The sequence below is a fragment of the Lithobates pipiens genome, unplaced genomic scaffold (assembly GCF_037356315.1).
Source record: "Lithobates pipiens isolate NorthernLeopardFrog02 unplaced genomic scaffold, aLitPip1_a1.2 Scaffold_30, whole genome shotgun sequence".
Lineage (NCBI taxonomy): Eukaryota > Metazoa > Chordata > Amphibia > Anura > Ranidae > Lithobates > Lithobates pipiens.
In genome coordinates this window covers 163,904,132-164,192,489 of record NW_027507791.1, presented here as the reverse complement: position 1 = coordinate 164,192,489, position 288,358 = coordinate 163,904,132, and the positions used below count along the sequence as shown (strand labels likewise).

General features: G+C 47.4%; 1 non-coding gene and 48 pseudogenes across 1 annotated transcript; 19 read left to right on the top strand and 30 right to left on the bottom strand.

Annotated features, from left to right (window-relative positions):
* The first annotated feature begins 23,398 nt into the window (after positions 1-23,398).
* On the top strand, positions 23,399-23,517 carry LOC143946805 (5S ribosomal RNA; annotated as a pseudogene).
* Positions 23,518-35,738: 12,221 nt separating this feature from the next.
* LOC143948159 (5S ribosomal RNA) lies at positions 35,739-35,857 on the top strand (annotated as a pseudogene).
* A 324-nt stretch (positions 35,858-36,181) lies between these two features.
* Positions 36,182-36,300, top strand: LOC143949996 (5S ribosomal RNA; annotated as a pseudogene).
* Positions 36,301-36,401: 101 nt separating this feature from the next.
* LOC143948205 (5S ribosomal RNA) lies at positions 36,402-36,520 on the top strand (annotated as a pseudogene).
* A 371-nt stretch (positions 36,521-36,891) lies between these two features.
* On the top strand, positions 36,892-37,010 carry LOC143949322 (5S ribosomal RNA; annotated as a pseudogene).
* Positions 37,011-46,081: 9,071 nt separating this feature from the next.
* Positions 46,082-46,200, bottom strand: LOC143948267 (5S ribosomal RNA; annotated as a pseudogene).
* Positions 46,201-46,301: 101 nt separating this feature from the next.
* LOC143949778 (5S ribosomal RNA) lies at positions 46,302-46,420 on the bottom strand (annotated as a pseudogene).
* Positions 46,421-46,742: 322 nt separating this feature from the next.
* On the bottom strand, positions 46,743-46,861 carry LOC143947795 (5S ribosomal RNA; annotated as a pseudogene).
* A 30,814-nt stretch (positions 46,862-77,675) lies between these two features.
* LOC143950033 (5S ribosomal RNA) lies at positions 77,676-77,795 on the bottom strand (annotated as a pseudogene).
* A 3,592-nt stretch (positions 77,796-81,387) lies between these two features.
* Positions 81,388-81,506, bottom strand: LOC143948281 (5S ribosomal RNA; annotated as a pseudogene).
* Positions 81,507-81,606: 100 nt separating this feature from the next.
* Positions 81,607-81,724, bottom strand: LOC143950028 (5S ribosomal RNA; annotated as a pseudogene).
* Positions 81,725-90,317: 8,593 nt separating this feature from the next.
* LOC143949902 (5S ribosomal RNA) lies at positions 90,318-90,436 on the bottom strand (annotated as a pseudogene).
* Positions 90,437-99,824: 9,388 nt separating this feature from the next.
* Positions 99,825-99,943, bottom strand: LOC143948384 (5S ribosomal RNA; annotated as a pseudogene).
* A 374-nt stretch (positions 99,944-100,317) lies between these two features.
* Positions 100,318-100,436, bottom strand: LOC143945914 (5S ribosomal RNA; annotated as a pseudogene).
* A 688-nt stretch (positions 100,437-101,124) lies between these two features.
* LOC143948577 (5S ribosomal RNA) lies at positions 101,125-101,243 on the bottom strand (annotated as a pseudogene).
* A 26,280-nt stretch (positions 101,244-127,523) lies between these two features.
* Positions 127,524-127,642, top strand: LOC143948986 (5S ribosomal RNA; annotated as a pseudogene).
* A 433-nt stretch (positions 127,643-128,075) lies between these two features.
* LOC143954141 (5S ribosomal RNA) lies at positions 128,076-128,194 on the top strand. Its single transcript, XR_013269159.1, has one exon. It is a non-coding gene; the product is annotated as a 5S ribosomal RNA (ribosomal RNA).
* A 15,795-nt stretch (positions 128,195-143,989) lies between these two features.
* LOC143948599 (5S ribosomal RNA) lies at positions 143,990-144,108 on the bottom strand (annotated as a pseudogene).
* A 109-nt stretch (positions 144,109-144,217) lies between these two features.
* LOC143947286 (5S ribosomal RNA) lies at positions 144,218-144,336 on the bottom strand (annotated as a pseudogene).
* A 17,843-nt stretch (positions 144,337-162,179) lies between these two features.
* Positions 162,180-162,298, top strand: LOC143945854 (5S ribosomal RNA; annotated as a pseudogene).
* Positions 162,299-164,310: 2,012 nt separating this feature from the next.
* Positions 164,311-164,429, bottom strand: LOC143946412 (5S ribosomal RNA; annotated as a pseudogene).
* A 1,190-nt stretch (positions 164,430-165,619) lies between these two features.
* On the bottom strand, positions 165,620-165,738 carry LOC143948901 (5S ribosomal RNA; annotated as a pseudogene).
* A 102-nt stretch (positions 165,739-165,840) lies between these two features.
* Positions 165,841-165,959, bottom strand: LOC143950110 (5S ribosomal RNA; annotated as a pseudogene).
* Positions 165,960-166,279: 320 nt separating this feature from the next.
* LOC143948378 (5S ribosomal RNA) lies at positions 166,280-166,398 on the bottom strand (annotated as a pseudogene).
* A 1,697-nt stretch (positions 166,399-168,095) lies between these two features.
* LOC143948432 (5S ribosomal RNA) lies at positions 168,096-168,214 on the top strand (annotated as a pseudogene).
* A 319-nt stretch (positions 168,215-168,533) lies between these two features.
* Positions 168,534-168,652, top strand: LOC143950115 (5S ribosomal RNA; annotated as a pseudogene).
* Positions 168,653-168,743: 91 nt separating this feature from the next.
* Positions 168,744-168,862, top strand: LOC143948107 (5S ribosomal RNA; annotated as a pseudogene).
* A 2,085-nt stretch (positions 168,863-170,947) lies between these two features.
* LOC143947564 (5S ribosomal RNA) lies at positions 170,948-171,066 on the top strand (annotated as a pseudogene).
* A 7,689-nt stretch (positions 171,067-178,755) lies between these two features.
* Positions 178,756-178,874, top strand: LOC143949849 (5S ribosomal RNA; annotated as a pseudogene).
* Positions 178,875-179,621: 747 nt separating this feature from the next.
* LOC143949929 (5S ribosomal RNA) lies at positions 179,622-179,741 on the top strand (annotated as a pseudogene).
* A 98-nt stretch (positions 179,742-179,839) lies between these two features.
* On the top strand, positions 179,840-179,958 carry LOC143950086 (5S ribosomal RNA; annotated as a pseudogene).
* A 27,151-nt stretch (positions 179,959-207,109) lies between these two features.
* LOC143949029 (5S ribosomal RNA) lies at positions 207,110-207,228 on the top strand (annotated as a pseudogene).
* Positions 207,229-207,330: 102 nt separating this feature from the next.
* LOC143947266 (5S ribosomal RNA) lies at positions 207,331-207,449 on the top strand (annotated as a pseudogene).
* A 2,363-nt stretch (positions 207,450-209,812) lies between these two features.
* On the top strand, positions 209,813-209,931 carry LOC143949585 (5S ribosomal RNA; annotated as a pseudogene).
* A 12,916-nt stretch (positions 209,932-222,847) lies between these two features.
* On the top strand, positions 222,848-222,966 carry LOC143947221 (5S ribosomal RNA; annotated as a pseudogene).
* Positions 222,967-224,776: 1,810 nt separating this feature from the next.
* LOC143948109 (5S ribosomal RNA) lies at positions 224,777-224,895 on the bottom strand (annotated as a pseudogene).
* Positions 224,896-225,273: 378 nt separating this feature from the next.
* LOC143947139 (5S ribosomal RNA) lies at positions 225,274-225,392 on the bottom strand (annotated as a pseudogene).
* Positions 225,393-241,217: 15,825 nt separating this feature from the next.
* Positions 241,218-241,336, bottom strand: LOC143949101 (5S ribosomal RNA; annotated as a pseudogene).
* A 101-nt stretch (positions 241,337-241,437) lies between these two features.
* On the bottom strand, positions 241,438-241,556 carry LOC143949449 (5S ribosomal RNA; annotated as a pseudogene).
* Positions 241,557-241,660: 104 nt separating this feature from the next.
* Positions 241,661-241,779, bottom strand: LOC143949108 (5S ribosomal RNA; annotated as a pseudogene).
* A 10,843-nt stretch (positions 241,780-252,622) lies between these two features.
* On the bottom strand, positions 252,623-252,741 carry LOC143947727 (5S ribosomal RNA; annotated as a pseudogene).
* An 821-nt stretch (positions 252,742-253,562) lies between these two features.
* LOC143948919 (5S ribosomal RNA) lies at positions 253,563-253,681 on the bottom strand (annotated as a pseudogene).
* Positions 253,682-253,782: 101 nt separating this feature from the next.
* On the bottom strand, positions 253,783-253,901 carry LOC143948868 (5S ribosomal RNA; annotated as a pseudogene).
* A 689-nt stretch (positions 253,902-254,590) lies between these two features.
* On the bottom strand, positions 254,591-254,709 carry LOC143949827 (5S ribosomal RNA; annotated as a pseudogene).
* An 18,441-nt stretch (positions 254,710-273,150) lies between these two features.
* Positions 273,151-273,269, bottom strand: LOC143950103 (5S ribosomal RNA; annotated as a pseudogene).
* A 3,498-nt stretch (positions 273,270-276,767) lies between these two features.
* On the bottom strand, positions 276,768-276,886 carry LOC143947265 (5S ribosomal RNA; annotated as a pseudogene).
* A 100-nt stretch (positions 276,887-276,986) lies between these two features.
* On the bottom strand, positions 276,987-277,104 carry LOC143950027 (5S ribosomal RNA; annotated as a pseudogene).
* A 10,415-nt stretch (positions 277,105-287,519) lies between these two features.
* LOC143949771 (5S ribosomal RNA) lies at positions 287,520-287,638 on the bottom strand (annotated as a pseudogene).
* A 135-nt stretch (positions 287,639-287,773) lies between these two features.
* Positions 287,774-287,892, bottom strand: LOC143949900 (5S ribosomal RNA; annotated as a pseudogene).
* Between the last annotated feature and the right edge of the window lie 466 nt (positions 287,893-288,358).

Below are 288,358 nucleotides of genomic sequence, written 5' to 3'. Positions count from 1 at the left end.
AGGACTTTATTTTTTGCTAATAAAGTAGTTACTTCTGAAACATGTAAAGAGTTACAGTGCTTTTTTCATTTTTTTGTGCTTTTAAAAAGTGGTGTGTTGTCAGTGGTGATATCAATGTGACAGTTAATGTGGAGTACATCAAATATACAAAATAGAGCAAAAGAGTGCTAAGTTTATTTTGTTAAGTCATTGACTGGTTAAGTAATTGGCCGTTATTGGTTTGGCAGTACATGGTTTATTTTGATAAATATATTCTCTACTTATAGCCGAGTTTTAGACGACTTTATTATTAGCATTATTCATTTTTATTATGCAGAGTGTAAGTATTGCAGTGAGACGATATTGCTTTTGAAAGTTTTGTATTATTATACAAAGCATTGTTAGAGACCAATAGCACATTTTACATGGCTTAAGCGTAATTTAACAGGAAAGAAAACCAAAGCGTTAGTTGTAGTAGCTTCATAAAACTGAGAAATCGTTGCATTACTCTAAATTTAAACGTTGTTGCGGTAGCGCTGAGAAGACGATAGTAGATGAGTGATCTACTCATTTCGTTTACTATTGCAGAGAGATACCGGCTAAATGTTAATATCTTAATATGTGCTGCGTGTAAGGTAGAAATAAGATGGTTTTGTGTGAGTTGGTTTACCAGGATTTAGAGATAGTAATCTGTTTATTCTAATAATAAATATAGCAAAATAACTCCGATTAATATTGAGACAGTATATACAGGTTGGGTTTAAGTGGAAATACACGAAATAACAGCAACGACGTGTGTCAATCATTACGTGTCTTTAATCATGTAGTGAATATACCCCAAATATAGCATAAGGATGAGAAAAGATAATAACTGGCAGAGGATGACATGGCAAAAAGACAAACTGCATTAGAAATGTGAAAATGAATTAGAGATGAAATGTCAATCCCCATTGGTTACTTGCAGGTATTAATACTGTTAACACGGCTACGTACAGCAAAGTGTGAGCTAAGCAGCTAAATATTCTGCAATAGCAAAGATTAAGTATTGCAGTTGGAAAGAGATCGGAAGCGTTAGTTGCAGTAGCTTCAAAATGACTGAGAAATCATTTCATTACTCTAAATGTAAAAGTTATCCCGTTAGCACTGAGTGGACTGATATTAGATGAGTGACCGTTGTAGTAAAAATTGAGAAGAGCAATTAAACTGTACACGGTAGCATTGCATTACTCTTAATATGTGCAGCGTGTAAAGAAGCAATAAGATGGTTTTGTATTATCCTAAAATTAGCAGTATACGTAATAAAGGTGAGTAGGTAACCTGGATTTAGACATAGCAAACTCTACAATCTAATTTAGCAAAATTAGAACGGATAATATTGAGACAGTATATACAAGTCGAGTTTAAGTAGTAATACACAAAATATCTAGCTTACCTTTACATTGTTCAATAGAGCGTTGCAAAGTAATACCAAGGCAGAATGTCGGAATAGCAATTAGATGAGATGATTGCTGTAAACATGAAATATCAGCAACGACGTGACTAGGTTTCTATCGTTCTTCAGGATCCTTACGTGTCTTTAAGGATGAGAAAGTATAATAACTGGCAAAGTATGACATGGCAAAATAGACAAATTGCATTAGAGATGTGAGATAGACACGAAATGTCAATCCCCATTGGTTATTTACATGTAACCATTAATACAGTTAACGCGGCTACATACAGCAAAGTGTGAGCTAAGCAGCTAAAGGGTTTACATTATTTAAAAGTAAATTGACTTAGCTTGAAAATTCCAACGTGTAAATCGTTCCATTAATTTTGTTACGCACGAAGATGGCTTTCACTGACTGTTTTCCGTTTCCACTGGAAAGAGAATACTATTGCATAAAGGTAGCGATCTCTCGCTAATGGTTGCATTACTCTTAATGTGTAAAGGTTTTAAAAAGATGGTTTTGTGTGAATTTTGCTTTAACGTAAAATTAGCTGTAGACATAATTATAGTTAGGTTTACTATGATTTAGAGATAGTGGCCTCTATAATATAATAATAATAACTATAGCAAAACAAATTAGGAAAATATTGAAGCAGTATATATAGGTCGAGATAAAGTGATTACACAAAAGGGATCAAGGGATAGTTGCAAAGTAATATCCTCATTAAGGCAGAATGTCGGAATAGCAATGAGATTCGATGGTTGAAACATAAAATGAAATATGAGCATGGCTAAAATACAGAACAACAGTACATAATTTAAGAGTACAGTAGAATATAGTATAAATTACTTAAGATTAAATAGACTTAGCTTGAAAAAATCTAAGTTTAAGTAAATCGTGAGTAAATCGTAAATTTATCAGCTAAGTTAACTCTGAGATTATGATTAATTTCCCACTGGTATAGTCATAATGTAATATCAGTAATTGCTATCAATAAATGTTAAAATTGTAAGACGGTTCACGGTTCTGTGGAATTGATATGGATTTAAAAGCGGTACATTAATTTTCTGAAGCATATGGCAGAAAGACGGCTTACACTGCTTTTCTCACATTTGCTGCGGTAAAAAGAAATGTTTTGTCACTGTGTTTTAACTGTGACAGTTAAGGTGGAGAAAAATAAGTAATACAGAAAAAGAGTCAAACAGTGGAAACGTTTATTTGCTTATGTTCTGAGATACTGGTTGAGCAAAAAAATTGTTTTATTAAGATGTAAGACTAGTTTAATTGTCTACATATATGCTTTTCAGAGAGTCGCATAATATAGGCGACAAATAGGACATTTAAATGGCATAATATTGCAGGGAGGAAGTATCGCTGTTCAACGGTAAGAGATTGAAAGCTTAGCTTGAAATTGGCAGAGAAATAGTTGCGTTAGTCTAAATTTACAGGATATGCAGGTACCAATGAGAAAGCTTATATTAGACTAGTTGATCTTTGCATTACACAATCCTATTATTACTATTATTAAGATCATAGTGCAGAGAGATACTTAGTTAATGTCAGAGATACTCGGTTAATGTCAGAAAAGCAATAAAAAAGTTTACATCGTTAGCGAGCGATAGTTACATTACTCTTAGTATGTGTCTAGTAGCAAATGAATGGTTTTGTGAACATTTTGCATTACCGTACAATTAGCGGTATAACTCACCGAAGTGAATAGATTTAACCGGATTTTGAGGTAGTACTCTCTATTTCTTTTAATAAATAAAGCAAAATAAGTCAGGATGGTGTGTCAGGACTGTCACATACTCAATGTGACAGTTGATGTGGAGAATTACAAATATGCATAATAGAGCAAAAGAGTACATGGTTCATTTTGATGTATGATAGTTTTATTGCATGCTTGATTTGGATGATTAAAATCGTGTAGTGAGCATAATCTATATTTAGCATAAGAATGAAAAGACATAACATGGCAATGAGACAAACTTCATTAGAGATGTGAGCTAGATGAAATAATGAAATGTCTCTGTATAACCCAGATTGTCTTCTGTTATCACTTAGCCTACCCTCTAAATTCACTAGCCTCTCTGTATACACCAGCATGTTTACACTAGCCGGTCTTCTGCATACAATAGCCTGTCGATAGACACTTGCCTAGGTCTGAATACACTAGCCCGTCTTCTGTCTTCTGTATGCCCTAGCCACTCTTCTGTATACATTAGTCTCTCTGTAAAAACTAGCATCTCTGTATACCCCAAACTGTCTTCTGTAAACACTTATCTCTCTTTATAGCCTGTCTAGCCTTTCTTCTGTACACACTAGCTTCTCTGTATACACTAACCAGGCTTCTATATACAATAGCTTCACTCTATGCACTAGCCTCTCTGTATAATCTAGCCTCTCTGTATACCCTAGATAGTGTTCTGAAAAAACTAGCCTCTCCGCAAAAGCCAGCCTTTATTCTGTATTCACCAGCCTTTCTTCTGTAAGCTGTAGTCTTCTATATATATACCAGCTTCTCTGTACACCTTTGCATCTCTGTCAACACTGTGTAAACTAGCCAGTCTTATGTATACACTCGCCAACTGTATACACTAGACTCTCTGAATACACTAAATCTCTGAGTAACACAGCCTGTCTTCTGTATACACTGGACTGTAAAAACTAGCTAGAATACACCAGCCTGTCTTCTGTACCCACTAGACTCTCTGTATACACTACCCAGTCTTCTGTATACACTGTCAGCTTGGATGTATACCCAAGCCTGTCTTCTGTATACACTAGTTTCTCTATATGCACTGTCCTATCTGTATACACTCGACTCTCTCTATACACTAACCTCTCTATATACACTAACATCTTTGTATATACTAGCCTCTCTTTAAACTAGCCTCTCTTTAAACTAGCCTCTCTGTGTACCCCAGCCTCACTGTTTACTCTAGCATCTCTGTATACTCAAGCTTATCTGCATACACGAGTCTGTATTCTGTATTCACTAGCCTTTCTTCTGTATGCTGTAGTCTTCTATATATACCAGCTTCGCTGTACACGCTTGCATCTCTGTAAACACTGTGTAAACTAGTCAGTCTTATGTATACACTCGCCAATTGTATACACTAGACTCTCTGAATACACTAAACCCTCTGTATACCACAGCCTGTCTTCTGTATATACCAGACTGTAAAAACTAGCTAGAATACACCAGCCTGTCTTCGGTACCCACTAGACTCTCTCTATACACTACCCAGTCTTCTGTATACACTGTCAGCTTGGATGTATACCCAAGCCTGTCTTCTGTATACACTAGTTTCTCTATATGCACTGTCCTTTCTGTATACACTCTACCCTCTCTATACACTAACCTCTCTATATACACTAACATCTTTGTATATATTAGCCTCTCTTTAAACTAGCCTCTCTGTGTACCCCAGCCTCACTGTTTACTCAAGCATCTCTGTATACTCAAGCCTATCTACATACACAAGTCTGTATTCTGTATTCACTAGCCTTTCTTCTGTATGCTGTAGTCTTCTATATATACCAGCTTCGCTGTACACGCTTGCATCTCTGTAAACACTGTGTAAACTAGTCAGTCTTATGTATACACTCGCCAACTGTATACACTAGACTCTCTGAATACACTAAACCCTCTGTATACCACAGCCTGTCTTCTGTATACACCAGACTGTACAAACTAGCTAGAATACACCAGCCTGTCTTCTGTACCCACTAGACTCTCTGTATACACTACCCAGTCTTCTGTATACACTGTCAGCTTGGATGTTTACCCAAGCCTGTCTTCTGTATACACTAGTTTCTCTATATGCACTGTCCTTTCTGTATACACTCGACTCTCTCTATACACTAACCTCTCTATATACACTAACATCTTTGTATATACTAGCCTCTCTTTAAACTAGCCTCTCTGTGTACCCCAGCCTCACTGTTTACTCTAGCATCTCTGTATACTCAAGCCTATCTGCATACACGAGTCTGTATTCTGTATTCACTAGCCTTTCTTCTGTATGCTGTAGCCTTCTATATATACTAGCTTCTCTGTACACCCTTGCATCTCTGTAAACACTGTGTAAACTAGCCAGTCTTATGTACACACTCGCGGACTGTATACACTAGACTCTCTGAATACACTAAACCCTCTGTTTACCACAGCCTGTCTTCTGTATACACTAGACTGTAAAAACTAGCTAGAATACACCAGCCTGTCTTCTGTACCCACTAGACTCTCTGTATACACTACCCAGTCTTCTGTATACACTGTCAGCTTTGATGTATACCCAAGCCTGTCTTCTGTATACAGTAGCTTCTCTATATGCACTATCCTTTCTGTATACACTCGACTCTCTCTATACACTAACCTCTCTATATACACGAACATCTTTTTATATACTAGCCTCTCTTTAAACTTGCCTCTCTGTGTACCCCAGCCTCACTGTTTACTCTAGCATCTCTGTATACTCAAGCTTATCTGCATACACGAGTCTGTATTCTGTATTCACTAGCCTTTCTTCTGTATGCTGTAGTCTTCTATATATACCAGCTTCTCTGTACACCCTAGCACTGTAACAGTGCTAGGTTCCTGTATTACAGAAACAGAACACCAGCAATAAGGTGTATACTGTGCAGGAGGCACACAACACCCACTCTAACTTCTGCAATGCAGATGCGTGTATTGCAGAAATTGAACACCAGTAATAAAGGGTAGCTTCAGGTTGTACTGTGCAGGAGGCACATAACACCCACTGTAATAGTGCTAGGTTCCCAAGCAGTAAAGACACTGTCCCTGCCTATCGTCCTCTTTCCCTGACCACCGCAACACACTATGCAAGGCCGCCGCGCTGGTGGCCTTATATAGTGTGAGGTGTGTACTAAACCCCCCTGAGCTATAATTGGCCACAGGAATCCTGCCTGTGGTGAATTGTGGCTCTCCTCACAGAGGATGTCACATCTGTTCTTATTATATAGAACCTATTATGCTCCTCGTAAACTTTTTCAATTTGGCCAAACGGCCGGACGCAAGTTGCCCCCGGTGCGGGAACATGGGGGGAGACATGATGCACATGTTTTGGAGATGCCCGAAGTTGATCCGCTACTGGACGGAGGTGACAGAAACCATTGATCGGGTGTTTGGAACCTCCACCAGGATGGAGGTGAAGTATTGTCTCCGGGGATTAGTTGAAGGAGTCGGAAACCCGGGAAGCAGCCAGATGGCAGTTCTGAGATGCCTATTTCAGGCAAGGAAACTGATTGCCCAACCCTGCTTAGCCTCCAATGTTGGCAATGACTTGGTTTTTTTCGCTTGTTTCCCAAGATGACCATGTTGGCGTTTGTCAAGATGTTTGAGAGTGCCCGAAGAGATCGCCTATGGCTCCATCACCTTGAAAGTGCCTGATCTTGTCTGATCTCGGAGGCTAAGCATTGTCGGGATTGATTAGTAACTGTTGGCGTTGACATGTTTTTTTTTTTCCACTTGTTTCCCAAGGTGATCATCTTGGCATTTGTCAAGAGGGTTGAGAGTGCACAAAGAAGTTGCCTATGGGCACAACACCCTGAAAGCGCCCAATCTTGTTTGGTCTCAGAAGCTAAGCAGGGTTGGGCCTGGTTTGTACCTAGATGGGAGACCACCTGGGTTTTCCAGATGCTGCAGGCTTTTTTTTATGTTGTTGGCGTTGACTTGTTTTTTTTGTTTGTTTCCCAAGGTGACCATCTTGGCGTTTGTCAAGAGGGTTGAGCGTGCCTGAAAAAATCTACTATGGCCGCATCACCCTGAAAGAGCCCAATCTCATTTGATCTCAGAGGCTAAGCAGGGTTGGGACCTGGTTAGTACCTGGATGGGAGACCGCCTGGGATTTCTCGATGCCATAGGCTTTAGTTTTAAGTTGTTGGCATTGACTTATTTTATTTTATTTTTTTTTAATTCTTTTATCAAGTATAAGTAGAACAACATAAATATAACAGTCAACCATACAGCATGACCCAGGGTCACAATTACATGGTAAAAAAAAATAGGCAGCCAAATAACTCTGGGTTCTCATAGGGGAGTCCTACCGTTTCATGCAGAAAAGAGAGAAACCCCACCTCCGACATGTAGTACAGTATAACTAGTGCAGCTCCGTTCGGACAAATCTAATCATGGAGAACAACTGGGACCACAGCGAGCCAGCTTATCATGACCTATGTGAACCAGAGTAAAAGATGGGCCGGTCGTGTCCAGAACCCTGGGGTTCTTCTGGGCCCCAAAGGCTAGTAAGGAGACAAGGCATAGTCAAAAGGGAGGACGGGGGGGAGAAGAGAGTGCAAAGACGGAGAGAGAGTAGGGGGGTGGGGGCCGGGAAAAAAATAAAAATAAAGACAAAAAGGGAGGGGGGGGAATGCCACCCAGGGCAGACATGGCCTACGTAGGTAAACGTTAGATGTTCAGTCATTTTCTGGGACAGGGGCACTGCTCACCTCCCGAATGTAGTCTCGAGTACCAGTAAAATACCTGCAGGGCCTCCATGTAACACTAAATGCCTCTTCAGTGTTGTGAAGGGTGGCGGTCAATTCTTCCATCCGGAGAATATGATTGACTTTGAAATACCACAGCACCTTGGATGGGGGCTGAGGCTGCCTCCACAGTGCGGGAATGCAGGCCCGGGCGGCGTTCAGGAGTTGCATCGTGAGGGTTATTTTGTATTTTCGAACAGGCTGTTCGGTCAAGTGTAGAAGGCACGCTGCTGGGAACCGAAAAGTTCCTCAAGGCCGGGCATGCCCAGAAAATGTGTCCCATGGTCCCCGTATCTGAATTGCACCTCCAACAAACATCCGGGATCGATCTATTCATTTTATTCAGAAGGTATGGGACTCTATACCAGCATGAGACTATCTTGTATCCTGATTCTTGATATTGGTTTGCGATGGAAGCTTTATGTACTAAGGTCAGGATTTTCCCTATCTGTTGTGGGGTAAATGTGATGCCTAAGTCCCTCTCCCATTTGTGGATAAATGGTGGGGTCGACTCCTCCTCCTGACTACTCAATAGGTTGTACAGGAGGGAGAGGGTGTGTCGCACAGGTTCCCTTTTGTGACAGATGGATTCATAGGACGTCAGGACTCTAGGAGTGTAGGGGGCCCTTTGTATGGCCAGAAGAAAGTGACGAAGTTGATAAGCACTAAACAAGTCAAGCAGAGGGTCAGAAAGCTCGGCGACAGTTTGCGTGGTCGGGAGCCCTCCCGAGGGCCACACCTCTCCCAGACGCTGTTTCCCCACCACTGTCAACTGTCGCAGTTTCTTGTTGGTAAATCCCGGTGGGAAGTCTGGATTACCTATAACCGGAGTCATTGGTGACGGCAGGGGAGCAATATGTGTGCAGCGGAACAACCTCCGCACAACAGCCAATGTAGCTCCCACTACAGGGTGATCTCTGAGGTCTTTTGGTAGGGAGGACAGGAGCCACGGGGAGGTCAATAGGGGAATAGATCCATCCTCAATCACCATCTCCACCCACTGCTTGTGTGGGCCATTACAATGCCAATCAACGACTCTCGCTAGCAGAGTCGCTCTGTAGTATTGTCTCAGATCTGGGAGACCCAGACCCCCCTTGTCCTTTGGTCTGGCAAGCAATTGCAAACGGGCTCTGGGCGGTTTGCGCGCCCAAATAAAGTCCCGGAGCAGCACCTGCAGTTGTCTGAAAAAAATTGGGGGTAACCAGATCGGTAATGTCTGGAACAAGTATAAGATCTGCAGGAGGGCCATCATTTTGAATGCATTACAGCGCCCGAACCAGGTCAGTGTTAAAGCATGCCAGTTTCCCAAATCAGATTTCAGTCTATTCAGGAGAGGGACAAAATTAAGCGGGTACAATTGCGCTAAATCCGCTGCGATGTCAACGCCCAGGTAACGTATAGATTTTTCAGCCCAGTAGAATGGAAAAGCGGAGCCTCTTGGCCTTACCATCCGGGACCGATATATTTAATACAGCCGACTTGGCGCAATTGATTTTATAGTTTGATAGGCTGCTGTATCGCCAGAGAGACGCGAGTATATTGGGAAGCAAAATGTGTGGATTGGAGACGGAAAAAATTAGATCGTCAGCGTACGCCGCAATTTTGTGGTGTGCCGAGGGTTTGGATATGCCAGTAATATTCGGGTCATTACGAATGTGACACATAAGTGGTTCCAGTGTCAGAATAAAAATTAGGGGAGACAGAGGGCACCCCTGCCTCGTCCCATTAGTGATGGGGAAAGAGTCCGAGCACCACTCGTTCACCCGTACCGCTGCCGACGGCGTGGAGTAAAGCGACATTACCCAGCTCATCATGTTGGGGCCAAGACCTATATGTTCCAGGGTGGCCTGCATAAAGTGCCAGGCCGGGAGGCGTGGCCGGGGGGGCGTGGCCAGGATGGCACTGTGAGCGGCTGCTTTTTTAGTGAGCTCCGCTTCTGATAAACTTTCCCGGATCCAGGATTGTCTTTCCTCCTCCACATTCAGCCCCCTCCGGAGCCCGGGGTTGGTGTCTGTTAGCCCCGTGGCCCAGCGGGAGAGGACTGAGGGCGCCGCGCTCTCCTGGCCGCTCCGGGCCTTGACAGTGTTTTACGCCGCAGCCGCGGCCTTTCCTGGCGGCCCCCGCCCGGGCGGCGGAGCGGGGTGTCCGCAGAGGATCGATTCGGGACCCCCGAGACCGGTGGCTGCACAGAGGGTGGACCCCTGCCTGATGGATGATTGCGGCCCAGACACGGAATCCGGACCTCCGGCAGTGAGTAGGCCGTGACCGCGGCCTTTCCTGACGGCCCCCGCCCGAGCAACTGCAGCACTCCCGGAGTGACGCCCCCCATGGCCTGTGGTGGACCCCATACGAGGTGGGGCAGAGCCTGGACATCCGGAGGCGAGTAGGCCACGACCGGGGCCTTTCCTGATGGCCTGCGGACTGCCCGGGGGCTCCAACCTGCAATCCCCCCCTGCAATGAGGTGAGGTCCCCTGCCTAGCCTGCACATCATATAGGGAGGAGAGGGGCCCTGTCTTGGGGAGGTTGCTGACCACCCACCCCCCCCGGTATGCAGGGCCCTCTGGGACATCGATTAGTTCGGGGGTGGCACCCCTGGTGGCCCCTGCAGGGTGAAACCAGGCGGGGGACTTCTTTAACGCCCCAGCTGTCCTGGAGGACCCCAGCCAACGGACTAAGGGCGGCCCTGGGTACGGGAACGGGCCCTTCTGCCCACACACACCACAGCCCTCCCTTCACGGCCCGAAGACACCCGGACTCTACAGCTGGGGCATCAGAGATCTGCCCTGGACTTGTCCTGCGCCACTCCATCTGAATGAGGCGCCGGAACTCAGGCAAGAATTTTAGTAAAGGGGGCAAGCGTCTGTCTTTTCCATCCCAGCCAGACCCCCCCCGGGCAGACTTGGTCCCCCAGGAGGAGACCCGTACCACACGGAGTGCCCATAGAGCTTCCTAGACGGCCCCCATGGATCCAGCCGAGTCCCGGCTTCCCTGGCTGGCGGAGGTCATGGCGGCCATTGCCACTTGTCAAACCACCCTAACAGCCAAAATGGAAGCCGTGCAGTTGGATAAGGGTCTTATCAGACAGGATATAGACAAACTCAGACCCAGGGTTACTGAGACCGAGCAAAGGGTGAGCAATACTGAAGACACAGTGTCCGAACATGGAGCTGCACTTCGCACCCTTCAAACTAAAGTTAAAGCCTTGGAATACAGAGCTGAAGATGCAGAGAATAGGAACCGGCGCAATAATCTCTGCATTGTCGGCCTCCCAGAGGGGGCTCAGGGGAACAACCCCACCTGCTTTGTGGAGGGCATGCTGCGGGACCTCCTCCCTGATGCTCGTTTCTCGCCTCACTACGCAGTGGAAAGGGCACACCGTGTACCACCTAAACCGGGGCCTCCGGAGCCCCCCCGCGAACCTTCATCCTCCGCCTTCTTAATTTTAGAGACCGAGATGCAGTTCTCCACGCTTCTAGAATAGTCGGTGACCTTCAGTATCAGAATGCCAGACTGATGATCTTCCCTGACTACTCGGTGGAGACTCAGAAGCTCAGGAAATCCTTTGATTTTTTTTTTGTTTAATTTATGTTTATTGAAAAAGAAGAAAACAAAGAAACAATAACAGGAAGCTTGGCACATACAGTATACAATGCAAAGTAAGACAGGGGCTGCAGATGTTATAGTGCAAGGCATATTACACCGAGGTGTTAGCAACTCGAAAGTAAATATCCGTTTATGTTCTAAGCCCACCAGCTTAACAAAAAAAAGCAGTGACCAACCAATAATTGGGACTGCGACTGCATGACTGCAAAGTCCCTTGGTGCGGCAATCAAATAACATCGTACCAAGCTAATAGAAAGGAAGCAAGGGGAGAAAAAGAGTGGAAAGGAAAGATAGAGAGAAGAAGGTCAAGAACCAGAAAGGGTAGGGGAGGAAGGGGAAGAGAGTGGAAGGGTCTGCCTCGGCCCTATCCCTGCCAAAGAGACGGGACACCTGATAGTACAATAACTTATCCATCTTGTGAAATAATGTCCGTATACCCCTTTGTACACTTGAAGGCTAACCAGCAGGACCAAATCTTTTTCCCCAGGTCCGATTTATTCTGTAGGGAGTAGGTAAGATCCTCTAAATAATACATGCGATCTACCTCTATCAGCCACTGACGTAAAGAGGGAGCCGTGGGTTGCTTCCACCTACGTGGAATAAGTGCCTTTGCAGCATTAAGCAAATGTGGAGTCAAAGATTTTCTATAGGATCCTGCTGGGGAGCCAGTGCCATGAAAAAGTATGACCCATGGGTCATTGGGTAACCCAGAATGACTTTCATCCAATGTAGAATAGTTAGCCAGTATGGCCGTATGAGTGGGCAGAACCACCAGATATGGGCATGTGTGGCACGTTCCCCACAGCCTCTCCAACAAAGAGACTTATGTAGGACAGGTGGGGTATAATGCCACCTCGTTAACAATTTATAGTTCACTTCTGCCGTGTGGGAGGCCGTAGATGTTAGATGAGCCATCGATAATATAGTAGATTTTTGTGCCTCCGAAACCTCGCTGCGCAGGTCTTTCTCCCAATTAGACAAAAAGGAGGGGAAGCCCTTAATCAACAAAAGCTGTAAAGCGTGGTAAAAAAAGGATAAAGGCCTCTCCACCGGCTGGTCCTCCGTGAAGGCCGATTCAATCGGTGTTAAATCAGCCAGTGAGCGCAATGGTTTCAGCAGGGAGTGTACAAAGGCAGCCAGTTGACGGTAGGTCCAGTGATCCATGGGCGTTGCCCGTGAGGGAGGAATTAGTTGAGATAAAGGCACAATGCCATCCTGGTTGGCGACGTGGTGTAGCAGGGGTGTATTACCCAGATTCCAGGAATGAATTCTGGGGTCAATGTTTCCTGGTGGGAAGTAATTATGACCCGTCAGAGGCATAATGGGAGAGTGATATAACCACTTGTGCTGTTTACATATCGAGTCCCAGATCTGTAGAGTAGAATAGGTGAGAGGAGAGGAGCTAGGTGCTAATGACCTATGTTTCCTGGGAATCCACACTTGGGTGTAGAGGTCCGTGCCACTGAGCGCCAATTCAAGGGCAACCCATAGTTTAGAATGTTTGTGATATTTCCAGTCTGATATCCTGTTAAAAACAACGGCTAAAAAGTAAAGTTTCACGTTAGGTAAAGCCAGGCCCCCCAGCCGTTTAGGTCTGGTTAGAAGGCCTCGGGACAGTCTCGGACGCTTTCTGTTCCAAACATATCTGCAGATCAGTGAATCTATGAGCCTTAAAAAACTAGCTGGAATACCCACTGGAATCATCTGGAATAAAAACAGAATCTGGGGTAGGATATTCATCTTAATCACACTAATTTTCCCTAACCACGAATGTGCGACTTGGGACCATCTTTGTAAGTCCATTCGAATTGCATTAAGAAGGGGTATATAGTTAACGCAAAATAGGTTTAGGTGTGAGGTAGATGCCTAAATATTTCATTTTGTGTGTTTGCCAGCTAAAAGGGAAGGAGTCTCTAAGACGAACCACAGTTTCCCCGGGGATAGAGACGTTAAGAATCTCCGATTTGGACATGTTCATTTTAAAATTAGATATGAGACCGAATTGTGAGAAGGCAGACATCAGATTGGGAAGGGAAATCAGGGGTTGTTGTATGTAGAACAGAATATCATCTGCATAAGCAGCGTATTTGTGTTCTCGATCACCAACAGTGATCCCATGGATGTTTGGATTGTGTCTAACTGTAGAGAGGAAGGGTTCCAGGGATAGAGCGAGAGGGGGCAGCCCTGATGTGTACCATTATAGAGTGTAAATGATTCACTTAGGGTACCATTAACATGAATTTGAGCTGTAGGGGAATGGTATAGTGCTGAAATGTGAGATAGAAAAGTTTGGCTGATTCCCAAGTGAGACAGGGTCGCCATGAGATACTCCCAGTCCACCCTGTCAAACGCCTTTTCCGCATCTGTAGAAAGTAACAGGGTGGGCTGGGCGGACCCCCTAGCACAAGCCATCAGGGACAGGGTGCGGAGAGCATTGTTGCATGCCTCCCTACCCGGGATAAACCCAGTCTGATCACTGGAAACCCAGCGTGGAAGTAGGGGTAGAAGCCTGTTTGCTATAACTTTGGCATACAGTTTAGCGTCTAGATTCGAGAGATATAGGTCAATAACTCCCGCATAAACTAGGGTTCTTCCCTGACTTAGGAATCACCGAGATATGTGCATGCAGCGTCTCTGGAGGGGGTGTCCCCCCCTGTGAGATCGTGTTAGCATAAGAGGTGAGGCGCGGCAGCAGGGTCTCCGCAAAGGCCTTATAGTAAAAGGCCGTAAAGCCATCCGGTCCAGGGGCCTTGCCACTCGCCATAGCCTTCAGTGCTACTTTGAACTCCTGGACAGAAAACTCTCCGTCCAATGAGGCGAGGGCGTCAGAGTTCAGTTTGGGCAAGTTGGCCTGCTGTAGATATTCTTGGATCAGAGTTCTCCTAACCACCAAGTCCGGCACAGCGTGAGGGACATGGTATAGGCGTTGGTAAAAAGCATGAAATTCCTTGGCTATAGTTGTGGTCTCATGCGTGAGAGTGTCAGAAGCTGTCTTAATTTTATCAATGAAAGCCCTGGTTTTTGCCTGTTGTAGGGAACGAGCCAAAAGCCTCCCCGGTTTATTACCCCATTCATGGAATTTTTGTGACACCCTACGGGCTTCCCGTTTCCATTGCTCATGGTACATGGCCTTCAACTCCTCCCTCTTCATTGTTAGGTTATGTAGTGTGGCTTGAGCGAGACTGGCCTTGTGTTGTGACTCAAGGGCGCTAATTTCTAACAATAGTTTAGATTGTTGCTGCGCAAATTCCTTTTTCCTTCTGGAGCCCAACTCCATGAATTTACCTCGCATATGGGCCTTATGGGCTTCCCACAGTACTCCTGGGGAAATGTCTGGGTGGGTATTATCTTTGAAATACTGATTTAGTTCCTCTTGCATGTGTATTTTGTCTGCCTCCTCACTAATAAGGTTCTCATTTAATTTCCAATTGGCTGGTTTTCGGGGCAACGAAGAGATATTAATGGTAAGCAAAATGGGGGCATGATCAGATATGGTTGATGAAGCAATTACTGAATTTGTCAATAGGGAAAGGTGGTGGTGATCAAGAAAAAAAAATCAATCCTGGAATAGGATTGGTGGGCGCTCGAGTAATACGTATAGTCTCTTGCTCGCGGATGCATTATCCTCCATGCGTCCATTAACTGGGCGTCACACAAGCGTTTACGAATGTATGCAAGATGCTTACGAGGAACCGAAGACCTGCCCACGGACGTATCAAACACTGGTTCCAAGGGGACATTAAAGTCTCCAGCCAGGATAACACATCCACTAGCAAAGTCCCTCAATTTCGCAAGTGTAGTGGCAATAAAAGTGGCCTGATCTCGATTAGGAGCATAGAGGGTCGCCAACGTACATGGCATCCCGCCCAGGCTGCCCCTGAGGAACAGAAAGTGTCCGTGAGGGTCACTCAACATCTCTACCATGTTAAAAGGGGTACCTCCACGGAACCCAATGGCCACACCCTTTGCCTTATGCACATCAGAGAGACTATAATACCAGATTGGGTATTGCGGGGAGAATAATTTCACCGAAGTGGTGTGGGTAAGATGGGTCTCCTGCAAGAAGACAATGTCCCCCCGCAGGCGACCCAGTTCCCGGTATAGGCTATGACGTTTACCAGGGGCATGGAGACCCCTCACGTTTAACGATAACAATTCCACCGTGGCCATGGGGATCCGTCAGAGAACTCCAAATACAGCCCGTTACCAGGAAACAGGACCAGAGGCAGGGGAAGTAAAGGGCAGGGGGATGAAAGAAAAAGTGTGAAAAGGAGAGGAAAGAGAAGGAGAGTAGTGAGAAGGTAAGTATTACAGGTTATGACCTGCAACCCCTGCAGCACACACAACCCAGACCCAATTGGGTCTACCGCGGCATGCGCACACAGCAGATTGCAGTGCAGTAAAGGAGCAATTGACCGGGCCCCTCCCCCCCCCCCCAGCCATCGAAACGGCCGGAGCCCGGGGGCCAAGACCCGCCCAACGCCCCCCGGAGGGAAAACACATGTGGCCAGGCAGCAGCAACCCGCAACCGTCTAAAACAGAAGTCGCAGGCCGCAGCTCCGACTCCAACCCCAAATTACAAAGTATATAATAACACATAAATGAAAGAAATAGCACAGAGTTCATGTACACTTAGGGAAACACAAGAACCGAGAACACCAGCCACCAACGTTCACAATAGGGGATCCAAGTGTCATGAGGTAGAGACAGTCAGAGGCATGTCCCAAGTGTCCCCGGTGCAGGACCACCCGTAGGCACTCCAACACTTCGTTCCCATTAAATTAGACACCACGTAGGCAGCTGAGAGAGTATGACGTTAAACACCAAAACAGAAATAAAAATGAAAGGTAACATAAACAACTTGTTATACTTGCGGGACCAGGGAAGCCGTGCCATCAGTGCGGAATACTGGACAGAAGAGCGCCATCAGACGTGCCATCTATGCATGCATATTAGCTGGGCTAAAAGAGGGGACGCGTTGCTTGCGGGACACTCACTGCCATGGCTCCTCAGGATTATTCGGTAGGGGTGGGATGCCTTCCTGCCAACCCGGAAAATCCGGCGGGGATATGCTCACATCCATGCAGAATTTTTCCAGATCTTCTGGGAACCGCAGAACCGCCGTCTTCCCATCTCTGTGTGCGATCAGGGCGGCAGGGAAACTCCACCGGTAGTTGATGGAGGACAAGCGCAGTTTCTCAGTCAGGCCGCGTACACACGGGCGGACTGTTCGCCAACTAAGTTCGTCAGACAATCCGACAAACAGTCCGTTCAAAATTTGCATGAACGGACTTGACCACATACGATGAGCAGACAGTCCGCTGAAAGCGTACGCGATGACGTGAACGGCACGTACGATGGGACGAGAAATTCGACGTCCAATACACTGCAATGCAACTTTCGCCGTGGAAATCCTTTCTGAGCATGCAGCAAACTTAGTCTGTCGAACTAGCCTACACACGAGCGGACTGTCCGCTGAAACCAAGTTTGGACGGACTGTCTTACGGAAATTCTGTAAGACTTTGTTCGTCAGACTGTCCGCTGAAACAGTCCGCTGAAGCCCACACACGAGCGGATTGTCCGCTGAAACACTGTTCAGCGGACTAAGTTGGGCAAACAGTCCGCCCGTGTGTACGCGGCCTTAGGGGACGCAGGGCCCTGCGTCTCTCCAGAGTCTCCCTGGCCAAATCAGGGAAAAAAGAGAGTGACGCCCCATCAAAGTCCAGGACTGGGGTCCCCTTGAGTTTTTTCATGATGCGTTCCTTCTCTTCAAAATAGTGCACTCTGCAGATCACATCACGCGGAGTCTCCGCCGCCAGGTTACGAGGGCGGAAGGCCCTGTGAACTTGGTCAATTTTCAAAGGATGGTCAGCCGCATTCCCCAATAGGCCCTTAAAGATGCCTCTTACCATTGGGAGGAGCTCCTTGTCCCCGGTCGCCTCCGGGAGCCCCCGGATCCGGATGTTGTTCCGTCTGTTTCGGTTCTCCTGGTCCTCGATCTTATAGAGGGAAGACCGATGAGCGATAGCGAGAGAGCGGGTAGTTGCTTGCAGAGACCTAATGGCGGTAGCATGCCTGTCCAGCCTCTGCTCGGTCTCCCCTACGCGGTCCAAAACTTGCGCGAGATCCGAACGGACAGCGGACACTTCTCTCTTGATGGATTTCTCTAGCCCCAAGAGCATCGATGCCAGTTCAGACTTAGTAGGAAGTCCGCTCACCAGCACTGCCACTTCCGATCGTCTTGTCTCACTCTCTTCCCCGTCAGAACCCGCCGACGAGGCCGGGGATTGCGATCTGCGTTCAGGCCTGGGGCGGGGGGCGGGGCCTGCGGCCGCGCTCGTGGTAAGCAGAGAGCGGCCTAGGCCATCCATGTCCCCCACCTCATCAGGCTCCGCCAGGAACCGTTTGATCGATCCCTCGGGCGCGCCCTTCTTCGGCAGGGACTTGCCGGTTCTCCTACCCATCGTTCCCGGGCGTTTGGAGTAGTTCATGCGGCAAATAAGTGCTAAAATACCGGGGTCAGCGCCGGAGCTCAGGGACAGTGCGTCCTCACCGCTGCATGCCGAGACCATGCCCCGAGGAAATCCTTTGATTACGTGAAAGCGGCTTTGAGAGCACGTAACATCCGCTATAGTGTTCTTTTTCCGGCCCGGATGGAGAGACGACCCGCTTCTTTAACACCCCCGGAGAGGCATCCGCCTGGATTGATTCGCTGGCGCCGGCCCGCTGATCGACTAACTACCTCTTCGGAATTGTTTACAACCCATTCTACTGTTGGGATGCCCACGGCCTTTGTTGCACCTGTTGTGCCCTGTTTGCACCGATGGTGGGCTCACCTCTAATGCTGGCAGCAACCTCCCCGGTAGCGGGAGTTCAAGTTGATACCCCTGACCTGAGATACGGTCGGGAGAAGGCTGTGACATGCCGCTCCTCTTTGCCCTTTCCTGCTCCCTCCTGGAGCATGGGGGCTCATACCATATGTTCCTTCTTCCCCTTTTTTGGATCATTTTCACTGATGGGACAAACTGTAATTTTTCTTTATCCTCCCAGATCCATGTCCCTGTCAGCCTCCTTCATAGAGCAGGCGGTTGCCTCACGCCTAGTGAGCCGCTCACTTGGTTACCTAAACCCCCCCAGGATGTCTGGGGGGGTGGAACTTGCCTCCTGCAGGGACCTCCAGTTGCAGCCGGCGAGCTGATACACTTTGGGATGAATACCCTCCTCAGTTTAAGGGGGTTGGGTGGGGTGGGGGGTGGGGACTGTTCCCCTAACGGGGCCAGGGACTTTTGTTTCCCTTTTTCTTTTTTCATGTATGGTTATTGGGGTTATCTGTTTGTTCTCTGTTTAGTTTTGTTGTACTTGTTTACAAAAAATATTGATATTTCAGTGTTGCATTGTCCTTGGATATGTATGTCCCGGGTCCAGCGGTCTAATCCGGGAGCAGGGTTCCACAATGATCCTGATCCTTCCACTGCCCCCAGAATCCATGTCTACACTTAACATTGTATCCTGGAACACCAGGGGATTGAACTCCCCGGTTAAGCGATCCCTGGTGTTCCAATTTCTTCAAAGTTATAACCCACACATATGTGTACTCCAGGAAACGCACCTCATCGGCAGTAGACTTCTTTCCCTCAAAAAACCCTGGGTGGGGTACCATTACCACTCCACCCACTCTAGTTTTGCCAGGGGGGTAAGTGTCCTAGTATTGAAGTCCCTCCCCTTTCGGCTCCTGGATCTGGCCTTGGACCCGGACGGCAGGTATGTCATTATTCATGCGACAATTTACTCAATGACCTGGACCATTGTGGGATTATACTTGCCCCCGCCGGCCTCATTGCTGATGCTGAACCAAATCACTAGCAAGATGGCCGAGTTTGCCTCTGATAATGCTCTTATCCTGGGTGATTTTAATCTAGTTCCTGGCCCAGACATGGACAGACTGACTCCGGGGGGACACCATGGACCTGGGCTGGCTGCCTGGGCAGACACATATGGCCTGACGGATGTCTGGAGGTGGAGACACCCCGGGTCTCGGGCATTTACATGTCACTCTGCCACCCATAAAAAATTCTCCCGCATTGACTTGGTCTTTGCGTGGAGCCCAGTCCTCCCAAGGGTCGTAGACATACAAATATTGCCCAGGGGGATATCGGACCAAGCACCTCTGTTTCTGACATTGGATCTTTCCCTGGGACCAGCGGTTAGACTATGGAGGCTTTCCAGGTTCTGGATCTCAGATGCCGCTGTGGATGCTCATTTTAGGACCGAATTGAACAGCTATTGGGAGGAGAATGCAGGTTCGGCTGGGGCCACGGTAGTCTGGGATGCCTTTAAGGCTACCACGAGGGGGCACTATCAGACTATCATTGGCAAAATACGCAGGGAACGTAGAGCAGAGCTAAAAAAAGCTGAGGGAGAGGCGGTCTGCGCGGAGGCTCTTTTTGTCCGCACTCGGGACCCCCAACATTATTGGCAACTGCAAATCCTGACCAGGGAGGCTGTTGATCTTCGTACCTCTCTCACCCAGAAGAGAATGCTGGCTCAGTCCCAGCGGATCTTTGAGCAGGGGGAAAGGTCGGGGAGGATGCTGGCCTGGCTCTCCAGGGAACAGGCAGGGGGGTTGAGTATTTCACATATCAGGGACAAATCCGGTCAGTTGCTTCACACCCCAGACGGGATTAATAACTGTTTTGCAGAGTTTTATACATCTCTCTACACCTCTAGGTCGGATTACAGTAAGGAAGAACTAACGACCTACTTGGCCGACATAGATATACCAATCCTCACGGAAACGTACCGAAATAGGCTGGACGCCCCTATCACGGTTCTGGAGATTCTCCAGGCCCTTAAATCTATGCAGGCGGGTAAGACGCCGGGACCGGACAGAATCCCGGCGGAATTCTATAAGCACTACGCTACGGAGCTCTCTGAAAGACTCCACCATCTATTCTCTGCGTCGTCGCATATTGATAAACTTCCCGACACCATGAGCGAGGCGATCATAGTGGTGATCCCCAAGCCGGGGAAAGACCCCACCTTGTGTTCGTCATACCGCCCTATATCACTGTTAAATGTGGACACGAAAATACTGGCCAAAATCCTGGCCAACAGACTAACTTAGTCATCACGGCCCTTGTCCATAGTGACCAAACAGGTTTTATGCCAGGCAGAGGCACAGACATTAATATCAGACGCCTACTCACGCACATAGATAGAGCGGCCGGGGGGAGACGGGTGTAGTGGCCTCGCTCGATGCGGAGAAGGCTTTCGACTCTGTCGAGTGGGGTTACCTATGGGAGGTGCTCTCGCGATTCAGATTTGGCCCAGGATTTACGAATTGGATCCGCATGCTGTACCACAGCCCCTCTGCTAGAATCCGTACCAATGGCTGTCTCTCCGGGCAGTTTCAGCTGGCACGGGGTACGAGACAGGGGCGCCCCCTCTGACCAGCCTTATTTGTCCTTGCGATGGAGCCCTTGGCTATTTTGCTGAGAGCGGATACTGGGATAAAGGTGATACAAGTAGGGCCCATCGAGGAAAAGCTATCCTTGTATGCAGATGATGCTCTGCTTTATTTAGCGGACATGTCGTCTTCTTTGGGCACTGCACTGGAACTGATTAATTGATTCGGTCAGTACTCAGGTATCCGCATCAATTGGGACAAACCGGTTGTTTTCCCACTCCACTCCTCGACCCCTCGCGTGCCTCATCCACAGCTTAAATGAGTGGAAAGTTTTATATACCTGGGGATTAAGGTCAGTGGTAGAGTTCAGAACTATCTGGAGGACAATATACAGCCACTCATGACACAATTAGGGGCTAGGTGCGCGGCATGGCGATCCCTCCCTTTATCCCCAGTGGGCAGAGTCAATTTGTTAAAAATTATCTATCTCCCCAAGTACCTGTACTTCTTTCGTAATACATTCCCAGGACTTTTTTCCAGAGACTGGAGAGTCTGTTGATATCCTTTGTCTGGGCTGGGAGACCCCCCAGGGTAGCTAAGCAGATACTATATCTCCCACTATTGGGGAGGGGGGGGGCCTGGCGCTCCCAAACTTTCAGATCTACTACTGGGCGGCCGTTTTGGTCACAATTCGGTGGTGGTTCTCCCAGCCCACACAAAACCCGGCGGTCACCCTGGAGGCAGCCATCCTTGGCTCCTATGCAGCTCTGAGTAACCTACCATTTCGGGGGCTTAGGGCGAGCTCCTCCATGACGGGCTTGATGCGTACCACGGTGAGGGTCTGGCGGGAGACAAGGAGGAGCTATGGAAAGCCCAACCACATCTCCCCACATATGCCCCTATGGGGCAACCCCATGCTCCCTCACCTGAATAGTATCCCAGACCCTTCTCTGTGGGTGAAAAGAGGAATCGTCACTTTAAAGCACATAGTTTATCAGGGTAGGCTAATGACTTTCCAAGAACTGAGACGTACATATGAGCTTCCACTTTCTTTCCAGTTCAGATATTGGCAACTGAAGCACGCCTTTGGGGCTCAGTTTCCTGCCCCTCTGACTCTGGAATCGGACTCCATTGAACATCTTCTGACTTCCAGGGTGATAGGGAGAACCCTGTCGACCTTATATCTTTACCTCATGGTGGAACATGACACTAGTTTGACCAAATCCCGGGAGAAGTGGAGTTCGGACAGGTTTATACAATTTAAATTCCTGCATAGGGCCTACTTCACCCCGCAGAGGCTGGCGCGTATTTACCCCCAAAGGGACCCTAATTGTCAAAGGTGTAAACAGGAGGTGGGCACTTTCTGGCACATGGTCTGGTCATGTCCCAAAATCCAGCCCTACTGGGAGGAAGTGGTTTCTACGCTAAATGCTGTGACCGGGTCGAACCTTCAGGTTGACCCTCAAACCCTACTATTGAGCCATTTGGCAGACGTTGAGGGGGACAGGTACTGCAAACTGTGCCTTACCTTCGCATTGTATTATGCCAGACGCGAGATTCTATTGAGATGGAAACTCGAAGACCCCCCTACCCCTGCCTAGTGGAGGAGATCAGTGAACCTGGTGCTCCCCCTGTATAAGTTGACCTTTGAAAGTAGACAATGCCCAGGGAAATTTGATAAAATTTGGTCTTCCTGGATAGATGCGTCCGCTGATCTTGGTTCCCCCTCCCCCTAACTTTGAGTTGAGCTGAGACGTGGTGGATCCCCCCCCCCCCGGTTGACCGCCCTGTTCTCTCTCTCCCGACCATTTCCTCCCTGCCCCCCCCCCTTCCGTGCCTGCCTGATGGCTGTGAAGTTCCGCTGGGGATGTCCTGTATTTATGATAGAGTAATGGTTACTCCTGTTATCTGTACTGCTGGATTATTAATTTAAGAATGATTACTGGATGACGGTGGTTTTTTCCTTTCTACAACTGTGTAATATCGGATTTACTATTCTTTGCAATGTAATGCTGATTTGTCTAATAAAAATTTTCTGTTAAAAAAAAATGTGCCAGGCCACCCTGTCAAAGGCCTTCTCCGCGTCCGTTGACAACATAAGCAAGGGCCTTCCCTGTACATGCGCCGCATGGATTAAATTGAGGACTCGGGCCGTATTGTCTCTAGCTTCCGACTTATTTTTTTTTTTTGCTTGTTTCCCAAGGTGACCATCTTGGCGTTTGTCAAGAGGGTTGAAAGTGCCTGAAGAGATTGCCTACGGGCACATCACCCTGAAAGCAACCAATATCGTTTGATGTTGGAGGCTAAGAAGAGTCGGGCCTTGTTAGTACCTGGATGGGAGACCGCCTGGGAATACCAGGTGTCGTAGACTTCTTTTTATGTTGTTGGCGTTGACCTGTTTTTTTTCTCGCTTGTTTCCCAAAGTGACCATCTTGGTGTTTGTCAAGAGGGTTGAGAGTGCCTGAAGAGATTTCCTATGGCCACATCACTCTGAAAGCACCCAATCTCGTCTGATCTTGGAGGCTAAGAAGAGTAGGGCCTGGTTAGTACCTGGATGGGAGACCACCTGGGAATACCAGTTATTGTAGGCTTCTTTTTATGTTGTTGGCGTTGATTCGTTTTATTTTTTTCGCTTGTTTCCCAAGGAGACCATCCTGGCATTTGTCAAGAGGGTTGAGAGTGCCCAAAGAGATCGCTTACAGCAGCATCACCCTGAAAGAGCCCTATCTCTTCTCTTCTCTGAGGCTAAGAAGGGTTGGGCCTAGTTAGTACCTGGATGGGAGATGGCGTTGGAATACCAGGTGCCGTATTCTTCTTTTTATGTTGTTGGCGTTGACCTGTTTTTTTTCGCTTGTTTCCCAGGGTGACCATCTTGGCATTTTTCAAGAGAGATGAGAGTGCCCAAAGAGATTGCCTCACCCTGAAAGCGCCCAATCTCCGCTGATCTCAGAGGCTAGAAAGGGTCACGCCTTGTTAATACCTGGATGGGAGACCGCCTGGGAACACTAGGTGCTGTAGGCTTCTTTTTATGTTGTTGGCGTTGACTTGTTTTTTTTGTTTGTTTCCCAAGGTGACCATCTTGGCGTTTGTCAAGAGGGTTAAGCGTGCTTGAAAAAATCTACTATAGCTGCATCACCCTGAAAGAGCCAAATCTCATTTGATCTCAAAGGCTAAGCAGGGTTGGGACCTGGTTAGTACCTGGATGGGAGACCGCCTGGGATTTCTCGATGCCATAGGCTTTTTTTTTAAGTTGTTGGCATTGACTTATTTTTTATTTTTTTTAAATTCTTTTATTAAGTATAAGTAGAACAACATAAATATAACAGTCAACCATACAGCATGACCCAGGGTCACAATTACATGGTAACAAAAAATAGGCAGCCAAATAACTCTGGGTTCTCAGAGGGGAGTCCTACAGTTTCATGCAGAAAAGAGAGAAACCCCACCTCTGACATGTAGTACAGTATAACTAGTGCAGCTCCGTTCGGACAAATGTAATCATGGAGAACAACTGGGACCACAGCGAGCCAGCTTATCATGACCTATGTGAACCAGAGTAAAATATGAGCCGGTCGTGTCCAGAACCCTGGGGTTCTTCTGGGTCCCGAAGGCTAGTAAGGAGACAAGGCATAGTCAAAAGGGAGGACGGGGGGAGAAGAGAGTGCAAAGACGGAGAGAAAGGAGGGGGGGGTGGCAGCGGGGAAAAAAAGAAAAATAAAGACAAAAAGGGAGGGGGGGGGGGAATGCCACCCAGGGCAGACATGGCCTACGTAGGTAAACGTTATATGTTCAGTCATTTTCTGGGACAGGGGCACTGCTCACCTCCCGAATGTAGTCTCGAGTACCAGTAAAATACCTCCAGGGCCTCCATGTAACACTAATGCCGTGTACACACGATCAAACAAGCGGGTGGAAAAGTCCGGCAAACTCAAGTCCGCCGGATAATCCCCCCGTGTGTAGTCTCCGGCATACTTTTTTGACCCGAAAGTACGGCGGACTTAGAAAGTAGTTTTACACTCCAATCTTTCCGCCGGACTCGCATTTCGGCGGACAATCCGGCCGTGTGTGTGCCAGTCCGCCGTACTTTTGAAATGAACGGACTTTTCCCACCCAGAGAAAAGTCCGCTCATTTCGAGCGGGTCTCCAGGTAGGCGGGGCCCGCGAAGGATAGGTCGCTGGACCCGCCGTCTGGTATGGACTTAAAGGGGAACCCCAAGTCCACATCAGACCCTTGTCCGAGCACGCTACCCGGCCGGCCAGGAAAGGGGGGGCGAGCGAGCGCCCCCCCCCCCTCCTGAGCCGTACCAGGCCGCGTGCCCTCAACATGGGGGGTGCCTAGGGGAAGGGGGGCCGCACGGCCCAAAAGCACCTTGTCCCCATGTTGATGAGGACAAGGGCCTCTTCTCGACAACCCTGGCCGTTGGTTGTCGGGGTCTGCGGGCGGGGGGCTTATCAGAATCCGGGAGCCACCCACCCTATGTGAATGAGTATGGGGTAAAATGTACCCCTGCCCATTCACCTGTAAAATAAAGTACAAAAAAACACAACACACAAGGGTTAAAATAGTTTATTGCACAGCTCCGGGGGTCTTCCGTCTTCAGGGGTCTTCTCGCCGGACTCCTCCGCTATCTTCTTGTAGCTCTTTTGCTAGCGGAGGAGCCCGGCTTTCTTCCTCGCCGCCGGCCTCTTCTTCCGACTTCGGGGGTCTTGTCCCCCTCTTCGGTTCTTCTGCCGGGCCACCGCGCCTTCTTCTAGCTCTTTTCCAGTCTTCTGCCGCCGCCGCCTTCCGTTCTTCTGTCCTTCTCTTCTTCTTCTTCATCTTCTTCAGATGTTGCCTCGCTGAGTCCTCCGCTCACAATGAGCCAGGCGGCGGGTCCAGCGACGTATCCTTCGCGGGCCCCGCCTACCTGGAGACGCGCTCAAAATGAGCGGACTTTCTTCCGCGTGTGTGGGCGAGTCCGTTCATTTCAAAAGTAGGGCGGATAGTACGGCGGACTTAGTACGCCGTATTTGTCCACTGAAAAAGTGCCGTGTGGGCAAGTAGCCCGTTCGGAAAGTCTGACGGACGGTCTGGCGGGAAGTCTGCCAGACTAAGTACGTCGGACAGACGGCTACGTGTGTACGCGGCTTAAATGCCTCTTCAGTGTTGTGAAGGGTGGCGGTCAATTCTTTTTTTTTTGTTAAAACAGCACAAGTTTATTGAACAACTCAGTTATAACAAGGCATTACAGTAGGTACAAACATCAGCCACTTCATAGGTGACGGAACAGAACAGAGGTATCAGGAAATATGCTGAGTAGGCAACTCTTAGGGTTAAGTTGAAGGGGTGAACCCATGTGGTCGTGTAGAAACTTGACAATCTGTCCCCAATACTCCTGGACCATTGGGCATTGCCAGAGAAGATGGTAGAAAGTACCAGTCGTACAAGAGCATCTGGGACACTTCGGGTCATAGTCAGGGTGATACTTAGCTATCCGGACAAGGGTGAGATAGGACTTGTGCATCACATAGTACTGCGTTAGTCGGTCAGGTAGGTTAAGCGAAGCCTGTTTAATGTTCTCAAGGGCATCCTCCCATTCCTCCCCATCAAAGGGACCTATATCCTCTTCCCATCTCAACCTAGCCCGTTCAGTGATTTGCGCCACCAAGCGGGCCCGGAGTAGGCTGTATAGAGTCGAGATCAATTTAGTCGGTTCGTCCCCCATAATTACATCTGTCAAAGCCAACGACTGTACATTCGGGAAGTCATGAGCAAATTGCGCACGGAGCGCGTGTCGCAATTGCAAGTAGCGAAAGTGCATATGAGGGGGTATGTTAAATTCCACTTGTAGGGAGGGAAAATCCCTTACGCCCATAGGAGACACCACCTGGTGCAGATAAAGTATCCCCCTAGAAGCCCACAAGTCTACATATGGTAAGCCAAACAACTCACGAAGTAGGGGGTTGCGCCATAACGGTGTATGTGAGTGGTGATAGTGAGCTCCCAGTAATCTAAGGGCTAGCTTCCAAATACTCTGGTGGTGTGGCAGGATCCGGAACCGGGCATCCCTAACCCCACCACCCCGAAAAATCATCTGAAGTGGAGTGTCAACAGGGGATTCAGCCCTCCCGCCCACTAAGGCCTGGTATCTGTGACTATCCGCTCTATGGAGGTGATAAAAATGGGAAACCTGGGCTGCTATGTAGTATGTGTGGAAATCAGGGAGAGCCAATCCCCCCATAGAGGTCGGGTTTTCAAGTGTGTTCCATGTCAACTTATGTCTAGAGGGGCCCCAGATAAAGGTGTTTAAGACACCGTCTAATGTTTTAAAGAACGCCACAGGGACCATGACAAGGGAATGCCAAAGTACATAAAGGAGTTTCGGCAGGAGGATCATTTTAGTAATATTGATCCGTCCCATAACCCCAATGGGGAGACAGGACCATGCCTTAGTCTTCTCCCGCACATACAGAAGCAGTGGTTCAAGATTGAGATTAATATACTCCCTGGGCTCCCTCGTAACCTGCACTCCCAAATACTGGATGGAGGATACCCTGGAGAGCGGGAGAGAAGCCGCACTCCGGTCCGGGGGGAACAAGTCAATGGGTAAAACCTGTGACTTGGTCCAATTAATACGCAGACCGGAATGACCACCAAACTCCTCTATGACCCCCAGGGCAGCTCCCAACGACTGACCCTAGTCCTCTAAATACAGTAAAGTATCATCTGCATACATACTCACCGACTCCACCAGAGAGCCGCGTCAGAGGCCTACTACAGCCGGGTGTGCCCGAAGTGCAGCAGCCAACGGTTCTGCCGCCAAAGCATATAGCATATAGCATAGGAGAGAGTGGACAACCCTGACGTGTGCCACGGCCCAACTGAAAGGGGTCCGACACCTATCCATTAACCGCTACTCTAGCCATTGGGCGATAGTATAGGAGAGTAATCCATTTAATAAAATTGGGGCCAAACCCAAATTTACCCAAGCATTCCCAAAGATAATTCCACTCAATGGAATCAAACGCCTTAGCGGCATTCAGTGACAGCACCACCCTCGATCCCACTCTGTCATGCTCAGCCTGGATATTCATATATAACCGACGGATATTAATGGCCGTGTTTTTCCCGGGCATAAATCCCGTTTGATCAGGGTGAATAAGTGATAGGATGATGCCACTCAAACGGGTGGCAAGTACTTTAGCCAAAATTTTAATATCTGCTTGGAGCAGCGAGATGGGGCGGTAGGAATCCGGGGAGTGGGGATCCTTTCCTGGCTTGGGTATCACTATAATAACTGCCTGCCTTAGAGTATCAGGTAGGGACTCGGATTCAAATATGTGTGTATATAATCTCAACAATTCTGGCACTAGTATCTCAGAGTAGTGGGCATAAAAATCCAGAGGAATACCATCCAGTCCAGGGGCCTTAGCCGCTGCAAGGGATGCCACCGCTAGCTTAATCTCATCTGCCGATATCGGGGCCTCAAGAGACTCAACCTGAGCCTCGGACAGGTGGGGAAGAGAGACAGCTCGGAGGTATGCCCCGTCTCAGTCCTCGGCCTATGTACCTGCGACTCATAGAGGGCAGCATAGTAAGCACGAAACATGGTGGCCACTGTTGGCGGATCAGTCACCTCCGCACCCCCATTGTCAGTCAACGAAACCACCACCGGGGGCTTGGAGTCCCGATGCGCCAAGTAGGCCAACAACTTTCCCGCCCTCTCTCCCTGTTCAAACACCCGTTGCTTAACAAAAAACAACTTTTGCTTAGCCTGTTCAGTGTGGAGGTGATCTACTATCCTTGTGTGGTGTCTTAATATCTGGGCCTTAGCAGGTGTGGGGTCAGTGGTGAAGTCAGTGGTCACCGAGTCCAGCTCCCGTAGGGCATTAGACAGCAAAGTCTTGGAGGTACGCTTCAACCGGTTTATCCGGTGTGTTAAAGTGGAGCGTACGTGCAGTTTAAAAGCCTCCCAGGTACAATCAACCGGAGCCGTTCCCTGATTAGTAGTAAAGAAAAACCGCCATTCATCCCCTAAGTCTTCGCTGTCACTCAAGGCGGTTAACCAGAAGGGGTGAAGCTGCCATGGTTTCGGTCCAGTAGGCCGGGTCAAGGAAAAAGTTGCCCAGCAAGGGGCGTGGTCTGACAATGATCTAGCATAATAGCCCGTGTCTACTAGCCTGGGTAACAACTGGGCGGACACAGCAATATAATCAATGCGTGACATGGTGGAGTGAGTTGCAGAGAAACAGGAGTAAACACGTTTAGCCTGATATTTAAATCGCCATAGATCTGTAAGAGAGAATTCCTGAAACGTGAAACCTAGGCCAGTGTCCCCCTGTGGATGGTCCCCTCGAGTAGAGCTCATTCTATCCACCCCTGGATTCAAAACCTTATTAACATCTCCCAGCCAAATCGCTGGGACATTAGGGTGTTGAGCCATAAAAAATAATCCCTCTGTAATTAGTCTATGATCGTAGGGCGGGGGTACGTAATGGGCGAGAATAATGTACTATTCGCCGTGCAATAAGCAGTGTATAAATATATATCTGCCCTGTGGGTCTGTCTGTAAAGAAACCAAGGAAAACTGTGCCGTCTTAGATATCAATACAGACACCCCGCGAGAATAGGACGTATGGGTGGCGTGGTAGGCCCAGCCAATCCACGGGCGACGCAAAGCTATTAGCAATCTCCCAGTTACATGCGTCTCCACCAGAACTGTGATATCCGCTCTATAAGTTTTATGACACCCAAACACTGCCGCCCTCTTAATTTTATCCCGAATTCCCCTGACATTCCACGTCAGTAACTTAAGGGTCCCCATGGCATGGTCTCAGCCAATATCACAAGGAGAAAAATAGTACCCACACCACCTGACAAAACAGTATCCATCCCCATATTTATCAGAGTAGACATAAGACATTTGTCTGTTCCATAACCAAATAAAGCTTGTGCCATAAACTAAGCATAGAACATAACATACTGTAACATAACAACTACAACCCATCCCCACCCTCCCTGCTCTCAGCCACCCCAACTTGGCTGGAGCTCCCTTCCCAAAACAAACCATATAACACTAGGCAATGTCAGTAACAATAAGCCACGGGGGTGGACTTTGCCAGATATGGACCCAGTGACAAGACCAAATCCTCTCTCGTCATAACCCGGCTTGTAGGCCGGAGCCGGACCATGCGTCCATTTCCCACCCCACTCCCATTGGTGCGGTGCCCAGTTCAGCAGCGGGACATAGCAGTCCAGTAAAGGGCATGTATCAGGAGAAAGTCAAAGTTCTGCAGTCCCATGCAGCAAGTCCAGATGACCCGCAACCCCACCACCCACCCAGGGAAAGGGCCCAATAAAGCCCGCCAAGTGGGCCCCCCAAACTAACAGGGAGGGGGAAGGGGTACTGTGTAACAAACCAGGGGGATGCCCGCAGAGCGTGGCCATAGGCAGCAGCAAATGTTCAGTCCACAAGAGTAACGGCCATCCATTGTAGAGAGGGGGAACATAAGTATCAATTCAGGGACTGAGGTTAGTGAACCACGCATAGGCAGTCCAACAGCGATCTGCTTGCACACGGGCAAATAGAAAGGGGGGAGCAGATAGAGTACTCACAAATCCTCCAACGATTTTAGTCCCGAGGTGGCCGATTTCGAGCCGCGTCTCTCTGGTCCAACCAGGATACCGCCATCTCAGGATCTTCAAAAAAGTAGGCCCTATCTTCCCCCATAACGCGGAGTCTGGCCGGGTACAACATGGCATATTTGAGGTGATGTGCCCTGAGGCGCCGCTTAACTTCCACGAATCGGGAACGACGTTTTTGAACTTCTGCGGAGAAGTCGGGAAACACCGATATATGTCCGTTCTGAAACGGGATGTTGCCTTTTTCTCGGGTAAGGCGAAGGATAGCATCCCTATCTCGGTAGTTTAGCAGCTTAGCAATGCACGTGCGGTGAGGTGCCCCCTCCGGCGGCGGGCGGGCAGGCATTCTGTGGGCCCTTTCGATAATAAAGGAGGTAGAGAACGCCTCCCTACCATAGGCCTTGATCAGGAGAGATTCCAGAAATGTCGCCGGGTCAGCCCCCTCTGAGCCCTCCGGTAGGCCGATGAATCGGAGGTTAGATCTGCGGGCCCTATTCTCGATGTCATCCTGTTTCTGCGCCAGCTGCTGGAGTTGTCTTTGCACATCCTCCTGGGCATGCTGCAGAGGGAACAGGACATCTTCAGCCTGACTGATCTGGGTTTCAGCTTCCTTCACTCTGTCACGCAGTTTAGCCATGTCTTGCCGGATAAGTGAGACGTCCACCTTGACCTCCTCAAACTTAGTTGTCAGTGTGGCCTGGCAGGTAGAAATCGCCTCAAGCACCTTCGCCGTGTCTGAGGTAGCAGGTTCTGCAGCCGGAGGGGACTGTCCGCCATGTTGGCCCTCATGAAGTTAGAGAAAATATATTTATGGTAGTCTAGCTTTATATAAATGGCTATTTCTCAGATTAAATAGTTATAGATATTTAATTCTTTATAGATTTTTAAAAATAAAAATAACATCTATTGTTTGGTATCTTCGATACCTGACGAATGCCTGCCTACATAGATGAGATGTTTGGTGTTTGTATTTGTAGAATGCCAGTTCGGGAATGTAACATTTTTCATCATATATGCGATTTATTCCATTGTCGTAATGTAATAATGCAATAAAGTTATTTTATCCCCGTTAGGCACTGCGTTCTGCCCGAGTCTTATTTGCGCTCCACACACTTCGGAAGTGATGTGATTACGTTCGCCTCACTTCCTCTGTGTGAGAGACGGCCATGATATGCGGCGCGTTCCACCCTATGTTTATTTGCATGCCACGCAGTCCGGATGTGGGGCGTTCGCATCTACCTCACGTCCGGCAACGAAGGTTGGCTTTTTTACGGCCGGTTACTGATTGACTGATTGGCTGACTGACGACCGTAACAAACGCATTTATGTTCGCGCCAATTGCTGTTTCCCTTGTGATTGGCTACAGTACATACTAACCCAGAAGCATTTGTTCGTCTTCCTGGGAAAGATACGATCGGACTTATAGTCCTTGCAGCTGTTTTAACTGCTTTTTTAATACAATATTTTTACTTTTTATAAGAGGTCCACTTTGGCCATAAATTTTGGACTTGTATATAATTTAATTTAATATAAGTTAACCTTGGCTTATTGGAATGGTTTCATAATGAGGTGTGGAACGCATGCTGGCGGCCATTTTATACCGGAAATTAACTCCGGTGACACGGGCTGAATGAATCTGTGCCTAATTGGGGGTCTTGGGATTTAAGTGAGTGAGTTGCAGCTGAGTAGTACCCCAGATGACGTCTTCTACGACGAAACGCGTCGGGACTCTGCTGCAATTGTGTTTTATCCTGTTAAGCGCTCAAACTACTGTACACATGTGAGTTTTGTACTTTTATTTTCTATTTGTTTCTATAAAAACGGAATTACGCTATTTTTGGTCCCTGTTTTTTTCTTCGTATGTTCTTAACATGCCTATGGGTATATCTGGCTGGAGTCAAAATACCTCTCAACATATGAAGTGATTGCCTATATTTGAGGTCCCCCTGGATAACTGGTTGCTGGGAGAATCTGCACATAGTTGCAAAAGCTTGTATGATCCCCCAAATGTAAATTTGTGAGGATCCATTAACTCCGGTAAGCCTTCAATTCGCCTGGTGACGGGAACCTCACGAGACTAATGCATGAACCTTTTTGAAAGGAGGTGTAATATATTTCCTACACACTTGTGGACTATACAAAGACACCATACACAAAGGACTCTGTATTTTACTATTGGGACTTTGTTTTTTTCCCCTTTTTTTCTTCCCTTACTTTGTCTCTTGGACGTTTTTGGTAAAACTTTCTTTTTTATTTTTTTTTATTTTTTTTGAGTCACTTATATATGCAATTTATGTAAGAATCTATGTGTTATGAGCACTATTTTATAGTGGGATTTTTTCACTGTAATGATATAATTCTACACTTATAAGTAAGATTATGGATATTTGATATTTTGAAGCTTTGAGAAGCGCTACACTTTTTCATAACATTGCTTACGTTACACTTGATGTGTTAGCAGCTCTCTTGTGTGGCTTATTTATTTTTTGGTAAGAATAGCACAGTGTTTTGTTACAAAAATTTCTGTCACGCAGTTTAGCCATGTCTTGCCGGATAAGTGAGACGTCCACCTTGACCTCCTCAAGCTTAGTTGTCAGTGTGGCCTGGCAGGTAGAAATCGCCTCAAGCACCTTCGCCGTGTCTGAGGTAGCAGGTTCTGCAGCCGGAGGGGACTGTCCGCCATGTTGGCCCTCGTGGTCCCGCCGGAATTTTTCAAGAGATGCCGCCGCTGCAGACTGCTTCTTCGTCGGAGACATCGTCCCAAGTTATACACGGGAAAGTAACGGGTATTACACCGGTAAAGTTGCAGGTAAAATAGTCAGTGGGCATCCAGGATCACTGCAGGAGATCGCGGTAGGAGCGGAGCTCAGGTCACAAGCGTCCTACTCCAGGCCACGATCCCCTGGCGGTCAATTCTTCCATCCGGAGAATATGATTGACTTTGGAATACCACAGCACCTTGGATGGGGGCTGAGGCTGCCTCCACAGTGTGGGAATGCAGCCCCGGGCGGCGTTCAGGAGTTGCATCGTGAGGGTTTTTTTGTATTTTCGAACAGGCTGTTCGGTCAAGTGTAGAAGGCACGCTGCTGGGTTGTCTGCGATATCTACATTTGTGAGAGTTTTTATCGTCCCGGTCACCTCCACCCAAAAGTTGCTCAAGGCCGGGCATGCCCAGAAAATGTGTCCCATGGTCCCCGTATCTGAATTGCACCTCCAACAAACATCCGGGATCGATCTATTCATTTTATTCAGAAGGTAGGGGACTCTATACCAGCATGAGACTATCTTGTATCCTGATTCTTGATATTGGTTTGCGATGGAAGCTTTATGTACTAAGGTCAGGATCTTCCCTATCTGTTGTGGGGTAAATGTGATGCCTAAGTCCCTCTCCCATTTGTGGATAAATGGTGGGGTCGACTCCTCCTCCTGACTACTCAATAGGTTGTACAGGAGGGAGAGGGTGTGTCGCACAGGTTCCCTTTTGTGACAGATGGATTCATAGGGCGTCAGGTCTCTAGGAGTGTAGGGGGCCCTTTGTATGGCCAGAAGAAAGTGACGAAGTTGATAAGCACTAAACAAGTCAAGCGGAGGGTCAGAAAGCTCAGTGACAGTTTGCGTGGTCGGGAGCCCTCCCGAGGGCCACACCTCTCCCAGACGCTGTTTCCCCACCACTGTCAACTGTCGCAGTTTCTTGTTGGTAAATCCCGGTGAGAAGTCTGGATTACCTATAACCGGATTCATTGGTGACGGCAGGGGAGCAATGTGTGTGCAGCGGAACAACCTCCGCACAACAGCCAATGTAGCTCCCACTACGGGGTGATCTCTGAGGTCTTTTGGTAGGGAGGACAGGAGCCACGGGGAGGTCAATAGGGGAATGGATCCATCCTCAATCTCCATCTCCACCCACTGCTTGTGTGGGCCATTACAATGCCAATCAACGACTCTCGCTAGCAGAGTCGCTCTGTAGTATTGTCTCAGATCTGGGAGACCCAGACCCCCCTTGTCCTTTGGTCTGGCAAGCAATTGCAAACGGGCTCTGGGTGGTTTGCACGCCCAAATAAAGTCCCGGAGCAGCACCTGCAGTTGTCTGAAAAAAATTGGGGGTAACCGGATCAGTAATGTCTGGAACAAGTATAAGATCCGCGGGAGGGCCGTCATTTTGAATGCATTACAGCGCCCGAACCAGGTCAGTGTTAAAGCATGCCAGTTTCCCAAATCAGATTTCAGTCTATTCAGGAGAGGGACAAAATTAAGCGGGTACAATTGCGCCAAATCCGCTGCGATGTCAACGCCCAGGTAACGTATAGATTTTTCAGCTCAGTAGAATGGAAAAGCAGAGCGTAGCCTCTTGGCCTCACCATCCGGGACCGATATATTCAATACAGCCGACTTGGCGCAATTGATTTTATAGTTTGATAGGCTGCCGTATCGCCGGAGAGCCGCGAGTATATTGGGAAGCGAAATGTGTGGATTGGAGACGAAAGAAATTAGATCGTCAGTGTACGGCGCAATTTTGTGGTGTGCCGAGGGTTTGGATATGCCAGTAATATTCGGGTCATTCCAAACGTGACACATAAGTGGTTCCAGTGTCAGAATAAAAATGAGGGGAGACAGAGGGCACCCCTGCCTCGTCCCATTAGTGATGGGGAAAGAGTCCGAGCACCACTCGTTCACCCGTACCGCTGCCGACGGCGTGGAGTAAAGCGACATTACCCAGCTCATCATGTTGGGGCCAAGACCTATATGTTCCAGGGTGGCCTGCATAATGTGCCAGGCCACCCTGTCAAAGGCCTTCTCCACGTCCGTTGACAACATAAGCAAGGGCCTTCCCTGTACAGGCACCGCATGGATTAAATTGAGGACTCGGACCGTATTATCTCTAGCTTCCAACTTATTTTTTATTTTTTTGCTTGTTTCCCAAGGTGACCATCTTGGCGTTTGTCAAGGGGGTTGAAAGTGCCTGAAGAGATTGCCTACGGGCACATCCCCCTGAAAGCACTCGATCTCGTTTGATGTTGGAGGCTAAGAAGAGTTGGGCCTTGTTAGTACCTGGATGGGAGACCGCCTGGAAACACCAGGTGTCATAGACTTCTTTTTATGTTGTTGGCGTTGACCTGTTTTTTTTCCGCTTTTTTCTCAAAGTGACCATCTTGGTGTTTGTCAAGAGGGTTGAGAGTGCCTGAAGAGATTGCCTATGGACACATCACTCTGAAAGCACCCAATCTCATCTGATTTTGGAGGCTAAGAAGAGTCGGGTCTGGTTAGTATCTGGATGGGAGACCACCTGGGAATACCAGTTATTGTAGGCTTCTTTTTATGTTGTTAGCATTGATTCGTTTTTTTTTTTTCCGCTTGTTTCCCAAGGTGACCATCTTGGCATTTGTCAAGAGGGTTGAGAGTGCCCAAAGAGATCGCTTACAGCAGCATCAACCTGAAAGAGCCCTATCTCTTCTCTTCTCTGAGGCTAAGAAGGGTTGGGCCTAGTTAGTACCTGGATGGGAGATGGCGTTGGAATACCAGGTGCCGTATTCTTCTTTTTATGCTGTTGACATTGACCTGTTTTTTTTTTCGCTTGTATCTCAAGGTGACTATCTTGGCATTTGTCAAGAGGGTTGAGAGTGCCCAAAGAGATTGCCTATGGGCACATAACCCTGAAAGCGCCCGATCTCCTCTGATCTTAGAGGCTAAACAGGGTTGGGCCTTGCTAGTACCTGGATTGGAGACCACCTGGGAATACTAGGTGCTGTAGGCTTCTTTTTATGTTGTTCGCCTTGACCTGTTTTTTTTTTTTCACTTTTTTCCCAAGGTGACCATCTCAGCATTTGTCAAGAGGGTTGAGAGTGCCGGAAGATCACCTACGGCCCCATCACCCTGAAAGCGCCCAATCTCGTCTGATCTCGGAGGCTAAACAGTGTCGGGCCTGGTTAGTACCTGGATGGGAGACCACCTGGAAATACCAGGTGCCATAGGCTTCTTTTTATGTTGTTGGCTTTGACCTGTTTTTTTCGCTTGTTTCTCAAGGCGACCATCTTGGCGTTTGTCAAGAAGGTTGGGCGTGTCTTGAAGAGAACACTTACGGCCACATGACCCTGAAAGCACCCGATCTCGTCTGATTTCAGAGGCTAAGCAGCGTCAGGCCTGGTTAGTACCTGGATGGGAGACTGCCTGGGAAGACCAGGTGACATAGAAGGACCTGGTCTGGTTAGTGTCTTGATTGGGAGATCGCCTGGGAATGCCGTAGGCTTCTTTTTATGTTGTTGGCTTTGACCTGTTTTTTTTAGCTTGTTTCCCAAGGTGACCATCTTGGCCTTTGTCAAGAGGCTTCAGAGTGCCCAAAGAGAGTGGCTACGGCCAAATCACCCTGAGAGAGCCCAATCTCATCTGATCTCAGAGGCTAAGCAGCGATGGGCCTGGTTAGTACCTGGATGGGAGACAGCCTGGGAATACCAGGTGCCGTAGGCTTCTCATTATGTTGTCGGCGTTGACCTGTTTTTTTTCCCTTGTTTCCCAAGGTGACCATCTTGGCATTTGTCAAGAGGGTTGAGAGAGCCCAAAGAAATCTCCTACGGCCACATCACCCTGAAAGCGCCCGATCTCATCTGATCTCAGAGGCTAAGCAGGGTCCGGCCTGGATAGTACCTAATTAGAGGTGCTGTAGGAATCTTTTTAGATTGTTGGCTTTGACCTGTTTTTCTTTCACTTGTTTCCCAAGGTGACCATTTTAGCATCAGTCAAGAGTTTTGAGTATGTCCCGAAGCGTTCACCTAAGGTCACATCACCCTAAAAAGCGCCCGATCTCAGAGGCTAAGCAGGGTCGGGGTCAGATGGGGCCAGTTATTATACTTTCTCATCCTTAAAGACACGTAAGGATCCTGAAGAACGATAGAAACCTAGTCACGTCGTTGCTGATATTTCATGTTTACAGCAATCATCTCATCTAATTGCTATTCCGACATTCTGCCTTGGTATTACTTTGCAACGCTCTCTTGAACAATGTAAAGGTAAGCTAGATATTTTGTGTATTTCCACTTAAACTCGACTTGTATATACTGTATCAATATTATCCATTCTAATTTTGCTAAATTAGATTGTAGAGTTTGCTATGTCTAAATCCAGGTTACCTACTCACCTTTATTACGTATACTGCTAATTTTAGGATAATACAAAATCATCTTATTGATTCTTTACACGCTGCACATATTAAGAGTAATGCAATGCTACCGTGAAAAGTGTAATTGCTCTTCTCACATTTAGCTGGTATCTCTCTGCTATAGTAAACTGAATTTGTACTACAACGATCACTCATCTAATATCAGTCCACTCAGTCCTACCGGGATAACTTTTACATTTAGAGTAATGAAATTATTTCTCAGTCATTTTGAAGCTACTGCAACTAACGCTTCCGATCTCTTTTCAACTGAAATACTTAATCTCTGCTATTGCAGAATATTTAGCTGCTTAGCTCACACTTTGCTGTACGTAGCCGTGTTAACAGTATTAATATCTGTAAGTGACCAATGGGGATTGACATTTCATCTCTAATTCATATTCACGTTTCTAATGCAGTTTGTCTTTTTGCCATGTCATCCTCTGCCAGGTATTACCCTTTCTCATCCTTATGCTATATTTGGCGTATATTCACTACATGATTAAAGACACGTAATGAACCTGATTAATAAAAACCTACACACGTCGTTGCTGTTATTTAGTGTATTTCCACTTAAACCCGACCTGTATATACTGTCTCAATATTAATCTTACGGTAGTTATTTTGCTATATTTATTATTAGAATAAACAGATTACTATCTCTAAATCCTGGTAAATCAACTCACACAAAATCTTATTTCTACCTTACACGCAGCACATTTTAAGATATTAACACTTAGCCGGTATCTCTCTGCAATAGTAAACGAAATGTGTAGATCACTCATCTAATATCGTCTTCTCAGTGCTACCGGAACAACTTTAAAATTTAGAGTAATGCAACGATTTCTCAGTTTTATGAAGCTACTGCAACTAACGCTTTGGATCTCTTTCCTGTTAAATTACGCTCTGCAATATTAAGCCATGTAAATTGTCCTATTGGTCTGCTAACAATGCTATGTATAATAATACAAATCTTTCAAAAGCAGTATCGTCTCAGTGCAATACTTACACTCTGCATAATAAATATGAATAATTCGAATAATGCTAATAATAAAGTTGTCTAAAACTCGGCTATAAGTAGAGAATAAAACTATCTTACATCAAAATAAACCATGTACTGCCAAACCAATAGCGGCCAATTGCTTAACGTCTATCAGTTAATGACTTAACAAAATAAACAGCACTCTTTTGCTCTATTTTGTATAATTGTAGTTCTCCACATTAACTGTCACATTGATAACTGAAAACACCCCACTATTTAACAGCACCAAAATATGAAAAAAGGACTGTAACTCTTTACATGTTTCTGAAGTAGTTGCATTAGCAAAAAATAAAGTCCTGTCTTCTTTACACGCTAGCCTTTCTGTATACTATATAGATTAGCCTCTCTGTCTTCTGTATGCACGTGCCCGTAATCTATATACACTAGCCTGCCTTCTTTTTACAATAGTCTCGGTGTCCCAGCCTCTCTGCATACACTAGCCTCACTGAATTCCCCAGACTGTATACACAAGCCTATCTGTAAAAATGAGACTGCCTTTTGTACTCATTAGCCTCTCTGTATAAACTAGCTGGTCTTCTGCATACTCTAGCCTCTCTGTGTAACACAGTCTCTCTCTGGATTCCCTAGCCTCCATCTCTGCATACCCAGGACCTTCCTCTGTATAATCTAGCCTATATGTATACACTAGCCTGTCTTTTGTACAAATTAGCCTCTCTGTAGCCGGTCTTCTGTATACACGAGCCTCACTGTCTACTCTTGGTTGTCTTTTGTATACACTAGCATCTCTTTATACATTATCTCTCTGTATACCCAAGCCTCTCTGTATACACTAGTCCGCCTGTATACACTAGCAAGTCTGCATACACTAGCCTCTCCGTGTAGCCCAGCCTCTCTCTTTGTATACCCTAGATTAGCCTCTCTGTATAAACTAGCCGTTCCTCTGTATACACTAGTCCATCTGTATACACTAGCAAGTATGCGTACTCTAGCCTCTCTCTCTGTATACCTTAGCCTCCATCTCTGCATACCCAGGACGTTCTTCTGTATAATCTAGCCTATCTGTATACACTAGCCTATTTGTATACACTAGCCTGTCTTTTGTACACATTAGCCTCTCTGTATAATCTAACCGGTCTTCTGTATACACTAGTCCGCCTGTATACACTAGCAAGTATGCATACTCTAGCCTCTCTCTCTGTGTACCCTAGCCTCCATCTCTGCATACCCAGGACGTTCTTCTGTATAATCTAGCCTATCTGTATACACTAGCCTGTCTTTTGTACACATTAGCCTCTCTGTATAAACTAGCCGGTCCTCTGTATACACTAGTCCATCTGTATACACTAGCAAGTCTTTGTAACCAAGCCTCTCTCTCTGCATACCCTAGCCTCCATCTCTTGTATAACCAGGACCTTCTTCTGTATAATCTAGCCTATCTGTATACACTAGCCTGTCTTTTGTACACATTAGCCTCTCTGTATAAACTAGCCGGTCTACTGTATACACTAGTCCATCTGTATACTCTAGCAAGTCTACATACTCCTGCCTCTCTGTGTAACCCAGCCTCTCTCTCTCTGTATACCCTAGCCTCCATCTCTGCATACCCAGGACGTTCTTCTGTATAATCTAGCCTATCTGTATAAACTAAACTGTCTTTTGTACACATTAGCCTCTCTGCATAAACTATCCGGTCCTCTGTATACACTAGTCCGTCTGTATACACTAGCAAGTATGCATACTCTAGCCTCTCTCTCTGTATACCCTAGCCTCCATCTCTGCATACCCAGAACGTTCTTCTGTATAATCTAGCCTATCTGTATACACTAGTGTATACAGACGGACTAGTGTATACAGAGGACCGGCTAATGTGTACAAAAGACAGGCTAATGTATACAGATAGGCTAGATTATACAGAAGAACATCTGGTGGCAGTTTTATGCACTCCCTGGCCCCCACCCATTCATAATCCTTGCCGACCTTTCCTTCCGCTGCTCACAGGAACACACTGGATGACTTGTCTAATTAACCAACTTGTACAAGACACCGCTATCCTCCTGTCTGACACCGGCCCCCCTTGGAGGCTTTACCCCTCACTGTTTGGGTGGTCCCTGCCTCCCACTGGATGCTCCACATATACCCACTTTACAGGACACGGGGCTGTCATGCCGGTGGCATCTCCCATTGGAGGAAGGGATGATGGCCCCAACCCCTTGGCAGCAGGTTCTTTCATGTACAGACCAGGGCGGCTCATCTTCCCTTCTGGAGTCTTGACCTTAGAGGAGGGAGTTGCACTTTGGGGGGTCTGAGTGATACCTAGTGCGCTGTACTGGAAGGGCTTGACATTCCCGCATATGTGTCCCCTCCCCCTGGTTGCGCCCCTCGTCCCCCCCCTCTGGCCCCCACCTACTCTTTGCCGACATTGTCTTCTGCAGCTTTCGGGGACCCTGGATGACTTATTTATTGAGCCTATTGGTATGAGACACTGCTTCCCTCCAGTGTGACTCTGGACCCCCCTGGAGGATTTACCCCTTACTGTTTGGGCGGTCCCAGCCTCCCTCGGGATGCTCTTCACAGCCCCCGATGGCGATGCAGGAGAGACACTAATTGGCGGGCCCCAGGACTGCTGCTCGGGGGAAGTCTCCCGTTGGATGGAGGGATGGTTGCCCCAGCCCCTTGCCTGCTGGATTTTCCATGCACCGACCAGGGCTGCTCCTCTTTCATCTTGATGCGGTGACCATGGAGGGGAGGAGTTGAAATTTATGGGGTCCGGGTGGTTGCTGGTGGGAGTGCGCTAAAGGACTTGACATTTCCGCATGGGTGTCCCCTCTCCCCTGTCTCCACCCTCCCCCCCCTTCCCACCCTTCCCTTCCCTCCTTTCCCTCCCTCCTTTCCCTCCCTCTTTCCCCCCTTCCACCCCCCCCTTTTCCCCCCTTCCCTGCCCCTTTCCCCCCGGGGCGTGGACGGGGGAGAGGGGGTAAGGAGAGGACAATCTGCCAAAGGGAGAAATGCATTTGTTCGGGGACTGCATGTACTTTTGGGGTATGGGACGGGGGGTGGTGGATCCCATTCTGTGATGCCTTTTCTGTTGTGACGGGCTCCCTCGTGCATGCCTATGTTTTGGAGCGAGCTGAGGAGACCCCTCAGTGCTGACAGTTATATGCTCTACCTCTGTCTTGATTATACTATTGTTTTTTGGTTCTATGATGTTACTGATTGTCTTTTATTTGCATACCGGTATCAGACGTGATATTTACCACTGCCGGGACTGGGGGGACTAGGATTCGGGGGCTCCCTCTCCGACCTGTCTACCCACCAACCCAAGTAGGACAGCGCTTTAAACCCAGTGTACATCTGGTAAGCGCTATAGCATAATTGTGCTGTTTTAGTATACCCTTCCTGTTCTGTTGAGTGCGGACAACCCTTAATTTCCCTCTCCCCCTGGGGTTGAGGTGCCCGGCCTCTTTTTCCCCTTACCTTTCCTTCCATTTGCCCTTCCTTTCTCCCCCTTAGTTCCCGCCATCCATTACCTACCCAAAACCTACCTTGGTTCAACTTTCTTTGCTTTTCTCTGACGTCCCCCTCCCCCTCCCCGAGGAGCGATGGCAGACTCAGTCAAGGTCACCTCTCTAAACGTTAAGGGACTGAACTCCCCTGAAAAATGGTAGATCCTCCTCTGAGGACTGAAAACTACCTGTACTGATGTGGCCTTTATACAAGAAACACATTTTAAAAATACTAGCCTCCCCTTTCTATGGTCGAGATCCTTCCCTAAGGTCTACCACTCTACTAACCCCTCCTCTAAGACCAAGGGAGTCTCCATTCTGATCTCTAGCAGGCTCCCCTGGGTTCTCCAGGTTTCTCTGGTGGACCCTGGGGACCGATATCTTTTTCTTAGGGGCCACATTGGAGAGCGCCTTTTTACATTTGCTACTGTGTACACTCCCAATGATCACCAAGACACGTTCCTCAGAACTACCCTGAACAGATTATGTGACTTTCGGGAAGGCCAGTTGATATTAGGTGGGGACTTTAATGTCCCCTTTCGCCATCGGTTGACACTTCTGCCTCTTGCTCCTCGCTCATCATTTCCTCTAGAAAGCGGATTACTAAGTGTTTACTGAATGACTAATTAGTTGATGTCTGGCGTCTGCAACACTCTGGGGAAAGGGACTACTCTTTTTGCTCTTCCCCTCACAAATCATACTTGAGGATAGACTTCTTCTTGATTCCACATGACCAACTGCACTTGGTGAGCTCTTCCTCCATCGGCCATATTACTTGGTCAGACCACGCTCCTGTAGCCCTTACCTACACCCTCTCTAAGAACCCCTCACCTAGGTCTCTATTCTGGCACCTTAATGAGAGCCTCCTCCAGATACCGGAAGTTTTAGCATATGTGACCAGGGAATTGGACCTTTATTTCCAAGAAAACGAAAAACGCAGGACTGCGACCCGTGGACAATTTGGGAGGCTCACAAGTCAGTACTCCGCAGGGTACTTATCAGGCACGGGGCGCGCATCAAACGAACACGGAAGCCTCTGTGGAAGCGAAACATAAACATGCCCCCTCACGGACCTTAGAGATTGAATTGGGGACACTCCGTACCCAGATTGCTGACCTACTCCATTATAAAGCGAAAGCGGCACTCCAGTTTTGTCGTAAACTGACGTAGGAGTCAGGGGACAAATGCGGAAAAATCTTAGCCAGGTCGGTAAAGGAGTTGAAATCTGCCTCTTACATACCACAGTTGATAGATGAGAATGGCCAGAGGGCCTCTACCCCAACCCAAATAGCCGAAGTCTTTGAAAAATGTTACTCTGATCTCTACAACCTGCCCGATTCAGGGTCTGTACAGGACAATATAGACAGATATGTAACCGGTTCTGGTCTACCAACCTTCTCATCGGAATCACGGGAGTACTTGGAGGACCCGATCACACTGGAAGAAGTCCAGACGGCCTTGGGACCTCCGAAGGTGGGTAAGGCTCCGGGCCCTGACGGATATACCGCACAATACTATAAGACCTTCCTCCCTATTCTCGGCCCGCGCTTGGTGAATTTATTTAATACTCTGAGCTCGAATGGGGATTTTCCTGAGGATACCCTTAGAGCCCACATCTCGTTGATACCTAAGGAGGGCAAAGACCCGGGCCTATGTGGGAGCTACAGACCCATTTCCCTCCTAAATTCAGTCCTAAAACTATTCTCTAAAATCCTCGCCACGTGATTGGCACATCACTTGCAGTTCCTTATACATATTGACCAGTTAGGTTTTATTCCCACCAGGGACGATAGGGACAACACCATTAAGGTGCTTACCCTGGTCCATAAAGCAAAGTCATCTGGGACTCCTTGTCTTTTCGTGAGTACTGATGCCGAGAAGGCTTTTGATCGGGTCAAATGGACATTCATGTTCTCGATCCTTCGCCATATAGGCCTGAGTGAACGGATGCTGGCATGGATAAGTAAGATATACTCACGCCCTTCAGCTCAAGTCAAAGCGAATGGGGTGCTCTCATCTCCCCTTGACATCGGAAATGGGACCAGACAGGGTTGCCCCCTGTTGCCCATGTCATTGGAACCCTTTCTCTCCACAATTCGACAAAACCCAGACATAACAGGACTCCAAATGGATACTATTGAGTGCAAGGTATTGGCTTCCCGGACCCTGCTCTATATTACACAGCAACGCACATGACACGGGTGGTTGACTGGTGCCGGCATGGGGAACTGAAGCTATGGGTCAAGCTAGAGCAGGAGATGGCGCGGGTTCCACTGGCTGGTCTGCCTTGGGCGGGGAGGCCATTGGAGTCCTGTGTGACTACTCACCCGTTAATTGGCCCCTCGCTCGCCGAGATGGATAGTTTTTTTCACCTTTCCCACCTGACTAACTTCCCTTCTCCTATGACCCCAATTATTGGACATCCTAGATTCCCTCCGGGCCTGTCTGACCGGGCCTTTACCAGGCAAGCCCCGAAAGGGCTTCTAAGAGCAGCCCTATTTCTTGGACCCACGGGCTGGATTCCCACGGGGACCATACTGCTAGAGCAAGTACCTGTTGCATTGGATAGCTGGAGAGCTAGACAGCTCATCCATTTCCTCGGATCACTACCTAACCATTCATTCTTCTCTAGACAATTCCACCCCTTCGAGGAACTTTGCCTGGATGATGGCCCAATTCGTAGTTCCCTCTCTAGGTCCTACCAAATCCTGACAGACACACAATCCTCCACGGATCCGCCCTTCCTAGCTAAATGGAAAAGGGACTTACAAACTACATTCTCCAAACCACAGAAGGACAGAATACTCTTTTTCGCCCATAAGTCGTCACTCTGCAGTAAATATCAGGAGATCTCATATAAGCTGATCACACGCTGGTATTGTACACCGGTGGTGTTGGCCAAAATATTCCCCAGTCAATCTGACCGCTGCTGGCGCTGTGAGCAACAGGCTGGCACCATTCTCCACATTTTCTGGGAATGCCCTAAATTACAAACATTCTGGCAGCCTGTCCTGAGACTCATCCACAAGTTCACAGACATTTCCTTAGCCAATGATCCCGCAGCAGTTCTTCTCAATCTAACTCCTATGTCGAGAAAGCGTTATCATAAGTCCTTACTTAAACATCTCCTCAATGCAGCTAGGGCCTGCATCCCAAGTCAGTGGAAACAGCAATCTGCTGCAACGGTGACCCAAGTGTTCGCAAGGTTAAATGATATTGAACAGTCAGGAAGACCTGACTGCCCCAATGAAGGATAAAACAGAGGAGCATGGGAACAGATGGTTCCACTGGACCCAGTTTCGCTTTTTGGAAGAATACCTCCGCGAGACATAGTAAGCTCATGGTGATCGTTGGAGATCGCTGTTCCAAACGTTGGACAGCTGATGAGCTGGTGAGCCGAGGGCGTCTCTTGCTCCCTGGGAGGGGACCCCACCCTATCCACTCTACCCACGACACCCCCTTACCCCTTCTTTTCCTTTTCTGCCATTTCCTTCCCCAATCTTCTCTTTCCCCTTCTCCCTCCTTTCAGTTCTACTATTTCCCTTCTTAACTAAAAAAAGGGAAAAGAAAATGGTATGTTCCGACCCCATTTGACTACTACACAATACTCTTCCCCTATCTATGGATATCTAAACTCTTCGAGGGTAGCAGGTCTAGTATCAATAATATTTTAAGTGGTAGAGGATCCCAACGAGATGGAGCTTTAATCTCATCTTGATATGACCGCAAAGCTGTACACGTGCTATTCTCCTCGGACTTCTTACCATTGGCTCTGATATCCATGCAATATGATCGTTTGTAACTATTTGTATCACACATTCGGTGAAGTTGCCTTTGCATTGTATGTCGCATACTACTAAATAAAAAAATAAAAAAAAGAAGCCTATGGCACCTGGTATTTCCAGGCGGTCTCCCATCCAGGTACTAACCAGGCCCGACACTGTTTAGCCTCCGAGATCAGACGAGATTGGGCGCTTTCAGGGTGATGGGGCCGTAGGTGATCTCTTCGGGCACTCTCAACCCTCTTGACAAATGTCAAGATGGTCACCTTGGGAAACAAGTGAAAAAAAAAACAGGTCAAGGCCAACAACATAAAAAGAAGCCTACAGCACCTAGTATTCCCAGGTGGTCCCCAATCCAGGTACTAGCAAGGCCCAACCCTGTATAGCTTCTGAGATCAGAGGAGATCGGGCGCTTTCAGGGTTATGTGCCCATAGGCAATCTCTTTGGGCATTCTCAACCCTGTTGACAAATGCCAAGATAGTCACCTTGAGATACAAGCGAAAAAAAACAGGTCAATGTCAACAACATAAAAAGAAGAATACGGCACCTGGTATTCCAACGCCATCTCCCATCCAGGTACTAACTAGGCCCAACCCTTCTTAGCCTCAGAGAAGTGAAGAGATAGGGCTCTTTCAGGGTGATGCTGCTGTAAGCGATCTCTTTGGGCACTCTCAACCCTCTTGACAAATGCCAGGATGGTCTCCTTGGGAAACAAGCGAAAAAAAAAAAAACGAATCAACGCCAACAACATAAAAAGAAGCCTACAATAACTGGTATTCCCAGGTGATCTCCCATCCAGGTACTAACCAGGCCCTACTCTTCTTAGCCTCCAAGATCAGACGAGATTGGGTGCTTTCAGAGTGATGTGGCCATAGGAAATCTCTTCAGGCACTCTCAACCCTCTTGACAAACACCAAGATGGTCACTTTGGGAAACAAGCGAGAAAAAAAACAGGTCAACGCCAACAACATAAAAAGAAGTCTACGACACCTGGTATTCCCAGGCGGTCTCCCATCCAGGTACTAACAAGGCCCGACTCTTCTTAGCCTCCAACATCAAACGATATTGGTTGCTTTCAGGGTGATGTGCCCGTAGGCAATCTCTTCAGGCACTTTCAACCCTCTTGACAAACGCCAAGATGGTCACCTTGGGAAACAAGCAAAAAAATAAATAAGTCGGAAGCTAGAGACAATACGGCCCGAGTCCTCAATTTAATCCATGCGGCGCATGTACAGGGAAGGCCCTTGCTTATGTTGTCAACGGACGTGGAGAAGGCCTTTGACAGGGTGGCCTGGCACATTTTTTTTTAACAGAAAATTTTTATTAGACAAATCAGCATTACATTGCAAAGAATAGTAAATCCGATATTACACAGTTGTAGAAAGGAAAAAACCACCTTCATCCAGTAATCATTCTTAAATTAATAATCCAGCAGTACAGATAACAGGAGTAACCATTACTCTATCATAAATACAGGACATCCCCAGCGGAACTTCACAGCCATCAGGAAGGTACCTGACGTTTGCGCGAGCCCACGGAAGGGGGGGGGGGGGCAGGGAGGAAATGGTCGGGAGAGAGAGAACAGGGCGGTCAACCGGGGGGGGGGGGATCCACCACGTCTCAGCTCAACTCAAAGTTAGGGAGAGGGGGAACCAAGATCAGCGGACGCATCTATCCAGGAAGACCAAATTTTATCAAATTTCCCTGGGCATTGTCTACTTTCAAAGGTCAACTTATACAGGGGGAGCACCAGGTTCACTGATCTCCTCCACTAGGCAGGGGTAGGGGGGTCTTCGAGTTTCCATCTCAATAGAATCTCGCGTCTGGCATAATACAATGCGAAGGTAAGGCACAGTTTGCAGTACCTGTCCCCCTCAACGTCTGCCAAATGGCTCAATAGTAGGGTTTGAGGGTCAACCTGAAGGTTCGACCCGGTCACAGCATTTAGCGTAGAAACCACTTCCTCCCAGTAGGGCTGGATTTTGGGACATGACCAGACCATGTGCCAGAAAGTGCCCACCTCCTGTTTACACCTTTGACAATTAGGGTCCCTTTGGGGGTAAATACGCGCCAGCCTCTGCGGGGTGAAGTAGGCCCTATGCAGGAATTTAAATTGTATAAACCTGTCCGAACTCCACTTCTCCCGGGATTTGGTCAAACTAGTGTCATGTTCCACCATGAGGTAAAGATATAAGGTCGACAGGGTTCTCCCTATCACCCTGGAAGTCAGAAGATGTTCAATGGAGTCCGATTCCAGAGTCAGAGGGGCAGGAAACTGAGCCCCAAAGGCGTGCTTCAGTTGCCAATATCTGAACTGGAAAGAAAGTGGAAGCTCATATGTACGTCTCAGTTCTTGGAAAGTCATTAGCCTACCCTGATAAACTATGTGCTTTAAAGTGACGATTCCTCTTTTCACCCACAGAGAAGGGTCTGGGATACTATTCAGGTGAGGGAGCATGGGGTTGCCCCATAGGGGCATATGTGGGGAGATGTGGTTGGGCTTTCCATAGCTCCTCCATGTCTCCCGCCAGACCCTCACCGTGGTACGCATCAAGCCCGTCATGGAGGAGCTCGCCCTAAGCCCCCGAAATGGTAGGTTACTCAGAGCTGCATAGGAGCCAAGGATGGCTGCCTCCAGGGTGACCGCCGGGTTTTGTGTGGGCTGGGAGAACCACCACCGAATTGTGACCAAAACGGCCGCCCAGTAGTAGATCTGAAAGTTTGGGAGCGCCAGGCCCCCCCCCTCCCCAATAGTGGGAGATATAGTATCTGCTTAGCTACCCTGGGGGGTCTCCCAGCCCAGACAAAGGATATCAACAGACTCTCCAGTCTCTGGAAAAAAGTCCTGGGAATGTATTACGAAAGAAGTACAGGTACTTGGGGAGATAGATAATTTTTAACAAATTGACTCTGCCCACTGGGGATAAAGGGAGGGATCGCCATGCCGCGCACCTAGCCCCTAATTGTGTCATGAGTGGCTGTATATTGTCCTCCAGATAGTTCTGAACTCTACCACTGACCTTAATCCCCAGGTATATAAAACTTTCCACTCATTTAAGCTGTGGATGAGGCACGCGAGGGGTCGAGGAGTGGAGTGGGAAAACAACCGGTTTGTCCCAATTGATGCGGATACCTGAGTACTGACCGAATCAATTAATCAGTTCCAGTGCAGTGCCCAAAGAAGACGACATGTCCGCTAAATAAAGCAGAGCATCATCTGCATACAAGGATAGCTTTTCCTCGATGGGCCCTACTTGTATCACCTTTATCCCAGTATCCGCTCTCAGCAAAATAGCCAAGGGCTCCATCGCAAGGACAAATAAGGCTGGTCAGAGGGGGCGCCCCTGTCTCGTACCCCGTGCCAGCTGAAACTGCCCGGAGAGACAGCCATTGGTACGGATTCTAGCAGAGGGGCTGTGGTACAGCATGCGGATCCAATTCGTAAATCCTGGGCCAAATCTGAATCGCGAGAGCACCTCCCATAGGTAACCCCACTCGACAGAGTCGAAAGCCTTCTCCGCGTCGAGCGAGGCCACTACACCCGTCTCCCCCCGGCCGCTCTATCTATGTGCGTGAGTAGGCGTCTGATATTAATGTCTGTGCCTCTGCCTGGCATAAAACCTGTTTGGTCACTATGGACAAGGGCCGTGATGACTAAGTTAGTCTGTTGGCCAGGATTTTGGCCAGTATTTTCGCGTCCACATTTAACAGTGATATAGGGCGGTATGACGAACACAAGGTGGGGTCTTTCCCCGGCTTGGGGATCACCACTATGATCGCCTCGCTCATGGTGTCGGGAAGTTTATCAATATGCGACGACGCAGAGAATAGATGGTGGAGTCTTTCAGAGAGCTCCGTAGCGTAGTGCTTATAGAATTCCGCCGGGATTCTGTCCGGTCCCGGCGTCTTACCCGCCTGCATAGATTTAAGGGCCTGGAGAATCTCCAGAACCGTGATAGGGGCGTCCAGCCTATTTCGGTACGTTTCCGTGAGGATTGGTATATCTATGTCGGCCAAGTAGGTCGTTAGTTCTTCCTTACTGTAATCCGACCTAGAGGTGTAGAGAGATGTATAAAACTCTGCAAAACAGTTATTAATCCCGTCTGGGGTGTGAAGCAACTGACCGGATTTGTCCCTGATATGTGAAATACTCAACCCCCCTGCCTGTTCCCTGGAGAGCCAGGCCAGCATCCTCCCCGACCTTTCCCCCTGCTCAAAGATCCGCTGGGACTGAGCCAGCATTCTCTTCTGGGTGAGAGAGGTACGAAGATCAACAGCCTCCCTGGTCAGGATTTGCAGTTGCCAATAATGTTGGGGGTCCCGAGTGCGGACAAAAAGAGCCTCCGCGCAGACCGCCTCTCCCTCAGCTTTTTTTAGCTCTGCTCTACGTTCCCTGCGTATTTTGCCAATGATAGTCTGATAGTGCCCCCTCGTGGTAGCCTTAAAGGCATCCCAGACTACCGTGGCCCCAGCCGAACCTGCATTCTCCTCCCAATAGCTGTTCAATTCGGTCCTAAAATGAGCATCCACAGCGGCATCTGAGATCCAGAACCTGGAAAGCCTCCATAGTCTAACCGCTGGTCCCAGGGAAAGATCCAATGTCAGAAACAGAGGTGCTTGGTCCGATATCCCCCTGGGCAATATTTGTATGTCTACGACCCTTGGGAGGACTGGGCTCCACGCAAAGACCAAGTCAATGCGGGAGAATTTTTTATGGGTGGCAGAGTGACATGTAAATGCCCGAGACCCGGGGTGTCTCCACCTCCAGACATCCGTCAGGCCATATGTGTCTGCCCAGGCAGCCAGCCCAGGTCCATGGTGTCCCCCCGGAGTCAGTCTGTCCATGTCTGGGCCAGGAACTAGATTAAAATCACCCAGGATAAGAGCATTATCAGAGGCAAACTCGGCCATCTTGCTAGTGATTTGGTTCAGCATCAGCAATGAGGCCGGCGGGGGCAAGTATAATCCCACAATGGTCCAGGTCATTGAGTAAATTGTCGCATGAATAATGACATACCTGCCGTCCGGGTCCAAGGCCAGATCCAGGAGCCGAAAGGGGAGGGACTTCAATACTAGGACACTTACCCCCCTGGCAAAACTAGAGTGGGTGGAGTGGTAATGGTACCCCACCCAGGGTTTTTTGAGGGAAAGAAGTCTACTGCCGATGAGGTGCGTTTCCTGGAGTACACATATGTGTGGGTTATAACTTTGAAGAAATTGGAACACCAGGGATCGCTTAACCGGGGAGTTCAATCCCCTGGTGTTCCAGGATACAATGTTAAGTGTAGACATGGATTCTGGGGGCAGTGGAAGGATCAGGATCATTGTGGAACCCTGCTCCCGGATTAGACCGCTGGACCCGGGACATACATATCCAAGGACAATGCAACACTGAAATATCAATATTTTTTGTAAACAAGTACAACAAAACTAAACAGAGAACAAACAGATAACCCCAATAACCATACATGAAAAAAGAAAAAGGGAAACAAAAGTCCCTGGCCCCGTTAGGGGAACAGTCCCCACCCCCCACCCCACCCAACCCCCTTAAACTGAGGAGGGTATTCATCCCAAAGTGTATCAGCTCGCCGGCTGCAACTGGAGGTCCCTGCAGGAGGCAAGTTCCACCCCCCCAGACATCCTGGGGGGGTTTAGGTAACCAAGTGAGCGGCTCACTAGGCGTGAGGCAACCGCCTGCTCTATGAAGGAGGCTGACAGGGACATGGATCTGGGAGGATAAAGAAAAATTACAGTTTGTCCCATCAGTGAAAATGATCCAAAAAAGGGGAAGAAGGAACATATGGTATGAGCCCCCATGCTCCAGGAGGGAGCAGGAAGGGGCAAAGAGGAGCGGCATGTCACAGCCTTCTCCCGACCGTATCTCAGGTCAGGGGTATCAACTTGAACTCCCGCTACCGGGGAGGTTGCTGCCAGCATTAGAGGTGAGCCCACCATCGGTGCAAACAGGGCACAACAGGTGCAACAAAGGCCGTGGGCATCCCAACAGTAGAATGGGTTGTAAACAATTCCGAAGAGGTAGTTAGTCGATCAGCGGGCCGGCGCCAGCGAATCAATCCAGGCGGATGCCTCTCCGGGGGTGTTAAAGAAGCGGGTCGTCTCTCCATCCGGGCCGGAAAAAGAACACTATAGCGGATGTTACGTGCTCTCAAAGCCGCTTTCACGTAATCAAAGGATTTCCTCGGGGCGTGGTCTCGGCATGCAGCGGTGAGGACGCACTGTCCCTGAGCTCCGGCGCTGACCCCGGTATTTTAGCACTTATTTGCCGCATGAACTACTCCAAACGCCCGGGAACGATGGGTAGGAGAACCGGCAAGTCCCTGCCGAAGAAGGGCGCGCCCGAGGGATCGATCAAACGGTTCCTGGCGGAGCCTGATGAGGTGGGGGACATGGATGGCCTAGGCCGCTCTCTGCTTACCACGAGCGCGGCCGCAGGCCCCGCCCCCCGCCCCAGGCCTGAACGCAGATCGCAATCCCCGGCCTCGTCGGCGGGTTCTGACGGGGAAGAGAGTGAGACAAGACGATCGGAAGTGGCAGTGCTGGTGAGCGGACTTCCTACTAAGTCTGAACTGGCATCGATGCTCTTGGGGCTAGAGAAATCCATCAAGAGAGAAGTGTCCGCTGTCCGTTCGGATCTCGCGCAAGTTTTGGACCGCGTAGGGGAGACCGAGCAGAGGCTGGACAGGCATGCTACCGCCATTAGGTCTCTGCAAGCAACTACCCGCTCTCTCGCTATCGCTCATCGGTCTTCCCTCTATAAGATCGAGGACCAGGAGAACCGTAACAGACGGAACAACATCCGGATCCGGGGGCTCCCGGAGGCGACCGGGGACAAGGAGCTCCTCCCAATGGTAAGAGGCATCTTTAAGGGCCTATTGGGGAATGCGGCTGACCATCCTTTGAAAATTGACCAAGTTCACAGGGCCTTCCGCCCTCGTAACCTGGCGGCGGAGACTCCGCGTGATGTGATCTGCAGAGTGCACTATTTTGAAGAGAAGGAACGCATCATGAAAAAACTCAAGGGGACCCCAGTCCTGGACTTTGATGGGGCGTCACTCTCTTTTTTCCCTGATTTAGCCAGGGAGACTCTGGAGAGACGCAGGGCCCTGCGTCCCCTAAGGCCGCGTACACACGGGCGGACTGTTCGCCCAACTTAGTCCGCTGAACAGTGTTTCAGCGGACAATCCGCTCGTGTGTGGGCTTCAGCGGACTGTTTCAGCGGACAGTCTGACGAACAAAGTCTTACGGAATTTCCGTAAGACAGTCCGTCCAAACTTGGTTTCAGCGGACAGTCCGCTCGTGTGTAGGCTAGTTCGACAGACTAAGTTTGCTGCATGCTCAGAAAGGATTTCCACGGCGAAGGTTGCATTGCAGTGTATTGGACGTCGAATTTCTCGTCCCATCGTACGTGCCGTTCACGTCATCGCGCACGCTTTCAGCGGACTGTCTGCTCATCGTATGTGGTCAAGTCCGTTCATGCAAATTTTGAACGGACTGTTTGTCGGATTGTCTGACGAACTTAGTTGGGCGAACAGTCCGCCCGTGTGTACGCGGCCTGACTGAGAAACTGCGCTTGTCCTCCATCAACTACCGGTGGAGTTTCCCTGCCGCCCTGATCGCACACAGAGATGGGAAGACGGCGGTTCTGCGGTTCCCAGAAGATCTGGAAAAATTCTGCATGGATGTGAGCATATCCCCGCCGGATTTTCCGGGTTGGCAGGAAGGCATCCCACCCCTACCGAATAATCCTGAGGAGCCATGGCAGTGAGTGTCCCGCAAGCAACGCGTCCCCTCTTTTAGCCCAGCTAATATGCATGCATAGATGGCACGTCTGATGGCGCTCTTCTGTCCAGTATTCCGCACTGATGGCACGGCTTCCCTGGTCCCGCAAGTATAACAAGTTGTTTATGTTACCTTTCATTTTTATTTCTGTTTTGGTGTTTAACGTCATACTCTCTCAGCTGCCTACGGGGTGTCTAATTTAATGGGAACGAAGTGTTGGAGTGCCTACGGGTGGTCCTGCACCGGGGACACTTGGGACATGCCTCTGACTGTCTCTACCTCATGACACTTGGATCCCCTATTGTGAACGTTGGTGGCTGGTGTTCTCGGTTCTTGTGTTTCCCTAAGTGTACATGAACTCTGTGCTATTTCTTTCATTTATGTGTTATTATATACTTTGTAATTTGGGGTTGGAGTCGGAGCTGCGGCCTGCGACTTCTGTTTTAGACGGTTGCGGGTTGCTGCTGCCTGGCCACATGTGTTTTCCCTCCGGGGGGCGTTGGGCGGGTCTTGGCCCCCGGGCTCCGGCCGTTTCGATGGCTGGGGGGGGGGGGGAGGGGCCCGGTCAATTGCTCCTTTACTGCACTGCAATCTGCTGTGTGCGCATGCCGCGGTAGACCCAATTGGGTCTGGGTTGTGTGTGCTGCAGGGGTTGCAGGTCATAACCTGTAATACTTACCTTCTCACTACTCTCCTTCTCTTTCCTCTCCTTTTCACACTTTTTCTTTCATCCCCCTGCCCTTTACTTCCCCTGCCTCTGGTCCTGTTTCCTGGTAACGGGCTGTATTTGGAGTTCTCTGACGGATCCCCATGGCCACGGTGGAATTGTTATCGTTAAACGTGAGGGGTCTCCATGCCCCTGGTAAACGTCATAGCCTATACCGGGAACTGGGTCGCCTGCGGGGGGACATTGTCTTCTTGCAGGAGACCCATCTTACCCACACCACTTCGGTGAAATTATTCTCCCCGCAATACCCAATCTGGTATTATAGTCTCTCTGATGTGCATAAGGCAAAGGGTGTGGCCATTGGGTTCCGTGGAGGTACCCCTTTTAACATGGTAGAGATGTTGAGTGACCCTCACGGACACTTTCTGTTCCTCAGGGGCAGCCTGGGCGGGATGCCATGTACGTTGGCGACCCTCTATGCTCCTAATCGAGATCAGGCCACTTTTATTGCCACTACACTTGCGAAATTGAGGGACTTTGCTAGTGGATGTGTTATCCTGGCTGGAGACTTTAATGTCCCCTTGGAACCAGTGTTTGATACGTCCGTGGGCAGGTCTTCGGTTCCTCGTAAGCATCTTGCATACATTCGTAAACGCTTGTGTGACGCCCAGTTAATGGACGCATGGAGGATAATGCATCCGCGAGCAAGAGACTATACGTATTACTCGAGCGCCCACCAATCCTATTCCAGGATTGATTTTTTTTTCTTGATCACCACCACCTTTCCCTATTGACAAATTCAGTAATTGCTTCATCAACCATATCTGATCATGCCCCCATTTTGCTTACCATTAATATCTCTTCGTTGCCCCGAAAACCAGCCAATTGGAAATTAAATGAGAACCTTATTAGTGAGGAGGCAGACAAAATACACATGCAAGAGGAACTAAATCAGTATTTCAAAGATAATACCCACCCAGACATTTCCCCAGGAGTACTGTGGGAAGCCCATAAGGCCCATATGCGAGGTAAATTCATGGAGTTGGGCTCCAGAAGGAAAAAGGAATTTGCGCAGCAACAATCTAAACTATTGTTAGAAATTAGCGCCCTTGAGTCACAACACAAGGCCAGTCTCGCTCAAGCCACACTACATAACCTAACAATGAAGAGGGAGGAGTTGAAGGCCATGTACCATGAGCAATGGAAACGGGAAGCCCGTAGGGTGTCACAAAAATTCCATGAATGGGGTAATAAACCGGGGAGGCTTTTGGCTCGTTCCCTACAACAGGCAAAAACCAGGGCTTTCATTGATAAAATTAAGACAGCTTCTGACACTCTCACGCATGAGACCACAACTATAGCCAAGGAATTTCATGCTTTTTACCAACGCCTATACCATGTCCCTCACGCTGTGCCGGACTTGGTGGTTAGGAGAACTCTGATCCAAGAATATCTACAGCAGGCCAACTTGCCCAAACTGAACTCTGACGCCCTCGCCTCATTGGACGGAGAGTTTTCTGTCCAGGAGTTCAAAGTAGCACTGAGGGCTATGGCGAGTGGCAAGGCCCCTGGACCGGATGGCTTTACGGCCTTTTACTATAAGGCCTTTGCGGAGACCCTGCTGCCGCGCCTCACCTCTTATGCTAACACGATCTCACAGGGGGGGACACCCCCTCCAGAGATGCTGCATGCACATATCTCGGTGATTCCTAAGTCAGGGAAGAACCCTAGTTTATGCGGGAGTTATTGACCTATATCTCTCGAATCTAGACGCTAAACTGTATGCCAAAGTTATAGCAAACAGGCTTCTACCCCTACTTCCACGCTGGGTTTCCAGTGATCAGACTGGGTTTATCCCGGGTAGGGAGGCATGCAACAATGCTCTCCGCACCCTGTCCCTGATGGCTTGTGCTAGGGGGTCCGCCCAGCCCACCCTGTTACTTTCTACAGATGCGGAAAAGGCGTTTGACAGGGTGGACTGGGAGTATCTCATGGCGACCCTGTCTCACTTGGGAATCAGCCAAACTTTTCTATCTCACATTTCAGCACTATACCATTCCCCTACAGCTCAAATTCGTGTTAATGGTACCCTAAGTGAATCATTTACACTCTATAATGGTACACATCAGGGCTGCCCCCTCTCGCTCTATCCCTGGAACCCTTCCTCTCTACAGTTAGACACAATCCAAACATCCATGGGATCACTGTTGGTGATCGAGAACACAAATACGCTGCTTATGCAGATGATATTCTGTTCTACATACAACAACCCCTGATTTCCCTTCCCAATCTGATGTCTGCCTTCTCACAATTCGGTCTCATATCTAATTTTAAAATGAACATGTCCAAATCGGAGATTCTTAACGTCTCTATCCCCGGGGAAACTGTGGTTCGTCTTAGAGACTCCTTCCCTTTTAGCTGGCAAACACACAAAATGAAATATTTAGGCATCTACCTCACACCTAAACCTATTTTGCGTTAACTATATACCCCTTCTTAATGCAATTCGAATGGACTTACAAAGATGGTCCCAAGTCGCACATTCGTGGTTAGGGAAAATTAGTGTGATTAAGATGAATATCCTACCCCAGATTCTGTTTTTATTCCAGATGATTCCAGTGGGTATTCCAGCTAGTTTTTTAACGCTCATAGATTCACTGATCTGCAGATATGTTTGGAACAGAAAGCGTCCGAGACTGTCCCGAGGCCTTCTAACCAGACCTAAACGGCTGGGGGGCCTGGCTTTACCTAACGTGAAACTTTACTTTTTAGCCGTTGTTTTTAACAGGATATCAGACTGGAAATATCACAAACATTCTAAACTATGGGTTGCCCTTGAATTGGCGCTCAGTGGCACGGACCTCTACACCCAAGTGTGGATTCCCAGGAAACATAGGTCATTAGCACCTAGCTCCTCTCCTCTCACCTATTCTACTCTACAGATCTGGGACTCGATATGTAAACAGCACAAGTGGTTATATCACTCTCCCATTATGCCTCTGACGGGTCATAATTACTTCCCACCAGGAAACATTGACCCCAGAATTCATTCCTGGAATCTGGGTAATACACCCCTGCTACACCACGTCGCCAACCAGGATGGCATTGTGCCTTTATCTCAACTAATTCCTCCCTCACGGGCAACGCCCATGGATCACTGGACCTACCGTCAACTGGCTGCCTTTGTACACTCCCTGCTGAAACCATTGCGCTCACTGGCTGATTTAACACCGATTGAATCGGCCTTCACGGAGGACCAGCCGGTGGAGAGGCCTTTATCCTTTTTTTACCACGCTTTACAGCTTTTGTTGATTAAGGGCTTCCCCTCCTTTTTGTCTAATTGGGAGAAAGACCTGCACAGCGAGGTTTCGGAGGCACAAAAATCTACTATATTATCGATGGCTCATCTAACATCTACGGCCTCCCACACGGCAGAAGTGAACTATAAATTGTTAACGAGGTGGCATTATACCCCACCTGTCCTACATAAGTCTCTTTGTTGGAGAGGCTGTGGGGAACGTGCCACACATGCCCATATCTGGTGGTTCTGCCCACTCATACGGCCATACTGGCTAACTATTCTACATTGGATGAAAGTCATTCTGGGTTACCCAATGACCCATGGGTCATACTTTTTCATGGCACTGGCTCCCCAGCAGGATCCTATAGAAAATCTTTGACTCCACATTTGCTTAATGCTGCAAAGGCACTTATTCCACGTAGGTGGAAGCAACCCACGGCTCCCTCTTTACGTCAGTGGCTGATAGAGGTAGATCGCATGTATTATTTAGAGGATCTTACCTACTCCCTACAGAATAAATCGGACCTGGGGAAAAAGATTTGGTCCTGCTGGTTAGCCTTCAAGTGTACAAAGGGGTATACGGACATTATTTCACAAGATGGATAAGTTATTGTACTATCAGGTGTCCCGTCTCTTTGGCAGGGATAGGGCCGAGGCAGACCCTTCCACTCTCTTCCCCTTCCTCCCCTACCCTTTCTGGTTCTTGACCTTCTTCTCTCTATCTTTCCTTTCCACTCTTTTTCTCCCCTTGCTTCCTTTCTATTAGCTTGGTACGATGTTATTTGATTGCCGCACCAAGGGACTTTGCAGTCATGCAGTCGCAGTCCCAATTATTGGTTGGTCACTGCTTTTTTTTGTTAAGCTGGTGGGCTTAGAACATAAACGGATATTTACTTTCGAGTTGCTAACACCTCGGTGTAATATGCCTTGCACTATAACATCTGCAGCCCCTGTCTTACTTTGCATTGTATACTGTATGTGCCAAGCTTCCTGTTATTGTTTCTTTGTTTTCTTCTTTTTCAATAAACATAAATTAAACAAAAAAAAAATCAAAGGATTTCCTGAGCTTCTGAGTCTCCACCGAGTAGTCAGGGAAGATCATCAGTCTGGCATTCTGATACTGAAGGTCACCGACTATTCTAGAAGCGTGGAGAACTGCATCTCGGTCTCTAAAATTAAGAAGGCGGAGGATGAAGGTTCGCGGGGGGGCTCCGGAGGCCCCGGTTTAGGTGGTACACGGTGTGCCCTTTCCACTGCGTAGTGAGGCGAGAAACGAGCATCAGGGAGGAGGTCCCGCAGCATGCCCTCCACAAAGCAGGTGGGGTTGTTCCCCTGAGCCCCCTCTGGGAGGCCGACAATGCAGAGATTATTGCGCCGGTTCCTATTCTCTGCATCTTCAGCTCTGTATTCCAAGGCTTTAACTTTAGTTTGAAGGGTGCGAAGTGCAGCTCCATGTTCGGACACTGTGTCTTCAGTATTGCTCACCCTTTGCTCGGTCTCAGTAACCCTGGATCTGAGTTTGTCTATATCCTGTCTGATAAGACCCTTATCCAACTGCACGGCTTCCATTTTGGCTGTTAGGGTGGTTTGACAAGTGGCAATGGCCGCCATGACCTCCGCCAGCCAGGGAAGCCGGGACTCGGCTGGATCCATGGGGGCCGTCTAGGAAGCTCTATGGGCACTCCGTGTGGTACGGGTCTCCTCCTGGGGGACCAAGTCTGCCTGGGGGGGGTCTGGCTGGGATGGAAAAGACAGACGCTTGCCCCCTTTACTAAAATTCTTGCCTGAGTTCCGGCGCCTCATTCAGATGGAGTGGCGCAGGACAAGTCCAGGGCAGATCTCTGATGCCCCAGCTGTAGAGTCCGGGTGTCTTCGGGCCGTGAAGGGAGGGCTGTGGTGTGTGTGGGCAGAAGGGCCCGTTCCCGTACCCAGGGCCGCCCTTAGTCCGTTGGCTGGGGTCCTCCAGGACAGCTGGGGCGTTAAAGAAGTCCCCCGCCTGGTTTCACCCTGCAGGGGCCACCAGGGGTGCCACCCCCGAACTAATCGATGTCCCAGAGGGCCCTGCATACCGGGGGGGGTGGGTGGTCAGCAACCTCCCCAAGACAGGGCCCCTCTCCTCCCTATATGATGTGCAGGCTAGGCAGGGGACCTCACCTCATTGCAGGGGGGGGATTGCAGGTTGGAGCCCCCGGGCAGTCCGCAGGCCATCAGGAAAGGCCCCGGTCGTGGCCTACTCGCCTCCGGATGTCCAGGCTCTGCCCCACCTCGTATGGGGTCCACCACAGGCCATGGGGGGCGTCACTCCGGGAGTGCTGCAGTTGCTCGGGCGGGGGCCGTCAGGAAAGGCCGCGGTCATGGCCTACTCACTGCCGGAGGTCCGGATTCCGTGTCTGGGCCGCAATCATCCATCAGGCAGGGGTCCACCCTCTGTGCAGCCACCGGTCTCGGGGGTCCCGAATCGATCCTCTGCGGACACCCCGCTCCGCCGCCCGGGCGGGGGCCGCCAGGAAAGGCCGCGGCTGCGGCGTAAAACACTGTCAAGGCCCGGAGCGGCCAGGAGAGCGCGGCGCCCTCAGTCCTCTCCCGCTGGGCCACGGGGCTAACAGACACCAACCCCGGGCTCCGGAGGGGGCTGAATGTGGAGGAGCAAAGACAATCCTGGATCCGGGAAAGTTTATCAGAAGCGGAGCTCACTAAAAAAGCAGCCGCTCACAGTGCCATCCTGGCCACGCCCCCCCGGCCACGCCTCCCGGCCTGGCACTTTATGCAGGCCACCCTGGAACATATAGGTCTTGGCCCCAACATGATGAGCTGGGTAATGTCGCTTTACTCCACGCCGTCGGCAGCGGTACGGGTGAACGAGTGGTGCTCGGACTCTTTCCCCATCACTAATGGGACGAGGCAGGGGTGCCCTCTGTCTCCCCTAATTTTTATTCTGACACTGGAACCACTTATGTGTCACATTCGTAATGACCCGAATATTACTGGCATATCCAAACCCTCGGCACACCACAAAATTGCGGCGTACGCTGACGATCTAATTTTTTCCGTCTCCAATCCACACATTTTGCTTCCCAATATACTCGCGTCTCTCTGGCGATACAGCAGCCTATCAAACTATAAAATCAATTGCGCCAAGTCGGCTGTATTAAATATATCGGTCCCGGATGGTAAGGCCAAGAGGCTCCGCTTTTCCATTCTACTGGGCTGAAAAATCTATACGTTACCTGGGCGTTGACATCGCAGCGGATTTAGCGCAATTGTACCCGCTTAATTTTGTCCCTCTCCTGAATAGACTGAAATCTGATTTGGGAAACTGGCATGCTTTAACACTGACCTGGTTCGGGCGCTGTAATGCATTCAAAATGATGGCCCTCCTGCAGATCTTATACTTGTTCCAGACATTACCGATCTGGTTACCCCCAATTTTTTTCAGACAACTGCAGGTGCTGCTCCGGGACTTTATTTGGGCGCGCAAACCGCCCAGAGCCCGTTTGCAATTGCTTGCCAGACCAAAGGACAAGGGGGGTCTGGGTCTCCCAGATCTGAGACAATACTACAGAGCGACTCTGCTAGCGAGAGTCGTTGATTGGCATTGTAATGGCCCACACAAGCAGTGGGTGGAGATGGTGATTGAGGATGGATCTATTCCCCTATTGACCTCCCCGTGGCTCCTGTCCTCCCTACCAAAAGACCTCAGAGATCACCCTGTAGTGGGAGCTACATTGGCTGTTGTGCGGAGGTTGTTCCGCTGCACACATATTGCTCCCCTGCCGTCACCAATGACTCCGGTTATAGGTAATCCAGACTTCCCACCGGGATTTACCAACAAGAAACTGCGACAGTTGACAGTGGTGGGGAAACAGCGTCTGGGAGAGGTGTGGCCCTCGGGAGGGCTCCCGACCACGCAAACTGTCGCCGAGCTTTCTGACCCTCTGCTTGACTTGTTTAGTGCTTATCAACTTCGTCACTTTCTTCTGGCCATACAAAGGGCCCCCTACACTCCTAGAGTCCTGACGTCCTATGAATCCATCTGTCACAAAAGGGAACCTGTGCGACACACCCTCTCCCTCCTGTACAACCTATTGAGTAGTCAGGAGGAGGAGTCGACCCCACCATTTATCCACAAATGGGAGAGGGACTTAGGCATCACATTTACCCCACAACAGATAGGGAAAATCCTGACCTTAGTACATAAAGCTTCCATCGCAAACCAATATCAAGAATCAGGATACAAGATAGTCTCATGCTGGTATAGAGTCCCATACCTTCTGAATAAAATGAATAGATCGATCCCGGATGTTTGTTGGAGGTGCAATTCAGATACGGGGACCATGGGACACATTTTCTGGGCATGCCCGGCCTTGAGGAACTTTTCGGTTCCCAGCAGCGTGCCTTCTACACTTGACCGAACAGCCTGTTCGAAAATACAAAATAACCCTCACGATGCAACTCCTGAACGCCGCCCGGGCCTGCATTCCCGCACTGTGGAGGCAGCCTCAGCCCCCATCCAAGGTGCTGTGGTATTTCAAAGTCAATCATATTCTCCGGATGGAAGAATTGACCGCCACCCTTCACAACACTGAAGAGGCATTTAGTGTTACATGGAGGCCCTGCAGGTATTTTACTGGTACTCGAGACTACATTCGGGAGGTGAGCAGTGCCCCTGTCCCAGAAAATGACTGAACATCTAACGTTTACCTATGTAGGCCATGTCTGCCCTGGGTGGCATTCCCCCCCCCCTCCCTTTTTGTCTTTATTTTTATTTTTTTCCCGGCCCCCACCCCCCTACTCTCTCTCCGTCTTTGCACTCTCTTCTCCCCCCCCGTCCTCCCTTTTGACTATGCCTTGTCTCCTTACTAGCCTTTGGGGCCCAGAAGAACCCCAGGGTTCTGGACACGACCGGCCCATCTTTTACTCTGGTTCACATAGGTCATGATAAGCTGGCTCGCTGTGGTCCCAGTTGTTCTCCATGATTAGATTTGTCCGAACGGAGCTGCACTAGTTATACTGTACTACATGTCGGAGGTGGGGTTTCTCTCTTTTCTGCATGAAACGGTAGGACTCCCCTCTGAGAACCCAGAGTTATTTGGCTGCCTATTTTTTGTTACCATGTAATTGTGACCCTGGGTCATGCTGTATGGTTGACTGTTATATTTATGTTGTTCTACTTATACTTGATAAAAGAATTAAAAAAAATAAAAATAAAATAAGTCAATGCCAACAACTTAAAACTAAAGCCTATGGCATCGAGAAATCCCAGGCGGTCTCCCATCCAGGTACTAACCAGGTCCCAACCCCTGCTTAGCCTCTGAGATCAAATGAGATTGGGCTCTTTCAGGGTGATGCGGCCATAGTAGATTTTTTCAGGCACGCTCAACCCTCTTGACAAACGCCAAGACTGTCACCTTGGGAAACAAACAAAAAAAACAAGTCAACGCCAACAACATAAAAAAAAGCCTGCAGCATCTGGAAAACCCAGGTGGTCTCCCATCTAGGTACAAACCAGGCCCAACCCTGCTTAGCTTCTGAGACCAAACAAGATTGGGCGCTTTCAGGGTGTTGTGCCCATAGGCAACTTCTTTGTGCACTCTCAACCCTCTTGACAAATGCCAAGATGATCACCTTGGGAAACAAGTGGAAAAAAAAAAACATGTCAACGCCAACAGTTACTAATCAATCCCGACAATGCTTAGCCTCCGAGATCAGACAAGATCAGGCACTTTCAAGGTGATGGAGCCATAGGCGATCTCTTCGGGCACTCTCAAACATCTTGACAAACGCCAACATGGTCATCTTGGGAAACAAGCGAAAAAAACCAAGTCATTGCCAACATTGGAGGCTAAGCAGGGTTGGGCAATCAGTTTCCTTGCCTGAAATAGGCATCTCAGAACTGCCATCTGGCTGCTTCCCGGGTTTCCGACTCCTTCAACTAATCCCCGGAGACAATACTTCACCTCCATCCTGGTGGAGGTTCCAAACACCCGATCAATGGTTTCTGTCACCTCCGTCCAGTAGCGGATCAACTTCGGGCATCTCCAAAACATGTGCATCATGTCTCCCCCCATGTTCCCGCACCGGGGGCAACTTGCGTCCGGCCGTTTGGCCAAATTGAAAAAGTTTACGAGGAGCATAATAGGTTCTATATAATAAGAACAGATGTGACATCCTCTGTGAGGAGAGCCACAATTCACCACAGGCAGGATTCCTGTGGCCAATTATAGCTCAGGGGGGTTTAGTACACACCCCACACTATATAAGGCCGCCAGCGCGGCGGCCTTGCATAGTGTGTTGCGGTGGTCAGGGAAAGAGGACGATAGGCAGGGACAGTGTCTTTACTGCTTGGGAACCTAGCACTATTACAGTGGGTGTTATGTGCCTCCTGCACAGTACAACCTGAAGCTACCCTTTATTACTGGTGTTCAATTTCTGCAATACACGCATCTGCATTGCAGAAGTTAGAGTGGGTGTTGTGTGCCTCCTGCACAGTATACACCTTATTGCTGGTGTTCTGTTTCTGTAATACAGGAACCTAGCACTGTTACAGTGCTAGGGTGTACAGAGAAGCTGGTATATATAGAAGACTACAGCATACAGAAGAAAGGCTTGTGAATACAGAATACAGACTCGTGTATGCAGATAAGCTTGAGTATACAGAGATGCTAGAGTAAACAGTGAGGCTGGGGTACACAGAGAGGCAAGTTTAAAGAGAGGCTAGTATATAAAAAGATGTTCGTGTATATAGAGAGGTTAGTGTATAGAGAGAGTCGAGTGTATACAGAAAGGATAGTGCATATAGAGAAGCTACTGTATACAGAAGACAGGCTTGGGTATACATCAAAGCTGACAGTGTATACAGAAGACTGGGTAGTGTATACAGAGAGTCTAGTGGGTACAGAAGACAGGCTGGTGTATTCTAGCTAGTTTTTACAGTCTAGTGTATACAGAAGACAGGCTGTGGTAAACAGAGGGTTTAGTGTATTCAGAGAGTCTAGTGTATACAGTCCGCGAGTGTGTACATAAGACTGGCTAGTTTACACAGTGTTTACAGAGATGCAAGGGTGTACAGAGAAGCTAGTATATATAGAAGGCTACAGCATACAGAAGAAAGGCTAGTGAATACAGAATACAGACTCGTGTATGCAGATAGGCTTGAGTATACAGAGATGCTAGAGTAAACAGTGAGGCTGGGGTACACAGAGAGGCTAGTTTAAAGAGAGGCTAGTATATACAAAGATGTTAGTGTATATAGAGAGGTTAGTGTATAGAGAGAGTCGAGTGTATACAGAAAGGACAGTGCATATAGAGAAACTAGTGTATACAGAAGACAGGCTTGGGTAAACATCCAAGCTGACAGTGTATACAGAAGACTGGGTAGTGTATACAGAGAGTCTAGTGGGTACAGAAGACAGGCTGGTGTATTCTAGCTAGTTTGTACAGTCTGGTGTATACAGAAGACAGGCTGTGGTATACAGAGGGTTTAGTGTATTCAGAGAGTCTAGTGTATACAGTTGGCGAGTGTATACATAAGACTGACTAGTTTACACAGTGTTTACAGAGATGCAAGCGTGTACAGCGAAGCTGGTATATATAGAAGACTACAGCATACAGAAGAAAGGCTAGTGAATACAGAATACAGACTTGTGTATGTAGATAGGCTTGAGTATACAGAGATGCTTGAGTAAACAGTGAGGCTGGGGTACACAGAGAGGCTAGTTTAAAGAGAGGCTAATATATACAAAGATGTTAGTGTATATAGAGAGGTTAGTGTATAGAGAGGGTAGAGTGTATACAGAAAGGACAGTGCATATAGAGAAACTAGTGTATACAGAAGACAGGCTTGGGTATACATCCAAGCTGACAGTGTATACAGAAGACTGGGTAGTGTATAGAGAGAGTCTAGTGGGTACCGAAGACAGGCTGGTGTATTCTAGCTAGTTTTTACAGTCTGGTATATACAGAAGACAGGCTGTGGTATACAGAGGGTTTAGTGTATTCAGAGAGTCTAGTGTATACAATTGGCGAGTGTATACATAAGACTGACTAGTTTACACAGTGTTTACAGAGATGCAAGCGTGTACAGCGAAGCTGGTATATATAGAAGACTACAGCATACAGAAGAAAGGCTAGTGAATACAGAATACAGACTCGTGTATGCAGATAAGCTTGAGTATACAGAGATGCTAGAGTAAACAGTGAGGCTGGGGTACACAGAGAGGCTAGTTTAAAGAGAGGCTAGTTTAAAGAGAGGCTAGTATATACAAAGATGTTAGTGTATATAGAGAGGTTAGTGTATAGAGAGAGTCGAGTGTATACAGATAGGACAGTGCATATAGAGAAACTAGTGTATACAGAAGACAGGCTTGGGTATACATCCAAGCTGACAGTGTATACAGAAGACTGGGTAGTGTATACAGAGAGTCTAGTGGGTACAGAAGACAGGCTGGTGTATTCTAGCTAGTTTTTACAGTCCAGTGTATACAGAAGACAGGCTGTGTTACTCAGAGATTTAGTGTATTCAGAGAGTCTAGTGTATACAGTTGGCGAGTGTATACATAAGACTGGCTAGTTTACACAGTGTTGACAGAGATGCAAAGGTGTACAGAGAAGCTGGTATATATATAGAAGACTACAGCTTACAGAAGAAAGGCTGGTGAATACAGAATAAAGGCTGGCTTTTGCGGAGAGGCTAGTTTTTTCAGAACACTATCTAGGGTATACAGAGAGGCTAGATTATACAGAGAGGCTAGTGCATAGAGTGAAGCTATTGTATATAGAAGCCTGGTTAGTGTATACAGAGAAGCTAGTGTGTACAGAAGAAAGGCTAGACAGGCTATAAAGAGAGATAAGTGTTTACAGAAGACAGTTTGGGGTATACAGAGATGCTAGTTTTTACAGAGAGACTAATGTATACAGAAGAGTGGCTAGGGCATACAGAAGACAGAAGACGGGCTAGTGTATTCAGACCTAGGCAAGTGTCTATCGACAGGCTATTGTATGCAGAAGACCGGCTAGTGTAAACATGCTGGTGTATACAGAGAGGCTAGTGAATTTAGAGGGTAGGCTAAGTGATAACAGAAGACAATCTGGGTTATACAGAGACATTTCATTATTTCATCTAGCTCACATCTCTAATGAAGTTTGTCTCATTGCCATGTTATGTCTTTTCATTCTTATGCTAAATATAGATTATGCTCACTACACGATTTTAATCATCCAAATCAAGCATGCAATAAAACTATCATACATCAAAATGAACCATGTACTCTTTTGCTCTATTATGCATATTTGTAATTCTCCACATCAACTGTCACATTGAGTATGTGACAGTCCTGACACACCATCCTGACTTATTTTGCTTTATTTATTAAAAGAAATAGAGAGTACTACCTCAAAATCCGGTTAAATCTATTCACTTCGGTGAGTTATACCGCTAATTGTACGGTAATGCAAAATGTTCACAAAACCATTCATTTGCTACTAGACACATACTAAGAGTAATGTAACTATCGCTCGCTAACGATGTAAACTTTTTTATTGCTTTTCTGACATTAACCGAGTATCTCTGACATTAACTAAGTATCTCTCTGCACTATGATCTTAATAATAGTAATAATAGGATTGTGTAATGCAAAGATCAACTAGTCTAATATAAGCTTTCTCATTGGTACCTGCATATCCTGTAAATTTAGACTAACGCAACTATTTCTCTGCCAATTTCAAGCTAAGCTTTCAATCTCTTACCGTTGAACAGCGATACTTCCTCCCTGCAATATTATGCCATTTAAATGTCCTATTTGTCGCCTATATTATGCGACTCTCTGAAAAGCATATATGTAGACAATTAAACTAGTCTTACATCTTAATAAAACAATTTTTTTGCTCAACCAGTATCTCAGAACATAAGCAAATAAACGTTTCCACTGTTTGACTCTTTTTCTGTATTACTTATTTTTCTCCACCTTAACTGTCACAGTTAAAACACAGTGACAAAACATTTCTTTTTACCGCAGCAAATGTGAGAAAAGCAGTGTAAGCCGTCTTTCTGCCATATGCTTCAGAAAATTAATGTACCGCTTTTAAATCCATATCAATTCCACAGAACCGTGAACCGTCTTACAATTTTAACATTTATTGATAGCAATTACTGATATTACATTATGACTATACCAGTGGGAAATTAATCATAATCTCAGAGTTAACTTAGCTGATAAATTTACGATTTACTCACGATTTACTTAAACTTAGATTTTTTCAAGCTAAGTCTATTTAATCTTAAGTAATTTATACTATATTCTACTGTACTCTTAAATTATGTACTGTTGTTCTGTATTTTAGCCATGCTCATATTTCATTTTATGTTTCAACCATCGAATCTCATTGCTATTCCGACATTCTGCCTTAATGAGGATATTACTTTGCAACTATCCCTTGATCCCTTTTGTGTAATCACTTTATCTCGACCTATATATACTGCTTCAATATTTTCCTAATTTGTTTTGCTATAGTTATTATTATTATATTATAGAGGCCACTATCTCTAAATCATAGTAAACCTAACTATAATTATGTCTACAGCTAATTTTACGTTAAAGCAAAATTCACACAAAACCATCTTTTTAAAACCTTTACACATTAAGAGTAATGCAACCATTAGCGAGAGATCGCTACCTTTATGCAATAGTATTCTCTTTCCAGTGGAAACGGAAAACAGTCAGTGAAAGCCATCTTCGTGCGTAACAAAATTAATGGAACGATTTACACGTTGGAATTTTCAAGCTAAGTCAATTTACTTTTAAATAATGTAAACCCTTTAGCTGCTTAGCTCACACTTTGCTGTATGTAGCCGCGTTAACTGTATTAATGGTTACATGTAAATAACCAATGGGGATTGACATTTCGTGTCTATCTCACATCTCTAATGCAATTTGTCTATTTTGCCATGTCATACTTTGCCAGTTATTATACTTTCTCATCCTTAAAGACACGTAAGGATCCTGAAGAACGATAGAAACCTAGTCACGTCGTTGCTGATATTTCATGTTTACAGCAATCATCTCATCTAATTGCTATTCCGACATTCTGCCTTGGTATTACTTTGCAACGCTCTATTGAACAATGTAAAGGTAAGCTAGATATTTTGTGTATTACCACTTAAACTCGACTTGTATATACTGTCTCAATATTATCCGTTCTAATTTTGCTAAATTAGATTGTAGAGTTTGCTATGTCTAAATCCAGGTTACCTACTCACCTTTATTACGTATACTGCTAATTTTAGGATAATACAAAACCATCTTATTGCTTCTTTACACGCTGCACATATTAAGAGTAATGCAATGCTACCGTGTACAGTTTAATTGCTCTTCTCAATTTTTACTACAACGGTCACTCATCTAATATCAGTCCACTCAGTGTTACCGGGATAACTTTTACATTTAGAGTAATTAAATGATTTCTCAGTCATTTTGAAGCTACTGCAACTAACGCTTCCGATCTCTTTCCAACTGCAATACTTAATCTTTGCTATTGCAGAATATTTAGCTGCTTAGCTCACACTTTGCTGTACGTAGCCGTGTTAACAGTATTAATACCTGCAAGTAACCAATGGGGATTGACATTTCATCTCTAATTCATTTTCACATTTCTAATGCAGTTTGTCTTTTTGCCATGTCATCCTCTGCCAGTTATTATCTTTTCTCATCCTTATGCTATATTTGGGGTATATTCACTACATGATTAAAGACACGTAATGATTGACACACGTCGTTGCTGTTATTTCGTGTATTTCCACTTAAACCCAACCTGTATATACTGTCTCAATATTAATCGGAGTTATTTTGCTATATTTATTATTAGAATAAACAGATTACTATCTCTAAATCCTGGTAAACCAACTCACACAAAACCATCTTATTTCTACCTTACACGCAGCACATATTAAGATATTAACATTTAGCCGGTATCTCTCTGCAATAGTAAACGAAATGAGTAGATCACTCATCTACTATCGTCTTCTCAGCGCTACCGCAACAACGTTTAAATTTAGAGTAATGCAACGATTTCTCAGTTTTATGAAGCTACTACAACTAACGCTTTGGTTTTCTTTCCTGTTAAATTACGCTTAAGCCATGTAAAATGTGCTATTGGTCTCTAACAATGCTTTGTATAATAATACAAAACTTTCAAAAGCAATATCGTCTCACTGCAATACTTACACTCTGCATAATAAAAATGAATAATGCTAATAATAAAGTCGTCTAAAACTCGGCTATAAGTAGAGAATATATTTATCAAAATAAACCATGTACTGCCAAACCAATAACGGCCAATTACTTAACCAGTCAATGACTTAACAAAATAAACTTAGCACTCTTTTGCTCTATTTTGTATATTTGATGTACTCCACATTAACTGTCACATTGATATCACCACTGACAACACACCACTTTTTAAAAGCACAAAAAAATGAAAAAAGCACTGTAACTCTTTACATGTTTCAGAAGTAACTACTTTATTAGCAAAAAATAAAGTCCTGTCTTCTTTACACGCTAGCCTTTCTGTATACATTAATCTCTCTGTGTACACCAGCCACTCTATATAAACTAGCCTCTCTGTCTTCTGTATACACTAGCCTGTTTTTTGTACAAATTAGCCTCTCTGTAGCCGGTCTTCTGTATACACGAGCCTCACTGTCTACTCTTGGTTGTCTTTTGTATCACTAGCATCTCTTTATATATTATCTCTCTGTATACAAAAGCCTCTCTGTATACACTAGTCCGCCTGTATACACTAGCAAGTCTGCATACACTAGCCTCTCTTTGTAACCCATCCTCTCTCTCTGTATACCCTAGCCTCCATCTCTGCATACCCAGGACGTTCTTCTCTATAATCTAGCCTATCTGTATACACTAGCCGGTCTTCTGTAGACATTAGCCTCCCTGTATAAACTTGCTGGTCTACTGTATACACTAGTCCGTCTGTATACACTAGCAAGTCTGCATACACTAGCCTCTCTGTGTAACCCAGCCTCTCTCTCTGTATACCCTACCCTCCATCTCTGCATACCCAGGACGCTCTTCTCTATAATCTTGCCTATTTGTATACACTAGCCTGTCTTTTGTACACATTAGCCTCTCTGTATAAACTAGCGGGTCCTCTGTATACACTAGTCCGTCTGTATACACTACCAAGTATGCGTACTCTAGCCTCGATCTCTGTATACCTTAGCCTCCACCTCTGCATACCCAGGACGTTCTTCTGTATAATCTAGCCTATCTGTATAAACTAGCCTGTTTTTTGTACACATTAGCTTCTCTGTATAAACTAGCCGGTCCTCTGTATACACTGGTCCGTCTGTATACACTAGCAAGTCTGTGTAACCAAGCCTCTCAGTGTAACCCAGCCTTTAGCCTCTCTGTATAAACCAGCTGATATTCTGTATACACTAGTCCGTCTGTATACCCTAGCACGTCTGCATACTCTAGCCTCTCTGTGTAACACAGTCTCTCTCTCTCTGTATACCCCAGCCTCCATCTCTGCATACCCAGGACGTTCTTCTGTATAATCTAGCCTATCTATATACACTAGCCTGTGTTTTGTACACTTTAGCCTCTCTGTATAAACTAGCCGGTCTTCTGCATACACGAGTCTCTCTGTATACCCTTGGATGTCTTTTGTATACACTAGCTGCTCACATACATTAGCTCTCTGTAAACCCAAGCCTCTCTGTATACACTAGTCCGTCTGTATACACCAGCCTCTCTATGTAACCCAGCCTCTCTCTCTGTATACCCTAGCCTCCATCTCTGCATACCCAAGATGTTCTTCTCTATAATCTAGCCTATTTGTATACACTAGCCTGTCTTTTGCCCACATTAGCCTCTCTATATAAACTAGTAGGTCTTCTGTATACACTAGTCCGTCTGTATACACTAGCAAGTATGCATACTCTAGCCTCTCTCTCTGTATACCCTAGCCTCCATCTCTGCATACCCAGGACATTCTTCTGTATAATCTAGCCTATCTGTATACACTAGTGTATACAGACGGACTAGTGTATACAGAGGACTGGCTAGTTGATACAGACAGGCTAATGTGTACAAAAGACAGGCTAATGTATATAGATAGGCTAGATTATACAGAAGAACGTCCTGGGTATGCAGAGCGCTCAGCTTCAAGGGATTGCCATCGTGAGTAATATGAGGGACACTCCTCAACCCCGCCCCCACCTACCAGATCTGACTTTCATCTCCTTGCCCTCTCTGCCCCGGTCATCTGGTGGCAGTTTTATGCACTCCCTGGCCCCCACCCATTCATAATCCTTACCGACCTTTCCTTCCGCTGCTCACAGGAACACACTGGATGACTTGTCCAATTAACCAACTTGTACAAGACACCGCTATCCTCCTGTCTGACACCGGTCTGGCCCCCACCTACTCTTTGCCGACATTGCCTTCTGCAGCTTTCGGGGACACCCTGAATGACTTATTTATTGAGCCTATTGGTACGAGACACTGCTTCCCTCCAGTGTGACTCTGGACCCCCATGGAGGATTAACCCCTTACTGTTTGGGCGGTCCCAGCCTCCCTCTGGATGCTCTACACAGCCCCCGATGGCGATGCAGGAGAGACACTAATTGGCGGGCCCCAGGACTGCTGCTCGGGTGAAGTCTCCCGTTGGATGGAGGGATGGTGGCTCCAGCCCCTTGCCTGCCGGATTCTCCATGCACCGACCAGGGCTGCTCCTCTTTCATCTTGATGTGGTGACCATGGAGGGGAGGAGTTGAAATTTATGGCGTCCGGGTTGTTGCTGGTGTGAGTGCGCTAAAGGACTTGACATTTCCGCATGTTTGTCCCCTCTCCCTTGCTGCCCCTTTCCCTCCCTCCTTCCCCCTTCCCTCCTTCCCTTCCCTCCCCCCTTTCCCCCTTCACTCCCCCCTTTCCCCCTTCCCTCCCCCTTTCCCTCCCCCTTCGCCCCTTCCACCCCCCTTTTCCCGTCTTCCCTGCCCCTTTTGCCCCGGGGTGTGGACGGGGGAGAGAGGGTAAGGAGAGGACAATCTGCCAAAGGGAGAAATGCATTTGTTCGGGGGCTGCATGTACTTTTGGGGTATGGGACGGGGGGTGGTGGATTCCATTCTGTGATGCCTTTTCTGTTGTGATGGGCTCCCTCGTGCATGCCTACGTTTAGGGCGAGCTGAGGAGACCCCTCAGTGCTGACAGTTATATGCTCTACCTTTGTTTAGATTATACTATTGTTTTTTGGTTCTATGATGTTACTGATTGTCTTTTATTTGCATACCGGTATCAGATGTGACATTTACCACTGCCGGGACTGGGGGGAGTAGGATTTGGGGGCTCCCTCTCCGACCTGTCTACCCACCAACCCACGTAGGACAGCACTTTAAACCCAGTGTAAATCTGGTAAGTGCTATAGCATAATTGTGCTGTTTTAGTATACCCTTCCTGTACTGTTGAGTGCGGACAACCCTTAATTTTCCTCTCCCCCTGGGGTTGAGGTGTCCGGCCTCTTTTTCCCCTTACCTTTCCTTCCATTTGCCCTTCCTTTCTCCCCCTTAGTTCCCGCCATCCATTACCTACCCAAAACCTACCTTGGTTCAACTTTCTTTGCTTTTCTCTGACGTCCCCCTCCCCCTCCCCGAGGAGCGATGGCAGACTCAGTCAAGGTCACCTCTCTAAACGTTAAGGGACTGAACTCCCCTGAAAAATGGTGGATCCTCCTGTGAGAACTGAAGACTTCTTGTACTGATGTGGCCTTTATACAAGAAACACAATTTAAAAATACTAGTCTCCCCTTTCTATGGTCGAGATCCTAAGGTCTACCACTCTACTAACCCCTCCTCTAAGACCAAGGGAGTCTTCATTCTGATCTCTAGCAGGCTCCCCTGGGTTCTCCAGGATTCTCTGGTGGACCCTGGGGGCCGATATCTTTTTCTTAGGGGCCACATTGGAGAGCGCCTTTTTACATTTGCCACTGTGTACGCTCCCAATGATCACCAAGATACGTTCCTCAGAACAACCCTGCACAGATTATGTGACTTTCAGGAGGGCCAGTTGATATTAGGTGGGGACTTTAATGTCCCCTTTCGCCATCGGTTGAAACTTCTGCCTCTTGCTCCTCGCTCCTCATTTACTAAGTGTTTACTAAATGACCAATTAGTTGATGTCTGGCGTCTGCAACACTCTGGGGAAAGGGACAACTCTTTTTGCTCTTCCCCTCACAAATCATACTTGAGGATAGACTTCTTCTTGATTCCACATGACCAACTGCACTTGGTGAGCTCTTCCTCCATCGGCCATATTACTTGGTCTGACCACGCTCCTGTAGCCCTTACCTACACCCTCTCTAGGAACCCCTCACCTAGGTCTCTATTCTGGCACCTTAATGAGAGCCTCCTCCAGATACCGGAAGTTTTAGCAGATGTGACCAGGGAATTGGACCTTTATTTCCAAGAAAACTAAACGCAGGACTGCGACCCGGGGATAATTTGGGAGGCTCACAAGTCAGTACTCCGCAGGGTACTTATCAGGCATGGAGCGCGCATCAAACAAACACGGAAGGAACAGCTTGCTAATCTGTTTCGTGAACTTGCCTCTGTGGAAGCGAAACATAAACATGCCCCCTCACGGACCTTAGAGATTGAATTGGGGACACTCCGTACCCATATTGCTGACCTACTCCATTATAAAGCGAAAGCTGCACTCCAGTTTTGTCGTAAACTGACGTAGGAGTCAGGGGACAAATGCGGAAAAATCTTAGCCAGGTCGGTAAAGGAGTTGAAATCTGCCTCTTACATACCACAGTTGATAGATGAGAATGGCCAGAGGGCCTCTACCCCAACCCAAATAGCCGAAGTCTTTGAAAAATGTTACTCTGATCTCTACAACCTGCCCGATTCAGGGTCCGGACAGGACAATATAGACAGATATGTAACCGGTTCTGGTCTACCAACCCTCTCATCGGACTCATGGGAGTACTTGGAGGACCCGATCACACTGGAAGAAGTCCAGACGGCCGTGGGACCCCCGAAGGCGGGTAAGGCTCCAGGCCCTGACGGATATACCGCACAATACTATAAGACCTTCCTCCCTATTCTCGGCCCGCGCTTGGTGATTTTATTTAATACTCTGAGCTCGAATGGGGATTTTCCTGAGGACACCCTTAGAGGCCACATCTCGTTGATACCTAAGGAGGGCAAAGACCCGGGCCTATGTGGGAGCTACAGACCCATTTCCCTCCTAAATTCGGTCCTAAACTATTCTCTAAAATGCTCGCCACGTGATTGGCACATCACTTGCAGTTCCTTATACATATTGACCAGTTAGGTTTTATTCCCACCAGGAAAGATAGGGACAACACCATTAAGTGCTTACCCTGGTCCATAAAGCAAAGTCATCTGGGACCCCTTGTCTTTTCGTGAGTACTGATGCCGTGAAGGCTTTTGATCGGGTCAAATGGACATTCATGTTCTCGATCCTTCGCCATATAGGTCTGAGTGAACGGATGCTGGCATGGATAAGTAAAATATACTCACGCCCTTCAGCACAAGTCAAAGCGAACGGGGTGCTCTCATCTCCCCTTGACATCGGGAATGGGACCAGACAGGGTTGCCCCCTGTCGCCCCTGTCATTGGAACCCTTTCTCTCCACAATTCGACAAAAGTCAGACATAACGGGATTCCAAATGGGTATTATTGAGTGCAAGATATCTGCCTACGCGGATGACATGCTGCTTTTGCTGACAAATCCCAGAGTTTCCTTGCGAAATCTCCTTCGGGAATTCCAGATAAACGGGATACTTCTTGAAATCAGAGGCCATGGGGGTTGCAGTCCCCCCCCAAACGTTACTAGACTTGCAGTCTAATTTTCGATTTACATGGACCCATACAGCCCTCCACCCCTTGTCACTAAGATCCGCAGTTTGCTTCACGGGTGGCATTCTGGCCTCCATTCCTGGTTCAGGAGATGCAATCTCATTAAAATGAACATACTCCCTAAATTTACCTATCTTTTCCAAGCTCTCCCGATCCAGATTCCAGTCCCGTTTTTTAAGCAAGCTCAATCCTTGCTCACTCAATTTAACTGGGCCCATGAAAATCCCAGACTTAAGCGGTCACAGCTGACATTGTCCAAACAACAGGGAGGGTTGGTTCTCCCTGACTTGCGACGCTACTACCTGGCCTCCCATCTGGGGCATGTATTGGACTGGAATCGAAACAAACTTTCTAAGCTCACTCCCGAATTCCGCTAAGAAGCGCCATGTGGTGCTATAAGGATTTACCCACAGAATTGACGTCACATCCCACTATAGGGGCTTAGTTGAAAGTCAGTCACCTGATCGCTACCCAAAACACACTCACGTCTTTGACTTCCCCTCTATTCCCTATACGTGGCCATCCGAACTTTGAACCGGGGACCCACTTAGAAATTCCAACCTAGACAATGTGTCTAAATTCGTCATTGATGGAAAATGGCCTTCTTTCTCAACCCTAACAGATCCGACAGGGCTTTTCCAACTGCCTTTTTGGAGAGCGGCGCAACGACATCATTTTCTCCATTCCATCCCCAATTCTCAAAGGTTCGCCCGCCCTCAGACGGAGTTTGAGACTCTATGCAGGAGCGAAGGCCCTTTGGCCCACATTCTCTCTCAAACAGATTACCCACACTTAACCTGTCTGTCCAACTGGGAAAAGGACCTTAATTGCTCGTTTTCCCCAGCACAGAGACAATGCATTATCACTTTGGCTCTCAAAACCTCGCTGTGCACGAAGATACAGGAGACAAATTGTAAACTTCTCACCAGGTGGTATTTGACACCATCAAAGCTGCATAAATGTTTCCCCTCTTCCTCGAACATATGCTGGAGGTGTGGAGAAGAAGAGGGCACGTTGCTCCACATTTTTTGGTCCTGCCCCAGCTTGGTGGACTTCTGGACAGAGATCTGATGCATAACACAAAAATTCACAGACTTCTCCATCCAGGAAGAGGCTGCATTCTTTCTCGTGCACCATTCACAGATTCCCTTTAAGAAGTACAAAAAAATCAATTTTATGGCATGTGATAAATGCGGCGAAATCCTGCATCCCTCTCTATTGGAAAAAATGTTTCCCCCCTTTCATTACTCACTGGCTTAGGAAAATAGAGGACATTAAATAAAATGGAGGACTTGATCCTCACATCACAAGGTAAACAAGAATTTTTTAAACAAACCTGGGACATCTGGAATACCTTTATATTCTCACTGGAAGGATGTCGCCTGCTATCGCCTTAGTGCTCTGAGCTTTCCTTGACTGGCCCCTTGGACAGTGGCTGCCATCGTGTCTCGTCCCCTATTCTCCTTTCCTGATCTTTCACCCCTTTTCTTTTCTGCCTTCCTCCCCTATCTCTCACCCCCTCCAACCCCTCTCTCTTCTGGAAAAAGTGGAAAATTGGGAATGACGGCCCCACACCCCCCTCTGGATGGATTATGCCGGAGGGACCTGGGGTTTGTGTGACCCTGGATCTTGGTACAGTACTTTATCCGTGCCTCGAATCATTGTGATTGATGGAAGGCAGACTCACAGTTGCGAATATACCTGTATCAAGTATTGTTCAGCTGCTTTTTGCTCTGTATTTCTCTGTTGCATTATGTACTCGGGGTACCGTCTTCCCCTGTTTGGAGAAAAAATTATATTTGAAAAAAAAAGAAGCCTACGACACCTGGTATTCTGAGGCGGTCTCACATCCAGGCATTAACCAGGCCCGACCCTGCTTAGCCTCGAAGATCAGACGAGATGGAAAAGATTCAGGGTGATGTAGCCGTAGCCAATATCTTCAGGCACTCTCAACTCTCTTGACAAACGCCAAGATGGTCACCTTGGGAACAAGCGGAAAAAAATAGGTCAACGGCAACAACATAAAAAGAAGCCTACGGCATCTGGAAATCCCAGGCGGTCTCCCATTCAGGTACTAATCTGGTCCCAACCCTGCTTAGCCTCTGAGATCAGATGAGATTGGGCTCTTACAGGGTGATGTGGCCATAGGAGATTTCTTCAGGCACTCTCAACCCTCTTGACTAACGCCAAGATGGTCACCTTGGGAAACAAACAAAAAAAACAAGTCAACGCCAACAACATAAGAAGAATTCTACAGCACCTAGTATTGCCAGGTGGTCTCCCATCCAGGTATTAACAAGGCCCGACCCTGTTTAGTCTCTGAGATCAGACGAGATCTGGTGCTTTCAGGGTTATGTGGCAATAGGCGAGCTCTTCAGGCACTCTCAACCCTCTTGACAAACACCAAGATGGTCACCTTGGTGAACAAACAAAAAAAAAAACAAGTCAACGCCAACAACATAAAAAGAAGCCTACAGCACCTAGTATTCCCAGGTGGTCTCCAATCCAGGTACTAGCAAGGCCGACCCTGTTTAGCCTCTGAGATCAGAGGAGATCGGGGCTTTCAGGCTTATGTGCCCATAGGCAATCTCTTTGGGCACTCTCAACCCTCTTGACAAATGCCAAGATGGTCACCTTGGGAAACAAGCGAAAAAAAACAGGTCAAAGCCAACAACATAAAAAGAAGCCTACGGCATCCAGTATTCCCAGGCGATCTCCCAATCAAGACATTAACCAGACCAGATCCTTCTATGGCACCTGGTCTTCCCAGGCAGCCTCCCATCCAGGTACTAACCAGGCCTGACGCTGCTTAGCCTATGAAATCAGACGAGATCGGGTGCTTTCAGGGTGATGTGGCCGTATGCGTTCTCTTCAAGACACGCCCAACCCTCTTGACAAACGCCAAGATGGTCGCCTTGAGAAACAAGCGAAAAAAACAGGTCAAAGCCAACAACATAAAAAGAAGCCTATGGGCTTACAGCGGACCTTTAAAGATTGGACCCACTAGCGTATTGGTAGGGCAATGCTATTGCGACCGAAATTGCGGGGAGGTATTGGCTTCCCGGACCCTGCTCTATATTACACAGCGACGCACATGACACGGGTGGTTGACTGGTGCCGGCATGGGGAACTGAAGCTATGGGTCAAGCTAGAGCAGGAGATGGCGCGGGTTCCACTGGCTGGTCTGCCTTGGGCGGGGAGGCCATTGGAGCCCTGTGTGACTACTCACTTGTTAATTGGCCTCTCGCTCGCCGAGATGGATAGTTTTTTTCACCTTTCCCACCTGACTAACTTCCCTTCTCCTATGACCCCAATTATTGGACATCCTAGATTCCCTCCGGGCCTGTCTGACCAGGCCATTACCAGGCAAGCCCTGAAAGGGCTTCTGAGAGCAGCTCTATTTCTTGGACCCACGGGCTGGATTCCCACGGGCACCATACTGCTAGAGCAAGTACCTGTTGCATTGGATAGCTGGAGAGCTAGACAGCTCATCCATTTCCTCGGTTCACTACCTAACCATTTGTTCTTCTCTAGACAATTCCACCCCTTCGAGGAACTTTGCCTGGATGATGGCCCAATTCGTGGTTCCCTCTCTAGGTCCTTCCAAATCCTGACAGACGCACAATCCTCCACGGATCCGCCCTTCCTAGCTAAATGGAAAAGGGACTTACAAACTACGTTCTCCAAACTACAGAAGGACAGAATACTCTTTTTCGCCCATAAGTCGTCACTCTGCAGTAAATATCAGGAGATCTCATATAAGCTGATCACACGCTGGTATCGTACACTGGTGGTGTTGGCCAAAATATTCCCCGGTCAATCTGACCGCTGCTGGCGCTGTGAGCAACAGGCTGGCACCATTCTCCACATTTTCTGGGAATGCCCTAAATTACAAACATTCTGGCAGCCTGTCCTGAGACTCATCCACAAGTTCACAGACATTTCCTTAGCCAATGATCCCGCAGCAGTTCTTCTCAATCTAACTCCTATGTTGAGAAAGCGTTATCATAAGTCCTTACTTAACCACTTCAAACCCGGCCGTATATATGCATCAGGAACGTCCTTCAGAAGGAGCGGGATCGCGCGCGCGTGCCCGCGCAGCGGCGCGATCCCGATGTGCTCGTGTCACCCGGACACGGCACATCTCAGATCGGCAGGAGGGCTCTGTGATTGGCCCTCCTGATCACATGATGGCCGTGTCCAATCACGGCCGTCATGTGATGTAAACAAACAGCCGGTTGCTAGGCAATCGGCTCTCCTCACACGGAAGTCATCGCTGAGGAGAGGAGAGCAGAACGCTGCAGCCGGCTGATGATCAGTGAGTATGAGCTGTTTTTTTACAGCTTTTTACTCACTGATCATGAGTCTAGTGTAAACACACAACACACAACACAGTGTAAACACAGTCCCCACATATGTCCCCAAAACACACATGTCCCCAAAACATACATGTCCCCAAATAATAAAAACACATGTCCCTAATAATAAAAACATGTCCCCCGCATATGTCCCACTAAAATCACATGTCCCAATGATTATCTGCACACATATGTACGTGATCACCTGCACACATATGTACATGATCATTTGCGTACATATGTCCGTGATCACACAAACCAATTATTATACACTTAACGGAATTTTTTTTACCAAAAGCATGTAGCAGAATACATTTTGGCTTAAATTTATGACAAAATTTGATTTTATTGGATTTCTTTAAAAAAAGAAAATATTGTTTTTTTTCCAAATTTCCGCTTTTTTTGCGCTTATATCGCAAAAAATAAAAAATGGAGTCGTGAATAAATAACACCAAAATAAAGCTCTATTTGTGCGAACAAAATGATAAAAATTTCATTTGGGTACAGTGTAGCATGACCACACAATTGTCACTGAAAGCGCTAGAGCGATGAAAGCTGAAAATTGGGCTGGGAAGGAAGGGGGCGAAAGTGCCCTGTATTGAAGTGGTTAAACATCTCCTCAATGCAGCTAGGGCCTGCATCCCAAGTCAGTGGAAACAGCAATCTGCTCCAACGGTGACCCAGTGGTTCGCAAGGTTAAATGATATTGAACGAATGGAAGACCTGACTGCCACGATGAGGGATAAAACAGAGGAGCATGGGAACAGATGGTTCTACTGGACCCAGTTTCGCTTTTCGGAAGAATACCTCCGCGAGACATAGTAAGCTCATGGTGATTGTTGGAGATCGCTGTTCCAAACGTTGGACAGCTGATGAGCTGGTAAACCGAGGGCGTCTCTTGCTCCCAGGGAGGGGACCCCAGGGGACCCCACCCTATCCACTCTACCCACGACACCCTCTTACCCCTTCTTTTCCTTTTCTGCCATTTCCATCCCCAATCTTCTCTTTCCCCTTCTCCCTCCTTTCAGTTCTACTATTTCCCTTCTTACCTCAAAAAAGGGAAAAGAAAATGGTATGTTCCGACCCCATTTGACTACTACACAATACTCTTCCCCTATCTATGGATATCTAAACTCTTCGAGGGTTAGCAGGACTAGTATCAATAATATTTTAAGTGGTAGAGGATCCCAACGAGATGGAGCTTTAATCTCATCTTGATATGACCGCAAAGCTTTACATGTGCTATTCTCCTCGGACTTCTTACCATTGGCTCTGATATCCATGCAATATGATTGTTTGTTTGTAACTATTTGTATCACACATTCTGTGAAGTTGCCTTTGCATTGTATGTCGCATACTACTAAATAAAAAAAAAAAAAAAAGAAGCCTATGGCACCTGGTATTCCCAGGCGGTCTCCCATCCAGGTATTAACCAGGCCCGACACTGTTTAGCCTCCGAGATCAGACGAGATTGGGCGCTTTCAGGGTGATGGGGCCGTAGGTGATCTCTTCGGGCACTCTCAACCCTCTTGACAAACGCCAAGATGGTCACCTTGGGAAACAAGTGAAAAAAAAACAGGTCAAGGCCAACAACATAAAAAGAAGCCTACAGCACCTAGTATTCCCAGGTGGTCTCCAATCCAGGTATTAGCAAGGCCCAACCCTGTTTAGCTTCTGAGATCAGAGGAGATCGGGCGCTTTCAGGGTTATGTGCCATAGGCATTTGGGCATTCTCAACCCTCTTGACAAATGCCAAGATAGTCACCTTGAGATACAAGCGAAAAAAAACAGGTCAATGTCAACAACATAAAAAGAAGAATACGGCACCTGGTATTCCAACGCCATCTCCCATCCAGGTACTAACTAGGCCCAACCCTTCTTAGCCTCAGAGAAGAGAAGAGATAGGGCTCTTTCAGGATGATGCTGCTGTAAGCGATCTCTTTGGGCACTCTCAACCCTCTTGACAAATGTCAAGATGGTCACCTTGGGAAACAAGCGAAAAAAAAAAAACGAATCAATGCCAACAACATAAAAAGAAGCCTACAATAACTGGTATTCTCAGGTGGTCTCCCATCCATGTACTAACCAGGCCTAACTCTTCTTAGCCTCCCAAGAGCAGACGAGATTGGGTGCTTACAGAGTGATGAGATCAGAGGAGATCGGGCGCTTTCAGGCTTATGTGCCCATAGGCAATCTCTTTGGGCACTCTCAACCCTCTTGACAAATGCCAAGATAGTCACCTTGGGAAACAAGCGAAAAAAAACAGGTCAATGTCAACAACATAAAAAGAAGACTACGGGGAGATTAGAAGCAATATCCTGGGGGGAGTGGTCTGAGCATGGCTGAGTGAGGGCGTGCAGAGTCTGTGCTCCTAGCTGAACCGCCAGTCATAGGTGATTTGCACCTGAGGATCCCGGAATGAGTGCACCTAGACAGAGAGAAACGAAAACCTCGTGCAGAGCTGCAGGGTGTAGTGCTCCACAACCCGCTATACAGCAGTATTTCTCCCCGAGGCGGATGTCAGCTGCCGGGCACATCGCGGAGGCTACGGACGTAGCTAAACCCCGCGAGGTGGCGAGCGCTCGGACAAACAGGGGGGAGATGAAAAGCGCAATCGAGGCTGGGAACGGCAGAGAGGAAAACGAAGGAGCTACCCCTCGCACTAAACGATCGGAAGTGGAGGTGAGCGTGCGAGCGAATAGGGGGGAGGTGAAAAGCTCAACCGAGGCTGGGAACGGCAGAGAGGAAAACGAAGGAGCTACCCCTCGTATTAAACGATCGGAAGCAGAGGCGAGTGCGCGGATGAACAGGGAAGAGATGAAAAGCCCAACCGAGGCCGGGAACGGCAAAGAGGAAAACGGAGGAGTCACCCCTCGTAGTATACGATCGGAAGCGGAGGATCTGAAGAGCTTAATCCAGGCTCTACCAACGAAAGCCGATATAGAGGCTCTCATTAAGAGAGTGGAGGAGACACACCGTGCTGAGATTCAGCAAGTACACACTGAGATCCAGGTCATTTCCGACCGCTTGATAGCGGGGGAGGTAAGAGTGTCCTCATTTGAAGGAAAAATGGAGAGAGTGGAAAGGGAGAGCAAAGAGCAGGGTGAGATGTTGGTGGAGATGCAGCTTCAGATCGAGGAACTTGAAGATCGCAGTCGCCGCTGCAACTTGAGGCTCCGAGATGTTCCAGAAGTCGCTGAGCAGGAGGACTTACAGGAGAAGGTAATAAGCATTTTTCACATGATTTTAGAGGGTAATGTCCCGCCCAACATGGACTTGGACAGAGTACACAGGGCGCTAGGGCCTAAACCAGCAGACCCGCAAAGGCCCAGGGATATAATTTGCCGCCTCCATAGATATGCGCATAAGGAGACTCTGCTGAGGAAGGCATGGGTGGCTGGCAATATTGAGATAGAGGGTTCAGTAGTGAAGCTCCTACCTGACTTATCCCGGGCCACATTACAGCGCAGAGCACAGTTGCGTATTGTCTTGGACTGTGCACGGCGGGAGGGACATACATACAGATGGAAATACCCTCTTGCTGTGGTAATAAGAAAAGGAACATCTACATGCACACTGAGACTATACAGCGATCTTCCAAAGTTATTCGCCTTTATAGGTGTGGAGCCGTTTATGGTGCCGAACTGGAGACTCCCACTCTCTCAGCTACAGAGAAAAAAAACAGAAAGTACAGGAGGGAAAGAGAGGGAGTGGGAAAGATGAGAAAGACATATTACAGTACAATGAGACTTGTGTTAGAAACTACGCTTTTTTTTTTCCTTTTTTTTTTTTGGTGCGCCTGCTGGGGCTTTTCCCCTTCTTTGTTTCTTTTTTTTTTTTTTTTCGTAGCCTCAACCCATAGGTTTTCAACTTGTCTAATCACTCTTGAGAAGTATGGGAGGAGAGAGATATGCTCTTAATTTCTTTTTTTGGATTGGGATGAATGGAGATAATAGGAGGCGAGGTGGGGGTAGCGGGTGGGTGGGGGGACGGGGGGGGGGTGGAGAGTCTAAGATAAATACACAAATAATAAGATTAGATAATTATAATAAAGGGGGGGGGGTTCGGGTCCCTGGGGGGGATTTACATGACCTAGGTTCCTAGAAGAGGTGGTCACTTAGGAGAGTATTATAATTCACTAGGGATAAAGAGAGATAAAGAGGGGGGAAATGGGATGATAGGGGTTGCAGTGGTTTTTCCTTTTTTTTTTTTTTTTAGATGTGTTGGGAGGAGGGGGGATTTAATATATAATACATAATTTTTTGTTTTTTCCTCTTGTTTTTTTTGGGGGGGGGGAGGGAGTAATGGATGTGGAGGGTCAGTAAATGTATATGTGTATGATGGCGCACAGGGGATGGTCTAGACTTGTGAGGGATGAGAGGGCGGGATAAGGAGGGATAATGAGCAGGGGGGGAGAGAACATAGAATTAGAACACAAGAAACTGTGGGTTCTTTTTTTTTTTTTTTTTGGATAATTAATTAACACGGTCAATCACTAATCACTAATCACTAATATCAGTAACCTTTAATATCACCACTAATAAAATAAAGCACATAGCTAGGGACCTGGGGGAAACAGAGGGCTTACGGATTGGGACCAGACCCCCCTACCTGAACCTAAGGATGAATAAAATAACTTTATAAGATGTGGCCTCCGGCTCCGTCCCCCCCCCCCTCTTTTCCTTTTCTCCCTCTCCCTCTCCCCACCTTGCCTCCCCTCCCCTCCCCCCTTTTTTTTTTTTGGGGGGATGAGGAATGTAAGGTATTATATTGTATTGTTGTTTTATTGTATTAATGTACGGTTCTTTTGGAACAATGACAATACACAATATGGCTCTTGGAGGAAGGAAGAGAGAAACGGAGAGGAGACATGGAAAATGGGAAAGGGGGGGGATTGATATAAATTATATTATATATATACAGGGGAGGCTTAAGCTTTGGATAAATAAATATAGAGGTGGGAACATGTATGAATTTGCAAATACAGGCGCAGCTGTGGATGTGTGAGCCCATATATGTATATGCAAGGGTATAGGTGTATATATGTAAAAGTATATACGTAGATGGGAATGGACAGACATAATTAACTTTGCCTATATTATGGCCTCTGTCTCCTTTTTTTTTTTTACCCCCCCTCTTTCAAAAGAGTAGACACAATTTGTGTAGAGAAGTAACAGGTGATAGTAGAAAACATGATATTATAAAAGACTGGCGGAGGGCACGGGGGAAGCTCGCCCAGGAGCAGCCAAGCACAACCACAAAACCCCATTAGGTAAACACTCATAACCCGGAGGGTCCGGAAATTGAGTGGTTAAAAGCAGTAGAGCTTTGAGATTCATGGGGAGACCGTTGGTAAACGGCCAACCCAGGGATTGGTAGTTAGGGAGGGAGGGAGGGAGTGGTAGACTAGACGGGAGGGAGGGGGGTGGGAGGGGGCTCTCCCCCCCTTTTTTTTATTCCTTTTTTTCTTTCCCCCTTTTATTTTATTTTTTTTTCTTTTTTTGCACCTTTATTTGTCTCTGCCTCTTTCCCCGAGGAGATATGGAAATTTTAAAAATAATGTCCCTGAATGTAAGGGGCTGAACGTTCCGGAAAAAAGACGAATGTTATTCCATGATTTAAAGAGACTGAAGATAGATGTAGCGTTTATTCAAGAAACACATTTCAGAGAAAATAATCTCTCTCTGCTGAGGTCTACGGGGTATCCAACGGTTTACCATGCACTTAACCCGATTTCCAAAACTAAGGGAGTTACCATCATGATATCAAAAACAGTAGCATGGAATCATAGGGATTCCATGATAGATGCAAAGGGAAGGTATCTCTTTGTAAAGGGGACTATAGGAGGGGTAGGAGTTACATTAGCAACATATTATTCCCCCAATATACAACAAGACCTCTTTGTTAAAGAGATACTTGACAAACTTATGGAATTTGAAGAAGGACAGTTGATTATGGGGGGAGACCTTAATATCCCATTAATCCCCAGTGAAGATACCTCATCAGGGACATCATCAGTGACACCTAAAACAAGAAAGAGGATAGCCCAGGCATTAACAGAAACAAAACTGGTAGATATATGGCGTCTATTACACCCCAAGGAAAGAGATTACTCTTTTTTCTCCAATCCGCATAGAGTGTACACACGGATAGATATGTTTTTTATCCCGCATAAACAATTATCCTCAGTTAAGGAAGCCACTATTGGTCTAATTACCTGATCAGATCATGCTCCAATTTTTTTTAAATATAACTTAACGGGGAAAAAACATTTAACCTCTAGGATGTGGAAACTTAATGAGAGCCTTCTTCAGGATCCTTTAGTCCTGGAGGATGTTAGAAAGGAGATAAAATTCTTCTTTCAGGAGAATGAAGGCCCAGAAAGTTCCTCGGGAACAATCTGGGAAACGCACAAGGCAGTAATCAGAGGAGTATTGATTAAGCATGGAGCAAGGATTAAGAAGGAAAGAGAAACTAAGCTAACAGAATTATTAGTAAAAATGCAACACCTAGAAGCCCAACATAAACATGCCCAGAACTTAGAAGTTGAACAAGAATTAATAAGTATACGTAGGCAAGTTACAGATCTGCTACAGTACAGAGCTAAAATGGCAATTCAGATAGGACGTAAGTGTAGCTATGAATCCGGCAATAAATGCGGAAAACAACTAGCGAGAGCATTACGGGAAATACAAACCAAGACATACATACCTATAATTAGAAAAAAAGGTGGGGAGGAAGAACGGGTGCCAGAACAGATTGCTGGTGTGTTTGGCGATTTCTACTCCTCATTGTATAATCTGAACTTGAGGGCATCAGATCAAGCTAAGATAAATGAATACATAAGTTCAAGTGAAATGCCGACTCTGACAAGTACTGCACGGGAGGAGATGGAATCCCCAATCACACTAGAAGAAGTACAAAACACGATAAAACAGATAAAAAGTGGGAAAGCACCTGGTCCAGATGGACTAACAGCCCAATATTATAAGACGCTTATGCCAGAATTATGTCCATATATGGTTAAATTGTTTAATGAAATAGGAGACATATCGACTTTCCACTCAGATACACTTAAAGCTACAATTACAGTGATACAGAAAGAAGGTAAAGACCCGAAACAATGTGGAAGCTATAGGCCAATATCTTTACTGAACGCAGATTTGAAAATATATACTAGCCTTGAGGATACAACAGTATTTGCCCTCTTTGATTCATCAAGATCAAGTGGGATTTGTCCCAACAAGAGAATCAAGGGACAATACTATTAAGGCCTTAAACCTAATACATACAGTTAACTCTACCGAGACCCCCTGTATATTTCTGGGAACAGATGCAGAAAAGGCTTTTGATCGGGTGGGGTGGGGGTTTATGTTCTCGGTACTCCGACATATAAAGCTAGGAGGGAAAATGATGGGCTGGATAACAAGCCTGTATGAAAAACCTACAGCTCAAGTAAGAGTAAATGGAGTGGTATCTACATCTTTCCCAATAACAAATGGGACCAGACAGGGATGTCCATTGTCCCCTTTGTTATTTGCGTTGACCCTTGAACCACTTCTATGCAGAGTAAGGCTCAACAGGGATATCCAAGGAATAACCATAGGAGAAACCCATAATAAAGTTGCAGCAAATGCAGATGATATGCTTTTTACAGTGACGAACCCGATAATCTCGCTCCCAAATCTATGTAAGGAAATCGAGACATACAGTACACTATCCTACTTTAAAATAAACTGCTCCAAGTCAGAAGCCTTAATGATAGCAGTCCCAGAGAAAATGATGAGACTAATAAAATTAAATTATAAATTTAACTGGACGGACTATGGCTTGAAATACTTGGGAATAACGATCACAACAGACCTCAATAAGATATATGAATTAAATTTCGCACCAGTATTGAAGATGGTACGAGGATGCCTGGAGAGATGGCACAGGGGAATACATTCCTGGTTTGGAAGAAATAATATAATCAAGATGAATATTTTGCCAAAACTCCTGTACCTCCTCCAGGCAATCCCAATGTTAATACCAAGAAAATTTTTCAGAACTATACAAACATTACTTATGAAATTTATCTGGGCAGACAAACAACCAAGGATACGGAGGACATTATTAACATTACCAAAGCAATACTGGGGAATTGGCAACACCAGACATATATAAATATTACCAGGCAATACATCTAGGTAGATTATTAGACTGGTGTTGACATGGAGATCAGAAAATATGGGTAAAATTAGAGCAAGCACAATGTAGGGAGCTATTACATAGAGCACCTTGGTGCTACAGAAATTTGACCTCAGACACGAAGCTACACCCTACAATAGGACCCACATTACAGATATGCTACCATCTCTTAGCTAAGAATAAGATATCGACACAGAACTCCCCTCTAGTCCCTATATTGGGCAACCCCCGATTTATACCAGGCATACAGAAAGGACCTTTTGATAAGTTGATTAAAAAAGGAATATACCAAGCCTCGCATTTCGTGAAAAAAGGTAAATGGCCAACAATGCAGGAGATGATAGATAGAAAAGGCCCCTTTCAATTAGATTTCTGGCAGGCGGCACAATTAGGACATTTTCTAAGAACAGAGATAGAGCCAGAGTTATTAGATCGAGACTATATGCCATTTGAGAAACTCTGTACGGAAAAGGAACCAATTACGCATGTAATCTCGAAAATGTATGCGTTACTGATTAAACCCGTAGAAAATTTTCAGTTACCCTTCTTTCGGAAGTGGAAAATAGACTTAGGAAGGATTTTCTCCGAGGAGCAGAAGAAAAAGATGATACAATCAATTTTTAAAACAGCAACATGCACAAAATTACAGGAAACTAATTATAAAATTATTGCACAGTGTTACAGAACACCAGAAAAACTTCAAAAATATTTCCCTCATATATCAAATAAGTGTTGGAGGTACCAGAAAGAAGTGGGAAATTTTTTACATATATTTTGGTCATGTCCAAAAATTAAGAAATACTGGAAAGATGTACGAGAGATCGTTCAAAAATTTAGCGAAGTAGAAATACGGGAGCACCCAGCAGTATTCCTTCTGAACTTGTCAGAGACCTCAGGAAATATAGGTGGGAATTCCATCCTGTGTCACTTGGTAAATACAGCTAAGTCATGTATAACACTTAGGTGGAAACAAATACAACCCCCCAGTGTGAGCATGTGGTTGAAGAAAGTTGAGGAGGTGAACAGGATGGAAGACCTAATATGGACAGCTAGGAAAAGAAGGAAAACTTACTTGGAAATATGGACACCATGGAACCTCTATATCTCCTCGGGGGAGGGAAGGAGACGGATCGATGCGATTTAGGGGGGTGGGGGGGGGAGATTTTGGGGAAGGAGATGGGAACTGCCCCTCCCCCCCCCTCTCCCTCTCTTTGGCTTGGTTCCCCCCCCTTTTTTTTTTTTTTTGGGGGGGGGAGAAGAATAGGGGGGAAAATATTAGGGGGGGAAGATGAGAAAGAAGAGGATAACAATACAACTCTGATCTGATTGGGAACAGTACCAACCTAGGATCAGACATGGGGTATGTGGGACTGAGAGAGAAGTTTCTATGATACTGTCCCGATATATTATATATATTACCACTAACCTTGTCTGTTCTCTCTGTGGATTTATACATTACACTATAAGGGGAGTAAGAAGCGAAGGGAATAGAATGAATTGTTATGCTATTTTTGTTTATTATGTATGAATATGGAAACTTGATGTATGACTCTTAGATTGTTTATGTAAAATTCTATTCTTGTTTACTTGAGAATAAAATGGAAAGGGAAAAAATAAAGAAATAAAGAAATTGAAAAAAAAAAAAAGAAGACTACGGCACCTTGTATTCCAAAGCCATCTCCCATCCAGGGACTAACTAGGCCCAACACCTTTTTAGCCTCAGAGATGAGAAGAGATAGGGCTCTTTCAGGGTGATGCTGCTGTAAGCGAACTCTTTGGGCACTCTAATCCCTCTTGACAAATGCCAAGATGGTCACCTTGGGAAACAAGCGAAAAAAAAAAAACGAATCAACGCCAACAACATAAAAAGAAGCCTACAATAACTGGTATTCCCTGGTAGTCTCCCATCCAGGTACTAAGCAGGCCTGACTCTTCTTAGCCTCCAAGATCAGACGAGATTGGGTGCTTTCAGAGTGATGAGATCAGAGGAGATCGGGCACTTTCAGGCTTATGTGCCCATAGGCAATCTCTTTGGGCACTCTCAACCCTCTTGACAAACACCAAGATTGTCACTTTGGGAAACAAGCGGAAAAAAAACAGGTCAACGCCAACAACATAAAAAGAAGTCTATGACACCTGGTATTCCCAGGCGGTCTCCCATCCAGGTACTAACAAGGCCCGACTCTTCTTAGCCTCCAACATCAAATGAGATCGGGTGCTTTCAGGGTGATGTGCCCGTAGGCAATCTCTTCAGGCACTTTCAACCCCCTTGACAAACGCCAAGATGGTCACCTTGGGAAACAAGCAAAAAAATAAAAAATACGTTGGAAGCTAGAGACAATACGGCCCGAGTCATCAATTTAATCCATGCGGCGCATGTACAGGGAAGGCCCTTGCTTATGTTGTCAACGGACGCGGAGAAGGCCTTTGACAGGGTGGCCTGGCACTTTATGCAGGCCACCCTGGAACATATAGGTCTTGGCCCCAACACGATGAGCTGGGTAATGTCGCTTTACTCCAAGCCGTTGGCAGCGGTACGGGTGAACGAGTGGTGCTTGGACTCTTTCCCCATCACTAATGGGACGAGGCAAGGGTGCCCATTGGTGGCATCCCCCCCCCCTCCCTTTTTGTCTTTATTTTTCTTTTTTTCCCCGCCGCCACCCCCCCTCCTCTCTCTCCGTCTTTGCACTCTCTTCTCCCCCCGTCCTCCCTTTTGACTATGCCTTGTCTCCTTACTAGCCTTCGGGGCCCAGAAGAACCCCAGGGTTCTGGAAACGATCGGCCTATCTTTTACTCTGGTTCACATAGGTCATGATAAGCTGGCTCGCTGTGGTCCCAGTTATTCTCCATGATTACATTTGTCCGAACGGAGCTGCACTAGTTATACTGTACTACATGTCGGAGGTGGGGTTTCTCTCTTTTCTGCATGAAACTGTAGGACTCCCCTCTGAGAACCCAGAGTTATTTGGCTGCCTATTTTTTGTTACCATGTAATTGTGACCCTGGGTCATGCTGTATGGTTGACTGTTATATTTATGTATTTCTACTTATACTTAATAAAAGAATAAAATAAATAAATAAATAAATAAGTCAATGCCAACAACTTAAAACTAAAGCCTATGGGGGGGGGGTGGCCAAGCGGAGACCTGAGTGGACGTGCCTGGGGTGAGCTCCGCTACTAGAGCGCACACCCAGAGCCTTCCCATCCACCAGAGCGGAACGGACCCCACCGGAGGCCCTGGGCATACCAGGAGGAGCTGGGGCATACCTCTAGCCCGGGTGCGCCGTTCGCGGAGCTCCGGCCACCCAGCAGGACAGTCCGAGGCTTCGGCCTGCAACGTGGAGCAGCGGCCATCCTGCTCCACCCGGAGGCCGAGCTCCCGTGGACTACAAAGCCCAGCGGCAGTCTCTACCACCTGCGGGTTGCCGGGGACATCCAGCCTGCCATTTAGAGCCCGAAGTCCTCCCTGAGTGGCCCTGGGATCATCCAATACGGTCCTGGTAAGTGACGGCGGCCATCTTGGTACACCCGGAGGCCTCTCTGTTTTCTCTGGGCTCAATCTGTCCCCATCCACCCTCAGGAACACTCTAGCCAGACCACCAGAGACCCCTAAAGGGGTTATTAAGGGGGCATGTACTTTTATCTGGTTGCATTTGCTGTCGAGGCCCTGGCTTCAGAGAATTAGAGGGGCGGCCATCTTGCTACACCTCCGTGTCTTCTGGGCCCCATTCTAGACTCACTGACCCCCTGGAAATCCTGGCCGGGTGCCTGCAGAATTAGACGGGGATATGCTCGAGGACCAACCCCCCCTTATTACATAGGCTGCTGCTACGGATCCAGAAACCCAGGAAGGTGGCCATCTTGGTTCACCCAGGCTGCTGTATGCACCCACACTCCTGAGCTCCCTCATCCTTACTAACCTGGATCTCTACATACACAGCCACCAAAGCAGCCCAATCAGATAGTGCCCACCTGGGGTCTCCGTCCGTTCAACTCCGCAGAGACATGGAACGACCATGTCTGGCTAAAGAAATGTCCAGCTGAGTCCCGTGATCACCCGTAGCGGACAGGCTATACCTCAGACATTGCACATACCTGAACAGCATGTCCACGCACAGCTCTCGATCTACTGAGTCAGCGGATCTCCAACAGGGTACAATCCAGCGATACCTGCTCGATACGTCTCAGTCTGATCCCCGCACTCCCAGAGACAAGATGGCACCAGCGCGTAATCCAGGGAAGAGCAAACCTCCTCCTCCTACTCAGCCGACAACGGACAGCGGAGAGGAATCAGATGACCCCCCGACCCAGCACTCGGTCCTTCCAAGTGTAGCATCCAGATCCGGCACCACTGATGTCCCTCTTCCAGGGGCAGGCCCTGGAGCTGTGGCCCCTCCAACATCAGGAGAATTACCTAGGTCTGAAGCCTCGACTCTTCTAGCGGCCTTCCGAGCGGAGTTTGAATCCTGGGCAGTCAAAATGGAGTCCTCACTCCACAAGGACCTTCAGGCCATCTAACAGCAGGTCTCTACCAATCAGACCGCAATCTCTACCCTAACTGATACTCAATCTGACCATGCTGCCCTCATCACGTCTCTTGAGCGGGCCTCCAAAGAACACTTGCACCGTATACGTCAACATCAACTGCGCATAGAAGATGGGGAGAATAGGAGCTGCAGGAATAATATATGACTACAAGGCATACCGGAAGCCACGGCGGGTACGGACTTGAAACCATCTGTCACTGCCATCCTCAACCTAGTCCTGGGAAGAGAGACTATGTCCCCTATTGAGATAGACCGGGTGCACAGAGTGGGGGGGCCCAGGAGGGAACATAGTGACCGCCCACGTGACCTATGCAGGGTCCACTATTTCACCCTTAAAGAAGAAATTATGCGCAAAGCGTGGCGTTTGGGTCCTGTGGACTTTGACGGTTCAACTATCCACCTATACTCAGACCTTTCTCGCAACACTCTCCACATGCGCCGAATGGTCTGCCCACTGCTAGACCTGATACGCCAAGCCGGAGCAACCTGCACTTGGGGGCACCCCTTCAGCATCAAGGTGACCAGGGCCGAGCATAAATTTGTCCTCTCTGATACAGATCAACTTCCAGCCTTTTTCAGCTTTTTGGAGCAAGATCCAACTGATGTACCTAACTGGCTGGACCCCCCAGACGACTGCGCTAGGGTACAAATATGTGATCCTCTCCCACAACGCCGCATACATCAGAGGTATGCATCGCACTCTGTTGATCCTGGACCACGTCACCCTACCTCTTCGGAAGATTAAAGTAACTTCAAGAAACCTTTTGGACCTATTTCGATGCTCATTGTATGACTAGTGCCATCTCAGTATTATACCTATCCCTTGCCTTCTGGTCGGGCAGCATTTTTTGTTTTTTGGGGGTGTTATTCCTTTTTTTTGTGGTTTCTCCCCTCCTTTCATCTTACTTGTTTCTCCACATACTCTGTTGGTTATGCCATGATGGGAAATGGGGTGGTAGACCGCATACTAAATACCTCAATACAGCTGGTGCACTTAATTGACGGACCTTCTCCCTGCCCTTTGCTAGTGTATTGTGACTGTCTGGGGTTCGGGAGAGGCAATGGAACAGCGGGTTGCTCATGCTTGATCTAGTTATGTAAATGTTGAGTTCCTAATCTACTTTAATGTAAGGTCTACTCTCTAGATGTTTAGCGGTAATGGCCGACCTGGATATGGGTGGAGGGGCGGCTGATGGACCGGTTGGGTCCACGGTCCCTTGCCGCTATCCACGTGGGCTTCCTTAGTTATATACTCACGGTTTCTTACACACCGGGTAGTTTCACCCTAATGTGCTCTCTGTAGTATTACACAGATGGATCTCTGGCCCCCCGTTGGAGTATGTGGAAATATATGTTGACAATGTTTGCTCCCTTCCCGTGAGGTGTCTCATGGACTGTTGTCTCCTCTGCGGAGGGGGGAGACTGGACTGATGTGGAGCTATTTGCCCATGCGGACCGTCTCCCCCTTCGTGGAGGATCTGATGTGTGTTCTGTATTAATATATTGTTATACTAATGTGCCTCAGTAAAGTTTTACATGCCTGTCGTGCTACTGGGCTCATGGCTCAGGTTCTTCGCTTTGACCCTTCACCCTCAATAGGCCGGGCACGAATAGTGCTAGTTTACGTGAACTTTCACGTGGTGTCCCGTTCTCGTGGACCCCTTAGATTTACCAGGCTCCTTGCCTAGGAGCCCTCTTTCCCCTTTTTTTTCCCTTTTCTTTTCCTTTTTTAGTTTTCTGCTACCTTATAAGTTCCCCCTTTCCTTCTCCTACTATACCCCCCCCCCCCCCACTGTCTATAACCTGATTTTCTTATCCGCATTCCACTATGGCTCACACAGTACTATCTCGTCCTCGCTTGAAGTGTTGCCATTTACATTGTACTCAATATTGCATCCAAGAGAGGACAAATCCTTTACCACATGCATAAACAGCAGGTCAACGTATTACTGTTACAGGAAACACATTTCCACACAAACTCCACCCCTTCCTGCTCCAACAGGTACTTTAACAGATGGTTCCACAGTACAAACCCCTCTCAGAAAACTAAAGGCGTTTCTATTGCCTTCCACAAAACGCTCCCGATTGATCTGATAGACCAGCTGTCGGATCCTCAGGAAAGGGAAGGTGTTCATAAAGTTCTCCCTATGGGGCACCAAATTTACTATAGCCAACCTCTACCTACCAAACACTAACCAAATCTCGACTGCTCTGCGATACCAGTGCTCTTGTCAGAATTTGCGAAAGGTAAATTAATTATAGGCAGGGATTTTAATGCCCCTCTTAGACTCGTCCATCTCTCGCTCATCCATCTCCTTTACTAAGTTGAGGGCTTTTAAACGGGCTATATACGACCTCCGTCTAATCGACATCTGGCGGGTTCTGTTTCCAACAAATCGGAATTATACCCATTTCTCACAGGTCCATCACTCCTATAGTCGTATCAATTACTTCCTTCTTGACCATAGCTGCTTAGATTGGTCACCTGAATGTGACATAGACTCAATGGTCTGGTCTGACCATTCACCTATATATCTGACATTATCTATCCCTTCCACACCAGTGAGGGAATGGACATGGAGGATGAATGATTCCCTCCTCACAAACCCTGAGGCCGCGTACACACGGGCGGACTGTCCGCCCAACTAGGTTCGTCAAACAGTTTGACAAACAGTCCGTTCAAAATTTCCATGAGCGGACTTGACCACACACGACGAACAAACAGTCCGCTGAAAACTTGCGCGATGACGTGAACGGCACGTACGACGGGGCGAGAAATTCGGCGTCCGATACACTGCAATGCAACCTTCGCCGTGTAAATTCTTTCTGAGCATGCGCGAGACTTAGTTTGCCGAACAAGCCTACACACGAGCGGACTGTTCGCTCAAACCAAGTTTCAGCGGACAGTCTTACGGAAATTCCAAAAAACTTTGTTCGTCAGACTGTCCGCTGAAACTGTCCGCTGAAGCCCACACACGAGCGGACTGTCTGCTGAAACACTGTTCAGCGGACAAAGTTGGACGAACAGTCCGCCCATGTGTACGCGGCCTCAGTGTTCCCACAAGGTCTCGGAAACTATCTCTAATTTCTTGCTAGATCATGCCACAGACACCACCTCGCTACCCTTCCAATGGGAGGCGCTTAAAGCTGTTCAGCGAGGACTCTTCATTCAGGTGGGAACCCGCTTGAAAAAGACTCGTTCAGCTGCAATAACCTCAGCAACACAAAATCTTCAGGACCTTGAGACCCAGCATAAACGAGCCCCTACGCTGGTGACTTTGACAGATGTCTCACTGGCCCGATCCCAACTCAGGGACCTATACGAGGCCTCAGCTCGTACTTATGCGGACAGACTTGCTTTACATCAGTACCAATTTCGAGATAAATGTGGTAGGCCATTGGCCCGCACCCTCCATCCAAACATGCCTTCCACATTTATACCTCATATTCGGGCCCCTTCTGGAGAAAAGCTTAATGAGCCCTCCAAGATATCACAAACATTCAGAGATTTCTATCAAACACTGTACAACCTACCGACCGGTATCCCATCTAGCCCATCCCACACCCCTGCGCCCGATGGACAGTCCTATATCGAGGAAACTGAGCTCCCTATATTAGATGGCAATACTGCAGAAGAGCTAGAGAAAGTAATCACAGCAGACAAGGAAGTGGGAGCGATAGCGGCCACCCCTTCCGGTAAAAGCCCAGGACCCGACGGTTTTACCCCTAAATTCTACAAAACATTTGCTCCTCCACTGACCCCCTTTATGGCTAAGGTGTTTAACTCTCTATCAGAAGGCTCAGCGTTTCCTCCACAAACGCTTGAAGCCCACATCACCATTATCCCCAAACCAGAAAAAGACCCTACCTTGTGTGCAAATTATAGGCCCATATCATTAATTGGAGTGGACCTGAAAATATATGCCAAAATATTAGCTACTAGAATGCAACTGCTACTCCCCCACCTTATACATCTGGACCAGGTGGGTTTTGTAAGTGGCCGCGAGGCAAGGGATAACACCCTGAAAACCCTGCTTCTTACCGACTATGCCCGCACCCACGAAATCCCTCTATGCCTTTTGACGGTTGACGCCGAAAAGGCATTCGACCGGGTTGACTGGCAATTCCTTCCGATGTCTCTGCAACAGATAGGCCTGGGTCCCAAAATGCTATCCCGAATTATGGCCCTTTACTCCTCACCTTCCGCTAGAATTCGGGTAAATGGTTCACTGTCACCTACATTTGCCATTAACAATGGGACACGACATGGCTGTCCTTTATCTCCCCTTCTATATGTCCTTGTCATGGAACACCTAGCAATAGCCTTACGCAATAACCCCAACATCTCAGGTGTATCGATAGGCCCCACTCATTCTAAGCTGGCGCTCTTCGCGGATGACTTGCTATTGTTTGTAACCCAACCCCACCTATCTTTACCACATATAATGCAGGAATTCACGAGGTTTGGCATGCTGAGCAATTTCAAAGTAAACCATACTAAATCAGAAATCCTGAACATCTCACTGTCCCAAGAGGTCCTCCGCCAGATATCCGCTAGGTACCCATTTAAAACAGGCTCTACCTCCATCCTCTACCTCGGAATCCAAATACCCACGGAAAGGTCCCATCTATTCTGTTTGAATTATGCACCCCTGCTGCTTAGAACCAAGACGGATCTCTCAAACTACGCAAAGAAATGCCTATCGTGGCTAGGCAGAGTAAATGCCCTAAAAATGGATGTAATCCCTCGGTTTCTCTATTTGTTCCAAACAATTCCCATTTCCATACCCTCCTGGTTTTTCAGGAAGCTCCGCCAACTATTCTCCTCCTTTATTTGGGGAGGGGCTCATCCCCGGATACGCTACGAGACCTTATCACTCCCCAAGATTCGTGGCGGAGCAGGAGCCCCCGATGCCTCCTTATGTTATAGAGCAGCTGTGCTCACGCGTATACTTAACTGGTTCCATCATTCCTCCTCCAAATTGTGGGTACAAATAGAGAGCCATGTTAACCCAATAGATCTCTGTGCATTGCCATGGACACCTACTGAATTCCTGAAAGGAGAGGTACCACTGAGCGACCTCACCCGACAAACCATACAAATCTGGACCCGAATGAATTCCTCCAAGACCCTATCTCCCATGCAGGGACCCATGACTCCACTGTTTGGAACTCCGGCTTTTCCACCGGCCCTACGAGATGCGATTTTTGGACCTTGGTGTAAGGAGGACCACAGGCGACTTGCCCAAGTCCTACGTTCAGACCCCTCTCTGACTCATGACGTTCCCTCTGACCCATCTTCTCATGCCTCTACGTACTGGCTGCAGAGACAACAGGTGATTTCCTTCATTCGCACTTTCCCATCGTTACCTAATGTACTCGCTGACTTAACGGACTTGGAAGGCATGTTGCTCCAGGCCACCCCTCCTACACATGTAGTCTCTCAATTATATTCCCTCTTACATGTGGCTTATAATCCTGACCTTCCCCCATACACACAGGCATGGGAGGAAGATCTGGGCCACTCCATCTCGCCTGTAGACTGGCAAAAGTGCTTCATACTGACCCACAAAATGTCCATAGCCTCCAATTCTCAAGAAAAGGGGTTCAAGCTGTTGACCAGCTGGTACAGATGCCCTTCAACTTTGCACCGAATCAACTCGACACTTCCGGATACTTGCTGGCGTTGCTTGTCATCTAAGGGAACGTTACTTCACATTTGGTGGGCATGCCCCCCTGTGAGGAAGTTCTGGCAAAAGATCCTTGACTTGTACTGTAAACTCATGGTGACCTCCATCGCACCCTCTCCTGAGATGGCTCTGCTATCTCTGCTCCCGGGACCACTTAAGTCAGTCAAGAAAGACGTTCTGCGTCACTTTTTGGCGGCTGCTAGAACGGTGTTGCCCAGACATTGGAAGTCGACGAGCATGCCTTCCCTGGGGGATTGGGCAATTGAAGTGGACCGAATTAATAGTTTGGAAAGAATGTTCTCGCAGGAAACGGGTAGGGAGGAACAATTCTCTAAGACCTGGACCTCATGGTCGATGTTTCGATATTCCTCAGAGTTTATCTCATGGGCCACAGAGGACTCTATCGATACACCTGTGTGATCAGGGTGGAATGTATACCTTTTGATCCCTAAGCTCTTTACTGTCCTGACCCCTCTTTCCTCACTCTCTTCCCCCTTTCTTCCCTCCCCTATACAAGTTGCAGTAATACCCGATTACTTAAGTTATGACCTCCAGTCTCATTAGACCAGAATGGTGGCACATACAGAGCTTCCCCCCCAGAGTGAACGTTACCAGAATGAGAACAATAGCCCTAGTCTACCTGTAATGAGTGGGCATCACTCGCTGGGAAGATAGTGGTGCGCACATACCCACTTTAACTTAGACTAATCATTGTAGGACCACAGGCTCTTCTACCATACTACCTAAATCGAAGCTCAAAACAAACACTTTAACCTCGTGATAGTTTGACACCACTGTAGTAGAGTTTGACACCACTGTAGTAGAGTGGATTTATTTGTGGTTTCCTTTTTTATGTTTATGTAACAATGTAAAACGAATATGTTAGAATATTCTGTATTTTTCCCCCTCCTATCTTGCTTTTATATCTCAATGAAAATAAGATTGAATTAAAACTAAAGCCTATGGCATCGAGAAATCCCAGGCGGTTTCCCACCCAGGTACTAACTAGGTCCCAACCCTGCTTAGCCTCTGAGATCAAATGAGATTGGGCTCTTTCAGGGTGATGCGGCCATAGTAGATTTTTTCAGGCACGCTCAACCCTCTTGACAAACGCCAAGATGGTCACCTTGGGAAACAAACAAAAAAAACAAGTCAACGCCAACAACATAAAAAGAAGCCTGCGGCATCTGGAAAACCCAGGCGGTCTCCCATCCAGGTACAAACCAGGCCCAACCCTGCTTAGCCTCTGAGACCAAACGAGATTGGGCACTTTCAGGGTGTTGTGCCCGTAGGCAATTTCTTTGTGCACTCTCAACCCTCTTGACAAATGCCAAGATGGTCACCTTGGGAAACAAGGGAAAAAAAACAGGTCAACGCCGACAACATAATGAGAAGCCTACAGCACCTGGTATTCCCAGGCTGTCTCCCATCCAGGTACAAACCCAGCTCATCGCTGCTTAGCCTCCGAGATCAGATGGGATTGGGCTCTTTCAGGGTGATTTGGTCGTAGGCACTCTCTTTGGGCACTCTGAAGCCTCTTGACAAAGGCCAAGATGGTCACCTTGGGAAACAAGCTAAAAAAACAGGTCAAAGCCAACAACATAAAAAGAATCCTACGGCATCCGGTATTCCCAGGCGATCTCCCAATCATGACACTAACCAGGCCAGATCCTTCTATAGTACCTGGTCTTCCCAGGCAGTCTCCCATCCATCTAACAAGGCCTGACGCTGCTTAGCCTCTGAAATCAGACGAGATCGAGTGCTTTTAGGGTGATGTGGCCGTAAGCGTTCTCTTCAAGACACGCCCAACCCTCTTGACAAACGCCAAGATGGTCACCTTGAGAAACAAGCGAAAAAAACAGGTCAAAGCCAACAACATAAAAAGAAGCCTATGGCACCTGGTATTCCCAGGCGGTCTCCCATCCAGGTACTAACCAGGCCCGACACTGTTTAGCCTCCGAGATCAGATGAGATTGGGCGCTTTCAGGGTGATGGGGCCATAGGTGATCTCTTTGGGCACTCTCAACCCTCTTGTTAAACACCAAGATGGTCACCTTGGGAAACAAGCGAAAATAAACAGGTCAACGCCAACAACATAAAAAGAAGACTACGGCACCTGGTATTCACAGATGGTCTCCCATACAGGTATTAACCAGGCCGTACACTGCTGCAGGATCAGATGAGATTGTGCACTTTCAGGGTGATGTGGCCATAGGTGTTCTATTTAGACACTCTCAACCCTCTTGACAAATGCCAAGATGGTCATCTTGGGAAACAAGTGTAAAAAAACAGGTCAACGCCAACAACATAGACCCTGGCGGTCTCCCATCTGACCCAGACCCTGCTTAGCCTCTGAGATCGAGCGCTTTCAGGGTGATGTGACCTTAGGCGAACGCTTCGGGACATACTCAAAACTCTTGACAGATGCTAAAATGGTAACCTTGGGAAACAAGCGAAAGAAAAACGGGTCAAAGCCAACAATATAAAAAGATTCCTACGGCACCTGTAATTAGGTACTATCCAGGCCGGACTCTGCTTAGCCTCTGAGATCAGATGAGATGGGGTGCTTTCAGGGTGATGTGGCCGTAGGAGATTTGTTTGGGCTCTCTCAGCCCTCTTGACAAATGCCAAGATGATCACCTTGGGAAACAAGCGGAAAAAAAAACCATGTCAACGCCAACAACATAAAAAGAAGCCTATGGCACCTGGTATTCCCAGTTGGTCTCCCATCCAGTTACTAATCAGGCCCGACAATGCTTAGCCTCTGAGATCAGACAAGATCAGGCACTTTCAAGGTGATGGGGCCATAGGCGATCTCTTTGGGCACTCTCAACCATCTCAATTGGGCAATCAGTTTTCTTGCCTGAAATAGGCATCTCAGAACTGCCATCTGGCTGCTAGGGGGGTTTAGTACACACCTCACACTATATAAGGCCGCCAGCGCGGCGGCATTGTATAGTGTGTTGCGGTGGTCAGGGAAAGAGGACGATACGCATGGACAGTGTCTTTACTGCTTGGGAACCTAGCACTGTTACAGTGGGTGTTATGTGCCTCCTGCACACACACCTGAAGCTACCCTTTATTACTGGTGTTCAATTTCTGCAATACATGCATGTGCAGTGCAGAAGTTAGAGTGGGTGTTGTGTGCCTCCTGCACAGTATACACCTTATTGCTGGTGTTCTGTTTCTGTAGTACAGGAACCTAGCACTGTTACAGTGCTAGGGTGTACAGAGAAGCTGGTATATATAGAAGACTACAGCATACAGAAGAAAGGCTAGTGAATACAGAATACAGACTCGTGTATGTAGATAGGCTTGAGAATACAGAGATGCTAGAGTAAACAGTGAGGCTGGGGTGCACAGAGAGGCTAGTTTAAAGAGAGGCTAGTATATACAAAGATGTTAGTGTATATAGAGAGGTTAGTGTATAGAGAGAGTCGAGTGTATACAGAAAGGACAGTGCATATAGAGAAGCTAGTGTATACAGAAGACAAGCTTGGGTATATATCAAAGCTGACAGTGTATACAGAAGAATGGGTAGTGTATACAGAGAGTCTAGTGGGTACAGAAGACAGGCTGGTGTATTCTAGCTAGTTTTTACAGTCTAGTGTATCCAAAAGACAGGCTGTGGTATACAGAGGGTTTAGTGTATTCAGAGAGTCTAATGTATACAGTCGGCGAGTGTATACATAAGACTGGCTAGTTTACACAGTGTTTACAGAGATGCAAGGGTGTAAGAAGCTAGTATATATATAGAAGACTACAGCATACAGAAGAAAGGCTAGTGAATACAGAATAAAGGCTGTATTCTACGGAGAGGCTAGTGTATGCAGAACACTATCTAGGGTATACAGAGAGGCTAGATTATACAAAGAGGCTAGTGCATAGAGTGAAGCTATTGTATATAGAAGCCTGGTTAGTGTATACAAAGAAGCTAGTGTGTACAGAAGAAAGGCAAGACAGGCTATAAAGAGAGACAAGTGTTTACAGAAGACAGTTTGGGGTATACAGAGATGCTAGTTTATACTGAGAGACTAATGTATACAAAAGACAGGCTAGGGCATACAAAAGACAGAAAACGGGCTAGTGTATTCAGAACATAGGGTAGTGGATATCGAAGACAGGCTATTGTATGCAGAAGACCGGCTAGTGTAAACATGCTGGTGTAAATAGAGAGGCTAGTGAATTTAGAGGGTAGGCTAAGTGATAACAGAAGACAATCTGGGCTATACAGAGACATTTCATGATTTCATCTAGCTCACATCTCTAATGGAGTTTGTCTCATTGCCATGTTATGCCTTTTCATTCTTATGCTCCATATAGATTATACTCACTACACGATTTTAATCATCCACATCAAGCATGCAATAAAATAAAATCTATTTTGCATATGTGTAATTCTCCACATCAACTGTCACATTGAGTATGTGACAGTCCTGACACACCATCCTGACTTATTTTGCTTTATTTCTTATTAGAAATAGAGAGTACTAACTCAAAATCCGGTTAAATCTATTCACTTCGATGAGTTCGACCGCTAATTGTACGGTAATGCAAAATGTTCACAAAACCATCCATTTGCTACCAGACATGCTGCACATACTAAAAGTAATGTAACTATCGCTCGCTAACGATGTAAACAGTTTTATTGCTTTTCTGACATTAACCGAGTATCTCTGACATTAACTGAGTATCTCTCTGCATCTTAATAATAATAATAATAATAGGATTGTGTAATGCAAAGATCAACTAGTCTAATATAAGCTTTCTCATTGATACCGGCATATCCTTTAAATTTAGGCTAACGCAACTATTTCTCGGCCATTTTCAAGCTAAGCTATCAATCTCTTACAGCGATACTTCCTCCCTGCAATATTAAGCCATTTAAATTTCCTATTGGTCGCCTATATTATACAACTCTCTGAAAAGCATTTATGTAGAGAATAAAACTAGTCTTACATCTTAATAAAACAGTTTTATTCCTGTCATGGCTGTCAGCTGTCATGACATAAGCAAATAAACGTTTCCACTTTTTGACTCTATTTTCTGTATTACTTCTTTTTCTCCACCTTAAATGTCACAGAACTGTGAAATTAATCATAGTCTCAGAGTTAACTTAGCTGATAAATTTACGATTTACTAGGATTCTCTTTCCAGTGGAAACGGAAAACAGTCAGTGCAGGCCGTCTTCGTGCGTAACAAAATTAATGGAACGATTTACACGTTGGAATATTCAAGCTAAGTCAACTTACTCTTAAATAATGTATACCCTTTAGCTATTCCGACATTCTGCCTTGGTATTACTTTGCAACGCTCTATTAACAATGTAAAGGTAAGCTAGATATTTTGTGTATTTCCACTTAAACTCGACTTGTATATACTGTATCAATATTATCCGTTCTAATTTTGCTAAATTCGATTGTAGAGTTTGCTATGTCTAAATCCAGGTTACCTACTCACCTTTATTACGTATACTGCTAATTTAGGATAATACAAAACCATCTTATTGCTTCTTTACACGCTGCACATATTAAGAGTAATGCAATGCTACCGTGAACAGTTTAATTGCTCTTCTCACATTTAGCTGGTATCTCTCTGCTATAGGAAACTGAATTTGTACTACAACGATCACTCATCTAATATCAGTCCTCTCAGTGCTACCGGGATAACTTTTACATTTAGAGTAATGAAATGATTTCTCAGTCATTTTGAAGCTACTACAACTAACGCTTCCGATCTCTTTTCAACTGCAATACTTAATCTCTGCTATTGCAGAATATTTAGCTGCTTAGCTCACACTTTTCTGTACGTAGCCGTGTTAACAGTATAGTACCTGTAAGTAACCAATGGGGATTGACATTTCATCTCAAATTCATATTCACATTTCTAGTGCAGTTTGTGTTCTTGCCAGTTATTATCCTTTCTCATCCTTATGCTATATTTGGGGTATATTCACTACATGATTAAAGACACGTAATGAACCTGATTGATAAAAAACCTACACACGTCGTTGCTGTTATTTCGTGTGTAGGTTTAACCACTTAAACCCGACCTGTATATACTGTCTCAATATTAATCTAAGTTATTTTGCTATATTTATTATTAGAATAAACAGATTATTATCTCTAAATCCTGGTAAACCAACTCACACAAAACCATCTTATTTCTTCCTTACACGCAGCACATATTAAGATATTAACATTTAGCCGGTATCTCTCTGCAATAGTAAACGAAATGTGTAGATCGCTCATCTAATATCGTCTTCTCAGTGCTACCGGAACAACTTTTAAATTTAGAGTAATGCAACGATTTCTCAGTTTTATGAAGCTGATGCAACTAACGCTTTGGAACTCTTTACATGTTTCAGAAGTAACTACTTTATTAGCAAAAAATAAAGTCCTGTCTTCTTTACACGCTAGCCTTTCTGTATACATTAATCTCTCTGTGTACACCAGCCACTCTATATAGACTAGCCTCTCTGTCTTCTGTATACACGTGCCCGTAATCTATATACACTAGCCTGCCTTCTTTTTACAATAGTCTCGGTGTCCCAGCCTTTCTGCATACACTAGCCTCACTGAATTCCCCAGACTGTCTTCTGTATACACAAGCCTATCTGTAAAAAAATAGCCTGCCTTTTGTACTCATTAGCCTCTCTGTGTAACACCGTCTCTCTCTGGATTCCCTAGCCTCCATCTCTGCATACCCAGGGCCTTCCTCTGTATAATCTAGCCTATCTGTATACACTAGCCTGTCTTTTGTACAAATTAGCCTCTCTGTAGCCGGTCTTCTGTATACACGAGCCTCACTGTCTACTCTTGGTTGTCTTTTGTATACACTAGCATCTCTTTATACATTATCTCTCTGTATACCCAAGCCTCTCTGTATACACTAGTCCGCCTGTATACACTAGCAAGTCTGCATACACTAGCCTCTCTTTGTAACCCAGCCTCTCTCTATGTATACCCTACCCTCCATCTTTGCATACCCAGGACGTTCTTCTCTATAACACATTAGCCTCTCTGTATAAACTAGCCGTTCCTCTGTATACACTAGTCCGTCTGTATACACTAGCAAGCATGCGTACTCTTGCCTCTCTCTCTGTATACCTTAGCCTCCATCTCTGCATACCCAGGACGTTCTTCTGAATAATCTAGCCTATCTGTATACACTAGCCTGTCTTTTGTACACATTAGCCTCTCTGTATAAACGAACTGGTCTTCTGTATACACTAGTCCGCCTGTATACACTAGCAAGTATGCATACTCTAGCCTCTCTCTCTGTATACCTTAGCCTCCATCTCTGCATACCCAGGACGTTCTTCTGAATAATCTAGCCTATCTGTATACACTAGCCTATCTGTATGCACTAGCCTGTCTTTTGTACACATTAGCCTCTCTGTATAAACTAACCGGTCTTCTGTATACACTAGTCCGCCTGTATACACTAGCAAGTATGCATACTCTAGCCTCTCTCTCTGTATACCCTAGCCTCCATCTCGGCATACCCAGGACGTTCTTCTGTATAATCTAGCCTGTCTTTTGTACACATTAGCTTCTCTGTATAAACTAGCCGGTCCTCTGTATACACTAGTCCGTCTGTATACACTAGCAAGTCTGTGTAACCAAGCCTCTCTCTCTGCATACCCTAGCCTCCATCTCTTGCATAACCAGGATCTTCTTCTGTATAATCTAGCCTATCTGTATACACTAGCCTGTCTTTTGTACACATTAACCTCTCTGTATAAACTAGCCGGTCTACTGTGTATACACTAGTCCATCTGTATACACTAGCAAGTCTGCATACTCTTGCCTCTCTGTGTAACCCAGCCTCTCTCTCTCTGTATACCCTAGCCTCCATCTCTGCATACCCAGGACGTTCTTCTGTATAATCTAGCCTAGCTGTATGAACTAGCCTGTCTTTTGTACACATTAGCCTCTCTGTATAAACTAACCGGTCCTCTGTATACACTAGTCCGTCTGTATACACTAACAAGTCTGTGTAACCAAGCCTCTCTCTCTGCATACCCTAGCCTCCATCTCTTGCATAACCAGGACCTTCTTCTGTATAATCTAGCCTATCTGTATACACTAGCCTGTCTTTTGTACACATTAGCCTCTCTGTATAAACTAGCCGATCTACTGTATACACTAGTCCATCTGTATACACTAGCAAGTCTGCATACTCCTGCCTCTCTGTGTAACCCAGCCTCTCTCTCTCTGTATACCCTAGCCTCCATCTCTGCATACCTAGGACGTTCTTCTCTATAACACATTAGCCTCTCTGTATAAACTAGCCGTTCCTCTGTATACACTAGTCCGTCTGTATACACTAGCAAGTATGCGTACTCTTGCCTCTCTCTCTGTATACCTTAGCCTCCATCTCTGCATACCCAGGACGTTCTTCTGAATAATCTAGCCTATCTGTATACACTAGCCTATCTGTATACACTAGCCTGTCTTTTGTACACATTAGCTTCTCTGTATAAACTAGCCGGTCCTCTGTATACACTAGTCCGTCTGTATACACTAGCAAGTATGCGTACTCTTGCCTCTCTCTCTGTATACCTTAGCCTCCATCTCTGCATACCCAGGACGTTCTTCTGAATAATCTAGCCTATCTGTATACACTAGCCTATCTGTATACACTAGCCTGTCTTTTGTACACATTAGCCTCTCTGTATAAACGAACTGGTCTTCTGTATACACTAGTCCGCCTGTATACACTAGCAAGTATGCATACTCTAGCCTCTCTCTCTGTATACCCTAGCCTCCATCTCTGCATACCCAGGACGTTCTTCTGTATAATCTAGCCTATCTGTATACACTAGCCTGTCTTTTGTACACATTAGCCTCTCTGTATAAACTAACCGGTCTTCTGTATACACTAGTCCGTCTGTATACACTAGCAAGTATGCGTACTCTTGCCTCTCTCTCTGTATACCTTAGCCTCCATCTCTGCATACCCAGGACGTTCTTCTGAATAATCTAGCCTATCTGTATACACTAGCCTATCTGTATACACTAGCCTGTCTTTTGTACACATTAGCTTCTCTGTATAAACTAGCCGGTCCTCTGTATACACTAGTCCGTCTGTATACACTAGCAAGTCTGTGTAACCAAGCCTCTCTCTCTGCATACCCTAGCCTCCATCTCTTGCATAACCAGGACCTTCTTCTGTATAATCTAGCCTATCTGTATACACTAGCCTGTCTTTTGTACACATTAGCTTCTCTGTATAAACTAGTCGGTCCTCTGTATACACTAGTCCGTCTGTATACACTAGCAAGTATGCGTACTCTTGCCTCTCTCTCTGTATACCTTAGCCTCCATCTCTTCATACCCAGGACGTTCTTCTGAATAATCTAGCCTATCTGTATACACTAGCCTATCTGTATACACTAGCCTGTCTTTTGTACACATTAGCCTCTCTGTATAAACGAACTGGTCTTCTGTATACACTAGTCCGCCTGTATACACTAGCAAGTATGCATACTCTAGCCTCTCTCTCTGTATACCCTAGCCTCCATCTCTGCATACCCAGGACGTTCTTCTGTATAATCTAGCCTATCTGTATACACTAGCCTGTCTTTTGTGCACATTAGCCTCTCTGTATAAACTAACCGGTCTTCTGTATACACTAGTCCGTCTGTATACACTAGCAAGTATGCGTACTCTTGCCTCTCTCTCTGTATACCTTAGCCTCCATCTCTGCATACCCAGGACGTTCTTCTGAATAATCTAGCCTATCTGTATACACTAGCCTATCTGTATACACTAGCCTGTCTTTTGTACACATTAGCTTCTCTGTATAAACTAGCCGGTCCTCTGTATACACTAGTCCGTCTGTATACACTAGCAAGTCTGTGTAACCAAGCCTCTCTCTCTGCATACCCTAGCCTCCATCTCTTGCATAACCAGGACCTTCTTCTGTATAATCTAGCCTATCTGTATACACTAGCCTGTCTTTTGTACACATTAGCCTCTCTGTATAAACTAGCCGGTCTACTGTGTATACACTAGTCCATCTGTATACACTAGCAAGTCTGCATACTCTTGCCTCTCTGTGTAACCCAGCCTCTCTCTCTCTGTATACCCTAGCCTCCATCTCTGCATACCCAGGACGTTCTTCTGTATAATCTAGCCTAGCTGTATAAACTAGCCTGTCTTTTGTACACATTAGCCTCTCTGTATAAACTAGCCGGTCCTCTGTATACACTAGTCCGTCTGTATACACTAACAAGTCTGTGTAACCAAGCCTCTCTCTCTGCATACCCTAGCCTCCATCTCTTGCATAACCAGGACCTTCTTCTGTATAATCTAGCCTATCTGTATACACTAGCCTGTCTTTTGTACACATTAGCCTCTCTGTATAAACTAGCCGATCTACTGTATACACTAGTCCATCTGTATACACTAGCAAGTCTGCATACTCCTGCCTCTCTGTGTAACCCAGCCTCTCTCTCTCTGTATACCCTAGCCTCCATCTCTGCATACCTAGGACGTTCTTCTGTATAATCTAGTGTTATGATGAGCTTTGAAATAAAGGACATCTACGAAGTAGCATTCGTCTCAATGCATGTTTACTTCAGAAATACTTACTGTACAGAGGACCACACCTTCCAAGGGGTTGTGGTACAGAATACAAACTGTTACAGCTTTTTATAAGAAAATTATAACATTACCGCTTATGGCGGGCACAGAACCAAGTTACAGAGTACGTAATACATTTCATAATAATTGGTCCCACATTACATATGGTCATCTTGACCCAAACACAAAAACAAGATAAACAAGATAAAAGTCAATTTGACAGGATAGTGATTAATTATTAAAAGGGTAAAGTTTGTTATAAACAGGGACTTTCCATACCAACATTTCACAACATTTCTGGGAATAATATCTTTTGTTATCTTACTGGCAGAACATTTCATGTCATCCAGAGAACAGAATACACAAGCAATCATATGTGTGGAAACATTTGACAAATACTCAAAGAATAGAGAAACATTTGAAAAAGAAATTAATTCTTATATTGAAGGGGAACTCTGAGTAACTTATATAGATATGTGTTGCATATGTCTTCATATCTTCACAGGCCCTCCTATGTTTCTAATTCTTTGGGTATTCCTCTTTAGACTTCCTCTATGTCTCTGGGTTGACCTCCAGGTATACGAGCTACCATCTCATGAGCAGTCCTGACTCTTGACCTTTGGGGCTCAAAAGAACCAGTATTAGTACAAGCTTTCGAAATAGCACTACAAGAAGTTGTAGTTATCTTCAAACAAGAGTGAAAATCAAACAGATGGTGTTGCGCTACCTGAACTAGATATAAATATAAATATAAAGAGCCTAGTACTGGAAAAATTAAAATCTAACTATAAATCAACTAGCCTATCTAAAATAAAAATTAAGGTGTCTTGTGCTAGTGTATTCTAAAACTTGAATTCCAGAAATCATGTGTTTATATATCAACATAAGTAACTAAGCAAAAGGAAAAAATATTCCATAAAGTGCAAATGTTAAAACGTGCAATTCATAATGCATGAAAAAATGATAAAATACAGTCTATAGTGAAATTGAATAAAGTGTCAGTGATGGTTAGTTCCGTAATCTTCTTAAACATAAAAAAGTTATTAAATATATATATAAGACAGTCTATATAAAAGCTGAAATAGGTGCTCAGTGACTTGTTCAGTGCTTCTCAAAAAGAAAAACAGGTGCCAGCAATCGTGTTGTAATTTCTGTGTCTCCAGTATACACGGCACACTAGGTGAAATGGCCCCTTACCTTACTGCTGTAAGGCAAACAGCAAATCAAGCAGCAAAAACAAGGGTCCAGGGATTCTATCCCAATTCCTAGCAGGTGGATATTGGTCCCCTCAGGTAGGTATTTTTCCTCTCAGATAGTTTCCATATAGATCTTTGGCTTCAGTATAGCTCCCAGAGGTCTCATAGGAAAGATAGAGGCACACTCGGATGGTGAAGTACGTTCGTAAAATTTATTGTAACGATATATAAAAAGAGGTACTCACAAACATACGATAAAATACAGCATTAAAAACGGACGAGCAATCCGCTCGTGTATGCGAACGTCACTTCCGGTATCCTCGTTCCGACGCGTATCGTCACTAGTCACGTGACTTCATCAGGGAATGATCCCTGATGAAGTCACGTGACTAGTGACGATACGCGTCGGAACGAGGATACCGGAAGTGACGTTCGCATACACGAGCGGATTGCTCGTCCGTTTTTAATGCTGTATTTTATCGTATGTTTGTGAGTACCTCTTTTTATATATCGTTACAATAAATTTTACGAACGTACTTCACCATCCGAGTGTACCTCTATCTTTCCTATGAGACCTCTGGGAGCTATACTGAAGCCAAAGATCTATATGGAAACTATCTGAGAGGAAAAATACCTACCTGAGGGGACCAATATCCACCTGCTAGGAATTGGGATAGAATCCCTGGACCCTTGTTTTTGCTGCTTGATTTGCTGTTTGCCTTACAGCAGTAAGGTAAGGGGCCATTTCACCTAGTGTGCCGTTGTTAGAGTCCAGATGTGGAGCCCGACTTGTAGGAGGAGACCTCTCTTACAGCGCTGGTTCAGGAGCCGCTGGAATGGGAACAGCGGTCTCGAGAGCACAGTGGGTAGGAGGGCCTGCTGGATAGAGCCGCTGGAGCTGGTAGAAGAGCGGAGATCCCTCTGAAGGCTGAGTGGACTGCGGGTTGCTGGAAGCTGAGAAATGCAGGCAGTAGCTTCAGAGACCGAAGGTTGGAACTGGCAGCAGGCTGGAGAAGAGTCAGACGGTCCGGGTCAGAAGGTAAGCAGACTGATGGTAACGGAAGGCAGAAGAGGTGTCGGTAAGCAGGCAGAGGTCGGCAACGGGATCACAAGCAGAAGAGGTTTCGAGGTCAGGCAGGCCGGGTCGGGATTGGAGAAGGCAGAGAAGTCAAGCAAGCCGGGTCGATAACGGTAGCAGGTAATCAGGTTCAGGATCAGGTATTCAAAGGTAACCGGGTTCAGGATCAGATATTCAGACACACGGAAGCTGAGACGAAACAGCGCCGCACCGGCGCACTTGAGAGTCCTTTAAACGCTCAGTGGCGGGAAGGAGCGCACGCACGCCACGCACGACCACGTGGACGAGCGCGCGTACGAACGCCAGTCGCGAACGTGCACACTAACGCGTAAACGAACGCGCACGCGAACGCGTACGCGAACGCGCAGAAGACACACGCCGACGCCTGTGTGCACGCAGCTGTACCTGTCTATTGCTGGTAAGTTCCTGACATTGCCCCCTCCCAAGGGGCAGCCTCCGGATGCCCAACAGGTTCCTCTTTTCTGGATGGGCAGACAAGTATGCGTGAATTAACCGCCTGGCATGGATATTGCTGTTTGGTTCCCAGGAATTGTTCTCTGGCCCAAATCCCTTCCATTTGATCAGAAATTGGATGCGTCCCTGTCTTCTTCTGCAATCGAGGATGGCCTCCACCTCGTACTCCTCGTTTCCATCCACTAAGATGGGTTCTGGAGGTCTAGTTCCTCTATCAGGAAAGGGATCAGGGGTGGCAGGTCTCAGCAGTGACACATGGAACACAGGATGAATCCTAAGCGACTCAGGCAGGGTTAGCTCGTAGGAAACTTCATTAATTTTCCTCTTAACCGGAAATGGTCCCATAAATTTAGGTGCAAGTTTCCTGGAGGGACAAGCCATTTTAATGTTATTGGTAGAAAGCCATACCTGGTCGCCAGGTTGTAGGATCAGTTCCCCTCTTCTTCTCCGGTCAAAGGCTCTCTTACTGTCTGCCTGGGCCTTGGCCACTGCTTCCTGCAACACCCGGTTATTGTGGCTGAGGAAATCCACTGTCTTCTGGACCGCTGGAACTGAGGTTTCTGGAAGAAAATCAGGCAAAAAGGTTAAATGAAAGCCATAATTGGCGAAAAAAGGGGACTGACCGGTGGCCGAATGACAAGCATTATTGTAGGCAAATTCTGCCAAAGGCAGCAGGGACACCCAATCATTCTGTACGAATGATGTGAAGCACCTAATGTACTGCTCAAGAGTCTGGTTGGTCCTTTCTGTCTGCCCATTAGTTTGGGGATGATAGGCCGAGGACAGTGCCAGCTCAATTTTCAGGATCTCGCACAGGGCCCTCCAGAAGCGTGAGGTGAACTGCACTCCTCTGTCGGAGACTATATTCGCTGGAATCCCGTGTAGCCTCACAATCTCCTTAATGAACACGTGGGCAGTCTCCACGGCAGATGGGGTGCCTTTTAAGGGTGAGAAGTGGGCCATTTTGGATAGCCGGTCTACAACCACAAAAATAGTTGAACATCCCTCAGAACATGGAAGCTCGACAATAAAGTCCATACTAATCATTCTCCAGGGTCTGTCGGGTACAGGTAGGGGTTTCAGCAGTCCCCAAGCCCGGTTCCTGGGTGTCTTGTTCTGGATACAGACGGGGCAAGAGCTGATGTACTTTTCGCAAAAGTCCTTCAAATTGGGCCACCAGAACGTGCGTTGTACCAGATCAAGGGTCTTACGGACCCCAAAGTGGCCTGCCAGTGGGTGGTCATGAAGAAGGGACAGCACCTTAACTCGGACATTCTTGGGGACAAAAATTTGACTTCCCCTCCAGAACAAGCCATCTCTGGACATTAAGGTGATTCCGGGGGGTCTTGAGGAGTCAGAGGATGCTTCTCTGATCAGAGAGAGGAGGTCAGGCTGTAAAAGTAAAAAATTCCCGGCAGGTAAAATGGTGTCAGGAACAGATGAGTCCTTAGGATTGTCATACATCCGTGACAGCGCATCCGGTTTCACGTTCTTCGATCCGGGTCGGTACGTGATGTGAAAGGAGAAACGTGAAAAGAACAGGGCCCAGCGGGCTTGTCGGGGTCTCAGTCGCTTGGCAGACCGTAGATATTCTAGGTTCTTGTGGTCTGTGTATATTAGTACCGGGTGAGCAGCGCCCTCCAATAGGTATCTCCACTCCTCCAAGGCGGCCTTAATGGCGAGCAACTCTCGGTCGCCTACGTCGTAATTCTTCTCCGCGGAAGAGAGTTTCCTGGAGAAGAACCCCACGGGATGCATTAGGTCCTTGTTGCCTTGACGTTGGGAGATGACCGCTCCTACGGCCACTTCAGAGGCGTCTACCTCGAGGATGAAGGGTAGAGACGGGTCCGGATGGCTGAGAATTGGGGCGGACGTGAAGAGTTTTTTAAGTCTTTCGAAAGCACTCTGGGCCTCCTGAGTCCAGCAGAAGCGGAAGTTTTGTCTGGTCAGTTGCGTGATGGGCGCAATTATAGCTGAAAAGTCTCTTATGAACTTTCTATAAAAGTTCGCAAAACCGATGAAGCGTTGTACACCCTTCTTATCCAAAGGCGCTGGCCAATCTAGTACAGCAGACACCTTTTGGGGATCCATCCTGATACCCGTTGGAGAGATTACTAGTCCCAGGAATCGGATGCTCTGTAACTCAAATTCGCATTTCTCAGCCTTTGCGTAGAGTCGGTGCTGGCGAAGGCGGTCTAGGACTTTACGGACGTGTTCTCGATGCTGATCAAGAGAGTTGGAAAATATTAAAATGTCGTCCAGGTAGACAATCACGAACACGTCGAGGAAATCCTTAAACACGTCATTGATTAGGTGTTGAAATGTGGCCGGGGCGTTGCAGAGCCCAAAGGGCATCACTAAATATTCATAATGACCGAATCGGGTCCGGAAGGCTGTTTTCCATTCATGCCCGGCCTGGATGCGAACTAGGTTATACGCCCCCCTTAGATCCAACTTGGTGAATATTTTAGCGGATCTCAGTCTCTGAAAGAGTTCGGGTATCAAGGGTAAGGGGTAGCGGTTCTTAACCGTAATCTTGTTTAAGTCTCTATAGTCCACACATGGACGGAGGGACTGATCTTTTTTAGTGACAAAAAAGATTCCAGCTCCTGCTGGGGAAGTTGAAGGACGGATGAACCCCTTCTCTAGGTTCTCGTCCAAGTAGGTCTTCAGTGCCCCCTGCTCCTTTTCTGATAAAGGGAATATGCGTCCGAAAGGAATCTCGGCCCCAGGGAGTAGTTCGATCGGACAATCATAGGGACGATGAGGAGGCAGAGTGTCTGCTCCCTTTTTACTGAACACATCAATAAAGTCATGATAGTGCTTGGGCACAGTCTGCAGTAGGTCTTGATCAGAGTCTACACATAAAAGGGTGGCGGAAGGCTTGGTGGAATCTGTTAGGCAGTGTTTCAAGCAATAGGAAGATGGGAATGTGACTTCTCTGGTAACCCAATTGATGTAGGGGTTGTGGGCCTGGAGCCAGGGTATGCCCAGAATGATTGGGAACATTGGAGAGGAGATGACATCCAACGTCAGGAATTCCTTGTGTTGAGAGGAGATAATGACAGGTAGAGGGAGAGTCTCTTGAGTTACCTTTCCAGAACTGATGCTAGACCCATCGGCCAGAAAAACTGAGAGTTCATGAGCCTTGCCTCGTAACGGGATGCCCTGTCGGCCCGCAAAGGTGGAGTCTATGAAGCAGCGGCATGCCCCGGAGTCAATGATAGCGTTGACTGTCACCGTCCTTCCTTGGAGCTGTAGTGAGAGAGGAACAGCAAGGTGGGTTGAATTGGCAGTCAATGCAGAGAGACTGGTAGAAGCAGAAGGTAGACACTTACTTGTCTTGACAGGGCAATTAGAGACATAGTGACCCGAACCACCGCAGTAGAGGCAGAGATTCTGCTGCCGGCGACGTGCACGCTCTTCTGGAAGCAAAGCGGGGCGCAGTAGTCCTAATTGCATGGGCTCGGAGGTGTCAGGAGCCGTGCAGGGCGGAATAGGGCTGGACGGAGATACATAGCGAGAAGCAGGCATTGGGGCTCTCGCTGTCATCCAGACTGGACGGACTTGCTGAGCGGAGCGCTCTGATCTTCGCTCCCTGAGACGGCGATCAATCTGGATTGCCAAGGAGATCAGGGCCTCCAGGGTTTCTGGTATACCGACTCGAGCCAGTTCGTCCTTAAGTCCTTCAGATAACCCCATGCGAAATTGATGCCTTAAAGCCGCATCATTCCATTCCGTGTCTGCGCTCCAGCGTCGAAAGTCCGAGACATAATCTTCAGCCGGTCTGCGGCCCTGCTGGAGCGCAACCAGAGCAGATTCAGCCGTGGCAGTCTTTTGGGGGTCCTCGTAAAGCTGAGCCATGGCCTCAAAGAAGGATTGCAGAGAGAAGGTTGCGAGTGAATCTCCTTCAAGTAAACGGTGGGCCCAGGTCTGCGGTTCTCCTTGTAGGAGGGAGATTACAAATCCTACCTTCGTGGCTTCCAGGGAGAAAGTCCGTGGTTGTAGGGCAAAATAGAGTTGACAAGCGCTCCGAAAAGCCCGAAATTTGGTTCGATCCCCAGAAAACCTTTCCGGAATGGGTACCCTTGGTTCAGGTGGAAGCATGACAACGGATGGTGAGGCGACGGGCTGTGCCGATAAGGAGGCAGGAGCAGAGGCCATGTGACCAGTATCTGTAAGGTCCTGGACCTGTCCTTCAAGCCTGGCGTAGCTATCTTGAAGCGATTTTACCGCTTGGGTAAGGGCCGACAGGTGCGTGCAGATCTCCTTCATGGGAGAGGTCTCTCCTGCGGGCTCAGTCATGGCTGTTTCGTACTGTTAGAGTCCAGATGTGGAGCCCGACTTGTAGGAGGAGACCTCTCTTACAGCGCTGGTTCAGGAGCCGCTGGAATGGGAACAGCGGTCTCGAGAGCACAGTGGGTAGGAGGGCCTGCTGGATAGAGCCGCTGGAGCTGGTAGAAGAGCGGAGATCCCTCTGAAGGCTGAGTGGACTGCGGGTTGCTGGAAGCTGAGAAATGCAGGCAGTAGCTTCAGAGACCGAAGGTTGGAACTGGCAGCAGGCTGGAGAAGAGTCAGACGGTCCGGGTCAGAAGGTAAGCAGACTGATGGTAACGGAAGGCAGAAGAGGTGTCGGTAAGCAGGCAGAGGTCGGCAACGGGATCACAAGCAGAAGAGGTTTCGAGGTCAGGCAGGCCGGGTCGGGATTGGAGAAGGCAGAGAAGTCAAGCAAGCCGGGTCGATAACGGTAGCAGGTAATCAGGTTCAGGATCAGGTATTCAAAGGTAACCGGGTTCAGGATCAGATATTCAGACACACGGAAGCTGAGACGAAACAGCGCCGCACCGGCGCACTTGAGAGTCCTTTAAACGCTCAGTGGCGGGAAGGAGCGCACGCACGCCACGCGCGACCACGTGGACGAGCGCGCGTACGAACGCCAGTCGCGAACGTGCACACTAACGCGTAAACGAACGCGCACGCGAACGCGTACGCGAACGCACAGAAGACACACGCCGACGCCTGTGTGCACGCAGCTGTACCTGTCTATTGCTGGTAAGTTCCTGACAGCCGTGTATACTGGAGACACAGAAATTACAACACGATTGCTGGCACCTGTTTTTCTTTTTGAGAAGCACTGAACAAGTCACTGAGCACCTATTTCAGCTTTTATATAGACTGTCTTATATATATATTTAATAACTTTTTTATGTTTAAGAAGATTACGGAACTAACCATCACTGGCACTTTATTCAATTTCACTATAGACTGTATTTTATCATTTTTTCATGCATTATGAATTGCACGTTTTAACATTTGCACTTTATGGAATATTTTTTCCTTTTGCTTAGTTACTTATGTTGATATATAAACACATGATTTCTGGAATTCAAGTTTTAGAATACACTAGCACAAGACACCTTAATTTTTATTTTAGATAGGCTAGTTGATTTATAGTTAGATTTTAATTTTTCCAGTACTAGGCTCTTTATATTTATATTTATATCTAGTTCAGGTAGCGCAACACCATCTGTTTGATTTTCACTTTTATTATCTGGGGGTTAGGGTTCATACCCCTGTCGGTAGTTTGCTGCAACCTATCCTTTTAAATAGTTTAGGCCCTTGACGACAGCGCGGGGATACCCTAAACCAATTTACTATCTTCAAACAACATTTGAATAACATAGGTGCACAATTGATTATAAGGATTATAAGTACTATGATACCAACAATATAAAGGATACCATGTAATATACCAGCAAACCAGCCTCCAATGCTTGAAAACCAGTTGACAGGATTAAGCCAGGAAAGCCAGCTTTCCCAACTTCCTTCAACCCAAGCAGTTTCAGTATGCTCTTTCCGAATATTGAGCTTGAGCGTTTGCACCTGTTCCACATGTGAAATGATGGCATCTTCTGCTTTAGTATCACTTCCAATGTAGTTACAACAGCCTGTTCCCACTATGGCGCATATTCCTCCCTGGCTTGCTGTAAGATAATCCAACACCGGTGCTGCAAAATCTCCTTTTTAACCATTTTTAGCTCTGTGGCAAGAGTCACAAAGTTCCTATGATGCAATGCTGTAATATTATCAATCAAGTCAGCTAAATCAATGATAAAACTGAATGCCTTTTTGATACAACATCTATTTACCCATGATATGGAGAATATTGGCTTTATCTCCTTGTCATGTGACTCTACATTAGCGTCAATATCACTAGTATAAGTATTTTTCCTCAACAATAAGTGGGGGTACCTCAATGTTAGTCTCACCCTCCTTGTTCATATCAGGACCTTTAACCTCATCATGATTCTCTTCCTTCCCCCCAGGTTCTGACTGAGAAGCTAAATCTCTTTTTAGGAGATGGATGGGGATTTTACGGATTTGGGACTCCTTAAACTCATTGTTACTCATATACCAAGTGGCAGGTATTACTCTACCAAAATAACAAACCCCCATAGAATTTAAAGAGATCCAATTATATGCTTTCTTCCCACATATAAAATAATAACCTGGGGGAGCTGCACAAGCCTTCCTGAAATTATACCTCTGCAAACACATTAATAATTTCATATTGTTCTGTCTAGAATGCTGACGGTGCGTGTAGTCATGTAGTTCCTGAATTCGATCCGTGCTCCATGCTGTATCCTTACCATTAAACCAATATCTGATCTCAGCATTGTTCATACAGTTGGAGTTCCCAATTGGTCTGGTAGTACTTTGGAAACCCTGAGTAAACAGTTCAGATTAATATTCTCGAGTGAAGTTTATACAGACCGAGGGAATTTTCATTGGAGCATTAGTGAACAACAGTAGCGAAACAACTCTGTCAACCATAGGTCTGCTTACATCTTCAAAGTGGGCATTGTTCTCTATTTCGGCCAATGTGCTGGGCACACCTAATAAGGGTATAGTCTTATGTGATATAGGTGCATGTGTGCATATCCAGCAATTAGAAATGTTCAGTCTTTTTGCTGCCTATAGGTGCATGGATACAAAGGAGTTATAAAAGGGTTCACCCAATTTAGCATGATACCCATGAGTGTCTCTTCTTGTTCTTTGATTGGGATTACGGCTCTCTTCAGATTGCAATTTTTCACTTGTTACGGTGGCATTGAAAAGGTAGGTGTCATGTATCTTACCTTTTTCTTTATGGTATGTCCATTCGAATGCCATGACTGTGATCCACACTACCGCTCCACCACAGAGGATAACGCTCCACAACGCCACATTCGGTCTAGGCCCCAGGAGATTCATTCTGCAGTCTTCTGGCTCTGGCACGAGTGATTGGCGGTGATGACCTGGAAGGCAAGGGTAAAGAAGAATACCTGCTAACAGCAGAATGATCTGTATGTTCCATCGGACCTATAGTCTTTTTACAATGGGAACCATGAACCCACTTGTAGTACTTCAGCTTTGCAGCAGTTGGAGATACAAGAATGATTTGAAACGGTCCTTTCCACTTAGGGGACAAAGTGGTCCAGGGTATTCGATTCTTGATGTACATGTGTTCCTTCACTTGTATCCACTGGTTGTCCTGCTTTGGCTCTGGAAAAGTATCAGAAAACACATTTGCCAGTCTGCGCACATAGTCTATCATGGTATCTTGACCATTTCTCAAATTTACTGTCTCTGGGGGTACCAAGGGTGCAGGAAGTCTCCGAGGCGGTCACCCAAATAGTATATCAAAAGGTGATAGTCCATGCTTCTCCTTAGGGGTGGTCCTAATGGTAGTTAAGGCTTCTACCCATGTGCTTTTCCCGTTAGCAGTTATTTTTGCAAGATATCTCTTTAAAGTCTGGTTAGTGCGTTCAACCATCCCACTAGCTTGTGGCCTATATGGTGTGTGCAACTGTTGTTTTATTCCCAAAATAGCCACCACTTCTGCCATTAGCTTATTGTCAAAGTGTGTACCTCTATCTGAGGAAATAACAGCCCCTATACCAAATCTTGAGATTAACTCTCTAATGAGACATTTTACTACTGTTCGGGCAAGGGGGCATATCTGAGAAGTCAATCTGCACAATTTGAAATGGCTCCTCAGTATGTGGAATATGCTTCATATGAGTGGGCACTGGTTTTGCAATGTTATGAATTTGACATATTGCACATTCATTAATCTATATAGCAGCATATGTATGAAAGCCTGGAGCCCACCAGTGTTTGTTCGCCACCCAACACATCCCTCCTGTTGAGACATAGCAAGGCCCATGGCTCAAAGCAAACAAATAAGGAAACAGAGTTGGAGGAGCAACCATTTTTCCATTCATAGTCCACAGGCCATCCTCATCACAAACAGCCCCTTTGGAGCACCAGGATGGTCTGTGAGATGAGTTTTCCTGTAAGGCAGACAAAATGTGTAAATCAACAGGTAAATCAGTCAGAAACAACATAGGCATGGCACTGGATGGCTATTCGTAGATTGCTCCTTTAGCATATTCATTGGCTTGTTACACAAAATAGGTAGTAAGGTTTACTATAGTCAGGTAGCCCAAGATTTGGGGTTGTCAGTAAAATTTCTTTCATTTCTTTCTTCACTGCTGGGGTTAATTTGTCCTCAATAAATTTATAACTACCCTTTGTATGTCGCTTTAATAATACTTGTAAAAGACCTAATACTAGTGGAGGATTGAGTCTCCTTCATAAAGTAAAATTTTCATTTTTTATTTATTTATTTATTTATTATCTATTCGTAATCACCGGGCAGCTTCCTCCGGTGACTTTTCTACTCAAGATACTGAAAAATTCTTGGTACTGACAGGGCTAAATCCCCATGACTTTTCACCGCGGCCACTTTCATATAGTCTGGTGAGAATTTCCAGTAATCCAGACCGCTGGATTCATAAGCCCCTTGTGGGCTTCTTGTAATCCCTCCTGTTTAGGGTTAATAAAGTTCTGGCATAAGGAGCAAATTTAACATCTCCCTTTGCTTCAAGTATGTTTTACTCCCATCCCTTCAGGCATTAAAACTATAGTTACTCTTATATTTTCTCTGTCTAGCAGACTGCTAGGAGAGTATGGCGATACACCACCTCTTACCTATAGAGGTTCAGTGACGTTGGCAGTAATTACATCATTACTTATCTTAACCAAGAAAATACCTGCTGATTCGAAGTAGGAAAATTGGCATCACATATATTTAACAAAGTCTTTTTTGTCTTTCTCGTTTAATTTGAAGAGCTACAACCTGCACTTCAATACTTTCCATATGCAGTGCTGCTTTCTTAGGTATGGGAACTTGTTATACATTTACTATTTTTATCGCTATCCTTATTAATCTCTTAGATTCTTTAAGATCCACTATTCATTAATTCTAGCGCTGGCTTCTTTCTCCATTCTTTAACTTCCTATAACAATCCTCCCATGAAACTGTTAACCAGACCATGTCTTTACACTTTCTTTTAATTCTTCTTAAATTCTTATTGCTGAGTCAGAAACTGTAGCAGCAGGCCAGGGGCGCAACTATAGGGGTTGCAGCAGTCGCGACCGCAACCGGGCCCTGTGATGCAGGGGGCCCATGCAGCCCCCTCTACATATGACCAGCAGCAGCATAGGCAGCTAGGGGTACCAGTGCACCATGCACACGGGTGGCTGGAGGTGGAGGGTGACTAGCAGAGCTCCATGCTCGACTATCGCACTGGCTGCTCTTTAGTTGTGCATTCCCCGCATGACCTGTGTCCTCAGCCGGCTCCTCAGAGTACCCCTATCCTGCTCCATGCATTGCCGCTCAGTCCGATGTCTGTTCTCCCCAGCCAGAGTCCCGCTCCCCCCCCCCCCGAGTCCGGCCCACACTGCACTGCATACTTCTCCCGGGTAAACAAACTTTAAGCACACAGATGCAGTGCAGCCCTATGAGAGCCAGCTCCTCGGAGGACACTGCAGGCTTGTCTGCCAGCCCCCCTCCTCCCCCGTCATACACAGATGATGAAAGGTCTTTCTGGGCGATATGCTGATCGCCCATCCAGCACACTGGATGGAGCCCAGGTCAGCATGGATGAGTGCGCGGCCTACAGCTTGGTCATGGTGAGTGAGAGGACCCCATCCCCCACACACCATTACATACCCCCTCCCTCTCCCCCTGGGGACAGGGACCCCTTCTTATGTGGGGACAGGGACCCCCACCTCCCCTGGGGACTGGGACCCCTTCTCACCTGGTGGCAGTAACTTCATCTGCCCTGGAGAAAAGGGCCTCATCTCTTCTGGGGACGGGGACCCCATCCTGCCTAGGGACAGTCCCCCAATGGGGCACCTAAAAATTAAAAAAAACTTATAAAAAAAAACTACTGATACCAGTGGTGGAACTACAGGGCTCACAAAGGTCATACCTGTGACCACGCCCTGGAGTTCAACCGCCAGACTCGGAGGGAAGGGCCCTGTATGGGGTTCAGGGGGGCCCTTCATGGTTTCTTGCATCAGGGCCCTGAAGATTCTAGTTACGCCACTGGCAGGGGTAGACAAGCCGTCCCTAGTTGTTAAGATTATGTAGCTCTCACTTCCCCTAGTCAAACAGCCACCACTATATATATTGGGTCACCCATCTAAGCCCCGGTTAGGGTTAATTCATTTCATTACTTGTTTGCCCATCGCTATATGGATGCTGCACATTATAGAATACAGACCCCAACTTACTTCGGGGAACGACAATATGATATCATAACGATATAGTGAGGCCCGAAACGGAAAAGACAGAAAAGAAAAAGTAGTGCAGGGCCGGGCATGACCATGTTTTTTGGGGAGACAATGCAGGGGTTAATATGAAGAGATAAGAGGGGAGGGGACAGGGAGTAAAGTCCAAGGGGGAGTGGTAATATATAAGGAGGAGGTGGGACTTGGCTGGGGAACAGAAAGTTGTGGAGAAAGAAAGGAGGAGGCAGTTTTTTGCTCTGCTCCTCCAACATGGCTGAGATGTCACTCGGATGAGGGTCTTTATGGATGACCAGGTGAGTGGACGGAGGCTGGGAGGTGAGGGTTGCTGTGCATGCACAGTTTGCGGCCTCTGGCACTCTGTTTTCACCAGGGCCCTCATCTGAGGCCCTGCGCAGGCAAGGAGCACTCTAGGGAGAACAATCCGGTCCCCCAGCAAAGAATACCCAGCCGCCTGCCTGAGCAGGGTCTGGGCGGACTCCACGCCGCCAGCCCAGCTCGGTGGGTGGGGCCACGTGCTGCTCGGTGGGTGGGTTATGGTGCTGCTTCCCCGCCCGTGAATTGCAGGACTTCTACCTCCTCTGCCTGCATCGCTGCGCGGGGAGGAAGGCTCGGCGAGGGAGACTAATTAGTATGGCCGTCAGGCTGCTTATATTTAAAAAAAAAGGTTTTTAAGGGGGCGGAGCTCCGCGGGTGGGCGTTGCTTATACGGGCGGCACAAGATGGCACAAGATGGCGGTGGAAGGACGAGGTTGACCTTCCAGGTCACAGTATGTGAGGGCATTTGTAGAACCATGGCAGGAGGCAGAGCTTCGGGGGTGAGACAGGCACTACAACAGAGGGACTCCACGGCCCCCAGGACCTCTTTGCCTGGGGGCCTGATGACACCACCGGTCCTGGTCTAGAATGACAGGTCAGAAGGCGAGCTGACAGTGTGCGAGGAGGAGGAGCCGCAGGAATGCGAGCCAGCAATGGAGGCAAGCACGGCGGCTGTTGGGGTTCCAGTCAGCCCGGTAAGTCAAATAATGTCTAAATGTTTTTCGTTTAAGTTGCATTACAGGATTTGTTGGGGGGTTGGAAAGGGGGGTGCAATGTCGGTGGCAGTTGCTCCTCCGGGAACAGAGGTGGTGGATGCTGGCCCACAAATGGCGGGCGGTGCGTCTGCAGTTTGGGGACAGTGGTGCAGTGGTGGGGTTGTCAGGTAATGGTAGGATGAAGATGGTAAGGATTGCAGATGCAAAAAAAATAAATAAATAAATAAAATGTCAGATGTACGGGTGCTTTGAGGGTCCCCTGAGAACACAATTAAATAGGAATTCCGGGATACGATTTGAAAAGGTAAGTGTGTGGAGATCTTCTCGTTATGGCCCCCTTTAAAAAAAATAAAAATAAAAGGGGGGGAATTTACATTTTAAGTGTGTAGGGACATGCAGGAAGATTAAGGGAAAAGGGATGAAGGTAAGAGGAGGTACCGATTGATTTTGTGGAAGGCGGTCGCCATTATGCGATTGCCATGGGGGGGAAGAACCTGTTGTTCTGTTATATGTAGGCCATTGCACACGTTAAAAAGGGGGATCTGATTGGCTACGGGATGATGAGCAGTTTAGACCGCGCAGGTAGGTATGGCCGCCTCTTAATGGGGATCAAAGGATAGCGGCTTCTGGATGCGGTTTCTGTAGTCGAGGCCCCCGAAGCAGTTCCTTCAGGGGGGTATACCCAGGGCCGTCTTTAATATTGATTGGACGCTGGGCAAACATTTTCTTAGGGCCCCCCCCCCTGCATGCAATTTCGCTCTCCACCTTCTCTGAGACATACAATAAATAGCAGCAAGACTTAAAATCACTTTACTGTATCAGATCAGGCAGCGATTGTGATTGGTTGCCAGAAGTTACAGCATATTATTACTGCTTACTGACTGGTTGCTAGAGGTTACAGCACTCCTTAAGGCTCACTGATTAGTTGCTAGAGGTTACAGCACATTTCTGCTTGTTGATTCGCTGCTAGAGATTACTGTACAGTAATACTGCTCACTGGTTGCAATAGGTTACAGCACACACACTGCAGTGGGGTATGATATACTTATGAATGCTGCCTTTATTTACATATGAATGCCGTTGGCCTTGGCTATTTACATATGCATGTGACTGCTATTTACATATGAATGTCAGTATTTATAGGTAAACACAGGTCTGCAGGTGATGCCTGCCCATAGGTTGCTCAATTTAGTGGGCCATGGTTAGATGTTTAGGTAATTACCGGAGTGGGGGGGGGGGGTAGAGACGTGTCGGTCCCTGATTCAATCGTACATGGCTTGGACGTTTTTGTGTGTTGGGCCGCCTTCTTCCGATGTGTGTGCGATTATACTTTATACATTGCAGCACATTGCAGGTAGGTTCATTAGTGCCATTGGCTGCAAAAAACACGGGGGGCCGACGAGGGATATTGTACTATTTTGTTCTGGCATTGTGATTGTTTCAGGGGTTACGGAGGTTCATCTGCCAGTGACCAAGGTGGAGGTACTATAGAAGGGGGTGGGGGAGGCCCAGGGACGGCGTGAGGTACAGTTGAGGACTTTGCATTCGTTGCTGGGTAAGTTCAATTATACCTGCCGGTTTTATTCTGATGAGTGGGTTTTGGCCGACGGCTGCCGTCTGCTACAGTGGGGGTTTCAGGCCCTGGCTAATTTAAACAGTTAAATGTGGAACATAGGGAGGGTTAGAAGGTTTGGTATGAGTTCTTGGCCACATATAACAGAAAGATAGGTGGATGCCAGGTCAATGGGAAAAGGGGTCACGAACACGGCAGGGTAAACAGGTTTGGGGGAAATTTTTTCTTTCAGGGGCAATAGAGTGAGGAAATTTGGCCCCAATTTTGTTGGGTGGAAGTGGGGTGTTCATTCGTAAACGTGTGCTATTGGAATTTTTCCAGTGGTTCCAGCTATGGAGCTGGGGTAAGGGTCATGCAGGAACCTGACATTGAATTGTGATTATGTGGGTGTGGTTTACGTGGTCAACCACATGTCCGCGTTGTCACAACTGGTCATACGGCAGCTACGCCACTTTGTGGTGCGTTAGGTGCAGTTGAACATTTTCTATATGCTATTCATCTTGCAGGCTTCGGAAACACGGGGGGCTTACTCCTTGCATCTATTTTTGGTGGGAGTTAGCCGGCCACAGAGGGGGAGGAATTCCCTACTCGGGCTGGGTATGGGAGATGGCATTGGAGTCACCACGGGAGGTAACAGGGCGGTCAGCCAGTGAGTCCACATGGGCGGCTTATGTGAAGGTATGAAAAGAAGGGTGGGTTGTTGGGTGCAAGAGTCTGAGGTCAAACATGGCTATGGGGGGGGTAAGTTTGTTGGTGGTACTATGGTTCTAGGAACTTGGTAAACGGGGGTCGGTATCTGCCATTGAGCGGAAACTGGTGGGTTTTTGGCTTTTGTTTAACCTGCGGTGCAGGGTGGATTGAAAAAAAAAGAGTTTGGGTTGGACAATTGAAAAAAAAAATGAATAAAAAAATGATCAAAGGGTTAGAGGGGTGGAGGTGCTGCTGTTTGTGTTACCAGGATTCAGGGTAAAAAAAAAAAAAAAAAAAGAGATAAAACGTTTAGGGAGTTTCTAGGGTTTGGAACAGATGGCATGGGGGGCAGTTCATGTGGCACAAGGCTGGGAAGTATTGGTCAAGGTTCCAGTTCGGATCGGTGTTCTGAAAATGCCACTGGGACGCAAGGTTAGATGGTGCAGAATACGCTTCACACTCCTTCCGCATCGGGGCGGCTGTAGAAGCTGCCAGATGTGGGTTGGATGAGGCAGCAGTAAGGAGGAATGGTAGGTGGGAAGCAAAGCGATTACGCACTTACCTATGCCTTCATGTGGTGGTGGAATAAATAATAAAAATAAATAAATAAAAATAAAACACGAGTGGGGGAGTAGTCTGTACATACAAGCTGTGTTGTTTGTGGTAAGGGGTACATTGGTTTACTTTAAAGTTGGTGCTGCTTTTGTTTGGCGTTTTTTTTTGTCCAGATGGAGGACTTATACGCCTTGTCTGGATTTTCTTTGTTATCTGTATGTTTGTTGGGGGGCCAGGAGAGCAGATGCGAGATCCGTTGGCAGACAGTTGGGTAGTTAGAGGAGGGAGGCATGTGTTCACTGGCTAGGTGTAGGGGGGTTGAGGTGGAGCAAGGTGGTATGGGAAATGGAACGTTAGGCATGGCGGGATAAACCGCCGGCCATCTGGGTTATGCATACAAGGGGTAATGCTTTTGGGTTCGAATGATCAGGGAGCTGATCTCGGACATTAAGTCAGATATTTTACGACTTCGTACAGTTGTCTAACACTCAGGTGGTGGGGAGGCTGTGGCTCAGAATGGGGTGCCTGGTGATCAGGCAAGTAGAGGGGGAAACTAATGTGGGCCTGTAATTGAGGGTGTTAGAATACACCTCTAGGGAGTGGGGATTGTTTTCTGGGCTCTGGGGCTGCAAGATGGGATCCAGCGGGCCCCCGGGGGTGTGGGGGAGCCCTTAAGGGTAAGGTGTCATCCTTGCAGGCTGTGGCGGTGTTTTGTTGGTCTTTGACGGTGGCAGTAAACATATGTGATGATAAGGGGTGGGGGGCTCATCGGTAGTATGTGCCCCTCCGGTGTATTCCAGAGAAAGGTTAGCTGGAATACTGTAATGGTTGCACTGCGGGAAGGGGGTTGTCTCCGAGCTGATTATCCGCTGGAGACCTATCGTGTGAATAAAGGTCCCGCTGTGTATTGGTGGAATATGTGTTGGAGTTCGGGGGTGCCCTCAAAGACCAACAGACTGGAGTTAAACAAGTTGTTACGGAGGTGATATTTTGGTATATATTTGATATTGGAGTTATTTATATGGTGTGAATAATAAATAGGCTGCTATGGCCATTTATACTCCAAAATTAAGGTGTGGTCTCATCATTTTAGAAGGGTAAGAAATGGGGATGTTGGAGTACAAGTGGTATAGCAGTAAGAGGCAGGTTGGGTACCTCTGAACTACACTGGTTAGTACCTGATGTTTTATTTTTCTGCTTGTTTGCTGAGGTGACCATCTTGGCGTTTGTCAAGAGGACTGAGAGTGGCCAGCAAGATCGCCTATGGCCACATCACCCTGAATGCACCCATTCTCGTCTGATCTTGGATGCCAAGCAGGGTCAGGCCTGGTTAGTAAACGGATGGGAGACTGCCTGGGAATACCAGGTGTCGTAGGCTTTTTTTCAATATGTTGTTGGCGTTGACGACCTGTTTTATTTTTCTGCTTGTTTGCCGAGGTGACCATCTTGGCGTTTGTCTCGTCTGATCTCGGATACTAAACACGGTCGGGCCTGGTTAGTACCTGGATGGCAGACCGCCTGGGAATACTAGGTGCCGTAGGCTTTTTTTCAATATGTTGTTGACGTCGACGACCTGTTTTTATTTTTCTGCTTGTTTGCCGAGGTGACCATCTTGGCGTTTGTCAAGAGGGTTGAGAGTGGCCAGCAAGATCGCCTACAGCCATGTCACCCTGAATGCGCCCGATCTCGTCTGATCTCGGATGCTAAGCAGGGTCGGGCCTGGTTAGTACCTGATGTTTTATTTTTCTGCTTGTTTGCCGAGGTGACCATCTTGGCGTTTGTCAAGAGGGTTGAGAGTGCCCAGCAAGATCGCCTACGGTCACATCACCCTGAATGCACCTGATCTCGTCTGATCTCGGCTGCTAAGCAGGGTCGGGCCTGGTTTGTACCTGGATGGGAGACCGCTTGGGAATACCAGGTGCTGTCGGCTTTTTTTTTAATATGTTGGTGGCGTCGACGACCTGTTTTATTTTTTTGCTTGTTTGCCGGGGTGATCATCTTGGCGTTTGTCAAGAGGGTTGAGAGTGGCCAGCAAGATTGCCTATGGCCACATCACCCTGAATGCGCCCGATCTCATCTGATCTCGGATGCTAAGCAGGGTCGGACCTGGTTAGTACCCGGATGGGAGACCGCCAGGGCCGGACTGGGAATAAAAACCAGCCCAACAGCATAACGTCATTATTTTCTTGTTCATGAAAGGGAAAGCCATACATTTTAAAGAACATTTGATGAAGAGTGTATTATATATAGATATGAAGTCACATAGGGATATATATATATATATTTATGGTGTAGAGCCCTCTGACCGATACGGATAAGGATGACAGACAAGGATAACATAAACTCGCTTACTTGAAATGGACCTGAAAGTGTGCCTTGGTCTAACGTACGGTATACCAAAATAAGGGGGCATACCCTAAAATGAAATAAATATGAAATGGGTGAAATGAGTACTCATATGAGGAGTGTGCTAGAGTAAAGGCCTGATAAAAGGGGCGGGTGGGCGGGTATCGCGCACTGGAACCGACGAGGAAGGATGGGCGAACGGCTGCTTATATACCACCGGGCTCCACCCATAATTTCAGGCCACCATACTGGCCTTTCTATTTATGGTGTAGAGCCCTCTGACCGATACGGATAAGGATGACAGACAAGGATAACATAAACTCGCTTACTTGAAATGGACCTGAAAGTGTGCCTTGGTCTAACGTACGGTATACCAAAATAAGGGGGCAAAACACTCAGGTAGGGGAAGCATTTTATTGAACACAGACTGTTACTGGGTAAGCTTGACAAAGGCCTGGGCCATCTCAATCTGCGGATTGGGTACGTAACGTGCAAAACAGGAGGACTTCCATCTACCCAACTTTTTAATAACATGGACCGGGACCCCTTGGCGGGAGGCTGTTGAAGCTGCCCCGATGCGAAACGAATGTCCTGAGTAGTGCGCAGGATTGAGGTGAAGGATGCCCAGGAGTATCCTGACATGCTCCATGAACTGGGCTGCGTTGAGAGGTTTTGAGTGAAAGGGTAGAAGTGGGCCAGTCCCTGGTTGATCGGCCAAAAGGGTCAACAAGCGGGAGAGGACAGTAACCGGACACCAGCGGTTGTAGGTCTTATAGAAATGTATGTCCGTCCCTGGGCCAAGCTGCTGTGTCTTGGAAACCGCTAAGTGCAAGATGAAGTGGTCCTCGAACCTGACTAGATGGTGCTTGCACAGCATACGTGCCGAGGGGCTACTGCAGGTAAACTCGCCTGGGCGCAGGAAGCCGTAGAAGGCCAGATGTATGGCTGCTTGCAGGACGACACTGACATGGAGACCGAAAGGTGAAGAGGCCAAAATGTCTGACATGTCCCTGAACACTTCGCCTGTGATGGGCAGCCGTTTGACGCTGGAAACTGGCCGACGTTTCTGAATGCCGCGCATGAGAGCCCGGACGGCGTGAAAGGTAAATAAGGAGGGTTTGGTAGGGTCCTGGAGGGACGTGAAGTGTTGTACCCCGGCCAAGTACAACCGGATTGTGTTGAAGGATAATGCCAAGTCCGAATGGCAGTAGGAAAGGAAGGCAAGGACTTGTTTGACCCGGGAGGACTCTGTATTGTGAGATGATGTGAAGCGACTAAAGGCCCTCCAGGCCGACTGATAGGCCTTGCGGGTATTGTCTGAGAGGGAGTGATCGATGAGTTGCGTTGCTGCTGACAAGTGTGGGGCTAATCCAAGATCAGTTGAGACCAGTCCGGGATAGCTGCTGATGTTAGTTCGGCTCCGGGTACCTGATTAAAAAATGAAACAAAGTTAAAGCGGGAGAGAGCATCCGCCGCCTGATTAAATTTGCCGGGAACAAAGGAACAATGAAGGTTGAACTGAAACAATAATGAGAGCTGAGTCAGTCGCCGCAGGAAGGACATAATCTGTAGAGACCTGGACCTGCCTTTATTAACAATCTCCGCAGTGGCCAGGTTATCTGTAGAAAAGACCACCGTCTGGCCCGACCAGCTGCGGCCCCAGGTGTGTGCAGCGGCTACAATGGGATATAGCTCAAACAGGGAGGACGTCTCAGTGAAGCCAGGAATAGCCAGTATCTGTGGAGGCCAGGGGGCTGCGAGCCAGAGGTTGCCAAAGATCGCTGCAAAGCCCGTGGAGGCCGCCGCGTCGGTCACCACCCGAGGTGAAAGGGCGGACACGGAGGGGACGAACAGGGACACTCCGTTCCAAGAAGATAAGAATTCCTCCCACATGGCTAGGTCTGCCATAGCCGCGGAATCCAGGCTGAGTACTTGCTCCGGGTCCTGAGAGTGGGATAACAAGGCTAACAGGCGTGACACGAACGAGCGCCCCTGGGGGATGATGCGCATAGCAAAATTAAGCATACCAAGAAGGGACTGAAGTTGTCTCTTGGTACAAGTTCTGGCATGAGTGAAGTCCCTCAGGACCGTCCTGATGCGGGTCAGTTTATCCGGGGGAAGGCTGGCCTGCATAGTGTTGGTGTCTAGGCTGACCCCGAGGAAGGTGATAGCCTGCGACGGACCCTCCACCTTGTGCTCGGCGATGGGGACATTAAGATTATTGAAGACTACCCTCAACTTACCCAGATCTCGTGGAGGAGAGCCGGGTGGCTCTATCAGCAGGAAGTCATCCAGATAATGAATGACTTCCTGACACTGGGCTACGTGTAACAGGATCCAAGCAAGAGCCTGTGCGAAGGTGTCGAAGAGCCAAGGACTACTTTTGGACCCGAACGTGAGTTTAGTGGCAAAGTAGTACCGCTGCCTCCACTTGATTCCATGCTAGCACCAGAGGGACGGATGGATGGGAAGAAGTTTAAAAGCGTTTGAGATGTCGGCTTTGGAAAGCCAGGTACCTGTGCCTGTTTTAAGAATGGCCTGGATGGCCATGTCTACTGATGCATATTTAAGGGAGAATTCCTCAGAGGGAATAAGGGAATTGAGGCTGGGAACCGTGGAGGAATGAGGCGCTGACAAATCATAAACCAATCTGAGTTTATTAGAGAACTTGCCCTTGACAAGCCCAATAGGGCTGACTCGCCAGGTGCTGAAAGGGGGCTGTTCAAAAGGGCCGATGACAAAGTCCTGATCTAGCTCAGATTGCAGTAGTTGGTCGATGGCTAGTTCATCCGTGGCTGCTGACCGTAGGTTCTGGCATTCATGCGTGCAGTGAGGGAGAGAGACAAGTCCAGTGTGAAAGCCGTCTGTGAAGCCCTGGACGAGGAAGGTGGACAGTGAGGGGGTAGGATGACTGGAAAGGTAGACACTAAGCCATGCGACATTGAGCCGGCTCAGTCAGGACCTTTTGAGCTGCTTGACCTCACACATGAGCCGGGGGTGAGCTCTATGGCACTGGGTGCACACATGGAGCAGCCTACACTGACTGAAGTTACACGACCCGCTGTTGTAGTTGTTGCAGATCGGAGCACCGCCCATGGTCTTAACTGGGCGCCCTAGCTTATCGGTCTGTGGCGGGCGAGTTGGTGCTTGCAGGCTCTGAGCGGTACCCGAGGTAGATGGACCGTCGAAGGGAGAGGCTGCCACTGAGGTAGCGCACCAGGCCGCAGTATGTGTTGCTGACTGGCATATTGCACACAGAGGAGACCGTAGCCCCGCGAAGTGGCGGCAAAACAGTTCGGTGTCCATGGTGCTCCAGTCCGTAGGGGTCTGGAACTGGGAGAGCCTGGCAGCTGCTCTAGCGGAGAAGGAGCGGTGATAGTCATAGAATGAAAACCCGCCGTACTTGTACCCCAGGTCAACTACCACATGGAGGTACCGATCTAGCTCCTCCCTTCTGCCAGGGGAGGCTGAGCAAATGATATCCCTCATCATGCCGAAGGCCAGGGAAAACTCAGTGATAGAGAGTTTCCTGTCTAGTCTGGGATCCTTGGCCTTGAGGACCACTGATACGTCCCCCCAAGTATACGCCTTATTCTCTGCCAGCTCGTGAATCGAGATCAGAAGAGAAGCCAAGTTGACGTCCTTGCCCTCTAATATATCTTTTCTGATGTTTGCTGACACCAAATGAGATGGGTACACTATTGGTGCACCTCCGGAGATACCTGCGGGAAGACTAACAGCTGGCTGGGATGCTGGCTCTGGCGGAGAAACAGAGGGGTGGGTCTCGAGGAGGGCCACTCGGCCCTGTAGATCAGACATCGAGGTAGTGAGGGACGACACCAGGGTGTGGAGCTGCGAGATAGAGGAGGCGATGGAGCCCAATGAGGCCTGCTGAGCCGAAGCCTCCACCACCGCGGGGGGAGGAAACAGGAGCCGGAAAAGCTCTGCCTTTCTGGCTGTTGCTGGAAAGGGGACGCCCCTGCGTCTCAGCTCGGCTGTCAGCCTGGGAATGGTCCATGCTCTGAAGGCCCTTTGACTGCCGTTTTCTGAAACGGATGGGGATAATGGAGCCGTGAGGTCCTCGCTGTCAGCCTGGGACATGGTAACAGAACGTGGGTCTGATGAGGCTACGCCCTCTGATCCGGGTTTTCTCCTAATACGGACCTACAAGGGGTGACATGGATTATAACTGGTTGGAGACTCCTACAAAAATACCTGTTTTAAGGAAGGATGCTTGCTGAAGGGCGTTTTTCCCCCTAGATGATTTATGCTTACCGAAGGAGGCACCGTCCGACCAGGTGCAGGCTGGACCTACTGAACTCGACTGACCTGAGGAGATGAAGGTGAAGTTTTTTGTTTGAGACTCGCACTTGATGAAGGCTAGCTAACAGTGGAGGTGAGACTTCAGACATGAGATGGAAAATGACACCAGTGAAAGAAACAGATGAAATTTCTCTTCTCTTCCCCCCTACCCCCTTTATTATATATATATTTTCCCCCCTCTTTTCCTTTTTTTTTTTTTTTTTTTTTTTTTTTTTTGTGAAATGAGGCTGACGAGCAAGGGCCCCCCGATAGGAATCCAACATTGAAGAATCAACTGGACTCGAAGCGGGAAGCGATACGTGACCGTGAAATGAGTAAATCTGCCATGACAGAGATCCGAATCGCCATGCCACAGACTTGCGACCGAGCACGAAACGGAAACTGGAGCATGTACTGAAATGAGGCCAATCCTGGGGCACGCCGGGACGAATTGGATCGTAAATGTGATTAATTCGTACCGGAACGTGATAGGTGAAATGAAATGAAACCCATGACAAAGACTGGAATCAGAAGACGAGCCCATGCACCTAACAGATGAATCCTGTCTTTGGAGCATGTACTGAAATGAGGCGTAGCAGCTGGGCACACCGGGACGAATCGGTGCATCCAATAAATGCAACAAGATTCGAATCGGAGCGTAATAAGTGACAGAAATGATATCCCATGACAGAGACAGGAATCAACGACTGGACTGATGGTAGCAACAAAGAATCCGTCTCTGGCGCATGTACTGAAATGAGGCGTAGCAGCTGGGCACACCAGAATGAATCGGTGCATAACAATATGCGACAGGATTCGAATTGGAGTGTAATAAGTGACAGAAATGATGTCCCATGACAGAGACAGGATTCAAGGACTGATCTGTAGGTTTACAAGAGAATCCGTCTCTGGGGCATGTACCGAAATGAGGCGTAGCAGCTGGGCGCACCAGGACGAATCAGTGCATAGAGAAATGCGACAAGACTCGATTTGGAGCGTAATAAGTGACAGAAATGGTATGCCATGACAAAGACAAGAATCGGGGACCGTGCGTGATCCTGCGAGTGATTCAGTCTCTGGAGCATGTACAGAAATGAGGCCGAACCCTGGGGCACTTCAAAGCGAATCGGTGCACCGGAGGTGCGACAGGATTCGCGCCGGAGCGCGACTAGTGACAGAAATGATTTTGAGACAGTAGAAATGACTGGGACTGAAATGAATGAAACGAGATGACAAATGAGACACATAACACAATTGCATGAATGAAGAGACATATTCGAACTGGAGTAGACCAAGCGAAACGTGCGGACTGTTTGCCTTGTCGTAACAAGCAGTCGGCTGTGAGTCGAACGATTCGACCGCTACAAATAGAAATGCTCGGGCAGTCGAACGATTTAGACTGCCGTACCTGCGAATGAATCGCCTGACGTGGCAAAATCGAACGTGTCGAATGATGATAACGACTACATCGAAAGTAGAACATAGTGACATGCGTACGAGGCCACCGAAAACATTCGATATGAAAGGACCGAGCGGCTCGTGAGTATAAGCATGATGACGGTACATCGAAAACATAATGAAAAGAGGGTGCCGAAGCCCTACCTGCGACAGCCGGCCCGAGGCGTAGCGACAAATTCGACGGGTACAACGACACTCCGACGGCGAAAACCTACGGATGCTGATGGATGAGAGACGGTTTGTCAAAAAATTGGAGACGAATAACGCGGGAGCTGACGAACAGGCTCACTGCGTCTGGTCTGGATAGTCGGCCCTTGATATCTGACGTATCAGATATCGCGCACTGGAACCGACGAGGAAGGATGGGCGAACGGCTGCTTATATACCACCGGGCTCCACCCATAATTTCAGGCCACCATACTGGCCTTTCTATATATATATATATGCAAATTCCAGTTAAAAGTAGTAAGTGGACAATTATCAAGGGGGACCCCAGGAACTCAGAACGTGGGGGGGGACCACCTTCCACAGAAAGAATACACTAAGGTAAAGGGGACGGGTGCTCACCAAATGCAGCTTTACTCTGCCTGTGAATGCAGTCTCACTGTGCCCACAAATGCGGCCTCACCGTGCCCACCATTGCAGCCTCACTGTGCCCATTATTGCAGCCTCGCTGTGCCCATCAAATGCAGTTTTACTGTGCCCATGAATGCAGCCTTACTGAGCCCATGAATGCAGCCCCTCCTGTGCCCCATGTCCCAGTCTGCAGTCCCTGTCTGTGGGAAGGTGTGTTGTTGATGCTCAGTACGGTACCTTGCATGCCAGCAGGATATCCATGACGGCCAGCAGCAGGCAGGGTCTGTTCTCGTTTTGGATGGGGACAGTGCTCCTTCCAGAGGATCTGTTTGCTGTGAGATGGAGTGGTCCCTGGAGACCTGCACCTTCAGCCGTCCCCATTTTCCAGCCCCAGTCAGCCTGTCCTCTGGTCCTGGGGAAGTGGAAAGTACTGGGTGGGAGGTGGAGAGAAGGAGGAGCAGAGAGTATTGGCGGGGTTGGAGAACACATGGGTGGGGGCAAAGAGCAGGGGGTAGTGGAGATCACAGGGGTGGGGAGCAGAGAGTGCTGGGGGGAACTTGAGAGTACTGGCGGGGCCAAAAAGAACAGGGGTGGAGAGCATGGTGGGCTGAAAGCACTGAGGGGGCTAAGAATGTGGGGTGGCGAAGAGCACTGGGGGGGGCAGAAAAACAGGGATGGAGAGCACGGGGCTGGAGAGTACTGGGGGGGTACAAAGAGTAGGGGTGAGAGCTTGAGAGCACCAGTGGGGACCAGAAAGAACAGGGGGAAAAGCACGGGGGATTGGAGAGCATTATGGGAGGTGGAGAGCATTGGCAGGGTTGGAGAGCACATGGGTGGGGGCAAAATGCAGGGGGGAGTGGAGAGTACAGGGGTGAGGAGTGGAAAGTGCTGGGGGGAGCCAAAAAGAACAAGAGTAGAGAGCACGGGGGTAGAGAGAACGGGGGGACTGGAGAGAGATGGGTGGAGCTTGAGAGCACCAGGGGGCCATAATGAACAGGGGTGGGGAGAATGGAGGGATGGAGAGCACTGGGGTGGTGAGAAAGAACAGGGAGGAGAGCACTGGGGGGAGTGGAGAGCACTGAGGGGAGAACAGGGGGGAGAGCACTGGGGGGAGTGGAGAGCACTGGGGGGGAGAACAGGGGGAGAGCACTGGGGGGAGGAAGAACAAGGGGGAGGGGGAAAACAAGGGCGGAGAGCACTAGGGGGAGTGGAGAGCACGGGGGTAGAACAGGGGGGGAGTGAAGAGCACTGGGGGGGAAGAACAGGGGGGAGGACTGGGGGGAGTAGAGAGCACGGGGGGGAAGAACGGGGGGAGAGCACTGGGGGGAGTGAAGAGCACTGAGGGGGAAAGAACAGGGGGGAGAGCACTGGGAGGAGTGGAGAGCACTGGGGGGGAGTAGAACAGGGGGGGAGTGAGAGCCTGCAAAGAACTTAACAATTGTGACAGCGAATCACAATTGCAAGACTTTCTCCAAGACAGAGGATGTACATTGGTCTTTAATCCTCCACACTCCTCACATATGGGTGGCATATGGGTGGCATCTGGGAGAGACTTATAGGTATTGCCAGGTCGAATCTTGGATGCTATGTTGCTACAAATCAAACCTGCTCAGTTGACCCATGAGACTTTACGCACCTTTATGGCAGAGGTTACGGCTATTGCCAGGCCTATAGTTCCTGTGTCCTCAGACTCAGATATACACCTATGGCCCTTAACCCAGCAATGTTGTTGGCTCAAAAGGTGAACTCTTTGTCTGCTCCATCTGGAACCATAAGTACAACACAATTTCATGCAAAACAATGGAAGTACAATGCTTGGCAGACATATTTTGGAAAAGATGGAAAAGAGTATCTGTCAAATCTGCAACGCCTTAGGAAATGGACTGAGGATCGTCCAAATATAAAAGTGGGTGATGTTATGTTGAAGGACAGCCAAGAGGGCAGGAATGAGTGGCCCGTAGGACTTGTTAATGCTCTAAGCAGGGATGGCAAGGTTAGAAAGGTGGAGGTCAAGATTGTGAAAAATGAGACCGCCAGAATTTATCTCAGACCTGTAACTGACAGTTTTGATCTTGGACTAGCTAGGATTCCATTTTTCTGTTTATATGTTTTTTCTGCATAGCAGTAGTTATTTAGGTAGTGACATAATAAATTATGCCAGACAGAGTGTTCTGCCCATATTTTTTATGTGCTGTTACAGATTATACTGCAATGTTGGTTTCACGTTGCTGCCATCTAGTGGTCAGAGTTAGTTATTATTTTGCCACAGCTTGACAGGAAGTGATATTTTCTTCACAGTGAAAGCTGGAACTGTACTTCCTTAATTTCATGATTGCTCCTTGATCCAAGCTGACTGAATGCAGTAGAGCTCTTAACTATTCCTGGGCTAATGGTGGAATTGTCCGTGAGTACTTTCACTGATAGAGTGAGGCTGCTGTATAATGGTTTTAATGCAATGACACATTTGTTTATGCTTATGTTGTAGTTTTACAAAGTTATTTGGAAAAAAGAATACATACAGATCTGATGTCTTGTGTTTCTTGACTTCAGAGTTATTTTTAATCTGTCTGACTAGTGTTATACAACAGTTCAATAACGCAAAGCAGAACAGTGGGCGTTGCAGCGCGTTTTCAAACCGCACAGCAAACTGCATTTTCTGGGTGGGTTGCGTGTTCAGAAATGTGTAGATGGATTCAGACACTGCCTAAATGGAAGCGCATACGCTATGCACATTTGTTGCCTTTTTGGAAACATGCAGAAAGGTTTTGCTGCCAAAACGCGCAATGCTCCATGACCAAAAAGTTTCTTTAAACTACTTTGGGGCGTTTGTCGCTTATAGGGCAGCCCATTCAAGTGATGCTTGTTTACATGGGAAAAACACAAAAAAAAGTGAAGCAGGAAACATGCATTTCCACTATGCTCGGGTGTGGATGGGATGTGCTGGGGAGTAAGCTTTTAGGCAGCAAGGATAACTAGGGAGGAGAGAGGGGTGAGTCAAAAAACAAAAACACTACATCAGAAGTCTCAAAGATTAAGACAAAACGTACCCCTATGTCATCTCAAGCCTTCTCTTCTCTACTCTGCTATTGACAACCTCTACGACAAAATCTCACCCCTATCCTGCACCAACCTAGCCACTTCTGTCTACAACACTTCACTTCTGGCCTCTCTGGACTCACTGGCCCCCCTCACTACACACAGAATCAAGCCCCGACCCCTTCAACCTTGGCAAACAGATGCCACTAGAAGTCTGAAAAAACTTGGTCTTGCGCCACAGGCGCTCATGAGCATGACTAAGTCTCAGAGAGATTTCAACCAATATAAATCTGCCCTCCAAAATTAAAATTCTAGCCTCCTCTCTGCCAAGCAGAACTATTTTATCACTCATCAGCAACCTATCATCCCGTCCCCATCAACTCTTCTCTACTTTCAACTCTCTACTTCGTCCTCCACCGCCTCCACCCGCCAACTCACTCACTGCCCAGGAGATTGCTAATCACTTCAAACAGAAGATTGATACAATTCGCGTGGAGATTTCTACTGTTCTGATACCCTCCACGCTTTACACATCATGCCCACAGGCACAATCATTACTTCCCTCTTTCAACCCCACCGCTATAAACGAAGTTGCTAAACTACTTGGTAATGTCCACCTTACCACCTGCCCTCTGGATCCTGTTCCCTCGCAAATGCTGCGTTCACCCTCTGACTCTATGCTACACTCTCTAACTCACATCTTCAATCTCTCCCTCTCTTCTGGCATCGTCTCCAACTCTCTAAAACATGCACTTGTCAAACCCATACTTAAAAAACCCTCACTGGACCCATCCAATCCAAACAACCTACGCCCCATCTCCTTGCTCCCCTTTTTATCCAAACTACTCGAACGTCTGGTCTACAACCGACTGAGCGTCCACCTCGCTGATAATAGCCTTCTTGATCCCCTTCAGTCTGGATTTCGTCCTCAACACTCCACAGAAACTGCTCTCCTAAAACTAACAAACGATCTACTAACGGCCAAAACCAATCGACATTATTCTGTACTCCTCCTCCTGGACCTCTCTGCTGCCTTTGATACGGTTGACCACCCCCTCCTTCTCAAAAAACTCCACACCTTTGGTCTCCGTGACTGTACTCTACGATGGTTCTCTTCCTACTTATCCAACCGCACCTTTAGCGTTTCTTACAATTCTACTTCCTCCTCTCCTCTTCCTTTCTCTGTTGGGGTCCCCCAAGGTTCTGTTCTTGGACCACTCCTATTTTCAATCTATACCTCCTCCCTGGGTCAACTGATAGCCTCCCACGGCTTCCAATACCACCTCTATGCTGACGACACCCAAATCTATTTCTCTACCCCTCACCTCACTCCCTCTGTCTCCTCACGTATCACTAATTTACTATCAGATATATCAGTCTGGATGTCACACCACTTCCTCAAAATCAATCTATCCAAAACCAAACTTATAATTTTTCCTCCCCCATCTGCCCCTTCCCCTGATCTCACTGTCAAAATTGATGGCACAACCATAAGCCCATCCCCTCATGCCAAGGTTCTAGGTGTAGTACTGGACTCTGAACTCTCCTTCAAGCAACACATCCAATCACTGTCCAAATCCTGCCGCCTCAACCTCCGCAACGTCTCCAAAATATGCCCCTTTCTAACCAATGAGACAACAAAGCTCTTAATTCACTCGCTGGTCATCTCTCGCCTCGACTACTGCAACTCCCTTCTCATTGGCTTACCTCTACATAGTCTATCACCTCTTCAATCCATTATGAATGCCGCTGCCAGACTCATCCACCTTACCAATCACTCGGTGTCTGCTACTCCTCTCTGTCAATCCCTCCACTGGCTTCCACTCAGCCAAAGAATTAAATTCAAAATACTAACAATTACATACAAAGCCATCCACAACTCTGCCCCCAGCTACATCACTAGCTTAGTCTCTAAATACCAACCTACTCGTCCTCTTCGTTCCTCTCAAGACCTCCTGCTCTCTAGCTCCCTCATCACCTCCTCCCATACTTGCCTCCAGGACTTTTCCAAAGCCTCCCCAATCCTATGGAATGCCCTACCCCAATCTGTCCGCTTATCTCCTACTTTATTAGCTTTTAGACGATCCCTGAATACACTTCTCTTCAGAGAAGCCTACCCCACCCACACCTAACTGTATTTTCATTTTCTCCATCAGCTCACCCCCCACAGTTATTACCTTTTGTTTCAACTTGACTCTCCCTTCTAGATTGTAAGCTCTAACGAGCAGGGCCCTCTGATCCCTCCTGTATTGATTTGTATTGTAAGTGTACTGTCTGCCCTCATATTGTAAAGCGCTGCGCAAACTGTTGGCGCTATATAAATCCTGAATAATAATAATAATAATTCAGACACTGCCTAAATGGAAGCGCACACGCTATGCACATTTGTTGCCTTTTTGGAAACATGCAGAAATGTTTTGCTGCCAAAACGCGCAATGCTCCATGACCAAAAAGTTTCTTTAAACTACTTTGGGGCGTTTGTCACTTATAGGGCAGCCCATTCAAGTGATGCTTGTTTACATGGGAAAAACACAAAAAAAAGTGAAGCAGGAACATGCATTTCCACTATGCTCGGGTGTGGATGGGATGTGCTGGGGAGTAAGCTTTTAGGCAGCAAGGATAACTAGGGAGGAGAGAGGGGTGGGTCAAAAAACAAAAACACTACATCAGAAGTCTCAAAGATTAAGACAAAACGTACCCCTAGCTGGTGATTTTACAATGGGAGTCGTGCTACACCAGAGTCACCAAAAAATACTGCAAGACTCAAGTCACTGAATTTAAGACAACACCTATTGAAATCTGTGTGTTTTCACTTTACCTGAGTAGCAGGTCACCAATAAATAGTCAATATGTATCAGTTCACAGGAACCATGAGGTAGATCAAAAACAGATTATAGGTGACTCACCTATAATCTGTTTTTGATCTACCTCATGGTTCCTGTGAACTGATACATATTGACTGAGCACATTATTTATATAGCTGGTAGCCTTATTTGGCATATATAAAACAGCTTTGCTTTGCTCAGTTTTTTCCACAGTTTTTTGCATATACATATTTTTTTTTTTTTGCATTATTTGCACATATTTTTTGGATTTTTTTTGCACTCTGCACTTTATGGACACAAGAGATATACAGTTTTGCAAAATTTTTGGACTTTTATTGATCCTTGATTAACGTTGGATGTTATATACAATATACGATATTTAAGACACTTATATTCTAGTCCACATTAAAGCGGGAGTCCACCGGGACTCCGCGTTTTTTTTTTTTTTTTAAAAGCCAGCAGCTACAAATACTGCAGCTGCTGACTTTTAAATAGTGACACTTACCTGTCCAGCGCGCCCGCGATGTCGGCACCCGAAGCCGATCGCTCGCTCGGCTGCCGGGTCCCGCTGCCATCTTGGGTATGGGAATCAGGAAATGGAGCCTTTCGGCTTCATTTCCCGGTTCCCTACTGCGCATGCGCGAGCCGCGCGGCGCAATCCGGACGGTCCCCGCTGCCTCTGGGAGCTGTGTGTTTCCCAGCAGGCAGCGGGGCACTTGCTGAAGGGGGCGGGCGCTTGCGGAACGGGGGCGTAACCTACGCTCGTTCCGCAGAGAGCTAGCCCGGAAGTGGGTGCAGTTACCTGGATTATCCAGGTAACTGCACCCCCCTCCCCCCTGAAAGGTGCCGATTGTGGCGCCGGAGGGGGGGGGGGGATTCCGATGAGCGGAGGTCCATTTTAGGGTGGACCTCCGCTTTAACCACTTGCCACCCGCCCATTGTCAAATGACGGCGGCAGAGTGGTTTCAAAATCCTGACTGGACGTCATAGACCGTCCTCAGGATTTTGAGCCGCTGCGCGCCCCCGGGGGTGCGCATCACGGCGATCATTGTTGCGGGGTGTCAGTCTGATCCAATGATGGCTGATCACAGTGTAAATAGGAAGAGCCGGTGATTGGCTGTTCCTCACTCGCGTCTGTCAGACGCCAGTAGAGGAGAGCCGATCGGCTGCTCCTCTGAGAGGGGGGGTCTGTGCTGCACACTGGACCACCAGGGACTCCAACAGACCACCAGGGATGCCCAGCAGCAGGTATGCCACCCTAGACCACCAGGGATTCCAATCAGTGCCCACGATGTATGCCAATCAGTGCCCACAATGAGCATCACTGATTGGCATGCATTATTTTTTTTTTTAACAGAAACATTTTTATTGGTCTCTTAACGGATACAGCAATGCATCACATCATATTTTTTACATATAAAAAATAAAATACAATGTAACAAGCACAAAAAAAAAGAAAAAAAAAGGATCAGAGCAGAATCAAGCTATGTAGTATAGCGTACATTCAGATTTAGCAGTCATATTCCACAAAACATATCCGCACTGCACTTATCCCAGTATTCGTAGGGGACAACTCCTTAATTTGGCTGCTATAAAGGGTCAGGCCATTTGATCATAATACAGCACCTAACCATCTACAGTAGGTCGGGGTGAGGGGACCAACGCATCAATACAGGTCAGCCCTGTGTCTCATAGTGCGCTTCTCTCTTGCACCCAACATCCCCAGATCTTAGTAAACTTTGTACCTTGTACAGCTGGAGGGCAGAATCAATCAGGGATTTCCAGTGGGCTACACTAGGTGGGTCTGATTTCTTCCACTGCATAAGAATAGTCTTTCTGGCATAGAACGCCGTATAAAACACAAACAGCTGTTTATATGTATTTGGCGCCACCCTGTCACACACGCCCAGCAGTAAAACTACCGGATCTAACCCCAACGAGAGGTCCCCAACTTCGTTGATCTCCCGCACCACACCTTCCCAAAATCGTCTTATAACCGGGCACTCCCACACCACATGTATAAAGTGGTACACTTCGGGCATCTATCCGAGTATCCCGGGTATATTCTGGAAAGGCGTTGCGGGGTATAGTATGCCCTATGAATAAATTTCAACCGTATGTACCTGTCCTTAGCTGATATCATCAATGGCAAATATTGTTGTATCCCCTCTTCCCAATCATCAGTCTCCAGGGTGGGGAGGTCCTCCTGCCATTTCTGGAAGAGGCTAGGTCCCCCCCTGGCTGACCCCGTCGAGATCCTAAGATAAAGAGAGGAGAGGACACGATCCGCCTCCTGGGCCATGAGAAATTTCTTGACAATGTGGGAGTGTAAGATTACTCCTGAAGGAAATTGTGCTCTCAGTGTGTGGCGTAATTGTATGTAGCGAAAAATCATTCTGGAGGGGAATTGGTATTCTTCTCTAAGGGAATCAAAGGGGATAAGGGATCCCCTCGGCATCACCTGTTGCAGAGTTGTGACACCATACCTAGCCCAAAGGGCAGGGTCCGGGACCGAGCTGAGGTGTTTCAACTTTGGGTTTTCCCACAGTGGGGTGTATGGCGACAGTGCGGCGGGCGTGTTCAATCGAGTTGTAACCTGATTCCAAACCCGAAGCGTAGTTCGCATAGGGGTAGTGACCTCAGGGTGAGCCTTCGGCCCTCTAAAGACTAAGTTACTCAATGCAGGATAGGAGCCTAAAATTGCCGCCTCCAGATTAACAGACGGGTTGGAGCGGAGCTGCATGAACCACCACCGCACCGTAACCAGTACCGCTGCCCAATAATATTCCTTCAGACAGGGAAGGGCTAGACCCCCAAGTGACAGGGGCAATTGGAGGGTAGTTTGTGCTATTCTTGGGGTTGCCCCGGCCCATATAAAGGTGTTCACTATCTGTTCTACCTTCTTAAAAAATGAAGGTATCTGTCATTTGTGGGAGGAGCCTCGCCGTTATAAGACGGCCTCGGTTCCTCCCTGCCCTGTTGGATGTTTCCGGAGGTTGTCCCACCCTCTCGTTCCCCCTTTTTCTTTGTATCCCCTTTTCTTTTTTAGTACTACTTGGGAATGCCCCCTTTTAGGCATACTGACCACGTGACCACGGCACAACTTCAGGTCACTTTCTTTCAGTATCTGTCATTCCCATTTCATCATTGTTATAAGAGTCTCCAAGCACAAATAAAAAAAAAGCCTACGGCACCTGGTATTCCCAGGCAGTCTCCCATCCAAGTACTAACCAGGCCTGATCCTGCTTAGCATACAAGATCAGACGAGATCGGGCGCATTTAGGGTGATGTAGCCATAGGCAGTCTTGCTGGCCACTCTCAACCCTCTTGACAAACGCCAAGATGGTCACCTCGGCAAACAAGCAGAAAAATAAAACAGGTCGTCGACGCCAACAACATATTAAAAAAAAAGCCTACGGCACCTGGTATTCCCAGGGGGTCTCCCATCCAGGTACTAACCAGGCCTGACCCTGCTTAGCATTTAAGATCAGACAAGATCGGGTGTATCCAGGATGATGTGGCCGTAGGCAATCTTGCTGGCCACTCTCAACCCTCTTGACAAACGCCAAGATGGTCACCTCGGCAAACAAGCAGAAAAATAAAACAGGTCGTCAACGTCAACAACATATTTTAAAAAAAGCCGGGAGGGCGTGGCTTGCCTAGAGAGAGGATGGCTGCTTAAGCTTTTTGCTCCGTCTTACCTCAGCCTAAAAAAGATCGATCACCGAGGATTTTACCTGAAAAACACTGTCACATCATGGGGACCTCCTCAAGCGGACCCTCTGCATCTAGATCCCGCTCACCAAGGGACCTGGGATCCCGTAATACCAAGAGAATACCGCATCTTTTCAGGAACCAGGGGGCCGACATGGCGGCCTGTTCTCCCACCACCAACCACATCGGGATTACCCTGACGCCGACTGATCCACAGCACACTATGGCAGACAGTCCATCTCCCCATCACCAACAACTAAATATCCACGACCTGAGGACTGAGGGCTGATATAAAGAGCACTCTAACCACCGCCATCTCAGACTTCCGCCACGAGATACAAGCAATCACAGGGAGAGTAAACTCCATGGAGCTAATGGCGGCGCAACAACAGCATTAATTGCAGATGGCTCAAGGCAAAGTCGACACACACACCTGGCAGCTCAGAGACCTCCAGCGCCATGTCGAAGATATCGACAATAGGGGACGAAGACACAATCTGAGGTTTAGAGGCCTCCCGGAGTCGATGGAGCCCGAGCAAATCCTCCCAGCGGTCACATCCCTATTCAGCCAGCTGCTAGTCTGAACCTCCGGTACACCTATAGCTATGGAGAGGATACATAGAGCCTTTAGGCCTAAGGGCAAAGATTCTGATCCCCCACGGGAGGTCATCTGTTATGTTAACGACTATACCCTCAAAGAAGAGGTTCTTAAAAAAACTAGGAGCAATCTGAACCTGACATTTGAAGGCCATTTGATCCAGATATATCAGGATCTTTCGGCGATCACGCTGAAACATCGAAGAGACTTGCACCCATTACTTGACGTGCTGAGGCAGAGAGACATCCGCTATCGCTGGAAGTTTCTGTTCGCTCTGCAAGCCTGATTTTCAGGTCCACATTTCACCCAACACCCGGAGCACTGAAGATCTCATGGAAACTCAACTGTCCAGATCTCGCAGACATAGGTTGCCATCCACCTTCAGACCACTTGGGGGACACCGACCCCGCCACACACCGACGAGCCCGACTTCGGTCCCGCTACCTCGCAGAGCACGCAGGGACCGCTAGACCTGTCGCCTCACGAGAGCTCTGGGACCCCCATGCGACGGTGGATTAGCCTACATGCTTCATACCCTGCCTAGTGCCGCTCTCCTTTCCTCTGCCATGCATATGGACCATTCCCTTACTCACCTGCCTTGAAAGACTACAGACACTTACACTAGCTTCAATATCCCTGACTCCGGTTACCACCATGATTTCTACCTGGAACAGTCCTGGGCCTCCAACCCGTCAGACGAGAGAGCATTCAACGCACGCACTCGACTAGACACCAGACCTGCTCGGATCCCATATAGTTGTAGCCTTTTACTCTCTAACTGAACACTACCACGGCCGAATGAGCGCCCAGAAGAACCCGAGACACCTATCGGTAAAGTATACATCGAACGGAGCACTTGGTATATTTTAGTGACTGATCCGATCTTGTGCCCTGCTGCGACATTTATATTGGCGCTTACCTCTATGCCTTATATGAACTATTCTTCATATTGCAGACCTCATATCATCATAGAGGAGCTAGTAATTCTATATACTTTACTAAACATCATACTACCATGAAAGCAGGGGCCCGTTCACTACCTTACAATATTGCAGGCATTGGGTGGTCAATTTATCAAGTGATACCCCCTTACTAGCCTTATCCCTGATCCAGGATATACAGGAGCCATGATTTATATGATTTTTAGGCCCACCCAAACCTACCCCCCAGTACCCACCTCTTACAAACCTATAACATCTATCAGGTGTAGGGCAGGGGTCAGGGGCGTAACTATAGGGGGTGTAGCAGTCGCGACCGCAACCGGGCCCTGTGATGCAGGGGGCCCATGCAGCCCCCTCTACATATGGCCAGCAGCAGCATAGGCAGCTAGGGGTACCAGTGCACCATGCACACGGGTGGCTGGAGGTGGAGGGTGACTAGCAGAGCTCCATGCTCGACTATCGCACTGGCTGCTCTTTAGTGGTGCATTCCCCGCATGACCTGTGTCCTCAGCCGGCTCCTCAGAGTACCCCTATCCTGCTCCATGCATTGCCGCTCAGTCTGATGTCTGTTCTCCCCAGCCAGAGTCCCGCCCCCCCCGAGTCCGGCCCACACTGCACTGCATACTTCTCCCGGGTAAACAAACTTTAAGCACACAGATGCAGTGCAGCCCTATGAGAGCCAGCTCCCCGGAGGACACTGCAGGCTTGTCTGCCAGCCTCCCTCCTCCCCCGTCATACACAGTTGATGAAAGGTCTTTCTGGGCGATATGCTGATCGCCCATCCAGCACACTGGATGGAGCCCAGGCCAGCATGGATGAGTGCGCGGCCTACAGCTTGGTCATGGTGAGTGAGAGGACCCCATCCCCCACACACCATTATATACCCCCTCCCTCTCCCCCTGGGGACAGGGACCCCTTCTTACGTGGGGACAGGGACCCCCACCTCCCCTGGGGACTGGGACCCCTTCTCACCTGGGGGCAGTAACTTCATCTGCCCTGGAGAAAAAGGCCTCATCTCTTCTGGGGACGGGGACCCCATCCTGCCTAGGGACAGTCCCCCAATGGGGCACCTAAAAATTTAAAAAAAATTATAAAAACAAAACTACTGATACCAGTGGTGGAACTACAGGGCTCACAAAGGTCATACCTGTGACCACGCCCTGGAGTTCAACCGCCAGACTCGGAGGGAAGGGCCCTGGATGGGGTTCAGGGGGGCCCTTCATTGTTTCTTGCATCGGGGCCCTGAAGGTTCTAGTTACGCCACTGGTGACAGTTAAGGTGGAGAAAAATAAGTAATACAGAAAAAGAGTCAAACAGTGGAAACGTTTATTTGCTTATGTTCTGAGATACTGGTTGAGCAAAAAAACTGTTTTATTAAGATGTAAGACTAGTTTAATTGTCTACATATATGCTTTTCAGAGAGTTGTATAATATAAGCGACAAATAGGACATTTAAATGGCATAATATTGCAGGGAGGAAGTATCGCTGTTCAACGGTAAGAGATTGAAAGCTTAGCTTGAAAATGGCAGAGAAATAGTTACGTTAGTCTAAATTTAAAGGATATGCCGGTACCAATGAGAAAGCTTATATTAGACTAGTTGATCTTTGCATTACACAATCCTATTATTATTATTATTATTAAGATCATAGTGCAGAGAGATACTCAGTTAATGTCAGAGATACTCGGTTAATGTCAGAAAAGAAATAAAACTGTTTACATCGTTAGCGAGCGATAGTTACATTACTCTTAGTATGTGCAGCATGTCTAGTAGCAAATGAATGGTTTTGTGAACATTTTGCATTACCGTACAATTAGCGGTATAACTCATCGAAGTGAATAGATTTAACCGGATTTTGAGGTAGTAAAAAAGTTTTAAGAAATAAAGCAAAATAAGTCAGGATGGTGTGTCAGGACTGTCACATACTCAATGTGACAGTTGATGTGGAGAATTACAAATATGCAAAATAGAGCAAAAGAGTACATGATTCATTTTGATGTATGATAGTTTTATTGCATGCTTGATGTGGATGATTAAAATCGTGTAGTGAGTATAATCTATATTTAGCATAAGAATGAAAAGACATAACATGGCAATGAGACAAACTCCATTAGAGATGTGAGCTAGATGAAATGATGAAATGTCTCTGTATAGCCCAGATTGTCCTCTGTTATCACTTAGCCTACCCTCTAAATTCACTAGCCTCTCTATATACAACAGCATGTTTACACTAGCCGGTCTTCTGCATACAATAGCCTGTCTTCGATAGACACTTGCCTAGGTCTGAATACACTAGCCCGTCTTCTGGCTTCTGTATGCCCTAGCCTCTCTTCTGTATACATTAGTCTCTCTGTAAAAACTAGCATCTCTGTATACCCCAAACTGTCTTCTGTAAACACTTATCTCTCTTTATAGCCTGTCTAGCCTTTCTTCTGTACACACTAGCTTCTCTGTATACACTAACCAGGCTTCTATATACAATAGCTTCACTCTATGCACTAGCCTCTCTGTATAATCTAGCCTCTCTGTATACCCTAGATAGTGTTCTGAAAAAACTAGCCTCTCCGCAAAAGCCAGCCTTTATTCTGTATTCACTAGCCTTTCTTCTGTATGCTGTAGTCTTCTATATATACTAGCTTCTCTGTAAACCTTTGCATCTCTGTAAACACTGTGTAAACTAGCCAGTCTTATGTATACACTCGCCAACTGTATACACTAGACTCTCTGAATACACTAAATCTCTGAGTAACACAGCCTGTCTTCTGTATACACTGGACTGTAAAAACTAGCTAGAATACACCAGCCTGTCTTCTTTACCCACTAGACTATCTGTATGCACTACCCAGTCTTCTGTATACACTGTCAGCTTTGATGTATACCCAAGCCTGTCTTCTGTATACACTAGTTTCTCTATATGCACTGTCCTTTCTGTATACACTCTACCCTCTCTATACACTAACCTCTCGATATACACTAACATCTTTGTATATACTAGCCTCTCTTTAAACTAGCCTCTCTGTGTACCCAAGCCTCACTGTTTACTCTAGCATCTCTGTATACTCAAGCCTATTAACATACACAAGTCTGTATTCTGTATTCACTAGCCTTTCTTCTGTATGCTGTAGTCTTCTATATATACCAGCTTCGCTGTACACCCTTGCATCTCTGTAAACACTGTGTAAACTAGTCAGTCTTATGTATACACTCGCCAACTGTATACACTAGACTCTCTGAATACACTAAACCCTCTGTATACCACAGCCTGTCTTCTGTATACACCAGACTGTAAAAACTAGCTAGAATACACCAGCCTGTCTTCTGTACCCACTAGACTATCTGTATACACTACCCAGTCTTCTGTATACACTGTCAGCTTGGATGTATACCCAAGCCTGTCTTCTGTATACACTAGTCTCTCTATATGCACTGTCCTATCTGTATACACTCGACTCTCTCTATACACTAACCTCTCTATATACACTAACATCTTTGTATATACTAGCCTCTCTTTAAACTAGCCTCTCTGTGTACCCCAGCCTCACTGTTTACTCTAGCATCTCTGTATACTCAAGCTTATCTGCATACACGAGTCTGTATTCTGTATTCACTAGCCTTTCTTCTGTATGCTGTAGTCTTCTATATATACTAGCTTTTCTGTACAGCCTGTCTTCTGTATACACTAGACTGTAAAAACTAGCTAGAATACACCAGCCTGTCTTCTTTACCCACTAGACTATCTGTATGCACTACCCAGTCTTCTGTATACACTGTCAGCTTTGATGTATACCCAAGCCTGTCTTCTGTATACACTAGTTTCTCTATATGCACTGTCCTTTCTGTATACACTCTAACCTCTCTATATACACTAACATATTTGTATATATTAGCCTCTCTTTAAACTAGCCTCTCTGTGTACCCCAGCCTCACTGTTTACTCTAGCATCTCTTCTGTATGCTGTAGTCTTCTATATATACCAGCTTCTCTGTACACCCTAGCACTGTAACAGTGCTAGGTTCCTGTATTACAGAAACAGAACACCAGCAATAAGGTGTATACTGTGTAGGAGGCACACAACACCCACTCTAACTTCTGCACTACAGATGCGTGTATTGCAGAAATTGAACACCAGTAATAAAGGGAAGCTTCAGGTGTGTACTGTGCAGGAGGCACATAACACCCACTGTAATAGTGCTAGGTTCCCAAGCAGTAAAGACACTGTCCCTGCCTATCGTCCTCTTTCCCTGACCACCGCAACACACTATGCAAGGCCGCCGCGCTGGCGGCCTTATATAGTGTGGGGTGTGTACTAAACCCCCCTGAGCTATAATTGGCCACAGGAATCCTGCCTGTGGTGAATTGTGGCTCTCCTCACAGAGGATGTCACATCTGTTCTTATTATATAGAACCTATTATGCTCCTCGTAAACTTTTTCAATTTGGCCAAACGGCCGGACGCAAGTTGCCCCCGGTGCGGGAACATGGGGGGAGACATGATGCACATGTTTTGGAGATGCCCGAAGTTGATCCGCTACTGGACGGAGGTGACAGGAACCACTGATCGGGTGTTTGGAACCTCCACCAGGATGGAGGTGAAGTATTGTCTCCTGGGATTAGTTGAAAGAGTCGGAAACCCGGGAAGCAGCCAGATGGCAGTTCTGAGATGCCTATTTCAGGCAAGGAAACTGATTGCCCAACCCTGTTAGCCTCCAATGTTGGCAATGACTTGGTTATTTTCGCTTGTTTCCCAAGATGACCATGTTGGCATTTGTCAAGATGGTTGAGAGTGCCCGAAGAGATCGCCTATGGCTCCATCACCTTGAAAGTGCCTGATCTTGTCTGATCTCGGAGGCTAAGCATTGTCGGGATTGATTAGTAACTGTTGGCGTTGACATGTTTTTTTTCTTCCGCTTGTTTCCCAAGGTGATCATCTTGGCATTTGTCAAGAGGGTTGAGAGTGCACAAAGAAATTGCCTACGGGCACAACACCCTGAAAGCGCCCAATCTCGTTTGGTCTCAGAAGCTAAGCAGGGTTGGGCCTGGTTTGTACCTGGATGGGAGACCGCCTGGGTTTTCCAGATGCTGCAGGCTTTTTTTTATGTTGTTGGCGTTGACTTGTTTTTTTTGTTTGTTTCCCAAGGTGACCATCTTGGCGTTTGTCAAGAGGGTTGAGCGTGCCTGAAAAAATCTACTATGGCCGCATCACCCTGAAAGAGCCCAATCTCATTTGATCTCAGAGGCTAAGCAGGGTTGGGACCTGGTTAGTACCTGGATGGGAGACCGCCTGGGATTTCTCGATGCCATAGGCTTTAGTTTTAAGTTGTTGGCATTGACTTATTTTTTTTTTATTTTTTTTTATTCTTTTATTAAGTATAAGTAGAACAACATAAATATAACAGTCAGCCATACAGCATGACCCAGGGTCACAATTACATGGTAACAAAAAATAGGCAGCCAAATAACTCTGGGTTCTCAGAAGGGAGTCCTACAGTTTCATGCAGAAAAGAGAGAAACCCCATCTCCGACATGTAGTACAGTATAACTAGTGCAGCTCCGTTCGGACAAATGTAATCATGGAGAACAACTGGGACCACAGCGAGCCAGCTTATCATGACCTATGTGAACCAGAGTAAAAGATGGGCCGGTCGTGTCCAGAACCCTGGGGTTCTTCTGGGCCTCGAAGGCTAGTAAGGAGACAAGGCATAGTCAAAAGGGAGGACTGGGGGAGAAGAGAGTGCAAAGACGGAGAGAGAGAGTGGTGGCGGCGGGGAAAAAAAGAAAAATAAAGACAAAAAGGGAGGGGGGGGAATGCCACCCAGGGCAGACATGGCCTACGTAGGTAAACGTTAGATGTTCAGTCATTTTCTGGAAAAGGGGCACTGCTCACCTCCCGAATGTAGTCTCGAGTACCAGTAAAATACCTCCAGGGCCTCCATGTAACACTAAATGCCTCTTCAGTGTTGTGAAGGGTGGCGGTCAATTCTTCCATCCGGAGAATATGATTGACTTTGAAATACCACAGCACCTTGGATGGGGGCTGAGGCTGCCTCCACAGTGCGGGAATGCAGGCCCGGGCGGCGTTCAGGAGTTGCATCGTGAGGGTTATTTTGTATTTTCGAACAGGCTGTTCGGTCAAGTGTAGAAGGCACGCTGCTGGGAACCGAAAAGTTCCTCAAGGCCGGGCATGCCCAGAAAAGGTGTCCCATGGTCCCCGTATCTGAATTGCACCTCCAACAAACATCCGGGATTGATCTATTCATTTTATTCAGAAGGTATGGGACTATCTTGTATCCTGATTCTTGATATTGGTTTGCGATGGAAGCTTTATGTACTAAGGTCAGGATCTTCCCTATCTGTTGTGGGGTAAATGTGATGCCTAAGTCCCTCTCCCATTTATGGATAAATGGTGGGGTCGACTGCTCCTCCTGACTACTCAATAGGTTGTACAGGAGGGAGAGGGTGTGTCACACAGGTTCCCTTTTGTGACAGATGGATTCATAGGATGTCAGGACTCTAGGATTGTAGGGGGCCCTTTGTATGGCCAGAAGAAAGTGACGAAGTTGATAAGCACTAAACAAGTCAAGCGGAGGGTCAGAAAGCTCGGCGACAGTTTGCGTGGTCGGGAGCCCTCCCGAGGGCCACACCTCTCCCAGACGCTGTTTCCCCACCACTGTCAACTGTCGCAGTTTCTTGTTGGTAAATCCCGGTGGGAAGTCTGGATTACCTATAACCGGAGTCATTGGTGACGGCAGGGGAGCAATATGTGTGCAGCGGAACAACCTCCGCACAACAGCCAATGTAGCTCCCACTACAGGGTGATTTCTGAGGTCTTTTGGTAGGGAGGACAGGAGCCACGGGGAGGTCAATAGGGGAATGGATCCATCCTCAATCTCCATCTCCACCCACTGCTTGTGTGGGCCATTACAATGCCAATCAACGACTCTCGCTAGCAGAGTCGCTCTGTAGTATTGTCTCAGATCTGGGAGACCCAGACCCCCCTTGTCCTTTGGTCTGGCAAGCAATTGCAAACGGGCTCTGGGCGGTAAAGGCCTCTCCACCGGCTGGTCCTCCACGAAGGCCGATTCAATCGGTGTTAAATCAGCCAGTGAGCGCAATGGTTTCAGCAGGGAGTGTACAAAGGCAGCCAGTTGATGGTAGGTCCAGTGATCCATGGGCGTTGCCCGTGAGGGAGGAATTAGTTGAGATAAAGGCACAATGCCATCCTGGTTGGCGACGTGGTGTAGCAGGGGTGTATTACCCAGATTCCAGGAATGAATTCTGGGGTCAATGTTTCCTGGTGAGAAGTAATTATGACCCGTCAGAGGCATAATGGGAGAGTGATATAACCACTTGTGCTGTTTACATATCGAGTCCCAGATCTGTAGAGTAGAATAGGTGAGAGGAGAGGAGCTAGGTGCTAACGACCTATGTTTCCTGGGAATCCACACTTGGGTGTAGAGGTCCGTGCCACTGAGCGCCAATTCAAGGGCAACCCATAGTTTAGAATGTTTGTGATATTTCCAGTCTGATATCCTGTTGAAAACAACGGCTAAAAAGTAAAGTTTCACGTTAGGTAAAGCCAGGCCCCCCAGCCGTTTAGGTCTGGTTAGAAGGCCTCGGGACAGTCTCGGACGCTTTCTCTTCCAAACATATCTGCAGATCAGTAAATCTATGAGTGTTAAAAAACTAGCTGGAATACCCACTGGAATCATCTGGAATAAAAACAGAATCCGGGGTAGGATATTCATCTTAATCACACTAATTTTCCCTAACCACGAATGTGCGACTTGGGACCATCTTTGTAAGTCCATTCGAATTGCATTAAGAAGGGGTATATAGTTAACGCGAAATAGAGTCTGGGGTTTAGGTGTGAGGTAGATGCCTAAATATTTCATTTTGTGTGTTTGCCAGCTAAAAGGGAAAGGAGTCTCTAAGACGAACCACAGTTTCCCCGGGGATAGAGACGTTAAGAATCTCCGATTTGGACATGTTCATTTTAAAATTAGATATGAGACCGAATTTTGAGAAGGCAGACATCAGATTGGGAAGGGAAATCAGGGGTTGTTGTATGTAGAACAGAATATCATCCGCATAAGCAGCGTATTTGTGTTCTCGATCACCAACAGTGATCCCATGGATGTTTGGATTGTGTCTAACTGTAGAGAGGAAGGGTTCCAGGGATAGAGCGAGAGGGGGCAGCCCTGACGTGTACCATTATAGAGTGTAAATGATTCACTTAGGGTACCATTAACACGAATTTGAGCTGTAGGGGAATGGTATAGTGCTGAAATGTGAGATAGAAAAGTTTGGCTGATTCCCAAGTGAGACAGGGTCGCCATGAGATACTCCCAGTCCACCCTGTCAAACGCCTTTTCCGCGTCTGTAGAAAGTAACAGGGTGGGCTGGGCGGACCCCCTAGCACAAGCCATCAGGGACAGGGTGCGGAGAGCATTGTCGCATGCCTCCCTACTCGGGATAAACCCAGTCTGATCACTGGAAACCCAGCGTGGAAGTAGGGGTAGAAGCCTGTTTGCTATACCTTTGGCATACAGTTTAGCGTCTAGATTCAAGAGAGATATAGGTCAATAACTCCCGCATAAACTAGGGTCCTTCCCTGAATTAGGAATCACCGAGATATGTGCATGCAGCGTCCCTGGACGGGGTGTCCCCCCCTGTGAGATCGTGTTAGCATAAGAGGTGAGGCGCGGCAGCAGGGTCTCCGCAAAGGCCTTATAGTAAAAGGCCGTAAAGCCATCCGGTCCAGGGGCCTTGCCACTCGACATAGCCTTCAGTGCTACTTTGAACTCCTGGACAGAAAACTCTCCGTCCAATGAGGCGAGGGCGTAAGAGTTCAGTTTGGGCAAGTTGGCCTGCTGTAGATATTCTTGGATCAGAGTTCTCCTAACCACCAAGTCCGGCACAGCGTGAGGGACATGGTATAGGCGTTGGTAAAAAGCATGAAATTCCTTGGCTATAGTTGTGGTCTCATGCGTGAGAGCGTCAGAAGCTGTCTTAATTTTATCAATGAAAGCCCTGGTTTTTGCCTGTTGTAGGGAACGAGCCAAAAGCCTCCCCGGTTTATTACCCCATTCATGGAATTTTTGTGACACCCTACGGCCTTCCCGTTTCCATTGCTCATGGTACATGGCCTTCAACTCCTCCCTCTTCATTGTTAGGTTATGTAGTGTGGCTTGAGCGAGACTGGCCTTGTGTTGTGACTCAAGGACGCTAATTTCTAACAATAGTTTAGATAGTTGCTGCGCAAATTCCTTTTTCCTTCTGGAGCCCAACTCCATGAATTTACCTTGCATATGGGCCTTATGGGCTTCCCACAGTACTCCTGGGGAAATGTCTGGGTGGGTATTATCTTTGAAATACTGATTTAGTTCCTCTTGCATGTGTATTTTGTCTGCCTCCTCACTAATAAGGTTCTCATTTAATTTCCAATTGGCTGGTTTTCGGGGCAACGAAGAGATATTAATGGTAAGCAAAATGGGGGCATGATCAGATATGGTTGATGAAGCAATTACTGAATTTGTCAATAGGGAAAGGTGGTGGTGATCAAGAAAAAAAAAATCAATCCTGGAATAGGATTGGTGGGCGCTCGAGTAATACGTATAGTCTCTTGCTCGCGGATGCATTATCCTCCATGCGTCCATTAACTGGGTGTCACACAAGCGTTTACGAATGTATGCAAGACGCTTACGAGGAACCGAAGACCTGCCCACGGACGTATCAAACACTGGTTCCAAGGGGACATTAAAGTCTCCAGCCAGGATAACACATCCACTAGCAAAGTCCCTCAATTTCGCAAGCGTAGTGGCAATAAAAGTGGCCTGATCTCGATTAGGAGCATAGAGGGTCGCCAACGTACATGGCATCCCGCCCAGGCTGCCCCTGAGGAACAGAAAGCGTCCGTGAGGGTCACTCAACATCTCTAGCATGTTAAAAGGGGTACCTCCACGGAACCCAATGGCCACACCCTTTGCCTTATGTACATCAGAGAGACTATAATACCAGACTGGGTATTGCGGGGAGAATAATTTCACCGAAGTGGTGTGGGTAAGATGGGTCTCCTGCAAGAAGACAATGTCCCCCCGCAGGCGACCCAGTTCCCGGTATAGGCTATGACGTTTACCAGGGGCATGAAGGCCCCTCACGTTTAATGATAACAATTCCACCGTGGCCATGGGGATCCGTCAGAGAACTCCAAATACAGCCCGTTACCAGGAAACAGGACCAGAGGCAGGGGAAGTAAAGGGCAGGGGGATGAAAGAAAAAGTGTGAAAAGGAGAGGAAAGAGAAGGAGAGTAGTGAGAAGGTAAGTATTACAGGTTATGACCTGCAACCCCTGCAGCACACACAACCCAGACCCAATTGGGTCTACCGCGGCATGCGCACACAGCAGATTGCAGTGCAGTAAAGGAGCAATTGACCGCCCCCCCCCCCCCCCCCCCGGAGCCCCAGCCATCGAAACGGCCGGAGCCCGGGGGCCAAGATCCGCCCAACGCCCCCCGGAGGGAAAACACATGTGGCCAGGCAGCAGCAACCCGCAACCGTCTAAAACAGAAGTCGCAGGCCGCAGCTCCGGCTCCAACCCCAAATTACAAATTATATAATAACACATAAATGAAAGAAATAGCACAGAGTTCATGTACACTTAGGGAAACACAAGAACCGAGAACACCAGCCACCAACGTTCACAATAGGGGATCCAAGTGTCATGAGGTAGAGACAGTCAGAGGCATGTCCCAAGTGTCCCCGGTGCAGGACCACCCGTAGGCACTCCAACACTTCGTTCCCATTAAATTAGACACCCCGTAGGCAGCTGAGAGAGTATGACGTTAAACACCAAAACAGAAATAAAAATGAAAGGTAACATAAACAACTTGTTATACTTGCGGGACCAGGGAAGCCGCGCCATCAGTGCGGAATACTGGACAGAAGAGCGCCATCAGACGTGCCATCTATGCATGCATATTAGCTGGGCTAAAAAAGGGGACGCGTTGCTTGCGGGACACTCTCTGCCATGGCTCCTCAGGATTATTCGGTAGGGGTGGGATGCCTTCCTGCCAACCCGGTAAATCCGGCGGGGATATGCTCACATCCATGCAGAATTTTTCCAGATCTTCTGGGAACCGCAGAACCGCCGTCTTCCCATCTCTGTGTGCGATCAGGGCGGCAGGGAAACTCCACCGGTAGTTGATGGAGGACAAGCGCAGTTTCTCAGTTAGGGGACGCAGGGCCCTGCGTCTCTCCAGAGTCTCCCTGGCCAAATCAGGAAAAAAAGAGAGTGACGCCCCATCAAAGTCCAGGACTGGGGTCCCCTTGAGTTTTTTCATGATGCGTTCCTTCTCTTCAAAATAGTGCACTCTGCAGATCACATCACGCAGAGTCTCCGCCGGCAGGTTACGAGGGCGGAGGGCCCTGTGAACTTGGTCAATTTTCAAAGGATGGTCAGCCGCATTCCCCAATAGGCCGTTAAAGATTCCTCTTACCATTGGGAGGAGGTCCTCGTCCCCGGTCGCCTCCGGGAGCCCCCGGATCCGGATGTTGTTCCGTCTGTTACGGTTCTCTGGTCCTCGATCTTATAGAGGGAAGACCGATGAGCGATAGCGAGAGAGCGGGTAGTTGCTTGCAGAGACCTAATGGCAGTAGCATGCCTGTCCAGCCTCTGCTCGGTCTCCTCTACTTGCGCGAGATCCGAATGGACAGCGGACACTTCTCTCTTGATGGATTTCTCTAGCCCCAAGAGCATCGATGCCAGTTCAGACTTAGTAGGAAGTCCGCTCACCAGCGCTGCCACTTCCGATCGTCTTGTCTCACTCTCTTCCCCGTCAGAACCCGCTGACGAGGCCGGGGATTGAGATCTGCGTTCAGGCCTGGGGCGGGGGGCGGGGCCTGCGGCCGCGCTCGTGGTAAGCAGAGAGCGGCCTAGGCCATCCATGTCCCCCACCTCATCAGGCTCCGCCAGGAACCGTTTGATCGATCCCTCGGGCGCGCCCTTCTTCGGCAGGGACTTGCCGGTTCTCCTACCCATCGTTCCCAGGCATGTGGAGTAGTTCATGTGGTGAATAAGTGCTAAAATACCGGGGTCAGCGCCGGAGCTCAGGGACAGTGTGTCCTCACCGCTGCATGCCGAGACCACGCCCCGAGGAAATCCTTTGATTACGTGAAAGCGGCTTTGAGAGCACGTTACATCCGCTATAGTGTTCTTTTTCCGGCCCGGATGGAGAGACGATCCGCTTCTTTAACACCCCCGGAGAGGCATCCGCCTGGATTGATTCGCTGGCGCCAGCCCGCTGATCGACTAACTACCTCTTCGGAATTGTTTACAACCCATTCTACTGTTGGGATGCCCACGGCCTTTGTTGCACCTGTTGTGCCCTGTTTGCACCGATGGTGGGCTCACCTCTAATGCTGGCAGCAACCTCCCCGGTAGCGGGAGTTCAAGTTGATACCCCTGACCTGAGATACGGTCGGGAGAAGGCTGTGACATGCCGCTCCTCTTTGCCCTTTCCTGCTCCCTCCTGGAGCATGGGGGCTCATACCATATGTTCCTTCTTCCCCTTTTTGGGTCATTTTCACTGATGGGACAAACTGCAATTTTTCTTTATCCTCCCAGATCCATGTCCCTGTCAGCCTCCTTCATAGAGCAGGCGGTTGCCTCACGCCTAGTGAGCCGCTCACTTGGTTACCTAAACCCCCCCAGGATGTCTGGGGGGTGGAACTTGCCTCCTGCATGGACCCCCAGTTACAGCGGGCGAGCTGATATACTTTGGGATGAATACCCTCCTCAGTTTAAGGGGGTTGGGTGGGGTGGGGAGTGGGGACTGTTCCCCTAACGGGGCCAGGGACTTTTGTTTCCCTTTTTCTTTTTTCATGTATGGTTATTGGGGTTATCTGTTTGTTCTATGTTTAGTTTTATTGTACTTGTTTACTAAAAATATTGATATTTCAGTGTTGCATTGTCCTCGGATATGTATGTCCCGGGTCCAGCGGTCCAATCCGGGAGCAGGGTTCCACAATGATCCTGATCCTTCCACTGCCCCCAGAATCCATGTCTACACTTAACATTGTATCCTGGAACACCAGGGGATTGAACTCCCCGGTTAAGCGATCCCTGGTGTTCCAATTTCTTCAAAGTTATAACCCACACATATGCGTACTCCAGGAAATGCACCTCATCGGCAGTAGACTTCTTTCCCTCAGAAAACCCTGGGTGGGGTACCATTACCACTCCACCCACTCTAGTTTTGCCAGGGGGGTAAGTGTCCTAGTATTGAAGTCCCTCCCCTTTCGGCTCCTGGATCTGGCCTTGGACCCGGACGGCAGGTATGTCATTATTCATGCGACAATTTACTCAATGACCTGGACCATTGTGGGATTATACTTGCCCCCGCCGGCCTCATTGCTGGTGCTGAACCAAATCACTAGCAAGATGGCCGAGTTTGCCTCTGATAATGCTCTTATCCTGGGTGATTTTAATCTAGTTCCTGACCCAGACATGGACAGACTGACTCCGGGGGGACACCATGGACCTGGGCTGGCTGCCTGGGCAGACACATATGGCCCCGACGGATGTCTGGAGGTGGAGACACCCCGGGTCTCGGGCATTTACATGTCACTCTGCCACCCATAAAACATTCTCCCGCATTGACTTGGTCTTTGCGCGGAGCCCAGTCCTCCCAAGGGTCGTAGACATACAAATATTGCCCAGGGGGATATCGGACCATGCACCTCTGTTTCTGACATTGGATCTTTCCCTGGGACCAGCGGTTAGACTATGGGGGCTTTCCAGGTTCTGGATCTCAGATGCCGCTGTGGATGCTCATTTTAGGACCGAATTGAACAGCTATTGGGAGGAGAATGCAGGTTCGGCTGGGGCCACGGTAGTCTGGGATGCCTTTAAGGCTACCACGAGGGGGCACTATCAGACTATCATTGGCAAAATACGCAGGGAACGTAGAGCAGAGCTAAAAAAAGCTGAGGGAGAGGCGGTCTGCGCGGAGGCTCTTTTTGTCCGCACTCGGGACCCCCAACATTATTGGCAATTGCAAATCCTGACCAGGGAGGCTGTTGATCTTCATACCTCTCTCACCCAGAAGAGAATGCTAGCTCAGTCCCAGCGGATCTTTGAGCAGGGGGAGAGGTCGGGGAGGATGCTGGCCTGGCTCTCCAGGGAACAGGCAGGGGGGTTGAGCATTTCACATATCAGGGACAAATCCGGTCAGTTACTTCACACCCCAGACGGGATTAATAACTGTTTTGCGGAGTTTTATACATCTCTCTACACCTCTAGGTCGGATTACAGTAAGGAAGAACTAACGACCTACTTGGCCGACATAGATATACCAATCCTCACGGAAACGTACCGAAATAGGCTGGACGCCCCTATCACGGTTCTGGAGATTCTCCAGGTGCTTAAATCTATGCAGGTGGGTAAGACGTCGGGACCGGACGGAATCCCGGCGGAATTCTATAAGCACTACGCTACGGAGCTCTCTGAAAGACTCCACCATCTATTCTCTGCGTCGTCGCATATTGATAAACTTCCCGACACCATGAGCGAGGCGATCATAGTGGTGATCCCCAAGCCGGGGAAAGACCCCACCTTGTGTTCGTCATACCGCCCTATATCACTGTTAAATGTGGACGCGAAAATACTGGCCAAAATCCTGGCCAACAGACTAACTTAGTCATCACGGCCCTTGTCCATAGTGACCAAACAGGTTTTATGCCAGGCAGAGGCACAGACATTAATATCAGACGCCTACTCACGCACATAGATAGCGGCCGGGGGTAGACGGGTGTAGCGGCCTCGCTCGACGCGGAGAAGGCTTTCGACTCTGTTGAGTGGGGTTACCTATGGGAGGTGCTCTCGCAATTCAGATTTGGCCCAGGATTTACGAATTGGATCCGCATGCTGTACCACAGCCCCTCTGCTAGAATCCGTACCAATGGCTGTCTCTCCGGGCAGTTTCAGCTGGCACGGGGTACGAGACAGGGGCACCCCCTCTGACCAGCCTTATTTGTCCTTGCGATGGAGCCCTTGGCTATTTTGCTGAGAGCGGATACTGGGATAAAGGGGATACAAGTAGGGCCCATCGAGGAAAAGCTGTCCTTGTATGCAGATGATGCTCTGCTTTATTTAGTGGACGCGTCGTCTTCTTTGGGCACTGCACTGGAACTGATTAATCAATTCGGTCAGTACTCGGGTATCCGCATCAATTGGGACAAACCGGTTGTTTTCCCACTCCACTCCTCGACCCCTCGCATGCCTCATCCACAGCTTAAATGAGTGGAAAGTTTTATATACCTGGGGATTAAGGTCAGTGGTAGAGTTCAGAACTATCTGGAGGACAATATACAGCCACTCATGACACAATTAGGGGCTAGGGGCACGGCATGGCGATCTCTCCCTTTATCCCCAGTGGGCAGAGTCAATTTGTTAAAAATTATCTATCTCCCCAAGTACCTGTACTTCTTTCGTAATACCCCCATCCACATTCCCAGGACTTTTTTCCAGAGACTGGAGAGTCTGTTGATATCCTTTGTCTGGGCTGGGAGACCCCCCAGGGTAGCTAAGCAGATACTATATCTCCCACTATCGGGGGGTGGGCCTGGCGCTCCCAAACTTTCAGATCTACTACTGGGCGGCCGTTTTGGTCACAATTCGGTGGTGGTTCTCCCAGCCCACACAAAACCCGGCGGTCACCCTGGAGGCAGCCATCCTTGGCTCCTATGCAGCTCTGAGTAACCTACCATTTCGGGGGCTTAGGGCGAGCTCCTCCATGACGGGCTTGATGCGTACCACGGTGAGGGTCTGGCGGGAGACAAGGAGGAGCTATGGAAAGCCCAACCACATCTCCCCACATATGCCCCTATGGGGCAACCCCATGCTCCCTCACCTGAATAGTATCCCAGACCCTTCTCTGTGGGCGAAAAGAGGAATCGTCACATTAAAGCACATAGTTTATCAGGGTAGGCTAATGATCGCCTGGGAATACTGGATGCCGTAGGCTTCTTTTTATGTTGTTGGCTTGACCTGTTTTTTTTAGCTTGTTTCCCAAGGTGACCATCTTGGCCTTTGTCAAGAGGCTTCAGAGTGCCCAAAGAGAGTGCCTACGGCCAAATCACCCTGAAAGAGCCCAATCTCATCTGATCTTGGAGGCTAAGCAGCGATGGGCCTGGTTAGTACCTGGATGGGAGACAGCCTGGGAAAACCAGGTGCCGTAGGCTTCTCATTATGTTGTCGGCGTTGACCTGTTTTTTTTCCCTTGTTTCCCAAGGTGACCATCTTGGCATGTGTCAAGAGGGTTGAGAGTGCACAAAGAAATTGCCTATGGGCACAACACCCTGAAAGCGCCCAATCTCGTTTGGTCTCAGAGGCTAAGCAGGGTTGGGCCTGGTTTGTACCTGGATGGGAGACCGCCTGGGTTTTCCAGATGCCGCAGGCTTCTTTTTATGTTGTTGGTGTTGACCTGTTTTTTTCGCTTGGTTCCCAAAGTGATCATCTTGGCATTTGTCAAGAGGGCTGAGAGTGCCTAAAGAGATCGCTTACAGCCGCATCACCCTGAAAGCACCCTATCTCTTCTGATCTCAGAGGCTAAGAAGGGTTGGGCCTAGTTAGTACTTGAATGGGAGACGGCCTTGGAATACCAGGTGCCGTATTCTTCTTTTTATGTTCTTGGCGTTGACCTGCTTTTTTTCGCTTGTTTCCCAGGCTGACTATCTTGGCATTTTTCAAGAGGGATGAGAGTGCCCAAAGAGATTACCTATGGGCATATCACCCTGAAAGCGCCCAATCTCCGCTGATCTCAGAGGCTAGAAAGGGTCGCGCCTTGTTAATACCTGGATGGGAGACCGCCTGGGAATACTAGGTGCTGTAGGCTTCTTTTTATGTTGTTGGCGTTGACTTGTTTTTTTTGTTTGTTTCCCAAGGTGACCATCTTGGCATTTGTCAAGAGGGTTGAGAGTGCCTAAAGAGATCGCTTACAGCCGCATCACTCTGAAAGCACCCTATCTCTTCTGATCTCAGAGGCTAAGAAGGGTTGGGCCTAGTTAGTACTTGAATGGGAGACGGCCTTGGAATACCAGGTGCCGTATTCTTCTTTTTATGTTGTTGGCGTTGACCTGCTTTTTTTCGCTTGTTTCCCAGGCTGACTATCTTGGCATTTTTCAAGAGGGATGAGAGTGCCCAAAGAGATTACCTATGGGCATATCACCCTGAAAGCGCCCAATCTCCGTTGATCTCAGAGGCTAGAAAGGGTCGCGCCTTGTTAATACCTGGATGGGAGACCGCCTGGGAATACTAGGTGCTGTAGGCTTCTTTTTATGTTGTTGGCGTTGACTTGTTTTTTTTGTTTGTTTCCCAAGGTGACCATCTTGGCGTTTGTCAAGAGGGTTGAGCGTGCCTGAAAAAATCTACTATGGCTGCATCACCCTGAAAGAGCCAAATCTCATTTGATCTCAGAGGCTAAGCAGGGTTGGGACCTGGTTAGTACCTGGATGGGAGAACGCCTGGGATTTCTCGATGCCATAGGCTTTTTTTTTAAGTTGTTGGCATTGACTTATTTTTTTTTTTTTTATTCTTTTATTAAGTATAAGTAGAACAACAAAAATATAACAGTCAACCATACAGCATGACCCAGGGTCATAATTACATGGTAACAAAAAATAGGCAGCCAAATAACTCTGGGTTCTCAGAGGGGAGTGCTACAGTTTCATGCAGAAAAGAGAGAAACCACACCTCCGACATGTAGTACAGTATAACTAGTGCAGCTCCGTTCGGACAAATCTAATCATGGAGAACAACTGGGACCACAGCGAGCCAGCTTATCATGACCTCTGTGAACCAGAGTAAAATATGAGCCGGTCGTGTCCAAAACCCTGGGGTTCTTCTGGGTCCCGAAGGCTAGTAAGGAGACAAGGCATAGTCAAAAGGGAGGACGGGGGGAGAAGAGAGTGCAAAGACGGAGAGAGAGGAGGGGGGGGATGGCGGCAGGGAAAAAATAAAAAATAAAGACAAAAAGGGGGGAGGGAATGCCACCCAGGGCAGACATGGCCTACGTAGGTAAACGTTAGACCGCAAAGCTGTACACGTGCTATTCTCCTCGGACTTCTTACCATTGGCTCTGATATCCATGCAATATGATTGTTTGTAACTATTTGTATCACACATTCGGTGAAGTTGCCTTTGCATTGTATGTCGCATACTACTAAATAACAAAATAAAAATAAAAAAAAAAAGAAGCCTATGGCACCTGGTATTCCCAGGCGGTCTCCCATCCAGGTACTAACCAGGCCCGACACTGTTTAGCCTCCGAGATCAGACGAGATTGGGCGCTTTCAGGGTGATGGGGCCATAGGTGATCTCTTCGGGCACTCTCAACCCTCTTGACAAACGTCAAGATGGTCACCTTGGGAAACAAGTGAAAAAAAAAAACAGGTCAAGGCCAACAACATAAAAAGAAGCCTACAGCACCTAGTATTCCCAGGCGGTCTCCCATCCAGGTATTAACAAGGCGCGACCCTTTCTAGCCTCTGAGATCAGCGGAGATTGGGCGCTTTCAGGGTGATATGCCCATAGGTAATCTCTTTGGGCACTCTCATCCCTCTTGAAAAATGCCAAGATAGTCAGCCTGGGAAACAAGCGAAAAAAAGCAGGTCAACGCCAACAACATAAAAAGAAGAATACGGCACCTGGTATTCCAAGGCCGTCTCCCATTCAAGTACTAACTAGGCCCAACCCTTCTTAGCCTCTGAGATCAGAAGAGATAGGGTGCTTTCAGAGTGATGCGGCTGTAAGCGATCTCTTTAGGCACTCTCAACCCTCTTGACAAACGCCAAGATGGTCACCTTGGGAAACAAACAAAAAAAACAAGTCAACGCCAACAACATAAAAAGAAGCCTACAGCACCTAGTATTCCCAGGCGGTCTCCCATCCAGGTATTAACAAGGCGCGACCCTTTCTAGCCTCTGAGATCAGCGGAGATTGGGCGCTTTCAGGGTGATATGCCCATAGGTAATCTCTTTGGGCACTCTCATCCCTCTTGAAAAATGCCAAGATAGTCAGCCTGGGAAACAAGCGAAAAAAAGCAGGTCAACGCCAAGAACATAAAAAGAAGAATACGGCACCTGGTATTCCAAGGCCGTCTCCCATTCAAGTACTAACTAGGCCCAACCCTTCTTAGCCTCTGAGATCAGAAGAGATAGGGTGCTTTCAGGGTGATGCGGCTGTAAGCGATCTCTTTAGGCACTCTCAGCCCTCTTGACAAATGCCAAGATGATCACTTTGGGAACCAAGCGAAAAAAACAGGTCAACACCAACAACATAAAAAGAAGCCTGCGGCATCTGGAAAACCCAGGCGGTCTCCCATCCAGGTACAAACCAGGCCCAACCCTGCTTAGCCTCTGAGACCAAACGAGATTGGGCGCTTTCAGGGTGTTGTGCCCATAGGCAATTTCTTTGTGCACTCTCAACCCTCTTGACACATGCCAAGATGGTCACCTTGGGAAACAAGGGAAAAAAAACAGGTCAACGCCGACAACATAATGAGAAGCCTACGGCACCTGGTTTTCCCAGGCTGTCTCCCATCCAGGTACTAACCAGGCCCGACACTGTTTAGCCTCCGAGATCAGACGAGATTAGGCGCTTTCAGGGTGATGGGGCCATAGGTGATCTCTTCGGGCACTCTCAACCCTTTTGACAAACGTCAAGATGGTCACCTTGGGAAACAAGTGAAAAAAAAAAACAGGTCAAGGCCAACAACATAAAAAGAAGCCTACAGCACCTAGTATTCCCAGGTGGTCTCCAATCCAGGTACTAGCAAGGCCCAACCCTGTTTAGCTTTTGAGGTCAGAGGAGATCGGGCGCTTTTAGGGTTATGTGCCCATAGGCAATCTCTTTGGGCATTCTCAACCCTCTTGACAAATGCCAAGATAGTCACCTTGAGATACAAGCGAAAAAAAACAGGTCAATGTCAACAACATAAAAAGAAGAATACGGCACCTGGTATTCCAACGCCATCTCCCATCCAGGTACTAACTAGGCCCAACCCTTCTTAGCCTCAGAGAAGAGAAGAGATAGGGCTCTTTCAGGGTGATGCTGCTGTAAGCGATCTCTTTGGGCACTCTCAACCCTCTTGACAAATGCCAGGATGGTCTCCTTGGGAAACAAGCGAAAAAAAAAAACGAATCAACGCCAACAACATAAAATGAAGCCTACAATAACTGGTATTCCCAGGTGGTCTCCCATCCAGGTACTAACCAGGCCCGACTCTTCTTAGCCATCAAGATCAGACGAGATTGGGTGCTTTCAGAGTGATGTGGCCATAGGAAATCTCTTCAGGCACTCTCAACCCTCTTGACAAACACCAAGATGGTCACTTTGGGAAACAAGCGAAAAAAAAACAGGTCAACGCCAACAACATAAAAAGAAGTCTACGACACCTGGTATTCCCAGGCGGTCTCCCATCCAGGTACTAACAAAGCCCGACTCTTCTTAGCCTCCAACATCAAACGAGATCGGTTGCTTTCAGGGTGATGTGCCCGTAGGCAATCTCTTCAGGCACTTTCAACCCTCTTGACAAACGCCAAGATGGTCACCTTGGGAAACAAGCAAAAAAAAATAATAAGTCGGAAGCTAGAGACAATACGGCCCGAGTCCTCAATTTAATCCATGTGGCGCATGTACAGGGAAGGCCCTTGCTTATGTTGTCAACGGACGCGAAGAAGGCCTTTGACAGGGTGGCCTGGCACATTTTTTTTAACAGAAAATTTTTATTGGACAAATCAGCATTACATTGCAAAGAATAGTAAATCCGATATTACACAGTTGTAGAAAGGAAAAAACCACCTTCATCCAGTAATCATTCTTATATTAATTAACCAGCAGTACAGATAACAGGAGTAACCATTACTCCATCATAAATACAGGACATCCCCAGCGGAACTTCACAGCCATCAGGCAGGTACCTGACATTTGCACGAGCCCACGGAAGGGGGGGGCAGGGAGGAAATGGTCGGGAGAGAGAGAACAGGGCGGGAGGGGGGTATCCACCACCGTCTCAGCTCAACTCAAAGTTAGGGGGAGGGGGTACCAAGAAGCGGACGCGTCTATCCAGGAAGACCAAATTTTATCAAATTTCCCTGGGCATTGTCTACTTTCATAGGTCAACTTATACAGGGGGAGCACCAGGTTCACTGATCTCCTCCACGAGGCAGGGGTAGGGGGGTCTTCGAGTTTCAATCTCAATAGAATCTCGCGTCTGGCATAATACAATGCGAAGGTAAGGCACAGTTTGCAGTACCTGTCCCCCTCAACGTCTGCCAAATGGCTCAATAGTAGGGTTTGAGGGTCGACCTGAAGGTTCGACCCGGTCACAGCATTTAGCGTAGAAACCACTTCCTCCCAGTAGGGCTGGATTTTGGGACATGACCAGACCATGTGCCAGAATGTGCCCACCTGCTGTTTACACCTTTGACAATTAGGGTCCCTTTGGAGGTAAATACGCGCCAGCCTCTGTGGGGTGAAGTAGGCCCTATGCAGGAATTTAAATTGTATAAACCTGCCCGAACTCCACTTCTCCCGGGATATGGTCAAACTAGTGTCATGTTCCACCGTGAGGTAAAGATATAAGGTCGACAGGGTTCTCCCCATCACCCTGGAAGTCAGTAGATGTTCAATGGAGTCCGATTCCAGAGTCAGAGGGGCAGGAAACTGAGCCCCAAAGGCGTGCTTCAGTTGCCAATATCTGAACTGCAAAGAAAGTGGAAGCTCATATGTACGTCTCAGTTCAAAGTGCCTGAAGAGATTGCCTACGGGCACATCACCCTGAAAGCACCCAATCTCGTTTGATGTTGTCGGCTAAGAAGAGTCTGGCCTTGTTAGTACCTGGATGGGAGACCGCCTGGGAATACCAGGTGTCGTAGGCTTCTTTTTATGTTATTGGCGTTGACCTGTTTTTTTTCCGCTTGTTTCCCAAGGTGACCATCTTGGTGTTTGTCAAGAGGGTTGAGAGTGCCTGAAGAGATTGCCTATGGCCACATCACTCTGAAAGCACCCAATCTCGTCTGATCTTGGAGGCTAAGAAGAGTCAGGCCTGCTTAGTACCTGGATGGGAGACCACCTGGGAATACCAGTTATTGTAGGCTTCTTTTTATGTTGTTGGCGTTGATTCGTTTTTTTTTTCGCTTGTTTCCCAAGGTGACCATCTTGGCATTTGTCAAGAGGGTTGAGAGTGCCCAAAGAGATCGCTTACAGCAGCATCACCCTGAAAGAGCCCTATCTCTTCTCTTCTCTGAGGCTAAGAAGGGTTGGGCCTAGTTAGTACCTGGATGGGAGATGGCGTTGGAATACCAGGTGCCGTATTCTTCTTTTTATGTTGTTGACATTGACCTGTTTTTTTTCGCTTGTTTCCCAAGGTGACTATCTTGGCATTTGTCAAGAGGGTTGAGAATGCCCAAAGAGATTGCCTATGGGCACATAAGCCTGAAAGCGCCCGATCTCCTCTGATCTCAGAAGCTAAACAGGGTTGGGCCTTGCTAGTATCTGGATTGGAGACCACCTGGGAATACTAGGTGCTGTAGGCTTCTTTTTATGTTGTTGGCCTTGACCTGTTTTTTTTTCCCAAGGTGACCATCTTGGTGTTTGTCAAGAGGGTTGAGAGTGCCCGAAGAGATCACCTACGGCCCCATCACCCTGAAAGCGCCCAATCTCGTCTGATCTCGGAGGCTAAACAGTGTCGGGCCTGGTTAGTACGTGGATGGGAGACCGCCTGGGAATACCAGGTGCCATAGGCTTCTTTTTTTATTTTTATTTTTATTTTTTTATTTTGTAGTATGCGACATACAATGCAAAGGCAACTTCAAAGAATGTGTGATACAAATAGTTACAAACAAACGATCATATTGCATGGATATCAGAGCCAATGGTAAGAAGTCCGAGGAGAATAGCACGTGTACAGCTTTGCGGTCATATCAAGATGAGATTAAAGCTCCATCTCGTTGGGATCCTCTACCACTTAAAATATTATTGATACTAGCCCTGCTACCCTCGAAGAGTTTCGATATCCATAGATAGGGGAAGAGTATTGTGTAGTAGTCAAATGAGGTCGGAACATACCATTTTCTTTTCCCTTTTTTGAGTTAAGAAGGGAAATAGTAGAACTGAAAGGAGGGAGAAGGGGAAAGAGAAGATTGGGGAAGGAAATGGCATAAAAGGAAAAGAAGGGGTAAGGGGGTGTCGTGGGTAGAGTGGATAGGGTGGGGCCCCCTCCCAGGGAGCAAGAGACGCCCTCGGTTTACCAGCTCATCAGCTGTCCAACGTTTGGAACAGCGATCTCCAACGATCACCATGAGCTTACTATGTCTCGCGGAGGTATTCTTCCGAAAAGCACAACTGTTCCAGTAGAACCATCTGTTCCCCTGCTCCTCCATTTTATCCCTCATTGTGGCAGTCAGGTCTTCCATTCCTTCAATATCATTTACCCTTGCAAACCACTGGGTCACCGTTGGAGCAGTTGCTGTTTCCACTGACTTGGAATGCAGGCCCTAGCTGCATTGAGGAGATGTTTAAGTAAGGACTTATGATAATGCTTTCTCGACATAGGAGTTAGATTGAGAAGAACTGCTGTGGGATCATTGGCTAAGGAAATGTCTGTGAACTTGTGGATGAGTCTCAGGACAGGCTGCCAGAATGTTTGTACTTTAGGGCATTCCCAGAAAATGTGGAGAATGGTGCCAGCCTGTTGCTCACAGCGCCAGCAGCGGTCAGATTGACCGGGGAATATTTTGGCCAACACCGCCAGTGTACGATACCAGCGTGTGATCACCTTATATGAGATCTCCTGATATTTACTGCAGAGTGACGTCTTATGGGCGAAAAAGAGTATTCTGTCCTTCTGTGGTTTGGAGAATGTAGTTTGTAAGTCCCTTTTCCATGTAGCTAGGAAGGGCGGATCCGTGGAGGATTGTGCGTCTGTCAGGATTTGGTAGGACCTAGAGAGGGAACCACGAATTGGGCCATCATCCAGGTAAAGTTTCTCGAAGGGGTGGAATTGTCTAGAGAAGAACGAATGGTTAGGTAGGGATCCGAGGAAATTGATGAGCTGTCTAGCTCTCCAGCTATCCATTGCAACAGGTACTTGCTCTAGCAGTATGGTCCCCGTGGGAATCCAGCCCGTGGGTCCAAGAAATAGGGCTGCTCTCAGAAGCCCTTTCAGGGCTTGCCTGGTAATGGCCTGGTCAGACAGGCCCGGAGGGAATCTAGGATGTCCAATAATTGGGGTCATAGGAGAAGGGAAGTTAGTCAGGTGGGAAAGGTGAAAAAAACGATCCATCTCGGCGAGCGAGGGGCCAATTAACGGGTGAGTAGTCACACAGGACTCCAATGGCCTCCCCGCCCAAGGCAGACCAGCCAGTGGAACCCGCGCCATCTCCTGCTCTAGCTTGACCCATAGCGTCAGTTCCCCATGCCGGCACCAGTCAACCACCCGTGTCATGTGCGTCGCTGTGTAATATAGAGCAGGGTCCGGGAAGCCAATACCTCCCCGTAATTTCGGTCGCAATAGCATTGCCCTACCAATACGCGTATGTTTGCCACGCCAGAGGAACTTGATAAAGATTGAGCGAACCGCATGAAAGAAAGTCTGGGGTATTTTGATAGGTAAGGCTTGTAGTAGATACAGAAGTCGTGGCATCGCGTTCATCTTCAACACATTACAGCGTCCGAACCATGACAGAGCTAGTGGGTCCCATCTTTTAAGGTCCGCTGTAAGCCCATAGGCTTCTTTTTATGTTGTTGGCTTTGACCTGTTTTTTTCGTTTGTTTCTCAAGGCGACCATCTTGGCGTTTTTGAAGAGGGTTGGGCGTGTCTTGAAGAGAACGCTTACGGCCACATCACCCTGAAAGCTCCCGATCTCGTCTGATTTCAGAGGCTAAGCAGTGTCAGGCCTGGTTAGTACCTGGATGGGAGACCGCCTGGGAATACCAGGTGCCATAGGCTTCTTTTTATGTTGTTGGCTTTGACCTGTTTTTTTGCTTGTTTCTCAAGGCGACCATCTTGGCGTTTGTCAAGAGGGTTGGGTGTGTTCTTTTGGGGGCGTGGCCTGACACGAATGGCGACGGATGTTAGATTGTAAGCTCCTGATACCTGCGGAGCTATCCGTCGCCATCCACACGATCCAGTGCCCAATCCCTGCTCAAGCCACCTCCGCCGGCTAGTTGGAGCCCGCAGCGGTGTCCCGGGCCTATATTGCAGCGCTCGGCGGCCCGTGGACTCCGCGGATCCGCCGCATTGCCGTCCGCCGGCCGCCGCCATCTTTCTGCCCCGAGGCCTCCCGGAAAAGCCTTGGCCCTGCTGCCTGCAGAGGTGAGAGACCTCCATCGGTCCCCCCACGTTGTCCACCCTCCTGCCAGGATCCCTCCGGTGGCGTTCCCTGGACTCTGGGGCGCTCGGGGAGGCCGCGGCCGGTTCCGGCCCAGTGAGGCCTACTAAGGCCTACGGATCCCCGGTGTTTCCTGCGGCCGCCACCCGAGATCGTGCTCCGCGGCCGTTCCGGCCTACCACCACGGCTGAGGGTCCTGCAGTTCTACCGGACAGGTGGACTAGAGATGGCTGAGTAGGGGGCACTTTCTTTTTGGAGCGCCCGGTCGCCTCTCGACCACCCCGACCATTTCAGTGCCTTACAGAGCACTATGCACTCCGCTAAGAAGAAGGGAGCCAAGCGGAACAACAAACTGTTCAAATCGGCGCCTCAAACCCGCCAGCAATTTCTATCCCCGGAGGCCAAGATGGCGGCGACTCGCACGAAGGAGGAGAGCGTGTCCCCAGGTCCAGCACCACTCTCGCATACAGAGCATACACCAGCAGATGGCTATCGGGAAATTCCGCCGGACCTCCACCCCATGGACGACGAACTGAGGCGGGCTGCCGTGCCGACAGGCGGAGTGGACGCTGAACTGCGTATGCTGCTCCAAGCGTTGCCGACGAAGGCGGACATAACCGCTCTGATAGGGACTGTGGAGGCGGCTCACCGCAAAGAGATGGCGGCAGTTAAGGCAGACGTATCGGCGCTTAATTCTAGGGTGGAGGCGGGGGAGGCCTCTCTGGCTGCTTTTGAACAACGTGTAGCGGCGGTGGATAGACTCCAGGAGGCACACGCAGAGACTCTGGTGGCACAACAACTCCACTTGGAGGAAATGGAGGATAGGAGTCGCAGGAACAACCTGCGACTCCGGGGCTTACCTGAGGCTACAGGCCCTGAAGACTTGCAGGATACCGCTCTTGCTATCTTCCGCGCTATAGAAGGCATCGAGCTCCCGGACCGGGTGGAGATCGACCGGATACACAGAGCGCTAGGCCCTAAACCTACGGACCCCCTGCGGCCCCGAGATGTTATTTGCAGGATCCACCACTATCCTCATAAGGAACAGATCCTACGCAAAGCCTGGAACGCCGGGGACCTGGAATTTGATGGGGCGACCATTAAGATCCTCCCGGACCTTTCCCGCCCCACCCTGCAAAGACGAGCCATGCTGCGGCCGCTGCTTGACCTTGCTCGCAGAAGAAATATAACTTACCGCTGGGGATATCCGCTTTCAGTGACATTTAAGAAAGATCAGAGATCGTTTACTTTGCGGAAACCTGAATCCCTGCCTGCCCTCTTTACCTTTCTTGGTTCAGAGCCGGTGAGGATGCCTGACTGGCTGGCTTTCCTCCCACGACCGCAAGGACAACCGAGTATGTCTGGACAAGGAGCTGCAGTGCCTCCCGGATTACAAAGAGGTCGTCGCCGACCTAGAGCGGTCTCTCAGGAGGATGTCCGTGAATCTTGATCTGGCTCCCGGGTGCTACCGCCCAACCTCGTTTGACCGTAATCGGATGATCCCAACCCCAGGTTCGGAACTCACCTGCTCAGTTAAGTTTTTGTTTCTTATCTTTGCCCCTACATTTCCAGTTACCTTTGCACCTTGACTGCCACCTGGCTCCCTCATGGTCCCCTGGCACCCCCCCCCCCCCCCGCCCTTTTTTTTTTTCTCTTTTTGGTGGGCTACCCGCCCCGAGGTGTTGAATGATCCTACCTGCATTTTACCAGCCCCCCCCCCTACGGGGAACTGTGAGGAGCTACGCCCCCACCCCTCGGTTGACGTATTTGACTTGCTGACTCTGCCCTGCCCGTCTGCCGTGGGACATCCCTTCTCAGTTACGGCAGGAACATTCCACGCTCCAGCGCCTAACCGGGGAGGACACCCTTTGCCACCGTTGGATGGGTGGGGATGGCTGCCGTGAAATCCCCCCATTGGCAACGGCCCTGAGAGTTGCAGTCATGTGAACCCCTCGGCTGGACATACGGACGGGTAGCCTGGACGGATGAGGAATGGGTTTGACATGTCTGCGCGCATGGAGCCCTGATGCCATGGGGGTTCTGGGGGCATGGGCATCCACTGGATTACGGACGCATTGAAAGATTCTGTCGCAGGTGTGTGTTTAGTTGGGGGCTCGGGTCGGGCTACCAGGCCGTTGGGCACCATTTGGCTGGCTACTTGTCCTGTATTAGGAGCCGATCTGGCTGACGATCGGCAGGCTCTCAGGGTATATCTGGGGAGGGTTGACAGTCTCCTACATGGCCTGGTAGATACAGGATTAACAGCCCTCTTACTGCGGCAATTCCTACGTTTGGGGCCAGGTGTCTACCGAAAAGCAGGTATGAGGGGGACGTATACCGTGGGGAATGGGAACACCTGTTTCGTTCACTTTTTTCAGTTTTTATGCATTTGTTGTCTCCTTTTTTCTGGGTTGGGGGTTATCCCTGTTGCAATATTTTTGGAGTGATACATGTTTTTTCATTTTTATGATGTGTCGGGTGGGGAGGTGTGGCTGGGCGCTCTCTTTTTGAGCCCTGTCCTACCTCTCCCCCAAATAGGTTGGTATATGTCGCTGGGTTCTGCCACACGGCTCCCAAGCGCCATATGCAAATATTATACTGTGTAAGGGACAAGGTGTTAGACTTTGTCCCATTTTCCTGACTCTTTTTCTCTTTCTTCTTTTAACGTTTTTTCCTTTTCTTTCTGGTATCTGTTTTAACCTTCTGTTTCCTTCCCCTCTCTTCCCTTGCCCTTTCCTTCCCGGTCCTTTCCGCCACCCGCCCAACCCCCCCCCCCCCCCCCCGGGTCCCCTATGGCATTCGACAGACTTACAGTGATGTCCCTGAACGTTAAGGGTCTTAACACGCCGGAGAAGAGGCGTATTTTGTTAGATGATTTAAAACGGTCCCAGGTAGACGTAGCTTTTCTCCAGGAGACCCACTTTAAGGATAATAAGCTACCTTATTTACGAAATAAGCTTTTCCCGATTGCCTATCATTCCACAAACCCAACGGCTAAGTCCAAGGGAGTCTCCATACTGATATCCAGTAGGTTTCCCTGGAACTGCCAGAGCTACACTCTGGACCCCTCAGGACGGTTTGTCTTCCTTAAGGGTACGGTAGGCCTCACGCAGCTTACACTGGCAGCGATATATGCCCCTAATGACCACCAGGCCACCTTTCTGGAAGAGACTTTAGAACGTCTCCAAGACTTCAGAGAGGGCCAGTTGATTATAGGGGGAGACTTTAATGCCCCAATTGACTCCCTCAGTGGACACTTCCTCCGGAAGGACCTCCATCCCCATAGGCCAACTCAAACGTATGTCTAAGACGTTCCATAAATCACAGCTGATAGACGTTTGGCGTCTGCAGCATTCGGGAGAGCGTGACTATACCTACTATTCCTCTGTACACCAGGTATACACTAGGATAGACTACTTCCTGATCCCCCATGCGCACCTACATGCCATTGAACACACGTCTATTGGACTTAGGACCTGGTCTGACCATGCACCTATATTTTTGACATACCGTATATCTGATCACGCCTCTTCCAGACACCGATTCTGGCGTCTGAACGAGAGCCTCCTGCAGGCACCGGAGGTGCTGGCGGAGGTGTCTAGGGAGCTGCATTGTTACTTCCAGGAGAATGCCCGACCTGGTTGTACGCCTGGGATTTTGTGGGAGGCTCACAAACCAGTGATTAGGGGGATCCTTATTAAGCATGGGGCCCGCATTAAACGGGAGCGTACCCAACAACTTACCCAACTCTTACAGAAACTTGCTGTTGCTGAGGGCAAACATAAGCATAATCCCACACTGTCCTCGGAGTCTGACTTGACAACCTTACGGAAACAGATCAACGATCTCCTCCACTACAGAGCTAAGGCACATTTACAGATCTGTCGTAGAATGACATATGAATCAGGGGACAAATCCGGGAAATTTTTGGCAAGAATGGTCAGAGACTTAAAACTTTCCACAGACGTCCCTCATATTAACAAGGCAGGGGGCGAAAGGGCAATCCTGCCCACACATATTACACAGGAGTTTCACTCTTTCTACTCCACCCTGTACAACCTGCCTCTGGTGACAGCGCCCCAATCAGACATGGACGAATACGTTGCGACCTCTCACATGCCCTCTCTCTCGCCTGACACGCAGAGGATCTTAGACTCTCCCATAACTTTACCAGAACTCCAAACGGCCATGAAGTCCCTGAAGCCCGGGAAAGCGCCGGGTCCTGACGGCTATACCTTACAATACTACAGAACCCTATTCCCAGTATTAGGCCCCCAACTACTCACGGTCTTTAATGCCATGGGGTCGGGAGAAACATTCGCCTCCGCTACCCTGGGTGCCCATATCTCCGTGATCCCTAAGGAGGGGAAGGACCCGGCGTCCTGTGGCAGTTATAGACCTATCTCGCTGCTGAACGTAGATCTCAAACTATTCACCAAAATACTGGCTACTCGGCTGGCATCGCATCTCCAGCAACTTATCCATCTGGATCAGGTGGGTTTTGTCCCGTCGAGGGAAGCTAGGGATAGTACCACCAAAGTGCTTAATTTGTTACATATTGTGAAATCAAAGAAGACCCCGTGTCTATTTTTAAACACTGATGCCGAAAAGGCGTTCGACCGGGTTAACTGGTCGTTTATGTTTACAGTACTACGACATATCGGACTGGGGGAGGTGATGCTGAGCCGCATAGCTAGTATATATAGTAGTCCTACAGCCCAGGTGAAGGCCAACGGTATACTATCAGAACCTTTTAAGATCACCAATGGGACGAGACAGGGTTGCCCATTGTCCCCCCTCCTTTTCGCTCTGTCCTTGGAACCGTTTTTAGCCAAGATCAGAATGAACCCCGATATACAAGGGGTGGCAATTGGCCGACTGCACTGTAAGCTGTCAGCCTATGCGGATGATATGCTCTTCTCCATCACTAACCCAATAATTTCCCTTCCGAACCTCCTTAGTTCATTCGAGACTTACGGGAAACTCTCTAACCTTCGAATTAACTTTATTAAATCTGAGGCAATGGGGATATCTATTCCGGCACGTACTCTCTCGATGTTACAATCCACCTTCCGATTTAGATGGACGTCCTCTGCCTTGACTTATCTGGGCACGAAAATCCCAACTGACCTGTCTCGCATCTATGACTATAACTTTCCCCCTTTGTTGATACAGATTAGGGCACTGCTAGACACATGGCATAAGGGACTACACTCATGGTTTGGGAGATGCAATCTACTAAAAATGAGTGTGCTGCCCAAATTGTTATACCTCTTTCAGGCTCTCCCGATCAGAATACCTCCCACATATTTTAAACAGGTGCAGACCCTGTTTGTCCAATTTGTCTGGGCATACAAGAAACCGCGCATACCACGTGCCCAACTTTCTGCGCCCAAACGATATGGGGGACTGGCACTCCCCGATATTAGGAGATACTACCAAGCAATACACTTAGGCAGAATCGTGGACTGGGGGAGACATCAAGAATTGAAATTATGGGTACAGATAGAACAACGGCAGGTAAACATTCCCCTGCGTTCTGCGCTATGGTGTGGTGGCTCCCTCCCCCCTGAGATAAAATCGCATCCCTTGATAGGGAACACTCTGACGCAATGTCTTCAGGTGACATTCCAAAACTCCCTGACTACCAAAACCTCTCCCTTGACCCCGATTCTAGGTAACCACCGGTTCCCCCCCGGGAACTCACCTACACGCTTTCAGGCGCTGAGGGAGTCAGATTGTGTAATGGCTGCACGATTTGTGCGGCGAGATAGGTGGCCCTTGTTAACGGAGCTAACCGACCCAGCGGGCTCCTTCCAGCTCTCCTTCTGGGACGCAGTACAGATACACCATTTTCTTCAAAGCATCCCAAATCCCCAGTCTTACACACGACCGCTGACCCCATACGAGGAATTCCTCACATGCACGGAACCAGTTTCTCGAGTCCTCTCTAAAATGTACTCGACACTGAATACACCAGCCCACCCGCCGAGCCTGGCGTGCTTGGACAAGTGGGAGGCGGAGCTTCAATGCACCTTTACTGCAGTCCAGAAACAGAATATAATTGACCATTCTCTTAAAACGTCACTGTGCACTAAAATACAAGAGACCAATTATAAAATCATGACCCGGTGGTATCTTACACCTAGTCGCCTACATGCCATTTTCCCAGACACGTCAGCAAGTTGCTGGCGATGTCATGAAGAGAGGGGGTCCATGTTACACATGTTTTGGTCCTGCCCTAAGTTGGCACCTTTCTGGACTGCAGTGCGAACGGTGTCTCAAAAATTTACAGACCTGCTGATTCCCAACGACCCGGCGTTCTTTCTACTCCATGTGTCCACCCTGCCCCCCCGAAGATACAAGAGATCTATACTGCGACACTTGACTAACGCTGCCAAATCCTGTATCCCCCTACTTTGGAAACAAGACTGTCCTCCGACCGTAGCAATGTGGTTGAGGAGGGTAGAAGACATGAATAAAATGGAGGACTTGGTGTTGACAGCGCAACACAGACAGGACACCTACAGGAAAACCTGGTCTCTCTGGAATATGTTCATACTTTCAGATGAAGGAAAGTCGCTGCTTGCGACTTGAGCTGTTGTGATTACATGGACACTAGGCAGTACACGGAGGTTCCAACCCCATGGACAGGTATCTCAGTCGCACGCCTCCCATTGTCCCTCCATGCCCCCCTTCTCTCCCGATCCTCCCCCCTCTCCCCTGTAACTTACCTTTCTTTCTTCTCTCATTCTTTTCTGGTAGCGATATGTCGGCCTATATTGTTTAGATTTTGGCTATACCAACAAACTGGACCTCGGGGACATATGGACCCTGGTTATATTCTCTTTCTTGTGCTGTTGGAATATGCACTGTATTTTATATCTTGTCAAGATGAGTGACTTGGAGGCTGCGACCTCCATTTTTTTGCTACCGCTGTATGTTAAACGGGTCCTTGTCCCATTGTTGAAAACTAATAAAATATATATTTGAAAAAAAAAGAGGGTTGGGCGTGTCTTGAAGAGAACGCTTACGGCCACATCACCCTGAAAGCACCCTATCTCCTCTGATTTCAGAGGCTAAGCAGCGTCAGGCCTGGTTAGTACCTGGATGGGAGACTGCCTGGGAAGACCAGCTGCCATAGAAGGATCTGGCCTGGTTAGTGTCATGATTGGGAGATCGCCTGGGAATACCGGATGCCGTAGGCTTCTTTTTATGTTGTTGGCTTTGACCTGTTTTTTTTAGCTTGTTTCCCAAGGTGACCATCTCTGCCTTTGTCAAGAGGCTTCAGAGTGCCCAAAGAGAGTGCCTACGGCCAAATCAACCTGAAAGAGCCCAATCTTATCTGATCTCGGAGGCTAAGCAGCGATGGGCCTGGTCAGTACCTGGATGGGAGACAGCCTGGGAATACCAGGTGCCGTAGACTTCTCATTATGTTGTCGGCGTTGACCTGTTTTTTTTTCCTTTTTTCCCAAGGTGACCATCTTGGCATTTATCAAGAGGGTTGAGAGTGCACAAAGAAATTGCCTACGGGCACAACACCCTGAAAGTTCCCAATCTCGTCTGGTCTCAGAGGCTAAGCAGGGTTGGGCCTGGTTTGTACCTGGATGGGAGACCACCTGGGTTTTCCAGATGCCGCAGGCTTCTTTTTATGTTGTTGGTGTTGACCTGTTTTTTTCGCTTGTTTCCCAAAGTGATCATCTTGGCATTTGTCAAGAGGGTTGAGAGTGCCTAAAGAGATCGCTTACAGCCGCATCACCCTGAAAGCACCCTATCTCTTCTGATCTCTGAGGCTAAGAAGGGTTGGGCCTAGTTAGTACTTGTATGGGAGACGGCCTTGGAATACCAGGTGCCGTATTCTTCTTTTTATGTTGTTGGCGTTGACCTGTTTTTTTTCGCTTGTTTCCCAGGGTGACTATCTTGGCATTTTTCAAGAGGGATGAGAGTGCCCAAAGAGATTGCCTATGGGCACATCACCCTGAAAGTGCCCGATCTCCTTTGATCTCTAAACAGGGTTGGGCCTTGCTAGTACCTGGATTGGAGACCACCTGGGAATACTAGGTGCTGTAGGCTTCTTTTTATGTTGTTGGTGTTGACTTGTTTATTTTTTTTTGTTTACCAAAGTTGACCATCTTGGTGTTTGTCAAGAGGGTTGAGAGTGCCTGAAGAAATCTGCTATGGCCACATCACCCTGAAAGAGCCCAATCTCATCTGATCTCAGAGGCTAAGCAGGGTTGGGATCAGTTTAGTACCTGGATGGGAGACCGCCTGGGATTTCCAGATGCCGTAGGCCTCTTTTTATGTTGTTGCCGTTGACCTATTTTTTTCTGCTTGTTCCCAAGGTGACCATCTTGGCGTTTGTCAAGAGAGTTGAGAGTGCCTGAAGATATTGGCTGTGGCCACATCACCCTGAATCTGTTCCATCTCGTCTGATCTTGGAGGCTAAGCAGGGTCGGGCCTGGTTAATGCCAGGATGGGAGACCGCCTGGGAATACCAGGTGTCGTAGGCTTCTTTTTTTTTTCAAATATAATTTTTTCTCCAAACAGGGGAAGATGGTCCCCCGAGTACATAATGCAACAGAGAAATACAGAGCAAAAAGCAGCTGAACAATACTTGATACAGGTATATTCGCAACTGTGAGTCTGCCTTCCATCAATCACAATGATTCGAGGCACGAATAAAGTACTGTACCAAGATCCAGGGTCACACAAACCCCAGGTCCCTCCTGCATAATCCATCCAGAGGGGGGTGTGGGGCCGTAATTCCCAATTTTCCACTTTTTCCAGAAGAGAGAGGGGGTGAGAGATAGGGGAGGAAGGCAGAAAAGAGAAGGGGTGAAAGATCATGAAAGGAGAAGAGGGGACGATACACGATGGCAGCCACTGTCCAAGGGGCCAGTCAAGGAAAGCTCAGAGCACTAAGGCGATAGCAGGCGACATCCTTCCAGCGAGAATATAAAGGTATTCCAGATGTCCCAGGTTTGTTTAAAAAATTCTTGTTTACCTTGTGATGTGAGGATCAAGTCCTCCATTTTTTTTAATGTCCTCTATTTTCCTAAGCCAGTGAGTAATGAAAGGGGGGGGGGGCGCATTTTTTCCAATAGAGAGGGATGCAGGATTTCGCCGCATTTATCACATGCCGTAAAATTGATTTTTTTGTACTTCTTAATGGGAATCTGTTAATGATGCAAGAGAAAGAATGCAGCCTCTTCCTGGATGGAGAAGTCTGTGAATTTTTGTGTTATGCATCGGATCTCTGTCCAGAAGTCCACCAAGCTGGGACAGGACCAAAAAATGTGGAGCAACGTGCCCTCTTCTTCTCCACACCTCCAGCATATGTTCGAGGAAGAGGGGAAACATTTATGCAGCTTTGATGGTGTCAAATACCACCTGGTGAGAAGTTTAAAATTAGTCTCCTGTATCTTCGTGCACAGCCAGGTTTTGAGAGCCAAAGTGATAATGCGTTGTCTCTGTGCTGGGGAAAACTAGCAATTAAGGTCCTTTTCCCAGTTGGACAGACAGGTTAAGTGTGGGTAATCTGTTTGAGAGAGAATGTGTGCCAAAGGGCCTTCGCTCCTGCATAGAGTCTCAAACTCCGTCTGAGGATTGGCGAACGTTTGAGGATTGGGGATGGAATGGAGAAAATTATGTCGTTGAGCCGCTCTCCAAAAAGGCAGTTGGAAAAGCCCTGTCGGATCTGTTAGGGTTGAGAAAGAAGGCCATTTTCCATCAATGACAAATTTAGACGCATTGTCTAGGTTGGAATTTCTAAGTGGGTCCCCGGTTTAAAGTTCCGATGGCCACGTATAGGGAATAGGGGGGAAGTCAAAGACGTGAGTGTGTTTTGGGTAGCGATCAGGTGACTGACTTTCAACTAAGCCCCTATAGTGGGATGTGACGTCAATTCTGTGGGTAAACCCTTATAGCGCCACATGGCGCTTCTTAGCGGAATTCGGGAGTGAGCTTAGAAAGTTTGTTTCGATTCCAGTCCAATACACACCCCAGATGGGAGGCCAGGTAGTAGCGACACAAGTCAGGGAGAACCAACCCTCCCTGTTGTTTAGACAATGTCAGCTGTGACCGCTTAAGTCTGGGATTTTCGTGGGCCCAGTTAAATTGAGTGAGCAAGGATTAAGCTTGCTTAAAAAACGGGACTGGAATCTGGATCAGGAGAGCTTGGAAAAGATAGGTAAATTTAGGGAGTATGTTCATTTTAATGAGATTGCATCTCCTGAACCAGGAATGGAGGCCAGAATGCCACCCGTGAAGCAAACTGCGGATCTTAGTGACAAAGGGTGGGGGGAAGTTTTAAGGGCTGTACGGGTCAATTTAAATTGAAAATTGGACTGCAAGTCTAGTAACGTTTGCGGGGGGACTGCAACCCCCATGGCCTCTGATTTCAAGAAGTATCCCGTATATCTGGAATTCCCGAAGGAGATTTTGCAAGGAAACTCTGGGATTCGTCAGCGAGAACAGCATGTCATCCACGTAGGCAGATATCTTGCAATCATTAGTACCCATTTGGAGTCCCGTTATGTCTGAGTTTTGTTGAATTGTGGAGAGAAAGGGTTCCAATGACAGGGGCGACAGGGGGCAACCCTGTCTGGTCCCATTCCCGATGTCAAGGGGAGATGAGAGCACCCCATTCGCTTTGACTTGAGCTGAAGGGCGTGAGTATATTTTACTTATCCATGCCAGCATCCGTTCACTCAGACCTATATGGCGAAGGACCAAGAACATGAATGTCCATTTGACCCGATCAAAAGCCTTCTCGGTATCAGTACTCACGAGAAGACAAGGGGTCCCAGATGACTTTGCTTTATGGACCAGGGTAAGCACCTTAATGGTGTTGTCCCTATCTTCCCTGGTGGGAATAAAACCTAACTGGTCAATATGTATAAGGGACTGCAAGTGATGTGCCAATCACGTGGCGAGGATTTTAGAGAATAGTTTTAGGACCGAATTTAGGAGGGAAATGGGTCTGTAGCTCCCACATAGGCCCAGGTCTTTGCCCTCCTTAGGTATCAACGAGATGTGGACTCTAAGGGTATCCTCAGGAAAATCCCCATTTGAGCTCAGAGTATTAAATAAATTCACCAAGCGCGGGCCGAGAATAGGGAGGATGGTCTTATAGTATTGTGCGGTATATCCGTCAGGGCCCGGAGCCTTACCCACCTTCGGAGGTCCCACGGCCGTCTGGACTTCTTCCAGTGTGATCGGGTCCTCCAAGTACTCCCGTGAGTCCGATGAGAGGGTTGGTAGACCAGAACCGGTTACATATCTGTCTATATTGTCCTGTCCGGACCCTGAATCAGGCAGGTTGTAGAGATCAGAGTAACATTTTTCAAAGACTTTGGCTATTTGGGTTGGGGTAGAGGCCCTCTGGCCATTCTCATCTATCAACTGGGGTGTGTAAGAGGCAGATTTAAACTCCTTTACCGACCTGGCTAAGATTTTTCTGCATTTGTCCCCTGACTCCTACGTCAATTTACGACAAAACTGGAGTGTCGCTTTCGCTTTATAATGGAGTAGGTCAGCAATCTGGGTGCAGAGTGTCCCCAATTCAATCTCTAAGGTCCGTGAGGGGGCATGTTTATGTTTGGCTTCCACAGAGGCAAGTTCACGAAACAGATTAGCAAGCTGTTCCTTCCCTGCTCGTTTGATGCCTGCCCCGTGCCTGATAAGTACCCTGCGGAGTACTGACTTGTGAGCCTCCCAAATTATCCTCGGGTCGCAGTCCTGCGTTTAGTTTTCTTGGAAATAAAGGTCCAATTCCCTGGTCCATCTGCTAAAACTTCCGGTATCTGGAGGAGGCTCTCATTAAGGTGCCAGAATAGAGACCTACGTGAGGGGTTCCTAGAGAGGGTGTAGGTAAGGGCTACAGGAGCGTGGTCAGACCAAGTAATATGGCCGATGGAGGAAGAGCTCACCAAGTGCAGTTGGTCATGTGGAATCAAGAAGAAGTCTATCCTCAAGTATGATTTGTGAGGGGAAGAGCAAAAAGAGTTGTCCCTTTCCCCAGAGTGTTGCAGACGCCAGACATCAACTAATTGGTCATTCAGTAAACACTTAGTAAATGAGGAGCGAGGAGCAAAAGGGAGAAGTTTCAACCGATGGCGAAAGGGGACATTAAAGTCCCCACCTAATGTCAACTGGCCCTCCCGAAAGTCACATAATCTGTGCAGGGTAGTTCTGAGGAACGTATCTTGGTGATCATTGGGAGCGTACACAGTGGCAAATGTAAAAAGGCGCTCTCCAATGTGGCCCCTAAGAAAAAGATATCGGCCCCCAGGGTCCACCAGAGAATCCTGGAGAACCCAGGGGAGCCTGCTAGAGATCAGAATGAAGACTCCCTTGGTCTTAGAGGAGGGGTTAGTAAAGTGGTAGACCTTAGGGAAAGATCTCGACCATAGAAAGGGGAGACTAGTATTTTTAAAATGTGTTTCTTGTATAAAGGCCACATCAGTACAAGAAGTCTTCAGTTCTCACAGGAGGATCCACCGTTTTTCAGGGGAGTTCAGTCCCTTAACGTTTAGAGAGGTGACCTTGACTGAGTCTGCCATCGCTCCTCTGGGAGGGGGAGGGGGACGTCAGAGAAAAGCAAAGAAAGTTGAACCAAGGTAGGTTTTGGGTAGGTAATGGATGGCGGGAACTAAGGGGGAGAAAGGAAGGGCAAATAGAAGGAAAGGTAAGGGGAAAAAGAGGCCGGACACCTCAACCCCAGGGGGAGAGGGAAATTAAGGGTTGTCCGCACTCAACAGTACAGGAAGGGTATACTAAAACAGCACAATTATGCTATAGCACTTACCAGATGTACACTGGGTTTAAAGCGCTGTCCTACGTGGGTTGGTGGGTAGACAGGTCGGAGAGGGAGCCCCCAAATCCTAGTCCCCCCAGTCCCGGCAGTGGTAAATGTCACGTCTGATACCGATATGCAAATAAAAGACAATCAGTAACATCATAGAACCAAAAAACAATAGTATAATCAAAACAGAGGTAGAGCATATAACTGTCAGCACTGAGGGGTCTCCTCAGCTCGCCCTAAATGTAGGCATGCACGAGGGAGCCCATCACAACAGAAAAGGCATCACAAAATGGAATCCACCACCCCCCGTCCCATACCCTAAAAGTACATGCAGCCCCCGAACAAATGCATTTCTCCCTTTGGCAGATTGTCCTCTCCTTACCCCCTCTCCCCCGTCCACACCCCGGGGGAAAAGGGGTAGGGAAGAGGGGAAAAGGGGGGTGGAAGGGGGGAAGGGGGAGGGAAGGGGGAAAGGGGGGAGTGAAGGGGGAAAGGGGGGAGGGAAGGGAAGGAGGGAAGGGGGAAGGAGGGAGGGAAAGGGGCAGCAAGGGAGAGGGGACAAACATGCGGAAATGTCAAGTCCTTTGGCGCACTCACACCAGCAACAACCCGGACACCAAAAATTTTAACTCCTCGCCTCCATGGTCACCACATCAAGATGAAAGAGGAGCAGCCCTCCCCCCTCTAAGGTCAAGACTCCAGAAGGGAAGATGAGCCGCCCTGGTCTGTACATGAAAGAACCTGCTGCCAAGGGGTTGGGGCCATCATCCCTTCCTTCAATGGGAGATGCCACCGGCATGACAGCCCCGTGTCCTGTCAAGTGGTGCCCCTCCGACAATGTCGTCGGGGTATATGTGGAGCATTCAGGGGGAGGCAGGGACCACCCAAACAGTGAGGTGTAAAGCCTCCAAGGGAGACCGGTGTCAGACAGGAGGATAGCGGTGTCTTGTACAAGTTGGTTAATTAGAGAAGTCATCCAGTGTGTTCCTGTGAGCAGCGGAAGGAAAGGTCGGTAAGGATTATGAATGGGTGGGGGCCAGGGAGTGCATAAAACTGCCACCAGATGACCGGGGCAGAGAGGGCAAGGAGATGAAAGTCAGATCTGGTAGGTGGGGGCGGGGTTGAGGAGTGTCCCTCATATTACTCACGATGGCCATCCCTTGAAGCTGAGCGCTCTGCATACCCAGGACATTCTTCTGTATAATCTAGCCTATCTATATACATTAGCCTGTCTTTTGTACACATTAGCCTGTCTGTATCAACTAGCCGGTCCTCTGTATACACTAGTCCGTCTGTATACACTAGTGTATACAGATAGGCTAGATTATACAGAAGAATGTCCTGGGTATGCAGAGATGGAGGCTAGGGTATACAGAGAGAGAGGCTAGAGTATGCATACTTGCTAGTGTATACAGACGGACTAGTGTATACAGAAGACCAACTAGTTTATATAGAGAGGCTAATGTGGGCAAAAGACAGGCTAGTGTATACAAATAAGCTAGATTATAGAGAAGAACATCTTGGGTATGCAGAGATGGAGGCTAGGGTATACAGAGAGAGAGGCTGGGTTACATAGAGAGGCTGGTGTATGCAGACTTGCTAGTGTATACAGACGAACTAGTGTATACAGAGAGGCTTGGGTATACAAAGAGCTAATGTATAAAGAGCAGCTAGTGTATACAAAAGACATCCAAGGGTATACAGAGAGACTCGTGTATGCAGAAGACCGGCTAGTTTATACAGAGAGGCTAAAGTGTACAAAACACAGGCTAGTGTATACAAATAGGCTAGATTATACAGAAGAACGTCCTGGGTATGCAGAGATGGAGGCTGGGGTATACAGAGAGAGAGAGACTGTGTTACACAGAGAGGCTAGAGTATGCAGACGTGCTAGGGTATACAGACGGACTAGTGTATACAGAATATCAGCTGGTTTATACAGAGAGGCTAATGTGTACAAATGACAGGCTAGTTTATACAGATAGGCTAGATTATACAGAAGAATGTCCTGGGTATGCAGAGATGGAGGCTAGGGTATACAGAGAGAGAGAGGCTGGGTTATACAGAGAGGCTTGGTTACACAGACTTGCTAGTGTATACAGACGGACCAGTGTATACAGAGGACCGGCTAGTTTATACAGAGAGGCTAATGTGTACAAAAGACAGGCTAGTTCATACAGATAGGCTAGATTATACAGAAGAACATCCTGGGTATGCAGAGATGGAGGGTAGGGTATACAGAGAGAGAGGCTGGGTTACACAGAGAGGCTAGTGTATGCAGCCTTGCTAGTGTATACATACGGACTAGTGTATACAGTAGACCAGCAAGTTTATACAGGGAGGCTAATGTCTACAGAAGACCGACTAGTGTATACAGATAGGCTAGATTATAGAGAAGAACGTCCTGGGTATGCAGAGATGGAGGCTAGGGTATACAGAGAGAGAGGATGGGTTACAAAGAGAGGCTAGTGTATGCAGACTTGCTAGTGTATACAGGCGGACTAGTGTATACAGAGAGGCTTGGATATACAGAGAGATAATGTATAAAGAGATGCTAGTGTATACAAAAGACATCCAAGAGTAGACAGTGAGGCTCGTGTATACAGAAGACCGGCTACAGAGAGGCTAATTTGTACAAAAGACAGGCTAGTGTATACAGATAGGCCAGATTATACAGAGGAAGGTCCTGGGTATGCAGAGATGGAGGCTAGGGAAGCCAGAGTGAGACTGTGTTACACAGAGAGGCTAGAGTATGCAGAAGACTGGCTAGTTTATACAGAGAGGCTAATGAGTAAAAAAGGCAGGCTATTTTTTACAGATAGGCTTGTGTATACAGAAGATAGTCTGGGGAATTCAGTGAGGCTAGTGTATGCCAAGAGGCTGGGACACCGAGATTATTGTAAAAAGAAGGCAGGCTAGTGTATATAGATTACGGGCACGTGTATACAGAAGACAGAGAGGCTAGTCTATATAGAGTGGCTGGTGTACACAGAGAGATTAATGTATACAGAAAGGCTAGCGTGTAAAGAAGACAGGACTTTATTTTTTGCTAATAAAGTAGTTACTTCTGAAACATGTAAAGAGTTACAGTGCTTTTTTCATATTTTGGTGCTTTTAAAAAGTGGTGTGTTGTCAGTGGTGATATCAATGTGACAGTTAATGTGGAGAACTACAAATATACAAAATAGAGCAAAAGAGTGCTAAGTTTATTTTGTTAAGTCATTGACTGATAGACGTTAAGTAATTGGCCGTTATTGGTTTGGCAGTACATGGTTTATTTTGATAAATATATTCTCTACTTATAGCCGAGTTTTAGACGACTTTATTATTAGCATTATTCGCATTATTCATATTTATTATGCAGAGTGTAAGTATTGCAGTGAGACGATATTGCTTTTGAAAGTTGTGTATTATTATAAATAGCATTGTTAGAGACCAATAGGACATTTTACATGGCTTAATATTGCAGAGCGTAATTTAACAGGAAAGAAAACCAACGCATTAGTTGTAGTAGCTTCATAAAACTGAGAAATCGTTGCATTACTCTAAATTTAAAAGTTGTTGCGGTAGCGCTGAGACGATATTAGATGAGTGATCTACACATTTCGTTTACTATTGCAGAGAGATACCGGCTAAATGTTAATATCTTAATATGTGCTGCGTGTAAGGTAGAAATAAGATGGTTTTGTGTGAGTTGGTTTACCAGGATTTAGAGATAGTAATCTGTTTATTCTAATAATAAATATAGCAAAATAACTCCGATTAATATTGAGACAGTATATACAGGTTGGGTTTAAGTGGAAATACACGAAATAATAGCAATGACGTGTGTCAATCGGGTTCATTACGTCTCTTTAATCATGTAGTGAGTATACCCCAAATATAGCATAAGGATGAGAAAAGATAATAACTGGCAGAGGATGACATGGCAAAAAGACAAACTGCATTAGAAATGTGAAAATGAATTAGAGATGAAATGTCAATCCCCATTGGTTACTTGCAGGTATTAATACTGTTAACACGGCTACGTACAGCAAAGTGTGAGCTAAGCAGCTAAATATTCTGCAATAGCAAAGATTAAGTATTGCAGTTGAAAAGAGATCGAAAGCGTTAGTTGCAGTAGCTTCAAAATGACTGAGAAATCATTTCATTACTCTAAATGTAAAAGTTATCCCGGTAGCACTGAGTGGACTGATATTAGATGAGTGATCGTTGTAGTACAAATTCAGTTTCCTATAGCAGAGAGAACCAGCTAAATGTGAGAAGAGCAATTTAAACTGTTCACGGAAGCATTGCATTACTCTTAATATGTGCAGCGTGTAAAGAAGCAATAAGATGGTTTTGTATTATCCTAAAATTAGCAGTATACGTAATAAAGGTGAGTAGGTAAACTGGATTTAGACATAGCAAACTCTACAATCTAATTTAGCAAAATTAGAACGGATAATATTGAGACAGTATATACAAGTCGAGTTTAAGTGGTAATACACAAAATATCTAGCTTACCTTTACATTCTTCAATAGAGCGTTGCAAAGTAATACCAAGGCAGAATGTCGGAATAGCAATTAGATGAGATGATTGTTGTAAACATGAAATATCAGCAACGACGTGACGAGGTTTCTATCGTTCTTCAGGATCCTTACGTGTCTTTAAGGATGAGAAAGTATAATAACTGGCAAAGTATGACATGGCAAAGAGACAAATTGTATTAGAGATGTGAGATAGACATGAAATGTCAATCCCCATTGGTTATTTACATGTAACCATTAATACAGTTAACGCGGCTACATATAGCAAAGTGTGAGCTAAGCAGCTAAAGGGTTTACATTATTTAAGAGTAAATTGACGTAGCTTGAAAATTCCAACGTGTAAATCGATTAAAATTAAATTTGTTACGCACGAAGATGGCTTTCACTGACTGTTTTCCGTTTCCACTGGAAAGAGAATACTATTGCATAGAGGTAGCGAGAGATAGTTGCATTACTCTTAATGTTGTAAAGGTTTTAAAAAGATGGTTTTGTGTGAATTTTGCTTTAACATAAAATTAGCTGTAGACATTATAACCATGGTTAGGTTTACAATGATTTAGAGATAGTTATCTCTATAATATAATAATAATAACTATAGCAAACAAATTAGGAAAATATTGAAGCAGTATATATAGGGATCAAGGGATAGTTGCAAAGTAATATCCTCATTAAGGCAGAATGTCGGAATAGCAATGAGATTCGATGGTTGCAAATTAAATAGAAAAATAACTCTGAGATTATGATTAATTTCCCACTGGTATAGTCATAATGTAATATCAGTAATTGCTATCAATAAATGTTAAAATTGTAAGACGGTTCACGGTTCTGTGGAATTGATATGGATTTAAAAGCGTTACATTAATTTTCTGAAGCATATGGCAGAAAGACGACTTACACTGCTTTTCTCACATTTTGCTGCGGTAAAAAGAAATGTTTTGTCACTGTGTTTTAACTGTGACAGTTAAGGTGGAGAAAAATAGGTAATACAGAAAAAGAGTCAAACAGTGGAAACGTTTATTTTCTTATGTTCTGAGATACTGGTTGAGCAAAAAAGCTGTTTTATTAAGATGTAAGACTAGTTTAATTGTCTACATATATGCTTTTCAGAGAGTTGTATAATATAGGCGACAAATAGGACATTTAAATGGCATTGTCTAAATTTAAAGGATATGCCGGTACCAATGAGAAAGCTTATATTAGACTAGTTGATCTTTGCATTACACAATCCTATTATTATTATTATTATTAAGATCATAGTGCAGAGAGATACTCAGTTAATGTCAGAGATACTCGGTTAATGTCAGAAAAGAAATAAAACTGTTTACATCGTTAGCGAGCGATAGTTACATTACTCTTAGTATGTGCAGCATGTCTAGTAGCAAATGAATGGTTTTGTGAACATTTTGCATTACCGTACAATTAGCGGTATAACTCATCGAAGTGAATAGATTTAACCGGATTTTGAAGTAGTAAAAAGAAATAAAGCAAAATAAGTCAGGATGGTGTGTCAGGACTGTCACATACTCAATGTGACAGTTGATGTGGAGAATTACAAATATGCAAAATAGAGCAAAAGAGTACATGATTCATTTTGATGTATGATAGTTTTATTGCATGCTTGATGTGGATGATTAAAATCGTGTAGTGAGTATAATCTATATTTAGCATAAGAATGAAAAGACATAACATGGCAATGAGACAAACTCCATTAGAGATGTGAACTAGATGAAATGAATGAAATGTCTCTGTATAGCCCAGAATGTCTTCTGTTATCACTTAGCCTACCCTCTAAATTCACTAGCCTCTCTATATACAACAGCATGTTTACACTAGCCGGTCTTCTGCATACAATAGCCTGTCTTCGATAAACCCTTGCCTAGGTCTGAATACACTAGCCCGTCTTCTGTCTTCTGTATGCCCTAGCCTCTCTTCTGTATACATTAGGCTCTCTGTAAAAACTAGCATCTCTGTATACCCCAAACTGTCTTCTGTAAACTTATCTCTCTTTATAGCCTGTCTAGCCTTTCTTCTGTACACACTAGCTTCTCTGTATACACTAACCAGGCTTCTATATACAATAGCTTCACTCTATGCACTAGCCTCTCTGTATAATCTAGCCTCTCTGTATACCCTAGATAGTGTTCTGCAAAAAACTAGCCTCTCCGCAAAAGCCAGCCTTTATTCTGTATTCACTAGCCTTTCTTCTGTATGCTGTAGTCTTCTATATATACTAGCTTCTCTGTAAACCTTTGCATCTCTGTAAACACTGTGTAAACTAGCCAGTCTTATGTATACACTCGCCAACTGTATACACTAGACTCTCTGAATACACTAAATCTCTGAGTAACACAGCCTGTCTTCTGTATACACTGGACTGTAAAAACTAGCTAGAATACACCAGCCTGTCTTCTTTACCCACTAGACTATCTGTATGCACTACCCAGTCTTCTGTATACACTGTCAGCTTTGATGTATACCCAAGCCTGTCTTCTGTATACACTAGTTTCTCTATATGCACTGTCCTTTCTGTATACACTCTACCCTCTCTATACACTAACCTCTCGATATACACTAACATCTTTGTATATACTAGCCTCTCTTTAAACTAGCCTGTCTGTGTACCCAAGCCTCACTGTTTACTCTAGCATCTCTGTATACTTAAGCCTATTTACATACACAAGTCTGTATTCTGTATTCACTAGCCTTTCTTCTGTATGCTGTAGTCTTCTATATATACCAGCTTCGCTGTACACCCTTGCATCTCTGTAAACACTGTGTAAACTAGTCAGTCTTATGTATACACTCGCCAACTGTATACACTAGACTCTCTGAATACACTAAACCCTCTGTATACCACAGCCTGTCTTCTGTATACACCAGACTGTAAAAACTAGCTAGAATACACCAGCCTGTCTTCTGTACCCACTAGATTCTCTGTATACACTACCCAGTCTTCTGTATACACTTTCAGCTTGGATGTATACCCAAGCCTGTCTTCTGTATACACTAGTCTCTCTATATGCACTGTCCTATCTGTATACACTCGACTCTCTCTATACACTAACCTCTCTATATACACTAACATCTTTGTATATACTAGCCTCTCTTTACACTAGCCTCTCTGTGTACCCCAGCCTCACTGTTTACTCTAGCATCTCTGTATACTCAAGCTTATCTGCATACACGAGTCTGTATTCTGTATTCACTAGCCTTTCTTCTGCATGCTGTAGTCTTCTATATATACCAGCTTCTCTGTACACCCTAGCACTGTAACAGTGCTAGGTTCCTGTACTACAGAAACAGAACACCAGCAATAAGGTGTATACTGTGTAGGAGGCACACAACACCCACTCTAACTTCTGCACTGCAGATGCGTGTATTGCAGAAATTGAACACCAGTAATAAAGGGAAGTTTCAGGTGTGTACTGTGCAGGAGGCACATAACACCCACTGTAATAGTGCTAGGTTCCCAAGCAGTAAAGACACTGTCCCTGCCTATCGTCCTCTTTCCCTGACCACCGCAACACACTATGCAAGGCCGCCGCGCTGGCGGCCTTATATAGTGTGGGGTGTGTACTAAACCCCCCTGAGCTATAATTGGCCACAGGAATCCTGCCTGTGGTGAATTGTGGCTCTCCTCACAGAGGATGTCACATCTGTTCTTATTATATAGAACCTATTATGCTCCTCGTAAACTTTTTCAATTTGGCCAAACGGCCGGACGCAAGTTGCCCCCGGTGCGGGAACATGGGGGGAGACATGATGCACATGTTTTGGAGATACCCGAAGTTGATCCGCTACTGGACGGAGGTGACAGGAACCATTGATCGGGTGTTTGGAACCTCCACCAGGATGGAGGTGAAGTATTGTCTCCTGGGATTAGTTGAAGGAGTCGGAAACCCGGGAAGCAGCCAGATGGCAGTTCTGAGATGCCTATTTCAGGCAAGGAAACTGATTGCCCAACCCTGTTAGCCTCCAATGTTGGCAATGACTTGGTTTTTTTCACTTGTTTCCCAAGATGACCATGTTGGCGTTTGTCAAGATGGTTGAGAGTGCCCGAAGAGATCGCCTATGGCTCCATCACCTTGAAAGTGCCTGATCTTGTCTGATCTCGGAGGCTAAGCATTGTCGGGATTGATTAGTAACTGTTGGCGTTGACATGTTTTTTTTTTCCGCTTGTTTCCCAAGGTGATCATCTTGGCATTTGTCAAGAGGGTTGAGAGTGCACAAAGAAATTGCTTATGGGCACAACACCCTGAAAGCGCCCAATCTCGTTTGGTCTCAGAAGCTAAGCAGGGTTGGGCCTGGTTTGTACCTGGATGGGAGACCGCCTGGGTTTTCCAGATGCTGCGGGCTTTTTTTTATGTTGTTGGCGTTGACTTGTTTTTTTTGTTTGTTTCCCAAGGTGACCATCTTGGCGTTTGTCAAGAGGGTTGAGCGTGCCTGAAAAAATCTACTATGGCCGCATCACCCTGAAAGAGCCCAATCTCATTTGATCTCAGAGGCTAAGCAGGGTTGGGACCTGGTTAGTACCTGGATGGGAGACCGCCTGGGATTTCTCGATGCCATAGGCTTTAGTTTTAAGTTGTTGGCATTGACTTATTTATTTATTTATTTATTTTTATTCTTTTATTAAGTATAAGTAGAACAACATAAATATAACAGTCAGCCATACAGCATGACCCAGGGTCACAATTACATGGTAACAAAAAATAGGCAGCCAAATAACTCTGGGTTCTCAGAGGGGAGTCCTACAGTTTCATGCAGAAAAGAGAGAAACCCCACCTCCGACATGTAGTACAGTATAACTAGTGCAGCTCCGTTCGGACAAATGTAATCATGGAGAACAACTGGGACCACAGCGAGCCAGCTTATCATGACCTATGTGAACCAGAGTAAAAGATGGGCCAGTCGTGTCCAGAACCCTGGGGTTCTTCTGGGCCTTGAAGGCTAGTAAGGAGACAAGGCATAGTCAAAAGGGAGGACGGGGGGAGAAGAGAGTGCAAAGATGGAGAGAGAGAGTAGGGGGGGTGGCGGCGGGGAAAAAAATAAAAATAAAGACAAAAAGGGAGGGGGGGGGGGGGGGGAATGCCACCCAGGGCAGACATGGCCTACGTAGGTAAACGTTAGATGTTCAGTCATTTTCTGGGACAGGGGCACTGCTCACCTCCCGAATGTAGTCTCGAGTACCAGTAAAATACCTCCAGGGCCTCCATGTAACACTAAATGCCTCTTCAGTGTTGTGAAGGGTGGCGGTCAATTCTTCTATCCGGAGAATATGATTGACTTTGAAATACCACAGCACCTTGGATGGGGGCTGAGGCTGCCTCCACAGTGCGGGAATGCAGGCCCGGGTGGCGTTCAGGAGTTGCATCGTGAGGGTTATTTTGTATTTTTGAACAGGCTGTTCGGTCAAGTGTAGACGGCACGCTGCTGGGAACCGAAAAGTTCCTCAAGGCCGGGCATGCCCAGAAAAGGTGTCCCATGGTCCCCGTATCTGAATTGCACCTCCAACAAACATCCGGGATCGATCTATTCATTTTATTCAGAAGGTATGGGACTCTATACCAGCATGAGACTATCTTGTATCCTGATTCTTGATATTGGTTTGCGATGGAAGCTTTATGTACTAAGGTAAGGATCTTCCCTATCTGTTGTGGGGTAAATGTGATGCCTAAGTCCCTCTCCCATTTGTGGATAAATGGTGGGGTCGACTGCTCCTCCTGACTACTCAATAGGTTGTACAGGAGGGAGAGGGTGTGTCGCACAGGTTCCCTTTTGTGACAGATGGATTCATAGGATGTCAGGACTCTAGGAGTGTAGGGGGCCCTTTGTATGGCCAGAAGAAAGTGACGAAGTTGATAAGCACTAAACAAGTCAAGCGGAGGGTCAGAAAGCTCGGCGACAGTTTGCGTGGTCGGGAGCCCTCCCGAGGGCCACACCTCTCCCAGACGCTGTTTCCCCACCACTGTCAACTGTCGCAGTTTCTTGTTGGTAAATCCCGGTGGGAAGTCTGGGTTACCTATAACCGGAGTCATTGGTGACGGCAGGGGAGCAATATGTGTACAGCGGAACAACCTCCGCACAACAGCCAATGTAGCTCCCACTACAGGGTGATTTCTGAGGTCTTTTGGTAGGGAGGTCAGTAGCCACGGGGAGGTCAATAGGGGAATGGATCCATCCTCAATCTCCATCTCCACCCACTGCTTGTGTGGGCCATTACAATGCCAATCAACGACTCTCGCTAGCAGAGTCGCTCTGTAGTATTGTCTCAGATCTGGGAGACCCAGACCCCCCTTGTCCTTTGGTCTGGCAAGCAATTGCAAACGGGCTCTGGGCGGTAAAGGCCTCTCCACCGGCTGGTCCTCCATGAAGGCCGATTCAATCGGTGTTAAATCAGCCAGTGAGCGCAATGGTTTCAGCAGGGAGTGTACAAAGGCAGCCAGTTGATGGTAGGTCCAGTGATCCATGAGCGTTGCCTGGTTGGTTGGTGACGTGGTGTAGCAGGGGTGTATTACCCAGATTCCAGGAATGAATTCTGGGGTCAATGTTTCCTGGTGGGAAGTAATTATGACCCGTCAGAGGCATAATGGGAGAGTGATATAACCACTTGTGCTGTTTACATATCGAGTCCCAGATCTGTAGAGTAGAATAGGTGAGAGGAGAGGAGCTAGGTGCTAACGACCTATGTTTCCTGGGAATCCACACTTGGGTGTAGAGGTCCGTGCCACTGAGCGCCAATTCAAGGGCAACCCATAGTTTAGAATGTTTGTGATATTTCCAGTCTGATATCCTGTTGAAAACAACGGCTAAAAAGTAAAGTTTCACGTTAGGTAAAGCCAGGCCCCCCAGCCGTTTAGGTCTGGTTAGAAGGCCTCGGCACAGTCTCGGACGCTTTCTGTTCCAAACATATCTGCAGATCAGTGAATCTATGAGGCCGCGTACACACGCGGTTACTGTTCGCTCAACTTTGTCCGTCAAACAGTTTCAGCGGACAGTCCGCTCAAAATTAGCATGGACGGACTTGCCCACACACGACGAACGAACAGTCCGCTGAAACCGTGCGCGATGACGTGAACGGCACATACGACGGGACTAGAAAACGACGTCCTATACACTGCAATGCAACCTTCGGCGTGTAAATTCTTTCTGAGCATGCGCGAGACTTAGTTTGACAAACAAGCCTACACACGGGCGGACTGTCCGCTCAAACCAAGTTTCAGCGGACAGTTTTTCGGAATTTGAGCGAACAGTCCCCGCGTGTGTACGCGGCCTCAGCGTTAAAAAACTAGCTGGAATACCCACTGGAATCATCTGGAATAAAAACAGAATCCGGGGTAGGATATTCATCTTAATCACACTAATTTTCCCTAACCACGAATGTGCGACTTGGGACCATCTTTGTAAGTCCATTCGAATTGCATTAAGAAGGGGTATATAGTTAACGCGAAATAGAGTCTGGGGTTTAGGTGTGAGGTAGATGCCTAAATATTTCATTTTGTGTGTTTGCCAGCTAAAAGGGAAGGAGTCTCTAAGACGAACCACAGTTTCCCCGGGGATAGAGATGTTAAGAATCTCCGATTTGGACATGTTCATTTTAAAATTAGATATGAGACCGAATTGTGAGAAGGCAGACATCAGATTGGGAAGGGAAATCAGGGGTTGTTGTATGTAGAACAGAATATCATCCGCATAAGCAGCGTATTTGTGTTCTCGATCACCAACAGTGATCCCATGGATGTTTGGATTGTGTCTAACTGTAGAGAGGAAGGGTTCCAGGGATAGAGCGAGAGGGGGCAGCCCTGACGTGTACCATTATAGAGTGTAAATGATTCACTTAGGGTACCATTAACACGAATTTGAGCTGTAGGGGAATGGTATAGTGCTGAAATGTGAGATAGAAAAGTTTGGCTGATTCCCAAGTGAGACAGGGTCGCCATGAGATACTCCCAGTCCACCCTGTCAAACGCCTTTTCCGCGTCTGTAGAAAGTAACAGGGTGGGCTGGGCGGACCCCCTAGCACAAGCCATCAGGGACAGGGTGCGGAGAGCATTGTCGCATACCTCCCTACCCGGGATAAACCCAGTCTGATCACTGGAAACCCAGCGTGGAAGTAGGGGTAGAAGCCTGTTTGCTATACCTTTGGCATACAGTTTAGCGTCTAGATTCAAGAGAGATAGAGGTCAATAACTCCCGCATAAACTAGGGTCCTTCCCTGACTTAGGAATCACCGAGATATGTGCATACAGCGTCTCCGGACGGGGTGTCCCCCCCTGTGAGATCGTGTTAGCATAAGAGGTGAGGCGCGGCAGCAGGGTGTCCGCAAAGGCCTTATAGTAAAAGGCCGTAAAGCCATCCGGTCCAGGGGCCTTGCCACTCGCCATAGCCTTCAGTGCTACTTTGAACTCCTGGACAGAAAACTCTCCGTCCAATGAGGCGAGGGCGTCAGAGTTCAGTTTGGGCAAGTTGGCCTGCTGTAGATATTCTTGGATCAGAGTTCTCCTAACCACCAAGTCCGGCACAGCGTGAGGGACATGGTATAGGCGTTGGTAAAAAGCATGAAATTCCTTGGCTATAGTTGTGGTCTCATGCGTGAGAGCGTCAGAAGCTGTCTTAATTTTATCAATGAAAGCCCTGGTTTTTGCCTGTTGTAGGGAATGAGCCAAAAGCCTCCCCGGTTTATTACCCCATTCATGGAATTTTTGTGACACCCTACGGCCTTCCCGTTTCCATTGCTCATGGTACATGGCCTTCAACTCCTCCCTCTTCATTGTTAGGTTATGTAGTGTGGCTTGAGCGAGACTGGCCTTGTGTTGTGACTCAAGGGCGCTAATTTCTAACAATAGTTTAGATTGTTGCTGCGCAAATTCCTTTTTCCTTCTGGAGCCCAACTCCATGAATTTACCTTGCATATGGGCCTTATGGGCTTCCCACAGTACTCCTGGGGAAATGTCTGGGTGGGTATTATCTTTGAAATACTGATTTAGTTCCTCTTGCATGTGTATTTTGTCTGCCTCCTCACTAATAAGGTTCTCATTTAATTTCCAATTGGCTGGTTTTCGGGGCAACGAAGAGATATTAATGGTAAGCAAAATGGGGGCATGATCAGATATGGTTGATGAAGCAATTACTGAATTTGTCAATAGGGAAAGGTGGTGGTGATCAAGAGAAAAAAATCAATCCTGGAATAGGATTGGTGGGCGCTCGAGTAATACGTATAGTCTCATTATCCTCCATGCGTCCATTAACTGGGTGTCACACAAGCGTTTACGAATGTATGCAAGACGCTTACGAGGAACCGAAGACCTGCCCACGGATGTATCAAACACTGGTTCCAAGGGGTCGTTAAAGTCTCCAGCCAGGATAACACATCCACTAGCAAAGTCCCTCAATTTCGCAAGCGTAGTGGCAATAAAAGGGGCCTGATCTCGATTAGGAGCATAGAGGGTCGCCAACGTACATGGCATCCCACCCAGGCTGCCCCTGAGGAACAGAAAGCGTCCGTGAGGGTCACTCAACATCTCTAGCATGTTAAAAGGGGTACCTCCACGGAACCCAATGGCCACACCCTTTGCCTTATGCACATCAGAGAGACTATAATACCAGACTGGGTATTGCGGGGAGAATAATTTCACCGAAGTGGTGTGGGTAAGATGGGTCTCCTGCAAGAAGACAATGTCCCCCCGCAGGCGACCCAGTTCCCGGTATAGGCTATGACGTTTACCAGGGGCATGGAGGCACCTCATGTTTAACGATAACAATTCCACCGCGGCCATGGGGATCCGTCAGAGAACTCCAAATACAGCCCGTTACCAGGAAACAGGACCAGAGGTAGGGGAAGTAAAGGGCAGGGGGATGAAAGAAAAAGTGTGAAAAGGAGAGGAAAGAGAAGGAGAGTAGTGAGAAGGTAAGTATTACAGGTTATGACCCGCAACCCCTGCAGCACACACAACCCAGACCCAATTGGGTCTACCGCGGCATGCGCACACAGCAGATTGCAGTGCAGTAAAGGAGCAATTGACCGGGCCCCCCCCCCGGAGCCCCAGCCATCGAAACGGCCGGAGCCCGGGGGCCAAGATCCGCCCAACGCCCCCCGGAGGGAAAACACATGTGGCCAGGCAGCAGCAACCCGCAACCGTCTAAAACAGAAGTCGCAGGCCGCAGCTCCGGCTCCAACCCCAAATTACAAATTATATAATAACACATAAATGAAAGAAATAGCACAGAGTTCATGTACACTTAGGGAAACACAAGAACCGAGAACACCAGCCACCAACGTTCACAATAGGGGATCCAAGTGTCATGAGGTAGAGACAGTCAGAGGCATGTCCCAAGTGTCCCCGGTGCAGGACCACCCGTAGGCACTCCAACACTTCGTTCCCATTAAATTAGACACCCCGTAGGCAGCTGAGAGAGTATGACGTTAAACACCAAAACAGAAATAAAAATGAAAGGTAACATAAACAACTTGTTATACTTGCGGGACCAGGGAAGCCGCGCCATCAGTGCGGAATACTGGACAGAAGAGCGCCATCAGACGTGCCATCTATGCATGCATATTAGCTGGGCTAAAAGAGGGGACGCGTTGCTTGCGGGACACTCTCTGCCATGGCTCCTCAGGATTATTCGGTAGGGGTGGGATGCCTTCCTGCCAACCCGGTAAATCCGGCGGGGATATGCTCACATCCATGCAGAATTTTTCCAGATCTTCTGGGAACCGCAGAACCGCCGTCTTCCCATCTCTGTGTGCGATCAGGGCGGCAGGGAAACTCCACCGGTAGTTGATGGAGGACAAGCGCAGTTTCTCAGTTAGGGGACGCAGGGCCCTGCGTCTCTCCAGAGTCTCCCTGGCCAAATCAGGAAAAAAAGAGAGTGACGCCCCATCAAAGTCCAGGACTGGGGTCCCCTTGAGTTTTTTCATGATGCGTTCCTTCTCTTCAAAATAGTGTACTCTGCAGATCACATCACGCGGAGTCTCCGCCGCCAGGTTACGAGGGCGGAGGGCCCTGTGAACTTGGTCAATTTTGAAAGGATGGTCAGCCGCATTCCCCAATAGGCCCTTAAAGATGCCTCTTACCATTGGGAGGAGGTCCTCGTCCCCGGTCGCCTCCGGGAGCCCCCGGATCCGGATGTTGTTCCGTCTGTTACGGTTCTCTGGTCCTCGATCTTATAGAGGGAAGACCGATAAGCGATAGCGAGAGAGCGGGTAGTTGCTTGCAGAGACCTAATGGCGGTAGCATGCCTGTCCAGCCTCTGCTCGGTCTCCTCTACGCGGTCCAAAACTTGCGCGAGATCCGAACGGACAGCGGACACTTCTCTCTTGATGGATTTCTCTAGCCCCAAGAGCATCGATGCCCGTTCAGACTTAGTCGGAAGTCCGCTCACCAGCGCTGCCACTTCCGATCGTCTTGTCTCACTCTCTTCCCCGTCAGAACCCGCCGACAAGGCCGGGGATTGAGATCTGCGTTCAGGCGGGGGGCGGGGCCTGCGGCCGCGCTCGTGGTAAGCAGAGAGCGGCCTAGGCCATCCATGTCCCCCACCTCATCAGGCTCCGCCAGGAACCGTTTGATCGATCCCTCGGGCGCGCCCTTCTTCGACAGGGACTTGCCGGTTCTCCTACCCATCGATCCCAGGCATGTGGAGTAGTTCATGCGGCGAATAAGTGCTAAAATACCAGGGTCAGCGCCGGAGCTTAGGGACAGTGCGTCCTCACCGCTGCATGCCGAGACCACGCCCCAAGGAAATCCTTTGATTACGTGAAAGCGGCTTTGAGAGCACGTTACATCCGCTATAGTGTTCTTTTTCTGGCCCGGATGGAGAGACGACCCGCTTCTTTAACACCCCCGGAGAGGCATCCGCCTGGATTGATTCGCTGGCGCCAGCCCGCTGATCGACTAACTACCTCTTCGGAATTGTTTACAACCCATTCTACTGTTGGGATGCCCACGGCCTTTGTTGCACCTGTTGTGCCCTGTTTGCACCGATGGTGGGCTCACCTCTAATGCTGGCAGCAACCTCCCCGGTAGCGGGAGTTCAAGTTGATACCCCTGACCTGAGATACGGTCGGGAGAAGGCTGTGACATGCCGCTCCTCTTTGCCCTTTCCTGCTCCCTCCTGGAGCATGGGGGCTCATACCATATGTTCCTTCTTCCCCTTTTTGGATCATTTTCACTGATGGGACAAACTGCAATTTTTCTTTATCCTCCCAGATCCATGTCCCTGTCAGCCTCCTTCATAGAGCAGGCGGTTGCCTCACGCCTAGTGAGCCGCTCACTTGGTTACCTAAACCCCCCCAGGATGTCTGGGGGGGTGGAACTTGCCTCCTGCACGGACCCCCAGTTGCAGCAGGCGAGCTGATACACTTTGGGATGAATACCCTCCTCAGTTTAAGGGGGTTGGGTGGGGTGGGGAGTGGGGACTGTTCCCCTAACGGGGCCAGGGACTTTTGTTTCCCTTTTTCTTTTTTCATGTATGGTTATTGGGGTTATCTGTTTGTTCTCTGTTTAGTTTTGTTGTACTTGTTTACTAAAAATATTGATATTTCAGTGTTGCATTGTCCTCGGATATGTATGTCCCGGGTCCAGCGGTCCAATCCGGGAGCAGGGTTCCACAATGATCCTGATCCTTCCACTGCCCCCAGAATCCATGTCTACACTTAACATTGTATCCTGGAACACCAGGGGATTGAACTCCCCGGTTAAGCGATCCCTTGTGTTCCAATTTCTTCAAAGTTATAACCCACACATATGCGTACTCCAGGAAACGCACCTCATCGGCAGTAGACTTCTTTCCCTCAAAAAACCCTGGGTGGGGTACCATTACCACTCCACTCACTCTAGTTTTGCCAGGGGGGTAAGTGTCCTAGTATTGAAGTCCCTCCCCTTTCGGCTCCTGGATCTGGCCTTGGACCCGGACGGCAGGTATGTCATTATTCATGCGACAATTTACTCAATGACCTGGACCATTGTGGGATTATACTTGCCCCCGCCGGCCTCATTGCTGGTGCTGAACCAAATCACTAGCAAGATGGCCGAGTTTGCCTCTGATAATGCTCTTATTGATTACTGATTGATTACTTACTGATTTTAATCTAGTTCCTGACCCAGACATGGATAGACTGACTCCGGGGGGACACCATGGACCTGGGCTGGCTGCCTGGGCAGACACATATGGCCCCGACGGATGTCTGGAGGTGGAGACACCCCGGGTCTCGGGCATTTACATGTCACTCTGCCACCCATAAAACATTCTCCCGCATTGACTTGGTCTTTGCGCGGAGCCCAGTCCTCCCAAGGGTCGTAGACATACAAATATTGCCCAGGGGGATATGGGACCATGCACCTCTGTTTCTGACATTGGATCTTTCCCTGGGACCAGCGGTTAGACTATGGAGGCTTTCCAGGTTCTGGATCTCAGATGCCGCTGTGGATGCTCATTTTAGGACCGAATTGAACAGCTATTGGGAGGAGAATGCAGGTTCGGCTGGGGCCACGGTAGTCTGGGATGCCTTTAAGGCTACCACGAGGGGGCACTATCAGACTATCATTGGCAAAATACGCAGGGAACGTAGAGCAGAGCTAAAAAAAGCTGAGGGAGAGGCGGTCTGCGCGGAGGCTCTTTTTGTCCGCACTCGGGACCCCCAACATTATTGGCAACTGCAAATCCTGACCAGGGAGGCTGTTGATCTTCGTACCTCTCTCACCCAGAAGAGAATGCTAGCTCAGTCCCAGCGGATCTTTGAGCAGGGGGAGAGGTCGGGGAGGATGCTGGCCTGGCTCTCCAGGGAACAGGCAGGGGGGTTGAGCATTTCACATATCAGGGACAAATCCGGTCAGTTGCTTCACACCCCAGACGGGATTAATAACTGTTTTGCGGAGTTTTATACATCTCTCTACACCTCTAGGTCGGATTACAGTAAGGAAGAACTAACGACCTACTTGGCCGACATAGATATACCAATCCTCACGGAAACGTACCGAAATAGGCTGGACGCCCCTATCACGGTTCTGGAGATTCTCCAGGCGCTTAAATCTATGCAGGCGGGTAAGACGTCGGGACCGGACGGAATCCCGGCGGAATTCTATAAGCACTACGCTACGGAGCTCTCTGAAAGACTCCACCATCTATTCTCTGCGTCGTCGCATATTGATAAACTTCCCGACACCATGAGCGAGGCGATCATAGTGGTGATCCCCAAGCCGGGGAAAGACCCCACCTTGTGTTCGTCATACCGCCCTATATCACTGTTAAATGTGGACGCGAAAATACTGGCCAAAATCCTGGCCAACAGACTAACTTAGTCATCACGGCCCTTGTCCATAGTGACCAAACAGGTTTTATGCCAGGCAGAGGCACAGACATTAATATCAGACGCCTACTCACGCACATAGATAGCGGCCGGGGGGAGACGAGTGTAGTGGCCTCGCTCGACGCGGAGAAGGCTTTTGACTCTGTTGAGTGGGGTTACCTATGGGAGGTGCTCTCGCGATTCAGATTTGGCCCAGGATTTACGAATTGGATCCGCATGCTGTACCACAGCCCCTCTGCTAGAATCCGTACCAATGGCTGTCTCTCCGGGCAGTTTCAGCTGGCACGGGGTACGAGACAGGGGCACCCCCTCTGACCAGCCTTATTTGTCCTTGCGATGGAGCCCTTGGCTATTTTGCTGAGAGCGGATACTGGGATAAAGGGGATACAAGTAGGGCCCATCGAGGAAAAGCTGTCCTTGTATGCAGATGATGCTCTGCTTTATTTAGTGGACGCGTCGTCTTCTTTGGGCACTGCACTGAAACTGATTAATCGATTCGGTCAGTACTCAGGTATCCGCATCAATTGGGACAAACTGGTTGTTTTCCCACTCCACTCCTCGACCCCTCGCATGCCTCATCCACAGCTTACATGAGTGGAAAGTTTTATATACCTGGGGATTAAGGTCAGTGGTAGAGTTCAGAACTATCTGGAGGACAATATACAGCCACTCATGACACAATTAGGGGCTAGGTGCGCGGCATGGCGATCTCTCCCTTTATCCCCAGTGGGCAGAGTCAATTTGTTAAAAATTATCTATCTCCCCAAGTACCTGTACTTCTTTCGTAATACCCCCATCCACATTCCCAGGACTTTTTTCCAGAGACTGGAGAGTCTGTTGATATCCTTTGTCTGGGCTGGGAGACCCCCCAGGGTAGCTAAGCAGATACTATATCTCCCACTATCGGGGGGTGGGCCTGGCGCTCCCAAACTTTCAGATCTACTACTGGGCGGCCGTTTTGGTCACAATTCGGTGGTGGTTCTCCCAGCCCACACAAAACCCGGCGGTCACCCTGGAGGCAGCCATCCTTGGCTCCTATGCAGCTCTGAGTAACCTACCATTTCGGGGGCTTAGGGCGAGCTCCTCCATGACGGGCTTGATGCGTACCACGGTGAGGGTCTGGCGGGAGACAAGGAGGAGCTATGGAAAGCCCAACCACATCTCCCCACATATGCCCCTATGGGGCAACCCCATGCTCCCTCACCTGAATAGTATCCCAGACCCTTCTCTGTGGGCGAAAAGAGGAATCGTCACTTTAAAGCACATAGTTTATCAGGGTAGGCTAATGACTTTCCAAGAACTGAGACGTACATATGAGCTTCCACTTTCTTTCCAGTTCAGATATTGGCAACTGAAGCACGCCTTTGGGGCTCAGTTTCCGGCCCCTCTGACTCTGGAATCGGACTCCATTGAACATCTTCTGACTTCCAGGGTGATGGGGAGAACCATGTCGACCTTATATCTTTACCTCACGGTGGAACATGACACTAGTTTGACCAAATCCCGGGAGAAGTGGAGTTCGGACAGGTTTATACAATTTAAATTCCTGCATAGGGCCTACTTCACCCCGCAGAGGCTGGCGCGTATTTACCCCCAAAGGGACGCTAATTGTCAAAGGTGTAAACAGCAGGTGGGCACTTTCTGGCACATGGTCTGGTCATGTCCCAAAATCCAGCCCTACTGGGAGGAAGTGGTTTCTACGCTAAATGCTGTGACCGGGTCGAACCTTCAGGTCGACCCTCAAACCCTACTATTGAGCCATTTGGCAGATGTTGAGGGGGACAGGTACTGCAAACTGTGCCTTACCTTTGCATTGTATTATGCCAGACGCGAGATTCTATTGAGATAGAAACTCGAAGACCCCCCTACCCCTGCCTCGTGGAGGAGATCAGTGAACCTGGTGCTCCCCCTGTATAAGTTGACCTATGAAAGTAGACAATGCCCAGGGAAATTTGATAAAATTTGGTCTTCCTGGATAGACGCGTCCGCTGATCTTGGTTCCCCCTCCCCCTAACTTTGAGTTGAGCTGAGACGGTGGTGGATCCCCCCCCCCCGCCCTGTTCTCTCTCTCCCGACCATTTCCTCCCTGCCCCCCCCCCTTCCGTGGGCTCGCGCAAATGTCAGGTACCTGCCTGATGGCTGTGAAGTTCCGCTGGGGATGTCCTGTATTTATGATAGAGTAATGGTTACTCCTGTTATCTGTACTGCTGGTTAATTAATTTAAGAATGATTACTGGATGAAGGTGGTTTTTTCCTATCTACAACTGTGTAATATCGCATTTACTATTCTTTGCAATGTAATGCTGATTTGTCTAATAAAAATTTTCTGTTAAAAAAATGTGCCAGGCCACCTTGTCAAAGGCCTTCTCCGCGTCCGTTGACAACATAAGCAAGGGCCTTCCCTATACATGCGCCACATGGATTAAATTGAGGACTCGGGCCGTATTGTCTCTAGCTTCCGACTTATTTTATTTTTTTGCTTGTTTCCCAAGGTGACCATCTTGGCGTTTGTCAAGAGGGTTGAAAGTGCCTGAAGAGATTGCCTACGGGCACATCACCCTGAAAGCAACCGATCTCGTTTGATGTTGGAGGCTAAGAAGAGTCGGGCTTTGTTAGTACCTGGATGGGAGACCGCCTGGGAATACCAGGTGTCGTAGACTTCTTTTTATGTTGTTGGCGTTGACCTGGTTTTTTTTCGCTTGTTTCCCAAAGTGACCATCTTGGTGTTTGTCAAGAGGGTTGAGAGTGCCTGAAGAGATTTCCTATGGCCACATCACTCTGAAAGCACCCAATCTCGTCTGATCTTGGAGGCTAAGTAAACCACATAAAAAAAGGCACCTGGCAGTTTAAGTCATAATGTGCTAGTATGCATTGCATACTTGACTCTGCAAGAACGGCACAGGTATGTCGTTCCTTCAGAGCGCATGCACCGGTGACATCACTGGCTGCATCTAAAGTAAATATTTCCTAAACGATGCACGTTTACGAGATATTTACTGTACCTATAGGTTAGCCTTATTATAGGCTTACCTATAGATAAAAATCATACAAGGGAGTTTACTCCCACTTTAATGTAGTCCAAACAACTAAAGACAGTAATGTTAAAAAAAAGTAGCAACATCCATGGCTAAAAGCGATACTAGAATTGTGAAAAAAAATCTGTGTCCCACAGTGCACAGTGGTGTTCTCAAAACGTGTCTCACAGTGGGATTGGCCTTAGAGTGGTTGTAAGGGGCATGATTAACAGAACCTTTATACTGTGCACACATATTCCACAATTCTTGTACTCACAACATACTTAGTCCTATGCCACAAATGACCTTTTCACAGACATGCAGCCTGTGGAAATAGTAATTAAATATAAAATCAGCTCTTCCATTACATATGGAGTATGTTATAGGGCCCCTAACTTTATAGAGGAGGCGACCCATCTGCTTTCACAGTTAGGGATGATAGAGAGGCGGGGCAATGTTATGATCATGGAGGACTTCATCCTGATATTGATTGTACTGTGCACTCACTTAAGGTTTGTTTTTCCCAGAACTTGATGAAGGACAATATCATTAGTTAAATTGTGAAAGCCTCGTCTAGAAATAATACTCTATTTTACCTTCTAATTACAAACAACACAGAGATGATTGCAGATGTTGAGGCCTGGTTAGTACCTGGATGGGAGACCACCTGGGAATACCAGTTATTGTAGGCTTCTTTTTATGTTGTTGGCGTTGATTCGTTTTTTTTTTTCGCTTGTTTCCCAAGGAGACCATCCTGGCATTTGTCAAGAGGGTTGAGAGTGCCCAAAGAGATCGCTTACAGCAGCATCACCCTGAAAGAGCCCTATCTCTTCTCTTCTCTGAGGCTAAGAAGGGTTGGGCCTAGTTGGATGTGAGATGGCGTTGGAATACCAGGTGCCGTATTCTTCTTTTTATGTTGTTGACATTGACCTGTTTTTTTTGCTTGTATCTCAAGGTGACTATCGTGGCATTTGTCAAGAGGGTTGAGAATGCCCAAAGAGATTGCCTATGGGCACATAACCCTGAAAGCGCCCGATCTCCTCTGACCTCAGAAGCTAAACAGGGTTGGGCCTTGCTAGTACCTGGATTGGAGACCACCTGGGAATACTAGGTGCTGTAGGCTTCTTTTTATGTTGTTGGCCTTGACCTGTTTTTTTTTTTCACTTGTTTCCCAAGGTGACCATCTTGACGTTTGTCAAGAGGGTTGAGAGTGCCCGAAGAGATCACCTACGGCCCCATCACCCTGAAAGCGCCCAATCTCGTCTGATCTCGGAGGCTAAACAGTGTCGGGCCTGGTTAGTACCTGGATGGGAGACCGCCTGGGAATACCAGGTGCCATAGGCTTCTTTTTTATTTATTTTTTATTTTTTTTTATTTAGTAGTATGCGACATACAATGCAAAGGCAACTTCACCGAATGTGTGATACAAATAGTTACAAACGATCATATTGCATGGATATCAGAGCCAATGGTAAGAAGTCCGAGGAGAATAGCACGTGTACAGCTTTGCGGTCATATCAAGATGAGATTAAAGCTCCATCTCGTTGGGATCCTCTACCACTTAAAATATTATTGATACTAGCCCTGCTACCCTCGAAGAGTTTAGATATCCATAGATAGGGGAAGAGTATTGTGTAGTAGTCAAATGGGGTCGGAACATACCATTTTCTTTTCCCTTTTTTGAGTTAAGAAGGGAAATAGTAGAACTGAAAGGAGGGAGAAGGGAAAAGAGAAGATTGGGGAAGGAAATGGCAGAAAAGGAAAAGAAGGGGTAAGGGGGTGTCGTGGGTAGAGTGGATAGGGTGGGGTCCCCTCCCAGGGAGCAAGAGACGCCCTCGGCTCACCAGCTCATCAGCTGTCCAACGTTTGGAACAGCGATCTTCAACGATCACCATGAGCTTACTATGTCTCGCGGAGGTATTCTTCCAAAAAGCAAAACTGGGTCCAGTAGAACCATCTGTTCCCATGCTCCTCCGTTTTATCCCTCATTGGGGCAGTCAGGTCTTCCTGACTGTTCAATATCATTTACCCTTGCGAACACTTGGGTCACCGTTGGAGCAGATTGCTGTTTCCACTGACTTGGGATGCAGGCCCTAGCTGCATTGAGGAGATGTTTAAGTAAGGACTTATGATAACGCTTTCTCGACATAGGAGTTAGATTGAGAAGAACTGCTGCGGGATCATTGGCTAAGGAAATGTCTGTGAACTTGTGGATGAGTCTCAGGACAGGCTGCCAGAATGTTTGTAATTTAGGGCATTCCCAGAAAATGTGGAGAATGGTGCCAGCCTGCTGCTCACAGCGCCAGCAGTGGTCAGATTGACTGGGGAATATTTTGGCCAACACCACCGGTGTACGATACCAGCGTGTGATCAGCTTATATGAGATCTCCTGATATTTACTGCAGAGTGACGACTTATGGGCGAAAAAGAGTATTCTGTCCTTCTGTGGTTTGGAGAATGTAGTTTGTAAGTCCCTTTTCCATTTAGCTAGGAAGGGCGGATCCGTGGAGGATTGTGCGTCTGTCAGGATTTGGTAGGACCTAGAGAGGGAACCACGAATTGGGCCATCATCCAGGCAAAGTTCCTCGAAGGGGTGGAATTGTCTACAGAAGAAGGAATGGTTAGGTAGTGATCCCAGGAAATGGATGAGCTGTCTAGCTCTCCAGCTATCCAATGCAACAGGTACTTGCTCTAGCAGTATGGTCCCCGTGGGAATCCAGCCCGTGGGTCCAAGAAATAGGGCTGCTCTCTGAAGCCCTTTCGGGGCTTGCCTGGTAAAGGCCCAGTCAGACAGGCCCAGAGGGAATCTAGGATGTCCAATAATTGGGGTCATAGGAGAAGGGAAGTTAGTCAGGTGGGAAAGGTGAAAAAAACTATCCATCTCGGCGAGCGAGGGGCCAATTAACGGGTGAGTAGTTACACAGGGCTCCAATGGCCTCCCCGCCCATGGCAGACCAGCCAGTGGAACCCACGCCATCTCCTGCTCTAGATTGACCCATAGCTTCAGTTCCCCATGCCGGCACCAGTCAACCACCCGTGTCATGTGCGTTGCTGTGTAATATAGAGCAGGGTCCGGGAAGCCAATACCTCCCCGCAATTTCGGTCACAATAGCATTGCCCTACCAATACGCGTATGTTTGCCGCGCCAGAGGAACTTGATAAAGATTGAGCGAACCGCATGAAAGAAAGTCTGGGGTATTTTGATAGGTAAGGCTTGTAATAAATACAGAAGTCGTGGCATCGCGTTCATCTTCAACACATTACAGCGTCCGAACCATGACAGAGCTAGTGGGTCCCATCTTTTAAGGTCCGCTGTAAGCCCATAGGCTTCTTTTTATGTTGTTGGCTTTGACCTGTTTTTTTCGCTTGTTTCTCAAGGCGACCATCTTGGCGTTTGTGAAGAGGGTTGGGCGTGTCTTGAAGAGAACGCTTACGGCCACATCAACCTGAAAGCACCCGATCTCGTCTGATTTCAGAGGCTAAGCAGCGTCAGGCCTGGTTAGTACCTGGATGGGAGGCTGCCTGGGAAGACCAGGTGCCATAGAAGGACCTGGTCTGGTTAGTGTCTTGATTGGGAGGGCGCCTGGGAACACTGGATGCCGTAGGCTTTTTTTTATGTTGTTGGCTTTGACCTGTTTTTTTTAGCTTGTTTCCCAAGGTGACCATCTTGGCCTTTGTCAAGAGTCTTCAGAGTGCCCAAAGAGAGTGCCTACGGCCAAATCACCCTGAAAGAGCCCAATCTCATCTGATCTCGGAGGCTAAGCAGTGATGGGCCTGGTTAGTACCTGGATGAGAGACAGCCTGGGAGTACCAGTTGCCGTAGGCTTCTCATTATGTTGTCGGCGTTGACCTGTTTTTTTTCCCTTGTTTCCCAAGGTGACCATCTTGGCATGTGTCAAGAGGGTTGAGAGTGCACAAAGAAATTGCCTACGGGCACAACACCCTGAAAGAGCCCAATCTCGTTTGGTCTCAGAGGCTAAGCAGGGTTGGGCCTGGTTTGTACCTGGATGGGAGACCGCCTGGGTTTTCCAGATGCCGCAGCCTTCTTTTTATGTTCTTGGTGTTGACCTGTTTTTTTCGCTTGTTTCCCAAAGTGATCATTTTGGCATTTGTCAAGAGGGTTGAGAGTGCCTAAAGAGATCGCTTACAGGCGCATCACCCTGAAAGCACCCTATCTCTTCTGATCTCAGAGGCTAAGAAGGGTTGGGCCTAGTTAGTACTTGAATGGGAGACGGCCTTGGAATACCAGGTGCCGTATTCTTCTTTTTATGTTGTTGGCGTTGACCTGTTTTTTTTCGCTTGTTTCCCAGGGTGACTATCTTGGCATTTTTCAAGAGAGATGAGAGTGCCCAAAGAGATTGCCTATGGGCACATCACCCTGAAAGCGCCCAATCTCCGCTGATCTCAGAGGCTAGAAAGGGTCGCGCCTTGTTAATACCTGGATGGGAGACCGCCTGGGAATACTAGGTGCTGTAGGCTTCTTTTTATGTTGTTGCCGTTGACTTGTTTTTTTTGTTTGTTTCCCAAGGTGACCATCTTGGCGTTTGTCAAGAGGGTTAAGCGTGCTTGAAAAAATCTACTATGGCTGCATCACCCTGAAAGAGCCAAATCTCATTTGATCTCAGAGGCTAAGCAGGGTTGGGATCTGGTTAGTACCTGGATGGGAGACCGCCTGGGATTTCTCGATGCCATAGGCTTTTTTTTAAGTTGTTGGCATTGACTTATTTTTTTATTTTTTTATTCTTTTATTAAGTATAAGTAGAACAACATAAATATAACAGTCAACCATACAGCATGACCCAGGGTCACAATTACATGGTAACAAAAAATAGGCAGCCAAACAACTCTGGGTTCTCAGAGGGGAGTCCTACAGTTTCATGCAGAAAAGAGAGAAACCCCACCTCTGACATGTAGTACAGTATAAGTAGTGCAGCTCCGTTCGGACAAATGTAATCATGGAAAACAACTGGGACCACAGCGAGCTAGCTTATCATGACCTATGTGAACCAGAGTAAAATATGAGCCGGTCGTGTCCAGAACCCTGGGGTTCTTCTGGGTCCCGAAGGCTAGTAAGAAGACAAGGCATAGTCAAAAGGGAGGACGGGGGAGAAGAGAGTGCAAAGACGGAGAGAAAGGAGGGGGGGATGGCGGCGGGGAAAAAAAGAAAAATAAAGACAAAAAGGGAGGGGGGGGGGAATGCCACCCAGGGCAGACATGGCCTACGTAGGTAAACGTTAGATGTTCAGTCGTTTTCTGGGACAGGGGCGCTGCTCACCTCCCGAATGTAGTCTCGAGTACCAGTAAAATACCTCCAGGGCCTCCATGTAACACTAATGCCGTGTACACACGATCAAACAAGCGGGTGGAAAAGTCCGGCAAACTCAAGTCCGTCGGATAATCCCCCCGTGTGTAGCCTCCGGCATACTTTTTTGACCCGAAAGTACGGCGGACTTAGAAAGTAGTTTTACACTCCAATCTTCCCTCCGGACTCGCATTTCGGCGGACAATCCGGCCGTGTGTGTGCCAGTCCGCCGTACTTTTGAAATGAACGGACTTTTCCCGCCCGGAGAAAAGTCCGCTCATTTCGAGCGGGTCTCCAGGTAGGCGGGGCCCGCGAAGGATAGGTTGCTGGACCCGCCGCCTGGTATGGACTTAAAGGGGAACGAACCCCAAGTCCACATCAGACCCTTGTCCGAGCACGCTACCCGGCCGGCCAGGAAAGGGGGGACAAGCGAGCGCCCTCCCCCTCCTGAGCTGTTCCAGGCCGCGTGCCCTCAACATGGGGGGTGCCTTGGGGAAGGGGGGGCCGCGTGGCCCCCCCACCCCAAAGCACCTTGTCCCCATGTTGATGATGACAAGGGCCTCTTCCCTACAACCCTGGCCGTTGGTTGTCGGGGTCTGCGGGCGGGGGGCTTATCAGAATCCGGGAGCCCCCTTTAATAAGGGGGCCCCCGGATACCGGCCCCCCACCCTATGTGAATGAGTATGGGGTACAATGTACCCCTACCCATTCAACTGTAAAATAAAGTACAAAAAAAACACAACACACAAGGGTTAAAATAGTTTATTGCACAGCTCCGGGGGTCTTCCGTCTTCGGGGGTCTTCTCGCCGGACTCCTCCGCTATCTTCTTGTAGCTCTTTTGCTAGCGGAGGAGCCCGGCTTTCTTCCTCGCCGCCGGCCTCTTCTTCCGACTTTGGGGGGTCTTGTCCCCCTCTTCGGTTCTTCTGCCGGGCCACCGCGCCTTCTTCTAGCTCTTTTACAGGCGGTGGCCCAGTCTTCTGCCGCCGCCGCCACCTTCCGTTCTTCTGTCCTTCTCTTCTTCTTCTTCTTCAGATGTTGCCTCGCTGAGTCCTCCGCTCACAATGAGCCAGGCGGCGGGTCCAGCGACGTATCCTTTGCGGGCCCCGCCTACCTGGAGACGCACTCGAAATGAGCGGACTTTCTTCCGCGTGTGTGGGCGAGTCCATTCATTTCAAAGGTAGGGCGGATAGTACGGCGGACATAGTACGCCGTATTTGTCCACTGAAAAAGTGCCGTGTGGGCAAGTAGCCCGTTCGGAAAGTCCGACGGACAGTCTGGCGGGAAGTCCGCCAGACTAAGTACGTCGGACAGACGGCTACGTGTGTACGCGGCTTAAATGCCTCTTCAGTGTTGGGTGGCGGTCAATTCTTTTTTTTTTTGTTAAAACAGCACAAGTTTATTGAACAACTCAGTTATAACAAGGCATTACAGTAGGTACAAACATCAGCCACTTCATAGGTGACGGAACAGAACAGAGGTATCAGGAAATATGCTGAGTAGGCAACTCTTAGGGTCAAGTTGAAGGGGTGAACCCATGTGGTCGTGTACAAACTTGACAATCTGCCCCCAATACTCCTGGACCATTGGGCATTGCCAGAGAAGATGGTAGAAAGTACCAGTCGTACAAGAGCATCTGGGACATCTGGGACACTTCGGGTCATAGTCAGGGTGATACTTAGCTATCCGGACAAGGGTGCATCACATAGTACTGCGTTAGTCGGTCAGGTAGGTTAAGCAAAGCCTGTTTAATGTTCTCAAGGGCATCCTCCCATTCCTCCCCATCAAAGGGACCTATATCCTCTTCCCATCTCAACCTAGGCCGTTCAGTGATTTGCGCCACCAAGCGGGCCCGGAGTAGGCTGTATAGAGTCAAGATCAATTTAGTCGGTTCGTCCCCCATAATTACATCTGTCAAAGCCAACGACTGTACATTCGGGAAGTCCTGAGCAAATTGCGCACGGAGCGCGTGTCGCAATTGCAAGTAGCGAAAGTGCATATGAGGGGGTATGTTAAATTCCACTTGTAGGGAGGGAAAATCCCTTACGCCCATAGGAGACACCACCTGGTTCAGATAAAGTATCCCCCTAGAAGCCCACAAGTCTACATCTGGTAAGCCAAACAACTCACGAAGTAGGGGGTTGCGCCATAACGGTGTATGTGAGTGGTGATAGTCAGCTCCCAGTAATCTAAGGGCTAGCTTCCAAATACTCCGTTGGTGTGGCAGGATCCGGAACCGGGCATCCCTAACCCCACCACCCCGAAAAATCATCTGAAGTGGAGTGTCAACAGGGGATTCAGCCCTCCCGCCCACCAAGGCCTGGTATCTGTGACTATCCGCTCTATGGAGGTGATAAAAATGGGAAACCTGGGCTGCTATGTAGTATGTGTGGAAATCAGGGAGAGCCAATCCCCCCATAGAGGTCGGGTTTTTAAGTGTGTTCCATGTCAACTTATGTCTAGAGGGGCCCCAGATAAAGGTGTTTAAGACACCGTCTAATGTTTTAACGAACGCCACAGGGACCATGACAGGGGAATGCCAAAGTACATAAAGGAGTTTCGGCAGGAGGATCATTTTAGTAATATTGATCCGTCCCATAACCCCAATGGGGAGACGGGACCATGCCTTAGTCTTCTCCCGCACATACAGAAGCAGTGGTTCAAGATTGAGATGAATATACTCCCTGGGCTCCCCTCGTAACCTGCACTCCCAAATACTGGATGGAGGATACCCTGGAGAGCGGGAGAGAAGCCGCACTCCGGTCCGGGGGGAACAAGTCAATGGGTAAAACCTGTGACTTGGTCCAATTAATACGCAGACCGGAATGACCACCAGACTCCTCTATGACCCCCAGGGCAGCTCCCAACGACTGACCCGAGTCCTCTAAATACAGTAAAGTATCATCTGCATACATACTCACCGACTCCACCAGAGAGCCGCGTCGGAGGCCTACTACAGCCGGGTGTGCCCGAAGTGCAGCAGCCAACGGTTCTGCCGCCAAAGCATATAGCATAGGAGAGAGCGGACAACCCTGACGTGTGCCACGGCCCAACTGAAAGGGGTCCGACACCCATCCATTAACCGCTACTCTAGCCATTGGGCGATAGTATAGGAGAGTAATCCATTTAATAAAATTGGGGCCAAACCCAAATTTACCCAAGCATTCCCAAAGATAATTCCACTCAATGGAATCAAACGCCTTAGCAGCATCCAGTGACACCACCACCCTCGATCCCACTCTGTCATGCTCAGCCTGGATATTCATATATAACCGATGGATATTAATGGCCGTGTTTTTCCCGGGCATAAATCCCGTTTGATCAGGGTGAATAAGTGATAGGATGATGCCACTCAAACGGGTGGCAAGTACTTTAGCCAAAATTTTAATATCTGCTTGGAGCAGCGAGATGGGGCGGTAGGAATCCGGGGAGTGGGGATCCTTTCCTGGCTTGGGTATCACTATAATAACTGCCTGCCTCAGAGTATCAGGTAGGGACTCGGATTCAAATATGTGTGTATATAATCTCAACAATTCTGGCACTAGTATCTCAGAGTAGTGGGCATAAAAATCCAGAGGAATACCATCCAGTCCAGGGGCCTTAGCCGCTGCAAGGGATGCCACCGCTAGCCTAATCTCATCTGCCGATATCGGGGCCTCAAGAGACTCAACCTGAGCCTCGGACAGGTGGGGAAGAGAGACAGCTCGGAGGTATGCCCCCGTCTCAGTCCTCGGCCTATGTACCTGCGACTCATAGAGGGCAGCATAGTAAGCACGAAACATGGTGGCCACTGTTGGCGGATCAGTCACCTCCGCACCCCCATTGTCAGTCAACGAAACCACCACCGGGGGCTTGGAGTCCCGATGCGCCAAGTAGGCCAACAACTTTCCCGCCCTCTCTCCCTGTTCAAACACCCGTTGCTTAACAAAAAACAACTTTTGCTTAGCCTGTTCAGTGTGGAGGTGATCTACTATCCTTGTGTGGTGTCTTAATATCTGGGCCTTAGCAGGTGTGGGGTCAGTGGTGAAGTCAGTGGTCACCGAGTCCAGCTCCCGTAGGGCATTAGACAGCAAAGCCTTGGAGGTACGCTTCAACCGGTTAATCCGGTGTGTTAAAGTGGAGCGTACGTGCAGTTTAAAAGCCTCCCAGGTACAATCAACCGGAGCCGTTCCCTGATTAGTAGTAAAGAAAAACCGCCATTCATCCCCTAAGTCTTCGCTGTCACTCAAGGCGGTTAACCAGAAGGGGTGAAGCTGCCATGGTTTCGGTCCAGTAGGCCGGGTCAAGGAAAAAGTTGCCCAGCAAGGGGCGTGGTCTGACAATGATCTAGCATAATAGCCCGTGTCTACTAGCCTGGGTAACAACTGGGCGGACACAGCAATATAATCAATGCGTGACATGGTGGAGTGAGTTGCAGAGAAACAGGAGTAAACACGTTTAGCCTGATATTTAAATCACCATAGATCTGTAAGTGAGAATTCCTGAAACGTGAAACCTAGGCCAGTGTCGCCCTGTGGATGGTCCCCTCGAGTAGAGCTCATTCTATCCACCCCTGGATTCAAAACCTTATTAAAATCTCCCAGCCAAATCGCTGGGACATTAGGGTGTTGAGCCATAAAAAATAATCCCTCTGTAATTAGTCTATGATCGTAGGGAGGGGGTACGTAATAGGCGAGAATAATGTACTATTCGCCGTGCAATAAGCAGTGTATAAATATATATCTGCCCTGTGGGTCTGTCTGTAAAGAAACCAAGGAAAACTGTGCCGTCTTAGATATCAATACAGACACCCCGCGAGAATAGGACGTATGGGTGGCGTGGTAGGCCCAGCCAATCCACGGGCGACGCAAAGCTATTTGCAATCTCCCAGTTACATGCGTCTCCACCAGAACTGTGATATCCGCTCTATAAGTTTTAAGACACCCAAACACTGCCGCCCTATTAATTTTATCCCGAATTCCCCTGACATTCCACGTCAGTAACTTAAGGGTACCCATGGCATGGTCTCAGCCAATATCACAAGGAGAAAAATAGTACCCACACCACCTGACAAAACAGTATCCATCCCCATATTTATCAGAGTAGACATAAAAAAGAGACATTTGTCTGTTCCATAACCAAATAAAGCTTGTGCCATAAACTAAGCATAGAACATAACATACTGTAACATAACAACTACAACCCATCCCCACCCTCCCTGCTCTCAGCCACCCCAACTTGGCTGGAGCTCCCTTCCCAAAACAAACCATATAACACTAGGCAATGTCAGTAACAATAAGCCATGGGGGTGGACTTTGCCAGATATGGACCCAGTGACAAGACCAAATCCTCTCTCGTCATAACCCAGCTTGTAGGCCGGAGCCGGACCATGCGTCCATTTCCCACCCCACTCCCATTGGTGCGGTGCCCAGTTCAGCAGCGGGACATAGCAGTCCAGTAAAGGGCATGTATCAGGAGAAAGTCAAAGTTCTGCAGTCCCATGCAGCAAGTCCAGATGACCCGCAACCCCACCACCCACCCAGGGAAAGGGCCCAATAAAGCCCGCCAAGTGGGCCCCCCAAACTAACAGGGAGGGGGAAGGGGTACTGTGTAACGAACCAGGGGGATGCCCGCAGAGCGTGGCCATAGGCAGCAGCAAATGTTCAGTCCACAAGAGTAACGGCCATCCATGGTAGAGAGGGGGAACATAAGTATCAATTCAGGGACTGAGGTTAGTGAACCACGCATAGGCAGTCCAACAGCGATCTGCTTGCACACGGGCAAATAGGGAGCAGATAGAGTACTCACAAACCCCTCCAACGATTTTAGTCCCGAGATGGCCGATTTCGAGCCGCGTCTCTCTGGTCCAACCAGGATACCGCCATCTCAGGATCTTCAAAAAAGTAGGCCCTATCTTCCCCCACAACGCGGAGTCTGGCCGGGTACAACATGGCATATTTGAGGTGATGTGCCCTGAGGCGCCGCTTAACTTCCACGAATCGGGAACGACGTTTTTGAACTTCTGCGGAGAAGTCGGGAAACACCGATATATGTCCGTTCTGAAACGGGATGTTGCCTTTTTCTCGGGTAAGGCGAAGGATAGCATCCCTATCTCGGTAGTTCCGCAGCTTAGCAATGCACGTGCGGGGAGGTGCCCCCTCCGGCAGCGGGCGGGCAGGCATTCTGTGGGCCCATTCGATAATAAAGGAGGTAGAGAACGCCTCCCTACCATAGGCCTTGATCAGGAGAGATTCCAGAAATGTCGCCGGGTCAGCCCCCTCGGAGCCCTCCGGTAGGCCGATGAATCGGAGGTTAGATCTGCGGGCCCTATTCTCGATGTCATCCTGTTTCTGCGCCAGCTGCTGGAGTTGTCTTTGCACATCCTCCTGGGCATGCTGCAGAGGGAACAGGACATCTTCAGCCTGACTGATCCGGGTTTCAGCTTTCTTCACTCTGTCACGCAGTTTAGCCATGTCTTGCCGGATAAGTGAGACGTCCACCTTGACCTCCTCAAACTTAGTTGTCAGTGTGGCCTGGCAGGTAGAAATCGCCTAGAGCACCTTCGCCGTGTCTGAGGTAGCAGGTTCTGCAGCCGGAGGGGACTGTCCGCCATGTTGGCCCTCATGAAGTTAGAGAAAATATATTTATGGTAGTCTAGCTTTATATAAATGGCTATTTCTCAGATTAAATAGTTACAGATATTTAATTCTTTATAGATTTTTAAAAATAAAAATAACATCTATTGTTTGGTATCTTCGATACCAGACGAATGACTGCCTACATAGATGAGATGTTTGGTGTTTGTATTTGTAGAATGCCAGTTCGGGAATGTGACATTTTTCATCATATATGCGATTTATTCCATTGTCGTAATGTAATAATGCAATAAAGTTATTTTATCCCCGTTAGGCACTGCGTTCTGCCCGAGTCTTATTTGCGCTCCACACACTTCGGAAGTGATGTGATTACGTTCGCCTCACTTCCTCTGTGTGAGAGACGGCCATGATATGCGGCGTGTTCCACCCTATGTTTATTTGCGTGCCACGCAGTCCGGATGTGGGTCGTTCGCATCTACCTCACGTCCGGCAACGAAGGTTGGCTTTTTTACGGCCGGTTACTGATTGACTGATCGGCTGACTGACGACCGTAACAAACGCATTTATGTTCGCGCCAATTGCTGTTTCCCTTGTGATTGGCTACAATACATACTAACCCGGAAGCATTTGTTCGTCTTCCTGGGAAAGATACGATCGGACTTATAGTCCTTGCAGCTGTTTTAGCTGCTTTTTTAATACGATATTTTTACTTTTTATAAGAGATCCACTTTGGCCATAAATTTTGGACTTGTATATAATTTAATTTAATATAAGTTAACCTTGGCTTATTGGAATGGTTTCATAATGAGGTGTGGAACGCATGCTGGCGGCCATTTTATACCGGAAATGAACTCCGGTGACACGGGCTGAATGAATCTGTACCTAATTGGGGGTCTTGGTATTTAAGTGAGTGAGTTGCAGCTGAGTAGTACCCCAGATGACGTCTTCTACGACGAAACGCGTCGGGACTCTGCTGCAATTGGGTTTTATCCTGTTAAGCGCTCAAACTACTGTACACATGTGAGTTTTGTACTTTTATTTTCTATTTGTTTCTATAAAAACGGAATTACGCTATTTTTGGTCCCTGTTTTTTTCTTCGTATGTTCTTAACATGCCTATGGGTATATCTGGCTGGAGTCAAAATACCTCTCAACATATGAAGTGATTGCCTATATTTGAGGTCCCCCTGGATAACTGGTTGCTGGGAGAATCTACACATAGTTGCAAAAGCTTGTATGATCCCCCAAATGTAAATTTGTGAGGATCCATTAACTCCGGTAACCCTTCAATTCGCCTGGTGACGGGAACCTCACGAGACTAATGCATGAACCTTTTTGAAAGGAGGTGTAATATATTTCCTACACACTTGTGGACTATACAAAGACACCATACACAAAGGACTCTGTATTTTACTATTGGGACTTTGTTTTTTTCCCCTTTTTTTCTTCCCTTACTTTGTCTCTTGGACGTTTTTGGTAAAACTTTCTTTTTTATTTTATTTTTTTATTTTTGAGTCACTTATATATGCAATTTATGTAAGAATCTATGTGTTATGAGCACTATTTTATAGTGGGATTTTTTCACTGTAATGATATAATTCTACACTTATAAGTAAGATTATGGATATTTGATATTTTGAAGCTATGAGAAGCGCTACGCTTTTTCATAACATTGCTTACGTTACACTTGATACCCCGGTGATGTGTTAGCAGCTCTCTTGTGTGGCTTATTTATTTTTTGGTAAGAATAGCACAGTGTTTTGTTACAAAAATTTCTGTCACGCGGTTTAGCCATGTCTTGCCGGATAAGTGAGACATCCACCTTGACCTCCTCAAGCTTAGTTGTCAGTGTGGCCTGGCAGGTAGAAATCGCCTCAAGCACCTTCGCCGTGTCTGAGGTAGCAGGTTCTGCAGCCGGAGGGGACTGTCCGCAATGTTGGCCCTCGTGGTCCCGCCGGAATTTTTCAAGAGATGCCGCCGCTGCAGACTGCTTCTTCGTCGGAGACATCGTCCCAAGTTATACACAGGAAAGTAACGGGTATTACACCGGTAAAGTTGCAGGTAAAATAGTCAGTGGGCACCCAGGATCACTGCAGGAGATCACGGTAGGAGCGGAGCTCAGGTCACAAGCGTCCTACTCCATTGCTGTCCAGGCCACGCCCCCTGGCGGTCAATTCTTCCATCCGGAGAATATGATTGACTTTGGAATACCACAGCACCTTGGATGGGGGCTGAGGCTGCCTCCACAGTGTGGGAATGCAGGCCCGGGCGGCATTCAGGAGTTGCATCGTGAGGGTTTTTTTGTATTTTCGAACAGGCTGTTCGGTCAAGTGTAGAAGGCACGCTGCTGGGTCGTCTGCGATATCTACATTTGTGAGAGTTTTTATCGTCCCGGTCACCTCCACCCAAAAGTTCCTCAAGGCCGGGCATGCCCAGAAAATGTGTCCCATGGTCCCCGTATCTGAATTGCACCTCCAACAAACATCCGGGATCGATCTATTCATTTTATTCAGAAGGTATGGGACTCTATACCAGCGTGAGACTATCTTGTATCCTGATTCTTGATATTGGTTTGCGATGGAAGCTTTATGTACTAAGGTCAGGATCTTCCCTATCTGTTGTGGGGTAAATGTGATGCCTAAGTCCCTCTCCCATTTGTGGATAAATGGTGGGGTCGACTCCTCCTCCTGACTACTCAATAGGTTGTACAGGAGGGAGAGGGTGTGTCACACAGGTTCCCTTTTGTGACAGATGGATTCATAGGGCGTCAGGTCTCTAGGAGTGTAGGGGGCCCTTTGTATGGCCAGAAGAAAGTGACGAAGTTGATAAGCACTAAACAAGTCAAGCGGAGGGTCAGAAAGCTCAGCGACAGTTTGCGTGGTCAGGAGCCCTCCCGAGGGCCACACCTCTCCCAGATGCTGTTTCCCCACCACTGTCAACTGTCGCAGTTTCTTGTTGGGACATCCCGGTGAGAAGTCTGGATTACCTATAACCGGAGTCATTGGTGACGGCAGGGGAGCAATATGTGTGCAGCGGAACAACCTACGCACAACAGCCAATGTAGCTCCCACTACGGGGTGATCTCTGAGGTCTTTTGGTAGGGAGGACAGGAGCCACGGGGAGGTCAATAGGGGAATGGATCCATCCTCAATCTCCATCTCCACCCACTGCTTGTGTGACCCATTACAATGCCAATCAACGACTCTCGCTAGCAGAGTCGCTCTGTAGTATTGTCTCAGATCTGGGAGACCCAGACCCCCCTTGTCCTTTGGTCTGGCAAGGAATTGCAAACGGGCTCTGGGCGGTTTGCACGCCCAAATAAAGTCCCGGAGCAGCACCTGCAGTTGTCTGAAAAAAATTGGGGGTAACCGGATCGGTAATGTCTGGAACAAGTATAAGATCCGCGGGAGGACCGTCATTTTGAATGCATTACAGCACCTGAACTAGGTCAGTGTTAAAGCATGCCAGTTTCCCAAATCAGATTTCAGTCTATTCAGGAGAGGGACAAAATTAAGCGGGTACAATTGCGCCAAATCCGCTGCGATGTCAACGCCCAGGTAACGTATAGATTTTTCAGCTCAGTAGAATGGAAAAGCAGAGCGTAGCCTCTTGGCCTCACCATCCGGGCCCGATATATTCAATACAGCCGACTTGGCGCAATTGATTTTATAGTTTGATAGGCTGCCGTATCGCCGGAGAGCCGTGAGTATATTGGGAAGCGAAATGTGTGGATTGGAGACGAAAAAAATTAGATCGTCAGCGTACGCCGCAATTTTGTGGTGTGCCGAGGGTTTGGATATGCCAGTAATATTCGGGTAATTCCGAACGTGACACATAAGTGGTTCCAGAGTCAGAATAAAAATTAGAGGAGACAGAGGGCACCCTGCCTCGTCCCATTAGTGATGGGGAAAGAGTCCGAGCACCACTCGTTCACCCGTACCGCTGCCGACGGCGTGGAGTAAAGCGACATTACCCAGCTCATCATGTTGGGGCCAAGACCTATATGTTCCAGGGTGGCCTGCATAATGTGCCAGGCCACCCTGTCAAAGGCCTTCTCCACGTCCATTGACAACATAAGCAAGGGCCTTCCCTGTACATGCACCGCATGGATTAAATTGAGGACTCGGACCGTATTGTCTTTAGCTTCCAACTTATTTTTTATTTTTTTGCTTGTTTCCCAAGGTGACCATCTTGGCGTTTGTCAAGGGGGTTGAAAGTGCCTGAAGAGATTGCCTATGGGCACATCACCCTGAAAGCACTCGATTTTGTTTGATGTTGGAGGCTAAGAAGAGTCGGGCCTTGTTAGTAACTGGATGGGAGACCGCCTGGGAATACCAGGTGTCGTAGACTTCTTTTTATGTTGTTGGCGTTGACCTGTTTTTTTTTCCGCTTTTTTCCCAAAGTGACCATCTTGGTGTTTGTCAAGAGGGTTGAGAGTACCTGAAGAGATTGCCTATGGCCACATCACTCTGAAAGCACCCAATCTCGTCTGATTTTGGAGGCTAAGAAGAGTCGGGTCTGGTTGGGAGACCACCTGGGAATACCAGTTATTGTAGGCTTCTTTTTATGTTGTTAGCATTGATTCGTTTTTTTTTTCGCTTGTTTCCCAAGGTGACCATCTTGGCATTTGTCAAGAGGGTTGAGAGTGCCCAAAGAGATCGCTTACAGCAGCATCAACCTGAAAGAGCCCTATCTCTTCTCTTCTCTGAGGCTAAGAAGGGTTGGGCCTAGTTAGTACCTGGATGGGAGATGGCGTTGGAATACCAGGTGCCGTATTCTTCTTTTTATGTTGTTGTTTTTTTTTCGCTTGTATATCAAGGTGACTATCTTGGCATTTGTCAAGAGGGTTGAGAGTGCCCAAAGAGATTGCCTATGGGCACATCACCCTGAAAGCGCCCAATCTCGTCTGATCTCGGAGGCTAAACAGTGTCGGGCCTGGTTAGTACCTGGATGGGAGACCGCCTGGAAATACCAGGTGCCATAGGCTTCTTTTTATGTTGTTGGCTTTGACCTGTTTTTTTCGCTTGTTTCTCAAGGCGACCATCTTGGCGTTTGTCAAGAGGGTTGGGCGTGTCTTGAAGAGAACACTTACGGCCACATGACCCTGAAAGCACCCGATCTCGTCTGATTTCAGAGGCTAAGCAGCGTCAGGCCTGGTTAGTACCTGGATGGGAGACTGCCTTGGAAAAACCAGGTGCCATAGAAGGACTTGATTGGGAGATCGCCTGGGAATACCGGATGCCGTAGGCTTCTTTTTATGTTGTTGGCTTTGACCTGTTTTTTTAGCTTGTTTCCCAAGGTGACCATCTTGGCCTTTGTCAAGAGGCTTCAGAGTGCCCAAAGAGAGTGGCTACGACCAAATCACCCTGAGAGAGCCCATTCTCATCTGATCTCAGAGGCTAAGCAGCGATGGGCCTGGTTAGTACCTGAATGGGAGACAGCCTGGGAATACCAGGTGCCGTAGGCTTCTCATTATGTTGTCGGCGTTGACCTGTTTTTTTTCCCTTGTTTCCCAAGGTGACCATCTTGGCATTTGTCAAGAGGGTTGAGAGTGCACAAAGAAATTGGCTATGGGCTCAACACCCTGAAAGGCGCCCAATCTCATCTGGTCTCAGAGGCTAAGCAGGGTTGGGCCTGGTTTGTACCTGGATGGGAGACCGCTTGGGTTTTCCAGATGCCGCAGGCTTCTTTTTATGTTGTTGGCTTTGACCTGTTTTTTTCGCTTGTTTCTCAAGGCGACCATCTTGGCGTTTGTACATGGAGGCCCTGGAGGTATTTTACTGGTACTCGAGACTACATTCGGGAGGTGAGCAGCGCCTCTGTCCCAGAAAATGACTGAACATCTAACGTTTACCTACGTAGGCCATGTCTGCCCTGGGTGGCATTCCCCCCCTCCCTTTTTGTCTTTATTTTTCTTTTTTTCCCCCCTCCTCTCTCTCCGTCTTTGCACTCTCTTCTCCCCCCGTCCTCGCTTTTGACTATGCCTTGTCTACTTACTAGCCTTCAGGACCCAGAAGAACCCCAGGGTTCTGGTCACGACCGGCTCATATTTTACTCTGGTTCACATAGGTCATGATAAGCTGGCTCGCTGTGGTCCCAGTTGTTCTCCATGATTACATTTGTCCGAACGGAGCTGCACTAGTTATACTGTACTACATGTCGGAGGTGGGGTTTCTCTCTTTTCTGCATGAAACTGTAGGACTCCCCTCTGAGAACCCAGAGTTATTTGGCTGCCTATTTTTTGTTACCATGTAATTGTGACCCTGGGTCCTGCTGTATGGTTGACTGTTAAATTTATGTTGTTCTACTTATACTTAATAAAAGAATAAAAAAAATTAAATTGCCAACAACTTAAAACTAAAGCCTATGGCATCGAGAAATCCCAGGCGGTCTCCCATCCAGGTGCTAACCAGGTCCCAACCCTGCTTGGCCTCTGAGATCAAATGAGATTGGGCTCTTTCAGGGTGATGTGGCCATAGTAGATTTTTTCAGGCACGCTCAACCCTCTTGACAAACGCCAAGATGGTCACCTTGGGAAACAAACAAAAAAAACAAGTCAACGCCAACAACATAAAAAGAAGCCTGCGGCATCTGGAAAACCCAGGCGGTCTCCCATCCAGGTACAAACCAGGCCCAACCCTGCTTAGCCTCTGAGACCAAACGGGATTGGGCGCTTTCAGGGTGTTGTGCCCGTAGGCAATTTCTTTGTGCACTCTCAACCCTCTTGACAAATGCCAAGATGGTCACCTTGGGAAACAAGGGAAAAAAAACAGGTCAACGCCGACAACATAATGAGAAGCCTACGGCACCTGGTATTCCCAGGCTGTCTCCCATCCAGGTACTAACCAGGCCCATTGCTGCTTAGCCTCCGAGATCAGATGAGATTGGGCTCTTTCAGGGTGATTTGGCCGTAGGCACTCTCTTTGGGCACTCTGAAGCCTCTTGACAAAGTCCAAGATGGTCACCTTGGGAAACAAGCTAAAAAAAACAGGTCAAAGCCAACAACATAAAAATAATCCTACGGCATCCGGTATTCCCAGGCGATCTCCCAATCAAGACACTAACCAGGCCAGATCCTTCTATGGTTCCTGGTCTTCCCAGGCAGTCTCCCATCTAGGTACTAACTAGGCCTGACGCTGCTTAGCCTCTGAAATCAGTTGAGATCGGGTGCTTTCAGGTTGATGTGGCCGTAAGTGTTCTCTTTAAGACACGCCCAACCCTCTTGACAAACGCCAAGATGGTCGCCTTGAGAAACAAGCGAAAAAAACAGGTCAAAGCCAACAACATAAAAAGAAGCCTATGGCACCTGGTATTCCCAGGTGGTCTCCCATCCAGGTACTAACCAGGCCCGACACTGTTTAGCCTCCGAGATCAGACGAGATTGGGCGCTTTCAGGGTGATGGGGCCGTAGGTGATCTCTTCGGGCACTCTCAACCCTCTTGACAAACGCTAAGATGGTCACCTTGGGAAACAAGTGAAAAACAAGTGAAACAAGTGAAAAACAAAACAGGTCAAGGCCAACAACATAAAAAGAAAAAAAATTTACAGATGGTCTCCCTTACAGGTATAAACCAGGCCGTACACTGCTAGGCCTCCGAGATCAGATTAGATTGTGCGCCATAGGTGTTCTATTTAGACACTCTCAACCCTCTTGACAAATGCTAAGATGGTCATCTTGGGAAACAAGTGAAAAAAAACATGTCAACGCCAACAACATAGACCCTGGCGGTCTCCCATCTGACCCCGACCCTGTTTAGCCTCTGAGAACGGGCACTTTCAGGGTGATGTGACCTTAGGTGAACGCTTCGGGACATACTCAAAACTCTTGACTGATGCTAAAATGGCCACCTTGGGAAACAAGCGAAAGAAAAACAAGTCAAAGCCAACAATATAAAAAGATTCCTACAGCACCTCTAATTAGGAACTATCCAGGCCGGACCCTGCTTAGCCTCTGAGATCAGATGAGATCGGGCGCTTTCAGGGTGATGTGGCCGTAGGAGATTTCTTTGGGCTCTCTCAGCCCTCTTGACAAATGCCAAGATGATCACCTTGGGAAACAAGCGGAAAAAAAAAACATGTCAACGCCAACAACATAAAAAGAAGCCTACGGAACCTGGTATTCCCAGTTGGTCTCCCATCCAGTTACTAATCAGGCCCGACAATGCTTAGCCTCCGGGATCAGACAAGATCAGGCACTTTCAGGGTGATGGGGCCGTAGGTGATCTCTTCGGGCACTCTCAACCCTCTTGACAAACGCTAAGATGGTCACCTTGGGAAACAAGTGAAAAACAAGTGAAACAAGTGAAAAACAAAACAGGTCAAGGCCAACAACATAAAAAGAAAAAAAATTTACAGATGGTCTCCCATACAGGTATAAACCAGGCCGTACACTGCTAGGCCTCTGAGATCAGATTAGATTGTGCGCCATAGGTGTTCTATTTAGACACTCTCAACCCTCTTGACAAATGCTAAGATGGTCATCTTGGGAAACAAGTGAAAAAAAACATGTCAACGCCAACAACATAGACCCTGGCGGTCTCCCATCTGACCCCGACCCTGTTTAGCCTCTGAGAATGGGCACTTTCAGGGTGATGTGACCTTAGGTGAACGCTTCGGGACATACTCAAAACTCTTGACTGATGCTAAAATGGCCACCTTGGGAAACAAGCGAAAGAAAAACAAGTCAAAGCCAACAATATAAAAAGATTCCTACAGCACCTCTAATTAGGAACTATCCAGGCCGGACCCTGCTTAGCCTCTGAGATCAGATGAGATCGGGCGCTTTCAGGGTGATGTGGTCGTAGGAGATTTCTTTGGGCTCTCTCAGCCCTCTTGACAAATGCCAAGATGATCACCTTGGGAAACAAGCGGAAAAAAAAAACCATGTCAACGCCAACAACATAAAAAGAAGCCTACGAAACCTGGTATTCCCAGTTGGTCTCCCATCCAGTTACTAATCAGGCCCGACAATGCTTAGCCTCCGGGATCAGACAAGATCAGGCACTTTCAAGGTGATGGGGCCATAGGCGATCTCTTCGGGCACTCTCAACCATCTTGACAAACGCCAACATGGTCATCTTGGGAAACAAGCGAAAAAAAACAAGTCATTGCCAACATTGGAGGCTAAGCAGGGTTGGGCAATCAGTTTCCTTGCCTGAAATAGGCATCTCAGAACTGCCATCTGGCTGCTTCCCGGGTTTCCAACTCCTTCAACGAATCCCAGGAGATAATACTTCGCCTCCATCCTGGTGGACATTCCAAACACCCGATCAATGGTTCCTGTCACCTCCGTCCAGTAGCGGAACAACTTCGGGCATCTCCAAAACATGTGCATCATGTCTCCTCCCATGTTCCCGCACCGGGGGCAACTTGCGTACGGCCGTTCGGCCAAATTGAAAAAGTTTACGAGGAGCATAATAGGTTCTATAAAATAACAGATGTGACATCCTCTGTGAGGAGAGCCACAATTCACCACAGGCAGGTTTCCTGTGGCCAATTATAGCTCAGGGGGGTTTAGTACACACCCCACACTATATAAGGCCGCCAGCGTGGCGGCCTTGTATAGTGTGCTGCAGTGGTCAGGGAAAGAGGATGATAGGCAGGGACAGTGTCTTTACTGCTTGGGAACCTAGCACTGTTACAGTGGGTGTTATGTGCCACCTGCACAGTACACACCTGAAGCTACCCTTTATTACTGGTGTTCAATTTCTGCAATACATGCATCTGCAGTGCAGAAGTTAGAGTGGGTGTTGTGTGCCTCCTACACAGTATACACCTTATTGCTGGTGTTCTGTTTCTGTAGTACAGGAACCTAGCACTGTTACAGTGCTAGGGTGTACAGAGAAGCTGGTATATATAGAAGACTACAGCATACAGAGGAAAGGCTAGTGAATACAGAATACAGACTCGTGTATGTAGATAGGCTTGAGTATACAGAGATGCTAGAGTAAACAGTGAGGCTGGGGTACACAGAGAGGCTAGTTTAAAGAGAGGCTAGTATATACAAAGATGTTAGTGTATATAGAGAGGTTAGTGTATAGAGAGAGTCAAGTGTATACAGAAAGGACAGTGTATACAGAGAGTCTAGTGGGTACAGAAGACAGGCTGGTGTATTCTAGCTAGTTTTTACAGTCTAGTGTATACAGAAGACAGGCTGTGGTATACAGAGGGTTTAGTGTATTCAGAGAGTCTAGTGTATAGAGTTGGCGAGTGTATACATAAGACTGGCTAGTTTACACAGTGTTTACAGAGATACAAGGGTGTACAGGGAGGCTAGTATATATAGAAGACTACAGCATACAGAAGAAAGGCAAGTGAATACAGAATAAAGGCTGGCTTCTACGGAGAGGCTAGTGTATGCAGAACACTATCTAGGGTATACAGAGAGGCTAGATTATACAGAGAGGCTAGTGCATAGAGTGAAGCTATTGTATATAGAAGCCTGGTTAGTGTATACAGAGACGCTAGAAGAAAGGCTAGACAGGCTATAAAGAGAGAAAAGTGTTTACAGAAGACAGTTTGGGGTATACAGTGATGCTAGTTTATACAGAGAGACTAATCTATACAGAAGACAGGCTAGGGCATACAGAAGACAGAAGACGGGCTAGTGTATTCAGAACATAGGCTAGTTTATATCGAAGACAGGCTATTGTATGCAGAAGACCGGCTAGTGTGAACTATCTCAAAATCCGGTTAAATCTATTCACTTCGATGAGTTCTACCGCTAATTGTACGATAATGCAAAATGTAATGTAACTATCGCTCGCTAACGATGTAAACAGTTTTATTGCTTTTCTGACATTAACCGAGTATCTCTGACATTAACTGAGTATCTCTCTGCACTATGATCTTATTATTATTATTAATAATAATAATAATAATAATAATAATAGGATCGTGTAATGCAAAGATCAACTAGTCTAATATAAGCTTTCTCATTGGTAACGGCATATCCTTTAAATTTAGACTAACGCAACTTTTTCTCGGCCATTTTCAAGCTACGCTTTCAATCTCTTACCGTTGTACAGCGATACTTCCTCCCTGCAATATTAAGCCATTTAAATTTCCTATTGGTTGCCTATATTATACAACTCTCTGAAAAGCATATATGTATAGAAGAAAACTCGTCTTACATCTTAATAAAACAGTTTTATTGCTCAACCAGTATCAGCTGTCATGACATAAACGTTTCCACTGTTTGACTCTATTTTCTGTATTACTTCTTTTTCTCCACCTTAACTTTTTAACGCAGCAAAATGTGAGAAAAGCAGTGTAAGCCGTCTTTCTGCCATATGCTTTTAGAAAATTAATGTACCGCTTTTAAATCCATATCAATTCCATATAACCGTGAACCGTCTTAAAATTTTAACATTTACTGATAGCAATTACTGATATTACATTATGACTATACCAGTGGAAAAGGACCGCGTAATGGAACTGTGAAATGAATCATAATCTCAGAGTTAACTTAGCTGATAAATTTACGATTTACTCACGATTTACTCAACGATTTAAACTTAGATTTTTTCAAGCTAAGTCTAATTTAATCTTAAGTAATTTATACTATAGTCTACTGTACTCTTAAATTATGTACTGTATATTAGCCGTGCTTATATTTCGTTTTATGTTGCAACCATCGAATCTCATTGCTATTCCGACATTCTGCCTTAATGAGGATATTACTTTGCAACTATCCCTTGATCCCTTTTGTGTATTCACTTTATCTCGACCTATATATACTGCCTCAATATTTTCCTAATTTGTTTTGCTATACTTATTATTATTATATTATAGAGATTACTATCTCTAAATCATTGTAAACCTAACCATAGTTATAATGTCTACAGCTAATTTTACGTTAAAACAAAATTCACACAAAACCATCTTTTTAAAACACATTACACATTAAGAGTAATGCAACCATCTCTCGCTACCTCTATGCAATGGGATTCTCTTTCCAGTGGAAACGGTAAATAGTCAGTGTAAGCCGTCTTCGTGCGTAACAAAATTAATAGAACGATTTACACGTTGGAATTTTCAAGCTACGTAAATTTACTCTTAAATAATGTAGCTCACACTTTGCTGTATGTAGCCACGTTAATTGTATTAATGGTTACATGTAAATACCCAATGGAGATTGACATTTCATGTCTATCTCACATCTCTAATGCAATTTGTCTATTTGCCATGTCATACTTTGCCATTTATTATACTTTCTCATCCTTAAAGACACGTAAGGATCCTGAAGAACGATAGAAACCTGGTCACGTCATTGCTGATATTTCATGTTTACAGCAATCATCTCATCTAATTGCTATTCCGACATTCTGCCTTGGTATTACTTTGCAACGCTCTCTTGAACAATGTAAAGGTAAGCTAGATATTTTGTGTATTTCCACTTAAACTCGACTTGTATATACTGTCTCAATATTATCCGTTCTAATTTTGCTAAATTAGATTGTAGAGTTTGCTATGTATAAATCCAGTTTACCTACTCACCTTTATTACGTATACTGCTAATTTTAGGATAATACAAAACCATCTTATTGCTTCTTTACACGCTGCACATATTAAGAGAAATGCAATGCTACAGTGAAAAGTGTAATTGTTCTTCTCACATTTAGCTGGTATCTCTCTGCTATAGTAAACTGAATTTGTACTACAACGATCACTCATCTAATATCAGTCCACTCAGTCCTACCGGGATAACTTTTACATTTAGGGTAATGAAATTATTTCTCAGTCATTTTGAAGATACTGCAACTAACGCTTCCGATCTCTTTTCAACTGAAATACTTAATCTCTGCTATTGCAGAATATTTAGCTGCTTAGCTCACACTTTGCTGTACGTAGCCGTGTTAACAGTATTAATACCTGTAAGTAACCAATGGGGATTGACATTTCATCTCTAATTATTCATATTCACATTTCTAATGCAGTTTGTCTTTTTGCCATGTCATCCTCTGCCAGTTATTACCCTTTCTCATCCTTATGCTATATTTGGGGTATATTCACTACATGATTAAAGACACGAAATGAACCTGATTGATAAAAATCTACACACGTCGTTGCTGTTATTTCGTGTATTTCCACTTAAACCCGACCTGTATATGATGTCTCAATATAAATCTTAGTTATTTTGCTATATTTATTATTAGAATAAACAGATTACTATCTCTAAATCCTGGTAAATCAACTCACACAAAATCTTATTTCTACCTTACACGCAGCACATTTTAAGATATTAACATTTAGCCGGTATCTCTCTGCAATAGTAAACGAAATGTGTAGATCACTCATCTAATATCGTCTTCTCAGTGCTACCGGAACAACTTTTAAATTTAGAGTAATGCAACGATTTCTCAGTTTTATGAAGCTACTGCAACTAACGCTTTGGATCTCTTTCCTGTTAAATTACGCTCTGCAATATTAAGCCATGTAAATTGTCCTATTGGTCTGCTAACAATGCTATGTATACATATCTTTCAAAAGCAATATCGTCTCAGTGCAATATTTACACTCTGCATAATAAATATGAATAATTCGATTAATGCTAATAATAAAGTAGTCTAAAACTCGGCTATAAGTAGAGAATAAAACTATCTTACATCAAAATAAACCATGTACTGCCAAACCAATAACGGCCAATTACTTAACGTCTATCAGTCAATGACTTAACAAAATAAACAGCACTCTTTTGCTCTATTTTGTATATTTGTAGTTCTCCACATTAACTGTCACATTGATAACTGAAAACACACCACTATTTAACAGCACCAAAATATGAAAAAAGGACTGTAACCTTTACATGTTTCTGAAGTAGTTGCATTAGCAAAAAATAAAGTCCTGTCTTCTTTACACGCTAGCCTTTCTGTATACTATATAGACTAGCCTCTCTGTCTTCTGTATACACGTGCCCGTAATCCATATACACTAGCCTGCCTTCTTTTTACAATAGTCTCGGTGTCCCAGCCTCTCTGCATACACTAGCCTCACTGAATTCCCCAGACTGTCTTCTGTATACACAAGCCTATCTGTAAAAAATAGTGTGCCTTTTGTACTCATTAGCCTCTCTGTATAAAATAGCCGGTCTTCGGCATACTCTAGCCTCTCTGTGTAACACGGTCTTTCTCTGGATTCCCTAGCCTCCATCTCTGCATACCCAGGACCTTCCTCTGTATAATCTAACCTATATGTATACATTAGCCTGTCTTTTGTACAAATTAGCCTCTCTGTAGCCGGTCTTCTGTATACACAAGCCTCACTGTCTACTCTTGGTTGTCTTTTGTATACACTAGCATCTCTTTATACATTATCTCTCTGTATACCCAAGCCTCTCTGTATACACTAGTCCTCCTGTATACACTAGCAGGTCTGCATACACTAGCCTCTCCGTGTAACCCAGCCTCTCTCTTTGTATACCCTAGCCTCCATCTCTGCATACCCAGGATGTTCTTCTCTATAATCTAGTTATTTGTATACACTAGCCTGTCTTTTGTACACATTAGCCTCTCTGTATAAACTAGCCGTTCCTCTGTATACACTAGTCCATCTGTATACACTAGCAAGTATGCGTACTCTAGCCTCTCTCTCTGTATACCTTAGCCTCCATCTCTGCATACCCAGGACGTTCTTCTGTATAATCTAGCCTATCTGTATACACTAGCCTATTTGTATACACTAGCCTGTCTTTTGTACACATTAGCCTCTCTGTATAATCTAACCGGTCTTCTGTATACACTAGTCCGCCTGTATACACTAGCAAGTATGCATACTCTAGCCTCTCTCTCTGTGTACCCTAGACTCCATCTCTGCATACCCAGGACGTTCTTCTGTATAATCTAGCCTATCTGTATACACTAGCCTGTCTTTTGTACACATTAGCCTCTCTGTATAAACTAGCCGGTCCTCTGTATACACTGGTCCGTTTGTATACACTAGCAAGTCTTTGTAACCAAGCCTCTCTCTCTGCATACCCTAGCCTCCATCTCTTGCATAACCAGGACCTTCTTCTGTATAATCTAGCCTATCTGTATACACTAGCCTGTCTTTTGTACACATTAGCCTCTCTGTATAAACTAGCCAGTCTACTGTATACACTAGTCCATCTGTATACACTAGCAAGTCTGCATACTCCTGCCTCCCTGTGTAACCCAGCCTCTCTCTCTCTGTATACCCTAGCCTCCATCTCTGCATACCCAGGACGTTCTTCTGTATAATCTAGCCTATCTGTATAAACTAAACTGTCTTTTGTACACATTAGCCTCTCTATATAAACTATCCAGTCCTCTGTATACACTAGTCCGTCTGTATACACTAGCAAGTATGCATACTATGCATACTCTAGCATACTCTGGCAGCAGGTTCTTTCATGTACAGACCAGGGCGGCTCATCTTCCCTTCTGGAGTCTTGACCTTAGAGGGGGGAGTTGCACTTTGGGGGGTCTGAGTGATACCTAGTGTGCTGTACTGGAAGGGCTTGACATTCCCGCATATGTGTCCCCTCCCCCTGGTTGCGCCCCTCGTCCCCCCCCTCTGGCCCCCACCTACTCTTTGCCGACATTGCCTGCTGCAGCTTTCAGGGACCCTGGATGACTTATTTATTGAGCCTATTGGTAAGAGGCACTGCTTCCCTCCAGTGTGACTCTGGACCCCCCTGGAGGATTAACCCCTAACTGTTTGGGCGGTCCCAGCCTCCCTCGGGATGCTCTACACAGCCCCCGATGGCGATGCAGGAGAGACACTAATTGGCGGGCCCCAGGACTGCTGCTCGGGTGAAGTCTCCTGTTGGATGGAGGGATGGTGGCCCCAGCCCCTTGCCTGCTGGATTTTCCATGCACCGACCAGGGCTGCTCCTCTTTCATCTTGATGCGGTGACCATGGAGCGGAGGAGTTGAAATTTATGGGGTCCGGGTGGTTGCTGGTGGGAGTGCGCTAAAGGACTTGACATTTCCGCATGTTTGTCCCCTCTCCCCTGTCTCCCCCCTCCTTCCCCCCCGCTTCCCACCCTTCCCTTCCCTCCTTTCCCTCCCTCTTTACCCCCTTCCACCCCCCCTTTTCCCCCTTCCCTGCCCCTTTTCCCCCCGGGGCGTGGACGGGGGAGAGGGGGTAAGGAGAGGACAATCTGCCAAAGGGAGAAATGCATTTGTTCGGGGACTGCGTGTACTTTTGGGGTATGGGACGGGGGGTGGTGGATTCCATTCTGTGATGCCTTTTCTGTTGTGACGGGCTCCCTTGTGCATGCCTATGTTTAGGGCGAGCTGAGGAGACCCCTAAGTGCTGACAGTTATATGATCTACCTCTGTTTTGATTATACTATTGTTTTTTGGTTCTATGATGTTACTGATTGTCTTTTATTTGCATACCGGTATCAGACGTGATATTTACCACTGCCGGGACTGGGGGGACTAGGATTCGGGGGCTCCCTCTCCGACCTGTCTACCCACCAACCCAAGTAGGACAGCCCTTTAAACCCAGTGTACATCTGGTAAGCGCTATAGCATAATTGTGCTGTTTTAGTATACCCTTCCTGTTCTCTTGAGTGCGGACAACCCTTAATTTCCCTCTCCCCCTGGGGTTGAGGTGCCCGGCCTCTTTTTCCCCTTACCTTTCCTTCCATTTGCCCTTCCTTTCTCCCCCTTAGTTCCCGCCATCCATTACCTAAACAAAACCTACCTTGGTTCAACTTTCTTTGCTTTTCTCTGACGTCCCCCTCCCCCTCCCCGAGGAGCGATGGCAGACTCAGTCAAGGTCACCTCTCTAAACGTTAAGGGACTGAACTCCCCTGAAAAATGGTAGATCCTCCTGTGAGGTCTGAAAACTTCCTGTACTGATGTGGCCTTTATACAAGAAACACATTTTAAAAATACTAGCCTCCCCTTTCTATGGTCGAGATCCTTCCCTAAGGTCTACCACTCTACTAACCCCTCCTCTAAGACCAAGGGAGTCTCCATTCTGATTTCTAGCAGGCTCCCCTGGGTTCACCAGGATTCTCTGGTGGACCCTGGGGACCGATATCTTTTTCTTAGGGGCCACATTGGAGAGCGCCTTTTTACATTTGCCACTGTGTACGCTCCCAATGATCACCAAGACACGTTCCTCAGAACTACCCTGAACAGATTATGTGACTTTCGGGAGGGCCAGTTGATATTAGGTGGGGACTTTAATGTCCCCTCCTCTAAGACCAAGGGAGTCTCCATTCTGATCTCTAGCAGGCTCCCCTGGGTTCTCCAGGATTCTCTGGTGGACCCTGGGGACCGATATCTTTTTCTTAGGGGCCACATTGGAGAGCGCCTTTTTACATTAGCCACTGTGTACGCTCCCAATGATCACCAAGACACGTTCCTCAGAACTACCCTGAACAGATTATGTGACTTTCGGGAGGGCCAGTTGATATTAGGTGGGGACTTTAATGTCCCCTTTCGCCATCGGTTGACACTTCTGCCTCTTGCTCCTCGCTCCTCATTTCCTCTAGAAAGCGGATTACTAAGTGTTTACTGAATGACTAATTAGTTGATGTCTTGCGTCTGCAACACTCTGGGGAAAGGGACTACTCTTTTTGCTCTTCCCCTCACAAATCATACTTGAGGATAGACTTCTTCTTCATTGCACATGATCAACTGCAATTGGTGAGCTCTTCCTCCATCGGCCATATTACTTGGTCCGACCATGCTCCTGTAGCCCTTACCTACACCCTCTCTAGGAACCCCTCACCTAGGTCTCTATTCTGGCACCTTAATGAGAGCCTCCTCCAGATACCGGAAGTTTTAGCAGATGTGACCAGGGAATTGGACCTTTATTTCCAAGAAAACTAAAAGCAGGACTGCGACCCGGGGATAATCTGGGAGGCTCACAAGTCAGTACTCCGCAGGGTACTTATCAGGCACGGGGCGCGCATCAAACGAACACGGAAGGAACAGCTTGCTAATCTGTTTCGTGAACTTGCCTCTGTGGAAGCGAAACATAAACATGCCCCCTCACGGACCTTAGAGATTGAATTGGGGACACTCCATACCCAGATTGCTGACCTACTCCATTATAAAGCGAAAGCGGCACTCCAGTTTTGTCGTAAACTGACGTAGGAGTCAGGGGACAAATGCGGAAAAATCTTAGCCAGGTCGGTAAAGGAGTTTAAATCTGCCTCTTACATACCACAGTTGATAGATGAGAATGGCCAGAGGGCCTCTACCCCAACCCAAATAGCCGAAGTCTTTGAAAAATGTTACTCTGATCTCTACAACCTGCCCGATTCAGGGTCTGGACAGGACAATATAGACAGATATGTAACCGGTTCTGGTCTACCAACCTTCTCATCGGAATAACGGGAGTACTTGGAGGACCCGATCACACTGGAAGAAGTCGAGACGGCCTTGGGACTTCCGAAGGTGGGTAAGGCTCTGGGCCCTGACGGATATACCGCACAATACTATAAGGCCGCGTACACACGCGGGGACTGTCTGCCGAAACTAAGTTCGTCAAACAGTCCACTCAAACTTTTGAATGAACGAACACGCCCACACACGGCACTTTTTGAGCGGACAAATACGGCAAACTTTGTTCGTCGTACTAAGTCCGCGCAACTTTTGAAATGAGCGGACTCGCCCACACATGAGGCAACAGTCCGCTCATTTCGAGCGCGTGTCAAGGTAGGCGGGGCCCGCGAAGGAGACATCGCGGGCTCCGCCGCCTGGAATGGACTTAAAGGGGAACCCCAACGCCAAAAAAAATCGGCGTGGGGGTCCCCCCAAAGTCCACAACAGACCCTTGTCTGAGCACGCTACCCGGCCGGCCAAGAAAGGGGGGCGAGCGAGCGCGCCCCCCTCCTGAGCCGTACCAGGCCGCGTGCCCTCAACATGGGGGGGTGCCTTGGGGAAGGGGGGGCCGCGCGCCCCCCCCACCCCAAAGCACCTTGTCCCCATGTTGATGAGGACAAGGGCCTCTTCCCGACAACCCTGGCCGTTGGTTGTCGGGGTCTGCGGGCGGGGGGCTTATCGGAATCCGGGAGCCCCCTTTAATAAGGGGGCCCCCGGATAACGGCCCCCCACCCTATGTGAATGAGTATGGGGTACAATGTACCCCTACCCATTCACCTGTAAAATAAAAGTACCCCAAAAAAAACCACAACACACGAGATAAAATATTTTATTGCACAGCTCCGGGGGTCTTCCGTCTTCGGGGGTCTTGTCCCCCTCTTCGGTTCTTCTGCCGGGCCACCGCGCCTTCTTATAGCTCTTTTGCAGGCGGTGGCCCGGTCTTCTGTCGCCTCCTTCCGTTCTTCTGTCGCCGCCTTCCGTTCTGCTGTCGCCGCCTTCCGTTCTTCTGCCGGGCCACCGCGCCTTCTTATAGCTCTTTTAGAGGCGGTGGCCCGGTCTTCTGTCGCCGCTGTCGCCGCCGCCTTCCGTTCTTGTTCTTCTTCTTGTTCTTCTTGTTCTTCTCCAGGAGATGTTGACACGTCGCTCTCTGCGGCCGGAATGCCAGAGCCGCGCTGAGCGGCCACTTATATAGTGACAATGGGGCGGTGTCACATGGTATATGTCACATGGGTTGGTCACATGGTGACCCTGCCCCCTTACGATGTCATAGTCCCCATGTGACATCAACCCATGTGACCAACCCATGTGACTTATACCATGTGACACCGCCCCATTGTCACTATATAAGTGGCCGCTCAGCGCGGCTCTGGCATTCCGGCCGGAGAGAGCGACGTGTCAACATCTCCTGGAGAAGAACAAGAAGAACAAGAAGAACAAGAACGGAAGGCGGCGGCGACAGCGGCGACAGAAGACCGGGCCACCGCCTGCAAAAGAGCTATAAGAAGGCGCGGTGGCCCGGCAGAAGAACCGAAGAGGGGGACAAGACCCCCGAAGTCGGGAGAAGAGGCCGGCGGCGGGGAGGAAGAAAGCCGGACTCCTCCGCTAGCAAAAGAGCTACAAGAAGATAGCGGAGGAGTCCAGCGAGAAGACCCCCGAAGACGGAAGACCCCCGGAGCTGTGCAATAAAATATTTTATCTCGTGTGTTGTGTTTTTTTTTGGGTACTTTTATTTTACAGGTGAATGGGTAGGGGTACATTGTACCCCATACTCATTCACATAGGGTGGGGGGCCGGTATCCGGGGGCCCCCTTATTAAAGGGGGCTCCCGGATTCCGATAAGCCCCCCGCCCGCAGACCCCGACAACCAACGGCCAGGGTTGTCGGGAAGAGGCCCTTGTCCTCATCAACATGGGGACAAGGTGCTTTGGGGTGGGGGGGCCGCGCGGCCCCCCCTTCCCCAAGGCACCCCCCATGTTGAGGGCACGCGGCCTGGTACGGCTCAGGAGGGGGGGAGCGCTCGCTCGCCCCCCTTTCCTGGCCGGCCGGGTAGCGTGCTCGGACAAGGGTCTGTTGTGGACTTTGGGGGGACCCCCACGCCGATTTTTTTCGGCGTTGGGGTTCCCCTTTAAGTCCATTCCAGGCGGCGGAGCCCGCGACGTCTCCTTCGCGGGCCCCGCCTACCTGCACACGCGCTCGAAATGAGCAGACTTCCCTCCGAGCGGGAACAGTTTGCTCATTTCGAAAGTAGCCTACACACGGGCGGACTGTTCGCTCAAACCAAGTTTCAGCGGACAGTTTTTCGGAATTTCCGAAAAACTTTGTTCGTCAAACTGTCCGCTGAAACTGTCCGCTGAAGCCCCACACACGAGCGGACTGTCCGCTGAAACACTGTTCAGCGGACAAAGTTGAGCCAACAGTCCGCCCGTGTGTACGCGGCCTAAGACCTTCCTCCCTATTCTCGGCCCGCGCTTGGTGAATTTATTTAATACTCTGAGCTCGAATGGGGATTTTCCTGAGGATACCCTTAGAACCCACATCTCGTTGATACCTAAGGAGGGCAAAGACCCGGGCCTATGTGGGAGCTACAGACCCATTTCCCTCCTAAATTCGGTCCTAAAACTATTCTCTAAAATCCTTGCCACGTGATTGGCACATCACTTGCAGTCCCTTATGCATATTGACCAGTTAGGTTTTATTCCCACCAGGGAAGATAGGGACAACACCATTAAGGTGCTTACCCTGGTCCATAAAGCAAAGTTATCTGGGACTCCTTGTCTTTTCGTGAGTACTGATGCCGAGAAGGCTTTTGATCGGGTCAAATGGACATTCATGTTCTCGATCCTTCGCCATATAGGTCGGAGTGAACGGATGCTGGCATGGATAAGTAAGATAAACTCACGCCCTTCAGCTCAAGTCAAAGCGAATGGGGTGCTCTCATCTCCCCTTGACATCGGGAATGGGACCAGACAGGGTTGCCCCCTGTCGCCCCTGTCATTGGAACCCTTTCTCTCCACAATTCGACAAAACTCAGACATAACGGGACTCCAAATGGCTACTATTGAGTGCAAGATATCTGCCTACGCGGATGACATGCTGTTCTCGCTGATGAATCCCAGAGTTTCCTTGCCAAATCTCCTTTGGGAATTCCAGATATACGGGATACTTTTTGAAATCAGAGGCCATGGGGGTTGCCGCCCCCCCGCAAACGTTAATAGACTTGCAGTCCAATTTTCGATTTAAATGGACCCATACAGCCCTTAAGTACTTAGGTACTTACATTCCACCGGACATCGCGCGTACGTTTATGTTGAACTTCCCCCCACCCCTTGTCACTAAGATCCGCAGTTTGCTTCACGGGTGGCATTCTGGCCTCCATTCCTGGTTCAGGAGATGCAATCTCATTAAAATGAACATACTCCCTAAATTTACCTATCTTTTCCAAGCTCTCCTGATCCAGATTCCAGTCCCGTTTTTTAAGCAAGCTCAATCCTTGCTCACTCAATTTAACTGGGCCTACAAAAATCCCAGACTTAAGCGGTCACAGCTGACATTGTCTAAACAACAGGGAGGGTTGGTTCTCCCTGAATTGCGACGCTACTACCTGGCCTCCCATCTGGGGCGTGTATTGGACTGGAATCGAAACAAACTTTCTAAGATCACTCCCGAATTCCGCTAAGAAGCGCCATGTGGTGCTATAAGGATTTACCCACAGAATTGACGTCACATCCCACCATAGGGGCTTAGTTGAAAGTCAGTCACCTGATCGCTACCCAAAACACACTCACGTCTTTGACTTCCCCCTTATTGCCTATACGTGGCCATCTGAACTTTGAACCGGGGACCCACTTAGAAATTCCAACCTAGACAATGCGTCATTGATGGAAAATGGCCTTCTTTCTCAACCCTAACAGATCCGACAGGGCTTTTCCAACTGCCTTTTTGGAGAGCGGCGCAACGACATCATTTTCTCCATTCCATCCCCAATCCTCAAACGTTCGCCCGCCCTCAGACGGAGTTTGAGACTCTATGTAGAAGCAAAGGCCCTTTGGCCCACATTCTCTCTCAAGCAGATTACCCACACTTAACCTGTCTGTCCAACTGGGAAAAGGACCTTAATTGCTCGTTTTCCCCAGCATAGAGACAACGCATTATCACTTTGACTCTCAAAACCTCGCTGTGCACGAAGATACAGGAGACTAATTTTAAACTTCTCACCAGGTGGTATTTGACACCATCAAAGCTGCATAAATTGGGAATGACGGCCCCACACCCCCCTCTGGATGGATTATGCCGGAGGGACCTGGGGTTTGTGTGACCCTGGATCTTGGTACAGTACTTTATCCGTGCCTCGAATCATTGTGATTGATGGAAGACAGACTCACAGTTGCGAATATATCTGTATCAAGTATTGTTCAGCTGCTTTTTGCTCTGTATTTCTCTGTTGCATTATGTACTCGGGGGACCGTCTTCCCCTATTTGGAGAAAAAATTATATTTGAAAAAAAAAAGAAGCCTACGACACCTGGTATTCCAGGCATTAACCAGGCCCGACCCTGCTTAGCCTCCAAGATCAAACGAGATGGAACAGAATCAGGGTGATGTGGCCGTAGCCAATATCTTCAGGCACTCTCAACTCTCTTGACAAACGCCAAGATGGTCACCTTGGGAACAAGCAGAAAAAAATAGGTCAATGGCAACAACATAAAAAGAAGCCTACGACATCTGGAAATCCCAGGCGGTCTACCATCCAGGTACTAAACTGGTCCCAACCCTGCTTAGCCTCTGAGATCAGATGAGATTGGGCTCTTTCAGGGTGATGTGGCCGTAGGAGATTTCTTCAGGCACTTTCAACCATCTTGACTAACGCCAAGATGGTCACCTTGGGAAACAAACAAAAAAATCAAGTCAACGCCAACACCATAAGAAGAAGTCTACAGCACCTAGTATTCCCAGGTGGTCTCCCATCCAGGTATTAACAAGGCCCGACCCTGTTTAGTCTCTGAGATCAGACGAGATCTGGTGCTTTCAGGGTTATATGGCAATAGGCGAGCTCTTCAGGCACTCTCAACCCTCTTGACAAACACCAAGATGGTCACCTTGGTAAACAAACAAAAAAAAAAACAAGTCAACGCCAACAACATAAAAAGAAGCCTGCAGCACCTAGTATTCCCAGGTGGTCTCCAATCCAGGTACTAGCAAGGCCCGACCCTGTTTAGCCTCTGAGATCAGAGGAGATCAGGCGCTTTCAGGCTGATGTGCCCATAGGCAATCTCTTTGGGCACTCTCAACCCTCTTGACAAATGCCAAGATGGTCACCTTGGGAAACAAGAGAAGAAGAAAAAAACAAATCAACACCAACAACATAAAAAGAAGCTTACAATAACTGGTATTCCCAGGTGGTCTCCCATCCAGGTACTAAGCAGGCCTGACTCTTCTTAGCCTCCAAGATCAGACGAGATTGGGTGCTTTCAGAGTGATGTGGCCATAGGCAATCTCTTCAGGCACTCTCAACCCTCTTGACAAACACCAAGATGGTCACCTTGGGAAACAAGCGGAAAAAAAAACAGGTCAACGCCAACAACATAAAAAGAAGCCTACGACACCTGGTATTCAAAGGCGGTCTCCCATCCAGGTACTAACAAGGCCCGACTCTTCTTAGCCGACAACATCAAATGAGATTGGGTGCTTTCAGGGTGATGTGCCCGTAGGCAATCTCTTCAGGCACTTTCAACCCTCTTGACAAACGCCAAGATGGTCACCTTGGGAAACAAGCAAAAAAATAAAAAATAAGTCGGAAGCTAGAGACAATATGGCCCGAGTCCATGTACAGGGAAGGCCCTTGCTTATGTTGTCAACGGACGTGGAGAAGGCCTTTGACAGGGTGGCCTGGCACTTTATGCAGGCCACCCTGGAACATATAGGTCTTGGCCCCAACATGATGAGCTGGGTAATGTCGCTTTACTCCACGCCGTCGGCAGCGGTACGGGTGAACGAGTGGTGCTCGGACTCTTTCCCCATCACTAATGGGACGAGGCAGGGGTGCCCTCTGTCTCCCCTAATTTTTATTCTGACACTGGAACCACTTATGTGTCACGTTCGAAATGACCCGAATATTACTGGCATATCCAAACCCTCGGCACACCACAAAATTGCGGCGTACGCTGACGATCTAATTTTTTTCGTCTCCAATCCACACATTTCGCTTCCCAATATACTCGCGGCTCTCCGGCGATACGGCAGCCTATCAAACTATAAAATCAATTGTGCCAAGTTGGCTGTATTGAATATATCGGTCCCGGATGGTGAGGCCAAGAGGCTCCGCTCCGCTTTTCCATTCTACTGAGCTGAAAAATCTATACGTTACCTGGGCGTTGACATCGCAGCGGATTTGGCGCAATTGTTTAATTTTGTCCCTCTCCTGAATAGACTGAAATCTGATTTGGGGAAACTGGCATGCTTTAACACTGACCTGGTTCGGGCGCTGTAATGCATTCAAAATGACGGCCCTCCCGCGGATCTTATACTTGTTCCAGACATTACCGATCCAGTTACCCCCAATTTTTTTCAGACAACTGCAGGTGCTGCTCCGGGACTTTATTTGGGCGCGCAAACCGCCCAGAGCCCGTTTGCAATTGCTTGCCAGACCAAAGGACAAGGGGGGTCTGGGTCTCCCAGATCTGAGACAATACTGCAGAGCGACTCTGTTAGCGAGAGTCGTTGATTGGCATTGTAATGGCCCACACAAGCAGTGGGTGGAGATGGAGATTGAGGATGGGTCCATTCCCCTATTGACCTCCCTGTGGCTCCTGTCCTCCCTACCAAAGGACCTCAGAGATCACCCCGTAGTGGGAGCTACATTGGCTGTTGTGCGGAGGTTGTTCCGCTAAACACACATTGCTCCCCTGCCGTCACCAATAACTCCGGTTATAGGTAATCCAGACTTCCCACTGGGATGTACCAACAAGAAACTGCGACAGTTGACAGTGGTGCGGAAACAGCGTCTGGGAGAGGTGTGGCCCTCAGGAGGGCTCCTGACCACGCAAACTGTCGCCAAGCTTTCTGACCCTCCGCTTGACTTGTTTAGTGCTTATCAACTTCGTCACTTTCTTCTGGCCATACAAAGGGCCCCCTACACTCCTAGAGACCTGACGCCCTATGAATCCATCTGTCACAAAAGGGAACCTGTGCGACACACCCTCTCCCTCCTGTACAACCTATTGAGTAGTCAGGAGGAGGAGTCAACCCCACCATTTATCCACAAATGGGAGAGGGACTTAGGCATCACATTTACCCCACAACAGATAGGGAAGATCCTGACCTTAGTACATAAAGCTTCCATCGCAAACCAATATCAAGAATCAGGATACAAGATAGTCTCACGCTGGTATAAAGTCCCATACCTTCTGAATAAAATGAATAGATCGATCCCGGATGTGTGTTGGAGGTGCAATTCAGATATGGGGACCATGGGACACCTTTTCTGGGCATGCCCGGCCTTGAGGAACTTTTGGGTTCCCAGCAGCGTGCCTTCTACACTTGACCGAACAGCCTGTTCGAAAATACAAAAAAACCCTCACGATGCAACTCCTGAAGGCCTGCATTCCCGCACTGTGGAGGCAGCCTCAGCCCCCATCCAAGGTGCTGTGGTATTCCAAAGTCAATCATATTCTCCGGATGGAAGAATTGACCGCCACCCTTCACAACACTGAAGAGGCATTTAGTGTTACATGGAGGCCCTGGAGGTATTTTACTGGTAATCGAGACTACATTCGGCAGGTGAGCAGCGCCCCTGTCCCAGAAAACGACTGAACATCTAACCTTTACCTACGTAGGCCATGTCTGCCCTGGGTGGCATTCCCCCCCCCCCTTTTGTCTTTATTTTTCTTTTTTTCCCCGCCGCCACCCCCCCCTCCTCTCTCTCCGTCTTTGCACTCTCTTCTCCCCCCTTTTGACTATGCCTTGTCTCCTTACTAGCCTTCGGGGCCCAAAGAACCCTGGACACGACCGGCCCATCTTTTACTCTGGTTCACATAGGTCATGATAAGCTGGCTCGCTGTGGTCCCAGTTGTTCTCCATGATTACATTTGTCCGAACGGAGCTGCACTAGTTATACTGTACTACGTGTCGGAGGTGGGGTTTCTCTCTTTTCTGCATGAAACTGTAGGACTCCCCTCTGAGAACCCTGAGTTATTTGACTGCCTATTTTTTGTTACCATGTAATTGTGACCCTGGGTCATGCTGTATGGTTGACTGTTATATTTATATTGTTCTACTTATACTTAATAAAAGAATAATAAAAAAAATAAAAAAAATAAGTCAATGCCAACAACTTAAAACTAAAGCCTATGGGGGGGGGGGGGGCGTGGCCGAGCGGAGACCTGAGTGAACGTGCCTGGGGGGAGCTCCGCTACTAGAGTGCATACCCAGAGCCTTCCCATCCACCGGAGCGGAACGGACCCCACCGGAGGCCCTGGGCATATCAGGAGGAGCTGGGGCATACCTCTAGCGCGGGTGCGCCGTTCGCGGAGCTCCGGCCGCCCAGCAGGACAGTCCGAGGCTTCGGTCTGCAACGTGGAGCAGCGGCCATCTTGCTCCACCCGGAGGCCGAGCTTCGGCGGACTACAAAGCCCAGCGGCAGTTTCTACCACCTGCGGGTTGCCGGGGACATCCAGCCTGCCATCTAGAGCCGGAAGTCCTCCCTGAGTGGCCCTGGGATCATCCAAAACGGTCCTGGTAAGTGACGGCAGCCATCTTGGTACACCCGGAGGCCTCTCTGTTTTCTCTTGGCTCAATCCGTCCCCATCCACCCTCAGTAACACTCTAGCCAGACCACCAGAGACCCCTAAAGGGGTTATTAAGGGGGCATGTACTTTTATCTGGCTGCATTTGCTACACCTCTGTGTCTTCTGGGCCCCATTCTAGACTCACTGACCCCCTGGAAATCCTGGCCGGGCGCCTGCAGAATTAGACGGGGATATCCTCGAGGATCAACCCCCCCCTTATTACATAGGCTGCTGCTACGGATCCAGAAACCCAGGAAGGTGGCCATCTTGGTTCACCCAGGCTGCTGTATGCACCCACACTCCTGAGCTCCCTCATCCTTACGAACCTGGATCTCTACATACACAGCCACCAAAGCTGCCCAATCAGATAGTGCCCACCTGGGGTCTCCGTCCGTTCAAGTCCGCAGAGACACGGAACGACCATGTCTGGCTAAAGAAATGTCCAGCTGAGTCCCGTGATCGCCCGTAGCGGACAGGCTATACCTCAGACATTGCACATACCTGAACAGCATGTCCACGCACAGCTCTCGATCTACTGAGTCAGCGGATCTCCAACAGGGTACAATCCAGCGATACCTGCTCTGTACATCTCAGTCTGATCCCGGCACTCCCAGAGACAAGATGGCACCAGCGCATAATCCAGGGAAGAGCAAACCTCCTCCTCCTACTCAGCCGACAACGGACAGCAGCGAGGAATCAGATGACCCCCCCGACCCAGCACTCGGTCCTTCTAAGTGTAACGTCCAGATCCGGCACCACTGTTGTCCCTCTTCCAGGGGCAGGCCCTGGAGCTGTGGCCCCTCCAACATCAGGAGAATTACCTAGGTCTGAAGCCTCAAATCTTCTAGCGGCCTTCCGAGCGGAGTTTGAATTCTGGGCAGTCAAAATGGAGTCCTCACTCCACAAGCACCTTCAGGCCATCCAACAGCAGGTCTCTACCAATCAGACCGCAATCTCTACCCTAACTGATACTCAATCTGACCATGCTGCCCGCATCACGTCTCTTGAGCGGGCCTCCAAAGAATACTTGCACCGTATACGTCAAAATCAACTGCACATAGAAGACGGGGAGAATAGGAGCTGCAGGAATAATATACGACTACAAGGCATACCGGAAGCCACGGCGGGAAGAAATTATGCGCAAAGCGTGGCGTTTGGGTCCTGTGGACTTTGACGGTTCAACTATCCACCTATACCCAGACCTTTCTCGCAACACTCTCCACATGCGCCGAATGGTCCGCCCACTGCTAGACCTGATACGCCAAGCCGGAGCAACCTACACTTGGGGGCACCCCTTCAGCATCAAGGTGACCAGGGCCAAGTATAAATTTGTCCTCTCTGATCCAGATCAACTTCCAGCCCTTTTCAGCTTTTTGGAGCAAGATCCAACTGATGTACCTAACTGGCTGGACCCCCCAGACGACTGCGCTAGGGTACATGTGATCCTCTCCCACAACGCCGCAGACATCCGAGGTATGCATCGCACTCTGTTGATCCTGGACCACGTCACCCTACCTCTCCGGAAGATTAAAGTAACTTCAAGAAACCTTTTGGACCTATTTCGGTGCTCATTGTATGACTAGTGCCATCTCAGTATTATACCTATCCCTTGCCTCCCCTCCTTCCATCTTACTTGTTTCTCCATATACTCTGTTGGTTACGCCATGATGGGAGATGGGGTGGTAGACCGCATACTAAATACCTCAATACAGCTGGTGCACTTAATTGACTGACCTTCTCCCTGCCCTTTGCTAGTGTATTGTGACTGGCTGGGGTTCGGGAGAGGCAATGGAACAGCGGGTTGCTCATGCTTGATCTAGTTATGTAAATGTTGAGTTCCTAATCTACTTTAATGTACAGGTCTACTCTCTAGATGTTTAGCGGTAATGGCCCACCTGGATATGGGTGGAGGGGCGGCTGATGGATCGGTTGGGTCCACGGTCCCTTGCCGCTATCCACGTGGGCTTCCTTAGTTATATACTCACGGTTTCTTACACACCGGGTAGTTTCACCCTAATGCGCTCTCTGTAGTATTACACTGATGGATCTCTGCCCCCCCGTTGGAGTATGTGGAAACATATGTTGACAATGTTTGCTCCCTTCCCGTGAGGTCTCTCATGGACTGTTGTCTCCTCTGCGGAGGGGGGAGACTGGACTGGTGTGGAGCTATTTGCCCATCGCTATCTCCCCCTTCGTGGAGGATCTGATGTGTGTTCTGTATTAATATCTTGTTATACTAATGTGCCTCAGTAAAGTTTTACATGCCTGTCGTGCTACTGGGCTCATGGCTCAGGTTCTCTGCTTCGACCCTTCACCCTCAATAGGCCGGGCACGAATAGTGCTCATTTACGTGAACTTTCACGTGGTGTCCCGTTCTCGTGGACACCTTAGATTTACCAGGCTCCTTGCCTAGGAGCCCTCGTTCCCCTTTTTTTTTCCCTTTTCTTTTCCTTTTTTAGTTTTGTACTAGTACACTTTCTGCTACCTTATAAGTTCCCCCTTTCCTTCTCCTACTCCCCCCCCCCCCCCCCCACTGTCTATAACTTGATTTTCTTATCACTATGGCTCACACAGTACTATCTCGTCCTTGCTTGAAGTGTTGCTCGTACAATGTAAATGGCCTCAATATTGCATCCAAGAGAGCACAAATCATTTACCACATGCATAAACAGCAGGTCAACGTATTACTGTTACAGGAAACACATTTCCACACAAACTCCACCCCTTCCTGCTCCAACAGGTACTTTAACAGATGGTTCCACAGTACAAACCTCTCTCAGAAAACTAAAGGCGTTTCTATTGCCTTCCACAAAATGCTCCTGATTGATCTGATAGACCAGCTGTCGGATCCTAAGGGAAGGTATGTGTTCGTAAAGTTCTCCCTATGGGGCACCAAATTTACTATAGCCAACCTCTACCTACCAAACACTAACCAAATCTCGACTGCTCTGCGATACCTGACGCTCTTGTCAGAATTTGCGGAAGGTAAACTAATTATAGGCGGGGATTTTAATGCCCCCCTAGACCCACTCTTAGACTCATCCACCTCTCGCTCATCCATCTCCTTTACTAAGTTGAGGGGTTTTAAACGGGCTATATACGACCTCCGTCTAATCGACATCTGACGGGTTCTGTTTCCAACAAATCGGAATTATACCCATTTCTCACAGGTCCATCACTCCTATAGTCGTATCGACTACTTCCTTCTTGACCATAGCTGCTTAGATTGGTCACCTGAATGTGACATAGACTCAATGGTCTTGTCTGACCACTCGCCTATATATCTGACATTATCTATCCCTTCCACACCCGTGAGGGAATGGACATGGAGGATGAATGATTCCCTCCTCACGAACCCTGAGTGTTCCCACAAGGTCTCGGAAACTATCTCTAATTTCTTGCTAGATCATGCCACAGACACCACCTCGCTACCCTTCCAATGGGAGGCGCTTAAAGCTGTTCTGCGAGGACTCTTCATTCAGGTGGGAACCCGCTTGAAAAAGACTCGTTCAGCTGCAATAACCTCAGCAACTCAAAAGCTTCGGGACCTTGAGACCCAGCATAAACGAGCCCCTACGCTGGTGACTTTGACAGAGGTCTCACTGGCCCGATCCCAACTCAGGGACCTATACGAGGCCTCAGCTCGTACTTATGCGGACAGACTTGCTTTACATCAGTACCGATTTCGAGATAAATGTGGTAGGCCGTTGACCCGCACCCTCCATCCAAACACGCCTTCCACATTTATACTTCATATTCGGGCCCCTTCTGGAGAAATGCTTAATGAGCCCTCCAAGATATCACAAACATTCAGAGATTTCTATCAAACACTATACAACCTACCGACCGGTATCTCATCTAGCCCATCCCACACTCCTGCGCCCGATGGACAGTCCTATATCGAGGAAACTGAGCTCCCTATATTAGATGGCGATACTACAGAAGAGCTAGAGAAAGTAATCACAGCAGACAAGGAAGTGGGAGCAATAGCGGCCACCCCTTCCGGTAAAAGCCCAGGACCCGACGGTTTTACTCCTAAATTCTACAAAACATTTGCTCCTCCGCTGACCCCCTTTATGGCTAAGGTGTTTAACTCTCTATCAGAAGCCTCAGCGTTTCCTCCACAAACGCTTGAAGCCCACATCACCATTATCCCCAAACCAGACAAAGACCCTACCTTGTGTGCAAATTATAGGCCCATATCATTAATTGGAGTGGATCTGAAAATATATGCCAAAATATTAGCTACTAGAATGCAACCGCTACTCCCCCGCCTTATACATCTGGAGCAGGTGGGTTTTGTAAGTGGCCGCGAGGCAAGGGATAACACCCTGAAAACCCTGCTTCTTACCGACTATGCCCGCACCCACGAAATCCCTCTATGCCTTTTGACGGTCGACGCCGAAAAGGCATTTGACTGGGTTGACTGGCAATTCCTTCCGATGTCTCTGCAACAGATAGGCCTGGGTCCCAAAATGCTATCCCGAATTATGGCCCTTTACTCCTCACCTTCCGCTAGAATTCGAGTAAATTGTTCACTGTCACCTACATTTGCCATTAACAATGGGACACGACATGGCTGTCCTTTATCTCCCCTTCTATATGTACTTGTCATGGAACACCTAGCAATAGCCTTACGCAATAACCCCAACATCTCAGGTGTATCGATAGGCCCCACTCATTCTAAGCTGGCGCTCTTCGCGGATGACTTGCTATTGTTTGTAACCCAACCCCACCTATCTTTACCACATATAATGCAGGAATTCACAAGGTTTGGCATGCTGAGCAATTTCAAAGTAAACCATACTAAATCAGAAATCCTGAACATCTCACTGTCCCAAGAGGTCCTCGGTCAGTTATCCGCTAGATACCCATTTAAAACAGGCTCTACCTCCATCCGCTACCTCGGAATCCAAATACCCACGGAAAGGTCCCATCTATTCTCTTTGAATTATGCACCCCCGCTGCTTAGAACCAAGATGGATCTCTCAAACTACGCAAAGAAATGCCTATCGTGGCTAGGCAGAGTAAATGCCCTAAAAATGGATGTAATCCCTCGGTTTCTCTATTTGTTCCAAACAATTCCCATTTCCATACCCTCCTGGTTTTTCAGGAAGCTCCGCCAACTATTCTCCTCCTTTATTTGGGGAGGGGCTCGTCCCCGGATACGCTACGAGACCTTATCACTCCCCAAGATTCGTGGCGGAGCAGGAGCCCCGGATGCCTCCTTATATTATAGAGCAGCTGTGCTCACGCGTATACTTAACTGGTTCCATCATTCCTCCTCCAAATTGTGGGTACAAATAGAGAGCCATATTAACCCAATAGATCTCTGTGCATTGCCGTGGACACCTACTGAATACCTGAAAGAAGAGGTACCACTGAGCGACCTCACCCAACAAACCATACAAATCTGGACCTGAATGAATTCCTCCAAGACCCTATCTCCCATGCAGGGACCCATGACTCCACTGTTTGGAACTCCGGCTTTTCCACCGGCCCTACAGGGAGCGAGTTTTGGACCTTGGTGTAAGGAGGACCACAGGCGACTTGCCAAGTCCTATGTTCAGACCCCTCTCTGACTCATGACGTTCCCTCTGACCCATCTTCTCATGCCTCTACACACTGGCTGCAGAGACAACAGGTGATTTCCTACATTCGCACTTTCCCATCGTTACCTAATGTACTCGCTGACTTAACGGACTTGGAGGGCATGCTGCTCCAGGCCACCCCTCCTACACATGTAGTCTCTCAATTATATTCCCTCTTACATGTGGCTTATAATCCTGACCTTCCCCCATACACACAAGCATGGGAGGAAGACCTGGGCCACTCCATCTCGCCTGTAGACTGGCAAAAGTGCTTCATACTGACCCACAAAATGTCCATAGCCTCCAATTCTCAAGAAAAGGGGTTCAAGCTGTTGACCCGCTGGTACAGATGCCCTTCGACTTTGCACCGAATCAACTCGACACTTCCGGATACTTGCTGCCGTTGCTTGTCATCTAAGGGAACGTTACTTCACATTTGGTGGGCATGCCCCCCTGTGAGGAAGTTCTGGCAAAAGATCCTTGACTTGTACTGTAAACTCATGGCGACCTCCATCGCACCCTCTCCTGAGATGGCTCTGCTATCTCTGCTCCCGGGACCACTTAAGTCAGTCAAGAAAGACGTTCTGCGTCACTTTTTGGCGGCTGCTAGAACGGTGTTGCCCAGACATTGGAAGTCGACGAGCATGCCTTCCCTGGGGGATTGGGCAATTGAAGTGGACCGAATTAATAGTTTGGAAAGAATGTTGTCGCAGGAAACGGGTAGGGAGGAACAATTCTCTAAGACCTGGACCTCATGGTCGATGTTTCGATATTCCTCAGAGTTTATCTCATGGGCCACAGAGGACTCTACCGATACACCTGTGTGATCAGGGTGGAATGTATACCTTTTGATCCCTAAGCTCTTTACTGTCCTGACCCCTCTTTCCTCACTCTCTTCCCCCTTTCTTCCCTCCCCTATACAAGTTGCAGTAATACCCGATTACTTAAGTTATGACCTCCAGTCTCATTAGACCAGAATGGTGGCACATACAGAGCTTCCCCACCAGAGTGAACGTTACCAGAATAAGAACAATAGCCCTAGTCTACCTGTAATGAGTGGGCATCACTCGCTGGGAAGATAGTGGTGCGCACACACCCACTTTAACTTAGACTAATCATTGTAGGACCACAGGCTCTTCTACCATACTACCTAAATCGAAGCTCAAAACAAACACTTTAACCTCGTGATAGTTTGACACCACTGTAGTAGAGTGGATTTCTTTGTGGTTTCCTTTTTTTATGTTTATGTAACAATGTAAAACGAATATGTTAGAATATTCTGTATTTTTTTTTCCCCCTCCTATCTTGCTTTTATATCTCAATGAAAATAAGATTGAATTAAAACTAAAGCCTATGGCATCGAGAAATCCCAGGCGGTTTCCCATCCAGGTACTAACTTGGTCCCGACCCTGCTTTTTTCAGGCACGCTCAACCCTCTTGACAAACGCCAAGATGGTCACCTTGGGAAACAAACAAAAAAAACAAGCGAAAAAAAGCAGGTCAACGCCAACAACATAAAAAGAAGAATACGGCACCTGGTATTCCAAGGCCGTCTCCCATTCAAGTACTAACTAGGCCCAACCCTTCTTAGCCTCTGAGATCAGAAGAGATAGGGTGCTTTCAGGGTGATGCGGCTGTAAGCGATCTCTTTAGGCACTCTCAACCCTCTTGACAAATGCCAAGATGATCACTTTGGGAAACAAGCGAAAAAAAACAGGTCAACACCAACAACATAAAAAGAAGCCTGCGGCATCTGGAAAACCCAGGCGGTCTCCCATCCAGGTACAAACCAGGCCCAACCCTGCTTAGCCTCTGAGACCAAACGAGATTGGGCGCTTTCAGGGTGTTGTGCCCGTAGGCAATTTCTTTGTGCACTCTCAACCCTCTTGACAAATGCCAAGATGGTCACCTTGGGGAACAAGGGAAAAAAAACAGGTCAACGCCGACAACATAATGAGAAGCCTACAGCACCTGGTATTCCCAGGCTGTCTCCCATCCAGGTACTAACCAGGCCCATCGCTGCTTAGCCTCCGAGATCAGATGAGATTGGGCTCTTTCAGGGGGATTTGGCCGTAGGCACTCTCTTTGGGCACTCTGAAGCCTCTTTTTTTGAAAATTTATGTTTATTGAAAATTTTTTAAAACACACATATAACATACAAACGTACAAAAGGGACCCCAAAACAAAACCCCAAACCCCCACCCCCCACCCACCAAACACCCCCTTGTGCAGCCCTCCACTCAACTCCTTAGCTCATTCTATGAACACAACCGTATCTCCCACACCACAAAAATGCCTCATACCGTAACTGATGATATGAATTCCCAGAATGAAGACGTAGACCAACCCAAATATAGCAGCACCCTCCCCGCCCCATCAAGGGATGCATCTCCCACCTAGCAATTAATTCACAGTATCTGAAGCATCAAGCCAGCATCTCCACACCCTCTCAAACTTAGTAGGACACCCTCTACTGAGATAAGTGGCTTTGTATAACGGCAAAGCTTTATTAATTAAACCCTTCCAGTAGGAAATCGCACTCTGAAGCCTCTTGACAAAGGCCAAGATGGTCACCTTGGGAAACAAGCTAAAAAAACAGGTCAAAGCCAACAACATAAAAAGAATCCTACGGCATCCGGTATTCCCAGGCGATCTCCCAATCAAGACACTAACCAGGCCAGATCCTTCTATGGTACCTGGTCTTCCTAGGCAGTCTCCCATCCATCTAACAAGGCCTGACGCTGCTTAGCCTCTGAAATCAGACGAGATCGAGTGCTTTTAGGGTGATGTGGTCGTAAGCGTTCTCTTCAAGACACGCCCAACCCTCTTGACAAACGCCAAGATGGTCGCCTTGAGAAACAAGCGAAAAAAACAGGTCAAAGCCAACAACATAAAAAGAAGCCAATGGCACCTGGTATTCCCAGGCGGTCTCCCATCCAGGTACTAACCAGGCCCGACACTGTTTATCCTCCGAGATCAGACGAGATTGGGCACTTTCAGGGTGATGGGGCCGTAGGTGATCTCTTCGGACACTCTCAACCCTCTTGACAAACGCTAAGATGGTCACCTTGGGAAACAAGTGAAAAAAAAAACAGGTCAAGGCCAACAACATAAAAAGAAGCCTATGGCACCTGTTATTCCCAGACGTTCTCCCATCCTGGTACTAACCAGGCCCGACACTGCTTAGCCTCCGAGATCAGACAAGATCAGGTGCTTTCAGGGTGATGGGGCCGTAGGTGATCTCTTTGGGCACTCTCAACCCTCTTGTTAAACACCAAGATGGTCACCTTGGGAAACAAGCGAAAATAAACAGGTCAACGCCAACAACATAAAAAGAACCTTACGGCACCTGATATTCACAGATGGTCTCCCATACAGGTATTAACCAGGCCGTACACTGCTGCAAGATCAGATTAGATTGTGCGCTTTCAGGGTGATGTGGCCATAGGTGTTCTATTTTGACACTCTCAACCCTCTTGACAAATGCCAAGATGGTCATCTTGGGAAACAAGTGAAAAAAAACAGGTCAACGCCAACAACATAGACCCTGGCGGTCTCCCATCTGACCAAGACCCTGCTTAGCCTCTGAGGTCGAGCGCTTTCAGGGTGATGTGACCTTAGGCGAACGCTTCGGGACATACTCAAAACTCTTGACAGATGCTAAAATGGTCACCTTGGGAAACAAGCGAAAGAAAAACAGGTCAAAGCCAACAATATAAAAAGATTCCTACGGCACCTGTAATTAGGTACTATCCAGGCCGGACCCTGCTTAGCCTCTGAGATCAGATGAGATCGGGCGCTTTCAGGGTGATGTGGCCGTAGGAGATTTCTTTGGGCTCTCTCAGCCCTCTTGACAAATGCCAAGATGATCACCTTGGGAAACAAGCGGAAAAAAAAAACCATGTCAACGCCAACAACATAAAAAGAAGCCTATGGCACCTGGTACTCCCAGTTGGTCTCCCATCCAGTTACTAATCAGGCCCGACAATGCTTAGCCTCCAAGATCAGACAAGATCAGGCACTTTCAAGGTGATGGGGCCATAGGCGATCTCTTTGGGCACTCTCAACCATCTTGACAAACGCCAACATGGTCATCTTGGGAAACAAGCGAAAAAAAACAAGTCATTGCCAACATTGGAGGCTAAGCAATGTTGGGCAATCAGTTTTCTTGCCTGATATAGGCATCTCAGAACTGCCATCTGGCTGCTTCCCGGGTTTCCAACTCCTTCAACTAATCCCAGGAGACAATACTTCGCCTCCATCCTGGTGGAGGTTCCAAACACCCGATTAATGGTTCCTGTCACCTCCGTCCAGTAGCGGATCAACTTCGGGCATCTCCAAAACATGTGCATAATGTCTCCTCCCATGTTCCCGAACCGGGGGCAACTTGCGTCCAGCCGTTCGGCCAAATTGAAAAAGTTTACGAGGAGCATAATAGGTTCTATATAATAAGAACAGATGTGACATCCTCTGTGAGCCACAATTTACCACAGGCAGGATTCCTGTGGCCAATTATAGCTCGGGGGGGGTTTAGTACACACCCCACACTATATAAGGCCGCCAGCGCGGCGACATTGTATAGTGTGTTGCGGTGGTCAGGGAAAGAGGACGATACGCAGGGACAGTCTTTACTGCTTGGGAACCTAGCACTGTTACAGTGGGTGTTATGTGCCTCCTGCACACACACCTGAAGCTACCCTTTATTACTGGTGTTCAATTTCTGCAATACATGCATGTGCAGTGCAGAATTTAGAGTGGGTGTTGTGTGCCTCCTGCACAGTATACACCTTATTGCTGGTGTTCTGTTTCTGTAGTACAGGAACCTAGCACTGTTACAGTGCTAGGGTGTACAGAGAAGCTGGTATATATAGAAGACTACAGCATACAGAAGAAAGGCTAGTGAATACAGAATACAGACTTGTGTATGTAGATAGGCTTGAGTATACAGAGATGCTAGAGTAAACAGTGAGGCTGGGGTACACAGAGAGGCTAGTTTAAAGAGTGGCTAGTACACACAAAGATGTTAGTGTATATAGAGAGGTTAGTGTATAGAGATAGTCGAGTGTATACAGAAAGGACAGTGCCTATAGAGAAGCTAGTGTATACAGAAGACAGGCTTGGGTATACATCAAAGCTGACAGTGTATACAGAAGACTTGGTAGTGTATACAGAGAGTCTAGTGGGTACAGAAGACAGGCTGGTGTATTCTTTTTTTTTTTTTTTTACAAAGAAAGTGTTTATTGAGTTGAGAAGAACCACAAGTACAGGGTACAAAATACATACAGTAGGCAGATAAAGCAGAGATACATCAAAAATACATCATGCTGGATGGGAGCAGGAGGTACCAGAAACCAAACTGATGGAGAGGGTACATTGAAGAGCTGTTAACAGGGTCACAGAAATAGGAGTTAGAGCACAGCACTGAGGCAGATCGGTAAAGGAGCTACAAAGCATCAATGCGGTAAGTCCTGGGGAAGGGAGGGGGAGGAGGGGGAAAACAAGCAGGCTGGGCACTCTAAAGGGCTAACATATTTGGGGTCAGGGATCGACCTCTATGGCGTTGCAAGTAGCTGCATTATTTAACCATATATCCCAGATTTTCCCGTACTTAGCTGGGCAGCCCCTGTGTGCGTATATTTCCTTCTTATATGGAAGGACACCATTAACGGTAGCTATCCATTCTTGCACACTTGGGGGCGCCCCTCTCATCCATTTCCTTGCCACCAATAACCTGGCAAGAAATAGTACCTCCTGTAGAAAAGTAATATGGGGCTTATCAAAATCTGGATCCTGGAATATCCCCAATAAACATTGTTCGGGGCACATGGTCAGGGGGGATCCCATCTCATCATGTATAAATTTAACAATGTGGGACCAGTAATCATGTATTACCGGACAGGACCACAACAGATGAAAGAAGGTACCGGGCGATCCGTTGCACCTAGGACAGCTGGGGTCCTGTGCCGGATTAAACTGAGCGAGGCGGGATGGGGTGATATAGGCCCTGTGAATAATGTACATTTGGGTCAGGCGGTCAGAGAGTTTGGTAGACACCTTTTTACATGCATTCAATGCATCCTCCCATTCCTCATCCTCCAACAGTCCCACGTCCCCGACCCATCTATCCCTCAGTTTGTATGCAGAGGCGGTTGCTACGGGACGGAGAAGATCGTTGTAAAAGATGGAGATTAGTTTAGAGGGGTCCTGTCCCAGCAAGGTGTCTAGAATGTTCTACGGTCCAGGTTCGGGGAATGGTCACGAAATTGGGTCTGAAGGGCGTGCCGAAGCTGGAGAAATCTAAAGAACATGTGGTTGGGGACGTGGAATTCATCTTTAAGCTGTTGGAAAGATTTAAGAACTTAATTACTATAAACATCTGAGAGGTATGCCACACCCCTGGATAACCACAGGCCACAGGGGGTATGCGAGTGCATAGCGGGTCGTCCCAGCCTGCGCCCCACCAATTCCCATATTCTGCAATGGGTATGTAGCAGACCCTGGTGATTACGCAGCGCCTCCGGGTCTATTGGAGTTTTGAATAGCACTTGATAGGGGTGGGTGTACACAGCAGACAGGGAAGAGCACACTAGGGTCAGATACCGTTCCTTGTCTTGTTTGTCTAAATAAAAAAAGTGAGAAAGTTGTGCAGCCAGGTAATACAGGTTGAAGTCGGGTAACGCTGCGCCGCCCAGGTCGGTGGGGTTAAGGATCGCTTCAATGTCTTTAAAGGTTCAAAGGGGCAAATATATTGGAGCATGCCAGAGGACATATAAAAATTGATGGAGTATGATCATTTTTATCAGGTTGATGCGGCCCAATATCCCAAGGGGGAGTTTAGCCCATGTTTGTGTTTTGGTTTTAAGGGTCGCGATCAAAGGTTCTATGTTGAGCCTAGTAAAGTCTGCGGGGGAGCGGGAAATCATGATACCCAAATATTTCAGGGAACTTACCCGGATAAGGGGGAGGAAGCCTGTTCCTCTGTGGGAGGGCCAAAATCTATGGAGAGGATCTGGGATTTATCCCAATTAATGCGCAGCCCTGAGTAGTCGCCGAATACACTAATGGTGTCCAGGGCAGCCTGTAGAGATGGGCCAGAGTCCGCAAGGTACAGCAGCATGTCATCAGCGTAGAGACTAATTTTGTCATGTAGCTGACCATGCCGCAGTCCTCCTATTCCAGGATGCGTACGCAACGCAGAGGCGAGGGGCTCCACTGCAATCGCATACAGGAGGGGCGATAAAGGGCACCCTTGACGCGTCCCCCTGGACAGGGGGAAAGCCTCCAAGACCCTACCATTAACAAGAACCCTAGCACTAGGGCTCTGGTATAACAGGCGTATCCAGTTGGTGAATTTGGGCCCAAAGCCGAATCTCCCCAGGCAGCCCCATAGGTACCTCCACTCTACGGAGTCAAAGGCTTTGGCGGCGTCCAACGACACCACCACCCTGGACCCCATCTGATCGTGGGTAGCCTGCAGGTGCATATGGAGCCTACGGAGGTTATGTGCAGTATTGTAGGAAGGCATGAACCCTGTCTGGTCCGGGTGAATGAGGGTCAAGATCACCCCATTCAGCCGGAGCGCCAGAATTTTGGCAAGGATTTTAATATCCAATTGGAGGAGGGATATTGGGCGATAGTTTTCCGGGAGTTCGGGATTTTTGCCGGGCTTAGGTATCAATACGATATATGCCTCGCGCATGGTCTGTGGTAGGACACCAGTGGAGTAGATGTGGAAGAATAGCTCCTGCAATCTAGGGAGAAGTGCCACCAGGTATGTAGTGTAAAATTTGAGGGGCAGGCCGTCCGAGCCAGGGGCCTTGGAGGGCTTAAGGTAAGATATGGCAGTAGATATGTCATCCTCAGTAATGGGGGCGTCGAGCAAGTCTACTTGGGGTCCTGTCAATGTGGGTAGTTCTATACCAGCCAGAAACGTTTCAATGTCCTCCTGGGATCTGTCATTGGTAGAGGAGTATAGGGATGCGAAGAAGGAGCGAAACTCTCCCGCCACCGCATCGGGATCTGCAATCAAGTCTCTGGTCGGGGAGCGAAGGGAGACCACTGTCGGTGGCCTGTGGTCCAGGTGCGCCAGGTAGGCCAATAGCCGTCCCGCCCGCTCCCCAAACTCATATGCTCTTTGCTTATTGTAAAAAATCTTCCGTTCGGCTTTTTCAAATAAAAGATTGTTCACAATACGGGTCTGCAGTTTTAGTTTATCGGCGTTAAGGGGGGAGGGGTCATTAGAAAACTCCAGCTCAGTCGTTGTTAGAGCCTGTTCCGCCTGGTGAACCACTTGGGAAGAGGTCTTCCTGTTTCTGGCTATGCGGTGGGCTAATGTCATACGGGCGTGAGATTTAAATGCGTCCCACACAACCCCAAAAGGGGCCGTGCCCATGTTGGCCTGAAAAAACACATCCCACCCACCGTCCGCCTCCTCCAAGTCAGGGACTACTGTTAACCAAAAGGGATTGAGTCTCCAACTATATGTTGAGGGTAGGGAATCAATGGAGAGCTCGATCCAATAGGGTGAGTGATCCGAGAGCACTCGGGGGCAGAATCCCACCCCCCCCAGCAATGGAAGAAGGGAACGGGAAATAAGGATAAGGTCAATACGGGACATGCTGTCGTATGTCGCGGAGAAACAAGAAAAAACCTTATCAGTAGGGTGACAGTGTCTCCAAGTGTCCACTAAGGACAGCTCAGTAAGAAATTTCCCAAAACGGGTGCCCGAGTGTATAGATGGGTTCATCGGGACTGCCTGCAACCTATCCAGCGCTCTGTCCATCACATTGTTAAAATCCCCCAGCCATATAGCTGGTATTGTGGGGAATTGAGCCATGAACGCCAGCCCTGCTGTGAGAACAGCGAACTGGAAAGGCAGCGGTATGTATATCGCCAATATCAATGCCTCCAGACCACCCACCCCAGCGTGTAAGAAAAGGAACCGGCCTTGCGGGTCAGACTTGATATTAAGCAAAGAGAACTGGACGGTCTTGGCCACCAGCACCGCAATCCCTCTAGAGTTATTGGCGTACGGTGCTTGGTACACCCAGCCCACCCACGGTTTTTTGAGGGATAGAATCAATTGGCCAGTCAGGTGTGTCTCAACTAGCACCATCAAATCAGCCCTTTGCGCCTTCAGGTACGATAAGACTGCATTTCTTTTGGGCCTGGCCCTAATTCCCCTCACATTCCAAGTTATGCATTTCAGTACAGACATTCTCAAATAAGAACATATAGAGCGCTCCTCCCCATCCCCATGTCACCACACGGCCTTCGCCCCCAGCCCCGGATGGAGGCTTGGGACCCTCCCACAACTGCGTCACAGAGCACTCCTCCCGCACACCCACATCCAGCATACCATGTAAAAAATATACATAGCCATTGGTGACGTAGCATACTGTACTTCTCAATACCAATAAAAAAGATCAAAAAAAACGTGCAAAACTTATAGCATAACAGAAACTTGAACTTTAACTCACTGTCCGGGTCGGACTGCCAGCGCCCCCCACCCACAACCAGGGTGAGTCGCCAGGTCCGATCAGTCCAGGGAAACACTTCTTGCGCTCTAAGACGAGCAGAACTTAGAAAATTATAATAAGCAGGGCCAGGTACTGCACCCTCGCCTAGGGGGGCGATTCGTCGCTGCAAAGCAGGCAGCAGCACAGGGAGGGTGGTCTCCAAGCCAAAGACTCCAGGATGTTGCAGGATCAATGTACAGGAGTAGGAAGAACGGTGAGTCCAGGTCACAGATGCCACAGTGGGTAGTAGCTTGCCATTCAGGTGGGGGGGGGGAAGGCAAGGAGGAAACATCCGCAGGATTGTGCAAGAGAAAAAGATAAAAGATCACAGGTCGCTTATGGCGACAGTAGATGACAGGAAGAAGATGTGCAAGACAGTACCTAATGAGCGGAGAAAAGCAGTGTTCAGCGCACGAAGGGGTCCCGAAGATCGTCAGGGAAGCATGCCAGATAATCAGGCTTGGTCGCGTACCCGCTCCACTCTCCCCTCCAGCCAGGCAAACACCGCTTCTGGTGTGTCAAAGAAGTGCGTCTTGCCCTCTCCCATGACCCGGAGTCGAGCGGGGAAGAGCATTGCATAGGAGTAGTGGCGGATGCGCAACTGTCGCTTGGCCTCTGTAAATTGTGCCCTCTTCTTCTGCACCTCAGCAGAGAAGTCGGGGAATACTCTAATCTCACCGTTTCGGAAGGGTATGTTCCCCTTCAACCTGGAAAGGCGAAGGACCGCTTCCCGGTCACGAAAGTTCAGCAGCTTCGCAATGAAGGTACGTGGAGGTGCGCCCTGGGGGGGGCGTTCGTCCCGCCAGCCTGTGGGCTCTCTCCACCACGAATGACGAGGAGAATTCAGTCCTCCCGAACGTATTGATCAATAGATCCTCCAGGAACGAGGAGGGGTCCGAGCCCTCCGCACCTTCCGGCAGGCCCACGAACCGAAGGTTGCATCTACGGAGGCGGTTCTCCATATCATCTTGTTTGGAAAGGACCATGGTAAGTTGGTGTTGTAGCCGTTCGGTGGTAGTCTGAAGCGGTCGGAAGTCGTCCTCCACCTGGGATATGCGGGCCTCCGTTCGGTCCCTAAGCTTTTGCATGTCTTGACAGATCAGGGAGACATCGACTTTCACCTCATCGATCTTGCAGGTCAGGGCACTCTTGCAATCGGAGATAGCTTCCAGCACCCGGGCAGTGTCAGCAGCCGCCGAACCCTCCGTGGGAGGCGCGCCGGCACCATGTTCTTCCAGGCCCCCCGCCTCGCTGTGATGGTATTTGGCCAGTTTAGCCGCCGGAGCAGTCGCCCTCTTTGGTGGTGACATGTTCCCCAGTGTATAGCCCACGATGTGAGGCAGAAAAATATTGTATTAGTCCCCAGGATAAGATAAAACGGAGTTTAGGCAAGTGGAGCTACACCATCCAGGCTGGTGTATTCTAGCTAGTTTTTACAGTCTAGTGTATCCAGAAGACAGGCTGTGGTATACAGAGGGTTTAGTGTATTCAGAGAGTCTAGTGTATACAGTCGGCGAGTGTATACATAAGGCTGGCTAGTTTACACAGTGTTTACAGAGATGCAAGGGTGTACAGAGAAGCTAGTATATATAGAAGACTACAGCATACAGAAGAAAGGCTAGTAAATACAGAATAAAGGCTGGCTTCTACGGAGAGACTAGTGTATGCAGAACACTATCTAGGGTATACAGAGAGGCTAGATTATACAGAGAGGCTAGATTATACAGAGAGGTTAGTGCATAGAGTGAAGCTATTGTATATAGAAGCCTGGTTAGTGTATACATAGAAGCTAGTGTGTACAGAAGAAAGGCTAGACAGGCTATAAAGAGAGACAAGTGTTTACAGAAGACAGTTTGGGGTATACAGAGATGCTAGTTTATACAGAGAGACTAATGTATACAGAAGACGGGCTAGTGTATTCAGAACATAGGCTAGTGTATATCGAAGACAGGCTATTGTATGCAGAAGGCCGGCTAGTTTAAACATGCTGGTGTATATAGAGAGGCTAGTGAATTTAGAGGGTAGGCTAAGTGATAACATAAGACAATCTGGGCTATACAGAGACATTTCATCATTTCATCTAGCTCACATCTCTAATGGAGTTTGTCTTATTGCCATGTTATGCCTTTTCATTCTTATGCTAAATATAGATTATACTCACTACACGATGTTAATCATCCACATCAAGCATGCAATAAAACTATCATACATCAAAATATACCATGTACTCTTTTGCTCTATTTTGCATATTTGTAATTCTCCACATCAACTATCACATTGAGTATGTGACAGTCCTGACACACCATCCTGACTTGTTTTGCTTTATTTCTTATTAGAAATAGAGAGTACTACCTCAAAATCCGGTTAAATCTATTCACGTCGATGAGTTCTACCGCTAATTGTACGGTAATGCAAAATGTTCACAAAACCATCCATTTGCTACCAGACATGCTGCACATACTAAAAGTAATGTAACTATCGCTCGCTAACGATGTAAACAGTTGTATTGCTTTTCTGACATTAACCGAGTATCTCTGACATTAACTGAGTATCTCTCTGCACTATGATCTTAATAATAATAATAATAATAATAGGATTGTGTAATGCAAAGATCAACTAGTCTAATATAAGCTTTCTCAATGGTACCGGCATATCCTTTAAATTAGGACTAACGCAACTATTTCTCGGCTATTTTCAAGCTAAGCTTTCAATCTCTTACTGTTGAACCGCGATACTTCCTCCCTGCAATATTAAGCCATTTAAATTTTCTATTGGTCGCCTATATAATAGAACTCTCTGAAAAGCATATATTTAGAGAGTAAAACTAGTCTTACATCTTAATAAAACAGTTTTTTTGGTCAACCAGAATCAGCTGTCATGACATAAACAAATAAACGTTTCCACTGTTTGACTCTATTTTCTGCATTACTTCTTTTTCCCCACCTTAACTGTCACATTTAAAACACAGTGACAAAACATTTCTTTTTACCGCAGCAAAATGTGAGAAAAGCAGAGTAAGCCGTCTTTCTGCCATATGCTTCAGAAAATTAATGTACCGCTTTTAAATCCATATCAATACCACATAGCCGTGAACCGTCTTACAATTTTAACATTTACTTATAGCAATTACTGATATTACATTATGACTATACCAGTGGAAAAGGACCGCGTAATGGAACTGTGAAATTAATCATAATCTCAGATTTAACTTAGCTGATACATTTACGATTTACTCAACGATTTAAACTTAGATTTTTTTCAAGCTAAATCTATTTAATCTTAAATCATTTATACTATATTCTACTGTACTCTTAAATTATGTACTGTTGTTCTGTATTTTAGCCGTGCTCATATTTCGTTTTATGTTGCAACCATCGAATCTAATTGCTATTCCGACATTCTGCCTTAATGAGGATATTGCTTTGCAACTATCCCTTGATCCCTTTTGTGTATTCACTTTATCTCGACCAATATATACTGCCTCAATATTTTCCTAATTTGTTTTGCTATACTTTTTATTATTATTTATAGAGATTACTATATCTAAATCATTGTAAACCTAATCACAGTTATAATGTCTACAGCTAATTTTACGTTAAAGCAAAATTCACACAAAACCATCTTTTTAAAACCTTTACACATTAAGATATGTATGCAATAGGATTCTATTTCCAGTGGAAACGGAAAACAGTCAGTGTAAGCCGTCTTCGTGCGTAACAAAATTAATGGAACGATTTACACGTTGGAATTTTCAAGCTACGTCAACTTACTCTTAAATAATGTATACCCTTTAGCTGCTTCGCTCACACTTTGCTGTATGTAGCCGCGTTATCTGTATTAATGGTTACATGTAAATTACCAATGGGGATTGATATTTCATGTCTATCTCACATCTCTAATGCAATTTGTCTCATTGTCATGTCATACTTTGCCAGTTATTATACTTTCTCATCCTTAATGACACGTAAGGACCCTGAAAAACGATAGAAACCTAGTCGCGTCGTTGCTGATATTTCATGATTACAGCAATCATTTCATCTATTTGCTATTCCGACATTCTGCCTTGGTATTACTTTGCAACGCTCTATTGAACAATGTAAAGGTAAGCTAGATATTTTGTGTATTTCCACTTAAACTCGACTTGTATATACTGTCTCAATATTATCCGTTCTAATTTTGCTTAATTAGATTGTAGAGTTTCCTATGTCTAAATCCAGGTTACCTACTCACCTTTATTACGTATACTGCTAATATTAGGATAATACAAAACCATCTTATTGCTTCTTTACACGCTGCACATATTAAGAGTAATGCAATGCTACCGAGAACAGTTTAATTGCTCTTCTCACATTTAGCTTGCTCTGCTATAGGAAACTGAATTTGTACAACAACGATCACTCAGTGCTACCGGGATAACTTTTACTTTTAGAGTAATGAAATTATTTCTCAGTCATTTTGAAGCTACCGATTGCTTCCGATCTCTTTTCAACTGAAATACTTAATTTCTGCTATTGCAGAATATTTAGCTGCCAGCTCACACTTATATATTGCAGAAAATTGCAGAATGCTGCTTAGCTCACACTTTGCTGTACGTAGCCGTGTTGACAGTATTAATACCTGTAAGTAACCAACGGGGATTGACATTTTATCTCTAATTCATATTCACATTTCTAATGCAGTTTGTCTTTTTGCCATGTCATCCTCTGCCAGTTATTATCCTTTCTCATCCTTATGCTATATTTGGGATATATTCACTACATGATTAAACAGACGTAATGAACGTGATTGATAAAAACCTACACACGTCGTTGCTGTTATTTCGTGTATTTCCACTTAAACCCGACCTGTATATACTGTTTCAATAGTAATCTGAGTTATTTTGCTATATATATTATTAGAATAAACAGATAACTATCTCTAAATCCTGGAAAACCAACTCACACAAAACCATCTTATTTCTACCTTACACGCAGCACATATTAAAATATTAACATTTAGCCGTTATCTCTCTGCAATAGTAAACGAAATGTGTAGATCACTCATCTAATATCGTCTTCTCAGTACTAGCCAGTCTCCTGTATACACTAGTCCATCTGTATACACTAGCCAGTCTGCATACTCTAGCCTCTCTGTCTAACACAGTCTCTCTCTCTCTGTATACCCTAGCCTCCATCTCTGCATACCCAGGACGTTCTTCTGTATAATCTAGCCTATCTATATACACTAGCCTGTGTTTTGTACACTTTAGCCTCTCTGTATAAACTAGCCGGTCTTCTGCATACACGAGTCTCTCTGTATACCCTTGGATGTCTTTTGTATACACTAGCTGCTCTTTATACATCCAAGCCTCTCTGCATACACTAGTCCGTCTGTATACACTAGCAAGTCTGCATACACCAGCCTCTGTGTAACCCAGCCTCTCTCTCTGTATACCCTAGCCTCCATCTCTGCATACCCAAGATGTTCCTCTCTATAATCTAGCCTATTTGTATACACTAGCCTGTCTTTTGCACACATTAACCTCTCTATATAAACTAACCGGTCTTCTGTGTACACTAGTCCATCTGTATACACTAGCAAGTATGCATACTCTAGCCTCTCTCTCTGTATACCCTAGCCTCCATCTCTGCATACCCAGAACGTTCTTCTGTATAATCTAGCCTATCTGTATACACTAGTGTATACAGACGGACTAGTGTATACAGAGGACCGGCTAATGTGTACAAAAGACAGGCTAATGTATACAGATAGGCTAGATTATACAGAAGAACGTCCTGGGTATGCAGAGCGCTCAGCTTCAAGGTATGGCCAACGTGAGTAATATGAGGGACACTCCTCACTCCCGCCCCCACCTACCAGATCTGACTTTCATCCCCTTGCCCTCTCTGCCCCGGTCATCTGGTGGCAGTTTTATGCACTCCCTGGCCCCCACCCATTCATAATCCTTACCGACCTTTCCTTCCGCTGCTCACTGGAACACACTGGATGACTTGTCTAATTAACCAACTTGTACAAGACACCACTATCCTCCTGTCTGACACCGGTCCCCCTTGGAGGCTTTACCCCTCACTGTTTGGGTGGTCCCTGCCTCCCCCTGGATGCTCCACATATACCCCGACGACATTGTCGGAGGGGCACCACTTGACAGGACACGGGGCTGTCATGCCGGTGGCATCTCCCATTGGAGGAAGGGATGATGGCCCCAACCCCTTGGCAGCAGGTTCTTTCATGTACAGACCAGGGCAGCTCATCTTTCCTTCTGGAGTCTTGACCTTACAGGGGGGAGTTGCACTTTGGGGGGTCTGAGTGATACCTAGTGCGCTGTACTGGAAGGGCTTGACATTCCCGTATGTGTGTCCCCTCCCCCTGGTTGTGCCCCTCGTCCCCGCCTCTCTGGCCCCCACCTACTCTTTGCCGACATTGCCTTCTGCAGCTTTCGGGTACCCTAGATAACTTATTTATTGAGCCTATTGGTACGAGACACTGCTTCCCTCCAGTGTGACTCTGGACCCCCTGGAGGATTTACCCCTTACTGTTTGGGCAGTCCCAGCCTCCCTCTGGATGCTCTACACAGCCCCCGATGGCGATGCAGGAGAGACACTAATTGGCGGGCCCCAGGACTGCTGCTCGGGTGAAGTCTCCCATTGGATGGAGGGATGGTGGATTGCCTGCCGGATTTTCCATGCATCGACCAGGGCTGCTTCTCTTTCATCTTGATGTGATGACCATGGAGGGGAGGAGTTGAAATTTATGGGGTCCGGGTGGTTGCTGGTTGGAGTGCGCTAAAGGACTTGACATTTCCGCATGTTTGTCCCCCCTCCCTTCCCCCCCTTCCCACCCTTCCCTTCCCTCCTTTCCCTCCCCCTTTCCCCCCTTCCACCCCCCCTTTCCCCCCTTCCACCCCCCCTTTCCCCCCCTTCCCTGCCCCTTTTCCCCCCGGGGCGTGGACGGGGGAGAGGGGGTAAGGAGAGGTCAATCTGCCAAAGGGAGAAATGCATTTGTTCGGGGACTGCATGTACTTTTGGAGTATGGGAAGGGGGGGGGGGGGTGGATCCCATTCTGTGATGCCTTTTCTGTTGTGACAGGCTCCCTCGTGCATGCCTACATTTAGGGCGGGCTGAGGAGACCCCTCATTGCTGACAGTTATGTGCTCTACCTCTGTTTTGATTATACTATTGTTTTATGGTTCTATGATGTTACTGATTGTCTTTTATTTGCATACCGGTATCAGACGTGACATTTACCACTGCTGGGACTGGGGGGACTAGGATTCGGGGGCTCCCTCTCCGACCTGTCTACCCACCAACCCAAGTAGGACAGTGCTTTAAACCCAGTGTACATCTGGTAAGCGCTATAGCATAATTGTGCTGTTTTAGTATACCCTTCCTGTACTGTTGAGTGTGGACAACCCTTAATTTCCCTCTCCCCCTGGGGTTGAGGTGCCCGGCCTCTTTTTCCCCTTACCTTTCCTTCCATTTGCCCTTCCTTTCTCCCCCTTAGTTCCCGCCATCCATTACCTACCCAAAACCTACCTTGGTTCAACTTTCTTTGCCTTTCTCTGACGTCCCCCTCCCCCTCCCAGAGGAGCGATGGCAGACTCAGTCAAGGTCACCTCTCTAAACGTTAAGGGACTGAACTCCCCTGAAAAATGGTGGATCCTCCTGTGAGAACTGAAGACTTCCTGTACTGATGTGGCCTTTATACAAGAAACACATTTTAAAAATACTAACCTCCCCTTTCTATGGTCGAGATCCTTCCCTAAGGTCTACCAATCTACTAACCCCTCCTCTAAGACCAAGGGAGTCTCCATTCTGATCTTTAGCAGGCTCCCCTGGGTTCTCCAGGATTCTCTGGTGGACCCTGGGGGCCGATATCTTTTTCTTAGGGGCCACATTGGAGAGTGCCTTTTTACATTTGCCACTGTGTACGCTCCCAATGATCACCAAGACACGTTCCTCAGAACTACCCTGCACAGATTATGTAACTTTTGGGAGGGCCAGTTGATATTAGGTGGGGACTTTAATGTCCCCTTTCGCCATCGGTTGACACTTCTGCCTCTTGCTCCTCACTCCTCATTTCCTCTAGAAAGCGGATTACTAAGTGTTTACTGAATGACCAATTAGTTGACTTCTGGCGTCTGCAACACTCTGGGGAAAGGGACTACTCTTTTTGCTCTTCCCCTCACAAATCATACTTGAGGATAGACTTCTTCTTGATTCCACATGACCAACTGCACTTGGTGAGCTCTTCCTCCATCGGCCATATTACTTGGTCCGACCATGCTCCTGTAGCCCTTACCTACACCCTCTCTAGGAACCCCTCACCTAGGTCTCTATTCTGGCACCTTAATGAGAGCCTCCTCCAGATACCGGAAGTTTTAGCAGATGTGACCAGGGAATTGGACCTTTATTTCCAAGAAAACTAAACGCAGGACTGCGACCCGGGGATAATTTGGGAGGCTCAAAAGTCAGTACTCCGCAGAGTACTTATCAGGCATGGAGCGCGCATCAAACAAACACGGAAGGAACAGCTTGCTAATCTGTTTCGTGAACTTGCCTCTGTGGAAGCGAAACATAAACATGCCCCCTCACGGACCTTAGAGATTGAATTGGGGACACTCCGTACCCAGATTGCTGACCTACTCCATTATAAAGCGAAAGCGGCACTCCGTTTTGTCGTAAACTGACGTAGGAGTCAGGGGACAAATGCGGAAAAATCTTAGCCAGGTCGGTAAAGGAGTTGAAATTTGCCTCTTACATACCACAGTTGATAGATGAGAATGGCCAGAGGGCCTCTACCCCAACCCAAATAGCCAAAGTCTTTGAAAAATGTTACTCTGATCTCTACAACCTGCCCGATTCAGGGTCCGGACAGGACAATATAGACAGATATGTAACCGGTTCTGGTCTACCAACCCTCTCATCGGACTCATGGGAGTACTTGGAGGACCCGATCACACTGGAAGAAGTCCAGACGGCCGTGGGACCTCCGAAGGCGGGTAAGGCTCCAGGCCCTGACGGATATACCGCACAATACTATAAGACCTTCCTCCCTATTCTCGGCCCGCGCTTGGTGATTTTATTTAATACTCTGAGCTCGAATGGGGATTTTCCTGAGGACACCCTTAGAGGCCACATCTCGTTGATACCTAAGGAGGGCAAAGACCCGGGCCTATGTGGGAGCTACAGACCCATTTCCCTCCTAAATTCGGTCCTAAACTATTCTCTAAAATGCTTGCCACGTGATTGGCACATCACTTGCAGTTCCTTATACATATTGACCAGTTAGGTTTTATTCCCACCAGGAAAGATAGGGACAACACCATTAAGGTGCTTACCCTGGTCCATAAAGCAAAGTCATCTGGGACCCCTTGTCTTTTCGTGAGTACTGATGCCGAGAAGGCTTTTGATCGGGTCAAATGGACATTCGTGTTCTCGATCCTTCGCCATATAGGTCTGAGTGAACGGATGCTGGCATGGATAAGTGAAATATACTCACGCCCTTCAGCTCAAGTCAAAGCGAATGGGGTGCTCTCATCTCCCCTTGACATCGGGAATGGGACCAGACAGGGTTGCCCCCTGTCGCCCCTGTCATTGGACCCCTTTCTCTCCACAATTCGACAAAAGTCAGACATAACGGGACTCCAAATGGGTATTATTGAGTGCAAGATATCTGCCTACGCGGATGACATGCTGCTTTTGCTGACAAATCCCAGAGTTTCCTTGCGAAATCTCCTTCGGGAATTCCAGATATACAGGATACTTCTTGAAATCAGAGGCCATGGGGGTTGCAGTCCCCCCCCAAACGTTACTAGACTTGCAGTCTAATTTTCGATTTACATGGACCCATACAGCCCTTAAAACTTCCCCCCACCCCTTGTCACTAAGATCCGCAGTTTGCTTCACGGGTGGCATTCTGGCCTCCATTCCTGGTTCAGGAGATGCAATCTCATTAAAATGAACATACTCCCTTAATTTACCTATCTTTTCCAAGCTCTCCCGATCCAGATTCCAGTCCCGTTTTTTAAGCAAGCTCAATCCTTGCTCACTCAATTTAACTGGGCCCATGAAAATCCCAGACTTAAGCGGTCACAGCTGACATTGTCCAAACAACAGGGAGGGTTGGTTCTCCCTGACTTGCGACGCTACTACCTGGCCTCCCATCTGGGGCATGTATTGGACTGGAATCGAAACAAACTTTCTAAACTCACTCCCGAATTCTGCTAAGAAGCGCCATGTGGTGCTATAAGGATTTACCCACAGAATTGACGTCACATCCCACTATAGGGGCTTAGTTGAAAGTCAGTCACCTGATCGCTACCCAAAACACACTCACGTCTTTGACTTCCCCCCTATTCCCTATACGTGGCCATCCGAACTTTGAACCGGGGACCCACTTAGAAATTCCAACCTAGACAATGTGTCTAAATTCGTCATTGATGGAAAATGGCCTTCTTTCTCAACCCTAACAGATCCGACAGGGCTTTTCCAACTGCCTTTTTGGAGAGCGGCGCAACGACATCATTTTCTCCATTCCATCCCCAATTCTCAAACGTTCGCCCGCCCTCAGACGGAGTTTGAGACTCTATGCAGGAGCGAAGGCCCTTTGGCCCACATTCTCTCTCAAACAGATTACCCACACTTAACCTGTCTGTCCAACTGGGAAAAGGACCTTAATTGTTCGTTTTCCCCAGCACAGAGACAATGCATTATCACTTTGGCTCTCAAAACCTCGCTGTGCACGAAGATACAGGAGACAAATTTTAAACTTCTCACCAGGTGGTATTTGACACCATCAAAGCTGCATAAGTGTTTCCCCTCTTCCTCGAACATATGCTGGAGGTGTGGAGAAGAAGAGGGCACATTGCTCCACATTTTTTGGTCCTGCCCCAGCTTGGTGGACTTCTGGACAGAGATCTGATGCATAACACAAAAATTCACAGACTTCTCCATCCAGGAAGAGGCTGCATTCTTTCTCTTGCACCATTCACAGATTCCCTTTAAGAAGTACAAAAAAATCAATTTTACGGCATGTGATAAATGCGACGAAATCCTGCATCCCTCTCTATTGGAAACAATGTTTCCCCCCTTTCATTACTCACTGGCTTAGGAAAATAGAGGACATTAAATAAAATGGAGGACTTGATCCTCACATCACAAGGTAAACAAGAATTTTTTAAACAAACCTGGGACATCTGGAATACCTTTATATTCTCACTGGAAGGATGTCGCCTGCTATCGCCTTAGTGCTCTGAGCTTTCCTTGACTGGCCCCTTGGACAGTGGCTGCCATCGTGTCTCGTCCCCTCTTCTCCTTTCCTGATCTTTCACCCTGCTTAGCCTCCAAGATCAGACGAGATGGAAAAGATTCAGGGTGATGTAGCCGTAGCCAATATCTTCAGGCACTCTCAACTCTCTTGACAAACGCCAAGATGGTCACCTTGGGAACAAGCGGAAAAAAATAGGTCAACGGCAACAACATAAAAAGAAGCCTACGGCATCTGGAAATCCCAGGCGGTCTCCCATTCAGGTACTAATCTGGTCCCAACCCTGCTTAGCCTCTGAGATCAGATGAGATTGGGCTCTTACAGGGTGATGTAGCCATAGGAGATTTCTTCAGGCACTCTCAACCCTCTTTCCCTGTGACACTGCGCTATCCAAAAAAGAAAGAAAGCTGCTAACACAATCACAAGGATAAAACAGTGAATAATAAAACAAATACCAAACCAAAGTGTAGCGCTTAACAAAGTTATGAATAGTCGAGTTAGTGCATCATCATACAGTTTAACCAAAACACCTTAAGTGTGACAATTCTTGAAAACTTGCATAGAAATAAAAAATACAGTCCAAACGAATAAAAATAAATTAAAAGTCTCTATGTGAGGAGTTGATCCAGTCCAAACGTGAAATACAGGTCACCATCCACCTTCTTAAATGAGACTAGCATGCAGGCACCCTGTGATGTTCCCGTCACCTTTAGAATTAAAGGCTTACCGGATAGTATGGATCCAAACGAATCTATATTCGAAGGATCATACAAGCTTATGACTTAGAAGCCAAAATTTGCAGGTGTAGATTTTCAAGGAAGTATCAACTCAGACTCCTCATAAAGTTGTCCCAACTAGTTGTTAAATCCACATCAGTATACTCCAGCTCAAAATGTTGAACTCATACAAAGGAAAAATAAGGAGCCACAATAGTGTAAATCCGTTTAAGAGAAAAAAAATTTAATAAAAAAGTAATGAACTCACATGTAACCAAAGAAATCAAGCGCTTAATCCATAAAAACTGCTGTAGCACTGTTTTTATGGATTAAGCGCTTGATTTCTTTGGTTACATGTGAGTTCATTACTTTTTTATTAAATTTTTTTTCTCTTAAACGGATTTACACTATTGTGGCTCCTTATTTTTCCTTTGTATGAGTTCAACATTTTGAGCTGGAGTATACTGATGTGGATTTAACAACTAGTTGGGACAACTTTATGAGGAGTCTGAGTTGATACTTCCTTGAAAATCTACACCTGCAAATTTTGGCTTCTAAGTCATAAGCTTGTATGATCCTTCGAATATAGATTCGTTTGGATCCATACTATCCGGTAAGCCTTTAATTCTAAAGGTGACGGGAACATCACAGGGTGCCTGCATGCTAGTCTCATTTAAGAAGGTGGATGGTGACCTGTATTTCACGTTTGGACTGGATCAACTCCTCACATAGAGACTTTTAATTTATTTTTATTCGTTTGGACTGTATTTTTTATTTCTATGCAAGTTTTCAAGAATTGTCACACTTAAGGTGTTTTGGTTAAACTGTATGATGATGCACTAACTCGACTATTCATAACTTTGTTAAGCGCTACACTTTGGTTTGGTATTTGTTTTATTATTCACTCTCAACCCTCTTGACTAACGCCAAGATGGTCACCTTGGGAAACAAACAAAAAAAGCAAGTCAACGCCAACAACATAAGAAGAATTCTACAGCACCTAGTATTCCCAGGTGGTCTCCCATCCAGGTATTAACAAGGCCCGACCCTGTTTAGTCTCTGAGATCAGACGAGATCTGGTGCTTTCAGGGTTATGTGGCAATAGGCGAGCTCTTCAGGCACTCTCAACCCTCTTGACAAACACCAAGATGGTCACCTTGGTGAACAAACAAAAAAACAAAACAAGTCAACGCCAACAACATAAAAAGAAGCCTACAGCACCTAGTATTCCCAGGTGGTCTCCAATCCAGGTACTAGCAAGGCCGACCCTGTTTAGCCTCTGAGATCAGAGGAGATCGGGGCTTTCAGGCTTATGTGCCCATAGGCAATCTCTTTGGGCACTCTCAACCCTCTTGACAAATGCCAAGATGGTCACCTTGGGAAACAAGCGAAAAAAAACAGGTCAAAGCCAACAACATAAAAAGAAGCCTACGGCATCCAGTATTCCCAGGCGATCTCCCAATCAAGACACTAACCAGACCAGATCCTTCTATGGCACCTGGTCTTCCCAGGTAAACTCCCATCCAGGTACTAACCAGGCCTGACGCTGCTTAGCCTATGAAATCAGACGAGATCGGGTGCTTTCAGGGTGATGTGGCCGTATGCGTTCTCTTCAAGACACGCCCAACCCTCTTGACAAACGCCTAGATGGTCGCCTTGAGAAACAAGCGAAAAAAACAGGTCAAAGCCAACAACATAAAAAGAAGCCTATGGGCTTACAGCGGACCTTTAAAGATTGGACCCACTAGCTCAGTCATGGTTCGGACGCTGTAATGTGTTGAAGATGAACGCGATGCCACGACTCTGTATCTACTACAAGCCTTACCTATCAAAATACCCCAGACTTTCTTTCATGCGGTTCGCTCAATCTTTATCAAGTTCCTCTGGCACAGCAAACATACGCGTATTGGTAGGGCAATGCTATTGCGACCGAAATTGCAGGGAGGTATTGGCTTCCCGGACCCTGCTCTATATTACACAGCGACGCACATGACACGGGTGGTTGACTGGTGCGGGCATGGGGAACTGAAGCTATGGGTCAAGCTAGAGCAGGAGATGGCGTGGGTTCCACTGGCCATTGGAGCCCTGTGTGACTACTCACCCGATAATTGGCCCCTCGCTCGCCGAGATGGATAGTTTTTTTCACCTTTACCACCTGACTAACTTCCCTTCTCCTATGACCCCAATTATTGGACATCCTAGATTCCCTCCGGGCCTGTCTGACCAGGCCATTACCAGGCAAGCCCTGAAAGGGCTTCTGAGAGCAGCTCTATTTCTTGGACCCACGGGCTGGATTCCCACGAGCACCATACTGCTAGAGCAAGTACCTGTTGCATTGGATAGCTGGAGAGCTAGACAGCTCATCCATTTCCTCGGTTCACTACCTAACCATTCGTTCTTCTCTAGACAATTCCACCCCTTCGAGGAACTTTGCCTGGATGATGGCCCAATTCGTGGTTCCCTCTCTAGGTCCTTCCAAATCCTGACAGATGCACAATCCTCCACGGATCCGCCCCTTCCTAGCTAAATGGAAAAGGGACTTACAAACTACGTTCTCCAAACTACATAAGGACAGAATACTCTTTTTCGCCCATAAGTCGTCACTCTGCAGTAAATATCAGGAGATCTCATATAAGCTGATCACACGCTGGTATCGTACACTGGTGGTGTTGGCCAAAATATTCCCCGGTCAATCTGACCGCTGCTGGCGCTGTGAGCAACAGGCTGGCACCATTCTCCACATTTTCTGGGAATGCCCTAAATTACAAACATTCTGGCAGCCTGTCCTGAGACTCATCCACAAGTTCACAGACATTTCCTTAGCCAATGATCCCGCAGCAGTTCTTCTCAATCTAACTCCTATGTTGAGAAAGCGTTATCATAAGTCCTTACTTAACCACTTCCCACCCGGCCGTATATATGCATCAGGAACGTCCTTCAGAAGGAGCGGGATCGCGCGCGCGCGTGCCCGCGCAGTGGCGCGATCCCGATGTGCTCGTGTCACCCGGACACGGCACATCTCAGATCGGCAGGAGGGCTCTGTGATTGGCCCTCCTGATCACATGATGGCCGTGTCCAATCACGGCCGTCATGTGATGTAAACAAAGAGCCGGTTGCTAGGCAATCGGCTCTCCTCACACGGAAGTCATCGCTGAGGAGAGGAGAGCAGAACGCTGCAGCCGGCTGATGATCAGTGAGTATGAGCTGTTTTTTACAGCTTTTTACTCACTGATCATGAGTCTAGTGTAAACACACAACACACAACACAGTGTAAACACAATCCCCACATATGTCCCCAAAACACACATGTCCCCAAAACATACATGTCCCCAAATAATAAAAACACATGTCCCTAATAATAAAAACATGTCCCCCGCATATGTCCCACTAAAATCACATGTCCCAATGATTATCTGCACACATATGTACGTGATCACCTGCACACATATGTACATGATCATTTGCGTACATATGTCCGTGATCACACAAACCAATTATTATACACTTAACGGAATTTTTTTTACCAAAAGCATGTAGCAGAATACATTTTGGCTTAAATTTATGACAAAATTTGATTTTATTGGATTTCTTTTAAAAAAGAAAATATTGTTTTTTTTCCAAATTTCCGCTTTTTTTGCGCTTATATCGCAAAAAATAGTAGTGAATAAATAACACCAAATAACACCAAAATAAAGCTCTATTTGTGCGAACAAAATGATAAAAATTTCATTTGGGTACAGTGTAGCATGACCACACAATTGTCACTGAAAGCGCTAGAGCGATGAAAGCTGAAAATTGGGCTGGGAAGGAAGGGGGCGAAAGTGCCCTGTATTGAAGTGGTTAAACATCTCCTCAATGCAGCTAGGGCCTGCATCCCAAGTCAGTGGAAACAGCAATCTGCTCCAACGGTGACCCAGTGGTTCGCAAGGTTAAATGATATTGAACGAATGGAAGACCTGACTGCCACGATGAGGGATAAAACAGAGGAGCATGGGAACAGATGGTTCTACTGGACCCAGTTTCGCTTTTCGGAAGAATACCTCCGCGAGACATAGTAAGCTCATGGTGATCGTTGGAGATCGCTGTTCCAAACGTTGGACAGCTGATGAGCTGGTAAACCGAGGGCGTCTCTTGCTCCCAGGGAGGGGACCCCACCCTATCCACTCTACCCACGACACCCTCTTACCCCTTCTTTTCCTTTTCTGCCATTTCCTTCCCCAATCTTCTCTTTCCCCTTCTCCCTCCTTTCAGTTCTACTATTTCCCTTCTTACCTCAAAAAAGGGAAAAGAAAATGGTATGTTCCGACCCCATTTGACTACTACACAATACTCTTCCCCTATCTATGGATATCTAAACTCTTCGAGGGTTAGCAGGACTAGTATCAATAATATTTTAAGTGGTAGAGGATCCCAACGAGATGGAGCTTTAATCTCATCTTGATATGACCGCAAAGCTTTACATGTGCTATTCTCCTCGGACTTCTTACCATTGGCTCTGATATCCATGCAATATGATTGTTTGTTTGTAACTATTTGTATCACACATTCTGTGAAGTTGCCTTTGCATTGTATGTCGCATACTACTAAATAAAAAATAAAAAAAGAAGCCTATGGCACCTGGTATTCCCAGGCGGTCTCCCATCCAGGTACTAACCAGGCCCGACACTGTTTAGCCTCCGAGATCAGACGAGATTGGGCGCTTTCAGGGTGATGGGGCCGTAGGTGATCTCATCGGGCACTCTCAACCCTCTTGACAAACGCCAAGATGGTCACCTTGGGAAACAAGTGAAAAAAAAACAGGTCAAGGCCAACAACATAAAAAGAAGCCTACAGCACCTAGTATTCCCAGGTGGTCTCCAATCCAGGTATTAGCAAGGCCCAACCCTGTTTAGCTTCTGAGATCAGAGGAGATCGGGCGCTTTCAGGGTTATGTGCCATAGGCAATCTCTTTGGGCATTCTCAACCCTCTTTATAAATTCTTTATTTTCATAATATAGTATAGTCTTTCATTTCTAGACACATACACATCTACATCTTATATTTAAACCAAGCCGTTCATAATTTCATCGTGCTAGATTTCTCCTATTACATTACCTATTTCCTTATATTCACTATTATTATTTTTTTTTTTTCCCCCCTTAACCTGGTATAGCCCTGGTTATTTATCTTTGAAGAAAAAGAAGCAAATAATAAAACAACAGAAAATAAGAAAACGAAGAGAGAGAAAAATAAATAAATAAATAAATAATAAAATGTTCTCCTTTCACCTCCTCCCCCTCTCTCATCCCCCTCCTCCCCCACCCCTCCCCAAGAAAGAAAAAGAAAAAAACCGAAAACAAACAGGGATCAGCATCTACTGGTTTTGTTCCCTATATAAAATATAGGGTTTCCATACTTCATGATACCTATCTTCTTGCTCTTTCAGTATCATAGTCAGATTTTCCATTTGTTGGATCTCCAATACCCTGCTCATCCATTGTGATTCGGTTGGAGCCAGCGTCGTTTTCCATAAAACTGGGATGCATGCTTTTGCTGCTGTAAGCAAATGCCTTAAGAGAGATTTTTTATATTTTTCTATAGATAACGGAACATCGTGCAATAGAAAAGCCGCCGGATTTTCCCCAAGAGACACATCTGTTATTTCCTTTACTGTTTCCGATACCATCTTCCAGAAATCTTTTACCCCGGTACACTCACAGAATATATGTAATAAGGTTCCCTCGGCTCTCTGGCAGCGCCAGCACAAATTTGATACTTGTGGGTATATCCGGTGCAATACTTCTGGGGTCCTATACCATCTAGACAAAATTTTGTAGCCCCCTTCTTGGTATCTAGTTGCTATCGACGCCTTATGTGTGAACATGAAGATCTTATTTTTCTGTAAGTCTGAGAAAGTGACTCCCAGGTCCCTCTCCCATGCTCGTATAAAAGTTAGGTCTTGTGAAACTTCTTGTTCCATCCGCAATACGTACATTGATGAGAGGGAATGTTTCAGTGGTTCACCTTTTAAGCATATCTGTTCAAACTCAGATAGTATCCTGATCACCGGTATTCTCTGCCTACTTATTCGCAGAAACGCATTTAACTGTACTCGCCTAAATGGGTCCAAGTCCTCCCTAAATTCTTGTTCGATCTCTTCCTTATACATTACATGATTATCAATTGAGAAATGTATAATCCTACTGATTCCCTTTCGTCTTAAATCCCTAAAAACCTTATCTGTTAAACCTGGCTGAAAACCAGGAGTGCCCAGTACTGGTATCATAGGGCTTGGATGTTCTGATATCCTGGTTTTCTTAAATAGCTTTTGGACTACCTGTAGTGTGGCACCCACTGTCGGATGTCTCCGTACTTCCTGTGGTATTTCTACATCTGAGAGCCACACTATTCCTTCCAATGGTATCGGGATTATTGCTTGTTCCATATCGATCCAAGGTTTTTCTTTTTGGATTCTACACCAATCTATTACCCGTGTTAGATGTGATGCCTCATAGTAGCCTACTGGATCTGGGAATCCTACCCCTCCTCTCTCTTTAGGTAATATCAGAATATCCCTACGTATTCTCGCTTTTTTACCTGCCCATATAAATTTTATGAATCTTGATCTCAAATCTCTCAGATATGTTCCCGGGAGCTTTATCGGTAGAGTTTGGAACAAATATAACAACCTCGGCATTACGTTCATTTTGATTATATTGATTCTCCCAAACCATGTAAAAACCGTTTTGTCCCAACGTTCTAGATCTAGCTTAATCTGACGTATTAATGGGATAAAGTTTAGTTCCAACAGTCTGTTCAACTTGTTTGATATTTTAGTCCCTAAATAACATATGTGGGAATCCGTCCATCTAGACGCGAAATGCGCCGCTAGCTGAGATTTCATTTCATTATTCATTTCTACTCCCATCGCTTCCGATTTGCTATAATTTACTTTAAAGTTAGATATCTCTCCATATCTGCGAAGCTCCAGTAACAAAGAAGGTAAAGAAATCCCTGGGGAGGTTATAAAAAACATCAGATCGTCCGCATATGCGGCCAATTTATGTTCATCATTTTTTCTTATTGAAATGCCCTGAATATCCGGGTTAGCCCGGATTGTTCTCAAAAAGGGTTCTAATGTAAGAATAAATATGATAGGGGAGAGTGGACATCCCTGACGTGTTCCATTCCTTATACAGAATGGTTCAGACATTGTCTCATTTATTTTTACCCTAGCTTTTGGGCAGGAATATAAACTATCAATCCAATTCTGTATCCCCTTTTTCAATTCTATATGCTGTAGCGTTGCTCTCAGGAATGTCCAGTCGACCCTATCAAATGCCTTTTCCGCATCTGCCGATATAGAAGCCTACAATAACTGGTATTCCCAGGTGGTCTCCCATCCATGTACTAACCAGGCCTAACTCTTCTTAGCCTCCAAGAGCAGACGAGATTGGGTGCTTTCAGAGTGATGAGATCAGAGGAGATCGGGCGCTTTCAGGCTTATGTGCCCATAGGCAATCTCTTTGGGCACTCTCAACCCTCTTGACAAATGCCAAGATAGTCACCTTGGGAAACAAGCGAAAAAAAACAGGTCAATGTCAACAACATAAAAAGAAGACTACGGGGAGATTAGAAGCAATATCCTGGGGGGAGTGGTCTGAGCATGGCTGAGTGAGGGCGTGCAGAGTCTGTGCTCCTAGCTGAACCGCCAGTCATAGGTGATTTGCACCTGAGGATCCCGGAATGAGTGCACCTAGACAGAGAGAAACAAAAACCTCGCGCAGAGCTGCAGGGTGTAGTGCCCCACAACCCGCTATACAGAAGTATTTCTCCCCGAGGCGGATGTCAGCTGCCGGGCACATCGCGGAGACTACGGACGTAGCTAAACCCCGCGAGGTGGCGAGTGCTCGGACAAACAGGGGGGAGATGAAAAGCGCAATCGAGGCTGGGAACGGCAGAGAGGAAAACGAAGGAGCTACCCCTCGCACTAAACAATCGGAAGTGGAGGTGAGCGTGCGAGCGAATAGGGGGAGATGAAAAGCTCAACCGAGGCTGGGAGCGGCAGAGAGGAAAACGAAGGAGCTACCCCTCGTATTAAACGATTGGAAGCGGAGGTGAGTGCGCGGATGAACAGGGGAGAGATGAAAAGCCCAACCGAGGCCGGGAACGGCAAAGAGGAAAACGGAGGAGTCACCCCTCGTAGTATATGATTGGAAGCGGAGGATCTGAAGAGCTTAATCCAGGCTCTACCAACGAAAGCCGATATAGAGGCTCTCATTAAGAGAGTGGAGGAGACACACCGTGCTGAGATTCAGCAAGTACATACTGAGATCCAGGTAATTTCCGACCGCTTGATAGCGGGGGAGGTAAGAGTGTCCTCATTTGAAGGAAAAATGGAGAGAGTGGAAAGGGAGAGCAAAGAGCAGGGTGAGATGTTGGTGGAGATGCAGCTTCAGATCGAGGAACTTGAAGATCGCAGTCGCCGCTGCAACTTGAGGCTCCGAGATGTTCCAGAAGTCGCTGAGCAGGAGGACTTACAGGAGAAGGTAATAAGCATTTTTCACATGATTTTAGAGGGTAATGTCCCGCCCAACATGGACTTGGACAGAGTACACAGGGCGCCAGGGCCTAAACCAGCAGACCCGCAAAGGCCCAGGGATATAATTTGCCGCCTCCATAGATATGCGCATAAGGAGACTCTGCTGAGGAAGGCATGGGTGACTGGCAATATTGAGATAGAGGGTTCAGTAGTGAAGCTCCTACCTGACTTATCCCGGGCCACATTACAGCGCAGAGCACAGTTGCGTATTGTCTTGGACTGTGCACGGCGGGAGGGACATACATACAGATGGAAATACCCTCTTGCTGAGACTATACAGCGATCTTCCAAAGTTATTCGCCTTTATAGGTGTGGAGCCGTTTATGGTGCCGAACTGGAGACTCCCACTCTCTCAGCTACAGAGAGAAAAACCAGAAAGTACAGGAGGGAAAGAGAGGGAGTGGGAAAGATGAGAAAGACATATTACAGTACAATGAGACTTGTGTTAGAAACTACGCTAAATTAACTCATATCCCTGAACCTATCTTTTTTTTTTTTTTTTTCCTTTATTTTTTTTTTTGGTGCGCCTGCTGGGGCTTTTCCCCTTCTTTGTTTCTTTTTTTTTTTTTTTTCTCGTAGCCTCAACCCATAGGTTTTCAACTTGTCTAATCACTCTTGAGAAGTATGGGAGGAGAGAGATATGCTCTTAATTTCTTTTTTTGGATTGGGATGAATGGAGATAATAGGAGGCGAGGTGGGGGTAGCGGGTGGGTGGGGGGACGGGGGGGGGGTTAAAGGTGGAGAGTCTAAGATAAATACACAAATAATAAGATTAGATAATTATAATAAAGGGGGGGGGTTCGGGTCCCTGGGGGGGATTTACATGACCTAGGTTCCTAGAAGAGGTGGTCACTTAGGAGAGTATTATAATTCACTAGGGATAAAGAGAGATAGAGAGGGCGGAAATGGGAAGATTGGGGTTGCAGTGGTTTTTCCTTTTTTTTTTTTTTTAGATGTGTTGGGAGGAGGGGGGGATTTAATATATAATACATAATTTTTATTTATTTTTTTCCTCTTGTTTTTTTTTTGGGGGGGGAGTAATGGATGTGGAGGGTCAGTAAATGTATATGTGTATGATGGCGCACAGGGGATGGTCTAGACTTGTGAGGGATGAGAGGGCGGGATAAGCAGGGATAATGAGCAGGGGGGGAGAGAACACAGAATTAGAACACAAGAAACTGTGGGTTCTTTTTTTTTTTTTTTTTTTTTGGATAATTAATTAACACGGTCAATCACTAATCACTAATCACTAATATCAGTAACCTTTAATATCACCACTAATAAAATAAAGCACATAGCTAGGGACCTGGGGGAAACAGAGGGCTTACGGATTGGGACCAGACCCCCCTACCTGAACCTAAGGATGAATAAAATAACTTTATAAGATGTGGCCTCCGGCTCCGTCCCCCCCCCCTCTTTTCCTTTTCTCCCTCTCCCTCTCCCCACCTTGCCTCCCCTCCCCTTTTTTTTTTTTTTTTTTTGGGGATGAGGAATGTAAGGTATTATATTGTATTGTTGTTTTATTGTATTAATGTACGGTTCTTTTGGAACAATGTCAATACACAATATGGCTCTTGGAGGAAGGAAGAGAGAAACGGAGAGGAGACATGGAAAATGGGAAAGGGGGGGATTGATATAAATTATATTATATATATACAGGGGAGGCTTAAGCTTTGGATAAATAAATATAGAGGTGGGAACATGTATGAATTTGCAAATACAGGCGCAGCTGTGGATGTGTGAGCCCATATATGTATATGCAAGGGTATAGGTGTATATATGTAAAAGTATATACGTAGATGGGAATGGACAGACATAATTAACTTTGCCTATATTATGGCCTCTGTCTCCTTTTTTTTTTTTTTTTACCCCCCTCTTTCAAAAGAGCCATGTTGGAGTAGACACAATTTGTGTAGAGAAGTAACAGGTGATAGTAGAAAACATGATATTATAAAAGACTGGCGGAGGGCACGGGGGAAGCTCGCCCAGGAGCAGCCAAGCACAACCACAAAACCCCATTAGGTAAACACTCATAACCAGGAGGGTCCGGAAATTGAGTAGTTAAAAGCAGTAGAGCTTTGAGATTCGTGGGGAGACCGTTGGTAAACGGCCAACCCAGGGATTGGTAGTTAGGGAGGGAGGGAGGGAGTGGTAGACTAGACGGGAGGGAGGGGGGTGGGAGGGGGCTCTCCCCCCCCCTTTTTTTTTATTCCTTTTTTTTCTTTCCCCCTTTTTTTTTCTTTTTTTGCACCTTTATTTGTCTCTGCCTCTTTCCCCGAGGAGATATGGAAAATTTTAAAAATAATGTCCCTGAATGTAAAGGGGCTGAACGTTCCCGGAAAAAAGACGAATGTTATTCCATGATTTAAAGAGACTGAAGATAGATGTAGCGTTTATTCAAGAAACACATTTCAGAGAAAATAATCTCTCTCTGCTGAGGTCTACGGGGTATCCAACGGTTTACCATGCACTTAACCCGATTTCCAAAACGAAGGGAGTTACCATCATGATATCAAAAACAGTAGCATGGAATCATAGGGATTCCATGATAGATGCAAAGGGAAGGTATCTCTTTGTAAAGGGGACTATAGGAGGGGTAGGAGTTACATTAGCAACATATTATGCCCCCAATATACAACAAGACCTCTTTGTTAAAGAGATACTTGACAAACTTATGGAATTTGAAGAAGGACAGTTGATTATGGGGGGAGACCTTAATATCCCATTAATCCCCAGTGAAGATACCTCATCAGGGACATCATCAGTGACACCTAAAACAAGAAAGAGGATAGCCCAGGCATTAACAGAAACAAAACTGGTAGATATATGGCGATTATTACACCCCAAGGAAAGAGATTACTCTTTTTTCTCCAATCCGCATAGAGTGTACTCACGGATAGATATGTTTTTTATCCCGCATAAACAATTATCCTCAGTTAAGGAAGCCACTATTGGTCTAATTACCTGGTCAGATCATGCTCCAATTTTTTTTAAATATAACTTAACGGGGAAAAAACATTTAACCTCTAGGATGTGGAAACTTAATGAGAGCCTTCTTCAGGATCCTTTAGTCCTGGAGGATGTTAGAAAGGAGATAAAATTCTTCTTTCAGGAGAATGAAGGCCCAGAAAGTTCCTCGGGAACAATCTGGGAAACGCACAAGGCAGTAATCAGAGGAGTATTGATTAAGCATGGAGCAGGGATTAAGAAGGAAAGAGAAACTAAGCTAACAGAATTATTAGTAAAAATGCAACACCTAGAAGCCCAACATAAACATGCCCAGAACTTAGAAGTTGAACAAGAATTAATAAGTATACGTAGGCAAGTTACAGATCTGCTACAGTACAGAGCTAAAATGGCAATTCAGATAGGACGTAAGTGTAGCTATGAATCCGGCAATAAATGCGGAAAACAACTAGCGAGAGCATTACGGGAAATACAAACCAAGACATACATACCTATAATTAGAAAAAAAGGTGGGGAGGAAGAACGGGTGCCAGAACAGATTGCTGGTGTGCTTGGCGATTTCTACTCCTCATTGTATAATCTGAACTTGAGGGCATCAGATCAAGCTAAGATAAATGAATACATAAGTTCAAGTGAAATGCCGACTCTGACAAGTACTGCACGGGAGGAGATGGAATCCCCAATCACACTAGAAGAAGTACAAAACACGATAAAACTGATAAAAAGTGGGAAAGCCCAATATTATAAGACGCTTATGCCAGAATTATGTCCATATATGGTTAAATTGTTTAATGAAACAGGAGACATATCGACTTTCCACTCCGATACACTTAAAGCTACAATTACAGTGATACAGAAAGAAGGTAAAGACCCGAAACAATGTGGAAGCTATAGGCCAATATCTTTACTGAACGCAGATTTGAAAATATTTAGCAAACTACTAGCCTTGAGGATACAACAGTATTTGCCCTCTTTGATTCATCAAGATCAAGTGGGATTTGTCCCAACAAGAGAATCAAGGGACAATACTATTAAGGCCTTAAACCTAATACATACAGTTAACTCTACCGAGACCCCCTGTATATTTCTGGGAACAGATGCAGAAAAGGCTTTTGATCGGATGGGGTGGGGGTTTATGTTCTCGGTACTCCGACATATAAAGCTAGGAGGGAAAATGATGGGCTGGATAACAAGCCTGTATGAAAAACCTACAGCTCAAGTAAGAGTAAATGGAGTGGTATCTACATCTTTCCCAATAACAAATGGGACCAGACAGGGATGTCCATTGTCCCCTTTGTTATTTGCGTTGACCCTTGAACCACTTCTATGCAGAGTAAGGCTCAACAGGGATATCCAAGGAATAACCATAGGAGAAACCCATAATAAAGTTGCAGCATATGCAGATGATATGCTTTTTACAGTGACGAACCCGATAATCTCGCTCCCAAATCTATGTAAGGAAATCGAGACATACAGTACACTATCCTACTTTAAAATAAACTGCTCCAAGTCAGAAGCCTTAATGATAGCAGTCCCAGAGAAAATGATGAGACTAATAAAATTAAATTATAAATTTAACTGGACGGACTATGGCTTGAAATACTTGGGAATAACGATCACAACAGACCTCAATAAGATATATGAATTAAATTTCGCACCAGTATTGAAGATGGTACGAGGATGCCTGGAGAGATGGCACAGGGGAATACATTCCTGGTTTGGAAGAAATAATATAATCAAGATGAATATTTTGCCAAAACTCCTGTACCTCCTCCAGGCAATCCCAATGTTAATACCAAGAAAATTTTTCAGAACTATACAAACATTACTTATGAAATTTATCTGGGCAGACAAACAACCAAGGATACGGAGGACATTATTAACATTACCAAAGCAATACGGGGGATTAGCAACACCAGACATATATAAATATTACCAGGCAATACATCTAGGTAGATTACTAGACTGGTGTCGACATGGAGATCAGAAAATATGGGTAAAATTAGAGCAAGCACAATGTAGGGAGCTATTACATAGAGCACCTTGGTGCTACAGAAATTTGACCTCAGACACGAAGCTACACCCTACAATAGGACCCACATTACAGATATGCTACCATCTCTTAGCTAAGAATAAGATATCGACACAGAACTCCCCTCTAGTCCCTATATTGGGCAACCCCCGATTTATACCAGGCATACAGAAAGGACCTTTTGATAAGTTGATTAAAAAAGGAATATACCAAGCCTTGCATTTCGTGAAAAAAGGTAAATGGCCAACAATGCAGGAGATGATAGATAGAAAAGGCCCCTTTCAATTAGATTTCTGGCAGGCGGCACAATTAGGACATTTTCTAAGAACAGAGATAGAGCCAGAGTTATTAGATCGAGACTATATGCCATTTTGAGAAACTCTGTACGGAAAAGGAACCAATTACGCATGTAATCTCGAAAATGTATGCGTTACTGATTAAACCCGTAGAAAATTTTCAGTTACCCTTCTTTCGGAAGTGGGAAATAGACTTAGGAAGGATTTTCTCCGAGGAGCAGAAGAAAAAGATGATACAATCAATTTTTAAAACAGCAACAAAATTACAGGAAACTAATTATAAAATGATTGCACAGTGGTACAGAACACCAGAAAAACTTCAAAAATATTTCCCTCATATATCAAATAAGTGTTGGAGGTGCCAGAAAGAAGTGGGAAATTTTTTACATATATTTTGGTCATGTCCAAAAATTAAGAAATACTGGAAAGATGTACGAGAGATCGTTCAAAAATTTAGCGAAGTAGAAATACGGGAGCACCCAGCAGTATTCCTTCTGAACTTGTCAGAGACCTCAGGAAATATAGGTGGGAATTCCATCCTGTGTCACTTGGTAAATACAGCCAAGTCATGTATAACACTTAGGTGGAAACAAATACAACCCCCCAGTGTGAACATGTGGTTGAAGAAAGTTGAGGAGGTGAACAGGATGGAAGACCTAATATGGACAGCTAGGAAAAGAAGGAAAACGTACTTGGAAATATGGACACCATGGAACCTCTATATCTCCTCGGGGGAGGGAAGGAGACGGATCGATGCGATTTAGGGGGGTGGGGGGGAGATTTTGGGGAAGGAGATGGGAACTCCCCCTCTCTCTCCCCCCCCCCTCCCCCTCTCTTTGGCTTGGTTCCCCCCCTTTTTTTTTTTTTGGGGGGGGGAGAATAGGGGGGAAAATATTAGGGGGGGAAGATGAGAAAGAAGAGGATAACAATACAACTCTGATCTGATTGGGAACAGTACCAACCTAGGATCAGACATGGGGTATGTGGGACTGAGAGAGAAGTTTCTATGATACTGTCCCGATATATTATATATATTACCACTAACCTTCTCTCTGTGGATTTATACATTACACTATAAGGGGAGTAAGAAGCGAAGGGAATAGAATGAATTGTTATGCTATTTTTGTTTATTATGTATGAATATGGAAACTTGATGTATGACTCTTAGATTGTTTATGTAAAATTCTATTCTTGTTTACTTGAGAAAAAAATGGAAAGGGAAAAAATAAATAAATAAAGAAATTGAAAAAAAAAAAAGAAGACTACGGCACCTTGTATTCCAAAGCCATCTCCCATCCAGGGACTAACTAGGCCCAACACCTTTTTAGCCTCAGAGATGAGAAGAGATAGGGCTCTTTCAGGGTGATGCTGCTGTAAGCGAACTCTTTGGGCACTCTAATCCCTCTTGACAAATGCCAAGATGGTCACCTTGGCAAACAAGCAAAAAAAAAAACCGAATCAACGCCAACAACATAAAAAGAAGCCTACAATAACTGGTATTCCCAGGTGGTCTCCCATCCAGGTACTAAGCAGGCCTGACTCTTCTTAGCCTCCAAGATCAGACGAGATTGGGTGCTTTCAGAGTGATGAGATCAGAGGAGATCGGGCGCTTTCAGGCTTATGTGCCCATAGGCAATCTCTTTGGGCACTCTCAACCCTCTTGACAAACACCAAGATTGTCACTTTGGGAAACAAGCGAAAAAAAAAACAGGTCAACGCCAACAACATAAAAAGAAGTCTATGACACCTGGTATTCCCAGGCGGTCTCCCATCCAGGTACTAACAAGGCCCGACTCTTCTTAGCCTCCAACATCAAATGAGATCGGGTGCTTTCAGGGTGATGTGCCCGTAGGCAATCTCTTCAGGCACTTTCAACCCCCTTGACAAACGCCAAGATGGTCACCATGGGAAATAAGCAAAAAAATAAAAAATAAGTTGGAAGCTAGAGACAATACGGCCCGAATCATCAATTTAATCCATGCGGCGCATGTACAGGGAAGGCCCTTGCTTATGTTGTCAACGGAGGCGGAGAAGACCTTTGACAGGGTGGCCTGGCACTTTATGCAGGCCACCCTGGAACATATAGGTCTTGGCCCCAACATGATGAGCTGGGTAATGTCGCTTTACTCCACGCCGTCGGCAGCGGTACGGGTGAACGAGTGGTGCTCGGACTCTTTCCCCATCACTAATGGGACGAGGCAAGGGTGCCCATTGGTGGCATTCCCCCCCCTCCCTTTTTGTCTTTATTTTTCTTTTTTTCCCCGCCGCCACCCCCCCTCCTCTCTCTCCGTCTTTGCACTCTCTTCTCCCCCCGTCCTCC